The 284,009-nt window shown below is 40.5% G+C and overlaps 1 protein-coding gene and 1 non-coding gene across 2 annotated transcripts; both read left to right on the plus strand.

Moving 5' to 3' along the window:
• The first annotated feature begins 119,257 nt into the window (after window positions 1-119,257).
• LOC126090089 (trafficking protein particle complex subunit 11) lies at window positions 119,258-241,938 on the plus strand. The gene is given in 21 exon segments (XM_049906959.1): window positions 119,258-119,455; window positions 121,587-121,799; window positions 141,800-141,969; window positions 144,189-144,374; window positions 147,317-147,490; window positions 147,614-147,844; window positions 148,098-148,239; window positions 156,483-156,519; window positions 156,522-156,658; window positions 163,772-163,850; window positions 163,922-163,976; window positions 168,611-168,818; window positions 168,912-169,114; window positions 179,268-179,561; window positions 197,597-197,832; window positions 203,578-203,720; window positions 203,916-204,149; window positions 211,912-212,069; window positions 221,673-221,892; window positions 237,023-237,208; window positions 241,685-241,938. Coding segments are annotated over 21 exon segments (3,363 nt in total). The 5' UTR covers window positions 119,258-119,443; the 3' UTR covers window positions 241,730-241,938.
• On the plus strand, window positions 239,869-239,942 carry Trnat-ugu (transfer RNA threonine (anticodon UGU)). The gene has a single exon. It is a non-coding gene; the product is annotated as a tRNA-Thr (tRNA).
• Window positions 241,939-284,009: the final 42,071 nt, after the last annotated feature.

Consider the following 284,009-nt stretch of genomic DNA (forward strand, 5'->3'; position numbering starts at 1 on the left):
AAGTTGATTCTGGTGTACACTGATCTGAATCTCAATATGAATAATTGAAGAATGTCTTCTGAGAAGATGTACCCGAGTCTCCGCTGTGGAGAGTTGGGACCAGAGTACTTTCATGAGAAGGGAACATTATGAAAGCAATGAGCAAGCTAGTTAATGTATACTATATGTATAGATCTCAAGGTGAGAATCTTATGAGGGCTCGGGACTGCATGCTGTCCACGTTTACAGTTTAGATTTTGTGTTAATCAACATAATTGTTTGTTTCTTCTCTTCTGAATCCTCAAATGAAGTGATTACTGTGTTCCATTGATTAATTAGTTAACTTTGTTTCTTCTTGCTTCCATCCCCACCAACATGCTTCTACATCCTCACGGTAGTCATGAAATTATTTCTTTGCTGCACAAGACTACATGTACAGACAGTTGACTTCAATTTGCAAAGTGTTTGATATATTACTGTTTCATGATATAAGGGGAAAGATTGATTTCCAATTACTTTTTACTCCAATGAAATAAACTTTTGTTGAAAACTCTCAAAGTAAGTTACTGGTATTCATTTGTATTTTGGAGAAATAGTGATTATGATGGAAAACTATATACCTCAATATTTCACATCATATGCTGCATGAGCAGAAACCAGTATTACTAGATTTGCTGCCCCTGCACTGAAATTATATAACACCAATATTAGCAGCCCTCTTCTACAACATAAAGCTTCAAGAATGAGGACTTCTAGATTAAATCTAAATTGAATACCTTAAATATAGATAGCCTGAAAGGCAAGGTTTGTTAGTATCAGGGGAAAAAAAATCTGCATAGAAACCACATGCGCTTGTGCATCCCCTTGAGAGCCCATAAAAGATGAGCATAACAAGCATTTCGCTATGCAGATGCTGCACCTAGCACAGTTAACATGAACACCAATATTTGGCAATCCTGTGACAGTGCATTTACTCCCAGGTGTGGACCTGGATTGTTTAACTAAATTCACTTGGCATTCCTTTTCCACTTCAGTGATTTATGCTACATAATACTCATCTATGATGAGACACTGAGAAAGAATACTGGCCCATATCCAGTCTTGGATCATGATGAACACACAGTGAAGATCTTCCAAAATTGTAAATGCACTGCTGTATCTTTAAGCATGTTCAGCGTGCCTACCTGTTGCCAGGGGATTTTCTTCTAGTTCCCTTTGTTTACTTCGACATGTCAGGTACAACTGAAATGTTTGTGTATTCTAAGATTTGCAGGAGTGCAAAATAAATTGCCTTTATTCACCTGTATCATTCAAGTATTGTTCCTGTTGTGGATAGTGTTCTCACAAAGCCTATAATTTGTTGCCAGGCACATTTCTATTTTGTTACTGCCATGGTGACAGCAAATAACACAGAAATACACAGAGTTAAAAAAAATGCATTAAGGAAAACTGAGACGTAGATGAATAGAGTATTTACAATGACATTTTGCTTAATGAGGTGACCTTGTATGCCATGGTGACAGCAAATAACGCAGAAATTCACCGAATTAAAAAAAAAAATGTATTAAGGAAAACTGAGATGTAGATGAATAGAGTATTTACAATGACATTTTGCTTAATGAGGTGACCCTGTATGCCACACAAGATTCAGTCATTTAAATTGTAGCGCAGAGAATGTATACAAATACTAAATATTATTAAGTCACTGCAGTTATAAAAATCAGTATTGACTGCTGATGACACAGTAATTGAGTCTGAACAACACAATGAAATTCAAGATTTTATACTGTGGTTTCAAATACTTACTCAGAGATAAAATATAACACATTCTATGTTCACTTCTCTGCCATAAAAGTGAAATAACATGATGATTGTGACAGTCATGTCAGTGATTTGATTTATTACCGCTGGAGGGATGGAATGGATAAATGCATGGTTGGTCATCTCTAAGGTAAGTGGCCACACTCTCTTAAAGTAACTGCTGGGAAAACAGTTTCAAACAAGAAAATGTGCCAGCACTCTTGTGAGTCATTGCACTGATGAGCTCCAGAAATAGCACTGCTAAACCAATTTAAAAAGTCACTTCAGACTGAACAGAATGCATTATTGGAGAAAATTGGACTGAGAAATGAAATGGAGCATTTGTAGTTTAATTGTGCTGCTTAATTGGATCAATCATCAATGACATTAAAGTACAGTCTTGTTTCTCTTTTAAATGAAGTAGGACTAATTATAATAATGAAGAAAAAGAAAATATTAGTCCTCTTTAAGTTTCATGAAGTTAAGGAGTTAGGAACTGTTGGATTCTTTTCTCTGACATTCAGTAACAGCACCATAAACTGAAAAAATCAAGTCCATAAATTTTCAAATGTTATGTTTCACTTTCTTACTTGCATTTCTCCTCAGTACATAAGCACCCAGTTCTAACTTTTCAACAATTGTTTTTTTCTTATTGGTATTTCATCCCATTTTGCCTCATATGGTTGGGGAATGGTCTGTCAGCATGTAATAATTGTATATTCAATTTTCAGTAAAGAAGATTTAAAATTGGCTGTATATAAAAGTGACTTTAAAAATCATTAAAATTTATGAGGGAAATTTGGTTTATAACAGACAATATCAGTAACAATCCAAGTTTTTCATTACACTATAAGCTACTTTTTTGATCAGGTACATAAATAAAACTGGAAGTTTCCATTGCTGTTTGGCACTGTTGCTGGTAATGAGGGAGTGTGGTTTGGGACTGCTAGGGAGTAAGAATGAATGAAAAAAGCGATTTGTTAATTTGAGAAAAACATTGAACAGCAGGTGATGACATTTTTTGTGAGACTGTGTTTTGGAAAGGATACTGGATGAAAATGGTGAAGAGGACTAGAAGCAAGCTGTTGGAAGGGGAAGGAGTAGAATGTAGAGAATAGGAGCCCTGTCATAGCGGAAAAAGAGTGTTCTGTTAAATGTGGAAGAATTTGTATAGATCTGGCTATATTTTTCAGTCAGGTACATGAGGGGGAGAGGGTGCTTAAAGTTTTTTAGGTAGAAGATTTTGATGAGAGGTTGGGGGGGCAGGGGGTTGGTGTGAGAGTGACAGAGCATGAGAGTTGGTAGATTAGTACTCAGAAGTAAATTGATTAGGATGCTGTTGTCAAGTTTGTAAGAAGTGTTAAAGATCTGTAGCTGTTCGGTGTGGCAGGAGGATTAAGTTGATACAGAATTCGAGTGGTAGGGACAGACAAACACAGAAGAAAAAGTGAACTGCATGGCATTCGAAAATTTGGAGTGGCAAAATTTTGGTTTAACTATAGTTACCAACACACAATTATCAAAAGCAGGATGGTGCTTTACAAAAAGCCTGATACCTTTTAAAAACGCCTGACGATTTACATTAGAATAAATAAACTGTTTATATTTTACACAGTGGAGCGACAAACATGCTCTAATCTCAATATGAGCAGAAAATAATACATTGAAAACCTGCTGTAGTATTAAACAATCGTATTTAATTGTTACAAATGGAATACAATCACCCTGAAGTAACTATCAGTATTTTTTAGCGGTGCATCGTTATAGAAAGTGTATTTTTCAATACAATGTTCTGCTGAGAAAATTGGGCAAAATTATCATCTTGAAAAATATGGCTATAAAACTCCTCACAGAACATCCTTGAAATTGTATTTGACCAGTCAATTTCTTTGACACGATATATCAACAAACATTTTGTCCATTGCACAGTTATACGAGGGGGGAAAAAACGCATGTTCAGTAGATGCATTGGTACCATAAATCACAAAGAAAAATAGGCAAATTTTCAAAATTTCAGAAAATGTTTCGACATTGATACATTTTCAAACAACGAAAGCTACTGCTTATATAGTTCTGAGTTTTCGTCCAATACTGTAAATTTGAGACAATTCCTGATGTTACAAAACTGATCCAACAATTTGGAATCAACTATTTTCACATCTTCAGTTTGTAAATACTAGAGACATGGAAGAATACTCTCAAACCAAAAGTCATTTATCTCTTTAAGCCATTTGAATTCTTCTAATGCCTGCATCCATTTTTCTAGGTATTCAGTGCAAGTTCCATTCAAATTTGACACATTTTTGATGTACGCCTGGCACTCTTTTTCCAAGTCAGCGTCTGAAAAGGAATTCAATGCTTGTCTGGCTTTGAGGGGGCTGGATTATTCTCAAGTTCGTTTTTCAGAGAAATTAATAAAGAGAAGTGAAAGATATTGCAACTAAAGTTATTCTGTATAAAATTTCTAATTTTTATAGGCGCAGATCTCCTACCCTGAGAGAGGACATAAGATTGAAGTGCTGGATACAACTGCAGAGTTCTTTCTATTGATAGTTATGACGATAGCCGTTTGGTCGTAGAGTAGTTTGGTTAGCTGTTGGTAAATTGCGTCCACAATTTCACAGAAATCTTTCATTTCCTCTGTGTGAATTGCATACACAGGAAAAATGTTGGAACACTTCCATAACAAAAAGTTCTACACATAATACGGAGAATCAATTCCTTGTTTCAAGGTATTGCGTAATATACGTGACGGGCATCCAGCTCTATTTTGATTTCGTTTAACTGTCCTTTGAGAACAGAATACATATTTTTTTCTTTCCTGTGTGGACCCATCCTCAAAAAGAATGCATCGAGAAATAGGAAAGTTACGATTTCTCGAAATACTCTTTATATATTTTCGTTTGGACATCTCAGTAAGTCAAAGACTTTTGTTTGAACACCACTGTTCTCGTAACCAAACTACTGAATACAATTGGGAACATTTTTAATAAACCATAATTACTGGTCACGTAGAATGAGATTTTCTCTCTGTAGCGGAGTGTGCGCTGATATGAAACTTCCTGGCAGGTTAAAACTGTATGCGGTGCCGGACCGAGACTCGAACTCGGGAACTTTGCCTTTCGTGGGCAAGTGCTCTACCACCTGAGCTACCCAAGCACGATTCACGCCCCGTCCTCACAGCTTTCGCAGGAGAGCTTCTGTAAAGTTTGGAATGTAGGAGACGAGGTACCGGCAGAAGTAAAGCTCTGAGGACGGGGCATGAGTCGTGCTTGGGTAGCTCAGTTGGTAGAGCACTAGCCCGCGAAAGGCAAAGGTCCTGAGTTCGAGTATCGGTCTGGCACCCAGTTTTAACCTGCCAGGAAGTTTCACTAGTCACGTACTTGCACTCGGTCCCTCTGTGATCCATGTAGTCGTCTGACTTCGTGCCGTTCCCGTAATGTCTAAGGTCGCGGCCAACACAAGCCACGTACAGTACTTTGTACCGTAACAATAAGCAGCCGATATGAAATTGTGCTGATTCGTGTGCAGTGTTGTGCGTAGCGTCTTAATATTATTTACAAAAAGGGAGCTTAGAGGCCGTATCTGGTCCTCTTAGCGACTCGCCATTAACTTTCGTGTTACTTCTGCGGTACATAACCTATTACACGTTCATTCATTTTATAGGCTGTAAACTGGCCGCTCCGGGACAAATAGGCAGTGCTTGTCTCAGGAGCGAATGAGCTACAAGCCGATCGTGAGTTACCATTCTTAGCAGCCTTTGCTGAGGTGCTAAAAGCATAGACCATAAATAATACAGACGAAGCGTGGCGTCATTACACTGAAACCAATATCTAAGTCACGTGATTCGGGGCAGGAAGCCGAGTTTGTTATCACGCGTTGTGCGGAGTAGAGCTAACAGTTAAAGTTTTTCTCATTTATAGCTGAAATCAAGCACTAATTTTAACGATTAAACCATTTGACTTATTTCTGTGTAGCAGTACAGTTAACCTAAGTTCACTTAAATTCCTAATATTAATGCGATGGTTATCGTGTTTACATTTGGCCAGGTGAAACGTACCGACAGTTCTGTTTACAAGCAACAGAATTACAGTACTTCAGTGAATACTTGTTTTTGTTGCACTGTGTGTCATTTGGTCCACCGCTTCCACAGGCATAGAAGACAAAATACCAGTTTGACAAGCGGCATTACTCTTCTCACAACTCCTCAACAAAACCTGTGAAATATTTTTTATGCTTTTGGAAGAAATGAAATGTTTATATCCATAATGTACGGTTTTTATGCAAAATAAGCGTTTATATTTTACGGCTTTTGCCACAATATAGTGATGCCAGTACGCAAAGCAATCAAAAGATTACCAGTTTACATTAAAAGAATCTCTTGAGGGACCTTGGCTGGTTCACTCAACAAAAAATGATACTGTAGGTGTAATTAAGTCTATATTCATCTTTAATTGTGTATGACGCTGGCAGAAGACTTTCGTACGGGCATATAAACTCAGCAAAGACCTGCTGGAAATGTTTTTCAGTGCTGTAATAGGTCGTGGAGGAGCGGAATATGAATCGAGCAGTCTGATACTGCTTTCAAGAAATTCTTGGTACACATTCAGATTGCTACATCGATCAATACTTGCATCTGTCCCCAGGCCAAAATATATAAATTAGTCATCCAAAGTTTTGACAAAAACATCTACAGTGCGAGGTGCAATGGATTATTTATTGTGACTTCTGTTGTAGTTCTTCCAAAAAATAAATTTTGTACAACCTCAAATTTTGGAAATAGTTGTTTTGTTTAATTTGCTTGTACAATCCATCGATTTGTACGAACAATGGTGGAAAACAGTGTGGTAGGCTAGAGTGTTTTCTGTGGCTTGAAAGTTTCTCACTACAGGTGTATTTTTTATGGCTCATAAAATCGAGCATTGAGCCAGATGTGGAGCTGGTTTGTACCATCCTGTTAAGTTCTTCATCGTTAAGGTGTCTTTCTAAGTCGGTAGCTCCCTTATATCCTGCGAGGCGTGTTTTTTAAGTAAGTATGAAATTTAAAAAAAGTAAGTATGTAATTTAAAAAAAGACGTGCTAAGATATCTGAATAATTTTATTTTTACATGAAAGCCTGTACCTTAATCTACTTTTCTACATAATTTCCGTCAATATTGAGGAACTTGTCATAACGTAGTACCAGTTTTTGAATACCCTCCTCATAGAAGTCTGCCGCCTGACTTGTTGACCACTGCATCACCACTGTTTTGACTTCGTCATCGTCTTGAAGACGCTGACAGCCTAGGTGTTTCATCAAGTGCAGGAACAAATGGTAGTCAATGGGCGCAAGATCGGGGCTGTACGGATGATGATCTAGAGTTTCCCATCGAAAGTATGTGATGAGATCTTTGGTCTGGTTCGCCACACGCGGACGGGCATTGTTTTGCAGCAAAACGATGCCCTTGCTCAACTTCCATGGACTGTTGCTTTGATTCTGGTGTGACATAGGCCACCCATGTTTCATCCCCCGTAGCAATTTGGCTTAAGAAATCATCACCGTCGTTGTGGTTCCGCTCAAGGAAAGTCAATGCACTGTCTAAACGTTTGGTTTTCTGCACATCCGCCAACATTTTCGGTACCCAACGTGCGCACAAATTTCGGTAATTCAAGTGCTCGGTCACAATGCCATACAAAACACTACGGGAAACATTAGGAAAGTCATCCCGCAAGGAAGAAATCGTAAAGCGTCTATTTTCTCTCACCTTATTGTCCACTTCCTGCACCAAACTTTCATTAACGACCGTAGGACGCCCACTCCGTTGTTCATTACGCACATTTGTGCGGCCACCTTTAAATGCTCTCACCCACTTTCTTACCATTCCATCACTGATAATGTTTTCTCCGTAAACTGCACAGATCTCGCGATGAATATCGATCGCTTTTAGGCCTTTAGCACTAAGAAATGTTATAAGAGCCCGTACTTCACAGTTCGCGGGACTCACGATTATCGGAGGCATCTTAAACACTCAGTACACAACGTAAACAAGGAAGAATCAGACTGTAATGGCGTCAGTGAGTAGATTAAGGTACAGGCTCTCATGTAAAAATAAAATTATTAAGATATCTTAGCACGTCTTTTTTTAATTTCAAAACGGTACTTACTTTAAAAAACACGCCTCGTATATTAAAGTAACTATCACACACTGCACAATTAGCTTCACTTTCGTTTCTTCCCAATATAAAGCACTGCTTTTTTTTTTGTTTTTTGTTTTTCTGAAGCTGCACTTTCATTTCTTCCCAATGTAAAGCATTGGTATTTTGTTTTTAGTTTTTCTGAAAACTTTCACTCTCTTTTTCTGCTGCCGTTATTACTGTCTGACTTTGAAAACAACATACTTTATATCAGACATTAACTAACTAACAAGCTTTCTTTTTCAGAGCGTGGAAATATCGAGGCAGTACTAGACAAACTAAACACCTCGAGTCAAGATATCGTATAACTATTAACTGTTGTCACTCTGAACATTGTCACCGCATTTCCGAGTACAGAACTGCTGATATAACCAGCAGGGACGAAGGAAGATACCTACATACAAAGGTTGGAGGTAATCAATTTACAGACGCAACCGCCAGGGGATCCGTCTATGCGCAGAAAGGTCGCGATTTTGCAAGTGTGTAGCGGGTTGCCTTGACGCGCTACTTGAGGCGCATACCTCGCGGAAACTGCAGGGCGACTTCCATTCTACACTCCTGGAAATTGAAATAAGAACACCGTGAATTCATTGTCCCAGGAAGGGGAAACTTTATTGACACATTCCTGGGGTCAGATACATCACATGATCACACTGACAGAACCACAGGCACATAGACACAGGCAACAGAGCATGCACAATGTCGGCACTAGTACAGTGTATATCCACCTTTCGCAGCAATGCAGGCTGCTATTCTCCCATGGAGACGATCGTAGAGATGCTGGATGTAGTCCTGTGGAACGGCTTGCCATGCCATTTCCACCTGGCGCCTCAGTTGGACCAGCGTTCGTGCTGGACGTGCAGACCGCGTGAGACGACGCTTCATCCAGTCCCAAACATGCTCAATGGGGGACAGATCCGGAGATCTTGCTGGCCAGGGTAGTTGACTTACACCTTCTAGAGCACGTTGGGTGGCACGGGATACATGCGGACGTGCATTGTCCTGTTGGAACAGCAAGTTCCCTTGCCGGCCTAGGAATGGTAGAACGATGGGTTCGATGACGGTTTGGATGTACCGTGCACTATTCAGTGTCCCCTCGACGATCACCAGTGGTGTACGGCCAGTGTAGGAGATCGCTCCCCACACCATGATGCCGGGTGTTGGCCCTGTGTGCCTCGGTCGTATGCAGTCCTGATTGTGGCGCTCACCTGCACGGCGCCAAACACGCATACGACCATCATTGGCACCAAGGCAGAAGCGACTCTCATCGCTGAATACGACACGTCTCCATTCGTCCCTCCATTCACGCCTGTCGCGACACCACTGGAGGCGGGCTGCACGATGTTGGGGCGTGAGCGGAAGACGGCCTAACGGTGTGCGGGACCGTAGCCCAGCTTCATGGAGACGATTGCGAATGGTCCTCGCCGATACCCCAGGAGCAACAGTGTCCCTAATTTGCTGGGAAGTGGCGGTGCGGTCCCCTACGGCACTGCGTAGGATCCTACGGTCTTGGCGTGCATCCGTGCGTCGCTGCGGTCCGGTCCCAGGTCGACGGGCACGTGCACCTTCCGCCGACCACTGGCGACAACATCGATGTACTGTGGAGACCTCACGCCCCACGTGTTGAGCAATTCAGCGGTACGTCTACCCGGCCTCCCGCATGCCCACTATACGCCCTCGCTCAAAGTCCGTCAACTGCACATACGGTTCACGTCCACGCTGTCGCGGCATGCTACCAGTGTTAAAGACTGCGATGGAGCTCCGTATGCCACGGCAAACTGGCTGACACTGACGGCGGCGGTGCACAAATGCTGCGCAGCTAGCGCCATTCGACGGCCAACACCGCGGTTCCTGGTGTGTCCGCTGTGCCGTGCGTGTGATCATTGCTTGTACAGCCCTCTCGCAGTGTCCGGAGCAAGTATGGTGGGCCTGACACACCGGTGTCAATGTGTTCTTTTTTCCATTTCCAGGAGTGTATATCTACAGTGCATTGGCGGGTAGTGCTTCTTATTGGTGTTGGAGTCTAAAAACGTAAAAAGCTTAAGAAATTCGTTTGTCGTTATGCCAGTCTGCTCATTCCATGTTAACTGATAATCGCGTCATTCCGCATTTTGAAATTTCGTTTTTTACACACGTTGAGTTTCTTCCTTCTCTATTATTTTTATTGCAGATAACAATAACTTGTAAGGTACCTCACAAAACGGGACTGAATCGAATCCGTTATTTCTAACTTTTGATTAAAGGCTACATGGAAAATTAGAAACTTAAAACGAAAAGATAGACATGTAAACAACTGGTAACCAGGTGTACGATCAGTAAGGAATTCGTAATAGTCTTGTAGCTATGCGACATGCGTCACAGAAATGTTGAAAAGAACTAACATGCGATTTGGAAATGAGATTTCATACTCGACAATGACAAGAGCAGCAGAATTGTTCGATAGAAATCACGGTTATATGATGATATCTGCTTCGTATCCCGTTTTCGAATATAAAAACCGACTACGCTTAATCTAGATTTCGAAAAAGTCAATCATGTGAACACATATGTAAATAAGAATTTTGTGGTACGTAGAGTGAGGAACAAATAACTGAGATTTTCAAGTTCTGGAAATAAACAGAGTTTTTTTTTTGTGTACGTGACTATCTGGTCTGTCGTCCAGGGACGGTTCAAGGTTGCGTGGGTCCCTAATCAACAATATTTAGGCCGATTCATTTCTTAAATGAGTCTTTTTATTTACCTGTAATGTGTGAAGGTTATGTCTAATTAAGTTTCATTTCATTAATTTTCTTACTAACAGAGGCTACACGCCTTATCCTTGTATCATTATCAGAGCAACGAAATAAGCATTACTCCAGACGCTAAACTTACCCGCCACAAAAGACTCTCCACATCTCCATTTTCGTACCAAGGAAAAAAAAAACTTTTGTGTACGACTACGTCTCCATTATAAAATTGAAATAAAATGTCTGGAGCGCTTCAGGTTCAGCACTGGAACCGCCGAAGTGGGCAAGGTGCTATAGCCGTTCCACAGTGAGAAAAGCAGGGTAAGAAATGTTGCAGATTTTTACCATAGCTCGAATTACCGGCAACTTGTCCACCGCTGCAAGCGTTGAATTGCCAGTTCGTACATGTTACCTCCAAAGTTGTTACAGATTAATACAGCTCACATTAAAAATTGCAATGCGCCGTACCGGTATTACGAAGCTTTGACCTCTGGAAACACCACAATTCCGTGAAACGCTGCAAGTTGTACGACACGACATATCGCGACACGCTAGTGCAGGGCTTATCAACTGGCCGGTTTTGAGCGCGAGTACTCGCGTCTGCTCAGGCACGTGCTCGCGAGCAGGTGCATGGTCGCGGAGTAGGGAGGGAGGGGAAATGCGCGCGCACGTTTGCATAGGGGCGCAGCGTGCCTATTGAATTCGCGCCGACTGTGTAACGTTTAAAGTACTACGATCAGCTCTAACAGTCATTTCGCTGGTTAAGAATCATGTCAAGTCGCCGTTGTGTAACCCCAACCATGCTTTCGCAGTTCAACCCCCACTGGGAGGAATTGCATCTGTTTAAAGAAAAAGGTGTTGCAAAATGTTTAGTATGTCACAAAACGCTGAATTCTTTTAGGAGATTTAATTTGCAGCGACATTATATGTCGTACCACGCGAAAGACTACGGAAGTGGAAAATGTGATGGATCAGATCGTGCACAGGAAGTTATTAAACTTAAAAGGAAGCTATCCGAAGAAGATCTGGACGACGAAGAAAAATGAACTCAGGCAGCTCTCAGAGTGAGTTACAAAATTGCTTTGCTTTTAGCAAAATCCCTGCGCCCCTTCACTGATGGCGATTTAATAAAAGAATGTTTGGTAGTTGCAGCGGAACATTTGTGTCCATCTCAAGTTGAACAGTTTCGGATTGTGCCATTATCTAACATGACCATTATGCGTCGCATACAGGACATGGCAGACGACGTCCAAAGCCAGCTTGCAAATATCTGTAAAGATTTTATGTCGTATTCTCTAGCTCTGGACGAAAGTGTTGATATCACTGGAACAGCGCAGCTTCCCATATTTATTAGAGGTGTTAATAGAGATCTTTAGGTGAGGTAGGAGCTCCTCGATGTAGTAGCCATGAAGAACACTACAACCGGAGGTGATATTTTAAGTAGTGTTGAAGAAAGTGTTGCAAATATAGGATTGTAGTGGAAATCTTTAGTTTCAGTGTATACAGACGGTGCACCAGCGATGACAGGGAAAAAATCAGATTTCGTTGCGCTGTTGAAGGAGAAAATGCAAAAACTGACCGTGCCGAATGAAATAAGGGGCGTTCACTGTGTGATCCACCAGGAAAATTTATGTGCAAAGAGTATCACTCTAAAAAATGTGATGAGTGTTGTTGTTCGTACAACCAATTATACATGGAAGCATGGGCTACAATACAGGCAATTTAAGTCGATTTTTTTGCTTATTAGATGAGATAAATATGTTCATGGAAATAAATAATATGTGTGTTCCTGAATTGAAAGAGCCTTCATGGAAATGTTCAAATGGCTCTGAGCACTATGGGACTTAACATCTATGGTCATCAGTCCCCTATAACTTAGAACTACTTCAACCTAACTAACCTAAGGACAGCACACAACACCCAGCCATCACGAGGCAGAGAAAATCCCTCACCCCGCCGGGAATCGAACCCGGGAACCCAGGATGGAAATGTGATCTCGCGTTCTTAGCTGATTTAACTAGCCATCTGAATGCTTTGAACCTAACTAACCTAAGGACGTCACACACATCTATGCCCGAGGCAGGATTCGAACCTGCGACCGTAGCAGCAGCGCGGTTCCTGACTGCAGCGCCTAGAACCGCGTGGCCACCGAGGTCAGCCATACACTAAGCTAATAAAATTATGTGGCACGTGTACATTCTCCTTTATATGTTTCATTTGTCGCAGTAATAATTCGTGAGTGATATCCCTGCAGGTGGCTGCGGATTTACATTGACTGGCGGCAGCTGTTGTGTGCTCCATGCGACTCTCCCCACTCTCCGCTCTGGTCCGGTAGTGGGGGTAGCGTGCTCACGCTGCTCCGTGCTTGCGTCTTGCTGCTCACAGCTTGCTCCGCGAGCACGTATGTTGTGAAGCCCTGCGCTAGTGGGAAGCAGTGGAAGCTGGGAACGTAAAGCTGCGACATTTGACTGTACATTAAAACACGCTTGAAAACTTTACAGAAATGCGTTGAGACATGGTAGGCAAACATACGACAAGCGAACGCTATAGGCGAAATCAGCATTAATGTAACCTGAAACAATATCGCAAAAACAGTTTGTTAATTCAACGAATAGCTATCAGAGTTTGGGATTACTCTGGTTGCCCTACTGTTTCGTTGACCAGCGGTGGTGCGAAGGTTCACCAACAAAACGTTTTTAGGCAAGCTGTGTAAACAATATAAAGTAAATATCCTCTGTCAATTTAGGGAGCAAGTTCGTAAAAATGCACAGCAGGTTATAGTGGCACAGAACGTGTAAATAAAAGTCGTGAGCCAGTCTGTAATAAGTAACATGTAGTTTAGTAAAAAATAAATTACGTCTAATGTGTTCTTCAGACGCCCAAAAATGCACAGCGCTGTTCTCAGTTCAGAACTGCTAAACACTAATTTTCCTTCACAAACATTAGTAGTGCGGTGTCGGCCTCTGACACAGCGAGGCCCGTAGCACGTGCGTGTTCTAAAAATAAACTGCCTCTTCTGTCGCAAGTAACGGTAACCTACATTGCTATAGAGAGCAACTCACTGCGTTAGGCTACGTCGCTGGCATTCTGTTTGGGCCCAGGCACCTGTGAAACATTAAGTTATCTAAGGAATGTACTTCTGTCTTAACCCTGGAAATTATCCTTTGAGCAACAGTTCAGTGCTGGAACGAACACGTAACATGGCAAAATAGGGATGGGAAAAGTCGACCGGTTACAACCGATGCCGGTATTTTAGTTCTGAATAACAGGTACGTTCCGGTATTCGTTTGGTCTCAGTTATAACAGGCGTTTACTTTTTGCTAATAACCGAGTAAAAAATCGAAATATCAATTAGTCATAGCAGCAGTGCTAAAATATTTTCTTTTTCAAATAAACCCTTTTTACGGAATCATTTTTATTCGTAAAATATGCTTTGGTTTGAAATATTGAGTTACAGGAAATGGGAAAAGCGATCAGTGCCATTTTAATAACGATGCCTACAGACGAGCAAGAATTGGTAGGCTATGCTGAAACAGTAATGTTGGTGCCGTGTATCGTGGCTAACGTTACGTCCAAGGTATAAAACTTGCCTCACCTGGTCTATACTGTAGTCTCTCGGTGTCCTCGCTGAACATCCGTTGTGTTGCAGAATGTCACCAACATTAGTTTGGAAATATTTAACGATGTAATTTAGCAATGAGCACGACTCTTCATTTGCTTTGAAAGTTAAAGATCTATCTGCCACTTCCACGAAACCATAAAAGAGGATGGAAATTATGGTAACAGTAATAAATTAAAAACTTAAGAATTCATTCATGGTACACAATAAAATTAGAAAATAGATGATCTGCTGCCTGTGCCTACATATTATACCTTTATCTGATTGTAGCCCTTGAAAACGAATAAATTAACACGAAAAACAGAGTTCTTCAACCTTAGTTTTTCGCCTTTTAGCACTGACTATAAAAAATGGTTCAAATGGCTCTGAGCACTATGCGACTTAACTTCCGAGGTCATCAGTCGCCTAGAACTTAGAACTAATTAAACCTAATTAACCTAAGGACAATCACACACATCCATGCCCGAGGCAGGATTCGAACCTGGAACCGTAGCGGTCGCTCGGTTCCAGACTGACTGCAGCGCTTAGAACCGCACGGCCACTCCGGCCGGCCACTGACTATACTAACGCCCAAACAGTGCTATGATCCCCGGTTACAACATGACTTTGGCAGAGTTTCGGAAAATTAGAATGAATGGGAGAATGCTGGCGATTTTTATAGTGTCCAACAACTTACCACTTTCCGAAAATAGCAGCGAGTAGTAGACGGACTAAGATTTTTTTTTTTTGCCTGTTTAATACTTTTATTCTACGTATCTTGAAATTGAAACAGTCAAAATTTTCCATTTTTTGTTAGATTTCTACGCTTATGTATGGAAATAATAGGCAGAAACATCGAAAATCTGGTATTTCAGAAACGGGTTACTGTGACCGGTTTTAACAGTCAGAGTAAACTGCGTGGAAGAACACCAATATAACCGAAAACCGATCCGCCATCCCTATGACAACATGTTGGGACAGTGAAGGGCGTACCAGGCGTTGAATAGGGAGAATGAGTAGGAGGGAAGAAGGGGTGGCAGCTACATCCGCCCGCTCCCCCTCTGGCACGGACTGGGCTCACTTTGGGATGGAGCGTTAACTCACAGTTTGTTACTGCACCCTCCCCCCCCCCCCCAATTCCCTCCAAATATAACTTAACTTGCCGTCATTCTGACTTTTAACAGGCCACAGGCACCTAAAGTTTTAAAAATAATAAGTATTATTTTATTAAAATTATTGTACTTAAACATTTTATATAATTTGTTTACATCAGTGATCTGTCTCTCACTTCAGCTTAACTTCAAAGAATTTGCATTTTAAACAAATACATCATCCGAAAGACATTTGTCCAAAAACTGAGAAGTACCTACGTCATGCAACTGTTTTAAGTACGATAACACCAAAAAACTTTCAAAGCTAATAACTTCATAATTCAAACGGTATAAAATTTAAGGGTGTACGCAGCACTATTAGTATTTGACTTTGTATTAGGTCTAAAGACTACGGTAATGCGTGCATAGAAATGGGTCGTTTCCATCTACGTTCAAGACAGTAAGTTTTTGTGTTACTTTTCCTTTATGCAACGTCTTACCCCTCTTATTTTGCATTCCCTCGACTTCATGTGGTTTGTCAGTTCCACCTGTGGAACAGAGAATCGTTTCAGCTATATTGACGGCAACCAGGTACGACCAGCCTGTTTGAATGGGCGCCTCCTCTGACGGAAACATTTTCTACAGCCAGTCAGGCCGCAGGTCCATTCACATGGGCTAACCGTCCAAAACGCGACTGAAAAGAAGCCGCTGTTAAACGAACTTTTTTTAACTTTCTTTTTTTTTGTGGTTTTCGAAACTATTTGTTTTCGCGATGCTGTAATCTCCGACAGTTAGTTGAAAAAATTCGGACTTAATATATATAAAAACTGTTTTAGTAAAATGTTGGATGGGGTATGACTCCCAAGTCTTTCTCCCCCAACCCCCTCCCCGTCTCTCCCGGTAGAAGAACGTCAGAACATTTAAAGCATATTGACATGTAACAAACCACGTGTACCTAGAGCCATTTCGCACAGGTCAGAAATGACATCTTAAGTTTACGTCACTGAAAAACACGTGTGGACTATCACAACGCGCTTGAAAAAAGTGATGGAAGTAACTCCTAACAATACTTCCTTGAAATTCAAAGGAAGTTTACACTATTTCAATACAAGTTTTATAGAATTGATCTAAGTCTGGATTTTTTCACGTATCGCATTTTTGAATCGTGTCACTTTTCTGGCGGGAAATGATTTTACGTTAAACCGCCTCCCCCCCCCCCCCTCCGCGCCAGTACTACGCTTGTTTCTTCTTAATGTGAAACAAAGGTTCTTTCCAGCATTAACAATCTCGAAAATTTTCTCACTGATGTAGTTGGTATTACAATCGACTAAGAAAACAACGTCGTTTACTCTAGCGAATCTGGGGAGAGCGCGGTTATACAAAATTTCTTATTAGCTCAGCCCGCCTCCCGCCTAACTAGAAAAAAAATCCTGGATTCGATTCAGAGTTACGTGCCTGACAACGACACAGTGTGTACAATGCCATGGAAACAGTACTCGCTCGGATGAACAGACAGTAGGTAGTATGGAATATTACGAAGTGATAGCATTAGTACGTTCATTGTTGTACGACAGAATACCCAGTTATTCTGTGCTTATCATGTGGTTTGCTATGACATACCATATTGTTGACAAAGCTGTTGCATTGAAAAAAAAAATTAAATCAATACGAAAATAGCCGATGTGGACATCACTTACCTGCAGTTTACTTTTAAAAATTACACACATTTTGTTTCTAAAACTCCTCTTCACGCACTGCGGAGCACAGTCAGTAACACTAACCTACTCTGCTGCTGTCCGAGTCTGTGGCCAGATTAAACTCTGGGGCATTGCGTTGCGTCAGAGTCGCAACGTCCGCCGCCGCCGCTGTTCTGTTGCGAGGAACATCGTCGCTTTCTACCATAGCGCGCTTTTGCCACGATACTGTTATGATGGGCGGGAGGATGGTAGAGGAAGAGAAGAAGGACAAGAGGAACCCAACACACGGCACGTCCTTTATGAAAGCTCGGGGCAGACGCAGGAATACGAAACGCACGAGTATTAGGACAGCAGCTCACATGCTTTATTTTCATTTCGTAACTCCGTGCGACGATTCCCGTTAAAGCTGTGTGAGATGACACACAGTCGTTACGTCCATGCCAACCAGCATGGATTCCGTAATCATCTGCCATGGAAAACATGCTTTCCTCACGTGATATCCTCAGAACCATGGTGGTTACGGTGATCAGTTATAGGCAATGTCCCTTGACTTCCTAAAAGCATTCGACTTGACCGGCCGGAGTGGCCGAGAGGTTCTAGTCGCTACAGTGTGGAACCGTGCGACCGATACGGTCGCAGGTTCGAATCCTACCTCGGGCATGGATGTGTGTGACGTCCTTAGGTTAGTTAGGTTTACGTAGTTCTAAGTTCTAGGGGACTGATGACCTCAGAAGTTAAGTCCCATAGTGCTCAGAGCCATTTGAACCATTCGACTTGGTACCAAACCAACGCTTATTAACAAAAGTACAATCCTATGGAGTACAGAACGAAATTTTTCACTGACTGGGGATATCTTGCTACATAGGACGCAGCATGTTTTCTTTACTTTATTTTTTTGAAATCTTGAATTGACTGTGATCGACAGATGTAGAAGTAACTCCAGATGTGCGCCAGAGACGTGTGTTGGAATCCATGCTTTTCATGTTGTATATTAATTAACTGGTAGACAGTATGGGTCAATTCTAGTGTCCGACACCACCCGTCGGCTTTGGCCAATGACGTAATGTGTGATGTTATTTTGATTGTGCCGCAGATTGCTGTCGGTGAACGTTAAATGATTTCTCTGGATTTCCTTGTTACGCGCTTATATTAAAAATTCGATGTGGATTGTTTTGTTTTCATCTCGTAATTTGTTTTAGGCGTCTTTTATTAATGAAAGAAGTCGTGATTTATAGGTAGTCATTTCTCACGCTGTTCGCTATGGATGAGTCAGTTGTTTTTACTGCGAAAATTCTGCTTCAGAAAATGAGTGACCGTAAATCAACTACAAAATTTTTGCAATCGTTGGGCGTCATTGCTGAATTTTGCAGGTGCCGTGTCTGTGGAAATTAAATGGTTTTGACGAAGGTTGCGTTATCACGAACTTTCGACGAATACATGTGGAGGTGCAGAAAAAATAACATATGGAGATCCATACGCAGGGGGACGTGTTTCGAAAGATCGAGGCTGAATTTAGAAGTAATTGTCATGCTAACCTACTATTTTTGCTATGAATATTCTTGCAAATCTGTCAGACACGAATCAGGGGTTTCGCGTTGCACTGTAGTCTACTGGTTTTCGTTTAGTAGAGAAGTCTGCGGGGAATTTATAAAGTATAAGGGGTCATTGGGGAGAGCCAGAGGTTATAGTTGAAGTAGGTGAGTCACATTTTGGAAAGAGAAAGTACAAAAGGGGCCACGAGGTTGTTGGGCTTTGTGTTTTTGGAGTAGTGGTTTCTAGAGTAGATTGTACTGATGTTGTATTTAGGGTTGTACCAAATCGGACAAAGGAAGTCTTGACATTTTTAATAGAAGAATATGTGGAAGAAGGTTCTGTGGCTGTCAGGCCAGGAAAGCGAAGGATTTCAATGTTGCAAGGCCATTTAGATGAATACTGTTAGAGGAAGAGTATTCCTAAAGGTTATTGTTTATTTCTTCCATTTATGAAAGTAGTCAGCAAAATGTACAAGCCTCGTTAATTGTTAATTAGGTGTTGGTGGGTCTGATACTTTATTCTTGTTTTACGTTACGTTTTTTATGTTACTGTATTGTCCGAGTGCTACTTTTTTGGTTTCTCTGGAGGGAGGTTCTTCTGTAGTTTTAATATTTTCTGGTTACAATGGTGGGCCGAGGGGTATTGCTGTGTCTTTGCCGGAGGGTTTATGTGAGTGCCTCGCGGTTTCATTCTTTTTTCTTATTTTAAAATTTTGCGTCTGATTGAGAACGGGTGGTAGGGAAGAACTGATTTGGGTGGTACCTGGCAGTTTGTTTTTCTTATTATTTTTTTTCATTAGTTATTCTGGATTTTGCTTCTTCCGTTACAGTTTGACCTTCTAGCATTATTATTTCTTGTTATGTCCTTATTTCGTTTTTGTCAGCCTCGATCTTTGACCCTTTTGGAAGTTCAAACGTGGTAAGTTTCTTTTTATGTAGCCATTTTTATGTATTCCTTTTAGACGTTTCTGCTACACTTGTCATATTTTTACTATCACTTCTGGTGTATCGATTTTACTGAGTGTTACTTGGACCTACTGTAACTGGTGTGACTTTCGTGTAGTATAGTTATCGGCTGCAAGGTTTGGCCATTTTTGCGTTTTATTTCTTTGCGTGTGCAGTAATGTGTGTAAAGATTTTCGTTTTTTGAAAGTCTAGTCATATTCTGTAATTGACTAGCAAGATCATTTTTAAGCACGTTTCTGATATAAGATTTTTGCGCAACAAACAGTAACATTGGAATCGATAACTAGAAATGACCTCCTACATAGGCTGCTTCTACTTACCGATTCCAGCTATTCGACGGTTCATTATTTAGATCGTTTTTGCAGTACGTGTGGAAAATGTAATAAAATATATGGACTCGTAATTGCTCTCGTGTTCTTATTTAATTCAGTCATCTTCAACTCGTTTAAATGAAATTCACGCGTAAATAATAGTCGCGTTAAATCTATCATTTTATGGCATGCCACATTCGTTTGTTTACGAATATGATCCGTTCCATTCATAGATTGTCCATTGCAGCATCTTTGGCTCACATATGACGTCATTGGTCAAAGTCGACGGGTGGTATCGGACACTAGAATTTATCCGACAGTATTAATCAAAGACCTTGTAAAATATAACTAGACTCAAAGATGGCGCTGCAGTCGCGGGATAATTAGAACCGGAAATACGGAAGCGTCCGATCTAACCCGTCGGCTTTGACCCATGACGTCACAAATATAGCGGAAACGACAATTCCAATATGGCGGATATAGAAACGTTGCATACGTATCACAAAGACGAAAACACATAGAAAAGGAACACACACAAAGGTTTCACAAGAACAATCTGCTAACATTGATAGCAAACAAAGATAATAATAAACAAGTGGTACTCAAGGCCAGGCAGGGGGGGGCTGCGCCCCCCCCTGACCCCCCCCCCCGCCAAAAAAAAAACTCCCAACCTAACCTCGTATTCAGGGCTACGCTACAGATCAATGTGTAGGTCAATCAAAAGATAAAAAAAAAGAAACAAATAAGAAAAAAAGAAAAAAACAATATTGATTCATTAGACATAACGAGTAGCGACAAAACATATAGACCATAAAGATTGAAATGACGTCACACACCACAACACCCTTACGTCACGGGTCAAAGCCGACGCGTGAGATCGGATGTTTCTGTTGACCCTTAGAACCTTCGGCTGGACGCCATTATAGTGGTTGTAGTCTGATGTGTTGTGAAGTATTGTTGTTTATGAAGGCCCTGATTCAACGTTGTATATTTGTTGGGGCGTACATACAGTATTTGTTACTCTTAATTCTACTGTCTGTACGTTCCAATCAAAAGATGTACAATGGTGAAGAGTTGTGCAGCGATTAATCGTACAAATAAATTCGAGAAAGGAACGAATATTACATTTCACAGGTATGTGAATATTTTAAGTTGTTTTGTATGTCAGTGCACTTTCTTAATAAATGTTTTTGTAACACGGTATTAGCATAATGTCTGTGCATCTATTTGTAGGTTTCTTTTCTCAAAACCACAGTTGTTACAAAAATGGTTACACGCTGTCAGGAGGCAAGATTTCCGACCGACAGAATACCATTTTATATGTTCTGATCATTTTGAAGAAAGTTGGCTGATCGGTAGTGTTTTCATGGTCTAGGTTAGGTTGAAACTTGATAATTTGGTCGTGAGTTGCCAATGCACTATGCCATATATAACGCACTTCTCGTCATAAAATCTAAAGCAAGGTAGAGTCAGAAAATATCTATTAATATAGTGGGCAAATCTTCGAGTATTTTGATGCATTTTGCGTACATCTATCGTAAATGAACTACGAAAAATGCTAGGGGTCCAGTACATAACTTTTAGCTACGGCAGATTCCATGTAGTACATAAGATGAATTCATAAACGGTGACTAGTTGGTGTTTGTTCATAAATTAAAAAGTATATTGTAGTAACGTATTTAAATGAGGCATTATGTTTGTGACCTAACTCAAGGGAAGGCATTTTATAACCAAAAGCGATGTATAAACTTTCGAACTCCGCGTGGCAGTTTACCACTCTAATGGCCGCCGCCCAGCTATTCAATTTGTCCGCTCTTCACAGTCGACCACCCGTGCAGTTGTGGGGGCCTGGTATTAGTAACCTCAGACTTTTCGCAGATGATGCACTTATCTTCTACGAAGCACCATATGAAAATAGCTGCACAGATATTAAGTTAGATCTCGGTTAGATTGAAAAGTGTTGCAAAGATTGATGACCAGATATAAACGCAAAGAATTTTATAGCTGAGCACTTAACAGAACGGAAAACCTCAATAGGCCACATTTGGAATCAGTCAACTCATACGAATACTGGTTGTAACGATTTTTTTTTGGGGGGGGGGGGGGGCGGCGGCTGGAGTGGCCGTGCGGTTCTAGGCGCTGCAGTCTGAAACCGAGCGACCGCTACGGTCGCAGGTTCGAATCCTGCCACGGGCGTGGATGTGTGTGGTGTCCTTAGGTTAGTTAGGTTTAATTAGTTCTAAGTTTTAGGCGACTGATGACCTCAGAAGTTAAGTCGCATAGAGCTCAGAGCAATTTGAACCAATTGTTTGATTTGGGGGGATATGAAGTATGATGATCAGAGTCCAGAGCCGGTTCAAGAACATTTTCCCACACAAGCGACATATTTGGCGCACTTTTCTTCCTTCTTCCCACCCTCCGCACGTAACATAGACATTAGTTGGCTTGGATTTCCCCTTGGGTTCCTGGTGAGACCTTTGGAATAAATTTAAACTAGTAATCTTTTAAAATAAGTACAACAACCAACACTCGGTGACAGAAATAAATGTATTGTTCTTATTCCAGTGCTAAATATTAACAGAAAAATCATTCGTTTCCGTTTAAAGTAATTCCTGATATATTTAAAAGTTTTCAGTGAAAGCAGAAAGAACTAGAGCTATCGTATGGCTCTAGCTTCAATAAAAATGAGCTATCTATTGAATGAGTGATGAGAATGAAATATAAAATTTCTCTTATTTTTGGTTTAATAATGGAACTTTATAATTTACAAATTATTTCAATTTCCATCGGAAATACAAAAAAAATCATTTAATTTTATATTGACGCGCTAAATATGAGTCATTGTTTAGCTATGTAAGTAGTATTTTACATAATTACGAGGAAAATGTATCAGTAAGCGATAAAATTTCATAAAATTTGCCATAAAAGTAGTTGAAAATTGATAAGCATGGTCGATAACACAAATTTCTGTGTAATGCAAAACAGAAATATTATATTAATAAAGTTATGTGAGGACGACGCGTGCAACACATATTGTAACATGCAGTGCTTTAGTTGGATGGGAACGGCTATCCAGGACTATTTATCCCAAACTATGTCTACATAAATTTTATTGCAAGCAATAATCATGAAAATCGTTGAGTTTGCAAGGAAACGTCTGTTTTCCTACGATTACTGCCTACAACTACACTACAGCGATACTTGTGGCCCTAGTGTTGACTCAGTTTTCGTTGGAGAACGGAAACGGAGTTAGTATTGCAATTGCAAAGTGGCCAATGTCTGATTAAATAATAAGTAACTTTACTTTTATATCGTCTTCTTATTTTGCCATCATGAGTTTAATGAGTTCGCTGAAGAAAAGGCCAACCACAGAAGAACAGATGAAACAGTTAATAAAAATTAGCTTTTTAAGAACTTAATCGGAGTACTTGATACTGAAAATCAGTGTTCAATACCTGTGGCTGACGATGATGCAAGTGATGCAAATGTGATGATTTGTGAACCTTCAGATTTACCTGACTGTTAGAACGAAGAACAACACAAATGGTTCACTTCTGAAAATTCATGGTTTGAAGTTAAAAATTTCCAGGATGTCGTATTTGCCCTGAAATCAGTGCATTTGGGATGGAAATACAAAGGGGCGCCGTCATTAAATTTTCACAGGATTGGGTGGAATGTAAGCTTAACAGCAATTGACAACAAAGTGACGAACAGTTTGGTTTGAGGGAAAAAGTTCATATGCACAAAATTTCAGCTTTCATAGAGCTTTTGAGTGAAAAACTGAATGTAACAACAAAAGCTTTCAAACTGCACACAAAATGAATGCTAAATATTTAGAAATTACTGTTTGAGACTTTCCCGACATAATAACTGCTTCATTGGTTCACGGGCGTCGCGTCGGATAATGTTGTGGAAGCTGCACAATATTTCAGTGTCTTCTTACTTTATGATTCTTCTACTACGACATTATAGCCCCCCCCCCCCCCCCCCTTGCCGCCTGCTCTTTTCTAGCGAGCCAGCGTATATTTTCGCGAGCCATTGCGGCAAAGCGCTTGAAGATAACGAGCCGGTTTCGTCGAAATATTGTATAGCTTCCACATTATCCGACATCTACAGGATGATTCACGAAGATATGCAAATATTTTAATATGTTATTCTACAAGTGAAACTAAAGAAAAAGCTCATATAAACATAGGTCCGCAAATGTTTCGTTACGAAGTTACGGCTAATAAAAGATTTTGCCTGAAATTTAGCAACTTCGCTAATATGAAGCCATCACAAAACTGTACAAGGTTAAAGTAAAGCACAATTTCCGTTAATTTTGTTGTTATTGATCTGGTGAATCTAATAAAACAGGTCCCAGACGTGTATCTGTTGTTGTTTTCCAGAACATCTAGAGAAGATGCACTGGTGGACAAAACAGTCTCGGCAGGCTGGAGTTGCCGTCCGATGGTGCCCATACGTCCTCGATTGGAGACATATCTGGTGATCGATCAGTCAATGCAACATGTCGACACTGTGTAGAGCATGTTGCGTTACAACAGCAATATGTGGGCGAACAGTATTCTGTTGGAAAACACACCCTGAAATACTGTTCATGAATGGCAGCCAATATGTCGCTAGACTGACGCAGAAATTTGCAGTGAGGGTGTGTGGGATAACCACGACAGTGCACTTGCTGTCATAACTCCATGTGTAGCTCCAGTGTATCTAGCCCGCAGATAGGTTGGTTGCCACCCCTCAGCTGACTCTCTTCTAACCAACATACGGTCATCACTGGCACCGAGGCGGAATTAGCTTTCATCAGACAACTCAACAGACCTCCACCTTGCCCTCCAATGAACTCTCGCTTGACACCACTGAAGTCGCAAATGGCGGTAGTTTGGGGTCAGTGGAATGTGCGCTAGAGGATGTCTCCTTCGTAGCTATCCTTGAAGTAACCGATTTATAACGGCTCGTTGTTGTGCTATAGTACGAACTGCCGCTCAAATTGCTACTGCAAGTTCAGTTACATGGGCCAGAGCTATACGCCGAACGCGATGGGCTTCCCTCTTGGTAGTGGCAAATGGCCGTCTGGTGCTCATCTTCTTGCGACCGTTCATTCTCGTGGCAACTGCTGCCAGCAATCATGTACAGTGGCTACATTCTTGCCAAGTCTTTCTGCAGTATCGCAGAAGGAACATCCAACTCCTCTTGGTCCCGTTAAACGACACCATTCAACGAAGTTAAGTCTCTGTCGCCTTAAGGGCATTTTTGACTAACATCTACTCACCAGGTCCACTCGAACGCTCACGACAAACAGCGTGTATTTAAAGCAAACTTGATTTGCATCCCCACAGTGGCGCTACTGGCGTCACTCTTACGTGACTGGCGCGAAATTTGAAAAGACATCACCTTTCAGATATGGGAACATACCTACCAACTTTTGTTTAGGTCGCACAACTCCTTTTGATGTTGCGATTTTTGTTTCGTCAGTGCATTTATTGCGGCACTTCCGCGCTGTAACGGTTACTCCGTGGGAACAACTGAGTTAGAGGTGAGTTCCCGTAAATGTTTTATTCCAACTAAAGCACTGGACACTTGTAACGTATCGAAGTACTATCGTATTTCTCTTTAAGGCAGGCCATGGGTAACATTTTAGCTTAGTTGGATGCGGACTTGATCGAAAAGTTTACATTTTAAATACACTACTGGCCATTAAAATTGCTACACCAAGAAGAAATGCAGATGATAAACGGGTATTCATTGGACAAATATATTATACTAGAACTGACATGTGATTACATTTTCACGCAATTTGAGTGCATAGATACTGAGAAATCAGTACCCAGGACAACCACCTCTGGCCGTAATAACGGCCTTGATATGCCTAGGCATTGAGTCAGACAGAGCTTGGATGACGTGTACAGGTACAGCTGCCCATGCAGCTTCAACACGATACCACAGTTCATCAAGAGTAGTGACTGGCGTATTGTGACGAGCCAGTTGCTCGGCCACCATTGACCAGACGTTTTCAATTGGTGAGAGATCTGGAGAATGTGCTGGCCAGGGCAGCCGTCGAACATTTGCTGTATCCAGAAAGGCCCGTACAGGACCTGCAACATGCGGTCGTGCATTATCCTGCTGAAATGTAGGGTTTCGTAGGGATCGAAAGAAGGGTAGAGCCACTGGTCGTAACACATCTGAAATGTAACGTCCACTGTTCAAAGTGCCGTCAATGCGAACAAGAGGTGACCGAGACGTGTAACCAATGGCACTCCATGCCGTAACACCGTGTGATACCCCAGTATGGCGATGACGAATACACGCTTGCAATGTGCGTTCACCGCGATGTCGCCAAACACGGATGCGACCATCGTGATGCTGTAAACAGATCCTTGATTCATCCGAAAAAATGACGTTTTGCCATTCGTGCACCCAGATTCGTCGTTGCGTACACCATCGCAGGCGCTCCTATCTGTGATGCAGCGTCAAGGGTAACCACAGCCATGGTCTCCGAGCTGATAGTGCATGCTGCTGCAAACGTCGTCGAACTGTTCGTGCAGATGGTTGTTGTCTTGCAAACGTCCCCATCTGTTGACTCAGGGATCGAGACGTGGCTGCACGATCCGTTACAGCCATGCGTATAAGATGCCTGTCATCTAGACTGCTAGCCATACGAGGCCGTTGGGATCCAGCAGGGCGTTTCGTATTACCCTCCTGAACCCACCGATTCCATATTCCGCTAACTGTCATTGGATCTCGACCAACGCGAGCAGCAACGTTGCGATACGATAAACCGCAATCGCGATAGGCTACAATCCGACCTTTATCAAAGTCGGAAACGTGATGGTACGCATTTCTCCTCCTTACACGAGTCATCACAAGAACGTTTCACCAGGCAACTCCGGTCAACTGCTGTTTGTGTATGAGAACTCGGTTGGAAACTTTCCTCATGTCAGCACGTTGTAGGTGTCGCCATCGGCGCCAATCTTGTGTTAATGCTCTGAAAAGCTAATCATTTGCAAATCACAGCATCTTCTTTCTGTCGGTTAAATTTCGCATCTGTAGCACGTCATCTTTGTGTTGTAGCAATTTCAATGGCCAGTAGTGTATTTTGGAGTAACTCAACAAACCGAGAGAACGTTTTAGAGTACAAAAGCGTGTAATAAAACTCAACTGTGGTGTAAACCCAGAAATGAGTAATACACTCAAGTATTCTATATACGTTTATCATACATGGTGTTCGACAAGGAATGAGCAATTTCAAGAATAAGACACAAACGATCATTCGAAGCAAAAAAGGATAGTAAACACGGGCTCTAAAATGAATAAAGCTATGAGCTTCGGTGCTGTCAAACAAATCTCTTCTAATGCAAGTACTTTGCTCTCCATATTTTGAGAGGTAGTAGTAGGGACCAAAACACTAAAAAATATCCAGTATCTAAGAACTATGACCACCTGCTCACTGGAAAAAATATGCTTCACAGCACCGAAGATGAAGCTCTTAAGGTATCAATTTCAGAGTCTTTGTTTACTAGCCTTTTTCGCTTCGAGCGGTCGTTCCTGCCATATTCTTGAATATTGACCATTCCTCCTGTTACACCCTGTTTTATATTTTCTGTTACATACCTGCGAGGATCCCCTCATATTTGGGTCTATGGAATGAAGAATGAATCTAATCTAATTCGAACAAAATAATTTTTTATCATATAATACCCAGAAATAAGCATAATAATATTTAACTAGTAAGCACATATCAAAAAGTCAGTATAAATTTGAAAACTAAATAAATCACGGAATAATGTGGATAAAGAGGTACAAATTGACACACATGCTTGGAATGACATGGGGTTTTATTAGAACCAAAAAAATACAAAAGTACAAAAAATGGCTGACAGATGACGCTTCATCTGATCAGAATAGCAATAATGAATATAACAAAGTAAGACAAAGCAAAGATGATGTTCTTTACAGGAAATGCTCAATATGTCCACCATCATCCCTCAACAATAGCTGTAGTCGAGGAGTAATGTTGTGAACAGCACTGTAAAGCATGTCCGGAGTTATAGTGAGGCATTGGCGTCGGATGTTGTCTTTCAGCATCCCTAGAGATGTCGGTTGATCACGATACACTTGCGACTTCAGGTAACCCCAAAGCCAATAATCGCACGGACTGAGGTCTGGGGACCTGGGAGGCCAAGCATGACGGAAGTGGCGGCTGAGCACACGATCATCACCAAACAACGCGCGCAAGAGATCTTTCACGCGTCTAGCAACCCCATGTCATTACAAGCATGTGTGACAATTTTTACCTCTCTATATACATTATTCCGTGATTTGTTAACTTTTCAAATTTATACTGACTTTTTGATCACCCGGTATATTACGTGTATTCTGCAAGTACTTATTTAAATCTAAAAAGTATAGTTATGGGAAACACCCTTCCATAATTTATTCCCACAAGCCATACCTCTGTAGCTGTACTATGTTTGACAGTACGAAAAGCTGTTGTTAGCTCACCTGCCCCGTTTTGAATGTCACTGCTGCTGTTACCGAAATATCAATAGTACCTCACGGGATTAATAACTACACTCCTGGAAATTGAAATAAGAACACCGTGAATTCATTGTCCCAGGAAGGGGAAACTTTATTGACACATTCCTGGGGTCAGATACATCACATGATCACACTGACAGAACCACAGGCACATAGACACAGGCAACAGAGCAAGCACAATGTCGGCACTAGTACAGTGTATATCCACCTTTCGCAGCAATGCAGGCTGCTATTCTCCCATGGAGACGATCGTAGAGATGCTGGATGTAGTCCTGTGGAACGGCTTGCCATGCCATTTCCACCTGGCGCCTCAGTTGGACCAGCGTTCGTGCTGGACGTGCAGACCGCGTGAGACGACGCTTCATCCAGTCCCAAACATGCTCAATGGGGGACAGATCCGGAGATCTTGCTGGCCAGGGTAGTTGACTTACACCTTCTAGAGCACGTTGGGTGGCACGGGATACATGTGGACGTGCATTGTCCTGTTGGAACAGCAAGTTCCCTTGCCGGTCTAGGAATGGTAGAACGATGGGTTCGATGACGGTTTGGATGTACCGTGCACTATTCAGTGTCCCCTCGACGATCACCAGTGGTGTACGGCCAGTGTAGGAGATCGCTCCCCACACCATGATGCCGGGTGTTGGCCCTGTGTGCCTCGGTCATATGCAGTCCTGATTGTGGCGCTCACCTGCACGGCGCCAAACACGCATACGACCATCATTGGCACCAAGGCAGAAGCGACTCTCATCACTGAAGACGACACGTCTCCATTCGTCCCTCCATTCACGCCTGTCGCGACACCACTGGAGGCGGGCTGCACGATGTTGGGGCGTGAGCGGAAGACGGCCTAACGGTGTGCGGGACCGTAGCCCAGCTTCATGGAGACGGTTGCGAATGGTCCTCGCCGATACCCCAGGAGCAACAGTGTCCCTAATTTGCTGGGAAGTGGCGGTGCGGTCCCCTACGGCACTGCGTAGGATCCTACGGTCTTGGCGTGCATCCGTGCGTCGCTGCGGTCCGGTCCCAGGTCGACGGGCACGTGCACCTTCCGCCGACCACTGGCGACAACATCGATGTACTGTGGAGACCTTACGCCCCACGTGTTGAGCAATTCGGCGGTACGTCCACCCGGCCTCCCGCATGCACACTATACGCCCTCGCTCAAAGTCCGTCAACTGCACATACGGTTCACGTCCACGCTGTCGCGGCATGCTACCAGTATTAAAGACTGCGATGGAGCTCCGTATGCCACGGCAAACTGGCTGACACTGACGGCGGCGGTGCACAAATGCTGCGCAGCTAGCGCCATTCGACGGCCAACACCGCGGTTCCTGGTGTGTCCGCTGTGCGGTGCGTGTGATCATTGCTTGTACAGCCCTCTCGCAGTGTCCGGAGCAAGTATGGTGGGACTGACACACCGGTGTCAAAGTGTTCTTTTTTCCATTTCCAGGAGTGTATATCAGTGATCACTGACGAAATATACGGCAGAAGCAGGTGATCAGTAATGGAGCCGGTAGGATTAAAAAATACTGTTGTAATACTGGAGATCCTGGGAAATACGGGAGAGTTGGTTACCTTACTTGAAGTGATGCCAATTATCTCACGAGAGCCTGCTTATAAAGTTTCAAGTACCAGTAATGAGGAGTCTATGTACTTGCTATAGTCTCCTCCGTATTGCCCTCACATGGATCGAGAAGACAAGATAAGGCAGCGAGCACGGAGAGGCATTTGTCGAGTTATTATTTCCACGCACTACACGTGGATGGAGCAGGAAGAAAGGTCGTGCTGTGGGAAATGCTCCTATGCCGTGCACTGGACTGTAGTTTGCAGAGTATGGATTTCGATACATGTTGGATATTCTTCCTCCCACTGACTACATACCATTCGTTTATAGAATGTGACTACAACATTTGGGGGCTTCACACCATATTGTGTTTTCAAAGCAAGAGATCATTAAAGCCCGTACTGCAGTTTGCACAGACTTTAAAGTGTTAACTTAATGTACCGGACTGGTAACTATGTTCTGGATCTTGACTCGACAGCTATACACATTCCTTAGATTTATTACATTTGGGATTATTTTTAGAAAAAGTGGATCAATTTGGAGAGAATTGTGTCTCGAGAAACGATTTCTTATCTCTCGACCTCATTTTTCTGTTTGTTGACTTGTTGACAGCGAAGATAACGTCACTGTTGACTCAACTTTTGGTATCGGGCGAAGTAGAGCGGTGTAAGATATCGGACATTCGGGAGAACAGCGGTTCAAATCCGTCAGATTCACCGTTGACGGAATGTTAAATACTGACCTTCATACCTTCTTTTTTTTTATTAAAAATACTTTCATACTACACAAGATTTACATCTTCTCCAGCGCGAAGTTCTGTGCTGTATTTCCTGTCCATGACATTAATGAGCCACAACGTTATGATCGTCAATATACACTGACGGAAAAAAATCGAAACACCAAGAAGGAGTTGTGCAACGTAAACGGAAGTTTTTACACCTGAAAGATGACGTCTATCAAGTTTCACACCAGGCGCGTAAGATTGGCACTAGTTGCGCCACTATGATGATGCAAATCAGGTTTACTTTATATACACTCTGTGACGGTCGTAAGCGTTAGTTACCTTAGAGATTGGACGTGGTGAGTTGATGTTAGTCAAGAATGCCCGTAAGGCGACAAAAACTGTATGTCAACAGCTCACAGACAAGGAACCCCTTGAGTGCGAAGTCGCAAGTTCAATTTTTAGTAAGGCTAATTTGAAAGTGTTGTGTTAACAATTATGACAGGAAACATATTAGCTGCTAATGACTCAGGATGTGCATCAAGAGGGTGACAGAAAATGAGTATCCAGGAGGTGCAGACAACAACCTTCTGTGGGATGTATGCATCACACTTCACAAAATGGACATCGTCGAGATTCAAGATATGTTCAAAACAAGCTACGAACTTGCACCATGAACACAGAATGAAAAATCAAGATCGAAGCCCAACTCCTTGGGAGATGCAAACAGTGCATGACGTTCATCTAGTTCTCCACTCCTAAAGAATGCATATAGAATCATATTGGTGTAACGGAATTATGAGAGCTGATGAAATGTGATAGCACGCAACCGAATGCTAAACAGCCAGTGAAACTGGCTAGCCTATAAGGAACAGCTACAGATAGCGCAATAAAATGTTTTATAGGCATTGAAGAAACATACAATACATCCAGAGGCTGAAATTGTCCAGTGGTTCCAGGTGGTATGATCTGAAATGTCACAGGCTTTTCTGGAAAGATAGTTTACTCTCAAGGATTATGATTTTTATACACAGGGAAAGAAAAAAAAACGCAAGTTATTTTGACCAACTATTGGCCAAAAGCAGTGCTCATACCACAGTTGTAGTTCTCGTACGACCATTTTCTAACTCTTGCTTGCTGTAAGATAAATATTCCCTACTTCCCTTACAAGATCACGCACCTTCAACTTCTTGCAGCACAATAAATAACTTCTCAGCCTATTTACCATCCAGATTAAGAGTCGGCATGATTGTATACGAATGCATTAACGCTTTGATATTAGTTGATCTTGATACAACTCTCTTGGTATCTAGACGCTACAGTCTGGAACCGCGTGACCGCTACGGTCGCAGGTTCGAATCCTGCCTCGGGCATGGATGCGTGTGATGTCCTTAGGTTAGTTAGGTTTAAGTAGTTCTAAGTTCTATGGGACTGATGACCACAGATGTTAAGTCCCATAGTGCTCAGAGCCATTTCAACCAGTTTGAATCTTGGTATCTCTAATTTCGAGCGTTCCTTTCATATGCATTTCCTCTTCAAGTCCCGAAGGGTTGGAATTGAAAACAAATTCCCCACCGAAAGATGGGATAAATTCGTTTGTCCCATTTAAAAATTTTCGGGCCGCATCCGCTGTTTCCTGCGCATTGCCAAGTTGACGCTGTGTTTGAAATTTTGTGATCTTACGTCTTCCAATTCTGTACCACTGTTTGAAGTTATGCAACAATTCACTGCTTACCTTGAAATCACTGCAATCCATGCCGCACGCAGCTGGGTGTGCATAACGTAGCAGGTCACTATCATGAACATACTGTAAATTGTATCGAGCATCCTCGAAAAGCGGAAACATCAGTTTTTGTAACAAGTGCGCCTTGTCCTCCCTTGAGTATCCGTAGTTGTCCTTATGCACTGCATGGTCATGGTTTTTCTTCTATGCTGCGGATATCATCCTTGTACGTAATAATGTTTAGTATCCACTCCCTGGACAACGATTGCTCTTTACTACGTATCACTGGAGAAGGGATTTGTAGCTCTCTGTCCGACAAGCATTATGAACTGTATGGCTCGACGGCTGTTTCAGTATCACTTTCACTTGTTAAGCACGTATCGTCACTACTGTACTCCACATGTACAGTCGAGTGTATACGACACTACACATTCCACTGACTCATCTTACAGAAACGCTAATATATCATCTGCCACTTCTTTCCCACACTGCGAAATTCCTTGGGTTCCGTTCAGACGAAATGTCAACTTCGACAACTGTTGTTGTAGATATAATGCAATGTTTGCTTTGTTTATAGTTGCCATTGCTCTGCACTGTATCAACACCACTGTCACTGTAGCACTGTTGAGAGTTACTCGTCAACGAGGCGGTCCAACTACGCTCCGTAGCCTCATGCTGTGCTCCCCATTGGATACATCCTGTCCCGCCTCCTGTTGACATTAACAGCCGATATTGTGGTTTCGTGATAGACAATATGTGGTGTGTCGAATGCCGTAAACATAATTGGCCTTTCGTGACCTCGCACTCAAGGGGTTCCTTGCGAGTCTGAACGATATTGTGTAGTAGGTCCACGAGAAGCTGGATGTTCCTTTTGCTATATTGCAAAAAGACTTGGCAGGAATGTAGCCACTGTACATGATTGTTTGCTGCGGTACTTACGAAAACGTGCGGTCGCAAGACGATCTGCCTCCTAATGGCCACTTGGCACTACTGAGATGGAAGAACATTGTGTACGGAGTATGGCTTTGGCGCATTCTACTGCATCTGCAGCGGCAATTTGAGCAGCAGTTCGCACCGCAGCAACACAACGAACTGTTACAAATCGGTTACTTTGTAACATGGAGGTAAGAATAGAGGGAGACGCCGTGACGTCACAGCTGTGAAGCTATGTGAAGCCGAGGGTAGCCATCTCAATCCGACCATAACATTGCTGCTGTAAGCTTGTGTGCATAGGCTTGTCGCTCGCTTTTGGAAGGATTTTGCGCTATTATGGTGACTTGTGTGGTGTTCGGATGTACGAATCGTTCTGATTGTGATGCGAAATCAAAGGGAATAACATTTCATGTGTAAGTTGTCTCGTTAAGTGTGATTTTACAACTTCATTGTGTAGATTTGCCATTCTATGTATCGTATTTCAGTAAATGTTGGTGGTAATGAACAGTGTTTCCCAGTAGTGTAACGTAACTGAAATGTCCCAGTACGTATTACAAACAAGATGTATTTATGGGGCTTTGGAGGGAGGGTATAGCTAACTTAGTTTTCAGTTTCTATTATTTAGTTTGTGATACACGTTTATTACTGAATTAACAAAATTGTATCGTTTACATTGAAGGCTAGCTATTCGTAATATTACATTAAAAACTATTTTTAATCAGAAGAAACGCGGAATATCGCCTTTACGAGATTTTATTTTAAACAAAAACTTTGAAACAACCAATCTGATGACGTTACATGCGTATATGGTGCAATTAGCGACTGTAATACACGCAGCGCTATAGCACACTGGCAATGTTTTGGTCAGAGTGTCATGGCAGCGAGTCACGCCCCCATGGCTTCAAAACGTAGTACGGCTGGGATACGTAGCGCCATCTCCCCTTATTCTTACCTCCATGCTTTGTAAGGTGCCTATAATTTCTCAGCTTACAAGCACTCATCCACATACTTTGAAGTGACCTACAACCACAATTAGGTATCATTTGATAGGTTGTACATCGTACATATGAATATTTAACGGGAGACTGACAGTTTCACGTACGCCTTGTAAGTAATTGTTAAAGCTTATTGCATTAAAGGTGATGGAGTGTCTTTATTAACAGAAAAGCGTAATGAATGATTGGCTATACTAGTAGAGGTTGGAGATGAAATGGCAGGCAGAACTCAAGCTCTAGGTGGAAGGCATGCACAGGTGTTGGTCCTACTTAGAAACAGGAAGTAGCTAGACGGACGTCGTGGCACTTGAGCTCTGGAGCACAATAGTGTGACAGTCGGCTGCTATTGTAACAGGACCAGAAGGATAACCGGGAACTCTGCAAATCTTGGATGCAGTTGAGAGGAACGAAGAAGGGGCACCTCGGAAACCACGCAGGCTGGTTTATTTCCAAGGACTTTTACTCAGAAGCGTACCATTGTATCAGTATAGATTTTTCCTCGCAAACTTTCCGCGCTGGACGACAAAAGACTAAAATGTGGTTGGTCGGCGTTCGGAAGACTCTGTAGAGAGGGAGAATATTCCATGGTTTCGGGAATATGATTCTTTTTCGGAATTACGAGGGTGGGGAGCCGAGCCTTGCTGGGAACCCAGCGGTGGAGAGATGAGGTCTTCCGTTGTGAGCACCTGTGTGTGTTGGTCCCTCGGTATCAGCTTTGTTGGTACAGAAGGACTTGCTGTCTTTGCTCTCAGGAGAGTTTATAGTTAGAACAGTTAGGCACTGTATTGTTGCGAACCTGCACGGTTCTGGGCTTCACCTGCGGGTTGGAAATCGTCGTTGAGTACGCAGCATTCAGTAATTGAGAGCATTTCTTCTGCCTATACTTACGTTGAGACGTTATCTGAACTCTGTCCTTGTGGCTGGGAGTTCACGTTTCTCGTCTGTAGAACACAGAGAGGAGAAGACAGTATTAGAGTATATTAGTCAGACGACCGCCTTCTGCCATCGTAGTGTTTGAAAGAGTTTATTTGTGGCTGTAGTTCTTCCATCGTCGCAGACGAGTACGAGAACCATCACTTCGACTCACCGGACGCAGTACATACAGTTGTTGTTTGTTGTTGTGGTCTTCAATCCTGAGACTGGTTTGATGCAGCTCTCCATACTACTCTATCCTGTGCAAGCTCCTTCATCTCCCAGTACCTACTGCAACCTACATCCTTCTGAATCTGCTTAGTGTATATGTCTCTTGGTCTCCCTCTACGATTTTTACCCTCCACGCTGCCCTCCAATACTAAATTGGCGATCCCTTGATGCCTCAGAACATGTCCTACCAACCGATCCCTTCTTCTAGTCAAGTTGTGCCACAAACGTCTCTTCTCCCCAATCCTATTCAGTACTTTCTCATTAGTTATGTAATCTACCCATATAATCTTCAGCATTCTTCTGTAGCACCACATTTCGAAAGCTTCTATTCTCTTCTTGTCTAAACTATTTATTGTCCATGTTTCACTTCCATACATGGCTACACTCCATACAAATACTTTCAGAAATGACTTCCTGACACTTAAATCTATAGTCGATGTTAACATATTTCTCTTCTTCAGAAACGCTTTCCTTGCCAATGCCAGTCTACATTTTATATCCTCTCTACTTCTGCCATCATCAGTTATTTTGCTCCCCAAATAGTAAAACTCCTTTACTACTTTAAGTGTCTCATTTCCTAATCTAATTCCCTCGGCATCACCCGACTTAATTCGACTACATTCCATTATCCTTGTTTTGCTTTTGTTGATGTTCATCTTATATCCACCTTTCAAGCTCCTATCCATTCCGTTCAACTGCTCTTCCAAGTCCTTTGCTGTCTCTGACAGAATTAAAATGTCATCGGCAAACCTCAAAGTTTTTATTCCTTCTCCATGGATTTTAATACCTACTCCGAACTTTTCTTTTGTTTCCTTTACTGCTTGCTCAATATACCGATTGAATAGCATCAGGGAGAGGCTACAACCCTGTCTCACTCCCTTCCCAACCACTGCTTCCCTTTCGTGCCCTCGACTCTTATAACTGCCATCTGGTTTCTGTACAAATTGTAAATAGCCTTTCGCTTCCTGTATTTTACCCCTGCCACCTTTAGAATTTGAAAGAGAGTATTCCACCGGCCGCGGTGGTCTAGCGGTTCTAGGCGCGCAGTCGCGAACCGCGCGACTGCTACGGTAGCAGGTTCGAATCCTGCCTCGGGCATGGATGTGTGTGATGTCCTTAGGTTAGTTAGGTTTAAGTAGTTTTAAGTTCTAGGGGACTGATGACCACAGATGTTAAGTCCCATAGAGCTCAGATCCATTTGAAAGAGAGTATTCCAGTCAACAGTGTCAAAAGCTTTCTCTAAGTCTACAAATGCTAGAAACGTAGGTTTGCCTTTCCTTAATCTAGCTTCTAACAAGGGAACCTCCCCATCGCGCACCCCTCAGATTCAGTTATAAGTGGCACAGTGGATAGGCCTTGAAAAACTGAACACAGATCAATCGAGAAAACAAGAAGAAGTTGTGTGGAACTATGAAAAAAATAAGCAAAATATAAAAACTGAGTAATCTATGTGTAGGATATGCAACATCAAGGAGAGTGTAAGCTAAAGTGCGTCGTGGTCCCGCGGTTAGCGTGAGCAATTGCAAGTCTTCCCTCGAGTGAAATTTTTTTTTCTCAAAGTTATGATCTGTCCGTTCGTTTATTGACGTTTCTGTTCACTGTAATAAGTTTAGTGTCTGTGTTTTGCGACCGCACCGCAAAACCGTGCGATTAGTAGACGAAAGGACGTGCCTCTCCAATGGGAATCGAAAACATTTGATCACAATGTCATAGGTCAACCGATTCCTCCACAGGAAAACACGTCTGATATATTCTATACGACACTGGTAACGGCATGTGCGTTACATGACACGAATATGTTATCGACCAACCTAACTTGTACACTTGGCGAATGGGTTTTACCTTGCCCGATTTAGGTTTTCTTGTGGATGTGATAATCACCCCCAAAAAGGTGATGAAAACATAAGAGTGTGACACATAAAAGTTTCACAGTCGCACAGTTTTCCCTGTGCTCTGTCAAAACATATGTTTTTAACGGTTTCAAATTTTTCCTTGTGTAGACCGTCAAATCCTGCATATGTCCAAGCAAATCTGAACATGTCCTGAAATTTTGGAGAGCGAAGTTGATTATGTGTGAGTGCCTGAACTTTGATAATTGTCTTAAAAAAAATTGAATTTTTCAGTCGAGGGGAGACTTGAACCAATAACCTCTGACTCCGTAGCTGCTCACGCTAACCAAGAGACCACGACGCTCCTGAGCCTACACTCTCCTTGATGTTGCATATCTTACACATGGATTACTCAGTTTTTATATTTTGCTTATTTTTTTCATAGTTCCACAAAAATTCTTCTTGTTTTCTCGATTGATCTGTGTTCAGTTTTTCAAGGCCTATCCACTGTGCCAACTTATAACTAAATCTGAGGGGGGTGCGATGGGGAGGTTCCCTTGTAAGATAAGTCGTAGGGTCAGTATTGCCTCACGTGTTCCCATATTTCTACGGAATCCAAACTGATCTTCCCCGAGGTCGGCTTCTACCAGTTTTTCCATTCGTCTGTAAATAATTCGCGTTAATATTTTGCAGCTGTGACTTATTAAACTGATAGTTCGGTAATTTTCACATCTGTCAACACTTGCTTTCTTTGGGATTGTAATTATTATATTCTTCTTGAAGTCTGAGGGTCTCATACATCTTACTCACCAGATGGTAGAGTTTTGTCAGGACTGGCTCTCCCAAGGCCGTCAGTAGTTCTAATGGAATTTTGTCTACATACAGTAATATCGCAAATTGCTTCGGCTTACTGGGGATAGAAAGCTAAACAGCTGTGATCATGTTAGTTTATTTTCACTGAAGTTCCACACAATCGTAGATCATCTTTGAAAGTAGTGTCTTCTAGTGTTTGGTACATAGATGTCAGTCACTTCGCGTTAGTGATATTAGACCACGCAGTCGTAATAAGGGGCAGAGACGGGCAATTGATTAATAATTTTACTTAGGAATTACAGACAATTGTACCGAAAGGGTTGATTTTAATCTATAATAAATATATAGTGAACAAAAACATTTATCATTTAGTAGTATTAGTTGCCTTCATCATTCATTTATGTTTAGATTGTAATTTATATGTTAAAAACAGCATTAAGAGATCCTGATATCTGCTTCAGGGGATAATCAGACAGGGCCAAATCATCATTTTATCGTTTATTACTTTCCGCTGCGCACATTCATTTTACACCTGCCTGGAGTAGCATCATGGAACTTCAAGGACAGCTCCGAACGAGACGCCCTGTAGCGTGCATTTCATTGAGCCAAATCACTGCCATTTTGTGATTTAAGTGACATCAAGCGAGAGCTCATTGGAGGGCAGCATAGAGGTCTGTTATGTTTTCTGATGAAAGCTGGTTCTGCCTCGGTGCCACTGTTGATTAACAGTGCCAGATTAATGTGAGCAGGAGATAAACCATTGCACTTGTGAAATGGTGGTGCACTGATCAACGGTGTAACCGCCAGAAAGTAGAATGCAAGCATGCAGACGTGCATGCTTTGTGCTGTACAGGTGTCAGATGTAAGTCTGTGGGATGAAGTTCAATGTCTTTTGTATCAGATCAGTCAGTACAGGGACAGTTAATGCTGTTTCTGGATGACGCTGGAGTTGTCGTCCAATAATGTACATGTGTACACGACTGAAGACAGATCTGATGGGCAGGCCAAGGCAACAAATGGTTCAAATGGCTCTAAGCGCTATGGGACTTAACATCTGAAGTCATCAGTCCCCTAGACTTAGAACTACTTAAACATAACTAACCTAAGGACATCACACACATCTACGCCTGAGGCAGGATTCGAACCTGCGACCGTAGCAGCCGCGTGGTTTCGGACTGAAGCGCCTAGAACCGCTCGACCACAGCGGCCGGCGACAAGGCAACATGTCGACGCTTGTAGAGTATGTTGGGTTACAACAGCGTTGTGTAGGCGAGCGTTATCCTGTCAGAAAACACCCCCTGAATGCTGTTCATGATTGGCTGCACAACAGGTCGAATCACCAGATTGACACACAGATTTTCAGTCAGAGTGTGTGGGATGACCACGAGAGTGCTCTTGGTGTCGTACGAAATCGCATCCCAGACCATAACTTCAGGTGTAGGTCCAGTGTGTCTAGCACACAGATAAGTCGGCTGCAGGCCCTCAAATTGACTCCTTCTAACCAAAACACGACAGTCACTGGCACCGAGGTGGAACCAGCTTTCATCAGAAAACACAACAGACCTCCACCCTGTCCTCCAATGAGCTCTCGCTTGACAGCACTGAAGTCGCAAATGGCCATGGTTTGAGATTAGCGGAATCAGGCTACAGGATGTCTAACTCGGAGCTGTCCTTGAAGTAATCGAGTTGCAACAGTTCGTTGTAAACTGCTGCTGCAAATGCAGAATGATGTTCCAAAGTCCTACATCGGAGACCATGGCCTTCCCTCCCTGTAGTGCAACTGCCCACCCGGTGCCCGGTCTTCTTCTCGTACATTCTCGTGACCACTGCTGCCTGCAATCATGTACAGTTGCTACGCTGAAGACATTCTTGAGTAACATGAACTCGTCACGTACAATCTCCAAGGTAACTAACGCTCGCGATCATTACAGCGGATATTTAAAGCAAACCTGATTTGCATCCTCATACTGGCGCTACTGGCGCCACTCTTACACGAGTGCTGCGAAATTTGAATAAACGTCATCTTTCGGATGTAGAGACACGTCTACCAACTTTCGTTTACGCCGCAGAAATCCATCTTGGTGTTGCGATTTTTTCCCCGCCAGGTATATAGTTCCAGAGACGTTTTCAAGTCTCAGGCATTTGTGATGTATACAGGTTGTCTCAGATCTTTTGAGTCAAATTGAAACAGATGGTAGTGAGTCCACAACTGTTTATATTGAGATAGGGAATCAGTAGTCGGCAATGAATAGTTATTGTGTTCTGGAAACACAAAGTGTACATCGCATAGCAACAGTGTAGCTCATAGTACTTGTTCAAAGTGACGATTGCGAGCTTCAATGCATATATTGCAATGATGCACACCGCTCTGCCACACTCTACCGTAGATCCTGGGTGTCTGTCGAACACTGGAACATGCAGCGGGTGATAAACAGCCTACATCCCTAACCACCAAACAGACATACTGTACGCAACCTAGCTTATAGAAAGTGATGACAGCATTCATGACACTGGCGCAATAATCTTTGCCACATGCACACCACTATCTCTGGTATCAGTTGTCCATCGTATCATGTAGCTTGTAATGGTCCATGGTGTGGTGTGTTACTGTGTACACTATCAGAGACTGAACGTTACTCGTTACCAGAGCTGGCAGCCAAGCACTTAATGCATGGTGCAACAGGACGTGGTGCTTATTAAGCAGCAAAAATGTACAGAGATTGCTTTCCCAACTGGTCCCATCATAACTGGAAGAAGTTTGTTTCCATGGTTACCAGCTTACACTACAGAGAGCCAGCCAAGGTTCCAGCCAAATATATGTCTGAATATCATACTGTGAGGAGACGGTGTTGGATCATGTGACTAACCACCAGCAATAAGCACCCATCAATCATCAACTTGCCCATGAAATGCACGCTTTAAAATATACAATGTGGTGGAACAGATATTACTCCCCAATCATAAAGAAACGTGTGCAGGCAATGGGACCAACGGATTTTCAGCCCTGCGTTTACTTCTGTTATTGGATTATCCACTACAGTGCTGTAGAGTTGAACTTTGTACAGTTTGCTTTGTTTACAGATGAGCCCCATTCGCCCATGATCGTGTTTTCAACTACCGAAGCAGCCATATCTGGAGTGAGGGCAGTCCCAAAACCACTCACATCAGTGGGCACCATTAACGATGGGCAGGCAATGTTAAAAATCACCTAAAGGACCTTATTTGCTGCGTCTCCATTTGACTGGTCCACGTTACCTGGAGTTGCTGCGAGATGCGCTGCCCCAGTTCTCGGAGACTGTACCCCTTGTTGCCCATGAAACGTTGTGATTTCAATATGATGATGCACCAGGTCACTTCGATGTTAATTTCTGTGACCAACTGAAGAACACATATCCTCATCGTTGGTTGGAAGGGGAGGTTCCATCCTGCGACCAGTATGATCACCGGATCTCATACCTCTGGACTTTTTCTTCTGGGGTTATGTCGGGACGTTTGTGTATGAAACCTCTGTAGAAACGGATAAAGAACTGCTTGCTATGGTCCAAGCTGACTGCATCTTGATACACAGATGTCATGGATCTTGAGAGAGTGTGGCAGAACTTCATGCGCTGTTGCCATGCATGAATTGAGACGCTATTGTCGCTTTGAACAACTATTATGAGTTCCATTATTGTTATGTGTTGTATGCTGTGTAAGTCCATAAAATAATAAATATGCATTTCCGACCATTGGTTCCCTGCCTCAATATAACAGGCTGTAGTCACAGTATCACCTGTTTCAACTTGATACAAAAGGCTTGAGACATCCTGTGTATGCAGACTGAAGCGACGAATGAAAATTGCTAGATAGCCCGTGCAGTTATGCACAGCCATTGTGCCAGGGTGGCACAGTGGTTAGCACATCTGCCTAGTGAGCAGCTCGAATCCCAGAATTCGTCGTTTCAGTCTGCATATACACTACTGGCCATTAAATATGCTACACCACGAAGATGACGTGCTACAGACGCGAAATTTAACCAACAGGAAGAAGATGCTGTGGTATGCAAATGATTAGCTTTTCAGAGCATTCACACAAGGTTGGCGCCAGTGGCGACATCTACAACGTGCTGACATGAGGAAAGTTTCCAACCGATTTCTCATACACAAACCGCAGTTGACCGGCGTTGCCTGTTGAAACGTTGTTGTGACGCCTCGTGTAAGGAGGAGAAATGCGTACCATCACGTTTCCGACTTCGATAAAGATCGGATTGTAGACTATCGCGATTGCGGTTTATTGTATCGCGACATTGTTGCTCGCGTTGGTCGAGATCCAATGACTGTTAGCAGAATATGGAATCGGTGAGCTAAGGAGGGTAATACAGAACGCCGTGCTGGATCCCAACGGCCTCGTAGCACTAACAGTCGAGATGACAGGCATCTTATCCGCATGGCTGTAACGGATCGTGCAGCCACGTCTCGATCCCTGAGTCAACAGATGGGGACGTTTGCAAGACAACAACCATCTGCACGAACAGTTCGACGACGTTTGCAGCAGCATGGACCATCAGCTTGGAGACCGTGGCTGCGGTTACCCTTGACGCTGCATCACAGACAGGAGAGGCCTGCTGTGGTGTACTCAACGACGAACCTGGGCGCAAGAATGGAAAAATAACGTCATTTTATCGGATGAATCCGGGTTCTGTTTACAGCATCATGATGGTCGCATCCGTATTTGGCGACATCGCGGTGATCGCACATTGGAAGCGTGTTTTCGTCATCGCCATGCTGAGGTATCACCCGCCCGGTCACTTCTTGTTCGCATTGACGGCACTTCGAACAGTGGACGTTACATTTAAGATGTGTTACGACCCGTGGCTCTACCTTTTATTCGATCCCTGTGAAACCCTACAATTCAACAGGACAATGCACGACCGCATGTTGCAGGTCCTGTACATGGCCTTTCCGGATACAGCAAATGTTCGACGGCTGCCCTGGCCAGCACATTCTCAAGATCACTCACCAATTGAAAACGTCTGGTCAATGGTGGCCGAGCAACTGGCTCGTCACAATACGCCAGTCACTACTCTTGATGAACTGTGGGATCGTGTTGAAGCTGCATGGCCAGCTGTACCTGTACACCCAAGCTCTGTTTGACTCAATTCCCATGCGTATCAAGGCCGTTATCACGGCTAGAGGTGGTTGTTCTGGGTACTGATTTCTCAGGATCACCCAAATTGCGTGAAAATGTAATCACATGTCAATTCCAGTAAAATATATTTGTCCAATGAATACCCGTTTATCATCTGCATTTCTTCTTGGTGTAGCAATTTTAATGGCCATTAGTGTATGTGTCATAGTTGTTTGGGACTTGAAAAGATATTCAGATCCATTTTATTTTGACGAATAGATTACGTTCCCAAACGGCTGGGATTCGATCCCCAATCAGTTCAATAATTTTGATCTGTCACTTACCACGTTTTTCACCGCTGTTTGTTAAAGCGAAAAAGAACACCCTGCACCTGTTTCGGTCCACGTTGAACTGTAGGTCCCACTATTATTAGCTTGGTAGAAACGCTCAGATATCGAAGGGAGGCAATAACAAATAGAGCTACTATGTCCAGTAAAGCACATATTTACATCTCACTTTAGAGTGGTAAATCTACATCCAGTACAGCTAATGTCAAGGAATTCACTCAGTGAGTTAATTTCGAAGTATTTCGTACAAATCAACCTTTGGTTTGATGGCAGATTTACCTTTTTTTTTTAAATGTGACACAAAACTTTGGTTGGGATTTAAATTTGACACACGTTTTTAACGGACTTTGAAATATCCTGCCATCTATGAAAACTGCAACGCCGGAAAGGATTAAAGGATCAACCACTACGCCACCCTGGCACAATGGCTGTGCATAACTGTGCGGGCTATCTAACAAAGGATTAACTTCATACTAGTGGCCAGAAACGTGACAGTATAAATGTTTAGCTTACATACGTGTCTGGAAGAACAGACACTTGACGATCTACACCTGTACGAAATACTTCGAAATTAGTTCACTGACTGAATTCCTGTATTGGATGTAGATTTACCACTCTAAAGTGAGATGTAAATATGTGCTGGACCAGGACTCGAACTTGGTTTTCCCGCTTATCGCGAGCGGTTACCTTTACCACTTCGGCTATGTTTAGGTTTACTTTACTGTGTAGTATATAAACAGGGTGTCCGAAAAGACTTTCCCTGATTACATACATTGATAACTCAGGCTAGAAGTAAGATACAAATATGAAACTTGTTTCGAATTGTTTACAACTATCAAAGTTTTTTTTCTGTTTTAGGTTCGCAGTACGTAAGTAGTGGATGAGGTGCAGTGCCCAAGAAGCCATGTTAACCAATCAGGAGAAGGCACAGTGTGTCCTGTGGTACCATGAGACACAGTCACCAACCACAGTGCAGAGACACTTCCAGACAACATTTGGAAGGAATCCACCTGATGTCAAGAGCATTAAAGCCTAGTATGAGAAGTTCAAGAACACAGGATCGGTTGCTGACCTTCCGAGGTCTGGTCGACCAAGAACCTCAGCAGACAGGGTGGAAGCTGTAAGGCAGACTTTTCTGCGAAGTCCGAAGAAATCCATCCGCAGGGCCTCACGTGAATTACAGATGCCAAAAAGCTTTCTCCATGGTATTTTACACAAACATTTATTGTTTCGTGCATACAAAGTGCAAATCGTTCAGGTCTTGTTGCCCAATGACAGTACACGTCGATATGACTTTGCGGTCGAAATGCTATCACGTACTGAGGACGATGATGGTTATCTCAGACGAATTGCCTTTTCCGGCGAAGCGACCTTTTTTGTCAGTGGTGTAGTGAATCGCCATAATGTGCGCATTTGGGGTTCACAACCCCCTGACGAGGTCATGGAGTGCACCAGAGGCAGTCCAAAAGTGAATGTTTGGTGCGCGCTATTGCACAATCGAATTATCGGGCCATTCTTCTCCGCTGAGGCTACCATCACATCTGCAGTGTATCTGGACATGTTTCAACTGTATGCCGTTCCTCAGCTGCTTCAGTATCACCCCGATGTCTTGTTTCAGCAAGACGGTGCACCGCCTCATTGGGGTTTGGACGTCCGTGCCTATCTCGATATGACCTTTCCTGGGCGATGGATTGGCCGTGATGGGCCAACGGTTTGGCCTCCACGCTCTCCTGGCATAACCCCATTAGACTTCTTTTTATGGGGTTACGTCAAGGACGAGGTCTACCGAACACGTGTATCAGATCTTGAAACCCTGTGGCAACGGATAACCAAAGTCGTTGAATCGATCCCTCCAGTGATGTTGGCTAATGTGTGGACGGAAATTGAATATCGCCTAGATGTGCTACGTGCTGCCAAGGGTGCTCATGTGGAAGTTTACTGATGTGTGAAAGAAACTTTGATAGTTTGTAAACAATTAGACACCAGTTTCATATTTGTATCTTACTTCTAGCCTGAGTTATCAATTTATGTAATCAGGGAAAGACTTTTCGGACACCCTGTATTACAGTGGAAATTAAGTATGGTGTGAAACCCGCATGTGCTGGAAGCCTATAAACATCTGGGAATAGAAATCAAAGAGAGCTTAGGTATGTTATTGGGAAATCTCTCTCCTCTATACCGTTTCTTTGCAGATCGACAGAGTATCAACAATGTTTGCCGTATAACCATGACTCGTACGCCCCTGTTGGAAGAAGGCAGTTATAGTATACTATGCTGTGATCACACTGTGTGGTCTAGTATGCGTTCCTCAATACGTGTAACCCTCTTGTATCCACTACTTCCAAACAGACGTCACTGTCGAAATAGCATGCTCTGCGAGAAGTGGAAAGTTACGGTGGAACAAATTCGTTTTTCAGACTCAGATCTCTGCACATTGGAAATCGCTTGCATTCTGCCGTTTTGCCATCTTACACCGATGATACCAACACCTATTGCTATCTGCTCTCACGACTGACTGCTAACCTGTCTCAGTTTCGTGAGATACTAACATCTATTAACAATAAAGTTAACATTCTTTCAGAATTTCTACAACCATTGCGAAAATTGGCAACGAAACGATTAATCAGATTAATGTGCAAAACGTATCAGAATGGAGAATTTAGGAAAAATATATTCCACACAATGTTGCTAGGGGTGTTTTACGCCAACAATATATGTTCCCAGACGATGAACCAAGTTTGGCAGAATTTTTCTCCTGGCGTTAAAGAGTAATATTTAAATGCCACGACTTCCTCACTTGTACCCGTGCCAGCTGCCAACATGAGTAACGTAGAAGTAAATATCTACGGTGTAGTGAAGCAACTTAAATCACTTAATAAAAGCAAGCCTTTTGGTCCAGACTGTATACCAATTAGGTTTCTTTCGGAGTATGCTGATGCATTAGCTCCATACAACCGTTAGCTCGACGAAAGATCCGCACCCAAAGACTGGAAAGTTGCACAGGTCACACCAGTATTCAAGAAAGGTAGTAGGAGTAACCCACTAATTTACAGGCCCATATCGTTAACGTCGATATGCGGCAGGATTTTGGAACATATATTGTGTTCAAACATTATGAATTACCTCGAAGAAAATTGTCTATTGTCACACAGTCAACATGGGTTTACAAAAAATCGTTCCTGTGAAACACAACTAGCTCTTTATTCACATGAAGTGTTGTGTGCTATTGGCAAGGGATTTCAGATCGATTCCGTATATCTGGATTTCCGGCAGGCTTTTGACACTGTACCTCACAAGCGGCTTGTAGTAAAATTGTGTGCTTATGGAATGTCGTCTCAGCTATGTTACTGGATTTTTGATTTCCTGTCAGTTCGTATAGTAATTGACGGAAAGTCTTCGAGTAAAGCAGAAGTGATTTCTGGCGTTCCCCAAGGTAGTGTTATAGGCCCTTTGCTGTTTCTTATCTATATAAACGATTTGGGAGACAATCTGAGCAGCCGTCTTATGTTGTTTGCAGATGACATTGTCGTTTATCGTCTAATAAAGTGATCAGAAGCGCAAAACAAATTGAAAAACGATTGAGAAAAGATATCTATCGTAAATAACGAAAAGTGTGAGGTCATCTACATGAGTGCTAAAAGGAATTTGTTAAACTTCGGTTACATGATAAATCAGTCTAATCTAAATGCCGTAAATTCAACTAAATACCTATGTATTACAATTACGAACAACTTAAATTGGAAGGAACACATAGAAAATGTTGTGGGGAAGGCAAACCAAAGACTGCGTTTTATTGGCAGGACACTTGGAAAATGCAACAGATCTACTAAGGAGACTGCCTACGCTACAGTTGTCCGTCCTCTTTTAGAATACTGCTGCGCAGTGTGGGATTCTTACCAGATAGGACTGACGGAGTGCATCGAAAAAGTTCAAAGAAGGGCAGCACGTTTTGTATTTTCGATTAATATCGGAGAGAGTGTCACAGAAATGATACAGGATTTGGGATGGACATCATTAAAAGAAAGGCGTTTTTCGTTGCGACGGAATCTTCTCACGAAATTCCAATCACCAACTTTCTCTTCCGAATGCGAAAATATTTTGTTGACACCGACTTACATAGGGAGAAACGATCACCAAGATAAAATAAGGGAAATCAGAGCGAGATTGGAATAATAGAGAATTGTGAAGGTGGTTCAATGAACCCTCTGCCAGGGTGTTTTGCAGAGTATCCATGTAGATGCAGATGTAAGGGTTCAGTACCTCCATGGTCATTTTATATTGATACTTTGTCGTATGTGTACCAAGTTTGGCTGAAACTGCTCCACGTGTTCCAGAACTTTGCGGGCTCTATTTCTCCTGGCATCATCATCATAAAGAAAATCAAAGATAGTCCTCTAACCATCTGGCGACATATATAGATGCATATTAATTCTCAGAAAATACATGACATACATTCAAGGTTTACCACTAAATGACAACACATTCACTATACATAATCCCATTTCAGATTCAACTCTTAATCTTGGTTCAACTCGTGAAGTGTGGTCGGCAGTTTCAGCTTCAATCTCCCACAAACCACAAACACTGGCTGGCAGAGTGCCGCCTAAGGCAGGCTTGTTATTAACAGTTTACTGTGCTGTAGTAGCAGTAGGATCAGCTTCTGTTACAACTTCCTAAATCTGGTTTCATCGGAGTAGGAAAGGACGGGGTAGAAAATCAGCCGTGCCCTTTCAATGGGACCATTCCGGACTTTGCCTGATGTGATTTAGGGAAATCACGGAAAACCTAAATCAGGACGGCCAGACGCGGATTTGAACGGTCGTCCTTCCGAATGTGCTGTGCTAAGCACTGAGCCACCTCGCTCGATACTGGTTACTAATACCACCAAAAAAGAAAATAAGCAACAATCTCAAAATCACCTCACAAAACACGGAGTTACATAAATATTTATAATTCCAGAACTGTTGAAAGTGGAACGCTGCAAAAACCAGTTTTCAACGTACAGAACATGTATTGCCACTCCATGAAAGGAAATAATTTGCATCAGATAGAGAGAAAAATTTTTGACAATATGCATACTGATGTTATTCATAAAATAAAGAAAATATTTGTTAAGCACCTCAGAGAAAACAAAACCCATCTTTTTTATCAAATAACCTACAGTAAACAAACGCCTCTCTTAATCCAGGCAAGAAAATCGACAGATGTATGGTGTCTGTAGAACTGGATGTGACGTCACTATTAGCAATGGGTTTCCACATTTTGTTATTAGTTTGATAATATACATGCATTTTGCAAGATATATTTCAACCGGCGCTTTCACAATTATTTGCCCTCATTCTAATTTTGGCATTATATAATTGCTCAAGTAAACCATTTTTCTCTCTAAGCTCTGCAGTGTAGTTGCATACCCATTCGTCTACATTTTTTTATTGTTATTTGTTATTAAAATTGAATTTATTTTAATTATATATTATGTTATTCACTGTTTGTGAAAATATGTAAAACAAATAAAGGTTGTCAATGGGCCCTCTGTTCCCCTCCTCTTCCAATTCGTGGGTTTAGCCATGCCAACTTTATTGTAGTAGCGCAGCTTAATAAGATTATTTTTTTTTGTAAAATGTTATGTATATGTTTTTCTTTTTTTATGTAATACTACACGTGACTACTGTGCCACCTATCTTTCACCCGTTTTCTCCTCCACCCCTATCCTTTTCTATAGTTACGTTTTATTGTTATTGTAATTCCCTTGTTTTGATATATTGTAACGATGTATTTTATGGCCTTTGTTGCGTAACGTCCTATTTCACACACGTTGTTTTAAGTTATTTTCCATCTGTATTTGGCTTGTGCGCGTATCCTACTCTGCTATTTATTCACGTCAACTGGCGGTCACATTTGTTACTTTGTACGTAACATCGTACTTAAAAAAAAAGAAAAAAAGCCGTCGACTTTTGTAATCTTTGTACAGATATTCTGAAGATGAGTTTCCTCGAAACGACTCAATGAAGTTGAATTGTCGAACATCAAGTGTTTAAGTTTCCTCCAGAGATCATAACAGCGGTATATAAAGAAAGCTCCGCATCTATAAAATGATCGCATCCATTATACGTGACAATGTCACATCTCCAATTCGTAATACCTATCTGCGTCACTGAAGAGGCAAAGTAATTTTATTTAACCAACAGGAAGATTATGGCAAATTAATTAAAAATAAGGTTCAACAAGTCATGCCTGATCATCAAGGTTATTCCACTTCAAAGGTTTGTAGTAAGTCAGTGAGTTCACAATGCATTGAAAGTAAGTTTTAACTATTGTGGCTGAAGAGTGAAGTCGGGATAGCCTATAAGGCAAAAGACGCTATAAGTCGTTTAGCTTCATCTCAGCAGGATCGTTTTCAATATGGGTTGACTTCGTTACAATTTGCAAATATGTCTGCTTTTAATAATGACTTCCTTTTCTAGGAAAAAGTCCTTCATTCAAGGTAAATACCAGCGCAAACTGCCCCTCCTTGTCGTGGGTCAACTACGTGTGAATACAGAGGCCCTCATACCATTACACATGTGTTTCCCGAAAATGTGGTTAACCCTAGCAACGTCCCTCTATCGGGTGAAGTTGCTAAATAAAGGCCTAAGATTAAGTCTTCCTGCTAAAGTTGACAACACTTTTATTAAAAAATCTGTTACTGACGTCAGAAGTGCTTGTGAGCGAACCGAAATTTCTAACCTTTTTTAGTCAGACATTGTTGTAAAAACTTTTAAATCTCTGAAAAAAAGAATAAAATGTTCCATATTCTAAGCATTCCCTGAGGCGATCGCCAAAAATCTTGACACTAAATCACATGAAAATAATGTTCTTGTAACAAAAGCGGACAGGGAAAGTTCAATGGTCCTTATTTCTGATTAGGATTACATTTCAAAAACTCGATTTTTTGAGGCAAATGACATTATTGAGGCGAAGAAGAACATTTTGCACAACTTCACTTATTTATTTTTTGATTTATTTATTAGTTCCCGTCCCGTTGGTCCAGTATATAAGAGAACTGCATGAATGTAGAACGAGTCATAATTATACACGATACTTATAGATACTAACAGATACAGATTGTAATATATGTATAGGAACAAAACATTCTAATAATTACAGGTTTAGGCATTTCCAATAGTGAAGAGAGGTGTAAAACAATCAAATAGTAAATTACTAATATTCCAGATCACAAGTTACGGATTTGATAGAATTGAAGTACATCATTGGCCTGAACGAAGATTCCTGTGCTAGACCTGAAAAATTGTGTCAAAGCATCAAGCTTTCTTTCTGAGTCCACACTTAGCATAAAAGGCTCCCGGTTATGATCACACATTTATCTATGCTCCGCCCCCAAATCAAACTTCATAAGACTAATTTTCCCGTCAGACCGATTGATAGTGGGCGCCAAGCTACAAATCTTGAGGTGAAGGAAGCTTTCACATTTGTTCAAACCTGTACTGTAAAAAACCAATTGCGAAATGGCAATTGCTAGTAGGAACATTGTTGTTCCCAGAGAGCCACTTCTTGCTTCTCTCGATATCACTAATATATACACCAACATCCCCACTGACAAGACACTTGAGATTATAAAACAAAACGTTGTCAGGCATAATAAAATTGATATTGGTGACATTTATGAACTTTTGGAATCATTACGGATATATTTATCCTTTAATTGCAAGATTTGGCGCCAAAACAATGGGATGGCTATGAGCAGTTCCCTTTCAGGTATTCTAGCGGATTTTTTAAATAAATAGTTTGGGAAATAAATTGTTTAGCCTCCATCCCAATATAGCCAGAAATATAATCCTCTTCGTCAGGTACACAGATGACGTTTTTGTAGCGAAGATAACATTAGGAAAATTTTGCACTTGCCTTCAGTCAGATGCCCTCTAAAATCCATTTTACTGTAGAGCTGAAAGACCAGTGTACTTCAAACTTTTGGATTCTACAGTAACTAGGGAAGGCCCTAACATGCCAATGAATATTTATCGTAAGCCACTGAAATAATTATTAACATGGACTCAGATCATCCCATCACCGATAACTGGGCAAACTACTTTCTCTGTTCAGTAGGCTTGCCAAATTACAATTAAGGATGAAGCTATCAGAAGAGAAACTGATATTATCGTTCAAGATGAAATGGCCACTGGATATGCTGAAAGTTTTATTCATGCAAGGGCATATAAAATTCTCAATCAGGGGAAAACCATGTGCTGTATCGTTTTTGAGAAAACCAAACTTGCTTTCTTACCTTGCTTTGGCCCTGTTTGTGATAAAATAGGTTATATCTTCAAGAAAGCCAATGTAAAAATAGGCGCACGTACCAAAAAACCCTTGGGTTATTTTTACGCCATTGCCTTGATGGCAGGCCAGACAAATTTAAAACATCTGTGGCATGCAAAATTTATTGCGACTCGTGTGATGGCGCTTACATAGATCAGACTGAGAACGACTTTGCCACACGTTTTGGGGAAGGCACTTATAAAAACAACAGTACCCTTCAGAAATAAAGACCAAGTTCTGTTATTGATTAATGAAAACTTGGAAATCTTACATATTTAGTTCAAAGGAAGGGATTTGGATATTCTTGAGGAGCTTGAAATTTATATTAACCGTCCTAATAGAGCTTATAAAGTGGTTTCCGAACAAACAGGGTCGGCTCGCCTATAGCTTTTCAATGTGTTTGATTGCCTGTTGCTTGCGTAGATTATTTCCAGGTTCCAGTACACATCCTACTTATTATTTTTCTTCTGTAGTATCATTCTTTTACTCATGGTTCTTGGGGCGCAGCCCAGAATCCTCCCGCGGTCAGAAAAATGGCACCGAATCCTCCTAAGCCCGCAAGGGTCTGAAAAACGACGGGACCGAATCCTCCCGTTTGAAGCAGGTAGCAGTTCTAAACGTTATGAATACTTCAAGCAGGCAAAGGAAAGCATATGAAGTTACAGTAGAAGATGTAAAAAATTTTCGCATGTATTGTATGTTTAAAAGTTTTATCTTATTTAGATATTTATTTTTAGAAACTGGAATCATTTATAGCCTTGATTTCTTCATAATTGATTTATTAAAATAGCAAATCCTGATTTCACAACACATATTCTATCTCAGTGTTCATTTTATGAATTATGGTTACATCTCCAGCAAATCTATACATACAACATGGGCACAGCACAGCATAAATGATAAATTAGACTCAGAAAAAGGCCGAATATTGTAGGCCTACTTTGATGAAAGCTCCTAGTTCTTGGAAATGAGCTTTAAAGAAAATGCACGTGGAAAATATCAGTTCGTTTTGCGTTACCCAGGGTGCACCACGAGGAGGCGTACTGATTCACACCCCAAAAATATTTACGTTTTAAATTTTTTATTTTTTTGCATTTTTAAGCATATTTACAAACAAAAATCTTCTTATCCTAATATGTTTATGTACATCTAAAAATCACAATTATTCATTGTGTAGCTTCTGGTCTGATTTGTATGAAACTGATATTACATACTGAAATCTGGAAATTTTACCAGCTTCGAAATTTGCCACTTGCAACTTAGTTCTGCCCACATGGATGGAGGAAAGAGTACATTCTCTTCTATGTAAGTTTCTATTAAATAGTCGCAAAAAGCTTGCAATTTTTCCGATGCAGATATCTCTGCCAAGAAATCGTCAACAAAACAGTCGCCAACCATATCAGGAGCCAGCATGGGCAAACCAAATATGTACGACAAAAACTTCCTAATTTCATTTTTTGCGTAGTAGTCATGTGCAAGCCCGAATGTTTGTATTTTTCGCCACCTTTCAGCAGTTTTTGAAAACCGAAGGTGTTACCTTTCAAAACCAACATTTTCCTTCCCTTCCTACTTACTGAAACTGTAAGCTCGTCTGAGGACATGTTCACTCTCCGACGATCTGCCGTTAACTGCGAAATGCCCGCAGGCAGCTGTGGTCATAAGCGCACACAATGCTCTGTCGCAGTGTGTCAGTCTGGGAGGATTCAGTCATGTTACATACTTAACAAGGTTTCGGGAGGATTCGGGGCTACGCCCTGGTTCTTGTGCCTCTGTTACCTCCCCCCTTCCCCCCCCCCCCAACAATTTTTATATGATGCGCGATGTGACTTTAGTTTTCGTTTATAATTTGTCAGTTAATTTCTGCTCTTGCACGGTGCTCATGTCACCGTTCTCTTTAAATCCGATCCATGTTGTCCCTACCTTTTTCTGAAAAAAAAAAAAAAAAAATTAACCCCACACCTCTCCCCCTTCCCCTTATTAATTTTCCTGTTCCACTCCTCCATTTTTTTGTCCTTACTCTTTATTGCGATACCCAGCATTTACCAATTATATGTATAAAGCCTATGTAAATCCACTGTGAACTACATTCTATTATTTTGTTAATATAGATGCATTTTGCAATGACACATTTCAAACAGCACTTTGACAATAATTTGCGTTCATTCAAATTTTGAAGCTATATAACAGCTGAAGTAAACCGTTGTTCTCTCTAAGCTCCACAACGTGGTAGCATGCCGATTTCTTCATGCTTTCTATCATTGATATTTATTATTAAAATTGTAGTTATTTTAATTATGTACTGTATTATTCACTGCTTGTGAAAATATGTAATAACCAAAGGTTGTCAGTAGACAGCTCTGTCCCCCTCCCCTTGACATTTTTAATTTTAGCCATACGAATTTTATTTTAGCGGAGTAGTTTAATAAGAATCCGTCTTTCGTAAAGTGTAACGATTATGTATTTCCTTTTTTTTATGTAATACGACACACGACCACTGTGCCACCTACTTTGCATCGGTTTCCTCCCCCGTCCCTATCCTTTACCTTCAATTAGGCTCTATTTCTATTGCAATGCCTTTGTTTTTTATGTAGGCCTACACTGTTGTGACCAAAGTCGTGGGATAGTGATATGCATACATACAGATGGCGGTAATACAGCATACACATAAGGTGACCCTTATTATTCAACTTTCTAAAAGTTTAGTTCCGACAACCTCCCCCCCCACCCTATTTTGTTTCACCCAATAAAAAAACTTTATGCACAAAATTTTAGCTCAATCAGACAACTACAAGATGACCCTCAGCCAACATGAAGTTTCGAATTTTGTTGTCTTAATTTTGTTACGCTGTTTCTCAATATTATTGTTGCTGTCGTTATTATGAAATAAAATCTTATTGTTATAGACACTTATTTTTAATAACCATATTTTAAGACTTTAATCCTAATATTGTAACATATAATAAATATTATAAATTTTTATAGCAAAACGTTAATATTGTGTTTTTTTCTACAGTCTAAGAGATGTAAATCTTGCAATGAGGCAAATGACCATACTGACGATTCAGGAAGCTTCCATTTTTTGGCAAAAAGCACGAATTCCTACTAGAAGGAGAGACTATTGCATTGAAAAGTTGCTCAGTCTTTAATGAATGGGAAGCTCAACAGTTAAATTTGGTTACTACTTTAGGCAAAGAAAAAGAAAAAAGAGGTATCTTTGTGGAAATTATAGAGTATCTTTTTGACATACCTCATTCTGTTGCTTTATGACAGATGAAAAATGAAGCTGATAAGAAATTTTTAACACTTCAATGGCAAAAAGTCGATCTAGCTTCATGGATGTTATTGATAATAAACTAAAACGCAGGGGAGGAAAAGCACAGAAACAAACTGTAATGTCTCCCATTACAAAAGTGCAATGCAAAACTTGAAGAGATGGTTATTGTGAATGACGTTGCAGAAGGAGGAGTATCTCACAAAAGAAGAAACTGAGAAACAATTTGTTGAATGGATTACTGCTGGAGACCGTGAAAGACACCTGATTGCTAATAAATCTTCTCCTAGGAATAAACGATGTTGAGTGTTCATTCAATGAAATTATATTTTGATTCTACAGAAAGGAATGTTGTAAAATGGTTATTGTAAGTAAAAAAGTTTCCCTAGTTAAAACTGTGAGCATTATCGAAAATAAACTTGATATTTATTAAATTTTTTTGTGGTTTTGGAATTACAATTTCTGGGTCTGCTTGAATGTGTCTCACACATTACTCTAACAAAAGACAAGTACATATTGTAGATGAAGAATACAGTGTGTTGTAATGGAAATAGGTATTGTGAATGCTAAGTTACAACTTCAATGAGTCTGGTAGTCGCCCAGAATTTGCTGGATTGGGACGAGGTTTTTCTCATGCTTCGTTTTTCTCAATGGAACAAATAATGCTGGGTAAGAGAAGCGAAATCCTAACATTCAGAAAAGTACATACCCCTAAGGGCCACTCTAGTACATAAGGTATGAAAGGGCAGTGAATTGGGAGAGCTGTCATTTGTACTCAGGTGATTCACACGAAGAGTTTTCTGACGTGATTATGGGCGCAGTAAAGGAATTAACAGGCTTTGAACGCGGAATGTCAGTTGGACCTATACGAATAAACATACTGTCTCGGAAATTATTAGAAAATTCAGTATTCCGACATCCACAGTATCTAGAGTCAATCAAATTTCAGGCCTCACCCCTCATCACAGACAGCACAGTGGCCGGCGGCCTTCGCTTAACGACCGAGAGTAGTGGCGTTTGTGCAGAGTCGTGCTAACAGACAAGCAAAACTTCTTGAAATAACCGCGGAACTCAATGGGGGACGTATCCGTTATGACAGTGAGGCGAAATGTGGCGTTAACGGACTACGGCAGCACACTACTGACACGGGCACCTTTGCTAACAGCACGACGTCGCCTGCAGTGTAGGGATAGCAAAAACCGACAGCGGTGTTTTAGTTCTGAATAATTGTTTTTTTGATATTTGTTTGTTTCGGTTATGTTCTCTTTTATTTTTTACTTATAACAGAGTAAAAAAACCGAAATTCCAATGAACCATAGCAGCAGAGCAAAAATTTTTCGTTTCTAAATAAAGCTTTTTTGAAAAAGGAGTAGTTTTTATTTGTTAAAGTTGCATAGGTATGAAATACTAAGCTGTTACAGAAAATGCGAAAAGCGATCATTTTATAAAATGACTTGTATCTTAATAATATGAATATATACACTCCTGGAAATGGAAAAAAGAACACATTGACACCGGTGTGTCAGACCCACCATACTTGCTCCGGACACTGCGAGAGGGCTGTACAAGCAATGATCACACGCACGGCACAGCGGACACACCAGGAACCGCGGTGTTGGCCGTCGAATGGCGCTAGCTGCGCAGCATTTGTGCACCGCCGCCGTCAGTGTCAGCCAGTTTGCCGTGGCATACGGAGCTCCATCGCAGTCTTGAACACTGGTAGCATGCCGCGACAGCGTGGACGTGAACTGCATGTGCAGTTGACGGACTTTGAGCGAGGGCGTATAGTGGGCATGCGGGAGGCCGGGTGGACGTACCGCCGAATTGCTCAACACGTGGGGCGTGAGGTCTCCACAGTACATCGATGTTGTCGCCAGTGGTCGGCGGAAGGTGCACGTGCCCGTCGACCTGGGACCGGACCGCAGCGATGCACGGATGCACGCCAAGACCGTAGGATCCTACGCAGTGCCGTAGGGGACCGCACCGCCACTTCCCAGCAAATTAGGGACACTGTTGCTCCTGGGGTATCGGCGAGGACCATTCGCAACCGTCTCCGTGAAGCTGGGCTACGGTCCCGCACACCGTTAGGCCGTCTTCCGCTCACGCCCCAACATCGTGCAGCCCGCCTCCAGTGGTGTCGCGACAGGCGTGAATGGAGGGACGAATGGAGACGTGTCGTCTTCAGCGATGAGAGTCGCTTCTGCCTTGGTGCCAATGATGGTCGTATGCGTGTTTGGCGCCGTGCAGGTGAGCGCCACAATCAGGACTGCATACGACCGAGGCACACAGGGCCAACACCCGGCATCATGGTGTGGGGAGCGATCTCCTACACTGGCCGTACACCACTGGTGATCGTCGAGGGGACACTGAATAGTGCACGGTACATCCAAACCGTCATCGAACCCATCGTTCTACCATTCCTAGACCGGCAAGGGAACTTGCTGTTCCAACAGGACAATGCACGTCCGCATGTACCCCGTGCCACCCGACGTGCTCTAGAAGGTGTAAGTCAACTACCCTGGCCAGCAAGATCTCCGGATCTGTCCCCCATTGAGCATGTTTGGGACTGGATGAAGCGTCGTCTCACGCGGTCTGCACGTCCAGCACGAACGCTGGTCCAACTGAGGCGCCAGGTGGAAATGGCATGGCAAGCCGTTCCACAGGACTACATCCAGCATCTCTACGATCGTCTCCATGGGAGAATAGCAGCCTGCATTGCTGCGAAAGGTGGATATACACTGTACTAGTGCCGACATTGTGCATGCTCTGTTGCCTGTGTCTATGTGCCTGTGGTTCTGTCAGTGTGATCATGTGATGTATCTGACCCCAGGAATGTGCCAATAAAGTTTCCCCTTCCTGGGACAATGAATTCATGGTGTTCTTATTTCAATTTCCAGGAGTGTATATGTGTTTGGAGAGAGAGATTAATATTTGGTTGAGACTTTAAGTTGTAACTGGTACCTGAATTTTGGTTGCTGCCTCCTTAAATGATCAGCTCCTACACCAGTTGTTGACGTATTATAATTTGGAGGAAGTTATTGTTCTTTAAGATTTAAAATACGACTCTGTTGGTTACTTGGCCGTATTTCGGATAACTTTGAGCCCGTTTTCGTAGCTTTTCATACCTAAGGGACCACTGTTGTAAGTAAATAAGATCAAACAGCAATCTGCTTTTCGTGAGAAAAGGAGATTGCTTGGCGCACAAACTTCCTTCAAACTACGCGTCCTGCTACATCAAAATTGGTCAGTGGAGTTCAGCACCATACTATCATACAAGAACATAATCCAATTACTGTAATTAAGAAATTATGAGAGGTTGTTACTTATTGAATGAAAACTATAGAGAATGCATTTCCTTTCCTGTATTTTAGTGAACTTTGTACACTTGGACAATTCTGTCGATTGATAGCCAGCGACGACAATGAAGGTCACCTCCTTTTCCAAAAACAAGATATTTCTATTCTTCACTTCCAGAAAATCTGTGTACATAAATGTTTGGCAACTCTTACATATACTTTACTCGGTTTTATCACTAAAATAGCAATTTTCATTAAATGTAACAATACGTTCTGAGCGACGGGCTAGCAACACGTCCTCTTTCCACAAGATACAGATTAAAAGTCCTCTTTTTTTTAATAAATCAATTGTCTTCTCTCTCTCTCTTTCTTTTTCTTCTTTTTTTGAGTCCATACTCAAAAGATTCACAACTACTATCGTTGCGTGGATTGCGCGCTAAAGAGTTACTTGCTGTTCAGCTGCGCTTCATTTCACTTCAGGTACTTTTTGAATCAAATTTACATTTACGGTATTTACATACATTACTGAGATTCTCAGAATAACATTAGGCACAAATCCGTTAAGAAAAGGGCAGTGAGGCTCACATAACATTACAATTTGCATTTTAATAACGATGCCGACAGGAACGAGCAACAAACACATGGCGTGAGAATTTGTATAGCATTGCTGAGATAAAATAATGTCCCTGTTGCCGCGTATCGTGGATTACGGTACACATGTACGTGCGGTGTGCTCGACTTACAAGATCCGGTCTACACGAAAAGGAAAGCATAGAAAGAAGATAGGATTTAACGACGCGTCGCCATCGAGGTCATTAGAGACGGTGTACAAGTTCGGATTGTGTTAATGATGGGGAACGAAATCGGCCGTGCCCTTTCATAGGAACCATCCCGGCATTTGCTTCGAGTGATTTAGGGAAACCACGGAAAACCTAAATGTGGATGGCCGGACGCGGGTCAGAACCGTCGTCCTCCCAAATGCGAGTCCAGCGTGCTAACCAATGTGCCACATCACTCGGTTGGTCTGTACTGTAGTTTGTCTCTGGACATTTGTTCTATTGCAGAATGACACCAACCGTAATCTGGAAATAATTTTTCGAAGTGATGTAACAATGAAGTACATTGCTTCACTTGCTTTAAAAGATTAAAGATATGTCTGCCATTTATATGAAATAGTAAAACAGGGACATTACGTTAACAGTAATACACTAAAACACTGCAACAATTCATTCATAGCGTACAATAAAAACAGAAAGCAGCTCATCTGCTGCCTGTGTCTACATAATATTCTTTTATCAACTTATAGTACTTGAAAACAGGCAAATTAACATGAAAACAGAGTGCTTCAATTTCAGTTTACACCTTGTAACACTGATTTTCGTAATGCTCGAACAGTGGTCTCATCCCAGATTACAACATGATTTTTGGGCAGAGCTTCAAAAAATTATGATCAATAGAAGAGCAGAGTTGATTTTTTTGTAGTATATAATAATTTATAACGTTCTGAGAAAAACAGCGAACGATGGACTGAGTAAGTTTCCCTTTATTTGCCTATTTAATTTAATATTTTGATTCTACGCATGTTGAAACTACATGTGTCAAAATTTATCAACCTTTGTTCGATTTCTACGTTTATTACAAGAAATAATGGGAACAAAAAAACTGAAAATTGGTTATTTCAGAAACCAGTTATTTAGAGAGGTTTTAACAATCAGATTAAACTCATGAAAAAATCGATATAACCTCCATCCATACTGCAGCGCCTGCGTGGACTCGTTATCTTATCAGTTTTACCCTAACGACTGGAAAATCGTGACATGGTGAGATGGGTCCCGATTTCAGTTTATAAGAGCTGATTGTAGGCTCGGAATGTGGCGAAGACCACTTACAGCCAGGGACCCAAGTTGTCAACAAGACACTGTGCAGGCTGCTGGTGACTCCGTAATGTTATAACCTGTGTTTACATGGAATGGGGTTGGTGCTCCGGTCCTGTTGACTGGAAATGGCTATTTTCGGCTACCTGGAGACCATTTGCAGCCATACATGTGCTTCATGTTCCCAAACAACGTCGGCATTTTTATGGATGATAATGCAGTATGTCATTGGGTCATAATTATTCGCAGTTGATTTGAAGGACATCTGGATAATTCGAGCTAATGATTTGGCCCCCCAGATCGCCCGAGAAGAATCCCATCGAATATTTATGGGACGCAATAGGGAGATCAGTTCGTGCACAAAACTTACACTGCCAACACTTTCGCAATTATGGATGGTTGTAGAGGCAGCATGACTCAACATCTTTGCAATATTTTTGTCCATGCCACAGGGAGCTACTGCACTACACCGAGCAAAAGGAGGTCCGACATGATGTTTAGAGGTATACCAGTGCTTTTGTCAACTCAGTGTACTGAAACTATGTATTTTGGGGTCTTCGCTGTATAACGTCCTACATGTATCTTTCTTTTGTGTAGTACGACATATAGCTACTGTCCCACCTAGCTTATATCTTTTCTCTCCTCCCAGCCCCCCCTTCCCTGATTCTTTACCACAGATTTCGTTTTTATTTTATTATTTTTCTCTAGTTTTTGATATATTGTAACGATGTTGTATGATCTTTGCTGTATAGCGTCCTATTTCATATGCTCTAGACTTGGCCACTGTTTCAATGTTTCGATACAGTGTATCGATACGTGGAACTGTTTCAGTGTTTCGGAACGGCTGTGGTTCACTGTTTCGAAACAGTGGTGTTTCATTCAGCCCCTGTCTCTGATAACCGCACCAGATTCGATCTCGAGCCAGACACAGAAACTGTATCGTTGTTTCAAAATAAGTCTGTTTCAGTCCACCTGCGCTTGGAACGGACTAATTGTATCGAAACAGTGATGTTTCATTCCGCTCTGTGTCGTACGAGATTCGGGCTCGGTACAGATACTAAAACACAACATAACACTTCGTGAAACACTTTCAAGAGTGTCGAAATATTTTTGACAAGCAATCGAATGAAGCTTAAGATATACGAAAATAAAGCTTCGTTTCTAACTGACTGTCCTATTACGAAATGGCGTAAAATCTGCTTTATAAACACTAACCAAACAATAAAACAACGCATACTATTCACATTCAAAATAATAAATATGTGAAAATCATTCGATTAAATTACACTTCTTTTTATAACGTACGCTTCTCTTTTCGTGTACAGTAATCATATTAAGAAACGCAAGTAAGCCTACAACATTTTGAATAAAAAAAGGCGTAGAGTGACAGTTATTAGACATATACATAAATTTGATCTAGGTATAATTGCAAGCAATCTGTTTGACATACCACTGATAGTGTAATGGTGAACGGGAAGGGCTGGGTAGCATGGTGACTTTATGGTAACGGTTCGAAACACCTTGAAAGATAAATTTTTTTTCTGTTATATTTTGTTATTTATTTGAATTATTTGGCGTTATTTGTGAGTCTATAGTCACTGTGCCTATTATCCACAATGATTCCCTTTGTGTGCATGGAAATTAGCAGGATGGGTATATTACACATACTAACGGAATGTGGGAATCCCAGTAGCAAATCCGTTGTTTCTGCAGTTTGCTCCTACCTCCAGTTCCGTTCATGGTGGTTCTTCTGTCTTCAGCTATGGCTGTCCTCAGCCAATTGAAAAGTATGAATGTCACACGACACGAAAGCAGCGCATTTGCTGCAGGAAGTACGAAACTGCCAAGATGCCTAAGTGATAGTTTCATACTTTCTGTGATATGATTAGCACTCTCGCACCTCATTTGTGTTTATATGGACATTCTTATACAGTAGACATTCAAGATGATAAAATGTGTAGGTTTATTAGATTACAAAACACAAACTGTTTCACTGTTTCGAAACAGCGTATCGAAACATTGCATTGTACTGTTTCATTTGTTTCGAAACAGTTAAGTGTTTCAGTTTGCCCATCTCTAATATGCTCTGTTTTTAAGTAATTTTGCATCTATATTTGGCTTGTCGAACGCGTTCAGCGCCATCTTGTGCTGCCATTAATGTTACCTGGCGGCCACATTTCTTACTTTGTACGTAACGTCATATTTTCTCACTCAGTTGTTCTCTATTGTTGGTACTAGTACATGACGCCACATGGAATATATGAAGCTCCTTATCTCCTCTGGCATACTCATTTTAATCTACTTTCTGAACTTTTGGCAATTTTATTATTTGGTAATTACTGTACTTAAAAAAAGTTGTCTTGCTCATGACTTTTGTAACCTTTCTACAGATATTCCGAAGACGAGTAAAGTTCAGTTGTTGAACATCAGATCAGTAAGTCGTTTCCAGCGACCGAATCAGCAGTGTACAAAAAAAGCTCCATGTGTATAAAATGGTCGCATGTCTTTCATGTGATTATATGTCACCGCAAATTTCTGAATTTACTTTCCATTTTTCACACAGGAAAACAGAGTTAAAGCTGGTAGAAGATGCACAGACTCGACATTATACTTGCAGGGGGAAACAAAAATACGCAGTTCGCCCACACACTGCACTACTTTTTGATTCTGCAGATTGGGACAGGAGCCATGGTCCTAGATACAGCCGCAGACGTGCCATTCAGAAGCCAAACCGTCTAACTCCACTTACAATTTTTCCACATTTGATTGCGAAAACCTCACAAACAAGTATATTTTTTCAGTGTCCAAAATGTTTAACTCCATTCATTAATTCTTGCATCAGTAGGTGACAATACTTTCATGGCAACTGAACATCTCGTTACAACTTTTGGGGGTCAAAGCGACTAATTCCATCTCCTTATTTGTATTTTCATAGCGTTTATTTCTTCGTATTTAATCGAAGCAGTACTTTGCCCCTACTTAACACTGATTTTACGTAATAGTCCCATTTCATACATCTTCTTGGTATTACTCCTAAATGCTTACAAGTAAAGATAACCACATCAAATGTACGTTACCAACGAAACTTGTATGTCTACAACTATGGTTGTCGTGATTTCAATAGCAAGTAAGATTTTATGTATGTACTACCAGAAACAGAAGGTTATTGGGGGTCACACGAAGTAGATACATGCCACAAACAGTGCATAGCAATGCCAAAGACTACAAGCATGTTGTGTCTAATTACATGGGTCAGAATCGGAACATAAAACTTGTGTTAATGATGATGAAGCTTCTACAAAGCTGTTCAATCAAAGTGGATATTAATGCTTAAGCTTTTTATACATGGAGACAGCTATCTGCCAAATGACTCCACCTGCATTGTAGCTGAATCTAGTGAGACTGAGAACATCTCCAAGTGTCATTAAACAATCCTGATGACATTTGGAGGATGTATACAGGGGACAAAATAGTACAATACATTTTTTATGTTCATGCCCAAATTCACTTTTAAGGGATAAAACACACCCCAAGAGGTAATCTGGCATTTTAGATTTAGAGGGAATGTCTTTGAAATATATAAAAAGCATTTTTCATATAAAAGTTGATATGTAATCAATGTTCTTGAAATTTTCCAAAATACTCTACCACTATTAATTAATTTTGAAAATGAAAACGTTTGTTACAACTTAAAGAAACTTTCAAGCCACATATATCCCAGTGTAATAAAGCTGCTTTTGAAATACCATTTTTGGAAAATAAGCTGTTCACGATGTGCTGTCGGCGTATTCTCAAAATACCTAATTAAAATGCCTAAACATTGATTACTGTTCTAATTATTTATTTTACTTATACTTGTCTTATGTTTTAAATTGTTATTTTAAGTTTTGAATTCACAGTTTTTGTTTTGTTTTTATTTTACTGTTTCACAGACATGTATTGTGTTAATAGAAAACAATAAGTAACTCATTACTATGATAGAAAATAATTATAATAATGGTAATGTATAAACACTTGAAACATAATGGGTTTTACACCATGCTCATAAAATGAATGATATTTCTTCATATAATACCAATGATGGAGAAGGCAATATAAAACAAAATTCAGCAGGGTTTGAAATTGTCTCTAAATATTCTGATTTCTATCAGGCGTATCTCAGCACATTGGTAAGCCTTTGTGAAGAAAACTTATTACTTACAAATGACTGCAGCTTGATTGTATTGATTCTAAAATGGAGACTGACATCGTAATCAGACAATAGAAATGCATCTGAAAGTCTCCTCACAAAGAAAAGTAAACAGTAAACAACAAAACAAAAAAGATCATTTGGAAACGTAAAAAAACAATTTAGAACATACAGCAAATATAAGTAAAATAAATAATTAGAATCCTAATAAAAGTTTAGATATTGTAACTAGGTATGTTGCAAATACTCTGACAGCTCACTGAGTACAGCTTATTTTCCAAAAATGGTATTTCAGATATTAACTATATTACACAGGGGTGTATGTGGCTTGAAAGATTCTTTAATTTATGTTGTAACAAAAGTTTTGGTTTTCAAAATTATTTAATGGTGGTGGGGTATTTTGTAGAATTTCAAATTATTACAAAAGTTAATTATACAGTTTTCAGTATGAATTATACAGTTTTCAGTATGAATTTTTTTTTGATATCATCATTTCGAAGATATTCCTTCTAAACCGAAAATACCAAATTACCTTTCGGGATGTGTTTTATCCCTTAAAGTGAAGCTGGACACAAACAAAAAGATACGTATTGCATTATTTTGTCCTCTCTTCACACCTTCCACTTGAGAATGTTGTCTTGTAAGTGGAATGACAACATACAAGAAAAAGTAGCAAAACAGAGGCCAGACAGATTCATAAGAAGAATCTTAAGGAAATGTAACTCATTCACGAAGGAAGTGGCTTACAAGGTGCCTGTTCGATCGATTCTAAAGTACTGTTCATCAATTTGGGATCGTTAGCAGGTTAGACTGATAGAAGAGATAGAGAAGTTCCGACATACAGGCAGCATGAGAGAGTTATGAAGAAGCTCAACGAACTCCAGAGCCAGACGTTACAAGAGAGGCATTATGCTTCATGGAGAGGTTTTCATTTGAATTTTTGAGAGTGTACATGCTGGGAATAATCGGACAATGTGCCACTTCGACCCACATACGTCTTGGGAAATGACCACAACGAGAGAATTGGTGAGATTAGAGCTAGTACAGAGGTTTTCCTACACTAATTCTTCCGATGCATGATTCACAGATGGAAAGGGTCAAGGGGGATCAGTTAGTGGTATCAGAAGTACCCTCTGCATACACCGTTAGCTGCCACACACCATTAGGTGGCTTGCGGTGTATGATGTAGATGTACATTTAAGTGTAGAAAGACACAAAATATCCTCTCGCCAGAAGGCTGGTACAATGTAATTCGTTACTGCAAAACAAAGAACCCCTATGTAGTAGCTGAAATAAATCATAATAATTTTTGGCCTCAAGACTCTTGAAGACCCCATAAGAAACAGCAAGAAGATAGTCAGTGGCCTACCAGTAAACTGGCTTGCCATACGATGGATACGTTTCGCTGTAGAGTACAAGACCACTTTTTGATCTATCCCTGTGGTGAATTTGAAGAAATCTAGAGCAGACATCAACATGAATTTGCGAAATTAAACCAGAATGTTCTATGGTCAAGTACTCGTCCTATCAACAGGGGAAAGACTGCAGATCTCATGCCCCTCCGAAAGTATATGCATCCAGTGAAGTATGACTACCACAACAAGCTAATGACTATTAGTGAGGAAAACAATGGTCTAGTGTCAGAGTCTTGCGATATCTTTTATAGTGGTGATTGGACACATTGAAAGTTAAAAGTGAAAGAAATAGTGAACTTTTATAGTTGACAACGTGACTAATCTCAGTTTTCCAGTTTCTGTTACACTAGAGTTAATCAGTTTTGCCTCTGAATGGCACAGATATCAATTCCACTCCTGACGTCTCTTGTAATGTTCGGGGATGGATGGCTACTATGGTGGGTGGTGGAACTGGATTGTTAGTGTCAGAAGCCAACAGTTCACCCTGGGTGGGTAGAAGAGGAGCAGTGGATGGAAACCTGATATCAACATGAATACGTCATATGTTTTATTAGCGAGCACGCTGCATCAATCATAACGATGCCCTGCGGTGGCGACTCCCTCCAACGTGTCTGCAGACGACAGCAGGTATGGAGGCGCTGAGCTAAGTAGGCTACCTGTGGTCTCCAGCAGCCTGTTGTGTCGCTCGCCTGGGGGAACGGTGACGCCAGCGACTCAGCGGCAACGCATATGCGAGATGCGTGTGCACCACCTGGACACAGCTTCGCAACTCAGGGCAGATCGCACCAGAAATCGTTGAATCCCGATGTGACACCCAAAGAGAAAGACAGCTCCCAGCAGCAGTGCCCATCCTTCCAAGCGGATGCGGACAGCGACAGTATGTCTGCACAGGTGAAAGTGATTGGTGAGCTGCACTGCCCCAGCCTCGAACAGTGGCCCTCCAGGGTAGGAGGCTGGCAGTGACTGGAAGTAAACCAAGAGACGGATCACCAGTTGGAAGGTACGAAGTCCACAACATCGGTCTCAGTGCCAGCAGTAGGCCTATAGTTAGTCGTGGTCAAGTCTCGTGGTGGCAGGTTGTAGATTCGTGTCGACTCGTAGTCTGGTGTAGACCTCTCTTTGAAGTTTGTGGCTGCCAGACTGCATGCATCTACATAAAACTAAAGGTTATTTCTATGGGCTTGTTATTGTCTTGAAAGTCCTGTCACTTAACCTCAACAGAGCCTATGACTCAAGTGTGAAGTAATAGGCCACCGTGCTGCAGTGGCCCTGTCTTTCTGCTGTGTCGTTGTTATCATGACACAGGTCCGTCGCCTGGCCTGGCGATGTGGTAAGTGTCCGGCGACGTAGTGGGGGTTCTTGTTGTATCAGCAGGCTGCCCTTGGTGTAGCAACGTCTGTTCGGCTGTGGTCCAACCCACTGCCATGGCCTCCTCCTTCATAAGTGGCGGCGTCGTTAATTATTTCTTTAATGCCAAAATGTAGTGATGGTGCTACAACAGCGTTTTATTGGTAGAACATTTAGCAAGCTGAGCTACTCTTCTAAAGAGATTGCCTGCTCTACGCTTGTCTGTGCTCTGCTAGAATACTGCTGCGCAGTATGGGATCCTTACCAGACGGGATTGATGGAGGACACTGAAAGAGTTCAAAGAAGGGTAGATCGTTTTTTCTCTTCGTGAAATAGAGGACAGAGTGTCACGGATATGATACACGATCTGGGGTGCCAATCATTAAATCATAGGCGTTTTACGTAGCGTCGAGATTTATTCACAAAACTTCTGTCACAAACTTTATCCTCAGTATGCGAAAATATTTTGTTGACCTCCTCCTACATAGGAGAAATGGCTCTCGAAATAAAATAAGAGAAATTAGAACTCGTACGGAAAGATATAGCTGTTAATTTTTCCCGCTTGCTGATCGAGGGTGGAACGGTCGGGAAATAGCCTGAAAGGGATTCTCTGAACAATCTGCCAGTCACATAACTGTAAATTGCACAGTAGTGATATAGATCTAAATGAAGCTGTAGGTTAACTTACCGTCCTTCCAGTGCGAAGGTACACCATGCACGTACTGTTCAAACTCTGCTTCAGATTGTCAGTCATTGGTAAACTACTAACATGGGCTGTCAGCGTCGAGTTCTATTTTGACCAAGTTTCGTTATCAGCGGTGTGTCTACTAAGGTGGATCAGTAGCTGACTTATCTGCGGTTCGTGGGGACGAAGTGTTTACAAAGCTCTTACTGTTCAGCTCGACTTAGCTTCAGCTTCATTTAATTAGTGTTTACTGCGTCTCGACTCTGTTATTAACGCACACACTGTTGCCATCAAAGGAAATTTAACGCAAAACATAAAGAAATAGAATCATTCTAGTTTAGCGGAGTGCTTTATTATGTCTTAAGAGACTGTTGCTGCTCTTTCCATAGCACATTGAGCCTCGAGTTTACTATCTACTAGATGGCGAGTTTAAATGCGGGCGAGCCGACTAGTGCGACAGTGATGATGACACACAAAACTTTCCACTCGCTCAGCAGCCAACTGGCTAGCGAGCTGCAGCCACGTATTGTTTTTTCTTAGATTTGCTAAACTTTTCTGGGTGTGGAACGTAGGTAATATTGTGGAATTTCTTAATGTCTTCCAGTGGTACCCTGTGTTATGGAATTTATAAGTCGAAGATTACTGCAACACAAAATTAAAAGACGAAATTTTTCGTCTTTTCTTTGATCTTAATGAAAAGTAGTTAACTGGGGGAATGAATGTGAAGCAATTGAAGGCCAAAATAAAACCTATGAAAGATGTTTATAGCCAAGATCAAATAAAAAACTGGCTGTGGTACTGAGGGAGTTTAACAGCCATAGCTGCCATACTTCAATGGATCTAATTATTTGACATAGATTTGGGCTATAAGAAGCAGAGAATCAAATCTATTCATTTTAATACATTATTAATCAGACATCTATCCCAACTTTCTCCCATTGCCAAGGCAGAAGATGTTCTTCTGTAAAATATGTAACATATGCTCGTCTGATTTTCGCAGCACCACGTCTACAATTACTGCTGTCTAGATTATTAATAGACTGCAGAATGTTGCCCGAGTGCTATATTCCCAGTGTTTAAATCCTCTCTATCTACTACCTGTTATGGTAAATAGTTGCCTAGAGTAGTCTTTCTTAGCTAGTCGTGAAGACTGCAAGTAACCCAAATGGCTTCTCAGTAGTTTCGGGTCTCAACCTGATGGTCTCGGAAATATTTCAAATCACCATACAAGTACGCCAAAAGTATTACCTACAACGTGTCCAGTATGGTAAAGAAGATAATTAAATATTTTTTTCCACGTCACTGAGACCAGTTTTACTGTAAGACTTCAGAAGGTTTGTTCTTAAACGGAAAACATCATCTCCAATAGTAATGGCATATTCAGGCATCCCAAGAGTATTGCTTTCCATTGCATTGTTTAAAGTACCATCTCCAAACATTGCTCGGCCACTTACACCTACGTCGATGTAAGTAAAGCAGTGACTACCATCAACCATAGCATATAATATGATACTACAGGTTTTTTTCGTAATTGAAATAGACTGAAAAGGATCACGAAGATCTTTTAATGGTGATGCGTTTCCTGTCGATGGCCCCAAAACATCTGGGAAACCTCCAACACCAGAAGAATTTCTTTACGATTTCTTTCCATTCATCAACTGTTTTAGGTACCCACAAACAATAAAAGTAATAAATTAAAGTAATATTTTCAATAAATTAAAATCACTACCATCCTTGTATCACTCCTAGGGCCTGTCACAAAACAATCTAGAAACGGTGTCAACTGAGGACAGTGAAAGCTTTAGGGAATCTGTTGAGTCCGACAACCACAACTGCTGCCCAGAAGAACGATACAAAAACAAATCGCCCGCAAAAATGAGACTATCAGGAATACCAAGGAAAGGGGTGAAAAAAGGAACAGCTTACGAAAGATCCGCTTCTGAAATACCAGAAGTGATTCATTGTGGTAAAATTGCTGAGGAGAAGCCGTACGACCTGCTCGGAAAGTTTGCTACATCTTAGCTTCGTCAGCTATCACAATGGCAAGCCATCTTGCTAGAGCAGGATATTCAAAACTGTGTTATTGGTTATAAACTTCCTCACTGGAGCATGTCGTTTATTCATACTCACAACAAACGGGCGATGGTGCATGCTTACCATCGTCTAACCATTCACTTGCTTCGCATTCTGTCTCTCATGCATGAGCAGTTCCTGTTAGATGGAGGGTGAACGACAGCTGATCAGTTCCAATCATTCCACCAGGAAGGAGGTACACGGTTCGTGTTGTCTGTAGTTCAACCATGCCTAGAGGTCAATACTGCGGTTCGATCGCGTCCGCATTATTACTTTGTGCCAGGAAGGGCTCTCAACAAGGGAAGTGTCCAGGCTTCTCGGAGTTAACCAAAGCAATGTTGTTCGGACATGGAGGAGATACAGAGAGAGAGGAACTGTCGATGACATGCCTCGCTAAGGTCGCCCAAGGGCTACTACTGCAATGGATGACCGCTACCTACGGATTATGGCTCGGAGGAACCCTAACAGAAATGCCATCGTGTTGAATAACGCTTTTCGTGCAGCCACAGGACGTCGTGTTACGACAAACTGCGCAATAGGCTGTATGACGCGCAACTTCACTCCCGACGTCGATGGCGAGGTCCATCTTTGCAACCCCCGCATGATGCAGTGCAGCACAGAGTGCCCAACAACATGCCGAATGGACCACTCAGGATTGGCATCACGTTGTCTTCATCAATGAGTGTCGCATATGCCTTCAACCACACAATCGTCGGAGACGTGTTTGGAGGCAATCTGGTCAGGCTGAACGCCTTAGACACACTGTCCAGCATGTGCAGCAAGGTGGAGGTTCCCTGCTGTTTTGGGGTGGCATTATGTGGGGCCGCTGGTGGTCATGGAAGGCGCCATAGCGGCTGTACAGTACGTGAATGCCATCCCCCGAACGATAGTGCAACTGGTAGAATATTGGCGAGGCATTCGTCTTCATGGACGACAATTCGCGCCCCCATCGTGCACATTTTGTGAATGACTTCCTTCAGCATAATGACATCTCTTGACTAGAGTGGCCAGCATTTTCTCCAGACGTGAACCCTATAGAACATGCCTGGGATAGACTGAGAAGGGCTGTTTATGGACGACATGACCCACCAACCACTCTGAGGGATCTACGCCTAATCGCCGTTGAGGAGTGGGACAATCTGGACCAACAGTGCCTTGATGAACTTGTGGTTAATATTCCACGACGAATACAGGCATGCATCAATGCAAGAGGACGTGCTAATGGGTATTAGAGGTACCGGTGTGTTCAGCAATCTGGATTACCACCTCTGAAGGTCTCGCTATATGGTGGTACAACATGCAATGTGTGGTTTTCATGAGCAATAAAAAGGGCAGAAACGATGTTTATGTTGATCTCTATTCCAGTTTTCTGTACAGGTTCCGGAACTCTCTGAACCGAGGTGATGGAAAACTTTTTTTAGGTGTGTATATGGGCCATAGACATGAAAACACTAAATGCTTCCGAACACAACACAATGAAAAACATACCCATAACGCAAATATCAAGAATAAAACTAACACGAATATAACATTCCAAAAAATTTAACGGCATAACTAATTATGTGACCTCAAAGCATAAGCCATGTCTTCTATCTAACACTGTCTAACTGCTAGAGGTTCCTTCTTTCTGCCTACTGCACCTATGCATACCAGTTCGGTTTCAGGTAACTGTGGTACTACATCCACCATACCGTTAAATGGTTTTACCCGACTGACGTGAGCAACAGACATTTTAGTAGGAAACTGTACCTTTACGTTAACAGGTGGGGCCATATCCACGACATGATATACGGTATGTGATATTTCGTCGAGAAATTCTTCGTCTTTCCCTTCAGTGTATAGGAATAGTGACCAACACGCACTGCCCCAAACAATAATGCGGTCATTTCCCAAGCGGCTATTCGGCCAGATGGCATCTTTGTCCCGCACACTACCTCGAATAGTGACATACATGCTCCTATATGAACCTTTGAGTCATACGTGGAGATCATATGTGGAAGATAGGTGTCCCAGTTGTCGCGTCTAACATTCATGTAAAAACTTAGCCTTTTCCAAATAGTCCTATGGACGCACAACATCCTTTCATTAGTTTGAGGATGGAGTGGGCTCGTTCGTAACTTCCAAATTTGTGATCGATGATCGAAAGCACGTACCTATTCCCTACAGGTTACCTGTTATATGGTCCGCAAATGTCAAGCCCAAGCATTTGGAATAGCTTTGACGCCTCTGGTAACTTCTGTAAAGGGAGTGTCTGCTGCAAAAGTCTGCTCTCTGCGTGTACGGTACAAAGTATCTGACATACTGCTCCATGTCGCAATTCCTATTCCTCCACGAAAACTGTTCCGTAACACTCCTATCTGTTGACCATTGCCCACCATGACCTGACAACGCCTGTCATGAGCCTATCATAACATTTTCTTTTGAAAAACTGTCAGGACCATGACACGTGGCCCGTATTTCTTGACCTTGGACAACAAATCCTCACGCATAATGAAGTGCGCTTGTGACTTAAAAGCCTGGCAGTCTTTATCCTCTGCTTGTGCCTGCTGCCAATCCAATACACTCTTTCCCAACGTACTCAACGTGACTACTTTGCCGGATAATGTGCCAGCGTTTGTGTGTTTTCTATATGGCGTATGGAGAAACTCGTAATCGAACTCACTTAGCTTGAGAGCCCAACGTGTCAGACAACTAGAAGCAAGCATTTCAATGATGCAAGATCAATCACAACTTTAAATCTTCTACCAAATAAGTAACACCGGAAATAAGTAATGTCATATATGACTGCTAACATTTTGTTTTCAGTTGTTGAGTAGTTACGTTCCGTCTTATTTAACTGCCTCAAAGCATACGCTCCTTGATGCTCATGTACATCGATCATCTGTCCCAAAACACAGCTGGCTGCTTCGTTGAAGTGTCACAAGAGATTCCAAGATGCTACTCCAGGTGGGTGCAAAAATGAATGTGTGCAACGGAAAATAATAAACACTAAAATGATAATTTGGCCCTGTCTGACTACCGCCTGAAGCAGATCTTAGGATCTCTTTATTCTATAAATTACAATCTAAACATAAATGAATGATTACGGCAACTAATAATACTAAATGATAAACGTTGTTCCTGATTATATATTTATTCTGGATTTAAAAAAACCTTTTATATTACAAAGTTTACGTTTCCTAAGTAAAATTACTAATCAATTGCCCAACTCTGCCCCATATTATGACTACGCCATCTAATATCAATAATGCAAAATGACTGACATCATCTACGTACCAAATACTAGAAGACACTACGTTCAAAGATGATCTACAGTGGTGTGGAACCTCAGTGGAAATACACTAACGTGATCCCAGCTGTTTAGCTTTGTAGCTCTAATAAGCCGAAGCAATTTGCGATATCACCATATGTACTGCGTCTGGTGCGTACACGTCTGCGTCGATGGAAGAACTCCAGCCACAAATAATCTCTTTCAAACACTAGGACGGCAGAAGACGGTCAGCTGACTAATATACTCTAATACTGTCTTCTACTCTCTGTGTTTCACAGACGAGAAACGCGAACTCCCAGCCACAAGGACGGAATTCAGATAACGTCTCAACGTAAGTATAGGCAGAGGAAGTGCTCTCAATTACTGAACGCTGCGTGCTCAACGACGACTTCCAACCCAGAGGTGAAGTCCAGAATCGTATAGGGTCGCAATAGTACAATGCCTACTGTTCTAACTATAACCTCTCCTGAGAGCAAGGACAGCAAGTCAGTCTATACCAACAAATCTGGTATCGAGCGACTGCCACACATGGGTGATCATAACGAAGACCTTGTCTCTCCACTGCTGACCTCCCAGCAAGTTTCGGCTCCCCACCCTCGTAATTCCGAAAAACGAATCATATTCCCGAAACCACGGAATATTCTCCCTCTCTATAGATTCTTCCGAACGCCGACCAACCATATTTTAGTCTTCTGGCGTCCACGCGGAAAGTTTGTGAGGAAAAGCCTATACTCGTACAATGGTACGCTTCTGAGTAAAAATCCTTGGAAATAACCCAGCCTGCGTGGTTTCCGAGGTGCCGCTCCTTCGTTCCTCTCACCTGCGTCCAAGGTTTGCAAAGTTCGGAAGTATTATCCGGTTATCTTCCCGGCCCTACTACAATAGCTGCCGGCCGTCACCCTGTTGTGCACCAGAGCTCAGGTGCCACGACGTCCGTCTCCTTCCTGTGTTAAAGCACAGCCAACAACTGTGCGGGCCTTCCACCCAGAGCCTTAGTTCTGTCTGCCGTTTCGTCTCCACGGGCGTCCCAACCTCTATTAGTACGATAATAAGAACACTGCGTCACCTTTCATGCAATAAGCGTTGACAAATATTTACAAGGCGTACATGACAGTCTCCTTTATATATTCATATATACGATATACAACCTATCACATGATACCTAATTGTGTTTGTAGATCACGACAAAGTATGTAGATGGGTTCTTGTAAGGTGCGAAATTATAGCCACCTTACAAAAAGATGAATTCTTTTTCAAGATTGCATTAGCATCGAAGCATACTAGTGTTGAGTTTGTATCTGCTCTTGGGCGCCATGACCGACCTCATTTGAACTGTTCTGTCAAGAGGGAACGGCTGCTTATGTCGGGTGCAGAGTCACACGCTGGTGTGGTTCTTGTTGATTCTCTCAGTAGGTGGGATTATACTAGGCATGGCCTTCACCTCAACAGGAAGGGGAAGGGTAAACTGGCTGGGGAAATAGCAGGAAAGTTATACTGGTATACCACTCTCATGAGTGGTAAAATACCAGTGGTTATACGGTTCAGAAAAGATCCTTTTTTAGGGTAGGGAGGACAGAAAGAAAGCAAATTTTAAGAGAGGTTAGAACTGAGACAAACCGTAAGTTTGAGAAAGAAATCAAAAAACATAATTCCAGCTTATTACATCAGCATAAACAGCTATTGGTTAAGAATTTTCAACAGTCAGCAGATATTATAACCCTACCAAATTTTAACCCAGTCAATGTGAAATGTTAGCTATCTTTATTGCATCAAAATATTCGAGGACTGAGAAATAAAATTAATGAATTAATTATCTGCATAAATGAATTAGAGTCTTCAAACCCAGCTGACATAATCTGCCTCTCTGAACATCATGTGACCACTGGTATAGAACTTTTAAGTGTTACAGGGTTTAGGTTAGCATCTCACTTTTGTAGATCAGAAATGGAGAATGGAGGAGTTGCCACATTAATTAGGAACTGTCATAAATTTAAGAACATAGACATTCATAAATTATGCCAAGAACAGCATATGGAAGCATGTGCAACAGTATTAGAATTTCACGAAAAATCCTTCATAATATTAAGTTTATATCAAGCACCTGCAGGTAACTTTAAGCTGTTTGTAAACCACCTTGAAGCTGTACTGGCCCATTTAACAACCAAAAACAAAGAAATAGTGGTTGCTGGTGATTCAATGTAGATTTCCTTAAGGACTCTCCCAATAAGAACTTATTTGAGTTAGTAACACTATCATTCAATTTAATTCCCACTGTAAAGTTCCCCACTAGGATAGCCACTTGCTCACAACACAGCCATTGATAATATCTTTATAGAAAAGTCCAATGAACAAAATTATATTATAAAGCCAAGACTCAGTGGCCTCTCAGACCATGACATGCAGTTCCTTCTGTTAAATGTTAATACTGAACAGGATATAAAATCTGTTAAAACTGAGCTCAAGAGGGTAATCAATAAGCCAAAATTGATTATTTTAGGACACTCCTGAGAGACATTCACTGGACTGATGTTTACAGAGATCATGGCATGAATGAAAAATATAACACTTTTGCTAATAAAGTGCTTACCTTATTCAAACACTGTTTCCCCCAAAACTTACCAAGGTTAGAGAAAAGTCTACAAAAAAGCCATGGATTACTCGAGGAATAGGGGTATCTTGTAAAACAAAAAGAAAACTATCTGTCAATCCGAAACAGTTCCGATGTTGATGCTATAGCACATTACAAGAAATACTGCAAAATATTAAAGACTGTAATACGGATGTCAAAGCAAATATATTGCAAGGAAAAGATAGTCATATCAGATAACAAAATAAAGACAATATGGGATATAGTGAAGGAGGAGACCTGTAGAACCAGACACAAAGAGAAACAAATAGCATTAAGAGTAAATGATACATTGGTGACAGACGTGTATAGTGTTGCAGAACTTTTTAATAAACATTTTATAACTGTTACCGAAAATATGGGGTTGTCAGGTTCGGTAGATGCTGCTATGGAATACCTCAGACCAGAAATTTCAAGCAACTTCCATAATATGAATTTGACCCTCACTACCCCAACAGAAATAATGTCCATCATAAAATCTTTAAAATCAAAAACATCTAGTGGGTATGATGAAATATCAACAAAGTTAATTAAAGAATGTGATTCTGAGCTAAGTAACATATTAAGCTATCTGCGTAACCAGTCATTTATCAGTGGAATATTTTCTGAATGGCTGAAATATGCTGAAGTTAAGCCACTGTTTAAGAAGGGAGATAAAGAAATAGCATCAAATTTCCGTCCAATTTCACTGTTGCAACATTCTCAAAAATTTTCGAAAAAGTAATGTACAGTTGGCTTTATAACCATCTTATCTCAAATAACATACTGTCAAAGTCACAGTTTGGATTTCTAAAAGGTTCTGATATTGAGAAGGCTATCTACACTTACAGTGAAAATGTGCTTAATTCATTAGACAAAAATTTGCCGGCAATTGGTATATTTTGTGATCTGTCAAAGGCATTTGACTGTGTAAATCACAATATCCTTTTAAGTAAATTAGAGTATTGTAGTGTAACAGGAAATGCTGCAAAATGGTTCAAACCTTATATCTCTGGCAGGAAACAAAGGCTGTTATTAGGAAAGAGACATGTATCAAGCTATCAGGCATCATCCAACTGGGAACTAATTACATGTGGGGTCCCACAAGGTTCCCTCTTAGGGCCCTTACTTTTTCTTGTGTATATCAATGACCTTTCATCAGTAACATTACCAGATGCCAAGTTCGTTTTGTTTGCCGATGATACAAACATTGCAATAAATAGCAAATCAAGTGAAGTCTTAGAAAGATCAGCTAATAAAATATTTGTGGACATTAATCACTGGTTCCTAGCCGATTCTTTGTAACAAAACTTTGAAAAAACACACTACATGCAGTTCAGAACTTGTAAGGGGTGTCCCACGAGTATATGTCTAACATACGATGACAAGAAGATAGAAGACGTGAACAGTGTTAAATTCTTGGGATTACAGCTTGATAATAAATTCAACTGGGAGGAGCACACCACAGAACTGCTGAAGTGTCTTAACAAACCTCTGTTTGCAATGCGAATTTTGTCAGACAGGGAATATAAAAATGAAAAAGCTGGCATACTATGCTTACTTTCATTCCATAATGCCATATGGGACTATTTTTTGGGGTAATTCATCAAGCCAAGCTAACGTTTTCCAGGCACTAAAACGTGCAGTAAGAGTTATATGTGGTGTGAACTCAAGAACATCCTGCAGAAGCCTGTTTAGGGAACTTGGGATACTAACTACTGCTTCTCAATATATTTATTCCTTAATGAAATTTGTCATTAAAAATATATCACTTTTTCAAATCAACAACTCAATTCATGGAATCAATACTAGAAATAAGAATAATCTTCACAAGGATTTAAAGTCACTTAGTCTTGTACAAAAAGGTGTGCATTACTCAGGAACACACATTTTTAATAACTTGCCAGCAGCCATAAAAAGCTTAACAACCAATGAAATTCAGTTTAAGAGAAGCCTAAAGGATTTATTGGTGGCCAACTCCTTCTACGCCATTGATGAATTTCTCAGTAAAACCAACTGATTTGTGTACATAGATATAAGTACAATATAACTTCTGCGCAATTTCAGTGCAGTAATGTGTTCATTGTAAATGTGTGTGTGTGTGTGTATGTGTGTGTGTAAGTTCAATCTAACTTCTGCACCATTTCAGTGCAGTAATGTGTTCATTGTAAATAAGTATTATAGTAGTTGTATTACATGTTTATTACCTTATAAATAAATTAAAAAAATTTATTTTAAATTCAGTGAATTAGTATTTGTAAAATGACTTTCATATAGTGTTCATTAAAAAGTGACGATCATTCCACTTGGGACCTGTGGAATGGTACATTAGCTTATTTGTTTTAGTTGTAAATATTTGTCATGTACTGTTGTTTTTCTGACATGTTCCACATCCTGGAGGACCTCCTCACTACGGATCAATTGGAATGAAAGTAAATCTAATCTAATCTAATCAAAATCTGGAAAAACCAATAAGGGAAGCGAAATCGTTGAGTCCTTCAATTTCTCGAGTGCTATATGACACTCCTGTGTTCAATGAAGCTTCACTCCCTTTTTGAGTGATCTATTCAAAGGTACTTTTGCGGAATCTTTTACGAATTTAGAGTAGTAGTTGCAGAAATCCACGAACAACTGTATCTGTTTGGTCGTCTGTGGTGCCGAAAAATTCTGAATTGCTTCTGTAAGACAAAGATTGGTCTACACACCATGCTCGCTAATTAGGTGTCTCAGATAGTTGATTCGAGTTTGAGCAAAATGGCACTTGTCCATGCTCAGCATCAAAAGCGCTGACTGTAACATACTAAAAACATCCTCCAATCATCTCACACGTTCTGGTATGTCCTCTGATTAGACTTTAAGTCATCTAACTAAACCATACAGGCCTTGGGCTTTAATCCTCTAAAAACTCCTTCTAATGACCACTGAAAAGTAGCAAGTGCATTTTTTAAAACTGAACGACATCTAATTTTAGTGATAATGTCTGCAAGGCGCGATAAACGCTCCAAGATTTCCGTAATATTAGGGATTGGATATACATCTTTAATGGTTTATGCATTCAGAAACCTATAATCACAGCAAAACCTACATTTCTTCGTTTCATACAATGATATTTTAGGAACGATAACAACACTTGCGATCCAGAAACTGTCACTAGGTTCTATGATCCCATCCCATTGTTGCTGTTCAATAAATTCCCCTATTAGCAGCAGTAAATGTCTCGTTATGTGATATTGTCTCCTTTAAATCGGTGCAGTATCCGCTGTTGGTGTGCGGTGCAAAAGAAGTAGCTAAATTTTCAACAATACTTTTTCCACAGTTCTGTGATCACTGCTCTTCAAGTGACCCAGCTCCTCTTGTAACGCTGCCGTGTCGACAGTTTGCTTAGGCTCCTGTTCCGAACTGGTCTATCAGAGTTTCCTTCCTCTAATACTTCCACAATAACTATAACTATACCTTTCGTCAGAATAACTTCACCTCTGCCAAAATTATCTATGCTAACTGGAAACATATACTCCCCATTATCATTACTTATGCGCGCTATGCTTCTGTGGACAAAACAATATGAGCCATCCAACTCTTCATTACATGAGAGTGGCTCAATCATATAAATAGGCCTAGAGGCATATCGGTACCCATTGAAACCCACACTACCTCTCCTGTACCTGCCGGTATTTTAATTTGCTTATCAATATTTAATCAACTCATCTGTAGTTTAATTGGCATCACCTTAATCACAAATGAGCCTCACGACATGGCATCGTTTGCAAATGTAGCCCTTAAGTCAAACAAAGTTTCACTGAGCTCAACTATACATTGCCAAAGATCAATCCACACACAATGTTTGTCAAGAAAATCCTGTCCGAGAATCACTGAATCTCCTTCACCCACGTATGGCAAATCATCCATATGTTCTGCAAACTTAGTTTCCCCAATGGTACATTAAAACCTAACGACTCAACACTATTATCGCCATCTCCACGTAACTTATATTGTAGTTGCCCTTGTCCCCTCCTGCTTACCAGTTCCAGAATGGTAATGGACGTGTGTGCCCTCATGTCTACAAGAAACCTCTGTTCCACCCAACCACTAAGCACACTAAGCAACATTCTGTCTATGCACTAACTTGTGCAGTGTTACAGTGTATCGGGAGTGCTTTCTTTTGATCGAAGCATTTCCATTTGAGTTTAATGGTTGCTTCTACTGACAGCGCTTCCCGTTTTTCCTCTTACGATAGTCAAATGCTCGGTGCCCCTCTTCCCCACATGAGTAACACACCGCTTGCTTACACTGTTTCTGCACATGGCCCTTACATACACACCTATAGCATCTGACCTACGAAGCAAATACACAGTTGCCTACCCATTGCTTCGTGGCAAAATGAGTTTCCCCCAATTGCGTCACAATTATAAGAGCTGCTGTTAAATCAGATTCTTAAGGCGAACTCTTCGAGACATTATTGCCGAAATTCCGGGCAGGAGAACTTCTAGTGTCCTGTTTTCTTTCTCCTGCAGTAAAACATTATTGGCCTCCACATTCTGGATAGGTATATAGGTCTGATCATTGACTTTAAAAATCCTATCTCAAAATATATTCATTGACTCATTACACTTCAAAGTCAAAATATTGAGCTTCTCGCGACAAAACTGTGTGTTATTTTCTTTTTGGTAACGTTGATGTAGCCCAGTGACCATCTGCTGAAACGACTCTGCTTCACTGAGGGTCTCAAGATAGACCACATATATCTTGTTTACGTTGTTAAACGCAAGATGGGCAGTCGAAGGGTTACTTCTGCTGACAGACTGCTCATTGCAGCAGAAGCTGTAACATCATTTACGAAATGCGACCAATATTCCGTTGTTTTACTGGAAAAGGGTTGATAAGCGTAGTTACTGCTGGATTAAAAGAAGAAGTAACACCCAACTCTGCCTTATTTTCCCCAGACGCAAGCTGCCACTGAACATGACCGGCTCCCAGAGGTTCAAATCTACAAAGGGGGTCCACATGCTCCTGCTTTTGGAGAAAGGTTTCGTCTGTCAACACCCACACTTGTAACTGACTCTGTAGCATTAGCAGCACATGTTTCTAACATTTTGTGTACTTTACCTCTACTGTAATTAATACTGGAAACACAAACAATTCGCTAATACACTAAAAAACCTTATAAATTACTTTTTCCTGCATATCGTCACACATCAACACAATGAACAAACACGAGCCAAACGACCAAGTAAACTCTACAAGTAAAACATGTGGCTGTTACAGCCTCAGGACATGACACTTCGAGCCCTACAAGACTGTAGAACTATCACCTTACTGGCACTAGATTATCAGGTCCACCATTATCCTTAAACAATGATAAGCTCATTGGTGCACATGGCTTTGCAACATTACCCTTAAACAATGATAAGTCCACAGGTTCAAGACACTTCACAAACATAACCTAAAACATATTCTATCTAGTACTTCACAAAATATGTCTAATAACTGAGAACAAATACTGGGTTAAACATAAACTGAGGCTCACCATACCCCATTGTGCTGAGCTGATACTGCCGAAATGGAGATATGCCAAGTACAAATGCTTGTATGTAATTTCCTGAAGTACCCAGTCTTACTGCTCGACACCAAACCACAGTGCTTGTGTGTCAAGAGTTTCCCAACAATAACTTCTCTAACCAGACCGTAGCATTCGGACACTGAACGAACACTTCCCTACACAACCTGTGTCGTGAAGTGTAATGACCATTTGCCGACACCAGTTTTAATGACCCGGCCAGTTTTGAGTCGTTATGCATCAGGATTCGCGAGAAAAACAGTGAGGGAATGGGCAGATTCATGCTGGGATATGCAATGAAATGGCGATAGCGTTGACAGATGTTTATTCAAGCAACCTTATATAGCACAGCAGCCTGCCTCAGGAGCACACTGCATGCATGCAAATGCAGCCGCTTGCCCAGTGGTGCCTGTTATCCTGGATTGCAGTGCTGCTACCATGGCGCACATGGGCTTCCAGCTGCAAGAATGAGCACAGGCCCTCCAGAGTTGCATCAGCTAAGCAGCCCCACGCATACTCGTTATTCGCATGTCATGCACTTGGATGCATAAGCTGACACTATACGCCCCCTCCCCCCCCCCTCCTCAGGAATAGACCATGTTGGTAGAGATGGGCAAAATCATTTATCCTTGGGAACTAGTTCACTGGTGATGGCTCTTTGGCTCTTCTTAGGGAACCGTTCATTTTTACTCGTTCACCATTCATTTGTGCTTGGTATACGGTTCTTATAAAAAAATGAAAGTTAGTATCATAGGTGACTGAAGATGGAAGGCGCCAAGAGGGGGCACTTGCCTCCCCCCTGGAGTACAGAGTTTTTATTCAGAACAGAATTCTCACACACTTGTAATTTTCGTGATTCTGCAAAACCTCTCGTTTAGCCAACTGTAGTGTTATGTGGCTGATCGCAGTGAAATAATATAAGGTGGCGTACGAAAAACCGGCCCCGAGTACAGACTGCTCGCCAATTACGCAGGACTTGTTGACCGCTACGAGCAGAATAGATAAACATGTAATAATTAAGCAGTGAAGAAATAACAAGCTAATGCAAACAACAACTTCGAAAGAACAGATGACGATTGGTAGGCGACAGTGAGCAGTCTAGTACTCGGAGCCTACTTTCGTGCACCATCCTGCGCCACTGAAATAATATTTTAGAAGTTATCATATTCTCTTTACAAAATGTGACACTGGACACTCGATTATGGAATGCGGACTTCATTCGGATGTAAGTCGGTCTGCCTTCCATAACAATGAACATGCTCTTTTACCTTGGATAAAAAAAAGATGGAAAATGATCACTCCTGTGTGCCATGCCGACTTCCTTTGCATGTGTAATAACAAAAAATCTTGCCTTTTTACAAATATTTCTTCTGCTGTTTGTCGAAATAGTGAAGTAAGCTGATAAGTCGTTTTGTTACCAGAAAATATGTATGCATTACATACCACGTAATTTTATGTAATTTACATAATCATAAAATACATTTTAATTACCAGTCATGGACGCTGAATAGAATACAAAAAGAATCAGAAGTTCAGAGTTCAAAAAACGTTTGAAACAGATCTAGAATGGACGTGCACAGTGAACGAAACGAACAATTCTATACGGAATTAGGAGCAGTCGGCAGTGGAACTGTGACGAGTGGCAACGCGAAGAAGGACGAATCTGGCCGACTGAGACCGAGACAGATGGGAACAGGACGGAGCCTGGAATGAGGCCAGCCGACGTGCCATTGCGGTAACGAGACCGACCATTTCCCGTTCCTGGGAACTATAAGTAGAAAGCCACAACCAAGACCGACGGGAAGGGGACTGAGGCTGGAACGAGACTGGCTGACGTGCCGTTGTTGGAACGAGACGATCGTTTCCCATCCCCGAGAACTATATGTAGAAAGCCAAATTGAACTAAGAGAGACCGTTCCTTAGAATTTGTTCATTGCTCGTTCCGTTCATCGTGATGAACCATTACTTTCGACCCATTAGTTCGCGAATTACACATGTCTACATGTTGTTGCTGAGGATGTCTAGCTGGCTAGGAGACCACAAGGGTGCACCTGCTCCAGCCAGATTGTAGAAAGCTTGCAGTCCATTGTCTGAAGTTTCTCAGAGGGCAGAGGCTGGCTGGACCCTTGCTCCCCACATCAGTGAAACTTCTCCAAGTCTCACAGCCACCAAGCTACAGGGATGTAAACCTCATGCCGGGACTCGATGAGGTAATTAGCAGATAGGCTGCCAACCGATTTCCATCACCAAGGGTTGGTCACAGTTTCTATGAAAGCCAAAAGACCGCCATTCTCTCCAGTTCAAGACATGGGCAGAATGGCAGAATGAATGAATGCTTTGAGCCCCTAAGCTCTATTATTTATATCCTTATAGCTAAGTTTCTAACATAGTCCAACTGCAGGGGGGCAAGTAAGTTTTCTTCATTGTACTTGTCATGTCAGCTTTCTCCAGGTCACCCTGCCTGAGCGTGGGTTGTTGGGCTAAGTTGAATTTGCAATGAGTGAGTTTATCAGTAGCACACATGGGCCTGAGTTACAAGATATTACTTTACTCTTAGTCACACCACATTAGATGTTCCATGCATCTGACTGTCGACTGGTGTCATAAGCACCCACCTGCTTGAATTCTTTTGTCATAAGGTTTACAATACCATCCAGTGGCTTACTCGATTAGCACATTGGTCAGGTTGGCCTCTACTGACTGGACATGCATCGAAATAAAACTTTAAAACATTCACAATAGGTGTGCTGAAATGTTAGCATTAATTTATAGAATCACTGTTGTGCTGTGGTTTACATGGACAATGCTTCAAGGAAATATCTGAACACAGAATACTGAAATGATTAATATGACTAAAAGATCCAACATGTCGTTTTTAGATGGGCATTAAGACTAAATACATTCAATTTTCAAGTTTTACATCAGCCTTGTCACATAGGAATGCAGACAAACTAAGGAGGAAAATATGCACTGTGGAATGCAGCTGTGTAGACACAGAAAAATGGTAGGAAACACAAGATGCTGACCCAGGTTGTCAGTATTTCATGAAACAACCACATTTCAGCAGTGGACATAGTGTGCTGTGTAGAAAGACAAGATTTCGTTTGCTAAGTTTGCTCCCAGTGGTAACAGCAAAATAACGAAATGAGGTTGCGTTGAGGTATGCTCATGATTCAGTTTTGCCTAGACATGGTGACCAGTGGACCACAGAAATTGGAGTCATGCAAAATTACTGGTGGGAGAGACAAAAAAGATTTTGAACATTGCGTAAAAAGTTGTATGCTGTGCAAAAGTGCAGAACTGAGCTATAAAAGGTAACATTACAGAGATTCTCGGAGACTGATAGACCACTTCATCTGATTGGCTTGGACATATTTGGACCATTTGCTCATACACCATGTAGTAATCGTTATATACTAACTATAGTTGATCATTTTTTTGTGTTTCATGTCTGTGATCACCAGGCAAAAACAGTGGCACAGCGTTGGTTAATCAGTGGCTACTGTTATTTGGAACACCTGAGATCAAGACAGAACATTTTATGTTGGGCCTAATAAAGGAGTTGTGTCGATAATTATAGATTAAAAAGCTTAGGCCTAGTATGTTACACCCGCAGGCCAATACACAAACTGAGAGTGTCCACAAGTCAATGGTAAAAATATTGAGTTGCCACACCAGTAGTCATCATAATGACTGGTATACCATACACCCTTTGTAGTGCCATGTGGCTAGGGCCTCCCATTGGATAGACCGTTCACTGGGTGCAAGTCTTTTGAGTTGACACCACTTCAGCGACTTACGTGTCGATGGGGGTGAAATGATCATGATAAGAACAACACAACACCCAGTCCCTGAGCGGAGAAAATCTCTGACCCAGTCGGGAATCGAACCCGGGCCATTAAATATGACATTCCGTGGCGCTGACCACTCAGCTACCAGGGGCAGACTCCCTAATGTAGTCATGGTGTATAGCTCTAAAATCGATGGCTGTACAGGCTTACCCCATGTGAGGATGTATTTTTTTTTATCAAAGGATGATTTCTACTTTGTATGTAAACCCCATCTAGGGAAAGAATTATCATGAGCTAGTAATTTTTCAAAAAGATTAAAAAACATTTGGCACCAATTTAGAAAGATAAACACAAAGGCCTTGTTACGAGGGGAAAGTATACAACATTACCAAAAAATCACATCAGACAAAGGGTAATGCTAATCAATTCATATGTGATGAAGGGGAAGACCAAAATGCTTAATCCAGAACCATGACCACTATTAGAAATGACATCACCTGTTAATGTTAAGTCACAACTGCAATTCACACCACAATAGTGGTATATAGGATGTGTTCTCCTGTCCAAAGGATACTCAGGGGCCATTGCCACCAGCAGGGGAAAGGAGAATACCAGGTTGGGGAGGGGGTTACCTAGAACCAAGGAAAAGAAAGGTAAGATGAGGTAAGTGAAACAAGACACACCTATGATTACCCTGATCTAGCCATACACCTTAAGATCATGTGGTGGAACTGCAAGCTAACTGGCGATACAATATGTGTTTGAATTTTATGTGTTGTCTGTTAATTATTAGGAATTTGCGGTTTGTGTATGTTGTGGTGGTGTTTATGTTTTAAGTGATACCAAATCATAGAGGGTGTTACTTTTAGGAAAAGACCTTTTAAGTGAGTGTAAAGGAGACATTTTGTTTAGGTACAAGATTGAAGAAATTTTCAGGTGAAAATTGCACTGCTGTAATGGTATTAGAATCATAGCGTTTAGGCTGGAAGGAAAACATCAGTGTTATGTAATATGATATGTTAATTACGAAAGTTATCTGAATAATAAAAACATATAGAAAGTGATCTAAATAAATAAAAATATGTCTGGAATAGTCTGTTTTTGATTGTATGGTTCAAATGGCTCTGAGCACTATGGGCCTTAACTTCTGAGGTCATCAGTCCCCTAGAACTTAGAACTACTAAACCTAACTGAACTAAGGACATCACACACATCCATGCCCGAGGCAATATTCGAACCTGCGACTGTAGTGGTCGCACAGTTCCAGACTGAAGCGCCTAGAACCACTAGGCCACTCCGGCTGGTTTTGATTGCATGCCTGAGCTGTGATAATAAAGGAACTGTCGTAATGAAACTTGTACTGTCGTAATGTGAAAGACAAGCTGCACTGTAAAAGCAATTAATTGTCATAATGAAAAGGGAAGTATTTCATACTGTAAAAGTTAGCAATCTGACAGCAAGAATTTTGAACAGTATAAACTGCCTGAATAATGAACTTGGACATGAAACCTAGAGTAACCGCCTTTGCAAAATGTGATCACAAAACTGTCTCTGAAAAACGTAAATTGGTCCTGATTGAATAAATAAAAAAACCATAATCTTTTCTCCTTACCTCTATTCTGCGCAAATCTGGATAACGTGTAAGCAGTACTGCTCTGTCTTGTACGCCGCTATGCTATAGCTGCAAATTACTGTAACTACACAGAGACACTCGAGAGGTGCAATGAGTTCTCTGTTACTTGCAAATCGAACTATTTATTGAACATACTTGGTTGGATGATCCATTAAAAAGAACTGTAAGAGAAAGGTTGGTAAGGAAATGAAATATGCACAAAAATGACAACACTGTTTTTTTGTATAGCGAGAAAAAGTACTCAAAGCACTCCGTCTTCAGGCCACGAGTGGCCTACCGGGACCATCCGACCGCCGTGTCATCCTAAGTGAAGGATGGGGATAGGAGGGGCGTGGGGTCAGCACACTGCTCTCCCGGTCGTTATGATGGTATTCTCGACCGAAGCCGCTAGTATTCGGTCGAGTAGTTCCTCAATTGGCATCACGAGGCTGAGTGCACCCCGAAAAATGGCAACAGCGCATGGCAACCTGGATGGTCACCCATCCAATTGCCGACCACGCCTGACAGCGCTTAACTTCGGTGATCTCACGGAAACCAGTGTATCCACTGCGGCAAGGCCGTTGCCGCACTCAAAGCAGATTTTTAAATTTAATGAACTTCTTAACAGCCAAACAATACGCTTTCCTATCTCTCAAATCTAACATCTCTCAGTCCAATAACCAAGTTAGTTCGATGGTACCACAATAGTGAAAAAAAGTAACATCATTATTGTATTTACCTGACATTCCATTAGGTTTCTTCCTTCACAAATCAGTTTCATAATCATGTCGATTGAACAAAATGATAAATTGAGACATTAAATTTGAGTCATATTTTTGTCATAGCTTCCTCACTTGCCTAAATCTAATACACCTGAACTTCGACAGTACTCTCTACCAAAGCTTAATAAACATTATCTGCTCTACTGCGCCCTTGCGCAGCTCCAAGCTACTCACGTAACTTCTGTGATACAGCTTACAACGTCGCTGCTCGCTCACAATCGATTCAGATACCAAAAATTCATATACCAAAATTATACATGACGCCTATATTTACCCCGCGGTCCGGCGGACCAAAATTTCGCAGACGAGGTGTGTCAGTGACATTGCTGAGACTGGGAAATTTTACTTTACAAAAACACTGTTCTGACAGAAAGATGCAGAAAGGTGAATACAAACTATTGCTGGACATAAACAGTTGCATAACTGTTTTCTGTGGCAAATCCAGTGGTTGTCATTTGTATGAGACCCTGTTACAGGGAAGCACACTATAGTGGCACACAGCACACAGAGCTACAGAGGCAAGGGTCTTTAATCGATGATATCCAATGTGACATATCTGGACCAATCTGTCAACAACTCACACCACCCTAACTGGCGCCACCTCTCTACTTATCACCAATACGCTAATCTATCTACCCAACCAGTCCTTTCCCAGCCTATCCGCTGAAAGCTGACTTACCTGAATAACATTTCATACTGACCTTCCTTGTCTCACTAGATCAAATGTTAGCTGTGCAAAAGGCTGGGTATCTATGGAACACCTACCAAACCATACGAAAATATCATTGTCGTCAGCTCGTCACCATTAGTGATATGAACTGGTTTAGTGGCGTGTAGCTTGGGAATTTGCGGTCCACACATCTTCTTCATGCAAACTGACTGAACATGACCTTCTGTGTTGCAAGAATAACAAATAACGTCGCGATTAGGGCACCGAGCACGCTTATGGCGACTAAAGCACTTTAGGTAAGACTTGCTGTGTTTTCCTGTCTACCGGCATTCTGCTGGCGCAGCATCGCTCTGCTTTCCTCTGTATGTGACGTCACACGCTGTGTCAACGGGGCGGGCGGGCACGGGACTGTTTACGTTCCACAGCACTACCAACACTATCCTACGCAATTCGTTAATATTTGACATTTGAATCTCAATCTCAGCTAAGTCATAAGCGTCCTGAGCCTCACTTAACTGTAACACTATATCTAAAGAAGGATCAGGTTGTTTCAAAATAACAGCACGAATTCTATTGTCACATATATTTTGTCTTATAGCGTCACACAGCATGATATCACTGTACGGTTATCCACAACGACACCAAAATTTGCAATGCCTAGTTAATTCAGTGTAACTCAGTGATCCATAGTTTATGAGTCTGACTTGCTGTCCGCTGAAGGCGAAAAAACGTGAACTTTGCAGCAGCCATGAGTATTTGCTCACAAAGTAAGTGGTTAACTTGCCAACTAAAGTCTTAAACTCTAACTGCTCTGGTTGTTTCTCAGGAAACAACTTCACTACGGGCCTGTAAACATACATGTCCACTACACAAAGCAAAAAACTCTTTGCTTTTCGTGTCTTGCAATTGGTGCACCTGCATATGATTCATCAAATGAGCTAAGTATTCCGACCAGTCCTCATGCTGTTGGTTGGTTGGTTGATTTGGGGCAGGGCACAAAACAGCGAGGTCATTGGTCCCATCGGATTAAGGAAGGATGGGGAAGGAAGTTGGCCATGCACTTTCAAAGGAACCATCCCAGAACTTGATCTCATGCCGTTTGTTGAGACTATGAAATGTTGGAACAGCTGATGGAGGCTGCAGCTGAGGCTGCTATGCTGATTATAGATTCTTCTGTTGTTGTGTTAGTTGTGTCACGGCTTGCTGCGACTGCTGGATTTGATCGCCCTGCAACTGAGTGACATGCATTAGAGAACCGTCTTTTGTTACAGAAGTCACGCTTGTAAGAAATTTGGATTGACGCTGCACACAAAATAACACCCTTGCCTTAGTAGTAGTGTCTGTCCTGAGTCAAAAATTCACCCACTAATGTACTAGGCATTTAAGAAAATAGAAACAAATAAATAAAAAGTAACAAGGGTTTGTGAGTGGGCAAAAACAATAATTATTCCTGTAACTTGTGGAGATCCTATCCCTCCTCAGCGCCAGCTGTTGTATCATACTTTTGATACAACCACAAAATGAGATTTTACTCAACACTTAGTGTGCTGAGGGAAATACTATGAGAGGAGAATACTGAAACACTAATGACTTGCCCCCTTTCTTGCAGCGGTGTACCGTAGGTCTCTAGAAGAGCGTAGAGTTCCAAAGGATTGGAAAAGGGCACAGGTCATCCCCGTTTTCAAGAAGGGACGTCGAACAGATGTGCAGAACTATAGACCTATATATCTAACGTCGATCAGTGGTAGAATTTTGGAACACGTATTATGTTCGAGTATAATGACTTTTCTGGAGACTAGAAATCTACTCTGTAGGAATCAGCATGGGTTTCAAAAAAGACGATCGTGTGAAACACAGCTCGCGCTATTCGTACGCGAGACTCAGAGGGCCATAGACACGGGTTCCCACGTAGATGCCGTGTTTCTTGACTTCCGCAAGGCGTTCGATACAGTTCCCCACAGTCGTTTAATGAACAAAGTAAGAGCATATGGACTATCAGACCAATTGTGTGATTGGATTGAAGAGTTCCTAGATAACAGAACGCAGCATGACATTCTCAATGGAGAGAAGTCTTCCGAAGTAAGAGTGATTTCAGGTGTGCTGCAGGGGAGTGTCGTAGGACCGTTGCTATTCACAATATACATAAATGACCTTGTGGATGACATCGGAAGTTCACTGAGGCTTTTTGCGGATGATGCTGTGGTATATCAAGAGGTTGTAACAATGGAAAATTGTACTGAAATGCAGAAGGATCTGCAGCGAATTGACGCATGGTGCAGGGAATGGCAATTGAATCTCAGTGTAGACAAGTGTAATGTGCTGCGAACACATAGAAAGAAAGATCCCTTATCATTTAGCTACAATACAGCAGGTCAGCAACTGGAAGCAGTTAATTCCATAAATTATCTGGGAGTACGCATTATGAGTGATTTAAAATGGAATGATCATATAAAGTTGATCGTCGGTAAAGTAGATGCCAGACTGAGATTCATTGGAAGAATCCTAAGGAAATGAATTCCGAAAACAAAGGAAGTAGGTTACAGTACGCTTGTTTGTCCACTGCTTGAATACTGCTCAGCAGTGTGGGATCCGTACGAGATAGGGTTGATAGAAGAGATAGAGAAGATCCACTGGAGAGCAGAGCGCTTCGTTACAGGATCATTCAGTAATCGCGAAAGCGTTACGGAGATGATAGACAAACTCCAGTGGAAGACTCTGCAGGAGAGACGCTCAGTAGCTCGGTACGGGCTTTTGTTGAAGTTTCGAGAACATACCTTCATTGAGGAGTCAAGCAGTCACACACTTTTATTGACTAATACTCACCTTGTACAAATCGGCTCAGGCATCAGATCCTGAAGTTCAACTACTATTTCAGAAGCTAAAGCTGGGTAGTAAACAGTTCTTTTCCCACTAGAATGTTCACTGAAGACGGGCAGGTGTGAACTCACTAGAAGCAGATGATGTGGCATGAAGTAGACAAGTAGAAGATGGTCTTCTCGGTAGTTGAGCTGATTTGGAATTGCTTGTTCTGCTGTGGTGTCGGCGCATATAAATTCTCTGGTGGTGCCACCGCTGTGACTTCTTGGTGCCGCAATCACTAGGCTATATGCCGTCTGTGGAGTGGGTTGTCGGGCTATCAATGCCTGTGGCTCTGCCTGGTGGTGCGTGCTGTGCTTACAACACCAAACGTAGCTCAGAATCTATGGATTGAAATTGCAGCTTTATTGGGAAAAGGTAGGAAAAATCTTTATTGGTAATTCTAGGCATAAATTACAACATCAAAAAAGCATTTGTTCGAGTGAGAATGGTGGTTTACCTTATGCTTACAGTTACTGTAGTGGATCTTTTTTGTTTTGTTTTGTTTTGTAGTAGGTGGGCATTAGCTGTCTACTAAATATTATTACTGCTTGCTGGTGGTTTTTGCCATCAGGGTGGCGATTCTGTCAGATGAGGTTTTCAAATGTGGTGTATGTGTTTCCACTTTTCAGTGCTTCATATTATTCTAAAATTAATGTTTGTGCTTCACACATATGCTGAATGACAGTCATTGAAGTTAATTGCCATGTGCCTGTTTTGCTGAATGCATTTTAAGTTGTAAAAAGTGTTCGTAATATTGCTTTTCAATGTATCCATGAATCAATGTTGTATGTAATACAAAGTTTCTCTTTTCGACTCATGTATTCTTAAAGCTAGTCTGGTATTTCAATAACTAAAGAAAGAGTGCACAGTACTCAGCACATTCTTTTAGAGACAGGTATAGCCCATTCGCATCCATTCCACGCTTTTTTAATAGTAAAAGCTACAATGTAGCACTTATCTTCAAGCATACAGGCGTTGTGGCATACACCCGGTCCAGGGAGTTTAAAATAGCTTGACAGAGCAGATTCTAACCTAATCTATCCTCCTTGATCCCGGCAAAAACTGACGATGGAGGCTGAATTCACTGATAAAGCTGTTGGCTGATCTCATCACGAAAGTTCTGACGACCGTTGTCAGTGACACTGTGAATGCAGCCTAAGATGAGCCACTACGAATATGCCCAGAACGAGTATTCAGGGAGAATTTTCTAAAAATTGCACCGGAAATATTGCGGAAAACACAGAATCGATTAGGAGTCAGGATTCATGACACATGGAGTATCCTGTCATAACACCCATATACAGAAGTTAACACGACTATCATAATCGTTTCCATGCAGCTCTTGAGGGAGAGATATGTGATAGGTATGGAACTTTTGTCGATGGGTTTGCATAGCGCACTTGCCTGAATCATGGCACTTCCTTGTGAGATTGTGTGGGAGCTATTGTGTGGATCAGCTGCATCAACAGCAAGAATATTAATTTCCTCCTTTTCTGTCGTCACTTTTTGCCTTCTGTTTCGTTGTCTAAGTGTTACACTACTACTTGCACGTGATTGTTTGAAGATGTTGGTAAATAATTGCAGAAATGGTTGACATCTATTGCTATATCTTGCCACATACACCACACAAGAACGAGCCACATTCTTCCTATATTATTTTTCATACACCATGAGCATGTCAGCCTTTTTGCACTAGTAAACCCCATCGTCCACTCACTCCTTACTGCTCGGACTGTCACACACTGACTGACTAGCAGGAATGAACACACAAGCAAACTGTAAGCAAACATAACAGCATCTTTCATAGTAACTACGCAGCCTGAGTGGCACAAGCAAGTGTCTGTGTGGGAGCTTTTCAGAATGCGATATCTCGTAAACGCCTCGCACTAGAATCCTGCAACAAACACCACTGATATTTTAATTTATCCTACTTTCAATAAGTTAATGTCATTAGGCACTGTTCCACTTAAAAACGATGTGTCTGCACAAGAAATACACTTTCTAAGCATTATTACAATCTGTGTATTGGATTACAATACCGGGCCGGCCGCGGTGGTCTAGCGGTTCTGGCGCTGCAGTCCGGAACCGCGGGACTGCTATGGTCGCAGGTTCGAATCCTGCCTCGGGCATGGGTGTGTGTGATGTCCTTAGGTTAGTCAGGTTTAAGTAGTTCTAAGTTCTAGGGGACTTATGACCTAAGATGTTGAGTCCCATAGTGCTCAGAGCCATTTGAACCATTTTGATTACAATACCAGCCCCTCACTACCAATCTACTCTGTGAAAACCGCATAGCAATAGTACATTCCGTTTCCTCAGTATTTGCGGTACAAGTTTTAGGTTAGTCACCCTGTATATGGAAGTGCATTTTTCGCTGTGTTATAGCAAACATATTTTAACCTGAACTATACACTGTTTCTGTGGTACTGGAAAGAGACTTTGAGAAGGAGTTCAGTGACATAATAGAATGGAACTTGATCAGATAGTCATGAGGTAACAACGCCACAAACCATCATCCTGCAGTCAGGAGAAGAAGTCTCATAAACACTTGCCATAACATTTCAAATATAAGCAAATACGTTACTCTGGTGTGTATGTCTATGAAGGTTTTCGTGGCGTGTCATTGCACTAAAATCTACATGGGTTTCCTATTGCATATGATATAGGCCGGAGTGCAACAGTTTGGAAAGGCAATTCTCTCCTTCCATCTTCTAGTGGAGTGCCAGTACGTGACAATCTGTCTCCTTAAGGAGTGCTCCAGGGAAATGTGACTGAATTTTCTTATGTTGAATAATCAGAAGGAGCGATCTGTTTTGCTAGGTAAAAACTTTCTAAAGCTAAGATCGCTTGAATATTTATTTATTTACAAACAACCAGTTCTGACAGACTTTGCTGTCATCTTCAGGTCTTCAAAAATTTTTGTTATTGAATGAGTTCATTTTGAGTTGAAAACTTACATTAAGTTGTCATGTAGATAAAATGTAGCAAAACATATAAAGGTTTGCCATAAATAAAACACTTAAAATTAAAAAGCACTTTGTACACATGGCCATGTCCATACATAAAGGGCTCACAAATGATCAGTGAGCTGGCTGACAGTGTTAATAGCAGCTTCAGACTTTTTGCAGGTGATGCAGTTATCTGTAATGAAGTACAGTTGGAAAAACGTTTTACAGTAATAATGGAAATAAACACAAATAAGGGGTTCAGTCAGAAGTGTGGTATGGGTCCCATACACTTGAGCAATTTTCCAGAATGTGTCACATGAGTGATTTGAAAACAATATCCTTTGTAGACACTGATTGCATCTTCCTGTTATTATACCAATAAATCTAAGTCTACCATTTGCTTTCACCACAACTGAGTCTATATGATCATTCCATATCATATCTCTGCAAGCATTACACGCAGGTAATTGTATGAGCTAGCCAATCCGATCTGTGACTCACTGATATTATAGTCATAGGAAACTACATTTTTTCGTTTTGTTAAGTGTACAATCTTACATTTCTGAACATTTAAAGCAAGTTGCCAATCTTTGCACCATTTTCCAGCTTCTTTAAAGCAGTACTTCAATATAGATAGTTATATCATCTGCAAAAAGCCTGAGGTTACTATTATGGGGAGATGGAAGGGTTTTGTATCCCTACTCTGCCAATGCTATTTCACTCTTCGAATAGGCACACTTTTCAAAATAACTTTAATTGTTAAAATGGTGAATTTGTACTGAATTTACGTAATATATATGCCTGTGTTTACATGTAAAATGAACAAAATACCTCTTACAAATTTGAAGAAAAATTTATTTACTCACTTATAAAATTTCACTTTTTTAAATATATTACTTACTATAAAAAAGTTTCTGTTGCGTTGGTGGTTCTCAATTTACTTGTAATAACTTAATACCATTCTGAGAACAAATCGACCAAATTCCATATTTCTAACTCAATTAGTTTAGAAAATAATGGTACCCAAAAGTAAAAAAAAATGTAACTTCCTGGCAGATTAAAACTGTGTGCCCGACCGAGACTCGAACTCGGGGCCTTTGCCTTTCGCGGGCAAGAGCTCTACCATCTGAGCTACCGAAGCACGACTCACGTCCGGTACTCACAGCTTTACTTCTGCCAGTACCTCGTCTCCTACCTTCCAAACTTTACAGAAGCTCTCCTGCGCAGGAGAGCTTCTGTAAAGTTTGGAAGGTAGGAGACGAGGTACTGGCAGAAGTAAAGCTGTAAGTACCGGACGTGAGTCGTGCTTCGGTAGCTCAGATGGTAGAGCACTTGCCCGCGAAAGGCAAAGGTCCCGAGTTCGAGTCTCGGTCGGGCACACAGTTTTAATCTGCCAGGAAGTTTCATATCAGCGCACACTCCGCTGCAGAGTGAAAATCTCATTCTGGAAACATCCCCCAGGCTGTGGCTAAGCCATGTCTCCGCAATATCCTTTCTTTCAGGAGTGCTAGTTCTGCAAGGTTCGCAGGAGAGCTTCTGTAAAGTTTGGAAGGTAGGAGACGAGGTACTGGCAGAAGTAAAGCTGTGAGTACCGGACGTGAGTCGTGCTTCGGTAGCTCAGATGGTAGAGCACTTGCCCGCGAAAGGCAAAGGTCCCGAGTTCGAGTCTCGGTCGGGCACACAGTTTTAATCTGCCAGGAAGTTTCATATCAGCGCACACTCCGCTGCAGAGTGAAAATCTCATTCTGGAAACATCCCCCAGGCTGTGGCTAAGCCATGTCTCCGCAATATCCTTTCTTTCAGGAGTGCTAGTTCTGCAAGGTTCGCAGGAGAGCTTCTGTAAAGTTTGGAAGGTAGGAGACGAGGTACTGGCAGAAGTAAAGCTGTGAGTACCGGACGTGAGTCGTGCTTCGGTAGCTCAGATGGTAGAGCACTTGCCCGCGAAAGGCAAAGGTCCCGAGTTCGAGTCTCGGTCGGGCACACAGTTTTAATCTGCCAGGAAGTTTCATATCAGCGCACACTCCGCTGCAGAGTGAAAATCTCATTCTGGAAACATCCCCCAGGCTGTGGCTAAGCCATGTCTCCGCAATATCCTTTCTTTCAGGAGTGCTAGTTCTGCAAGGTTCGCAGGAGAGCTTCTGTAAAGTTTGGAAGGTAGGAGACGAGGTACTGGCAGAAGTAAAGCTGTGAGTACCGGACGTGAGTCGTGCTTCGGTAGCTCAGATGGTAGAGCACTTGCCCGCGAAAGGCAAAGGCCCCGAGTTCGAGTCTCGGTCGGGCACACAGTTTTAATCTGCCAGGAAGTTTCATATCAGCGCACACTCCGCTGCAGAGTGAAAATCTCATTCTGGAAACATCCCCCAGGCTGTGGCTAAGCCATGTCTCCGCAATATCCTTTCTTTCAGGAGTGCTAGTTCTGCAAGGTTCGCAGGAGAGCTTCTGTAAAGTTTGGAAGGTAGGAGACGAGGTACTGGCAGAAGTAAAGCTGTGAGTACCGGACGTGAGTCGTGCTTCGGTAGCTCAGATGGTAGAGCACTTGCCCGCGAAAGGCAAAGGTCCCGAGTTCGAGTCTCGGTCGGGCACACAGTTTTAATCTGCCAGGAAGTTTCATATCAGCGCACACTCCGCTGCAGAGTGAAAATCTCATTCTGGAAACATCCCCCAGGCTGTGGCTAAGCCATGTCTCCGCAATATCCTTTCTTTCAGGAGTGCTAGTTCTGCAAGGTTCGCAGGAGAGCTTCTGTAAAGTTTGGAAGGTAGGAGACGAGGTACTGGCAGAAGTAAAGCTGTGAGTACCGGACGTGAGTCGTGCTTCGGTAGCTCAGATGGTAGAGCACTTGCCCGCGAAAGGCAAAGGTCCCGAGTTCGAGTCTCGGTCGGGCACACAGTTTTAATCTGCCAGGAAGTTTCATATCAGCGCACACTCCGCTGCAGAGTGAAAATCTCATTCTGAAAAAAAATGTAGTTTTGAGGAAAATCAATTTAAAGTTTCGTGGGCATCATCTGAATCATATTGATCAGTACTTCTCTTGGTCCTTCTTCTTCCCATCTAGCTTCTTTTGTGCATTTTAAATTAGCAATTTCTGCTTTGCAAATTCACTCTTTATCTATTTGCACCAAGGATTTCCCAGTATTTCCACTGAATTTTATGTCCAATACTTCCAAAAATCCAGTTTGCTTGTTACATCTTCACTGAAGCATTTAATAGTATCATAAACACAAAACTTGAGGGTTGTAATCTGAAAAAATATAGTTTTCAGTAACTGGGTCCAAATGATAGAAGTCACAAATTCATTTACATTTAGCATTTTCCCATGAAGACGTTTCTTCAACAAAATATCTTTACAAAGATCTCTAAACATAAGTTTAATTTCGTCCATTACTTCTGCAAGTAAAGAACGTTTGTGGTCATATCTTGCACTTCTCCTGAGCTTGCTCTAAGTCTCAGGATCATTCGGACAAAGACAGTACTAAGGATTTTCATTTGTGGAAAGCATGGAAAAAGATAGCCCATACAATTTTTTTCATGTTTTCTAAATTCCCAACATTTCTTCTTATGGTAAAGCCATAATAATGCTGTAATATATCTATTTCAACATTTGTCAGGCGACCTTTACCACCTACTTTTCTACCATTTTTCAGTTCTATTTTTGACTTTTCTTTTAATAATTCTGGACCTCATTTTCTTCTGTGCATGCTCAGTGCAATCTAATTTAGAAATTGTGACATTAAGACCATAGGGTTGTTCTGCACTTATCTGGTGATAAGCTTTGTTGTCACCATCCCTTAAATACGGAATATATCTGATATCTCTGTTTGTCACAACGATGATTAAAAATCCAGAGAGCTCATTCTACTTCCATCCCACCACTTGGACAAGCATAATTCATCTGACAGTTATGTTCATCCTTTTTCTCAGTTTCATTGTCGGAAGTTGTTTAGAATCTGTACCTCAATTACCTCGACTGTATCAAATGATGAAGCTGTCACGACACCATTTAGTGAAGTTTGGCCATGTTTCTGCCATCTGCCATCAAAACATGCACAAATGTCACTACTTTCACTGTCATCACGTGCCTTGAGTGCTTCTTCAGCTGCTACCTACATTGAGATGTTACAAACTTAAGCAACAGCAGTTCAATAATTTTATTTTACAGGAGGATTTGGAATGTCAAGTAATGCATGCAAGCGTTTGCCTGCTTCCAACCCATTACCAACAGATCTGAGACCATAAAAGAGTCTTATGTTACTCTCATACAAATTATTATTTGCCATTTCTGATGTCATATTTGTAGCAACTGCACTACATTTTGTACAATTCAACATCAGGTTTGAAACAGTCCCTTTGCAAAGACACATCACCACTTCGTAAGGCCAAGTGTATTCACAATGTCCAATTGTCCATCATGGCATGATACATTTAGTTATTTCAAATCACGTGAGCTGAACTCGCATCCCTGTACTCATCTGTTATTTTGCAGGGAATTGCGATTTTCAAAGGTGATTTTCAACTGTTTTTACACAAGAAGTGCACATACACAATTCAGTAGCTTAAATCCATGATGCTACAGTCCACGTTTGTATGAAAATTACATTTATTGTACTCAAACAGTTTTCAGCTTGCTGGGATAGATTTTATATTAGAGAAAGGAGACAGAAGTGCTAAAAAACACAAAGAAAGTGCGTCGGTCCGAAAAAAGTCAGTATGTGGTACAGAAGGAGCATTTCTCGTATTATACAAGGAGCTTAAGGAGGAGGAATCTGCATTTTATATTCTGGAAAGTGGAAGCATCAGTTTCTTCGTTTGTTACGTAAATTGCTCCCAGAACTACTAAAAAGAACACAGTACTATGAGCTGCCATCACATCCCATGAAAATTTGGTTGCAGGTTCACTTCAGTTGCTTGTCTAGTACAAATTTCTGTGCATTAGTCATATCTCCCTCAATACCTTTCCATTTAAGATATATAGGTTTTCTTTATACATAGTATCTGGGTTTTCATAAATCAAGTGCCTTATTTGTACTGGGGTTAGAGTGTGAAACCACACAAATATTGACCACTGATCCTTGCAAAACTGTTTCACACACAATTTAGAGAGCTGCTTAACAATAAATAGTCCTGCCACAAGTACATATTTAAACAAACAACTTGCAGTGTCTGAAGGTTTCAGTGCATTTCTGTGTGTAACACTAAAAATGCCTGACAAAATACAAATAAATTGCACCTACTAATCAGTCTGATTCTACCCATATTACTCTTTTCACTTCAAGATGCAGCTATGTTGCAGGGTATTTCATTGTAAATTATTAAATATGGCACCAATATCTGTAAAAATTACTCGCCAAGTAATTTAGAACGCTCATGTTGTACAGTTCAGACATACTGTCTCATTGCTTCAACTAATCTGTATTCAGTTATTATAAACTCTAACAAAAGAAACAACGAAACGAAACAATTTATTGCAAGTAACGAACAACAAATGATATCAGCCACAAAAACCACGACGAAACGAAACATCAACGTTTGCCCATGGCTTTGTACCAGGAGGAAATGAGCTTGTGGGTCACGTGATAAGCAACAGACAGATGAGATCAGCCATCAAAACTTTCCTGCAGAAAAACCTTGATGGTGCTGTGATATGATGTGTCTGGATGGCCAGTGTGGATACCGGCACCTGAAATACATTGCAGGATGTTTTGATGGGACAGAGCGTGACGTGACATGACTGCTATCGTCAATTGGCCTGTATTCTGCAAACAGTATTTTTGAAACTGAAATCACAGAGCATGCTAATGTTCACCACAATATTTTCAAACGAGTGAACATCTCCACAAGCTGACTGGTAGGAAACTGCTTAAAGACACTGTAGTTTCTTTCTTCAGGTGGTGATTATGCATTTTATGCCTAACATTATTGGTTCATTTAACCCACTAACCTCATTTACCTTTACATATTTATTTTCTCTGACTTTTAATTTAGGTCAGTTTTCTTTATTCAGGGCATTTTTATGAAAACGTGCGAAACCAGAGAAAATATAAATCAACACTTACTTTGCTCACAATAAATTTCATTAAGTGCAGCCATTAGCGCTCGAAAACAATCTCAAACACTAGCGGAACGATGAATATCGTTAGTAGATACAGGATAGGAATCCTTGACACGATAAAACAATAGAAGCAGGAAATACATACAAGGAATAAAAGAAACTCGTGCATTATCTCTGGATAGAGCAAAAAAGAAGGCGTCGAATTTAAATACCAAAACGCAAAGAGTGTCAGGGAAATCATCATATCTCATGAAAAAATTATCGTATTTATATGAAACAAAAACTGTTTTACGCAGGAAATAGCGTCCACTTCAAATACACAAAAATCTAAAATTCGATTTTTTGAGTCTGTGTGCCTTCCGTCTCCCCTTAACGTTGTTCACGATGTCATTAATATACAACATGAACAGAAAGGGTCCCAACACACTTCCCTGGGGCGCACCCGAATTTACTCCCACATCTGAGGATGACTCTCCTTTCAAAATAACACACTGGTCCTCCCTATCAAAAAATCCTCAGTCCAGTCACAAATTTCGTTTGATACCCCATGTGACTGTACTTTTGACAATAAGCATAGGTGTGGTACTGAGTTAAAAGCTTTTTTGAAATCAGGAAATACTGCACCTACCTGACTGCCTTCATCCAAAACTTTCAGTATGTCTTATGAGAAAAGAGCGAGTTAGATTTCACTTGACCGATGTTCTCCAAGTCCATGCTGGGTGGAGTGGAGGACGTCATTCTGTTCGAGGTACCTCATTATGTCTGATCTCAGAAAATCCTCTATAATCCTACAACAAATGGATGTTATGGATATTTCACAGTAGTTTTGTGGATAGCTCCTGCTACCCTTCTTGTAAACAAGTGTGACATATGCTTCCTTCCAACACCTGAGCATGGTTTTCTGTTTGAAGGATCTACTGTACGTTATAGTTAGAAGAGGGGCTAACTCAGGCGCAAATTCAACATAGAATCTGATAGTGACTCCATCGGGCTCTGAAGCTTTGTTCAATTTTAACAATTTCTGCTGTTTCACAAAACCACTGACACTAACACCTATATCATTCATCTTTTCAGTAGAATGAGGATCAAATTTGGCCAGTTGTCCTGGATTTTCCTTTGTAAGGGAACATTTGGAAATGGAGTTAAATATTTCAGCTTTTGCTTTGCTACCTTCAATTTCAGTTCCTGTCTATTTGCAAGTGGCTGGGCACTAACTTTGGTACCACTAACAGCCTTTAGATTGACGAGAATATCTTTGGGTTTTGTGAAAGATCATTTGACAGTAATCTCCTATGGTAGGCATTGAAGGCTTCATGCATCGCTCTGTTGACAGCCAAATGTGTTTTATTCAGCATCTCTGAATTTAGAACACTATGCTATGTTTCACACCTATTATGCGGTAGTCTCTGTTTTTTTAGAAGTTTCCTTACAGTTACTGTACACTGTGGAGGAGGCCTCCCATTATCAACTGTTGTACTGGGTACATATAATCCAGTACATAGCCAGATATTGTTTTAAACTAGAGCCATATTTCCTCTACACATTCAAGTAATGTACTGAAAGTGTCAAGTTCGTCATTGAGATATGACACTACTACTTTTTTATCTAGTTTACTAAACACACACACACACACACACACACACACAGATATATATATATATATATATATATATATATATATATATGTGTGTGTGTGTGTGTGTGTGTGTGTGTGTGTGTGTGTGTGTGTATATATATATATATATATATACAGGGTGAGTCACCTAACATTACCGCTGGATATATTTCGTAAACCACAACAAATACTGACGAATCGATTTCACAGACCGAACGTGAGGAGAGGGGCTAGTGTAATTGGTTAATACAAACCATAAAAAATGCACATAAGTATGTTTTTTAACACAAACCTACGTTTTTTTTAAAATGGAACCCCGTTAGTTTTGTTAGCACTTCTGAACATATAAACAAATACGTTATCAGTGCCGTTTGTTGCATTGTAAAATGTTAATTACATCCAGAGATATTGTAACCTAAAGTTGACACTTGGACACTTGAGTACCACTCCTCGGCTGTTCGATCGTGTGTATCGTAGAGCACCGAATTACGCAGGGATCCAAAGGGAACGGTGATGGACCTTAGGTACAGAAGAGACTGGAACATCACTTTACGTCCACATGCTAACACCTTTTTATTGGTCTTTTTCACGGACGCACATGTACATTACCATGAGGGGTAAGGTACACGTACACACGTGCTTTTCGTTTTCAATTACGGAGTGGAATAGAGTGTGTCCCGACATGTCAGCCCAATAGATGCTCAATGTGGTGGCCATCATTTGCTGCACACAATTGCAATCTCTGGCGTAATGAATGTCGTACACGTCGCAGTACATCTGGTGTAATGTCGCCGCAGGCTGCCACAATACATTGCTTCATATCCTCTGGGGTTGTAGGCACATCACGGTACACATTCTCCTTTAACGTACCCCACAGAAAGAAGTCCAGAGGTGTAAGATCAGGAGAATGGGCTGACCAATTTATGTGTCCTCCACGTCCTATGAAACGCCCGTCGAACATCCTGTCAAGGGTCAGCCTAGTGTTAATTGCGGAATGTGCAGGTGCACCATCATGCTGATACTACATACGTCGACGCGTTTCCAGTGGGATATTTTCGAGCAACGTTGGCAGATCATTCTGTAGAAACGCGATGTATGTTGCAGCTGTTTGGGCCCCTGCAATGAAGTGAAGACCAATGAGGTGGTCGCCAATGATTCCCCACCATACATTTACAGTCCACGTTCGCTGTCGCTCTACCTGTCTGAGCCAGCGTAGATTCACTGCCCCATGGTTTGTGAAACCCGCTTCATCGGTAAACAGGTAGAACTGCAACGCATTCTCTGTTAATGCCCATTGACAGAATTGCACTCGATGATTAAAGTCATCACCATGTAATTGCTGATGTAGCGACACATGAAACGGGTGAAAGCGGTGACGATGCAGTATGTGCATGACATTACTTTGACTCAGTCCACCGGCTCTCGCAATGTCCCGTGTACTCATGTGTGGGTTCATGGCAACAGCAGCTAACACACCAACTGCACCCGCTTCTCCTGTGACGGGCCTGTTACGGACCAGTTTGCGTGCTACGACCATACCTGTTGCATACAGTTGGCGGTAGATGTTTTGCAATGTGCGGCACGTTGGATGCTCTCTGTCCGGGTACCGTTCTGCATATATCCTGCAGGCTTCAGCTGCATTTCGTCGACACTCGCCATAGATGAGTATCATCTCCACCTTTTCAGAGTTCGAATACACCATGGCACAGTTCCTACAACACTACACTATCACAGACGTCTGGTAACACGGTGTACTACAGTTGGTCTGCGTGCGGAGACGAATGCAGAATAACAATAGCACAAGCGCTACATGTGGACACTGCGACAGCTAGACCAAACCACAACAGTGCAGTACAGCCACACTCGTAAACACGGTCGTCATCGTAAACATGTCCCTGCAGATGCTGCTCGCCGACCGTGGCCCGTGTTTGTTACAACACGCAACTGAACGTCGGAGGTTTCAAGCGTCAACTTTAGGTTACAATATCTCTGGATGTAATTAACATTTTACAATGCAACAAACGGCACTGATTACGTATTTGTTTATATGTTCAGATGTGCTAACAAAACTAACGTGGTTCCATTTAAAAAAACGTAGGTTTGTGTTAAAAAACATACTTCCGTGCATTTTTGTATGATTTGTATTAAACAATTACACTAGCCCCTCTTCTCACGTTCGGTCTGTGGAATCGGTTCGTCAGCATTTGAAGTGGTTTACGAAATATATCCAGTGGTAACGTTAGGTGACTCACCCTATATATATATATATATATATATATATATATATATATATATATATATATATGAGGGCCATTCAATAATTAAAGAGACAAATTGGTCTGGAGAAAATAGCGTTTATTTTTACAAAACGATACTTTTTCCACTTTTCAAAATAATCCCCTTGAACATTTATGTACTTTTTCCAACGGGCTAGAAGCTTCTTCATTCTGATTGCAAAGAACTCTTTCTCTTGATGTTTTAACCAATTTCCTGCAGACTTTTTCTTGCCTTCATTGTCCTGGAACCTCTTCCCATGAATGCCTCCTTCAGTGTACCAAACAAATGGAAATCACTAGGTGCTAAATCAGGACTTTAAGGGGGATGAGGCAATACTTCCCAGCCTGTTTTGTCGATGGATTCACGGGTTAGTTGAGCAATATGAGGACGTGTGTTGTCTTGCTGGAGAATCACACTTCTCCTATGAGATCCACGACGTCTTTCTCTCGTGGCTAGCTTCACCTTGTTTAAAAGCAAATCTGAGTAGTATTGGCTGTTCATTGTACGCTAATCTTCGAAATAATCACAAAAAACTGGACCTTCAGCATCCAAAAACACAATCAACATGACTTTTCCTCCTGATGCTTGGGTTTTGAATTTTTTATTGACAGGTGGGTTGGTGTACTTCCACTCCAAGCTTTGTCTTTTTGATTCTGGCTCATAATAGTGAACCGAGGTTTCATCACAGGCTAGAATTCTGTTGAGGAAGTGCTCACCTTCTCTTCCATAACATTTCTGTAGCTCTGTGCATACTCTCAACCGTGTTTCTTTGTATATCAGCGTCAATTCCTTTGGGTCCCATCTTGCACATGTTTTGCAGTACTTCAGCTTATTACAGATAATGTTATGAACTGCACCAGTACTAACTTGAACCTTATCAACTGCCACATCTACAGTCACATGGCGGTCGGCACGAACAATGTCATCAGTTCGACTTTCAAGTGAGGGAGCTGAAACTGCAAATGGTCGGCCAGAATGGTGTTCATCAGTCACTGAGTCGTGACCACTTTTGAACTGCTCTAGCCACTTATAGAAATTTGCACGATTCATAGAACCTTCACCATGAACTTTAGACATTCTGCAGTATATATTCACTGGTTTCTCGTCTTCAGCAAGTAAAGAACGAATAACAGAACGTTGTTAAACTAGTGTGAGGTTTCAAGCAGACTCACCATCTTGAAATGTATTTTTGAGGTTATAAACAAAACAATGTTGATACATCAGCTGATCGGGGCTCATACCAGTGATGCCAACTTAAAGCCATAAAAGTACCAAACTTGCCCTACTAGCAATTTTTTGCCCAGACCAATTTGTCTCTTTTGTTATTGAATATATATTATGTTATTGTGTATATATATATATATATATATATATATATATATATATATATATATATATATATATATACACTCCTGGAAATGGAAAAAAGAACACATTGACACCGGTGTGTCAGACCCACCATACTTGCTCCGGACACTGCGAGAGGGCTGTACAAGCAATGATCACACGCACGGCACAGCGGACACACCAGGAACCGCGCTGTTGGCCGTCGAATGGCGCTAGCTGCGCAGCATTTGTGCACCGCCGCCGTCAGTGTCAGCCAGTTTGCCGTGGCATACGGAGCTGCATCGCAGTCTTTAACACTGGTAGCATGCCGCGACAGCGTGGACGTGAACCGTATGTGCAGTTGACGGACTTTGAGCGAGGGCGTATAGTGGGCATGCAGGAGGCCGGGTGGACGTACCGCCGAATTGCTCAACACGTGGGGCGTGAGGTCTCCACAGTACATCGATGTTGTCGCCAGTGGTCGGCGGAAGGTGCACGTGCCCGCCGACCTGGGACCGGACCGCAACGACGCACGGATGCACGCCAAGACCGTAGGATCCTACACAGTGCCGTAGGGGACCGCACCGCCACTTCCCAGCAAATTAGGGACACTGTTGCTCCTGGGGTATCGGCGAGGACCATTCGCAACCGTCTCCATGAAGCTGGGCTACGGTCCCACACACCGTTAGGCCGTCTTCCGCTCACGCCCCAACATCGTGCAGCCCGCCTCCAGTGGTGTCGCGACAGGCGTGAATGGAGGGACGAATGGAGACGTGTCGTCTTCAGCGATGAGAGTCGCTTCTGCCTTGGTGCCAATGATGGTCGTATGCGTGTTTGGCGCCGTGCAGGTGAGCGCCACAATCAGGACTGCATACGACCGAGGCACACAGGGCCAACACCCGGCATCATGGTGTGGGGAGCGATCTCCTACACTGGCCGTACACCACTGGTGATCGTCGAGGGGACACTGAATAGTGCACGGTACATCCAAACCGTCATCGAACCCATCGTTCTAACATTCCTAGACCGGCAAGGGAACTTGCTGTTCCAACAGGACAATGCACGTCCGCATGTATCCCGTGCCACCCAACGTGCTCTAGAAGGTGTAAGTCAACTACCCTGGCCAGCAAGATCTCCGGATCTGTCCCCCATTGAGCATGTTTGGGACTGGATGAAGCGTCGTCTCACGCGGTCTGCACGTCCAGCACGAACGCTGGTCCAACTGAGGCGCCAGGTGGAAATGGCATGGCAAGCCGTTCCACAGGACTACATCCAGCATCTCTACGATCGTCTCCATGGGAGAATAGCAGCCTGCATTGCTGCGAAAGGTGGATATACACTGTACTAGTGCCGACATTGTGCATGCTCTGTTGCCTGTGCCTATGTGCCTGTGGTTCTGTCAGTGTGATCATGTGATGTATCTGACCCCAGGAAAGTGTCACTAAAGTTTCCCCTTCCTGGGACAATGAATTCACGGTGTTCTTATTTCAATTTCCAGGAGTGTATTTCCATCATACGAGGATACAGCATACTATATGCTACAGGTAGTTTTCAGAGAGGGCATTCTGCAATGTTACACAGGTAGTCTTGTCATACTCACCACTGAGTAAAATGTAATTTTCCCAATTGATCATTGGATGATTTAAGTCTCCACTGAAGACTATAGCATGATTGAAGAACTTATGTGCAGGGGAACTAAGGTTCTCACTAACATTTTTGATTATATCAAGAGGTGATTTTGGTGGGTGATAGAAGGATCCAATTGCCATTTTATGCCCACTCCTGATACTGAGTCTGGCCTGAACAATATCACATGCAGTTTCAGTTTCTATCTTGGTGGCTCGAGTTTCTTGTCTACTGTGATAAATACACCACCTCCATTTCCCAGTAGCCTATCCTTTCGATAAACACTTAAATTTGCCCAATCAGTTTCAGATTTCAACCACCTTACTGTATCTAGTACAACAGAGCTTCACTGCTTTTCCGGAGCAAGCTCTGACGCTTATTGCGAATGCTTCAACAGTTAACTACTAGGATTTTAATACTCCCATTAGTAAGTGGAATTCTTTTGGACCTTACAATCATACTTCTGGGTCTCCTACAGTTGTCTTTATCTGAACTGGGTGGAGAGTTGCTTAATCTAAAGAACCCTTGTGTGCACCCCCACACAGAGTAAGCTATCTGGATAGCAGCCTCTTGTGTGTATTGGACACTTGAACCATTTGGGGGGGGGGGGCATATACGAGGTGTATTCAAGTTCTAAGGCCTCCGATTTTTTTTCTAATTAACTGCTCACTCGAAATCGACGAAACTGGCGTTACTTCTCGACGTAATCGCCCTGCAGACGTACACATTTTTCACAACGCTGACGCCATGATTCCATGGCAGCGGCGAAGGCTTCTTTAGGAGTCTGTTTTGACCACTGGAAAATCGCTGAGGCAATAGCAGCACGGCTGGTGAATGTGCGGCCACGGAGAGTGTCTTTCGTTGTTGGAAAAAGCCAAAAGTCACGAGGAGCCAAGTCAGGTGAGTAGGGAGCATGAGGAATCACTTCAAAGTTGTTATCACGAAGAAACTGTTGCGTAACGTTAGCTCGATGTGCGGGTGCGTTGTCTTGGTGAAACAGCACACGCGCAGCCCTTCCCGGACGTTTTTGTTGCAGTGCAGGAAGGAATTTGTTCTTCAAAACATTTTTGTAGGATGCACCTGTTACCGTAACGCCCTTTGGAACGCAATGGGTAAGGATTACGCCCTCGCTGTCCCAGAACATGGACACCATCATTTTTTCAGCACTGGCGGTTTCCCGAAATTTTTTTGGTGGCGGTGAATCTGTGTGCTTCCATTGAGCTGACTGGCGCTTTGTTTCTGGATTGAAAAATGGCATCCACGTCTCATCCATTGTCACAACCGACGAAAAGAAAGTCCCATTCATGCTGTCGTTGCCCGTCAACATTGCTTGGCAACATGCCACATGGGCAGCCATGTGATCGTCCGTCAGCATACGTGGCACCCACCTGGATGACACTTTTCGCATTTTCAGGTCGTCATGCAGGATTGTGTGCACAGAACCCACAGAAAAGTCAACTCTGGAGGCGATCTGTTCAACAGTCATTCAGCGATCCCCCAAAACAATTCTCTCCACTTTCTCGATCATGTCGTCAGACCGGCTTGTGCGAGCCCGAGGTTGTTTCGGTTTGTTGTCACACGATGTTCTGCCTTCATTAAACTGTTGCACCCACGAACGACTTTCAACATATCCATAAGTCCATCACCACATGTCTCCTTCAACTGTCGATGAATTTCAGTTGGTTTCACACCACACAAATTCAAAAAACGAATGATTGCACGCTGTTCAAGTAAGGAAAACGTCGCCATTTTAAGTATTTAAAACAGTTCTCATTCTCGCCGCTGGCGGTAAAATTCCATCTGCCGTACGGTGCTGCCATCTCTGGGACGTATTGACAATGAACGCGGCCTCATTTTAAAACAGTGCGCATGTTTCTATCTCTTTCCAGTCTGGAGAAAAAAAATCGGAGGCCTTAGAACTTGAATGCACCTCATAGTTCTCAGGCCTATGGAGCAAATCCAGCAAGTCACAGCGTAGCTTTTCACAGAACCCTCTAAGTTTCTGCTTCAATCCTTCCACTTGACTCGGAGCCAGGGGTCTTCGATCAGTTCTGCACACAATGCTGCAGATTGTGAGCTTTGCTGAAACTCTATGTGCAAGGCTGGTCCTCTCAGCTTTCTCTGCCAGTCGTTGAAATGATCCAATTGTGACCTCAGAGGCCAGATGACAGGCACCAAATGCAATCATGTGGATAAGTAATGACATATCCCGTACTTCCTGCAGAGGACACAGGATCCACAGGGGGGGGGGGGGGGGGGGGGGGGCTAATACTTGAGGCAGCTTTGTACCAGCACCACTGGTACATGACTCTTGGAAGCTCTCCCAAGGCACTGTTTCGCAGCACTGCCAACCGTTTCATAGTAGTCAGGTCGATTTCAAGCAGCTTTCGAACGTCAGTTACCTCATACAATGTTCGAGAATAGCAGTCACAGTGGGGCTGTATTGAAGCTGATGTATGTTTTACAGGGCACTGAACAAATAACTTTAAAGTAAATCTACCGACTATTTTTAATCTATTGTGCTAAAAATATTGCTAATTCTCTATAGGAATTAAAGCAAGTACACAAAATGGGATTTATATGAAGGCAACAGAAAAAGCCTGTGTCAAAAATTACTAGCTTCCAAAAACTTTTAGAGGTTAATTACAGTCGCTAGGAAACTAGAAAATAAGAGTCAATTTACGATAAATGTTGGAAATGTATACACCTGTTGAAATGGACAACTAAATGTAATATAGTATGTTAGTTACAATACCTGCTACAGTAGCTACATCACGAACACCGATTTAATACTATTAGGAACCAAGCACAGGACAATTGCACCCTTCGAAAATTCTCAAAAATATGTTTTTATTTTCGTCGATATATGCTGGATTTCGGGTTGATACTCTTTTACAGTAACTGTGAGTCGCAAACGCTGATTTGCTACGAAACATGTTATCTGCAACTCTCGCAGCTTACAGAATTTTTCAAAAATAGTTTTGTAAGCATCCCAACATTCTCAAAAACAACTTATCCCTCCTGTAGTTATACAGTGAAATTAGAGAATGGTTAAAACGACGCGAATAGTAAAATAACGGAATCTATAATTACAAATTGGCACACGAATCTGACACACAAAGTCTCTCAAAAAGGAAAATTCCGAAGTCGGCTTTTACTTATAAATAAACATGCGGATTACACAGATTTTTTACGTAGGTGACTCTGTGAAAACTTATACAATGGTTTGCCGAAGTTGAACACTGCAACCTCAGTTTACCTCAGTCAAATTCATGCAAATGTGTAGCATCAAGTAAGCGCGTCTTCGGCCTGTAGCAGCCAACAATGCTTGCAGAATAGAACCTGGAAGATGCATGTTGATACATTAGAATCAGTATTTGTTTTCATTGTTTCTGAAGAATGATGCGTAGTTATAGCTGAATTATAAAGCGAAGAGATCTGGCAATACACCTTTGCACTAATCTGTCACATAGATTGGTAGGATTCATTTCAGCACTTCGAACAAGTCAGTCTAACATATCCAGATGAATTTTTCTTAACACTTAATGAACTAAACATTCTCGTACTGATCAGAAAATATCTGGTTTAAATTATTCGTTTTGTGGAAGAAACAAAGTATTTTCATTATCCACCTGCATATCTTTCGTCATCCACCAAAACGAAAAGTGCTATCCTACAAAAAAAAAAAAAAAAAAAAAAAAAAAAAGTGGTCTGAATCCTCCATACCTTTCGAACGGATTAAACCACAGTCTAACATGGACTGTCATTAAACTGACACTACAGGCACAGACACAAAATTGGCTATCACATAAACACTAATCTGGTTGATAGATGTAGATCATTTCCCTATATGAGAATATGAATGTTACATTTAAGTTCTGTGCCAATATTCATTAAAGGTTATATATCTCTGGAGCAATACTGTGTGTGTTGCACCTGCATCATTCAAAAAATTTCTCATGTCTTTATTTTGAAACAACAACCAAAGCTGTCGAAACAGCAACCAAACATTTCGTGAAATGTTGTGTGAACATGGAAAATAAATGCACTACTAGTGAGGAAAGCTACAACACAATAAAGATTGTAACATTACTAGGAATAGAGTGAATCGAGAAATAATTAGATAAATACGTATACTTTTAAATCCATGAACCCATAGTAAGCAAATCCTCAAAGATGTAGAACGTGTTGTAAAAACAAAAATGTATAGTACACATTTACAAATGAAGAGATTTGCTTATGTTACTCCCATAGATCTGAAATGCAGTGGTCGTTAAGGTACTGGTGCTCAACTGAGAAAGACTTGAACTTAAATTCTAAATTGTCATACAAATAGGAAACGGCTGCAAGATGCCAAACAAAGGGTGGGAAACCAAATATATGAAAATGATAGACTTTGTTAGGCTAGAGACAGCAATGTTAGTATTATTGCTGCTGTGCTGAGGTTACTAGTAACAGTTATTTTGATTAATTTTATATGAAAGTAAAGGAAATGACCTGGGGGGGGGGGGGGGGTCTCTGCAGACACCATGAGACTCTGGCATAAAATGGGGGTGATACACGATTGCAAGAACTCAGCAAGAGAGTTCTCACAGCCTCTGTCACCTCAATTCTCCAACTTCCTACCTATATGTGGTGCCCCTGTTAAGCCGAGCAACTCAGCGGAAGGATGGGTAACCAACCCCAGCGGGAAACTGAGTTGGTGAGCAGATAGGAGTTGGAGGACAGTGGAAGGCAACGGGAAACCACCACTGAACTATCCCAAGAAAACCCCACAGCTTCGCTCAGCTCAAAATGTTCTGGAGTTTCAAGTTCCCCAATCGGATCTCCGGGGGGAACCAGGTTGAGAGGAACTTCACGAAGAGTAAGATGATGCAAAGAGAAGCACTGCATAGGAACCTGGAATGTAAGATCCATGTATCAAGGAAAACTAGACATAGTGAAAAGAGAAATGGAGAAAATTAACATCGACATATTGGGAATAAGTGAAATGAGGTGGACTGGAATGGGAGAATTTGCTTCGGATGGCCATATGGTGTATTATTCTGGGCACAATAACAACAGAAGTAATGGAGTAGCCATCATAGTTAGTGATAAAGTGAGAAAAGCTGTAATAGGGTGCAAATATAAAAATGATAGAATGATGTCCATCAGACTTCAAGGTCAGCCCCTCAACATCACAGTAATTCAAGTTTATGCGCCAACAACCGATGCTGAAAAGGAAATTATTGACCAGTTCTATGGAGATTTACAAGAATTACTACTGTCAACACCAAAAAAGAATATTGTCTTCGTAGTTGGAGATTGGAATGCAAAAGTGGGAAATCAAGCTGTAGAAGGTATAACAGGGAAACACGGTCTTGGTACAACAAATGAAGCAGGATAGAGACTCCTAGAATTCTGCCAAGAAAGTTCATTGATAATTACTGATACACTGTTTCAACTACCAAACCGACGCCTATATACCTGGACTTCGCCAGGTGGCCAACACCGGAACTAAATTGATTACATACTTTGTAATCAGAGGTGGAAGAGCGCGGTTCAGTCAGCTACAACAAGACCTGGGGCTGACTGCGGATCAGATCATGATTGCAAAATTTCGGCTGAAACTTCAGAATGTAGCAAAAAGTATCCTAACTTGCAGATACGACCTTAACTCTATACCCTCCGACTACACTGTAGAGGTGCAAAACAGATTTAATGTATTAGAGCTGGAGGACAAAAGCTCACAAGAGATGTGGACAGAAGTAGCTAATACTGTCAAGGAGGCCGCAGAGAAACACATTCCCAAGAAAAGGAACAGTAAGAAGGCTAGATGGCTATCAGTTGAGACACTGCAAGTTGCAGAAGAACAAAGGAAAGCAAAAATCAAGGGAGATAGAACAGCTATGTTTGAATTAAATAAAGATTTTCAGAAATTAGCTAGAAGAGATAAAACTATATTCTTTAATGTAAAAAGCAAGGAAGTTGAAGATAGTAACAGAGTGGGGAAGACAAGAGATCTTTATAAGACAATTACTGTCTCATTAGACGTTTGATTCTCTTTCTGTATCAGTCTTTTGTATTATCCACATTTGTTGTTTATTAATACTGTTAATAATAGTAGGTACTTCCCTTGTAGAGTAAGTTTGTGTTTATTGTAGTCAGGTTCTTAACATCTTCTTATTGTAGTAGTGGAACTTAGAAAAAGTAAAATTTTACCATGAGTGAGAAGTGTGGGCTTTGCCGTAGGTTCGTGAGTAGTGGATTGCGGTGTGAGACTTGTTCGAAGTATTTTCACTGGGGGGAATGCAGTGGGGAAGCCAGTGGGCATTCTGGTGTGATCCTCTCCTGGAACTGCAGGTTATGTAGCAAGAGTAAGTTGATAGAGGAGCAGGAGTGTAAGATCTGTGCCCTTCAGGTGCAGTTGAAAAACGCACAGGAGGAGCTAGATAGGATGAGGAGGGAGAAGGGGGTTGGGGAATGGGAGCTGGCTGTTGGCAAGAGATCTGCTAGGAGAAGAAGATTTTCAGATAGTTTTACTATCGGTGTTTACAGTAGATATGACCAACTGTCAGAGTCAAGTGGAGAGGAATCTCTAGTAGCTGTAGATGTAGGAAGTATTCAGCAGACCTCAGTAGTTACAGTGGCTAGAACAGTTGCAAAGTTGAAGAGGAAGAAGAAGGTTCTGCTGTTAGGTAGTTCTCATGGCAGAGGTGTAGGCCAGCAGTTGCAGGAAGTGCTGGGGAGTGAGTACCAGGTCACCAGGATTGTGAAGCCTTATGCAGGATTGGCTCAGGTGACTGTTAACATAGGGGGGTTATGTAGGGATTTTACTAAAGAGGATCAGGTAGTGATTGTGGGTGGGGCTGGTAACAGTATTTATAGGGATGGGGAGTATGACATAGATGGTGACCTGGAAAAGATAGCCACTCAGACTGGCAACACGAATGTGCATTTCGTGGAACTGTTTCAGCGTCACGATCGGCCTCATCTTAATACAGCCGTCAGGTGTAATAACATGAGACTTGGGGGTGCGCTGATGACAGAAAGCATGGGTCACATTTCAGTGGTGTCGGTGGAGTCTATCAGCAGGACGGGTTTCACTAGACATGGCCTGCACCTCAACAGGTATGGGAAGGGGAGGTAGGCAAAACTTTTAGGTAACAGCATAGGTGGGGTTGGTGGCATCACTCATGGGAAAATTCCTACAGTAGTGGGTGTTAGAGCTGCACCTTTTTTAGATTGAAGTCAACTGATATGTATTCCTGCTTAAGGGAAGTCTCTCTAACAAAGGAACCACTTTTGACAAAGCTTAGGTATCCGAGTAATGAGGGAATTAGTATATTTCATCAAAATATACAAGGTATTAGAGATAAAGTTAGTGAACTGCTTATAGATGTTGACTCTGAAATTATTGGTATATCTGAACACTTCTTAAATAAGGAGATGATTCAGAGGCTTCCTTTACCAGGATACAGGTTGGCTGGCTGCTTTTCGAGGAGCTCTTTGCAGTGTGGGGGAGTAGCCATGTATGTGAAAAACGGCATCGCATTTGAGTCAATTTATGTTTCAAAGTACTGCACTGAAAAGGTGTTTGAATGTTGTGCAGGTGTGGTTAAATTTAACGGAGCTAAACTTGTAACTGTTGTTATTTATAGATCCCCAGACTCCGATTTCACAGCATTTTTGCTAAAGCTAGAGGAGGTTCTTGGTTCACTTTATAGGAAATACAAAAAGTTAGTTATATGTGGTGACTTCAATATTAATTGTATAAGTGATTGTGCAAGAAAGTGGATGCTGGTAGACCTCTTTAATTCATATAATCTTATGCAAACCGTATTCTTTCCAACGAGAGTGCAAGGGAACAGTAGAACAACCATAGACAACATTTTTGTTCATTCCTCATTACTAGAAGGGCATTCTGTTAGCAAAAAGGTGAATGGCCTTTCAGATCATGATGCACAAATTTTAACTCTAAAAGATTTTTGTGCTGCAACACGTGTTAAATATAGTCATCAGCTGTTTAGGAAAGCTGATCCAGTTGCTGTAGAGACCTTTGTAAACCTTATCAAGGAACAAGAGTGGCAAGATGTTTATAGCGCTGATACAGTAGATGATAAATATAATGCTCTTCTCAAGACTTTTCTCGTGCTCTTTGAAAGTTGCCTTCCGTTAGAACGTTCAAAACAGGGAACTAGCACAAACAGGCAGCCGGGGTGGCTGACTAGAGGGATAAGAATATCTTGTAGAACAAAGAGGCAATTATATCAAAACGTTAGAAACAGTCAAAATCTAAATGCAGCAGCCCATTACAAACAGTATTGTAAGGTGCTTAAAAATGTTATTAGGAAGGCAAAAAGTATGTGGCATGCAGATAGGATAGCTAAGTCTCAGGATAAAATTAAAACCGTATGGTCAGTCGTAAAGGAAGTGGCTGGTCTGCAGAGACAGGTCGAGGATATAGAATCAGTGCGTAGTGGGAATGTCCGTGTTACTGATAAGTCGCATATATGTACAGTATTTAACAATCGCTTTCTGAATATAGCAGGTGAACTAAATGGAAACCTAGTCCCAACAGGGAATCATATAGCGCTCTTAGAAAAAAGTGTTCCGATACTGTTACCTGAAATGCTCCTCCATGATACTGACAAGAGGGAGATTGAGTTAATAATTAAATCACTAAAGACCAAGAACTCTCATGGATATGACGGGGTATCTAGCGGAATACTGAAGTATTGTTCTATGTATGTTAGCCCAGTACTTAGCCATATATGTAACTTTTCTTTTAGGAGTGGTCGGTTTCCTGACTGATTAAAGTACTCGGTAGTGAAGCCACTTTATAAAAAGGGAGACAGGGATAATGTTGACAATTATTGACCTATTTCTATGCCGTCGGTGTTTGCTAAAGTTATCGAGAAGGTTGTATATGTAGGGTTACTGGAGCATTTAAATTCACATAATTTGCTGTCAAATGTTCAGTTTGGTTTTAGAAATGGTTTAACTACTGAAAATGCTATATTCTCTTTTCTCTGTGAGGTTTTGGACGGATTAAATAAAAGGTTGCAAACGCTAGGTGTTTTCTTTGATTTAACGAAGGCTTTAGACTGTGTTGACCACAAAATGTTACTGCAGAAGTTGGACCATTATGGAGTAAGGGGAGTAGCTTACAATTGGTTCGCCTCTTACCTTAAGAACAGAAAGCAGAAGGTAATGCTCCGCAATATTGAGAGTGATAGTGATGTTTAGTCCCAATGGGGCACTGTTAAGTGGGGCGTTCCCCGAGGGTCGGTGCTGGGGCCACTGCTGTTTCTTATTTATATAAATGATATGCCTTCCAGTATTACAGGTGATTCAAAAATATTTCAGTCTGCTGATGACACCAGCTTGATAGTGAAGGATCTTGTGTATAATATTGAAACAGTACCAAATAATGTAGTTCATGAAATAAGTTCGTGGCTTGTGGAAAATAATTTGATGCTAAATCACAGTAAGACTCAGTTTTTACAGTTTCTAACACACAATTCAACAAGAACCGATATTTTGATCAGACAGAATGGGCATATTATAAGCGAGACGGAACAGTTCAAGTTCCTAGGAGTTCGGATAGATAGTAAGCTGTTGTGGAAAGCCCATGTTCAGGATCTTGTTCAGAAACTAAATGCTGCTTTATTTACCATTAGAACAGTATCTGAAATAAGTGACACTTCAACACAAAACGTAGTCTACTTCGCATATTTCCATATGCTTATGTCGTATGGTATTATTTTTTGGGGTAATTCTTCTGATTCAAAAAGGGTATTTTTGGCTCAAAAACGGGCTGTTCGTTTGTGGTTTACGTTCGAGAACCTCTTGTCAACCCCTATTCAATAGTCTGGGAATTCTGACATTGCCCTCACAGTATATATTTTCTTTAATGTCGTTTGTTGTTAGCAATATTAGCCTGTTCCCAAGAGTTAGCAGCTTTCACTCAGTTAATACTAGGCAGAAATCCAATCTGCATGTGGAATGCACTTCCTTGACTCTTGTGCAGAAAGGAGTGCAGTATTCTGCTGCATCCATTTTCAATAAGCTACCACAAGAACTCAAAAATCTTAGCAGTAGGCCAAACTCTTTTAAGTCTAAACTGAAGAGTTTCCTCATGGCTCACTCCTTCTATTCTGTCGAGGAGCTCCTGGAAGAGCTAAAAAATTAAGCAAATTCCAGTGTTACATTGTTGATTTTCTTTATTTAAATTTACGACTTGTCACTTGAATATGTTTTTTTTATATTTCATTTTATCTGTTTTTAATATCGTGTTATAATTTCATGTACTGACTCGTTCCATGACCATGGAGACTTCTCCTTAATTTGGTCCCACAGTACAATAAATAAATAAATAAATAAATAAATAAGACAATTAGAGAAATTAAAGGAAAATTCCAGGCAAAAATTGGAATGATAAAAGATAGAAATGGGAAAGATCTGAGTGAAGCAGAGGATGTTAAGGAAAGATGGACAGAATATGTAGAAGACCTAAACAAGAAAGAACTGCATAATGACAGGGCTCCTACTGCTGATGTTAATGTTAATTTAGAACTAGAGCCAGATATTTCGGAGATCAAAATCCAGTGGGCCCTTGAAAATTTGGCTGATAACAAAACTAGTTGTCATGATGAAATACCAGCAGAATTGTTTAAAGCCACTAGAAAGGATGCAGTGAAAGTGGTTCACTCAATATGTCAAAAAATATGGATCACGCAGCATTGGCCAGAAGACTGGAAATGATCAGTATTCATCCCCATTCCAAAGAAGAGAAGTTCTAAAGAATGCTCAGATTACCGAACAATCGCACTTATTTCACATGCTAGCAGAGTTATGTTGAAAATCTTACAAAATAGACTTCGCCAATATCTAGATCGAGAGCTACCAGAAGAACAAGCTGGATTTAGGAAAGGAAGATGAACTAGAGATCAAATTGCTAACATTCGGTGGATTATGGAAAAAGCAAGAGAATTCCAGAAAGATGTGTACCTCTGCTTTATTGACTACGCCAAAGCCTTTGACTGCGTTGATCACAACAAATTATGGAACGTACTGAAAAACATGGGTGTACCAGATCACCTCATTCATCTGATACGGAGTTTATACCTTGACCAAGAAGCTACAGTGAGAACTATGTATGGAACAACGAAATGGATAATGATTCAGAAAGGGGTCCGGCAAGGCTGCATACTGTCACCATACTTATTCAATCTGCATGCAGAACATGTTATGAGGAATGCGAGGCTAGATGAAGGAGAAACAGGAATTAAAATAGCTGGAATAAATTAAACAACCTCAGGTACGCGGATGATACGATCCTGTTGGCAGAAAGTGAAGAAGAATTGAGAACACTCTTGCTGAAGGTGAAAGACGAAAGTGAAAAGGCCGGTCTTAGGCTGAACGTGAAGAAAACGAAAATTATGGCAACTACACCTACCAATTCGAGGGATATAGCAGGAGAAACCATGGAGTTAGTGACCACATTCAGTTATGTCGGTTCCCAGAACTCTGCTGATGGCGACTGCAGCCATGAAATCCGGAGACGCCTGTTGCTCGGTAGACAGGCGATGTCAAACCTTGACAAGGTTATAAGGTCCAGAGATATAAAACTAGCAACAAAGATCCTTATTGTGGGGGCTATGGTCTTTCCAGTTGTGATGTATGGATGTGAGACCTGGACCATTAGAAAGGCTGAACGGCAAAGAATTGACTCCTTCGAATTGTGGTGTTGGAGGAAACTTCTTGGACGGCATGGACTGCAAAGAGAACCAACAGATCAATATTGGATCAAATAGAACCAGATTTCTCCCTGGAAGGTCTAATGTTAAAACAAAAACTGACCTACTTTGGACACACAATGCGAAGGTATGCCTCGCTGGAAAAAAACATTAATGCTGGGGAAGATTGAAGGAACTAGAAGAAGAGGACGTCAGAGGATGAGATGGATCGATGGCATCACAGAAGCAATGTGTTCCAACCTGGAAGGTCTACGGGAGAAAGTGCAAGACAGGAAAAAGTGGCGTGATTTGGTTCATGGGGTCACGAAGAGTCGAAACCGACTAAACGAATATATATATATATATATATATATATATATATATATATATATATATATATATATACACACACATTATATTTCAAGCTTGACTTTACTGCTCGAAATGAAAAAAAAAAGAACTTTACGAGTCTAAGATGATATTACTAACTGAATAAGAATAACTTTGCCGACGATGCAGGTGGTTGTTGACAGTTGTGAATATCAAAACATGTCTTGTGAAGTTTGATACGGAAAGGGAAAACTACCAGAAAGATGAGTTTTATCTGAGGCGATGTGAAATACGAGCGTAGAGTTGTGTGTGATATGCACATATTGTCAACCAGTCGATAATTCATTCTGATAATGAAGCCTATATGAAAACAGAGGTTAGTGTAAAACTTAAAACCAAGAAATACCGGAGAAAGCACATGACTCTCCCAAGGTTGTGCTAGAATGTGATTGAACTATACTCGTACTTCTATTATAGGGAGTTCAGTGAAAATTAGGTAGACCGTATTCAGAAATTGATTGTTAGTATAATGCAAATTGACATTTCGGTGCAACTTTCCTGTTCATCCAATGTTGTGTGTAACTAATTTTAGCACACTGTACGAAATGGCTTATGTACTGTGACTGTCTCAGACCTACGAGAGTCATGGCAGGCTGTTTTTATTAATTTTTTGTGTACAAGAGTTCGTGAGCTAGTTTGTTATAACTTTGCATGTATGCCTATAAAGATCAGTTGTATTAATAATGCCCCAGATCGTTCATTTTGTATAGTCACATGAAATATTCGATCAGATGTTTCGTCGTGTTGCATCTGGTAAAGTAAACTGTGATTGTATGAAATACAACATATTAGTAATGACAATTTATCACCATTGTGTACTAGTTGGATGTAATATAAAAGATGTGCGTTACAGCACCTTGATTGCACAATTGGCAAGACACTATGTGATTGTCAGTTATGCCATTGTTACAAGACAATTGAAAGTACATTATTTTTAAGAAATTGTGAGAAGTTTCACCTTCACCTGTGCCATATTTCTGTTCTGTTGTGTATAACGAATTTCATGTAATACCCCGTAAACTGTTTTCATCAGCTTCTGTTCTAATACATTCTGTAGTATCACGTCAAAGTAAGGTGAATATCCTCCCAGACGGAAAATAAGCCAAGAAGGTGTATTTATTGGTCACAAGATTTTTGCCTCTGTAGAAGATTCCATTATTAGATTAGTGAATAGTTAATTGTAGTTAATCCAATGACCATGTATTAGAAATTACGTAATTTACTGTGCCTTCTGTACACTATCTGATCAAAAGTACCAGACGTATATTAGTCAACCTTAAATGCGGGTGCCACTGCAATGGCTTGAACACTGCTGGGGACAATTTTTGTGGTGTGTCTAAATGTATGTGCAGTAATGACAGCCCATTCTCACTCATGAGCCAAAAGCAGAGAAACTAGTGATGTTGGATGCTGGGCTCTGGTGGGAACTCAAAAGTTCAAACTTGTCATTCAAACTCTGTTCAGGCCAGTCTGTTTCAAGAATGCTGCTTTCCACAGACAATTGCCTCACAGCTGCTGCTTTATGACAGGCTGCACAGTTGTGCTGGTTCCTCTATTGTACGCAGTACACAATGCTGTAAAATGTGTTTATATTCTACATTTTCCAGTTACTTAAGTGAAAGAAAAGGCTCACACCCTAACCATGAAAAACACCACATACAATGACACCAACTCCTCAATACTTCACTGTTGAACTTACACATGATGGCAGGTAAAGTTCTCCAGGCATTCACCAAACCAAACCCTTCCATCAGGTTGCTGTAGGGTGTAGCTTGATTTATCACTCAGTATTACGTGTTACTAATCATTCGCTCTCCAGTGGTACCATTCTTAACACCACCTCAAGAGTTGATTGCAGAAATGTGTCCCTTTTGAGGAGCTGCTCGGCCATTGTACCACATTTATTTTAACTTCCTGTCACTGTGCTAGCTGGACTGCTGGTAGCACTGTGGAACTCATGATTGATTCCATTTGCTTATTCCATTGATTTTTTTGCAACCCCCCTCCGTAATACACAACGGTGTCCGTATTTATACGAGTTCTGCCTGGTCTTAGTTTAGCTGTGGTTGTTCAATCACATTTCTACTTTACAGTGATGTCAGCAACAGTCGTCTTGGACAGCCTTAGAAGAGTTGAAATGTCTCTGATGGACTTGTTACTCAAGTTATATCCAATGATAAGCCCACATTCATAATCAGTGAGCTCTCCTAACTGACACATTTTGCTGTCACTGCTTTTCTAGTGATAACATTATACTTTATGACTCCTTATATACTGGCAGGTCCCCCTCTTGTGGCATCTAATGGTAAATTCTGCATTAATTGGGGTGCCCGAATATTTTTGAGCAGATAGTGTGCTTAATATTAAGCATATTAAGGCTAAATAAAGAGTAATATAAACTCACGAGAGACTGTAGCTCCTTGAATACATGAAGTCTTGTGTTTCAGCAGATGGCATCTTCTCCAGATGTGGCTGATTTCCCTCCTGAACTGTACACAAAACCGTTAGCACTTGTGGGTTTGACGGGGCTTGATGCTCTTAATAATGCGGTGCACAGAGCAATATGGGATGCATTTAGTAACAACCGCAGGCCAGACAGAGCACCTGTACAGTTTAAGTTATTGACTGCATCTCATGAATTTCCACCAATGAAGCCGAAGGTATTTTTAATCTTTGTTGCAGAAATTGTATTTCTTTCATTTAGTATTTATCTATCTGTTTACTTGTTTCTACCTGTGGAGAATTGTATCAAAGTGGCAACCGTCACAGTCTCTCATAATGTGTTCAGTTTACAGAATTAGTTATGACAGCATTGCTAACTATAGAAAACTTTTGATTTTCATCAAAACTGATTCCATAATTGAATTCTTGGGGATTTGCCATATGAATTCACTAGACTATTGTTTTGAAATGGTGTTACTGATTTTGGCTGTAATATATGAATATTAATTAATGTTACAGAAAAATTTATAAATTTCTTATCTTGTGTAGATGGCCCTTTCTGTTGTGTAGCCTGATGTGTAGGTAGGTTGGAAGGTGACAATCTGTTTGGGAGTTGGTGAAGTCAACCAGTGTGAAAGTGGTATCTTGGTTGAAGTGTCTGATCTGTAGCTGGAAGTGTATATTAGCCTGGAAGCAGATTTATTTTCTGTGTACTTGGGTCCTGCAGTATGTTTATCAATAAAAGAAATGCTAAGTAATGGAAAAAGTGGAAAGTGAAAACTGCATATTAAATTATTTGTTGCAATGTTATATGCATTTACCCCTGCAGACAATATGCTTTTATTCAGAAATTCAGTTTGATTGCATTCTAGAACCTAGGAAGTTAAGTATATACTTAATTATTCTCCAGTGATTGAAACAGAAACATCTTTATGGGGCTGGCTATATAAATATATTGTTCTACCATCATGTCATACCTGTGACTGTTTGCAGTAGGTAAATGGATGGCACATTGGAACAAACTGTTTACCATCAACTCACTAATAAATGTATTTTTTCTGCATACAGGTAGTCACCACAATCTGTATAAGCAAGTAGTAATCTCAGAACATTGGACTACAAAGTTTGCTCATTGTCAGGTTCAACTAGGCAAGTAGTCAGTGATAAGCACATTGGACTTGCATTAGGAATGACTGTAGTTCAGTACCATATCTGGCCACTGAAGTTAGCTTCCTGTGGTTTCCCTAATTCCTGTAAGGTAAATACTGTGGTAGTTACAATGTTAATGACATTGGTTTCCGTTCCCAACCTGTCAGGTCTCTATTTCTAAACAAAGTTGCCATTGATGGGATAGTAAACCATAATCCTTAATTTGATCTAACAGATTCATTCCCTGTCTTGTGGCAACTCCACATGGAGTGGCAGAGAAGCAGCAAGCAGTTGTGTTTCTCCCATATGCTGCCACTGTATTAGGTAGAGTTGGTTGCATATCGGAGGACTATGAGGTACAGCACATATCTGCTGGCACAAATTGGACTGCATTTGGACATTGTAAAAGATGGACTCCTGACTTGTGGAGGCACAGATCGTCATATTCTTTCTCACTGAGGTCTGCCAGATGTTGGCCAAAGTATCATAATTGAGGGAGAATGCTGTGTTGAGCACTAGTTGGGCACTTGTCTGAGACTAACGTATGAGTTGATGACTGTAACACAGCTTTATGATTGCACACCTTATCGCTGTTGACCAAATGAAGACACATACTCAGGCTGCTAACGTCTGGGACTTGATCATGAAAGAATCCATTGAAAATAGAATTACAAACAACACTATTAACTGCTCAGACAAATTTTGAGCTTGGAGCCAATTGTAGTTCAATACAGTCCATGACATTTAAACTGAACCCGTGCCAGTCATCCTCAGGTGAACCATTGATGACTCACCTTAGAATAACTGACAGGTGCCAGTTGATATGTCATGGAATGTATTGAATGACAATTCAGTTTTCTGGTAAAATTTTAAAATCCACAACACTATTAACTGTAGCACAGGGTATCACCTCAGCAAGGCCGAAGATACGACCCTCCATCACCTTTACTTAAATTGCTTTTGACATTGACAGAATTGCAAATGTTATGGAGGTGTGTCTCGGACTGCCTTTTCATTTTTTTTTACACATAAAACAGTTGTTGTGGTGGATATATGTTTTCATGACTTTCTGCTGTTAATTACACTTCTTGGAAATAGACTTCATGAAAATTATAATTTTTTTTAAACAATTCAAGATTTAAAACATGTAGACAACTGAAACCGAGCAGAATTTGCAGTATATTTTGATTTTAAGCTTTACTAAAATAACAGTAGATACTGACATCCCTACCCTCTCACAAATTATCATCAGGGACATAATATTACAGATTTAAAACATTCACAACATAACTATATTGAAAAACGCATTTCATTTGTGAGACATTGTGTATGAAATCAGCTTTGAGTATACTTCTCATAGTTTCAGTGTAGACCAACTATTGAAGTCGATAAATCTATGAAGAGAGACACTTTGCCACATTTTAGTTTTAAAAGATCAAGCGGAAAATAATTTTATATTCTTAAAAACCTCTGAATCATTTTTTAATAACTGTCAGTCTGCTTGTGTTTCACGTAGACTGTCAGAGAGCAAATCAAACAAATTGAAACACCGCACTGTAGACACAGTTACCTTGTTTTACTCTTCAAATGAGGAGAGCAAAAACATACATTTTCAAACAGTTCTTTCTGTGTTTGAGGCTCATACTACCTTCAAAACAGGGTTTTCTCTGAGACTTTTCACCGTATGTCGCTGTTCAGGGAGCAGCAAGGCAATCTAACCTTGTTCTTATGTAACCTGGAACCTGTTTTATCCGTCTAAAACATCTGTTCTTATTGAAGAAGTAAGCTTCTCCATTGTCATCAACTGTCACATCATCGTCACTTTGTTTCCTGCTTCAAATTAGTGTCATGATCACCAAGTATCTCAAAAGCAGGGTTATTGTTGTCATACACGTTTTCATCTGAGAATTCATTGACATCTACATCTGCCTCACATAAAACAACTTGCGTAGAAGATGCAACTTTCCGTGCCATGGAGAAACCGTAATATTCAATAAGAATACAACACACAAACACTATATGTCTGCAAGACTTCTCATGGCCAAAAAATAAGAAAGTGCAGCAACAGTGCAAACATTCTGCTATGTTTATCTTGCCATCCAATAGGGAGGTACATACATTTGTAGCAGTCTGAGAGGCAGTCTATAGTAATTAAGGAATAAAGAACAGTGGAGGTTAATACAATAACGTAACAGTTGAACAACAATGTGGACACAGGAACACTGTGGCTGTTTGAGGCATTGACAGTAAGCTGAATGTGAAACCAATTTGTGAATCTGAGTGTAGTGTCACAGCAGTTAGGGTGCAGGACCAGGTTACTTTGTTTTCCCTGCATTTATTAGGGCACATGCCAGGATGACTGTAATTCCCTCCTCTGTCTGGAGTGCGGGACTTTGGCTCGTCAATTTCCAATAACACAATACCAATAGCTATTATTTAGGTTTTATTTTTAGGCTACCAGTTTCAACTTTACATTAAGTCATCTTCAGGCCTATACAATGAAGGTTATAAACTAGCAATAGGTACATATTAAAAAGATAGAGGCCGGTGTTACATATTAATTTATATAATTAAAAGAAATTGGTCTTAACTAAAATCTATATAATACAAAGTTATATGTACTATCAGCAAGTAACCAGTTATTCATGCATATTGTGAAACCATCAGTAACTTAATGGAAGTATTCATAAAACAGTAGTGTCAAAGTAATCCAACCATCAGTCCTGTATATCCATTGTCTGTAAATATGTGTGGTTATATGTGGTAGACTCTACTGGTTTTTGTCTAAAAATAAGAGGCAGGCAGATGGACTGACTCATATGTAAAGTAAATAGATCATATATCAGGTAAAATAAAGGGGGATACACTATAAGCAATGGCAATCCTTATAGTAAGTATACAAAAAGGAATGATACATTGAAAAGGAATTACAGCTATTGAAACACCATAGCTGTCCTCAATTGTTATTAGATAATACTCTTTAGGTTTAGGTTTAGTTATGTAGATGTTTCAGTCCATTCGGTTTTACGTTACACTAATGATAGATTGTAATAATTTCATCTATGCAACTTTTCATGATATTTAAGTGTTCTAATGATGGTCTGGGGAGTGGAGATTATTTTCTGGTGAGCGTGTGTGTGTGTGTGTGTGTGTGTGTGTGTGTGTGTGTGTGTGTGTGTAACACTGTGCCAAGATGAGCTGGCCGTGCACCAAGGCATGTTTAGCCACAGGGTGATCCTCATTACCAACAAACACTGTCTGCCTGTGTCCATTCATGCGAATGGACAGTTTGTTGCTGGTCATTCCTACATAGAATGCGTCACAATGTAGGCAGGTCAGTTGGTAGATCATGTGGGTGCTTTCACACGTGGCTCTGCCTTTGATCGTGTACACCTTCCGGGTTACAGGACTGGAGTAGGTGGTGGTGGGAGGGTGCATGGGACAGGTTTTGCACTGGGGGCGGTTACAAGGGTAGGAGCCAGAGGGTAGGGAAGGTGGTTTGGGGATTTCATAGGGATGAACTAAGAGGTTACGAAGGTTAGGTGGACGGCGGAAAGACACTCTTGGTGGAGTGGAGAGGATTTCATGAAGGATGGATCTCATTTCAGGGCAGGATTTGAGGAAGTCGTATCCCTGCTGGAGAGCCACATGCAGAGTCTGATCCAGTCCCGGAAAGTATCCTGTCACAAGTGGGGCACTTTTGTGGTTCTTCTGTGGGAGTTTCTGGGTTTGAGAGGATGAGGAAGTGGCTCTGGTTATTTGCTTCTGTACCAGGTCGGGAGGGTAGTTGCGGGATGCGAAAGCTGTTGTCAGGTTGTTGGTGTAATGGTTCAGGGATTCCGGACTGGAGCAGAAGACCTAGGCTGTAGGGAAGGGACCGTTTGATGTGGAATGGGTGGCAGCTGTCATAATGGAGGTACTGTTGCTTGTTGGTGGGTTTGATGTGGACGGACGTGTGAAGCTGACCATTGGACAGGTAGAGGTCAACATCAAGGAAAGTAGCATGGGATTTGGAGTAGGACCAGGTGAATCTGATGGAACCAAAGGAGTTGAGGTTGGAGAGGAAATTCTGGAGTTCTTCTTCACTGTGAGGCCAGATCATGAAGATGTCATCAATAAATCTGTACCAAACTTTGGGTTGGCAGGCTTGGGTAACCAAGAAGGCTTCCTCTAAGCGACCCATGAATAGGTTGGCGTACGAAGGGGCCATCCTGGTACCCATGGCTGTTCCCTTTAATTGTTGGTATGTCTAGTCTTCAAAAGTGAAGAAGTTGTGGGTCAAGATGTAGCTGGCTAAGGTAATAAGGAAAGAGGTTTTAGGTAGGGTGGCAGGTGATCAGTGTGAAAGGAAGTGCTCCATTGCAACGAGACCCTGGACGTGCGGGATATTTGTGTATAAGGAAGTGGCATCAATGGTTACAAGGATGGTTTCCGGGGGTAACAGATTGGGTAAGGATTCCAGCCATTCGAGAAAGTGGTTGATGTCTTTGATGAAGGATGGGAGACTGCATGTAATCGGTTGAAGGTGTTGATCTATGTAGGCAGAGATACGTTCTGTGGGGGCATATATATATATATGGACTCTCATTCTATTTAAAATTTTGTGGTAAGTACTTGAGGTCACCTCTTGATTTTTGCATTTCCCCTTTGATTTATATATATTTATATGGAACAGTTAATGTCCAGTTTGGTTGAGCACTATTTGTTATATAAAATCTGTAATTACACAGTTTAGTAGTATATTTTTTATTTTCACGACTTCCTATAACGGGACTACTGTTAATTATCTTCTTTCCATAGATACTCTCCAGAAGTATGATGTTAGGAAGTTTCTGCCCAAATAACTGATGTTGGCTTCCCATCTTCCAAATAGTTTTCTTACAATTAGAGGCTTTGCAGGTATTGGTGAAAAAGGTGTGCTTTTGGAAAATTAACATACTCATTATCCACTTTTTGATTATAATATCTTAGGTCTTATTACACGGATGGATACATTTCTACTTTTTATTTTTACTTTTTGCTGTCATCCTCCTACAGTTTGGTTGCTCCTTATGGAGTATTATCTAATAACAATTGAGTACAGCTATGGTATTTTAATAGCTGTAATTCCTTTTCAATGTATCATTCCTTTTTGTATACTTACTATAAAGATTACCATTGCCTTTAGTGTGCCACCCTTTATTTTACCTGATATATGATCCTGCTATTTACTTTCACATGATGAGCCGGTCCCTCTGCCCCCCTCTTTTACTTTTTGACGAAAACCAGTAGAGTCTACCATGTATAACCATACATATTTATAGACAATGGACACACAGGACTGATGGCTGCATTACTTTGACACTTCTGTTTATGAATACTTCCATTAAGTTATTGATGGTTTCACAGTATGCATGAATAACTGGTTAATTGCTGATAGCACATATTACATTGTATCACATAGATTTTAATTAAGACCAATTTCTTTTAATTACATAAATTAATATGTAACACTGGCTTCATTTAGACAATACGCTCTGTCTTTGTAATATTGTCACAGAAGAAGCTGAGTAGTACCGTGGTGTATTAGGTTATGATACTAAACTGTTGAATAGAGGGTTGTGAGTTCCAAACTCACCCGGATGGTACCATTTTAATTTCTGTATTCTGTTCAAGTACATTCTAGAAGCATCCACAAATGTCAAGAATAATTGTACTGGAATGTTCTGTAGCTGTATATATACTGTATGTGTTCTGGCGGAAGGCAGTTTGCTCCGCGCTCTTGTATGTGCAAGTGCTGAATAAACCTTCGTTAAGTGAAGTTAATGTTCATCGTTCATGTAGTTACACCTTCTTCTATGTGACATTATTTTGGTGGAGATGCTGGGTATTGGAACTTGTGATAGCATACATAATTTACGACACAGTGGATCCCATCAGACCACGAGAGAGCCGCCATTTACGTGGTGAGAAACCTGACTTCGAGCCATATTCAACAGATCGCAATCTACCGGAGACAGAAGAAGAAGACATTACAATGTCAGCAGCTGTGAGCCACCACTTGAGACATCCTTCTGGGTTCGCTGGTGGCGATGGCCAAGATCCAAACAAGTGGCTGAGGTATATGAGCATATAGCCAAAAAATGGGATGACACCGTGTGTTTGGCTAACATATTTTTCTACTTAGAGGGCACTGCCAAACAATGGTATGAGAACAACGAGGTGAAGTTCACAAGCTGGGAAGTATTCCACGCGGAACTGCACAAGTATTTCAGCAACACAAGACTACAGAAGTGCAAGGCTGAAGATAAATTAAAGTGCAGGGCACAGTGTCCAGGAGAAACTATAGCATCCTACATTCAAGACGTCTTGGAGCTGTGTAAAATAGTGGATCCTAGAATGGACGGGGAAGATAAGGTTGCACATCCCATGAAGGGTGTTTGCTGAGGACATGTCTCAAGCCCTACTCCTGAAGGAGATTTTGACAGCAGACAACTTCATAAAATGGTGCCAGTATATCGAGACAATGCATCAAAAAAGAATTACATGCAAGAAGTTTGAATGGGTTCCATCAGGTAGTGAGAGAGGAAGTTCAGAAGGTACTTGGATTGCATGGCGAACAAAACACTGAGACGCTTCAAGAGGTCATAAGGGAGGAAGTGGAACAGACATTGAACCGAATCTCTCGTCCTTCATTTCCCTTTAAAACAGTGAAAAAGTCGAGACCCAGGCAGAGTTACGTTCCTCCAATGCCGCATGAGGAACCTGTTTGGGCACCAAGGAAGACTGACGTCTGGAGAACCCAGTATCACCAACCAGTATGTTTCCACTGTGGATGACCGGGACATGTGGTGCGCTATTGTCGAGAAAGGCGGTGGATATTTGATGACGCCTGCACCAGAAGACATCAGACCGATATTAGCCAACGCCAACTCCGGGACGACGAAGATAGGCAAGAAGATGTGGGTGCAGGACGTCGTATGTTACCATCGCTGCAAGCTAGCCATTGGAGAGGATGCTCCCCAACATGCCGGTCAAGGTTTCCATCGGTGTTTAGAAGCTCCAGCCGATCACCTAGCCACCGTAACCTGGAAAACTAAAGGGTGCGACCTTCCTTGTAGCTGAGGCTGCTGAAGAGAAAAATCCTCTGCCATCGGTCACTACGAAAATGATAGGAAACTACATCGATATCCTCATGGATGGCCGACCAGCCCAAGTTATTGTGGACTCTGGAGCATCATATTCAGTCATTTCGGAGAAGTACCATTGCCAATTGCAGAAAACTATATTTGTCGACAACAAAAAATGTCTGCTGAAGGAGGCTAATGTGAAATATGTAAAACCTACAGGAAGATGTACAATTTGTGTGGGTATAAGTGGCCATACACAGCCCATAGAATTCGTCATCTTACAAGAGTGTAGTCATGACGACCTTCTCGGATGGGACTTTTGAAAGCTCCTCAGGCAATTATAGATTGTGGTCACTCGAAGATTATGCTACATCTACATGGATACTCTGCAAATCACATTTAAGCGCATGTTATAGGGTTCATCGAACCACCTTCACAATTCTCCATTATTCCAATCTCGTATAGTGTGCGGAATGAATGAACACCTATATCTTTCCGCACAAGGCTCTGATTTCCCTTATTTTATCGTGGTGATCATTCCTCCCTATGTAGGTCGGCGTCAACAAAATATTTTTGCATTCGGAGGAGAAACTTGGTGATTGGAATTTCATGAGAAAATTTCGTCGCAACGAAAAACGCCTTTCTTGTAATGATTTCCAGCCCAAATCCTGTATCATTTCTGTGACACTCTCTCCCATATTTCACGATAATCCAAAACATGCTGCCTTTCTTTGAACTTTTTCGATGTACTCCGTCAGTCCTACCTGGTAAGGATCCCACACTGCACAGCAGTATTCTAATGAAGGATGGACAAGCGTAGTGTAGGCAGTCTCCTTAGTAGGTATGTTACATTTTTTAAGTGTCCTGCTGATAAAACACAGTCTTTGGTTAGCCTTACCTGTAATATTTTCTGTGTGTTCCTTCCAATTTAAGTGGTTCGTAATTGTAATACCTAGGCTAGATGAGATGAGATACTGTGGACAGGAAGATGTGCACCCGAGCGTGTGGAGACTGTGTGCTGGGTGAAGTGATCATTCCTGCAGTCAGCGCTAGAAAGGTAACTGTCACGTGTCATGCCATGCATCAACCCATGGATCTTGTAGTGGAATGTAAGAGAAGCATACCACTGTAGAATAACTTGGTCACCCCAGCCTCTGTCATCTCGTTTAAGAACGGATTCAGTGAATTGTGGATAGTTAACTGTCTTCAAGAATCGCAGATCCTTCCAACACGCATGTGCTTAGCAAACGCTGAGCCATTAATTGAAGAACAGCTGAGTGTCATAGAAACCTCCCATACCGAGTCTGTGGGCGAAATTAGCACTACCACTACCAAGACAGTATCTTGTAGCTCGACTATCATCAGATCTCACTAAGGAACAACAGAAGAAGCTACTTGCCATTCTTCAAGATTTCTCTGAATGCTTCAATCCACAGGCGTAGAGAATATTAGACCAATCGACGGTGAAACACCGGATTAGCACTGGAGATCATCAACAAATAAGCCAGAGAGCATACTGTGTGTCAGCAGCAGACTGTTGAATAATTTGCGACGAAGTAGAGAAAATGGTGAAGAATGACATCATTCAGCCTTCGCAGAGCCCATGGTCTTCACTAGTGGTCCTCGTCAGGAAGAAGGATGCAGTTGGCACTTTTGTGTTGATTACAGGAAGCTTAATAAGCTAACTAAAAAGGATGTTTACCCTCTTCCATGTATTGACAATACACTAGATTGTCTGAAGGGGGCTAAGTTTTTCTCAACCAAGGACATTTACCCGGGATACTGGCAAATCAAAGTAGATGAGGCTGATTGTGAGGAAACTGCATTCATCACCCCTGAGGGCCTGTATGAGTTTAAGGTATTGCCGTTTGGTTTGTGTAATGCACCAGCAACTTTTGAACGGATGATGGATAATTTTCTATGCCACCTGAAGTGGATGATGTGTCTTTGTTATTTAGATGACATTGTAGTGTTCTCAGAGACATTTGATGAACATACAAAAGACTGAGGGCCGTTCTTAAGTGTCTCCAACAAGGAGGACTGAAACTTAATCCAAGAAAGTGTCTCTTTGGAGCAAAAGAAATCAGAATACTCGGACACCTTGTGTCAAACAAAGGTGTGCGGCCAGACCTGAAAACCCCCCCAGGGGGTCCACAACTCTTTTGTGGATACGTGCGTAGCGAGCACGGGACCCCGAGCTAATGTGGCCTTCCTTCCTTTCCGGGCTGCATACCTTCCCTTTCCGCATCCTTCCCCATCCCTATCTCCGCCCCTCCTCCCCTCACCTCTGGCTCTTTCCTTCCCTTTCTCCCCATCTGGGAGTATGGTTTGTGCCTACGTCCGGAGACGGACGCTCGTAAATGTACTGCATTCTTCGCCTTCCTTGCTTTTATGTCTTCTTCCTTCCTTTGTCCTTCTCTTTTCCTTACCTCTTCTCTTTCCCTTTTCTCCGCTGCGGCGTTTGAGACCTCTCTTCTTTCCTTTCCCTTTCTCTTTCTTCCTCCCTGTGCATGTCTGAAGGCCGACCCACGCCTTTTGTGCGTAGCCGGTGACGGGGTAACGCGTAATTCCCCGCCCCGGGTAGACAGGTAGGACACGTACGTACCCCCTGGTAATGGCCAGGCCCAGGGAGGGGTGATTACCCGAGCTGATACCTTCCGAAAGTGCCGATTGGTCCCTCCGTCCGTTTGTCAGGAGGTGTGACCTGAGGTGTGAACAATCACCTAAGGCGGGAGTGCCCTCAGAGAGGGCCCCCACAAGGGAGGAGCGTGCCATCGGAGACGCTGGTAATCATGGGGGATTCTTCCGCAATGGTTTCCTCACCTTACACTATGTCTGCTCACAAACGTAAGTATACTGAGTCTCAGCCACAGACAATTCTTCCATCGTTGCCACAGTTCCTTGTTGTTTCTCGGTCTGATGAAGGTCACGACTTCTCCACGGTCAACCCTTTCATTATTCAGAAAGGTGTCGACGCAATTGCAGGTCCTGTAAAGTCTTGTTCCAGATTACGGAATGGCACACTGTTGTTAGAAACACACAGTGCCCTCCAGGCACAAAAATTGCTGCGTACTTCTCTGCTCCACACCTTCCCTGTCCGGGTGGAACCGCACCGTACCTTAAATTCCTCGCGTGGAGTCGTTTATACACGCTCCCTCGATGGATTGTCTGACGAAGAAATTCAGCACTATCTGTCTGACCAGGGCGTAACGGCAGTTCATAGAGTTATGAAACGGGTTGACACGAACATCATTCCAACCCGCACTGTCTTCTTGACATTTGACAAAGTTCAACTCTCATCGAAAATCAAATCACGCTGTGAGATAATTTCCGTTCGCCCTTACGTCCCAAACCCTACGCGTTGCTATCGGTGTCAGCGGTTCAATCACACCAGCCAGTCCTGTTCCAATCCGGCCAAATGTGTTACGGGTGGCAAGGATGCCCATGAGGGTGCTTGTCCACCTCCATCCCCTCGCTGCATCAACTGTATGGGTGACCACGCTGCTTCCTCTCGAGATTGCCCCGTTTTTAAGGACGAAAAGCTCATCCAGGAAATAAGAGTGAAGGAAAAGGTGTCGACCTTTGCTGCTCGAAAATTATTCGCTAGTTGCAAGCCCACCATGCCTCAGACAGGAAAATACAGCACTGTCCTTGCTTCTCCTCGGCCAACAAAGGAGGCGGCCACGCAGACTTGCGACCTCACCTTTAGTGCCACGGTCGTCAGATCGGCCAGCGCAAAGATCGCTCGTTCAACTTTACCACTTTCGCCTGCCCACTCTATGGCTCACGCTTCGTCGGGTTCTGCTAAATCTCTAGCCCAAAAGTCAGACGCCAAGTCTTCGAAAAAAGAGCATACTCATGAAGAGTTTTTACGTACCGCAACTTCACAACCATCGGTTCCTCCTTCAACATCATTCTTCCAAGAAGGCTACAAAGAAACCCAGTTCCTCTCCTTCTCCGCCAAGGCGTGTCCCATCTACAGCACCACCTGGCGGAAATCGCCCTCGGCCATCTTCTGTGTCGCCGAGGCGCACTGCTGGTGGCCGGTCAACCGGCCGATCGCTGGTGGCAGGGGCTGCTCCTGACCAACCTATGGATCAGGATCTTCTGCCTTCGGCTGAATGCCATTCCATGCTGTCGGTCGCAAGCTCTGAGCAGTCGTTGAGTTGACAGCACCCTTGGTCACATTCCTCCATTTTCTGTTCACCCTATGTCCATTATCCACTGGAATATCTGCGGCATTCGAGCCAATCGGGATGAATTGTCGGTCCTCTTATGATCCTACTCGCCGGTCATCTTCTGTCTTCAGGAAACAAAGCTGCGTCCCCATGACCGCTTTGTTCTCCCTCATTTTCAGTTCGTCCGATATGACCTCCCCTCTGTTGAAGGCACTCCAGCCCATGGAGGACTCATGATTCTTCTCCATGATACTCTCCATTATCACCCAATCCCCTTAAACAGTTCCTTCCAAGCTGTCGCCGTCCATCTTTCCCTTTCTGGATATACGTTCTCTCTTTGTACTGTATACATTCCATCATCCACACCAATGGCACGAGCTGATCTCCTTCATCTTCTTGGTCAGCTTCCACCCCCCTATTTGCTGGTTGGGGACTTCAATGCCCACCACCCGCTTTGGGGATCTCCACATCCTTGTCCACGTGGCTCTCTATTGCTAGACGTCTTCCACCAAGCGGATCTAGTTTGCCTCAACACTGGGGTCCCCACATTTTTGTCTGCCTCCACGACAAATTTATCTCATTTGGACCTTGCGGTCGGTACTGTTCCGCTAGCTCGGCGCTTCGAATGGTTCGCCCTTGATGATACACACTCGAGTGACCACTTTCCATGTGTCCTTAGACTGCAGCCTCCTCTGCCATATATGCGCTCGCGACGCTGGAAATTTGCCCAAGCTGATTGGACACTTTTTTCGTCTCTAGCGACATTCGATGACCGTCGCTTTCCCAGCGTCGATGATGAGGTCACACATATTACCGACGTTATTCTTACAGCGGCGGAACGTTCAATACCACACACCTCCGAATTGCCCCGGCGGCCCCCAGTTCCTTGGTGGAACGAGGCATGCCGTGACGCAATACGTGAGCGGCGACGTGCTCTTCGCATTTTCCGTCACCATCCTACTTTGGCCAACTGTATCGGCTATAAGCAGCTCCGTGCGCGATGCCGTCGCGTCATCCGCGATAGCAAGAAGGCAAGCTGGAAATTCTTTATTAGCACATTTAACACCTTCACTCCCTCCTCGGAAGTTTGGAGTCTGCTTCGACGGTTCTCAGGCGCGCCTAGTTCCTCCCCGGTCTCTGGGCCGCCTGCCGCGCATGATACCTTAGTGGACCCCGTCGCAATTTCTAACTCGTTGGGTCAGCACTTTGCTGAGATTTCGAGCTCTTCAAATTACCCGCCAGCGTTTCTCCCGAAGAAACGTGCAGCAGAAGTGCGACATCTTGCTTTCTCCTCTCAAAATCACGAAAGCTACAATACTGTTTTCTCCATGCGGGAACTCCAACATGCCCTCTCTTCTTCTCGCTCCTCCGCCCCAGGACCGGATGGTATCCATGTCCAAATGTTGCTGCATTTATCAACCCATAGTCTGCGTTACCTCCTTCGCCTTTATAATCGAATTTGGACCGACAGTACCTTTCCCAGACGGTGGCGGGAAGCTGTTGTCGTTCCCGTTCCGAAACCTGGAAAGGACAAACATCTCCCCTCTAGCTATCGCCCCATTTCTCTCACGAGTAGTGTCTGTAAGGTTTTGGAGCATATGGTGAATTACCGTTTAGCTTGGTGGCTGGAATCCAGCAGTCTTTTAACACCAGCCCAATGCGGATTTCGGAAGCATTGTTCTGCAGTTGACCATCTTGTTGCTCTCTCCACTTATATCATGAACAATTTTCTCCGGAAACGCCAAACGGTAGCAATATTTTTCGATCTGGAGAGAGCATACGATACCTGTTGGAGGACAGGCATCCTCCGCACACCGTTCTCTTGGGGCTTTCGAGGCCGGCTGCCCCTTTTTCTTCGCGAATTTATGGCAGAGCGCACTTTTAGGGTGCGGGTGAACACTACTCTCTCCCGTACTTTCTCCCAAGAAAACAGGGTACCCCAGGGCTCCGTGCTGAGTGTTGTACTGTTTGCCATCGCCGTAAATCCAATTATGGATTGTCTCCTTCCTGATGTCTCGGGCTCCCTCTTTGTGGACGATTTTGCGATCTACTACAGCTCTCAATGGACCAGCCTTCTTGAACGACGTCTTCAAGGATGTCTCGATCGCCTCCACTCGTGGAGCATCGAAACCGGCTTCCGTTTCTCACCCAGTAAGACCGTTTGTGTCAATTTTTGGCGACGTAAGGAGTTTCTTCCGCCCTCCTTACATCTAGGTCCTGTCAACCTTCCGTTTTCAGACGTCGCTAAATTCTTGGGTCTTATGTTTGACAGAAAACTGTGCTGGTCCTCCCACGCTTCCTATCTTTCGGCTCGCTGTCTGCGATCGCTTAACACCCTCTGTGTCCTGAATGGTACCTCCTGGGGAGCGGACCGAGTGGTCCTTCTCCGCCTCTATCGCGCCTTAGTGCGCTCGAAATTGGATTATGGAAGCATAGTCTACTCCTCTGCTCGGCCGTCTATTCTTCAGCGTCTCGACTCTATCCACCACCGTGGATTACGTTTAGTGTCTGGAGCTTTTTACACTAGCCCTGTGGAAAGCCTTTATGCTGAGACTGCTGAACCTCTGCTGTCCAATCGGCAAGCAGTCCTCCTGAGTCGTTATGCTAGCCATCTGTCTTCCATGCCTGCTAATCCAGCCCATGACCTTTTTTTCGACGCCTCCTTTGATGTAGGGTATGCAGGCCGCTCCTCCTCCCTACTACCCCCGGGAGTCCGCTTCCGTCAACTGCTCCATTCTCTTTCCTTCCGCTTTCCTAAAACCTTCTTGACAACTTGGGGTACAGCACCGCCTTGGCTCCGTCCCCGGATCTGCCTGCTCCGTGACCTTTGTCAATTTCCTAAGGATGGTACCCCTACACTTGTTTATCGTCGGGCATTTGCTGCTCTATGTGCACAAATGACGGACGCCACATTTATTTACACCGACAGCGCGAAAACATCGTTAGGTGTAGGGAGTGCCTATATTGTTGGCGACACCCCAAATCGCTTTCGGCTTCCTGACCAGTGTTCGGTTTATACTGCGGAGCTTTACGCTGTTCTCCAGGCTGTCCACTACATCCGCCGCCATCAGCAGATACAGTACGTTATCTGCTCATATTCTCTCAGCTCTCTCCTCAGTCTCCAAGCTCTTTACCCTGTGCACCCTCTGGTCCACCGGATTCAGGACTGTCTGCGCTTGCTCCACCTGGGGGGCGTCTCGGTGGCGTTCCTCTGGCTCCCGGGACACGCTGGTATCTGTGGGAATGAGGCGGCCGATATAGCGGCCAAGGCTGCAGTCTCTCTTCCTCGGCCAGCTATTCAGTCGCTTCCCTTCACCGATCTACGGAGCGGTTTATGTCGCAAAGTTGCTCATTTATGGCATGCGCATTTGTCAACACTTTCCCGTAATAAATTGCGGGAAGTGAAAGCCCTTCCTTGCGCTTGAACCTCTTCCTCCCGAACGCGTCGTCGGGAGGAGGTAATTTTAGCTAGACTCCGGATAGGGCACTGTCTTTTTAGCCATCGACATCTTTTAAGCGGCGATCCTCCCCCACTCTGTCCCCACTGCTTTCAGCTGTGGACAGTAAGACACCTTTTAATTGAATGCCCCTATTTTAATCCGTTACGCTCCCATCTACAGCTATCGCCTGATCTATCGTCGATTTTATCAGATGACACGCGCTCAGCCGACCGCGTTCTCCAGTTTATTAGTGACAGTGAAATGACGTGAGTCATTTGAAGCTTTTTTTGGGGACAACCACCCCCTTTCTGTAGTGGATTTTTAAGCATTCCTTCTATTTTTAGTTTCTCCAATTTTATGAGTTTGTTCCCATTGCTGCTGGTTTTCAATTTTGGTTTTTTACTGTCTTAAGTCACGGGCTGGGTGCTAATGACCATAGAAGTTTTGCGCCCTAAAAAAAAAAAAAAAAAAAAAAAAAAAAAAAAAAAAAAAAACCTGAAAATGTGAGATCTATAAGGAAATTTCCTATTCTTAAAAGTATTAGAGATGTGAGAAGCTTCCTCAGATTATGTTCTTATTACCGCCGTTTTATCAAAGACTTTTGTATCAAAGCCAGGCCACTCCGAGTTGTTAAAAGCTGATGCTAAATTTATCTGGGGTGGTGCTCAACAAGATTATTTCGATGTGCTGCGAAAAGCTGTGACGACTGACCCTGTACTTTGGCTGTATGATGAGAGAGCACTTACAGAACTACATACAGATGCCAGCGGGTATCGATCAGTGTTGTTCTGGTGCAAATTTCAGATGGAAAAGAGAAGGCTATAGCCTATGCTTCTAGGACACTTACAAAAGCCGAGAGAAACTACTCAACAACAGAAAGAGAATATCTTGCTGTGATCTGGGCCATGTGCAAATTTCGACAATATCTCTATGGAAGTCCATTCACAGTTGTTACAGACCATCATTCACTTTGTTGGTCGACAGGTCTTAAGGATCCAACAGGACGACTCGCCACGTGGGCACTACGTCTTCAAGAGTATGACATTACCATAGTGTACAAAAGTGAAAGAAAACACCAAGATGCCGACAGTCTCTCAAGAAACCCTGTGCAGGACCATCAAGACTTTGATGAAGACAGTGAGTGTCTCGCTGCACTCCAGGATCTCTCTGCTGAGCAGAAAAAGGACACCAAGATATCTCAAAGTATGCTTGCCATAATCAGTCAGAGGATGTGAAAGGACAATTTCGGGTAGTTAATGGATTATTTTGCAAGAAAAACTTTGATCCATCTGGAAAGAGTTGGCTACCAGTGATTCCTAAACACATGCACTTAGACGTTCTACAGAAATTCCATGACACACCTGAGGCCGGACATTTAGGATTTCTTAAGACCTACGATAGAATCCGTAAGAGATTTTTCTGAACAGGTTTATTTAAGAGTGTCCGTCACTATGTGTCGCACTGTCGAGAGTGCTAGAGGAGAAAGGCAGTTCCTCAGAAACTGCCTGGCTGACTCATAACAATTCCACCAGCTGAAACGCCTTTCCACTGTTTTGGGATCAACCTCCTCAGATGATTTCCAATATCTGCTAGTGGCAATAGATGGATTATTGTTTGCACTGATTATTTTACATGCTATACCATTACAAAAGCCGTGAAAACAGTTGAAGCATCTGAGGTAGCCAAATTCATCGTGGAAGACATTGTGTTAAAACACGGTGCCCCAAGGTCGTTAATTACAGATCGAGGGAAAGTTTTTCAATTGAAACTTTTGACAGAGATAAACTGTCGGTGCCACATTACTCATCACATGATGCCTGCTTACCATCTGCAAACTAATGGGCTTACTGAATGCCTTAATAATACCTTGGCCGACATGCTATCAGTGTTTGTCAATGTTGAGCAGAGCAACTGGAATGAGGTGCTACCTTTCGTGACATTTGCCTACAACACTGCCAAACGAGACACCATAGGATTTACGCCATTTTTCCTGGTGCATGGGCATGAGGTGACTATGACGTTGGACACTGTGTGAAGTGAGCCACCGCCCTGTTCTCTACCGGCCTGATGACCTTGTTTGGATCGTCACTCCTGTTTGGGAGGTTGGTCTCTCTGAGAAGCTCCTCAGGCGCTACTTTGGACCTTATGAGGTTGTAAGACAGTTGTCTGATGTTACTATGAAGTTGAAGATTTCGACTGTGATGCAAGACGATGAAAGATAAGAGATACGGTCTGCGTCCTTCGAATGAAGCCCTACAAGGATTCTGCCACCCAGGGTAAATTCGAAGCTCTAGCAACAGGCAAAAAGCGGAAAGGTGACAAATAGCGTAGGGAGTATGCAGGACCAATGATTTGTTCCCAGACTAGGAGGGCATAACACCAAGATGCTGTTCTCTTAAGAAGGGAGCAATGTCGCAGAAGAAGCTGATTAGTACTGTGGTGTAGTGGTTATGATACTAAACTGTTGACTGGAGGGTCGTGAGTTCCAAACTCACCTGGACTCTGTACCATTTTAATTTCTATATTTGGTTTGAGTACATTCTAGAAGTATCCACAAATGTCAAGAATAATTGTACTGGAATGTTCTGTAGCTGTATATGTAATGTATGTGTTCTGGCTGGAGGCAGTTCGCTCTGTGCTTTTCTATGTGCAAGTGCTGAATAAACCTTCGTTAAGTGAAGTTAGTGTTCATCATTCATCTAATTACACCTTCTTCTATGTGACAACATGTATTTATTGCTCGTTTATAACCTTCGTTGTATAGGCCTGAAGGTGACTTAATGTGAAGTTGAAACTGGTAGCCTAAAAATAAAACCTAAATAATGGCTGTTGGTATTGTATTATTGGACATGCCAGGATGGTTCCTTTGAAAAGAATGTGACCAATTTCATTCCCCCCCTCCTGACTCAGCTGGACTCATTACATTCTGTGCATTGGGAGTGAGCCAAAGCTACTTGTTCAGGAACAAATCGCCACACAATTCACTGGACACTTATACAGTCATTCAAAGAAATATAACACATGGCCTGGCTCAAAACTATTATGTGGAACTCCTGCAACTAATCATCTCATGGTCAACAGATCATCTTCTTTCTTAAATTGTGGGACTAGAACAGAATTCATGGTTTACAAGTGCATCATGTGGAAAGAATGTTGAGGACACCCGCTGGTATAAAGTGAGGTAGCTCAACAATCCATATATTAGTCCTACAGAGCAATTGTTAACACAGTTTGTTGTTAAAATATTGCACATGGAAGAAAGACTTTGTATGTGTGCTTATAGGGAACTATAGCTTCAAACGTGACTGTGCCCTGAGTTTCATTGTCGTTTCCAGTGGTGAATTGTGCAAAACTTTATCATTGTGCTACAATTTGGTAGCCTATAGCCTGTTGACTGACGAGGGTAGTAATCTTAACTTAATTGAATATATTAATTTTATGTACCTAAATTGAACTGTTTAAATATTTAAATTTTATAATTGAGAGTTTCACATTGAAAGAAATAAAATGAAACAAAAAAGGATGATAGGTGTGGGAATTAGACCAGAACTGACGATTTGTCAGTCAGTGTGCTTGGCCACTCAGCCACGGTGCAATTAAATCAACTGCTCCTCAAACTTCCCCATAATCTATGCTTGGACAGTGCATTACACACACTTTCACAGAAAAATACTGACCTGGTGATGTGAGCAACACAACACTCATACAGTCAGAAGGGATGATGTCACATCAGATCGTGCATAGTTGAAAACAGACAGCTGCATCCCTTCTCTGAGTTGATCAAAGTGTGGCTGACTATCATTTCAGCACTTGACACTGGTTTCTAGTTATTGCATAGAGAGCACTACAAAACATGTTTTTGCTCATTTTATTTGCATACCAACACACATTCAAAGAGAAATGGCATAATTTTAGTGCAGTTCCCAGCTCACATTCACAAAGAAGGGCATAATTTTAGTACAATTTCCAGATTGCTTGCATTTGAAGAGAAATAGTATAATTGTAGTACAATGTTTCTAGTATCCTGTAGCACATTAGCTCATGATATTTTGTCACCACTGGTTGTTTCAGTGCTTTTGACCCACAGTCCTGTGTGATGTCTGTCTACCACTTTAAAAACCTCTCTTCCTCATTGCCCTTCCATCTCCTTGTCCGAGTGACAATACTCGTGACTTCAAGTGTATGTTGTATGGTACATCTACAGTAGTACAGTGTCCAGCACAACAACAAAAAAGTGTTTTTTGTTATTTTGCAAGTAGTATTGTAAACATTTCTGGTATATTAGAAGGCTGATGGAAATCACTTCTAACCTGTTACAAATATAAATATAAATTTCTTGCAGAGAAACTCATATGACTGGTACATACCTAAAGGAATTCTCAAACGAAATTGGATGAACAAACATTTGAACGAGTTACCTGCAGTAGTTGTTGTTTTTTATGAACTGGATTGGGATGATCCTCATTGGAATGAAAAACGTATTGAATGTTCATCACGTGTACAATCCATGAGGTAATTCTCTTATACTGATAATAACAGTAAAGTGATGCTAACAAAATACAGTCTAACTTTCCAGTAAGTTTAGGCTAAAAGAAAAAGTTAGAGACTTTATTATGGTAATGGAAAGTTCTTGGTGCAATACAAATAATGAAAGGAGTTAAAGTAACAATCCAGCGTATAGTCGAGGCACTGTGTTTTCGATAGGGACAGAAACAAGACTGAGGACAGTGATAGCCTTCAGATAAATTGTTCTTCAGAGCAATAGTGTGTGTGCACATGAGCTTGCTGCTCCACTGCCCCTTGCACGTCCCCCCCCCCCCCCCCCCCTCTTCTCTCTCTCTCTCTCTCTCTCTCTCTCACACACACACACACACACACACACACACACTCTCTCTCTCTCTCTCTCTCTCTCTCTCTCTCTCTCTCTCTCTGTACCATGATATTGGTGCCCAGATCATCACCGAACCCCTGCCATGTGCTGGTAACTCGGTTAGAAGTCAGAAAAAATGTGAAACAATACTCGTACAACCAAATGACTTAGTGCCATTGCTTCTTAGTCCAGGTCTCAAGGCTTTGGCATCATGTTTTCCTGTTAGAAACATTTGCCTCAGTAATGTGTGGTTTTGGAATTCCAGTTCATCCTCCAGTTCCATGCTCATATTGTTCTGGTGTTGATAGGATTCACAAGTTTGACATTAAGTTCTGCAGTGACTTTTGCAGCTATCACCCCCTTATTTTTCATTACAGTCCTCTTCAGTGATCATCTTTCACAATCACACTACACGCTTTCATCCGTGTAGTGGCTTAGTGGATAACATTTTTCCTCTTTCTATGTATGATATATAGATCTTTGATATAGTGCATTTTGAAACACTGAACACTTCAGTTAAAATAGCTTCCGCTATATGATGACCAACATTTTGACCAAGTCTGAACTCGCTTCACTCCAACATAATGCACACAAACAAAAGCTTCTGCTATATGAGCACCAATAATTTACCCAAGTTTAGATTCATTTCACTCCAATATAATGCACACACAGCTACACAGAACACAGTTCTGACTGTGATCGCTACTTGCACTGTTTTGAGGCTGGCCAAATACAACAACACAACCTGCAGGGCTGGTTGGCATCTGTATTTATGTTCAAGCATGCACATCTCATGGTGTTTTCATATTTTTGTGTAGCTCCTATATGTTTGCTTGCATATATTTGATTTATTTGTTTTGCTCCCAAGAATCTTATGTTGTTTGAAGTGCAAAAGATATAGGACAAGCAATGTTCATAGAAATACAAAAATGTGGTAGTACATAGAAATACAAAAATATGATAGAGAAATATGATAAAGTACAATAATAATCTATAATAATAAATATCTATAGCACACTTCAAAAACAAAATTGTAACTTATCTGTCAGATTTATTCACAACAATTCAGAGAATGACAATAAGAACTGTAATAAATCTTCAAAAAGAGTCAATTCAGATTGAACTTTATTCACCAGCTGATTAAAGAAGAGTGTGTATGTAAAATAATCTTAACTTTATTCCAAAATACATAACTTTACTGTTTCCATGAACTTAGAGGGGTAATTTATTGTAGAGTACACTGTCCATATTTCTTACTCCAACAAGATTCATGCTCAGACTTTATCTCCTAAGATGCATGTTTGCACTGAACTGTGTGTTATAATTATGAACAGACACATTGGTCTCAAAAAAATTTAGGTTCTTCTTAACTGCAAGGAACATAAAATAATTTCACTTAATATTGGCTCAGTGGATATTCAAGGAAACATATGTTTCATTATCTTTATGAACATCTTTTGCAATAGAAAATTTTTCCTATGTACTGACCCTCAGACTGGAATAACATAAGTGGCAGTTTAAAGTACTAATACAAAGTAAATATGACAGGATGGACCAAAGATTTGAAAAGCTGCTCAATCTTTTGAGCAAATTTGAGTATTTCGTTGTAAGTTATTGTCTCTTTACACAACAATAAATTTTCTTTTACTTGTTGTGTTCTTTCATCATTTATTGGTGTGGGATCCATACCGATTGGGTGATTTTTGAAGGCATCGAAAAGCATATGGGCATTTCTTCTTGTATTTAATAATAGTGTGTTATTACAAACTAGGAAGTTAGTTTGGTTATAGAGTAAGTTAATTCAGCATATATCAAACAGCTGGATTTTTAATGTAAGTACTGTGGTGTTATGTTGTTGCAGGGTGGCACTAGATGGACGAAACACACGTCTGGCTGTGGTGCTCATTCAGCAAACAGTTTCATTGCCAACAGGTGAAGATGTTTTGGCAGCTGAAAGAGCAGCTGCATTGTGCACAAGTTGTGAACTGAATCCCAAATCATTGTTTGTTCTTCCTCATGAGGATCACCTACATGGTTATACAATTCGGTGAGTTGAATAGACTGTGAAATTATGTAGGATAACAAAGATAATGATTATCATAGATGTTGATGTACGATTATTTGATAAATATTCTGCTGTCGTGGATTAAGTTCAGTTACAATGCTAAAACTACGCACAGAGTTCCCAGCAGAGATAGGCAAATGCTTTATTACCGGGAGTGAAGTCACATGTTTAGTAATTTATCTTCAGTAGCAGCCATTCTGTCACTTTAACCAGTGAAATTCCTAATGTTATTGCCTGAGCAGCGTAGTGGATAATAACCATTTACTCTGGAAGTGATGCAGTAGAAATTCACACAACACCTTTAACACATGTTTTTGCAAACTGATAGGAGTGGATTGTTTGGGAAATAATTACTCAATCCAGATTTCATTCTGGAGAGTAATTTAACATGAAGTAATAATTATGTGAGGTGTCACTGTAGAAATTGAGGCAGGTGCAAGCCTTGTGAGGGTACGAAGTCCATTTGGTCATTTTGTAGATGTCTGGCTGCCATGGCAAGAAGTTACTCATGGCCCCATTGTTGCTAAAGAATATTTTATTTAAACTGAATTCTATTATTCAGAGAGTGGCACTGTGCAGACACTGAGTAACTTTGCTGTGTGAACTATGCTGATAAATTTAACTTTCACAACTACACTGGACTTGGAATTTTCTACAGTTACACCGAGCTGAGACTTTAAATAATTTTGATCGGCTGGTTTATGTGTGGCACGCAGAACATTTCGTATGCATTCCGTTCTGTGCTATGAAAATTGAAAATTGTTTAGCAGTACTAACATATATTAGACACTTACAGTCATTAGTGTTTAGGGCAAGTAAACACTTTATGAACATTTATTTACTTTCGTTCTTCACTGACAAGATGTTAGGATTTCAACAGCTGTGTATTGGGTTGTTCCGAGTAAGAACTTGCCTTTTAATACAAAAGTATATCATTTACTGATTATAAACTGTGTTTCAATTGTAAGCCTCCTTTGTTATTTGCATTCTGATCAACAATATCAAAACCATTTCATTATATAAAAGATATTTAAGTGTGACCTCCCTCCCCACAGCACTAGTGAGATTTTCATTTGGTATCCATAAACACAAGGGAGATGTACGGTAGGTAGTTTTAGACACACAGCCGGATTTTCCACATACCTGAGTGTATTTTTCCACTTGGAGAACCTTTCAATGCATGGTGAAAAGTTTACTGTAATATCACTAACCACGATGCAGAACTTTTCTCATGGCATTGCAGAATCTTTGCTGGTCATTAGTTGGAAAAATTAGGATACTAGTGTTTCTGACAGATAGAAACGCTTAATAGGGGGTTATTGTTAGCTGCATTTTTGGCTGAACCAATGAAAATTCCCGTGTGTAAGAAAGAAATCACTCACTGTGCAGCAACAGTACTGATAGCTTGGTTTTATCACAAAGCTATTTCACTGTGCCAGAATGCTAATCCAATTCTATCTATGAGTAGTTCCTCCACCAGGGATGGTGCAGTTACATTGCAAAACCCTGGAATACATAGACCATGCTTTTGATACTGCGCACAATTACCAAAGAGGAAAAGAGGATTTTAAAGTTCATAGAGCATATTTCATCCACCTCTCACAGTTTGAAAAGGGTGCATTTTAAATTTGTCGACAGTGAAAGGTGGCTTCTATTTTGAAAACAATGTTGAAGTAGAGTCAGGTTATTTCAATAGTTATTACAATGTGATGCATTGAGTCTTATTTTTAATAGTTGTACTGGTATTTGGGGGAGGGGGAGAGACTACGTGAAGTTTTGCAATCCAGACATGTAGAAACTCTGGCTCATGTGATTTCATGTGAATCGATATATATGATGCACTACTGCATTTAATGGTTTTCTTATTGTTCAGCCGAGCAGTCTAAGGTGCCGCAGTCATGGGCTGTGCGGCTGGTCCCGGTGGGGGTTTGAGTCCTCCCTTATTTGTGTGTGTGTGTGTGTGTGTGTGTGTGTGTGTGTGTGTGTGTGTGTGTGTGTTTGTACTAAGGATAATTTAGGTTAAGTAGTGTGTAAGCTTAGGAACTGATGACCTTAACAGTTAAGTCCCATAAGATTTCACACACATTTGAACATTTTGAACTTACAGTTCTGCTTCCTGTTGTAACTATATTCTTTTAGACTTGGTTCCAGTAAGTGTTTTCATTTATAGCATACAGGTATTGAAATTGGTTCTATCTTCACATTTGTAAGCACATGCTGCCTATAAATGAAACACTTATGTTTCAGAGCTTCCACGACTTTGTACAGAAATGCTGTTATGCATAGGGGCAAATGGAATTTTGAAGCCTTTTCTTAAAATGCTACATGCAAGTCCATGCAGGACGTGCCTTCATTCTTATGAGTGCAAAATAGGACGTGCCACACACTGTCGCATAGGTGTGTCTAATTCAGTGAAACTGTACTGAGCCCTGTAGTGCAATGGTTAAGACACTGGATTCTCATTTGGAAGAATAGCAGTTCAGATTTTGGTCTGGTCTTACTGATGGATTTCCCTTGTTTTCTGTAAACTGCTTAAGGTTAATACCAGGATGACACAGTTGACTTCCTTGTTTGTCCTTCCCAATCTGAACTTTTGCTCCATTTCTAATCACCTCACTCTCAGTGGGACAGTAAAATCCTAGTTTTCTGTCATTCCTTTCTTTCGTGATTGTTAATAATGTAGTACAAAAATGGTTGAACCTGAATTTTTTTAAAAAAAATGAGTGAGTGTGAACTTATACTACTGCAAAAGTATTTATAACTACTGATCAATATCACTGCAGAATGTGCACAGAAGATAAACTTGAAAGCAATGCAGAAGTTACTATACACTGTAATATACGTGGTTGTATTTTTTATTATTATTAGTTTATACATGCTTTTTGTTCCATAGATCATTATGTCTGTCTGTTCTTCTTTTCTAGGCTTGAAAATGCATTCTATGATTTGGCACAAGCTTATTATCATCATGAAGCACGTAATGTAAAGGGTCATAGAGAACAGCTGAACAAGACTACTCATCAGTATCTTTTTGTGAGGCACCAGTTCAAGGTTGGCTTTTTGAATGAACTGAAGCAAGACAACCATACTGCCCAAAAGTGAGTCACTTCTTCTGTAACAGAGAGAATTTTTCACAATATTACCTGCATGATACATGATATAACACAACTTACATATCTGACAATAGTGAGACATAACACAATTTATGTACCCTCTTTCAGACATTACTCGCAAGCATACAGCAACTTGCTGGAAGTGAGAGTTGTAGACACAAATGCCCTAGAAGTCAAGACAGTGGCAGGTTTCATAAATTACAAACTGTGTAAAATAATGTTCCAGCAGAATTTACCAAGGGATGCTATCAATCAGTTTCGAAAACACACAGAACTTTTTAGGAGCTGCCTTGGGGCAAAAGATTTAGCATTTGAACACCATGCTTGGATGTCAAAGCAGTAAGTAGTCAGCACAGTGTTTCGGTCTCAAACTCTTATACTCTCTGTGGCTTTTGTTAAAACATTCGTATGTCAAGGATACTGTGATTACTTGGAGTTTGTTACTAGCTCCAGCAGAGTATCTAATTTTAAAAAGTATATTACCAAGTATAGATTGGTGTTACATCCTATTTTGATACTGTTTAAAGTTGATTTTTAAGAAAATAAGTAAATGGTATGTCCATAATTTCTATTGAAAGTTGTATGATTTCAGATTTTGTGCTTTTGGTGAAATATTTGAAGAAGCTATAAGGCTTGGACTCCCTGCATTACAGACACAACATCCAGGGTTCTATTACCAGCAGGCAGCACAGCATGCTACTGATAGAAAGGTGTCTTGTGAAGAATTGTGCAAGGTTTGTGTATGTCCCCCCTGTTCAGGGCTTTTTTTTTTTTATATAAAAATTGTGTATATCCTTATTAGGAAGAATTTTGAAGCAGCATTGCTTCACATTTGTCACACCATTTCAAACTTTTGCTTGTGTCCTGTGCTTCTCTTGGAAGGATTTCATCATGTATAGATTTCAAATGTAAAGTTACGTAGAAGGAGGTAGTAGTCTATTGAAACCAGTATGACAGTGATGAGAAATTCAGATTGTGGTAAGAAATGTGAGATGCAAATCCATAGTGCATGCAATGATAAATAAATCAGCTTCTTACAATAGTAAATTTAATGTAAAAGCACTTTATTATGCTTTGTAGACTCAGTCATTGCCACATTGCTGTGATGGTTTGTGAGACTCCAGATTGTGTAGATTAGTTTGCTTCAGTGTAGGAGTCCTGTGGAGTGTTGGTTGCCTATTTGCCGTTAAGAATAATCTACATTCGTTTTATATTGTCATGTTGTTGTTGTTGTTGTTGTTGTTGTCTTCAGTCCTGAGACTGGTTTGATGCAGCTCTCCATGCTACTCTATCCTGTGCAAGCTCCTTCGTCTCCCAGTACTTACTGCAACCTACATCCTTCTGAATCTGCTTAGTGTATTCATCTCTTGGTCTCCCTCTACGATTTTTACCCTCCACGCTGCCCTCCAATGCTAAATTTGTGATCACTTAATGCCACAGAACATGTCCTACCAACTGGTCCCTTCTTCTAGTCAAGTTGTGCCACATACTCCTCTTCTCCCCAATTCTGTTCAATACCTCCTCATTAGTTATGTGATCTACCCATATAATCTTCAGCATTCTTCTGTAGCACCACATTTCGAAAGCTTCTATTCTCTTCTTGTCCAAACTATTTATCGTCCATGTTTCATTTCCATACGTGGCTACACTCCATACAATTACTTTCATAAATGACTTCCTGACACTTAAATCTATACTCGATGTTAACAAATTTCTCTTCTTCAGAAACACATTCCTTGCTATTGCCAGTCTACATTTTATATCCTTTCTACTTCGACCATCATCAGTTATTTTGCTCCCCAAATAGCAAAACTGCTTTACTACTTTGAGTGTCTCATTTCCTAATCTAATTCCCTCAGCATCACCCGACTTAATTCGACTACATTCCATTACCCTCGTTTTGCTCTTGTTGATGTTCATCTTATATCCTCCTTTCAAGACACTGTCCATTCCTTTCAACTGCTCTTCCAAGTCCTTTGCAGTCTCTGACAGAATTACAATGTCATCGGCGAACCTCAAAGTTTTTATTTCTTCTCCATGGATTTTAATACCTACTCTAAACTTTTCTTTTGTTTCCTTTACTGCTTGCTCAATATACAGATTGAATAACATCGGGGACAGGCTACAACCCTGTCTCACTCCCTTCCCAACCGCTGCTTCCCTTTCATGCCCCTCGAATCTTGTAACTGCCATCTGGTTTCTGTACAAGTTGTAAATAGTCTTTCACTCCCTGTATTTTACCCCTGCCACCTTTAGAATTTGAAAGAGAGTATTCCGGTCAACATTGTCAAAAGCTTTCTCTAAGTCTACAAATGCTAGAAATGTAGTTTTGCCTTTCCTTAATCTATTTTCTAAGATAAGTCGTAGGGTCAGTATTGCCTCACGTGTTCCAACATTTCTGTGGAATCCAAACTGATCTTCGCCGAGGTCAGCTTCTACCAGTTTTTCCATTCGTCTGTAAAGAATTCGTGTTAGTATTTTGCATCCATGATTTATTAAACTGATAGTTTGGTAATTTTCACATCTGTCAACACCTGCTTTCTTTGGGATTGGAATTATTATATTCTTCTTGAAGTCTGAAGGTATTTCGCCTGTCTCATAAATCTTGCTCACCAGATGGTAGAGTTTTGTCAGGACTGGCTCTCCCAAGGCCGTCAGTAGTTCCAGTGGAATGTTGTCTACTCCCGGGGCCTTGTTTCGACTCAGGTCTTTCAGTGCTCTGTCAAACTCATCACACAGTATCATATCTCCCATTTCATCTTCATCTACCTCCACTTCCATTTCCATAATATTGTCCTCAAGTACATCGCCCTTGTATAGCCCCTCTATATACTCCTTCCACCTTTCTGCTTTCCCTTCTTTGCTTAGAACTGGGTTTCCATCTGAGCTCTTGATATTCATACAAGTGGCTCTCTTTTCTCCAAAGGTCTCTTTAATTTTCCTGTATGCAGTATCTATCTTACCCCTAGTGAGATAAGCCTCTACATCCTTACATTTGTCCTCTAACTATTCCTGCTTAGCCATTTTGCACTTCCTGTCGATCTCATTTTTGAGACGTTTGTATTCCTTTTTGCCTGCTTCATTTACTGCGTTTTTATATTTTCTCCTTTCATCAATTAAATTCAATATTTCTTCTGTTACCCAAGGATTTCTAATAGCCCTTGTCCTTTTACCTACTTGATCCTCTGCTGCCTTCACTACTTCATCCCTCAGAGCTACCCATTCTTCTTCTACTGTATTTCTTTCCCCCATTCCTGTCAATTGTTCCCTTGTGCTCTCCCTGAAACTCTGTACAACCTCTGGTTCTTTCTGTTTATCCAGGTTACATCTCCTTAAATTCCCACCTTTTTGCAGTTTCTTCAGTTTTAACCTACAGTTCATAACCAATAGATTGTGGTCAGAGTCCACATCTGCCCCTGCAAGTGTCTTACAATTTAAAACCTGGTTCCTAAATCTCTGTCTTACCATTATATAATCTATCTGATACCTTCTAGTATCTCCAGGATTCTTCCATGTATACAACCTTCATTTATGATTCTTGAACCAAGTGTTACCTATGATTAAGTTATGCTCTGTGCAAAATTCTACCAGACGGCTTCCTCTTTCATTTCTCTCCCCCAATCCATATTCACCCACTATGTGTTTCCTTCTCTCCCTTTTCCTACTCTCAAATTCCAGTCACCCATGACTATTAAATTTTCGTCTCCCTTCACTACCTGAATAATTTCTTTTATCTCATCATACATTTCATCAATTTCTTCATCATCTGCAGAGCTAGTTGGCATATAAACTTGTACTACTGTAGTAGGCATGGGCTTCGTGTCTATCTGGGCCACAATAATGCGTTCACTATGCTGTTGCTAATAGCTTACCCGCACTCCTATTTTTTTATTCATTATTAGACCTACTCCTGCATTACCCCTATTTGATTTTGTATTTATAACCCTGTATTCACCTGACCAAAAGTCTTGTTCCTCCTGCCACAGAACTTCACTAATTCCCACTATATCTAACTTCAACCTATCCATTTCCCTTTTTAAATTTTGTAACCTACCTGCCCGATTAAGGGATCTGACATTCCACGCTCCGATCCGTAGAACGCCAGTTTTCTTTCTCCTGATAACGACGTCCTCTTGAGTAGTCCCCGCCCGGAGCTCCGAATGGGGGGACTATTTTACCTCCGGAATATTTTACCCAAGAGGACGCCATCATCATTTAACCATACAGTAAAGCTGCATGCCCTCGGGAAAAATTACGGCCGTAGTTTCCCCTTGCTTTCAGCCATTCGCAGTACCAGCACAGCAAGGCCGTTTTGGTTAGTGTTGCAAGGTCAGATCAGTCAATCATCCAGACTGTTGCCCCTGCAACTACTGAAAAGGCTACTGTCCTTCTTGAGGAACCACACGTTTGTCTGGCCTCTAAACTATATTGCCATACCTTAACTAAACTATCAAAATGTCTAATTTTAGTTTTAACTGATATCAAGGATGAAAAATTATAGACAGTTTAATTAATGAACCACAAGATCAATGTTCTTTCACATCCAAGTAAATCCAAAGTCCCTTATCATTCATTCTAGAAATCAATTCACATTTTCAAAAGTATATTCTGTTTAGATGAAGATATAGGTTCCTATTAAATCGTATTAGTAATGCTTTACATTTTGATGAAGACATTATGATAGTACTGAAGTTGCACTCTCTCTTAATTACTAGGAGGTTTTGTATTTTTTACCCAAAAATTTTAACTTGTCCCTCACGAACCTTCACCTGCATATTGCAACTCTGAATATCAGGTTATATGGAAAATCAACCTCCACATCATGAACAAGTTTATAAGAATGATATGTTTGAGAAAATATTGTTGTGGCCTTCAGTCAGAATGGTGTTCTCTGTGGTCGTATGTCCTCTGCAAGCTCTTCATCTCTGCTTAACTACTGCAGCCTACAACCTGGTTACTGTGTTGGGAACTTGCTCTACCTCTACAATTTTTACTCTTTGTATTTCCCTCCACTACAAAATTGATGATTTCTTGATGTTTCAGGATATGTACTATCAACCAGTCCCTTCATTTAGTTGATTTGTGCCATAAATTTCTTCCCCATTTCATTTCAGAACCTCCTTTTCAGTTAAAACTTTCTGGCAGATTAAATATGTGTGCCTGACAGAGACTCGAACTTGGGAACTTTCACAGGCAGTTGCTGTACTTCCAGTGAAAGGCAAAGGTCCCAAATTTGAGTGCAGGTCTGACACACAGTTGTAATGTACCAGGAAATTTCATATCAGTGCACACTCTGATGCAGATTGAAAAATTCGTTTCTCTTTGTCGTTCAATCCACCAATCCATTGTTTCGTATTCTTCAGTAGCACCCCATTTCAAAATCTTATATTCTCTTCTTGTCCGTACTATTTTGTTGTCCATGTTTCACGTCTGTAAAAGGCTACACACCAGACAAATACCTGAGAAAAGACTTCCTAGTGCTTAGATTTGTATTTGATGGTAACCATTCCTAAAAGATGGAAATTTGTTTGATTGCTTTTGAAAGTCTGCATTTTATATATTCTGTACTTCTGTATCATCAGTTATTTTATTGACCAAATTACAAAACTAATCTGCTATTTTAAATGTCCCATTTTTTGATCCAATTCCCACACCACCATCTGGTTTTCTTCGACTAAATGCCATTTGCTTTGTTTTACTTTTGCTGATGGTCATTTTGTAACTTCATTTCAAGACACTATGTATCCCGTTTAAGTGATCTTCCAAGTATTTTGCCACCACTGACAGAATTACAGTGTCCTCTGAAAACCTCAAAATTTTTATTTCTTCTCCCAGAACTTTAGTTCTCTTTTCAGATGTCTCCTTGGGTTCCTTCTCTACTTGCTCCGCATACAGATTGAATAATGTTAGGGGTAGACTACAACTCTGTATCAGTCCCATCTCAGCTGCTGCTTTCCTTTCACGTCCTTTGACACTTATAACTGCATTCTGGTACAAGTTGTAGATAACCATTTGCTCCCTATTTTTTATCCATGATATCTTCAGAATTTGAAAACACATATTCCAATCAGAATTGTCAAAGCTTTCTCTAAGATGATTTTGGTTATATGGTAATTAGGCCATGGTCTAAGGCAAATTCCTGTGCATAACATTTTGTGTCCTAATGCTGGAGACATCATCAGGAGCTATAAAAACTCGCATACTCATTTCAAATGCAAACAAGCTCTGCAGGCCAAACTGTTTATGCATATCCATGCAATGCTGAGACTGTGACATCATCACATCATTTCCTAAGATTGCAGAGTCATGCCAACATATTTTACAGAGCTTTTAGACCTAGTGCGTAAGAGACACTCACCTACACCTTTCAGCCATGAATCCCTTGATATTCCTCTTGGTCATTTCCTTCACATCTTCATTTCATGTATCTTTTTGGGAATCCCCATGTTTTCCATTCTCTGTGAAACAGAGGAACAGCATGGCATAAGATGTGGGAGGTGAACTGTTCACCTCATATTTACAGTGAGGAAACTCCAGGAGCACCATTATGAATCTGGAGAAGACCTTGTGATGGGCTTTCTCAGTATAGAAAAGGCATTTGATAGCATCTGTAGAATAAAAGCTTGGGAAATGCTAGAAAAGAGGGAGTGGAAAAGAGAGAAAAGAAGCAGAATGGAGAAGATGCACAATGGAAGTACGAGTTTTGTGAAAATGGTAAATGAAAGAACAGATTGATTTTAGCAAACGAGTGGTGTGAAACAGAGCAGAGTTGTGGCACCTTTCCTCTTCATTGTGCCCATGGATGAGACAGTGACTAAGTGGCAGAAAAAACTGGAGAAGACAAGATGAAAGCAACGGCATTCGTGGATATAGGAACAGCTGGATGCTTGGTAGGAAACAGTATGACAGTATGGGAATGAAATTTCATGTAAAACAATGTGAGATCATAGTTACAATTAGAAAAAAAGATAGACGAATTAGTGGAATAAGAATGAAAGGTGAACAATTGAAGAAGGTGGAAAGTGTCAAGTACTTGGGAAGTGTGATAGATGAAAATGGAAGAAATGAGAAAGATCAGTGAATGTGGAAGACAAACAGAAGTGTTAGGAGCCTGGTTTGGAACAAAGATGTCCCATTAAAAAAAAAAAAAAGGGGGGGGGGGGGCGAGGAAGTAATAAGTTACTACATCCCAGTAATGACATACTTTTATGTATCTGATACAGGGGTAATGAAGAAAGGGGATGTGAGCATATTACAGGCATGTGAAATGAAGTTCTTTGGAAGTGGGATAGGAGTAGCAAGGAGATATTGTATGAATAAGGGAAGGGTTGGAGAAATAGTGAAAGGGGAACCCTTGCAGAGGAGGAAAGGCACGTCAGTGCTAAGATGATATGGTTGCTTAAAGGGAATGGAAAACAGAAAAGATACTTTGCAGTTAGATGCATTGTTGACCTTGGTACTAAGAAAAGCTCATAGTGCCAACTTCAGCACTGCAAGCTCTGTATCAGATGACAGGATGACTACATAATCGTAGAAAACAGTCTGATGTAGTGATTCCTGACCATTGTTTGGATAGATACAAACAGACTTGACTCGCTAAGCTTGTTTGAGTATAAAACTAATAGTGTATTTGAGTCTTTATAGCCTCTGATGATGTCTCCAGCATTAGGACCCAAAATGTTAGGCACAAAACAATGCCTTAGACCAAGGCTGCTCAACCCTTTTTAGGCTGGAGATCTACTTCATACAGTTTAGTCGATTATACACTATGGCGGCTAACAATGACTGTTTCATTGAACACATTTCCTACATGTCCTCTTGTTATATTGTATCGTAACAAAGTCCAGTCACATTCCAATTTTCTTACTTTTCTTCACTCATCATGGAGCAACTCTAAGTCACAGAATAAATATTTTGCTCGTGCAGGCGAAACGCGCAGCCTCGCGATGTATCTTCACTTTAAGCCAATAACAATAGAAAGGTCGTTGAACTGATCAGTCTCTTCCACCAGCTAGTATGGGCCAAGGGATATTATAATAGTCATTTTTCCCTCGCTCTGTTTACGAGTGGGACACGAAAGGAAATTACTATAGTGGTATGTGGTACCCTTGACCATGCATCATACAGTGGCTTGTGGAGTTTGTATGTTGATGTAGATACATATTCCTTCCAACTTCCAGCTTTCTCTTCTTTGTCTGTTTAGTACTTAATGTGGCAAATGAATAATGGTACTCTGACATAACATGTGAAGTGCTGCTGAAGTCAGTTGACAACTGCATATTAATTACCATGTGTTAATGTTTTTTTGGATGCGTACATTATTAGTATGAAGCAAATATTGATTTGGAAACTTTGCATTTGGTAATATTTACACTTCAAGACATTTTTATATTTTTGAAGAAATAACACAAAAAAGAAGCAACTCATTGACTATATAAAGCAGTGTAAAATAAATGAATAAATAAAATGTGACTGATGAATCTTATCACAGAAAAGCAGAATTTCTTTCCTTAATAGCAGGCAAAAAGCAAGTTAAGAAAAGCAGGAGACTTGACATTTTATATGCCAACTATTTTTTCCTCTTGTGTGCTTGTTTGCCTTCCTTCGTTATTTTTTCCCCTTTCACAGAAGAAAACATTACATTGTATATCCCAAATATAAATGTTCCCATTACTGTTGGTTTGCATTACTGCAACTATTTATTACTGATGTAACTCCAGTTTCTTCTGTCCATCACCAAATTATACATGTGGTGAAGGTTCTGTTCTTTCAGTGTATTTTTTACCTTTAATATTTTGAGTAAATTTATTTATTTATTTATTTGAGAATCTTTGTAGCCACAAAGTCGAATAGATCTTTTGTAGACTTTTGCGTTGTTGTATTGTAGTTAACTGGAGAGTAAATATGAAACATTTTAGCTTTAATCATTTGTGGTGATGCTTTTATTTAGAAGTGCATAAAAATTTATGTCTTTCAGCATGTTAAAACATATCCAGAGCCAGACCCTTTATCTGGTTGAGAGCTCTCTGGGAATTTTATGGTCAGCGGCCCTGGAGGCCTGGTAAGCTGAGTGCGGAGCCTCCAGATCCTTCCAAAGAAAAACAAGGTGTCCAAGCTCTGCAGTATCGGGAAAAGAATACTGTCAATCATTCGGTAAGAATACCAAAAACTAATGGTTATTATTAGATCCACAATGGAGCAGCATGGACTACACATCAGATGCTAGAGGCACACCTGATAGATAAGGAGTTTTTAGTAATTTTCCCAGTCGATGTACTGGTGATTTACTGGATATTTGCATTAATATTTAGTGTTAGAAGTTTAAAGGCGACACCCCAGGCTGGCCAAAATTTCCTCTGCTCTTTTTCTGACTGTGTTAATTATGTCAACAAAGTTTCAAGTTTTCTTAATGTGCAATTGTCTATAAATTCATGCAAACTTAATCAGATATGTGATTAGCCTGTAGCGAGAGACCCGGTAGAGCTGATGCTAACTCAAAAATGGAATGTCTTCCTTACAGAGTACAGCTCAGCTGTCTACTGCGGCCTGGCTTTTCATATTTTTCACAACATTGATAGGGCAGGAATTTTTTCAGCATGTCCCTTCATTTTTCTGCTAGATAGTAGAATTGGATCATGTCCTGCACAGTCCAACAAAAACAACAAAACTGTTCACATGGGCTTGATAAGCTGGGGATACCTTCCGTTGTGTACACGTTCATACCAGTGAAAATACAACAAACACGACAACAGCAGTAGTACCAAATGTACCCACTTTTTAATAGTGTATTTGTTCCATTCTTATTGTAACAATTTTACTTTTCAGACCTCTTTGATGATCTGGGAATGCATGCAACTACTGCATGTTCAACACTTTTATCTGTTTGAAATGCCATGTTGCTTATGCCCTGAATAAACAAGTAACAGCAAATATATACAGATCTATACAGTTACATGGTAGCCACATTGCAGTGTTTGAGCCTCTGGAAATGGTTAACATCCCCTCAGTTACCACCCTTCTCCCCCCCCCCCCCCCTTTTTTTTTTTTTTGCAAGCGTAATACAAACATTGCTGAGGTGTGCTGAACATGATAAAACATTAAACCACAGATGGGTGTATTGCACTGTCATTTAGTACCAGGATGTCTCAGCATATGCAGGCCACGAGAGATAGCATTCCTGGCACTCATCCAGTGGGATTGTTTAACTTGTGTGAAGTGGAACCAGGTGCAGCGTGCAACCTTATTGTGCTTAGAAGTGCATAAAACAGTGGCTTCAAGGGTAGAGCTTAGAAAAGTTGTCAACCCCCCTCTGCGAAACAATGTGTTAGTTGTCATCCTTATGGAAAATCCATTTTTAAGTGCTGTCCAACTTAAAAATGAGACCAGTTTCCTGGATGCTTGCAAATTGTTTCTAACCACATACAGGATGCTGGTCTTGAGCCCATTTGGCTTTTTCGTGATCACAAACTTTATAGGCTTGCCTTCACTGAACTGAGAGTAGACTTCACTCGCACCACATCAGAATGAGCCAACATTTAATTTGGTGAATAAGGGTCTGCTGATGGTCTACAGGTCAAGACAAATGCATGATAATGACGACCCACAGTACGTGGCACAACATGCGCATGTTGGCCGTATCACAGTCTCGTGCGGGAGTTGAATGTCATCAACTGAGTCATGGATACTTCATCAAATTTATCATCATCTCGCCTTGGATCAGTATGTGCAGATCATAAAGCATACTGTGTTTCTGAGTGCAAGGATGTGCTATCCCAGTGGAGTGATGCAGTTTCAGCAGGACCGCTCACTAGTTCACACAAGTTGAATTGTGTCACAATGGCAGTTTGCAAAAGGCTGACATCGATGTGACTGACTGGCCTGTTGGAACATTGGACTTGAATCCCATTGAAAGTTTGTGGGCCAAAGTGAAGCATCATATAAATTTGCAGTGGCCGACACCGGCATCATGCACACCTAACCAGCTGTGGGACCTTTTGTTGGATACATGAGAGAGTCTTGCGGATGATGTGGCATACTTCTAGAGGCCGACTACTTCCGTGCCTCATCAGATGAGGCAGGCAATTAATGCTAATGGTTGATGGACCTCATACTAGCCTCATACCTGATGTGAAACTTTCCTCATCTTGTATTTATATTCCAATATTTGATGCAACTGTATATTTTTTAAGTGGAAATCTACATGAAATCATTGTACTTTAACTCTTATTTATTGAATTTGTGCTACTTAACACTTAATACGTGTAACTTGAATACAACACAAACAAGTCAATTTGAATGAAAATACAAATTATGTCCTTAACCTTCGTTGCTCGCGCAGATGACACTCGTCATCCACATGACTTTCCCGCTCAATTTTGTCTGACAGGGCTGGCTTGAGTTCGCGCCATTTTCAGTACCTTTTTGTTAACTCTCCGGCTGTTAGCTCCAATCATTGTTGCCTTTCAGTTACGAAAGATACATTGTTTATGAAACATTATTATAGTCTTGAGGACACTTGTCATCTGCGTGAGCTCTGCTGCCACAATCTGAAACAAAGTTAAGTCTGTATTACTTTATCGCTTTCCTAGATTCAATCGATCTTTCATGTGTATAAATTTAAACATATTGAAACTAATTGCAGTTACCTTCCTTGTTACCTAGTATTCTCTTTATTTTTAATTGTGGAAGAAATGTCAAAGGCAATAAACCTCGGACAGAGTTTAGTAGAGATCCTAATGTATGGCTGGAATGGTTCAATGAGCTGAGTGATGAAGATGCTCATAGTGATAGCGCTGATCAGAGACTGAGGCTTCTGTTCATGAAAGCAGTCATGATTGAGGAACAGAAAAAGAAGTGCTGAAAAATGATGAATATGAATCACAGGAAGAAGTAACTCAAGAGGATGCATTTTTTTAGGGAAAGATGGAATAACTAAATGGAGGAAAAATAAATATCCTACCAGTGTTAGAAGTAGATCTTGTAATTTTATTTGGCATTTGCCTGGACCAAAAAACAAGCTTGTATAAAAAAGACAGAAATAGAAATTCTGAATTTTTTCTTGGATGAAAACATAATAAGCATTATCACAACATGCACTAATATATACATCAGTTAAGTTTGTGGTAACTTTTCTAGGGAAAGGGATGCTAAAAAAACTGATGCGAAAGAGATCAGAGCTTTCATTGGTTTCTTATATCTATGTAGATCTCTGAGATGTTCTGGGAAGAGTATATTGAAATTGTGGGATAACTCAAAGGGAAATGGACTTGAATCATGTTATTTATGAGTAAGTGAAAACCGATTCAGGTTTCTATTGAAATGGCGGAGGTTTGATAATATCCGTGATAGAGGTGTTTGCTGAGAGATTGACAAGTTGGCTGCTACCATAGCTATCAGAGAGGTATTTGAACTATTCACGAACAATTGCCAAAATATTTTTCACCTAGTGAATATCTTACTGTTGACGAACAGCTTTTGGCATTTAGAGGAAACTGCCCTTTTAGGCAATATATTCCTAGCGAACCAGCAAAGTATGGGTTGAAAGTGTTTGCTTTGGTTGATGTAATTTGAATTTAGAACCATACATCGGTAAGCAACAAGAGGGACAATGTAATGTCAGTAATTCAGATGAAGATATTGTTCTAAATGTATTGTATTTACACTTAATAAAAAATCGTTAAGTTCAAAGTGTACAAATAGACCGATGGCTTTGTGGATGACACCAGCCATCCGCACGAGTGACAATGTCACGAATTTTCGCGCGCGTAACGGAGGGTTAAGTGAGGGAGGTAGAGAATAAGAGCAGATAAATGCTAAAAATAGTAATATTCTGTTCCTTGGTGCCTCTCAAACATTTTCTTCATTTATTGTGCAATCAGAGCATACAGAAGCTCTTTTTCAAGTTAAGATCCTTCAGGAGCACAAGGATAGCATTCCATACACTGTGCCCATTTCTCTGAGTCTTCAGCGAAACAACCAATGCAGAATATGCATTCATTGTCTTCTCCATCAGGCTGTATATCTGAAGCATTGACCACACTTAAATTTGTATCAGACTCTTGATGCCTGGAAGATTGTTTCCTGTGGTTTTTTTCCTTTTTCAAGAACAAAATTTTCACTTCTGTCTCCTTTGATTCTGTTACAACTTCCTTCTCTTTGAATTGTTTCAGACATCCACTGTGTGGAGATGACATTAGCTACTTAACAGATTCAGAATGTGCTAATTTTACTAGAGCTGAGGCTCTTGATGTGGGCTGCTCATGTTGAGTGCTGGCCAGATACCATTTGGACCCATATTTAATCAGTTGTTTGCGTGTAGTATGTCAAACTCCTGGTGTATTGTTAAGTCATTGTCTGTAAGTATATATCTGTTACTCGGGAAGAGTCCCATTTCCCAGAAGCTATTATAGCATTTTCCATTGTTACTGTTTGCGAGTAGGCCGCTCCAAATAACTTCATAACAGAAAGGGAGGTTACTACTTCACCTGGATTATTTGCCACCTGGTTTCTATTTCTTGGGGACTATGCATTTGAAATGGTCCCATGAAGTCCATGCAAGTGACTGCATTTTATGCATGGAATGTAGTGATAAATTGATGATGTTGATGCATTTTTCTATTGTTATGTCTGTCACACAGATGTCACATATGCCCATCAACTTTTAGCACAGCAGTATTATCACCTGATGACATCACAAAGCTTACAAAATTGTCAAACTGCTTAGTAGAACTATGAGGCTGCAATAAGACAAAGCATTGTGTGTTTTGTCATCTGGTGTTTATAATTTCATACCTGCAGAATTCTATTTTCCTTCAAAATTTGGGAGAAATGAACCATAATTTCCACTGGAAAATGATATTCTACACTTGTCCTGTCGATTGGATGGTCTTGCAGTTTTGTACCTGGTTATCTTTTTCAGATCATTATACATGTCCAGCAGGATTTTAGTAAGTATTGTGTGACGGAATTTAAACGTATTATACAGACTCATGGCACTGAATATTTGGACATATTTTTCCCAGCGTATTTGTAATATTACTTAGAGATCAAAATTTATTAGCTCTTCATTAACCCCCTCCTCCCCCGCATCTGCTTTTCCGGTTTGTCTGCTACTCCTGTAAATAATTTTATGCGTACAGACAAAACATTCTCTTTGGAAACATAATTTGGACCTGATTGTTTTTTAAATTGCCAGTGATAGTTAATTCTAGTGCTACTGAATGAAAGGGCAAAAGTATTGCTCTTCAGCTTGGTGCTTGCATTTGAGTGCATAATTTTTAAAAAGTATATTGTTACCAATTTCAGTCATGCCAAAGAAGTGAATAATTATTCAGTTTGTTACTCTCTCCTAGATTTGCAATTTCGTTAAGACGTCTGAATAATCTAAACTCGCTCACTTTTCATCATAATAATTATCTCCTGCTCTTATAAAACAAATCCCCTTAAAATAATTTCAATGGATTTTGTTTCAAATTAAACAAAGGAAAGTCTAGGTTGGAATATCGACAATATTATGAAAAGGTTTAATTGATACTCATCATGAAGATGATGTGTTGACTTGCAGACAGGCATAATGAGAGATTTCTGCACCTGTCTTCTTTTCTGCAGAAGACTTTGGCCTAAAGCTCAATGTGTAACAGTCTCTTCATTGGGGCCTGTCTACAACTCAGTGTGTCATGTTTACTATGAGTAGCAATCTGTCCTTTTCATAATAATTTCTTTTTTTAATCTTGTGATACAGTCTTTGTTATCTTTTCCTACAGTAGCTCTCTTAAAGGCCACAGATTACATGCAACAGTGTTGTACTCATCAAGACGAGACAGAAGCTACTACAGAAAGGCTGTTGGTGCCTGCCATGATAGGGACATAAAAAAAAGATTGGCCATATGGAAGAACTGAACTCAGATTCAACAAGTGGTGACCAGGCACCCAGACCATGAGCTGTTGCATAGCACACCAACACCCCTTTCAGACCGCATGTAATGCTGCTGGTCAAATGACTACATGTTTTGCAATCACTGATGACATCCTATATTTCCATGTATAATGTTTAATTGGTATTGATTTACTAATTTTGTATATAGTATGTCTCACTGGGATGATGATATATTGTTATAACCCAATATAGGCATTAATGGGGCAAAAGTTTTGTCACAGTGTGTGTCGAGAATGCCCGATGTGGGACAATAATAATATTTGCCTGTATGCTACTGTGCATTATTAAGACTGAATGGAGCATTTGCCCTATCAACCTGCGGAACACATATCCTTATATCCCTTTTTAAGGCTAGAAGCCCTCTCTGTTCTGCTGATGTTAACATTCTGTGAAATGGCTACATCACCTATTCCAGTCCACTAATGCTATAACCAGTATGTAGTGTATGTGGTATACTAGAAATAGCCAAGAAGAAGCATAAATGATAGATTAAATATTTTCATTACTGTTATAGATTCTTTAAAATATTTATTGTAACAGTCTCAGTTGTAATTAGTCATTCTTGAGAACTAGTTTCAGTCACATTTAATGATAATCTTCAGATCTAAAAATAAAACAAAACATTAATGAATACCTTTTTAAATAGGTAATATAGATTTAAAATATTTAGCATTCTTAATATTGCATTTGAATAAATAGATTTTGTATACCAACAATATTAAAATTTAAAATTCTTAAAATCATTTTACAAATTAGTGAAGAGGAATATCTACTTCAGCAACATAGAAGTAGCGTTGTTTAATTTGTACTCTCGTTCCCATTATCAGTTTCCCTGTTGTCAACAAACTCAAAGAAATCCTTATAATACAATTCAGTATGTCTACAAAAAATGCAAAGTGTGAAGTACAGTACCTTTCTCTAGAATCAGAAATTTAAAGTGCAAATCATTTTTAAACACTCTACCACAAACATGACTAATTATGAAGATGATGTTTGAAATGAAGTAGTACTCGGCTACCAGTTAGCTTACAAAACAGACAGACTAGCTTTCCATGACATCAGACATCACATTATTCTAAGTTAACGAGGAAACATAAACAAGAACTGCAGTGAATGAACCATTTCAAATGGTAGCTAGGTAGACACTGTATTTGCATAGAAAGTCAAATAATGCCACAAAGCTTATATTATTAAGCTGATTTTTTAAGTAGATGACTCTGAATTAAAAGCACTTTCTTGTGTGTAGCTTCAGTGAAAAGTGTAACTCTTGTAATCTGTGTCTTATGTAACATCAGTCTTTCTTGATTACATTAAGGTTTAATTTTTTTCAGATGCTAATTATTGGACTTCTGAGCAGTGCAATATCACAGTTTAAAACATATAGATGCCCAAAAATGAGAAGACAACTGGGTGAGTAACTGGAGATATTACCTGTGTAAAAAATGTGTGTGAAGTTGGAAACTTATTTCTGGTATTTGCAGTGGTCCAGATGGCTGATGAATACTACAGTTCACAAGATTATGGAAAAGCTCTGACGTAAGTCAACTTAGTAATAATTACTTAATTTTATATTACCTTTAATTTTTCATGCATTTTTTTCCTGTTTCATTATGCTAAATTGTGTGTTCCCTCAGCATATTATAAATTTCATTATGCCTCTAGTAAAGTGTGTTTCTATCATGACAACAACAAAAACAACTTTTTTTGGGGGCAGGGGGGGGGGGGGGGGGGGGGAGGAGGTGGGATGCCCACACTTTGCTTTGTATTGTAAACTTCTCGTGATTTACTGTAACCTCTTTTCTCTACAACTTTGCACAATTTGTAAAGCTGATAAATTGTTTCTTGAACTTCCTGTACTTACAGTGTAAGATCTTCAAAATTATTTATGTTGACTACAGTCGCAGGTTCGAATCCTGCCTCGGGCATGGGTGTGTGTGATGTCCTTAGGTTGGTTAGGTTTAAGTAGTTCTAAGTTTAGGGGACTGATGACCTTAGGTGTTAAGTCCCGTAGTGCTCAGAGCATTAATTATGTTGTCATTGATCACTAACAAATCAGCTTTTCAGAATAACAACATTGTAGGAAAATATAGATTGCTACTTACCTTAAATATAACATGCTACATTACAGACAGGCACAATTATGACAATTACACAGAAGCTTTCAGTATTCTGGCCTGAACTGCCAGAGCTGGCAGTCTTGTGTGCGTGACATGAGCTTGCTTGTGTGAATGAATGGTGTGTGTTTCTCTTTTTCTGATGAGGGCTGAGGCCGAAAGCGTGTGTGTAAGTGTCTTTTAATCATGCTTGTCTGCAACTTAGTGTGTTATCTTTACAGTAAGTAGCAATCTATCTTTTCCTGCATTGTTGATACTCCTGTGAGGAGTACCATTGTTTTTAATTTTAAAAAAATAAGCTTGAGATATTCTTCTAGTTTGAGTACAGATGCATTTAATTTTTTTCTTTGCTGTAAAGTATAGAACCTGGTGTTTTTTTATTGTTTGACCTTCCCTGCAACACCCATCACCCTTGTTACCTGTGGTGGCCATTTTCTTAGTATGTCACCTTTCTTAATTATTTCACATGTAACATGCAGTACCACATAAACTTTGCAGCAAGAATCTATTATATTAGTGGTTTCTGATCATTCACATTTATTTGAATAATTGTCCTGTTCTCATTTTCCATCATTCTATAACAATGCGAGCCGTGCGTCATCCCCACAGCTACTTCTTTTCGTCTTCACTATAATGATTGCATTTTTATGATTCTCCCACTTCATGTAGATTAAATTTTGCTCAGCAATGCTACTTCTCTTGATTCCTGTTCCGTATTGTAAGGAGTTCTATGATCAATAGTGAAATGACATAGTTGGTTGCACACCTATGTGTTGCTGGCTCTTCAAAAAATTTGGAGATGAGTGTGCCTTTACCTGCTGTCCTACACCAGTTCCATATCTTGTTCGACGATGCCCAAGAGCTGCCACTTATGCACCTTTATGTGAAGCGAGAGAATAGCTGCTCAAGTTTTGCATGATATGGTCACCTGTAGGCAAGTTACAACAAAATAAATAAAAAGTAAGCAGATTTGATAAAATAAGAATTTTCAGTCAAATGTTAGGCAACAGTGAGTAGCTGCAGCAGACGAGAAAGACAAATCCACAAGTTGGAAATAATAAGTTGCAATTGAAACAATTCTAGCAAGACTCAGTATCAGGGGTGGGCCTAAAATTGCAATTGCATACTTTTGTCAGCCACAAGACTCACTACATGAGGTAACCAAAAACTTTAGAGGAAAACTCAGTTTACTTGTAAATAAGGTAACCAATCATATGATAATCATAGAGGAGACTGTAATAATCCAACAATCTATTGGGATAATTATTGTTTAGTTTGTGCTCGACATTACAAGATGTCCTGTGGAATATTACTAAATGCCTTCTTTGAAAACAACCTAGAATGGACAGTTCAGATCCCCACTTGTGATGAAATATATTTGATCTAATGGCAACAAATAGATGTGAACTCAGTGAGTATGTACACATTGAAAATGGTATCAGTGATCATCTGGCAGTTGTAGCAACAATGATCACCAAAGTACAAAGGGCAACTAAAACTAGTAGAGAGATTTATATATTGCATTGATTGACTGTTCCGTGGATTCTTGGTAGAACATGTTACACATTAAGAAACATACACAACACTGGTGTAATTTCCTATGGTACGAATTATTTGCTACATGAACTGGTTTTTGGCAGTTATGCCAAGATCAGGTATAAAAATAAATATATGGTGCAGAGAAATTTTGTTAGATCAAAGATTTTTAAATTAGTGCAAGCACAGAGTACCTCCATTTCCAGAGATGAAAAATGTTAATGTTAGAACTAGGGATAAAACAAGCAGTATTATTTCAGTGTAAATGCAATGTAATTGTGTGTGTGTGTGTGTGTGTGTGTGTGTGTGTGTGTGTGTGTTCCCAGACTAGATAAAGAAGCAATAGTGTCATCTCAATGAGGAACTTCAAACATTTATCTTGGGACAGGAGCATGTAGAGGAACTACAGCTAAAGTTTTAGAGAATTGTTGGCCATGTGTCAGATGTAAATGTAACCCGTAGAACAATATGTGTTGAGAGGAACATTTGTGGTATACAGTCAGTGTGAAGACAGTTCTGAAGAAACAGTGATTACTGAATAATAGGTGGAAAATAAAGCACATGGCTATAGATAGATAGGTGCTGAATGAAACAAATTTGGCTGTCAAGAGAGCAATGTATGAAGCATTCAGTAACGGCATGATATTGTCAAATAATATTTTACAAAACTGAAAGAAATTCTGCTTGTGTGTAAAGGCTGTTAGTGACAGTGACACCAAAGTTAGTGCCTAGTCACTTATGGATGAGACAAGAACTGAAATTGAGATTAGCAAATCAAAAGCAGAAATACATAACTCGAATTTCAAACATTTCTTTATGAAGGAAAATCCAGGAGTATTGCCCCAATTTGATCTGTCCCCCAATTTGATCTGTCTATCAACTTTAATCCATCGCAGGTACCTCGAACAAGAACCTATGTCCAGTAGTTGGAAGAAGGTACAGGTTACACCCGTCTACAAGAAGGTTAGCAGTAGTGATCCAGAGAACTACCATGCGGTATCCTTGACAATGATTTTTTTTTGTAGAATATTCTGAGTTCAAAGGTAATAAGGTATCTTGAACAGAATGATCTCCTCCATATCAGCCATCATGGATTCCAAAAACATTGATCATGTGACACCTGACTCGCACATCTTTCACATGACATCCTGAAAAGCCTTAAATTGAGGCAGTCAAGTAGATGCAGTATTTCTTGAGTTCCAAGAAGCATTTGATTCAGTATCACATCTGTGCTTATTACGAAAGGTATAATCTTAAGGAGTATGAGCAAAATTTGTGACTACTAGATGTAGTGATTAATTAGTTTATTTACAGAGTGTGTGCGTAATTATACGTGGAATGAAATGAGCAAATCAATATCATCATTATTAGTCAGTAGCATTCACTGGTGGGCTAGATGTTTTTGAACAATTATGAAGGCTATTCTGAACTGTGGTAGTGTGGTGGTTTTGTTTGGAAAAGCAGTACAACAGTGGCAATCTTCAGTGTGTAATTGGTGGTATGAGCTGATATCCTTTCAAAGCAACCTTTTTCACTAAAAACTGAGGAACTATGATTTTCAGAAAGAAGATAGACACATTTTTGTTTTAGGAAAAATTGTCATGTTTGCATTTTCATTCTATTTGTGGTTTCCTTTCAAATTTTAGTGTGGCTTTCTTTCAACCTCCATATGTTTCTCTGGTCAGCGAACTGTCTTGATAATGCTGTTTTTATTGGCATGAAATTATTATCTACTGCTCCCCTTGTTTTCCCCAGTTGCCATCATATTCTACATCAGCTACATATTATTGTTCAGATATTTGCAGAAATTCATTTTCACTGTTTTTAGGCACAACTATTAACTCTCCTCTGTCCTATGCAAGTTTCAACTGTGCCTAACTATTGTAGCCTAAATATTTGTGAGCGTATGCATTGCATTCAAGTCTTGGTCTGCAGCTACAGTTTTTACCCCCCCCCCCCCCCTCCCCCCCCCCACACACACACATAAAATACACACACTCTCTCACTCACTCCTCTTCATTACCAAATCAATAATTCAAGCTATCCATAGACTTTTGACTTTTTAGTGTATTTTATGAGCTGACAAAAATTGCTCTTTGTTGTCCACACAGTTTGAATTACATGTGTATTGAATTAATGATAAATTGCCTGACTGCAAAAGTATCTTAGTACTCATTCCCAAGACATTGATATAAAATTCAGTTTCCTTTATGAAACATAATATGCTCACTATTTCATGTGAACTCCCTCTGTAGGCATTAAATGAGATTGATTTATGTGACTGATATCCTCTGTTTTTTGCTTAATTTGATGATACAGTATAAATAAAATGTGAAAGTGAGTGAACCACGTGGCACTGTTTTATCAGATGTCACAAATATGGTACATATATGCTGCAAACTTAAATCTAGCTCTATGAATTTCTCTGAGTAGTTCAACAGTATTGTGTAAATAGATTTGAACTTTAAGTGTATTTAAAATGTAACAATGCTGTATCATAAGATTTAATTCTGTTAACAGCTTACTCTCACACATGCTATGGGATTATCGCAGTGAGAAATGGTGGCTTTTGCTCACAAACATTCTTACTCGTGCACTGAATTGTGCCTATCTTTCCGCTAATGTTCAGGACTATATCACACTTTCCCTTGAAGCACTGGCTGCTACAACACAGCTTCCCCTTCCAGAAAAAATAAGGATACACAACAATCTAGAAAAGCTTCTGAAGGTTTGTGTCAAACCATAGATTTGTTACTGTAGTGTAATGATCAGTAAATCTGTTTTCTGTTTCACAGGCTATTTACTGTTTGTTTTCTTTTAGAAGTTACCTCCTGATCCTGAGCCTAACATAACACCTGAAGAAGGGCTTCGAGCAAAAGATCTCTGGAGCAAATCATCCAGAGCAGAACTTCTTACCGTCACTGTAGAAATGAACAGTATTACATCTTGCATTGAAAGCAGAGCTCGCTTCACAAAATCCAAGTATCAAGCTGATGAAAATGTTGTTATTGAAGTATTTATCAGGTGCCCAAAATTTCGTACTTTCATTTATAAACAGTGTGATGTCACAGCCTATAGTCTGAACTTTGACTTGTTTTTACCTGATTGAAAATAAATATCTAATTTGGTGATAGAATTTGCCATATTAATAAATACATTCATTTTCATTTAATCATTGAAGATAATGGAAGTAATAGTCAAATTATTTCTGGAGTCTTACTTTACTTGATAGAGATGTGTTATTTTGCTTTCATGTGTGCAGTTTCTTATTTTTATACTAATTGAAGTCTTTATTCTTAAAAAATTTACAACACACCTGATGTGAAGAAGTTGAATAGTGTTTTCAAGTTAAAATAATAATAATAATAATAATTTATTGCATCATAGAAAATTTGATTTTGGGAATAACGTCATCTTCATTTATGAAAATGTTTGTGTATATTGTTCAGCACGAAACGGTAACCAAACAGGTTTTTGCAAAACACCTTGAGGATTTGTGTAATTTAATGTTGTATTATATTTTTTTGCTGTTTGTGAAGTGTGCCACTTTTAAAAAGTGCCAAGAGGCACCAGTGCTAGTAATAATATGAAATGTAACTGCAGCAGAGATACGGCAAATGACCAGTATACCCTTAGGTACTAGGGAAATGCGCCATACACCCACATAGCAGAAATTAATGAGTAAGTTATTAGAGAGATGCACCAGAATATCTGTTTATAATAACTGATCTTGATTCACTTATGTTATCAAAACAGTGACAGTTGTAACACAGTTCACTAATGACATAATATAGATGTCATGTGTGAGTATAATATAGACACTTTAATATAAATTACATTCACATTCACGCACAAACTGTATTTGCAGGTACTTGACAATGGCATAAATGCTGAAATGGTCTGTCATGAATGAAGATTAAACAATGGAAACTCCAGGTAGCAATATCAGCATTGTAATAAAAGGCAGATTGCCACTTACTGTAAAGAAGACACATCAAGTAGCAGAAAGGACAATTAAAAGGCACTCACACACAACTTTCGGCCACAGCCTACATCAGTAAAACAAACACACACACACACACACACACACACACACACACACACTCCAGCATCTTGGACCAGAATGCAACATCACATGGGATGCAAGCAGCAAATTGGAGGGGGTAGGGAAGGGGAAGGGATGGTAGTGTATGGGTGGGGAGAGAGACGAAAGCTGTCTGGTGGGGTGTGCAGGGACTAGGCTACCAACAGTCACAACATCAGGAGGTTGTGGGGCAGGGAAGTGGGGAAAAAAAGGAGCAAGAAAGGAGAGGAGTGGGAAAGGACGGCTAGAAGTGTTGCCAGAGGGCTGCAAATAAACAGGGTCAGAGATGAGAATTGGTAGAAGATGATAGGACAGAGGGAGTGGAAACTGTTGGGTGGAGGATGTGCGGACAGTATGTTATCATAGTTTGAGGCCTCAGCCTACACCCCACTAGACAGCATTCATCTCTCTTCCCACCCATACACTACTATCCCTTCCCCTTCCCCTTCCCCACCCACTCCAGTTTGCCACTTGTATCCCACAAGATGTTGCGTTCTGGCCCAAGATGCTGGAGTTGGCAGTCGTTTGTGCATGTGGTGTGGTTGCTTTGTGTGTGTGTGTGTGTGTGTGTGTGTGTGTGTGTGTGTGTGTGAGAGAGAGAGAGAGAGAGAGAGAGAGAGAGTGAGAGAGAGAGAGAGAGAGAGTGAGTGTCGTGCATGTTTCCTGTGCGTATCTCTTATACTTAGGAAGGCTGTGGTGTGTGTGTGTGTGTGTGTGTGTGTGTGTGTGTGTGTGTGTGTCTGTCCTAATTGTGCCTGCCTGCAGCTTGACATGTCTTCTTTGTGGTAAGTAGCAATCTGTCTTTTCTTACATTGTTGATGAGTAAAGAGTGGTTATTATAAGCAGCTATTCTGATGAATCTTTCTAATAATCATGTCATTATGTGATATGTATTATGCTGCTGGCTATAAAAAAGAAAAAAAAAGAGAAGTGTTAGGGAAGTTGGATGGATAATGAGAGCTGTTGAATTGATTTTGACCCATATTAGTTGAGATTTGTTTGCACTCAAGTTTATGCAGATAATAACTAAAAAAGGATGTGTGATATGAGTGATACACTTAGTGAAGGTGTTCTTCAAAACAAATCTGCATGACATGGAATTGAAGGTAATATAATGTAAGATGGGTGACAATCGTTAAAATGAAACTGCCACAAATTTTTTGATGGGCTTAATGTGGACAGAAGTGTGGAGCACTACCTCTTTCCCTCCTCTCTGTTAGGTGAACAGTAACCTCGAGAATAAAAACTTTTATGCTCAGAGACCAAAAATTTCCCTCTGTAGAACTAAACATGGATTCTGCAAGCAGCGGACACATGAAGTTTAGTCTGCTCTGTTTGTCCATGAGGTGCAGAAGGCAGCAGATAGCAGCCTTCAGGTAGATGGCACATTCCTTGACTTTTAGAAGGCACTCAGCACAGTTCTGTAGTGTCACCTAGTGAACAAAAGAAAAGGTTACATACTTTGTGATGGAATTTATGACTTCATAACAAAGGCATTTAGCCTAGTACATTGTTCTCAATATGCAGAAGTCTCTTTGCGTGAGAGTATATTTTGGTGTACCCCATGTATGTGATCATTATTCTTCATGTTGTTTTTTTACCTGATAGAGAAGACTGAGGATTCTGGTAGGCTATTTAGCAGTAACCCTTTTGTATACACTGTACAAGGAAATTGCGATGTCAGAAAATTATAGCGAATTACTGAGGACTACTAATAAATTGACACTTATATAATGACAAGCTGTTTACCCTCAACATAAGTAAAGGTAACATTGTGCTTAAGCAGCTAGAAGAACTGTTATTTTTTTTTCACACCATTGGCAATGAGTCACTTGAAGAAGCTATAATTGTAAGATCCCAAGAGAATAAGCATCTCAAGCAATTTGAATATGAAAGTTTACACCGAAGTAGTTCCAGAAAGGTCAGAAGCCAGATGGAAAGGAAGTGGAAGGATACTATAGAAACGTAATTTATCTATGAAGAAAGAAACTGACCAAATCCTTGTCAAATCATTCTTAACTATTTTGTCACAGACACCCTTGTCAAATAAAGATAGTAGAGAAAAGTATGGAAATACTTGTATGTGTTTTGCCACATGTTTGTTTTATTCAGCATGTGAACAACTGCAAGAAAGGCTTTGCATATCACTTGAAGGCTTACTACTACAATTTTCTGGATTCTTATTTGAAGAAAGTGAAGCAAGATATTTGCTCCTACATACGTTTGATTGTATGGGCATGTGCTAAAACCAAAGAAATTTGAATGTTTACAGAGGCTTACCTACAGTTGTTTATCCCACTCATCATTTGATGGTACAGGAATGAAGGGTGGGATTAATAATAATGATAAACAATTGTATTCTGTGCTAGACACCTCAAATGGCTTTTGGAGAATAAATGGTGTTATAGGTGTAGAGCAGGATGTAGTCAAAGAATGTAAATTTAATGTCAGTGAAGGGATTAAATTGTTACAGAATGTTAACGTTTAAAAGTGTACAAGGTCCAAAGAGTCATGAGTTTGAACCATATCATATCTTGATAATTCTGAGACTTTATAAAACTATTTAAAAAAAGAGCATAAGCTGTAGACATTTCTATACCCATGCTTGTATGTTTTAATCTGCTAGTATAGAATTATAAGGAACTAGAATGGGAGACCAGAAATAACCTTCAGGATCAAAATTCCAAAGCTGCCAATAGACACCTTTAAAAGAAGAAAAAAAATATTCTCTGCTTTCACAACTGCTAATTCCTTCCTCAGGGAGGAAAGAGGGAAAGGTTTGGGAAGGTTAAGGCAGCATGGCAGGTCACTGAGTCCCACATTCTGTAAGAACTGAGACCATTTGCAGTTTTTTGAGTAAATTGTAATCTTACAATTTTCAAAAAGAATTCTCTTATTTAATCTGTTTATATGTTTGACCTTAAGGATGAGATGAAATTTAGCGGGTGTATTATGAGATGAGAATCAGATCATTGGGAAAGGAGCTGTTCAACAATAGACAAGCCATATAGCAGAGGGAAATTTCTGCAAAGATGCTGTAAAAGTCCTAATTTCTGCCTACAGCTGCAAACTTCATTCAGATTCATTTACTTTTGGCCAGTTTTGAAGGTAGTGTCATTGTGAAGCAACTTAAAACAAACCATAAGCACAGTGTGAATGGGAAATATGCTGAAGTGAATGGATCATCAGGTCCGTGGTTAATTGATGACATACTTTCAGCACTCTGCATAGCACATAGTTGCAATGTGAAAAATATTAAGATATATGACTGACAATGTGTCGTATGTCTTCATATAACAGGGTATAAATGATAGATGTTTTCAACATACCACAGTGACGTAGGGGAAGTTGAGGCAGGAAATTTGATACAGTACACTTTAATCCAACAGCTTAAAATTGGCCTGCAGAAGTCACATACGCTACAGCGCATGTGTGTTGCATGAGATTTTCAGTATCTTCTCACTCTGTTATGCCACCAGCTTAGTCAGCTATTTTATTAGCATTATTAAATTGCACTTCTCTGTGAGGGTAAGGAAAGGAAAAAGACACATGTAAACATGAACATAAACAGTCACAACTACAAGAAACTTCTTTTCTTATAAAGTTACCAGTTGTGGTCTGTTTTAGACCATCTTTAGACCTCACACCATGATTGTAGACGGTGGCTGTAAATGGAGCGGGTGCTACGACTCCACGAATGCCAACTGGACGCTTGAACAGTTAGCGTTCGTGGAGTCATAGCACCTGCTCCATTCAGACACCGTCCACCATCATGATGTGAGGTGTGAAGATGGTCTAAAACAGGCTGAAACTGGTAATCTCATAAAAAAAGAAGTTTCTTGCAGTTGTAACTGTTTATGTTCATTCTAAACTAATAAAAAAGCAGCTGTTCTACAGGAGAAATGTTTTCAAAAATTACACATGTAAACATTATGCAAAAACTAATTACATTTACAATTAAATTTAAGCTTAACCCATACAAGCGTACTAGTTCCATTGTGAGAAGATTTAGTTAATAATTTTATGGTATTAAAATTTACATTTTGCACCTATTTTTACATTTTGTAAATAAAAGAACAAAAGGTTTTTAATATTCAAGGATGAGTCTGGCCAAAATCTTGTATGATGTATATTCGCTGTAGCTGAGGTGGCTTTAATATGCCAGTTCGAAGTTGTTTTCCAGCTTGATAGGCCACAAGGTCCTGTATCAATTTGTTCATGTTGACTTTACCTACACCACAGGGCACATGGTAAACAGTTGTTGTTTACACCCTGTATAACAACATGTATTTTGAATACATCTGAGGACAAAGTGTGTGCCAATAAAAATTGATCAACGTAAACTGTCATATAAATGTTGTTATCAATCATACACAAAAAAGTCATATACAATAATGGCTATTAGAAAGTCTGTGATGGAATGTAAGTAGTAGAAGGAGTAATGGTAACAATTCATCAAATAGCTGCAGTGAGTAGTTGTGACAGCCACGTAAGCAAGACTGAAACCATTGCTAAACTGGTTGCAGGAACATGGACACAAACATAAACTTGCACTGGTATATTGGCCCAGCTGACTACATTATATCAGAACTCAACCACATTAGGGTGTGTGTTTATTGAGCAGAGTGGGAGAGGTGAGAAAGGAGGAGAAGGAAGATTCGAGGGAATGGCGTCTGACATTTCCAAGCTATTGAATGATGTTATTAAGTATTGACCCCAATCAGACCTTTAAAAGATTATAAAGCTGACTTGGTAATGAATGTCTGCCAGAACTCTTGTTTTATCATAATTCATGGAATGAGTGAATTCCAGTCTGTGTATGGCAGTGGCTGATATAGTTGCCTCTCTTAGGGTGTGTCTCAAAAAAAATATATATATATATAATAGAAGGAAACATTCCACGAAGGAAATATATATATACCTAAAAACAAAGATGATGTGACTTACCAAATGAAAGTGCTGGCAGGTTGACAGACACACAAACGAACACAAAATACACACAAAATTCAAGCTTTCGCAACAAACTGTTGCCTCATCAGAAACGAGGGAAGGAGAGGGAAAGACGAAAGGATGTGGGTTTTAAGGGAGAGGGTAAGGAGCCATTCCAGTCCCCGGAGCGGAAAGACTTACCTTAGGGGGGAAAAAGGACGGGTATACACTCGCGCGCGCGCACACACACACACACACACATTTCCATCCACACATATACAGACACAAGCAGATATATTTAAAGACAAAGAGTTTGGGCAGAGATGTCAGTCGAGGCAGAAGTGGAGAGGCAAAGATGTTGTTGAATGACAGGTGAGGTATGAGTGGCGGCAACTTGAAATTAGCGGAGATTGAGGCCTGGTGCATAACGGGAAGAGAGGATATATTGAAGAGCAAGTTCCCATCTCCGGATTTCGGATAGGCTGGTGTTAGTGGGAAGTATCCAGATAACCCGGACGGTGTAACACTGCGCCAAGATGTGCTGGCCGTGCACCAAGGCATGTTTAGCCACAGGGTGATCCTCATTACCAACAAACACTGTCTGCCTGAATGGACATGCTAGAAACGTAGGTTTACCTTTCCTTAATCTGGATTCTAAGATAAGTCGTAGGGTCAGTATTGCCTCACGTGTTCCAACATTTCTACGGAATCCAAACTGATCTTCTCCAAGGTCGGCTTCTACCATTTTCCATTTGTCTGTAAAGAATTCGCGTTAGTACCGCAGATGTGACTTATTAAACTGATAGTTTGGTAATTTTCACATCTGTCAACACCTGCTCTCTTTGGGATTGGAATTATTATATTTTTCCTGAAGTCTGAGGGAATTTCGCCTGTCTCATACATCTTGCTCACCAGATGGTAGAGTTTTGTCAGGACTTGCTCTCCCAAAGCTGTCAGTAGTTCTAATAGAATGTTGTCTACTCCCGGGGCCTTGTTTCGACTCAGGTCTTTCAGGGCTCTGTCAAACTCATCACACAGTATCATATCTCCCATTTCGTCTTCATCTACCACCACTTCCATTTCCATAATATTGTCCTCAAGAACATCACCCCTGTATAGACCCTCTATATACTCCGTCCACCTTTCTGCTTTCCCTTCTTTGCTTATTACTGGGTTTCCATCTGAACTCTTGATATTCATACAAGTGGCTCTCTTTTCTCCAAAGGTCTCTTTAATTTTCCTGTAGGCAGTATCTATCTTACCCCTTGTGAGATAAGCCTCTACATCCTTACATTTGTCCTCTAGCCATACCTGCTTAGCCATTTTTCACTTTCTGTCGATCTAAATTTTGAGACGTTTGTATTCCTTTTTGCCTGCTTCACTTACTGCGTTTTTGTATTTTCTCCTTTCATCAATTAAATTCAGTATCTCTTCTGTTACCCAGGGATTTCTACTAGCCCTTGTCTTTTTACCTACTTGATCCTCTGCTGCCTTCACTATTTCATTCCTCAAAGCTACCCATTCTTCTTCTACTGTATTTCTTTCCCCCATTCCTGTCAATTGTTCCCTTGTGCTCTCCCTGAAACTCTGTACAACCTCTGGTTCTTTCAGTTTATCCAGGTCCCATCTCCTTAAATTCCCGCCTTTTTGCAGTTTCTTCAGTTTTAATCTACAGTTCATAACCAATAGATTGTGGTCAGAGTACACAGTTCTGTATATGTGGGATAATTATTTATGTACATTCTTTGTATCTTCATCAGTGCCAGCAATTGTTTTCCACTATTCCCCAGATTTTAGGTATATTTTAGTCATAAATCCAGTTGTAGTTAGCCATACTAGGTCCTTTTCAAAATTAAACAGTGATGTCCACCCAAAACCATCCCAGATGTATTCAACAGACAAATCATGAACCTCTCTTAACAAAAAATATGATGCCACCGCATGGAATACATTCATTACATGGTAACTCAAAGCAGCAATAATTTATGCCACAAGGATACTAGTGATTCTGATTTATCAATTTCTGAACAAATGGTGCTTTATAGCTGTCAAAACTTCCTATAGTCTCTTCCAGGGCCCTTAATCTGTGGCATATTAACTCCAGTCCACTCTTTAAGAGAGTATGAAGTTGACTTGGTGATGAATGAAATTAATATAGACCATATTGCCAGGAACATAGCCTGAAGAACTATTTTTTGAGGATAATTACAAGACAGATCAAAAACAAAAACAATAAAAAACTGCATGGTGTCAGCAAAGAAAAAAACTCAGTTGTTTCCAACAGATGTCCTCCTTGAGAAGTAATTAGTACAAAATACACATACACGTACACGTACACATACACGTACACGTACATGCACATGCATGGCTACATTGTCTCGGCTGACTACACTGCACCGACATATGAGCTACAATGCCAGTACAATGTAGTTAATCGAAACAATGTAGCCATGAAGATGTATTTGTGCATACGTGTCTTGTTACATATATTCTCGCACATTTTCACTGCAGTTGAAACTGTATTAATGCTTTGTACTCATGTCAACATCATGACAAGCTCATTTTGACATTTTTTGCTATTTTTCAATTTATCTTATAATAATGGTACAAATTTTGTAAAGTTGTTTGTGCTCCATACTAGTTAGAGCTAAATATATGCAAAAGTAATGTTTTTCACATAGCAACTATATTTCACTCTATTGTATCACACAGAAAGTATTTCTTATATTATCCAGGTATCTGTTGGTCTGTTCACTTGAATTTATTTAACGTCTGAACTGTAAATACAAGTCTGTTTTAGGTTAAGGCAGAAGGATATCAAATAAAAATAATAGTTGTATAACAGCTACTGCTGGAGACGGCCATCCAAGCAAACATAGAACTTGAATAAAATTAGCAACTGTAAGCAGAAAGTGGTGATCATTAAATTATTTATTGAGGCTGTGAACCCATTAGACAAGAAAATATGGATGTGGCATTGACAGTGACAAGGAGGATACCTAGCAGGAGAATGGCAGGTACAGATTTGATATGGCCAAGAAAATACTTATATTCTGGATAAAAGATCGTCACTACTTTCAGACAGCAAGGAGGAATATTTTCAGTGAGTTAGTGAGTTAGTTAGTTACATGTTCATTGATCAATCTCATGGTAACCATTATGATGTGGAATGTGTCAAGAGCATAAGAAATGATTTTTTTTAAAAGCGTAAAATTTTCGTTACCTATCCCATTCCCCTATACAATACAATACCTTTAGCTTTATTAACCTATTGAAGAATTCATTTGTGGTATAGGAGTTGTCAAGGAGATATGATTTCAATTTATTTTTGAAGCTATTACTGCTCTCTGTCAGACGTTTTATTTCAGCTGGTAATTTATCGAAAAGCTTTAGAGCTGCAAATTTTACCCCTTTCTGTGCCAAAGATAGGTTAAGTAGAGGATAGTGTAAGTCACTGATATCAGTGATTCAACCATGATGAAAGTTGTGATAACAAAGGCTACTTACTGTAGCTTGATTTTATTCCTTCCACAATTTGCTCAGGAATTTGAATCTCAGCTGCTATACCAACAATTCCTTTGGATTCCTTATGTAAACTGCTTTTGCTTTTTCTAACCAGCAGATTTTTTCATTTTTCATTGTATAGGCTTCTTTTCACTTTTTTTATTTTGCTGACCTTTTCTATGGAACTATATTGAATTTCTGCAATCTTTAACTTCAGTTGGTAGTTCTTCTGTCCCTTTGTCACCATAGCTGCAGTTACTCCTGCAGTGACTACATGAAAACAGTGTTCAGTAATTGACAGAGAATTGAAGAGTGCCTCACATTTTGCAAGAGAGATTGTGAGGCACAATGTATCATTTTGATAAAAATATGAACAGAGTAATATAACTTTTAGTGGATTACTTTGGCTGTAATACAATATAGTAACTCATTTTTAATCCATAATCTTTTTACAACCTGTAATTTTTCTGCTACAGATTTTTCCAATTTCTTAACTTTTCTCATATAATCAAAAATAACAATAGAGATTTCATTGTTTTTGTTCTCTTGACAATATAGAAAGAAAAGCAAATAACTACATTAATTTACATAATTTCTACAAAAAATATGTTGTTCCTCTGTTTCTGTATACTGTTGAGTGAATAATAGGTACTCTTCTAGGAGCTGCTGCCCACAACCATTGCAGTTCAGCAAGCTGTCAGTCACTGTGAACAATCCCAGTTACAGTTCAGAATTTGCTGTGTGTGATGAGGGACCTTCTCTGCTGTTTACATGTGGTGAAGTGAAAAGATTTGCATGCAAGTTCCTGCCACCCGATGGTGGTAGAGATCTTCAGATTGGTTCTCTGCTGTTGCAGCTAGGGACAGAACGTTGCACCATTCTTCGTTTTACTGGAAGTGGTAATGATGGAGGTACAGCATGTGATGCTGTTTGTCCTGAACTACAGCATTTCAGGTTTGTAAACTTACACATTTGGATATTAGCTCATTTTGATAAATAATACTAGTAGTAATAATAATAATGATGATATAATTGCATTTGTCTGCATTTATGTGTTACTGGTTCTGTATACACACTGATAAAATTTTTAATATTTATCAACAGTATTCCGCAGTGTAGTAGGCTCATCAGCACACAGTTTCCTAGTGAATCTCTCCCCCTCCCCCCCCCCCCCACCCCCCCCCCCCCCCCCCCCGACCCCAATCTCTCTCTCTCTCTCTCTCTCTCTCTCTCTCTCTCTCTCTCTCTCTCTCACACACACACACACACACACACACACTCAAACAAATTCTGGTAAGGTTTTGCATGAAACAGCACTTCTACCATTTGGTGAGTTATCTTTTCTTGTAAATTATTAACATTCTGCCAGAAATTCCCAAACCATATTACAGTTGTAAATACGTACTGATATTTAGTTTTGAGGTTGAGCATCACTAGGATTCAGAGAGAATTGGTGCATGAGTCTCTTCTGAAAATATAAGTAAAGCACTTGTAAGTGAGGTGTGCATGTTAGTTTTCATCTTGCATCTAGCAAGAGGTAAGTAACATAGCAGACAGTAGACAGAATTAAGATGGAAGTGTAGGTGAATAACTAACAGATTTGTTGTTGTAGTGTCATCCCACAAATTATATGCCTGTTTTCAGATGTTGTTGTTGTGGTCTTCAGTACTGAGACTGGTTTGATGCAGCTCTCCATGCTACTCTATCCTGTGCAAGCTTCTTCATCTCCCAGTACCTACTGCAGCCTACATCCTTCTGAATCTGCTTAGTGTATTCATCTCTTGGTCTCCCTCTACAATTTTTACCCTCCACGCTGCCCTCCAGTACTAAATTGGTGATCCCTTGATGCCTCAGAACATGTCCTACCAACCGATTCCTTCTTCTAGTCAATTTGTGCCACAAACTCCTCTTCTCCCCAATTCTATTCAGTACCTCCTTATTAGTTACGTGATATACCAATCTAATCTTCAGCATTCTTCTGTAGCAACACATTTCGAAAGCTTCTATTCTCTTCTTGTCTAAACTATTTATTGTCCATGCTTCACTTCCATACATGGCTACACTCCATACAAATACTTTCAGAAATGACTTCCTGACACTTAAATCTATACTCGATGTTAACAAATTTCTCTTCTTCAGAAGCTCTTTCCTTGCCATTGCCAGTCTACATTTTATATCTTCTCTACTTCGACCATCATCAGTTACTTTGCTCCCCAAATAGCAAAACTCCTTTACTACTTTAAGTGTCTCATTTCCTAATCTAATTCCCTAATTTGTTGATGTTCATCTTATACCCTCATTACACTGTCCATTCCGTTCAACTGCTCTTCCAAGTCCTTTGCTGTCTCTGACAGAATTACAATGTCATCGGTGAACCTCAAAGTTTTTATTTCTTCTCCATGGATTTTAATACATACTCCAAACTTTTCTTTTGTTTCCTTTACTGCTTGCTCAATATACAGATTGAATAGCATTGGGGAGAGGCTACAACCCCGTCTCACTCCCTTCCCAACCACTGCTTCCCTTTCATGCCCCCGACTCTTATAACTGCCATCTGCTTTCTGTACAAATTGTAAATAGCCTTTCGCTCCCTGTATTTTACCCCTGCCACCTTCAGAATTTGAAAGAGAGTATTCCAGTCAACATTGTCAAAAGCTTTCTCCGAGTATACAAATGCTAGAAACGTAGGTTTGTCTTTCCTTAAGCTTCCTCTAAGATAAGTCATAGGGTCAGTAAGGCCTCACGTGTTCCAACATTTCTGCGGAATCCAAACTGATCTTCCGCGAGGTTGGCTTCTACCAGTTTTTCCATTCGTCTGTAAAGAATTCGCGTTAGTATTTTGCAGCTGCGACTTATTAAACTGATAGTTCGGTAATTTTCACATCTGTCAACACCTGCTTTCTTTGGGATTGGAATTATTATATTCTTCTTGAAGTCTGAGGGTATTTCACCTGTCCCTTACATCTTGCACACCAGATGGTAGAGTTTTGTCAGGACTGGCTCTCCCAAGGCTGTCAATAGTTCTAATTGAATGTTGTCTACTCCCGGGGCCTTGTTTCAACTCAGGTCTTTCAGTGCTCTGTCAAACTCATCACGCAGTATCATATCTCCCATTTCATCTTCATCTACATCCTCTTCCATTTCCATAATATTGTCCTCAAGAACGTCGCCCCTGTATAGACCCTCTATATACTCCTTCCACCTTTCTGCTTTCCTTTCTTTGCTTAGAACTGAGTTTCCATCTGTGCTCTTGATAGTCATGCAAGTGTTTCTCTTTTCTCCAAAGGTCTCTTTAATTTTGCTGTAGGCAGTATCTATCTTACCCCTTGTGAGATAAGCCTCTACATCCTTACATTTGTCCTCTAGCCATACCTGCTTAGCCATTTTGCACTTCCTGTCGATTTCATTTTTGAGACATTTGTATTCCTTTTTGCCTACTTCACTTACTGCATTTTTGTACTTTCTCCTTCCATCAATTAAATTCAGTATCTCTTCTGTTACCCAGGGATTTCTACTAGCCCTCGTCTTTTTACCTACTTGATCCTCTACTGCCTTCACTATTTCATTCCTCAAAGCTACCCATTCTTCTTTTACTGTGTTTCTTTCCCCCATTCCTGTCAATTGTTCCCTTATGCTCTCCCTGAAACTCTGTACAACCTCTGGTTTTTTCAATTTATCCAGATCCCATCTCCTTAAATTCCCATGTTTTTGTAGTTTCTTCAGTTTTAATCTACAGGTAATAACCAATAGATTGTGGTCAGAGTCCACATCTGCCTCTGGAAATGTCTTACAATTTAAAATCTGGTTGCTAAATCTCTGTCTTACCATTAAATAATCTATCTGAAACCTTCTTATATCTCCAGGGTTCTTCCATGTATACAACCTTCTTTCATGATTCTTGAACCAAGTGTTAGCTATGATTAAGTTATGCTGAAATTCTACCAGGCGGCTTCCTCTTTCATTTCTTACCCCCAATCCATATTCACCTACTATGTTTCCTTCTCTCCCTTTTCCTACTGTCAAATTCCAGTCACCCATGACTATTAAATTTTCATCTCCCTTCACTACCTGGATAATTTCTTTTATCTCATCATACATTTCATCAATTTCTTCATCATCTGCAGAGCTAGTTGGCATATAAACTTGTACTACTGTAGTAGGCGTGGGCTTCGTGTCTATCTTGGCCACAATAATGCGATCACTATGCTGTTTGTATTAGCTTACCCACACTCCTATTTTTTTAATTCATTATTAAACCTACTCCTGCATTACCCCTATATGATTTGTATTTATAACCCTATATTCACCTGACCAAAAGTCTTGGATCAGATAGCAAACAGAATTATTAAACAAGACAGCTGGCTGAGCATCATGTTCTTCATAAAGAACATTGGATTACTAAGAACAAAACTGGAATAATTTGTTAAGTAGCCCTTCCTTTACATGAATCATAACTATGTGTGTGGTTTACAAACAAAATGTAATCTAGATGTCACTCAGCAGTCAACCATACTCTAGTATGAAGCTTTCATGCTTGGACTAGGACTTTAGCCCTACCTGTCTCCTCTCCCCTTGAGGTGTACGATGAAATACAACATCAATATATCAAAAAAATTTAGGGATAAATGTAGTGGTGGGCTGGACTAAATTACACACAGGTTTTACTTTTCATTGCACATTTATTTTGAAATGCACAAATTACATCAAACTGAGGACACCAAAATGCAAAATTTCAAACAATAATGTGTGAATGAGTGAGTGAGTGAGTGAGTGACTGACTGACTAACTGACTGATTAATCATTGCCCAGTCCAAAACATTAAGGATAGAAACTTGAAATTTAGAGTGTTAATCTTATATTGTAGTTATTGTTTAAGAAATGATTTTTTAAAATACCACTCCTAACAGGATGAAATAGGGGTCAAAGGTATTTGAAACTATGTTGCTATTAAGGCAGTTTTGAGGGTAGAACTATGAAAATTGGTATCTGGTTTTTCAGTCAGAAATAAAAAAAATGCATGGTTCAGTATTTTTGGAAATTCAACCACTGATGGGGTAAAACAGTGCACAAAAGTTTCTTTTGAAAACACTACTAATGCATTCTTGAAACTAATCTCTGAAAATTTGTGTTTGGCTTCACAGTTGCAAATAAAAAAAAATAAGTGTTTCAGTGTTTTTTGGAAATTCAACCCCTAAGGTAATTGAAAGAGAAGACGAAAGTTTTTATGAAAATATTTTGTTATATTGAAAGCTAAATCTTTGAAAATTGGTATTTGAATTCCAAGGAATTATGTGTTATGGGATGAAAGTTTTTATGGACATATTACCACAAGAACTAAACTGGCAGGATTAACACTGCTGTCTGGCTCCAGCTACCAGAATTGCTGTTTGTTCTGAAGAACACACAGGAAAGACCATGCTTCTACAGTCGCAATTAGCATGAAAAGTTTAGAATATGTTGCAATTTTGAGCCATATAAAAATTCAATTAAAGAAAAAAAGCAAAAAACTGTGTAAACCATACAGTCTATGTGAGTGAAGCAGTGGGTGCTAAGATAGTGCGTAATAGTTTGGACATGTAGCTAAATACTATCATTAAAATAATTTTTTGGTGATTTAAGGCATGCTACCATAAGATGGTAGGCACGCAACTGTTCAGTACTGAGGAAATTGGATTATTGTTGTCCATCTCACTGGCATTAATATAAAATTTTTGCTGCAGTGGTTACTGGTTTCGAGCTGACATGCCCTCTCTCAAACCACACTCCTTTTTATTAACCATAACTAAAATTGTATATTAAAGCAACTAGGATGGATGAAATAAAATATTATCCAATTTCCTCTTTAAAACATTTAAAACTCAAATTCTTGCAAGACCTCCAATAATCCCAAATATGCCAGACATGGACCAGCACTTCCACTGTAGATGCCACTTTAACAAATATGAATAAATTCTGGTCACAGCCATATAAGGTGTGCTGCCAAACCTTTAATAGCATTCCGTTTCCTTATTCAGAGGGAAAGCAGGTTCACAATTAAATGGCAATCTGAAAATGAACTACGGTAGTATTAATACCCCCCAGGGGGCTCGCCACTCTTTGGTGGGTTTGTGCTTGGCTGCCACAGGGCCCCAGCCTTTGCAGCATCTTTTTCCTTTCATGCTGCATATCCATCCTCTTGCTTTTCTTTTTTATCCTCCCTTGGGGAACATGTCTGGGATGTTTTTGGGAATGTGTTCTGCATTTTCAGTAGCCTGACATCAGAACAGTCTCTCCACTGTTTTCCATTCCTCTTTTCTTTCTTCATTCCTCTTCTCTTATTCCTCCTTCGCTTCGGTGTTCGAGGTTCCTCTTTGTCTCATTCCTCCTTGTGCACTACTGATGGCTGGCCCCCATGTCTGGTGCATAACAGGTGACTGGATAACACTTAATTCCCATCCCTGGGTCAAGAGGTAGGGTTCGCAGTTCCCCCATGGTACAGGCCGGGCCAAGTGAGGGATGATTGACTGAGCTGTTACCTTTCCAAATTGATAAATGGTCCCTCTGTCAGGTGTTCTTATGTTGTAATCAGACTCTTCATCTATATCCCACATTGCTTTTAGAATTTAGGCTATTGTATCTATATGACAAGATGTATGTATTTCCCTTGCCTTCTTGAATGAATTGTTAGAAAAGTTTGTGGGAACAGGAAAGAAAGAGCTGATTGAATATTGAGCTAAAGACACAAACGAGGCATGTGTATAATCTGCTGATCACAGGCCAAGAGAGTGAGACATCTGGCCTCAAGTAGTGACCCAAAATAAATTTCCATTTTTCTTAACAGGGTACAAACATAATATCTCTGAGTGGCATGTGAAAATTTTCTAGTAAAAACTTCTAACAAAAGGCAAGGCATCACCGAAATGAATGTGCAATCAAATGAAAATTAAAAACAACTTTTATACTTACCTGAGAACCACAGGAAAATGTAAATGTAAGTGGTAGCATTAAAAATTAAATTTATCTATCATTCTGTTTCAAGTACCTTTTATAATGTATTTATGACTTCTGTTGCACTTACTTTTCTTGGCCGGTGCTGCTCTTTTTGCCTCATCTGTGCCCATATTTTTCATTCTATTTTTCTCATTTCTTATCTGTCAGTTGGCATATCTATTATTTGTAATTCTCTTTACATCTAGCATTTCATAGTTAATTTCATAGTTAACTCTCAGTATCTAGTTTTACTATTCTCTGATCTGGAGTCCTGAATGATTTGCCTATGGTTTGTAAATTTCATGATTTCCTCACTTGCGATAAATGAGACACTTTGATGAAAGTTGTAAACAAATGAAGTCGTATGTTACAACTAGTGAACCACCAGTTATCAGGTATTTAATGTGAGTAAATGAAAGTACTGGAAAGGAATAAAAATAAAATGGTATGTACATCTGGTGCTCACATGGCAGCCAGTAGTGATACTGAGAAGAGCAGAGGAAAGGTTGTACTGAAGTGTGTGAAACTACATTGTGATGAATGGAACAGTAACTAAATAGTACATCCTTTATTATTACTTGTGTTCATTTTTCTCCTCTTCTTTTGTATTAAGTATCATATTATTTCACATTTTATCATGAAGACACTCCTTATTTCTAAAACTAAGAGATATAAAATTTTTATAAAGGTTTTGGAGTAAGGTACAACACACAAAGTAGTAGAGGTGTTGAGACGTTGAGTGTACACACACACACACACACACACACACACACACACACACACACACACACTCACTCACTCACTCACTCATTGTGTTTATACTGTGCTGACACTGCAGTTGACAGAGTTAGGGGGTTGTGTTGAGTGAAGTGAGTAAGGGGAGAAAGGGAATAGGGAAGAGGAGGGAGGAGATAAGATTATGAAGGTTGAAGGTTGGCTGATGGCTGGGAGGGAGGTAGCAGGTGCAGGGTATAGGAACGCAGGATGGAGAGGCAACAGATGTACAAGATAAGAGTTTGACACTGGTACCTGCACTGCTGAGGTCATGCAGTGCACAATGGCGATGACATGTGGGAGTGGATTGGGAGGGAGTGTCAGGCCAGAGGAAGGAGAGACTGCATGGGAAAGGATGTGGTTGTAGGATGAGTGAAGTTAAGATCCTGGGGCATGGTGGAGATGGACTTGGAACAGAAGGCTAACAGAGATCGAGGCTAGGGAGATTAGGAGAACAAAGGCCGAGCTACAAGGAAACAAAGATAAGAGAAGATCATTTTTGGGGGAAAGATGCAGAGGTTGTAAAGTACCCATTGAAATAGACAATGTTGTGCTCAACAGTGTGTTCCATCACTGTGTGGTTAACTTGGCTCTTGGCCAGTTTGGCAGTAGCTGTTCGTTTGGGCTGATACCTGGTTGGTGGTCATACTGTGCAAACATTGCAGCAGGGCAGGGTCCAAGAGAGAGAGAGTGGTGTGGCAGTTTAATAATAATAATAATAATAATAATAATAATAGACACATACAAGATGATACCACAAATGCCTGAAGTGATAATTTTGCAACATCAAGTCACCCAAGCAATTAATTCTACTCACAATTGGAAAGCCCCTGGAAAAGATAAAATAGCAAATTTCTGGCTAAAGAAGTTCACCTCAACACATTCACATCTAACTAAATTACACTCCTGGAAATGGAAAAAAGAACACATTGACACCGGTGTGTCAGACCCACCATACTTGCTCCGGACACTGCGAGAGGGCTGTACAAGCAATGATCACACGCACGGCACAGCGGACACACCAGGAACCGCGGTGTTGGCCGTCGAATGGCGCTAGCTGCGCAGCATTTGTGCACCGCCGCCGTCAGTGTCAGCCAGTTTGCTGTGGCATACGGAGCTCCATCGCAGTCTTTAACACTGGTAGCATGCCGCGACAGCGTGGACGTGAACCGTATGTTCAGTTGACGGACTTTGAGCGAGGGCTTATAGTGGGCATGCGGGAGGCCAGGTGGACGTACCGCCGAATTGCTCAACACGTGGGGCGTGAGGTCTTCACAGTACATCGATGTTGTCGCCAGTGGTCGGCAGAAGGTGTACGTGCCCGTCTACCTGGGACCGGACCACAGCGATGCACGGATGCACGCCAAGACCGTAGGATCCTACGCAGTGCCGTAGGGGACCGCATCGCCACTTCCCAGCAAATTAGGGACACTGTTGCTCCTGGGGTATCAGCGAGGACCATTCGCAACCTTCTCCATGAAGCTGGGCTACGGTCCCGCACACCGTTAGGCCGTCTTCCGCTCACGCCCCAACATCGTGCAGCCCGCCTCCAGTGGTGTCGCGACAGGCGTGAATGGAGGGACGAATGGAGACGTGTCGTCTTCAGCGATGAGAGTCGCTTCTGCTTTGGTGCCAATGATGGTCGTATGCGTGTTTGGCGCCGTGCAGGTGAGCGCCACAATCAGGACTGCATACGACCGAGGCACACAGGGCCAACACCCGGCATCATGGTGTGGGGAGCGATCTCCTACACTGGCCGTACACCACTGGTGATCGTCGAGGGGACACTGAATAGTGCACGGTACATCCAAACCGTCATCGAACCCATCGTTCTACCATTCCTAGACCGGCAAGGGAACTTGCTGTTCCAACAGGATAATGCACGTCCGCATGTATCCCATGCCACCCAACGTGCTGGCCAGCAAGATCTTCGGATCAGTCCCCCATTGAGCATGTTTGGGACTGGATGAAGCGTCGTCTCACGCGGTCTGCACGTCCAGCACGAATGCTGGTCCAACTGAGGCGCCAGGTGGAAATGGCATGGCAAGCCGTTCCACAGGACTACATCCAGCATCTCTACGATCGTCTCCATAGGAGAATAGCAGCCTGCATTGCTGCGAAAGGTGGATATACACTGTACTAGTGCCGACATTGTGCATGCTCTGTTGCCTGTGTCTATGTGCCTGTGGTTTTGTCAGTGTGATCATGTGATGTATCTGACCCCAGGAATGTGTCAATAAAGTTTCCCCTTCTTGGGACAATGAATTCACGGTGTTCTTATTTCAATTTCCAGGAGTGTATTTAACAGTTACATTGCAGACCCATACACATTCCCTGATACACTTACACATGGAATAACTTATCTGAAACCTAAAGATCAAGCAGACACAGCAAACCCATCTAATTATCGCCCCATAACATGCCTACCAACAATATACAGAATATTAACTTCAGTCATTACACAGAAATTAATGACACATACAACACAGAACAAAATTATAAATGAAGAACAAAAAGGCTGTTGCAAAGGAGCACGAGGATGTAAAGAGCAACTGATAATAGATGCAGAGGTGATATATCAAGCTAAAACTAAACATAGGTCGCTACACTACACATACATTGATTACCAAAAAGCTTTTGATAGTGTACCCCACTCATGGTTACTACAAATATTGGAAATATACGAAGTAGCCAATACAGATTAAGCGTGGAATATACCAAGGAGACTCATTAAGTCCTTTCTGGTTCTGCCTTGCTCTGAACCCACTATCCAACATGCTAAATAATACAAATTATGAATACAATATTACTGGCACATACCCACACAAAATCACACATTTGCTATACATGGATGATCTAAAACTACTGGCAGCAACAAATCAACAACTCAACCAATTATTAAAGATAACAGAAGTATTCAGCAATGATATACATATGGCTTTTGGAACAGACAAATGTAAGAAAAATAGCATAGTCAAGGGAAAACACGCTAAACAAGAAGCTTACATATTGGATAACCACAGCGACTGCATAGAAGCGATGGAAAAAACAGATGCCTATAAATATCTAGGATACAGAAAAAAATAGGAGTAGATAATACAATATTAAAGAAGAACTAACAGAAAAATATAGACAAAGACTGACAAAAATACTGAAAACAGAATTGACAGCAAGAAACAAGACAAAAGCTATAAATACAGGGTTATTACAAATGATTGAAGCAATTTCACAGCTCTACAATAATTTCATTATTTGAGATATTTTCAAAATGCTTTGCACACACATACAAAAACTCAAAGTTTTTTTAGGCATTCACAAATGTTCGATATGTGCCCCTTTAGTGATTCGGCAGACATCAAGCCGATAATAAAGTTCCTCCCACACCCGGCGCAGCATGTCCCCATCAATGAGTTCGAAAACATCGTTGATGCGAGCTCGCAGTTCTGGCATGTTTCTTGGTAGAGGAGGTTTAAACACTGAATCTTTCACATAACCCCACAGAAAGAAATCGCATGGGGTTAAGTCGGGAGAGCGTGGAGGCCATGACATGAATTGCTGATCATGATCTCCACCACGACCGATCCATCGGTTTTCCAATCTCCTGTTTAAGAAATGCCGAAAATCATGATGGAAGTGCGGTGGAGCACCATCCCGTTGAAAGATGAAGTCGGCGCTGTCGGTCTCCATTTGTGGCATGAGCCAATTTTCCAGCATGCCCAGATACACGTGTCCTGTAACGTTTCTTTCGCAGAAGAAAAAGGGGCCGTAAACTTTAAACCGTGAGATTGCACAAAACACGTTAGAAGCTTTAAACTGCGCATACCATCGCCGAATGGAGTTAGCAGTTGGTGGATCTTTGTTGAGCTTCGTCCTGAAGTGTCGTTGCACTGTTATGACTAACTTATGTGAGTGCATTTCAAGCACGACATACGCTTTCTCGGCTCCTGTCGCCATTTTGTCTCACTGCGTTCTCGAGCGCTCTGACGGCAGAAACCTGAAGTGCGGCTTCAGCCGAACAAAACTTTATGAGTTTTTCTATGTATCTGTAGTGTTCCGTGACCATATGTCAATGAATGGAGCTACAGTGAATTTATGAAATCGCTTCAATCATTTGTAATAGCCCTGTACTTATGCTGTACCAATATTGACCTACTCATTTGGAGTAGTGAAATGGAGTAACACAGACCTAGAAGCACTCAATACACTTACACGATCACAATGCCACAAATATAGAATACATCACATACATTCAGCAACAGAAAGATTCACATTAAGCAGAAAGGAAGGAGGAAGGGGATTTATCGACGTAAAAAACCTACATTTTGGAGAGGTAGACAATTTAAGAAAATTCTTTCTAGAACGAGCAGAAACTAGCAAAATACACAAAGCAGTCACTCATATAAATACATCGGCTACACCACTGTAATTTCATAACCACTTCTACAACCCTTTAGATCACATAACATCAACAGATACGATGAAAGTAAATTGGAAAAAGAAAACACTACATGGCAAGCACCCGTATCATCTAACACAGCCACACATCGATCAAGATGCATCCAACACAAGGCTAAGAAACGGCAATATATACAGTGAAACGGAAGGATTCACGATTGCAATACAGGATCAAACAATAACACCAGATGTTACAGCAAGCATATTATTAAAGATCCCAATACCACAACAGATAAATGCAGACTTTGCAAACAACAAATAGAAACAGTAGATCACATCACAAGCGGATGTACAATACCAGCAAATACAGAATACCCCAGAAGACATGACAATGTAGCAAAAATAATACATCAACAGCTTGCCTTACAACATAAACTTATAAAACAATATGTTCCCACATACAAGTATGCACCACAAAATGTTCTGGAGAATGATGAATACAAATTATACTGGAACAGACCCATTATAACAGATAAAACACCACCACATAACAAACCTGACATCATACTCACCAATAAAAAGAAGAAATTAACACAACTAATTGAAATATCCATACCCAATACAACAAATAGACAAAAGAAAACAGGAGAAAAAATTGAAAAATACATCCAACTGGCAGAGGAAGTCAAGGACATGTGGCATCAGGATGAAGTTGACATTATACCAATTATACTATCAACAACAGGAGTCATACCACACAATATCCACCAGTACATCAATGCAATACAGCTACATCCAAACTTATATATACAACTACAGAAATCTGTAATTATTGATACATGTTCAATAACCCGAAAGTTCTTAAATGCATTGTAACATATACCGTACAGTTAAAAGGAAGTCATGCTTGATCAAGGTCCGCCTCACTTTCCATTTTGGACCAGACATAACGTCTGAGAAAAGAAAGAATAATAATGATGATAATCAGTTATAAGTAGTAGGAAATCATAAGTTGAAAATATTTGAAATATTGCTCGCCATCTTTTACAAGAGCCTGGAAACTGCTTCTGTGGTCAGCCAGAAAGAGATGGAGAACGTATTGAACCATAGTTCCCAGTGTGAAAGTCCTCATTCTTGTCTAGCCCACTGAAAGAAATGTTTCTATTCTCTATTTGCTCAGTGGAATCAGGACTATGATTATAAATGAAGATTTTTGAGTTCTAATTGATAGATATATTTGGTAAAGTTTCACACCCAGAACATCATAATATTCATGATGTTAATTCTAATAAAAAAATCTCTCTAAGCTAAATAGCACTATCAGCAGTTCAGAGGCAACCTCTGTGGTAAGTTCCCATTAAATTGTCGTTCACCCTGACTTCTGATAATCAAAATAATTACCGTATTTACTCGAATCTAAGCCGCACTTTTTTTCCGGTTTTCGTAATCCAAAAAACCGCCTGCGGCTTAGAATCGAGTGCAAAGCAAGCGGAAGTTGTGAAAAATGTTCGTACGTGTCGCCACAACTAACTTCTGCCGTCGAATATATGTAGCGCTACGCAGGCATGCTTTGTAGGCACAAAGATAAATACTGGCGCCAAAACCTCTGCGTCAGTAAATAAATTTTTTTAAAAAAAGTGGAAGACGAGCTTTTTTCCTCCGCCGCGAGTTTCGACCACTGCATTTTCATACATTATCCAACGAAGTAAATACAAATTCCGTATTGTTCATCTTCGAATGTAGCACAATTTCAGTGTACTACGAAAATCTGACTGGCAAGACTGTTTGGGATGTTTGTCAATATGACCAACTCTACGTTCTGAATTTTTTCCTATCTGTGAGAAGAGATGGTTGCTAATAGGAACCTGATGAAATTTGAATCACATACAGTATTCTCTTCACCATAAGAATAATACGAATATAAACATTTTGGCATGTATTCTTTCGTGTTTGCTGCTATCTCATTTAAATCCTGTCTGCCTAATACACTACGAAACTAGAGCGAGACAACAGCAAATGCGGAAGAATATACGTATCGTGTCTTGTTTATATTCGTATTATTCTTATGCCTAATAGTGATACTGTCAGAAATGAAGCACGGCAACTGACTAGATTTTTAAATCTAAGATGACTCTAATTTCTGTGCAGAATTTGATGTAATAAAGAAGCGGCCGCAAAGATTTTCAAACGGAGAAAAATTTTCGCCTAACTCTCGTTCAGAACATGTTCTATCATACGCAGTCTATTATTTGATTCTTGTTGATCATTATCAGAGAAAGCAGCAGTGTAAGTAACAACAAATAGCAGTCTCTTGCCATTGTTTCGCTAATGAGACGATTCCTCTTTCTCCTTTTTTTTTGTACGCGGCGGTAGCGCGCACAAAAGCAAGCCATGCCGCGACCCGCGACAGGCCGTAAACACGCACTATCAGAATGCGACAAACAATGCATGACACAGTGCAGTAATGCATTTTCAGCTTAAGAGTGACGCAAACACCTATAACAAAGAAAACGGCATTTATCAGATCAAAGCAAAATAAGCAATCGATTCAAACCAGACGAAGCACGTGAAAAAGGAAGGGTATCCGTATAAATACGGACGGAGCGCCTGACGCATAGCAATGGCTACGTGGTAAAGCTTAACTGCTAAGCTTACGACTCGAACCAAACTACTGTAGCTGTATCGTCATTCATTCGATCTAAATTGTCTCATATTACAATGGACCAACTTTGTTTCGATTTGGAGGTGCGGCCTAAAACTTTTCTCTCCCCTTGAATTTCGAGTCTCAAACTTCAGGTGCGGCTTAGATTCGGGAAATTTTTTTTTCCTTTATTTCGAGTGGAGAACAGTTGTCACCACTTGCCACGTGGTTTTGTTAAGCTTACTGACAGCACACTAACAGTTACTTCCACGAAATCTAAGCAATCCAGGATGGTGTACAGTCTTCGTGATTTCACTTCCTATTTGTGCCAAAAAAGAGTTTAGTTGCGGTCTGGCTGTGACGTCATCCAAGACATCGCATACTCCTGTGTTTGACTGATGTGGACCATACTGCGGCTAGGTGCCTCTCAGGCTGTATTTATATACTGGCGCAGTGGACGGCCAAGGGAACACCTGCTGTTATCCGCTCTATGCCCACGGCAGGAGCCTCCAAATGGCCGCTTTCTCAGACCCATAATATTTTATAACAGTGTCCTGAATTAATTTAGAATTTTATAATTTTTGTATGAATGTATTTAAGGTGGATAAAATCACAGAAAAAGTCTTATATATATATATATATATATATAATAGAGGGAAACATTCCACGTGGGAAAATATATTTAAAAAGAAAGATGATGAGACTTACCCAACAAAAGCGCTGGCAGGTCGATAGACACACAAATAAACACAAACATACACACAAAACTCTAGCTTTCGCAACCAATGGTTGCCTCGTCAGGAAAGAGGGAAGGAGAAGGAAAGACAAAAGGATTGGGTTTTAAGGGAGAGGGTAAGGAGTCATTCCAATCCCGGGAGCGGAAAGACTTACCTTAGGGGGAAAAAAGTACAGGTTTACACTCGCACACACACACATATCCATCCACACATACACAGACACAAGCAGACATTTGTAAAGGCAGAGAGTTTGGGCAGAGATGTCAGTCGGGACGGAAATACAGAGGCAAAGATGATGTTGAAAGACAGGTGAGGTATGAGCGGCGGCAGATTGAAATTAGCGGAGATTGAGGCCTGGCGGATAGCGAGAAGAGAGGATATGCTGAAGGGCAAGTTCCCATCTCCGGAGTTCTGACAGGTTGGTGTTAGTGGGAAGTATCCAGATAACCCGGACGGTGTAACACTGTGCCAAGATGTGCTGGCCGTGCACCCTCTGGCTCCTACCCTTGTAACCGCCCCCGGTGTAAAACCTGTCCCATGCACCCTCCCACCACCACCTATTCCAGTCCTGTAACCCGGAAGGTGTACACGATCAAAGGCAGAGCCACGTGTGAAAGCACCCACGTGATCTACCAACTGACCTGCCTACACTGTGATGCATTCTATGTGGGAATGACCAGCAACAAACTGTCCATTCGCATGAATGGACACAGGCAGACAGTGTTTGTTGGTAATGAGGATCACCCTGTGGCTAAACATGCCTTGGTGCACGGCCAGCACATCTTGGCACAGTGTTACACCGTCCGGGTTATCTGGATACTTCCCACTAACACCAACCTGTCAGAACTCCGGAGATGGGAACTTGCCCTTCAGCATATCCTCTCTTCTCGCTATCCGCCAGGCCTCAATCTCCGCTAATTTCAATCTGCCGCCGCTCATACCTCACCTGTCTTTCAACATCATCTTTGCCTCTGTATTTCCGTCCCGACTGACATCTCTGCCCAAACTCTCTGCCTTTACAAATGTCTGCTTGTGTCTGTGTATGTGTGGATGGATATGTGTGTGTGTGCGAGTGTAAACCTGTACTTTTTTCCCCCTAAGGTAAGTCTTTCCGCTCCCGGGATTGGAATGACTCCTTACCCTCTCCCTTAAAACCCAATCCTTTTGTCTTTCCTTCTCCTTCCCTCTTTCCTGACGAGGCAACCATTGGTTGCGAAAGCTAGAGTTTTGTGTGTATGTTTGTGTTTATTTGTGTGTCTATCGACCTGCCAGCGCTTTTGTTGGGTAAGTCTCATCATCTTTCTTTTTAAATATATATATATATATATATATATATAATTTGCCCTGTAGAATTTTTAGAATGGAACTGACAGTAGAATATGACCTCTGAAGTACAACTTTAAGAGACCTTGTATTTGTTATTATTTACATACTGACTTTGAAACTTATTATAGTCTTTAATTTAATAGGTTTCATCAGGTGCTATAGCCAAAACTTTCTAGCTTTATGATAACAAATACTTAATCTTCTATAAATAAGGTCATTTTTGTTCCAAATTTAGTTTTCAGCAAATTACTTGAAAACTATTAGAGGTAGCTCAGTGGGGTTATATAATTAATGTTTTTATACTACACTGAAGCTTCATACAAATTTTCATATTTCTAAGTCTATTATAGTTAGCGCCTTCAATTTGTCTTAAAAATGTGGATTCTGAGCAAAATATTGCTTTAATCATGTTAAGGCTTGTACCAGTTAATTTTCACATACATCTGCACATTATGACCAATTTTTGGGTTCCTAGCTTTATTATTTAGCGCCACTTTTTTTTTAAACAATGTATTATGGAAAAATATTCATCTGATTAATCTGAGATTTGACCATTTAAACGTTAATATACTAAAGCACATGCTGACAAAGTTTCGAAAAGCAACTTTAACTTTTAATTTCATTCTTAAATTATGGTGCAATACTTGTGTGCAATGCATGGGCGCGTTGTGGTGACCTGGCGCTACTAACAGTGAACTGGAGCAAGTCCTGGCACACTCACCTCCGTACCTCTCAAATGATACAGCACTTGGTTCGCCACAAGAAGTGTTGTTTTAGAGCCCACCATAACTTAAGTGGTAGGGGAAGTATCACATGCACAGTGGTTGATGTACATTCATTATTAGTTGCCATTTCAGTAACTATTGAGCTGTGGTCAGTTGAACAATGTTTCTTGTTTACAAGATCTTTGTTGTGACTGATCATTCGGTAGTGCAGACACAGCGAAGAGTTCACAATCAGCTTAGTGTTGGTTGACACAGTGCTGCCCTTTCTCATCCAACAAAAGCCAAGTGGTTCAACAAATTGAGAATGAGAGAGGCACAGTGAGACCTGGAACAGCTTAGGGAGGTGTTTGGACAGTTATAACAGCAGAAAACATCAAGAAAGTTGGACAAGTCACAGAGGCCAGCTCTCGGTATTCAGCAGTATGACACGCTTTACCTTTGCACATTTCAGACTGGCCATTTTGCCACTTTTGTGCTTTGACATCCACTTTCATCCTTTTAAAATCATGGTTGTTCAACAACTGAAGCAAAATGACTACGCATGGTTGACATATGTCTGCAGAAAGAATGCTAGTAACCTTGGAAAATGTCAGTATTCTGGAAATAAGTAATGAGGTTCATTTCCACTTATTAGGTGCTGTGAACAAACAAAATTGCTGGTATTGGTCAGAAAATAATCCATGGGAACTCCACAAGAGGCCCTTACATAGTGAGAAAGTAACAGTGTGGTGTGGATTCGACCAGTTTGACATCATTGGACTCTACTTTTGTGAGAAAATTAACATACTGACTTTCAACTGACAGTGTTATGTCATGATGCAAGAATTTTTTATGCCAGAATTGAGAAGATATCAGATTGACCCTGATAACATTTAGTTTAAACAGGACGAGGTTACGTCTCAGTTTGAGACCACACATGGGTTTTCTAAAGGAGCGTTTTCCAGGTCGCCTCATTTCATTGCGTGGGGATGTGGAGTGGTCTCCTCAGTTTCCAGGTCTTTCTCAGTGTGATTATTTCTTTGGGGGCTACCAGAAATCTTGGGTTTACATGGTTTAACCACAACTCTTGAAACTCCTTCAGAAGTCATTACTTGAGAAATTCTTCTTGCTATGCTGGAAATGTGTATAGGCAGTTATTCCACACTCCTGAAACAATGCCTGAACAAGAATGGCTGCCACTTGGACGATGGCATTGTATTTGTAGTCTTTGAGGAAAACAGAAATTGAAATCTATTAAAAATATTAATTATGTTAGAATGTTTTGAAAAGTGTAACACCTTCCTGCCTGACTTTACATTGCAGGTTTAGTATTTACTTTTCTCTGCTTACTCATTTTAATAAGATGGTAAATTGATGAAAGCAACGATCATTTATCTCAGCTCTGCTTGAAATTCCCTATCTCCAGTTCTTTTTTCCTTACAGACCGTCGCCTGTGAGTATGCCTGACTTTGATAACATCAGGTCATTGACTTCTGCAGTAATTGTGCCACGTGACTCGAAACTAGATGTTACTGTTATCCATGATGAACCAGCACTTCTTGGTGAATGGTACCCAATTAAAATTGTCGTAAACAACACCGAAGAGCAGAAGCTAAATGTTGTGGGTATAGATGTAATGCTCCAGACAAGCACTGATGATGCCAGCATTGAACAAGCAAGTAAGTAAAGTGGGATTAAAAAGGAGTAAAACTAAGGTTCACCCAGGAGTGGTAACATGTAATAACTTGCATCTTTGTATATCACTGTTATCTTATGTAGTGCATATCATTTGTGGTTTTGGAGAAAAACTGTAGGATTCCATTATGAAGGTGAGGTGCAAATTATAACTAGCATTAAATTATTCAGTGGCAAATAAAGAGGGTAGCAATTCATCATTTTGCTGCATTACAGCAGGGGTAGTCAACCTTTACCTGCTGCCCACTCTTGTATCTCTGTTAGTTAAAAAATTTTCTAACCACTCATTGATTTCTCAGTAAATGTGATTTATGAAGTAGAGAAGTAACTATAGTTTGCAAATTTTATAAAGCAGAGCTACAGGAAGTTAAAGCATATGATAATAATTACTGTCCAAATCCTTTATGTCAAAATTTTATGAAAATCTAATGAAAATGTTTTGAGAACCCCTACTGCCCTCTATGGAAGCTGGAACATCCACTAGTGGGCAATAGGGATCAGGTTGACTGCCACTGCATTAAAGGAACCAGTGCAAATTAACCTGTTTCAGTGACTAATCCCAATTATTCCATTGCTGCATCAATAAGAATGATACACTATCATGTGTACTGTTGAAGTAGTTGGCATCCATAAGAGTGAAGTATTCATCCTAAACAGTATATCGATGCCACAGAAACTCTGAATCAAAATTCTGGTATTGGAACTGAAACTGGCTTGTGCAAATGAGTTTAATGCCTTAAATACATCTCCATTCTCTCTAGGGAGCAACTACTGGAATGGTATTATAAAAAAGAAATGGCATCATAATTCCCACATTAGCTTCAATAGCTTAAGGTGCGTCATGTGCTTATCTGAAGACTCCAATTACTTGAACAGTACTGTGCATCATTAGAAATAAAACACTTAATTTCAATCCTATAAAAATGAAAAATTCGGATTTTTTATTTTCCCCCCTGTACATGTTCTATTAGATACAGTCAGCATTTTCCATATGTTGGTGAAAGTTACTAAAATGTCAGATTTTGACGAGAGGATTGTCGAGTGAGTGGTATCACGTTTGCCAGGGAAGCAGAATGATTCAGTTACAAATCTACAGTCATATAGCTACACACATTAAAATGATATACAGATTATATAAAAGCTTCTCTCTCCCAGCACTTTGTTGTGCTGTGTCATGCTTTATGTGAATGAAATGAATGTTGACTCGTGTAGCACTTACGAGGCTCAGTTACGAGGCTCTATGCGGCATTAATTTGTGTGTTAACTCTTTTCAATGACTTTTCCGCATGTAAACATCTGATTATCATTTTTGTTATAAGTTCGTGCCACTAATATAGATTCATGTATTTTTTTAAAACTTTGTAGGGACAAAATTCATTCTGATTACTGCTTGGTTAATCTTTCACATACATCACTACTTCACAAATCATCATATGCCACATACATCAGAAAATATATACCCATTACAGTGACTGAAAAGCATATTGCATGCTTTCTTTTCTGAGTCCAAAATTGTTATTGCTGTACATCAGCATTGCTTAGTGGCATACTATACTAACAAAATAGCCATGGTGGTGTGGCAGAAGATACTTTGGTGGAAAGTTAAAACTCAGATAAAGTACCACTAATCTATCAAAAAAAAAAAAAAAAAAGGGGGGGAAATGTTACTTGCAGAGTTTGAGGTATTGTACTGTCATTGCTGCATTGGGATTCTGACGTACAGTGTGTAACTCTGTGCTACGTAACTACGGTGCAATATTAAAAGTGAACTGAAATAAGTGTGTCTACATATGAACGAAAAATATTGCTTGGTGAAATAGGAGCCAGTAAGTTTAGCAAGATCCTGAGTCGGTTCTTTTTTTTTTTTTTTTTTTTTTTTTTTTTTCATATTGTGCTGTTTGAGGCTTTGCTGATATAATAACTGCTTGAGAGGTCCTCAGGCATTGTGTCAGATGGTGTCATGGAAACTTCAGCAATATTTCAGTGAGATAGTTGTTCGTCATCTACAGCTCTGACTTTGGGGAGGGGGGGGGGGTGTTGATGCCAGGTGCATGGTTATAATATCATTACAAGGACTTTGACATCCAGAGCCTCTTGCTGGGGAAATGACATTTGGATCCAACCAGCGTATGTATGCAGGTAATGACTGGTACTCAACCAGTCTATCTTGGCTTCGAGTCCTCTTTGGAGTGGTCTCATTGAATTCATTTCTCTGTGGCTGCCAGTGCTTTAGTGCCAACAAAGCGAGTTCCCATCCTTTTCGAAGACGAAATCCTGTGTGTCTGTTGAGTTAGTCAATTGATACACATAATTTTGACTGTTTTCTATGATGGAATACCTGTAGATGGAGGTGAATGAAATGATCTTTCCAATTGAATTTTTACTCTGCAGGGCAGTGGATAAGAAGTGATCTGTGTGTCTGTGTAGTTCATGTCATGTCCTTTATCTAGAAAGTGATGAGTAATAGCTGGGTCTTTTCAGCCTGACTTAATCTTGTGTGATGTCTATGTTCATTGCATCTGTCTTTAATGGTGGGCACATCTGACCAGTGTAGAATTTATGCACTGACACAGGATCTTTTATATTCCTATTCTTCCTCAACTGAGGTCATCTTTTGCAGAACATGGCATTGTTTGTCCATAGGCCGGAGGTTAGAAGACAATTGCCTTGTGCTTTTGCAAAGCCTGAAAATCTTGAGGGATGCACTGGCAACGTAGAGCAGGGAAACCATCCTAGTTGAGTTCTCCATAACTTATGGCTGCTAATAGTGTTTGATGGTCAAAATGCTTGGCAAACCTGCTTCTCAGAGTACCCATTCTGAACAAGCACAGAGCAGAGATGGCTATGCTCTGTTGACAAGCTCTCGGTATCAGATATAACTCTGTGAATGAGTGTCCCTAAAACACTGCTGCATTAGGATATGTGATGACATCTAGTTGTTTGTAAATACAAGTCAGTGTATGTTGGTACACAGTATGCACTACGACTCAAGGAGCTATCTTGTTTTCTACAAACTATGAATCCAGAAAATGGAGGTCTCCATTTTTCCCCTTTTGCATACTCAAACAAGTGCTAGGATGGAGAGAGTGTAGGTGTTCTGAAGATGAAAGTAGTGTTATGGACCCATATTGCCACATCACAAAGGGATTGTCTACATTTCTCCAAAAACATTTGGGGTTCGGAAATCCTGTTTGAAGTGCTTTATGCTTGAAGTCTTCCATAAAAATGTTAGCTATACTATGCGACACAGAGGGCCATTCATATCAACTTACCAATTTATTCAAAATATTGGTTATTGAATAAAAATTAGTCAAGGTGAGCACATGTTTGAGGAGATGTGATGGTGTTCTTCCTGATAAGTTCCATTGAGTTGAAAAGTATTCAACAAAAGGTCATGCTGTGATCTGTAGCTTGCAGCTGGGATTTTTCCACACCAAGCATGCTGGGTTCCCAGCACATTTCACTGGAACAGCCTGTGGGTGTCAAAATCCCCTGTAGGGTCTTCTTGTGGTGCCACTGCACTTCCCCAGAGTTAAAACTGAAGATGGTGAGCAACTACCTCATTGAAAGATTGTGTGTTTCTCATAACACCATCAGACAACACCTCAGAACTTGTCAAGCAGCTTTATACAGATATACTGCATAAACAGGCACTAGAAGGCCATCAAAATAAATATTCACCGCGAATTGGATAATAACTAATGCTTGAACCACCAATAGAATGTCGCTTGGAATCTATAAAGAAGAAATAGCAAAAGGCTTTGTTAATACGAGAAGCAACAAATTACAAGAATATGGGCTGTAATGGGTATTAATCATGCTAAGGTGAGAAGACTCGATAACTGAAGTACTAAGCTAAATGATGAAGCAACAGAATACCCTGTATGCATAAAAGAGTGACTTAGAGATGCCTGAAGTCTGTGCCTAGATGTACTGGGGATAGGCAGAAGGAATCATAAATGCCACTAAGAAACTTAATGTTGTGTGTCAGAATCACAATTGTGCTATTGAAGAACTCCTTTCTTCTGGCTAAGTTTTTATACAATAAAAACTTTTCTTTCATCAGAAACTTTCTTTGTTGTTTCAACTTTTTTTATTTAAAAATCTGAATTGATCTAAATGCCCTTATGTCACTTTCATCTTCGTATCCTCTGATGTCATATAATCCTTTTCTCTTGTACACAGTTTATTTTATTTTAGTACTATGTGTGGTATGTAATCCTGGTCACAGTCTTTCATCTCATAATATTCCCCCTCTCTGTAGCTTGGGAGCTTAATTTTTTCTTTTGTGTAGCTTGGAGTTATTGCATTAGCTTTGAAATTCAAATAGAAATTTATGGGAATTTTATGATGCATCATTCTGCTAGTCAACAACTTCCAGAAAAGATGAGCAGTGTTCGTGCCAATAAGTACAGAACAGCCACATAAAGATAATGGTGAGGTCCCCCATACTCCAAGGAGTGTAGGGGACGATGCGGGAGACCCGCACCACCATACTAGGCAAGGTCCTAGCAGAGGTGGTTTGCCATTGCCTTCCTCCAACTGCAATGGGGACGAATGATGATGACGGTGATGATGATGATGATGATGACGACACAACAACAACCAGTCATCTCAAGGCAGGAAAATTCCTTAATCCCGTCGGGAATTGAACCCGTGACCCCACGTGCGGGAAGCAAGAACGCTGCCGCAAGACCACGAGCTGCAGACACATAAAGATAAAGTTGTCTGAAAACCTAAAAACTGTCATTTTTCCAAAGCTGTCAGGCATAAACTGGCATAGCAGTGTCATAGGAGAAAACATAAACAAGAGTAAGTGAATGTCAGAATCTAAGAGCAGGTATTCTGCACTGTGGGTAAATACCCTTTTAATTGAGGAAGTGTTTGAAGTAAGTTTTGTGCATAAAAGAAGTCTGATGAAAATCTTGTCAGAAAAAAGTATCAGCCACTATAGCATGCTGCTGGCCAAAATAATATACAAAAGGTAATGTGGAATTTTAGAGAAACATTTCATGTAAAAACAGTAAATAAAATGATTGTCAGAAGAAGAGTGGCTAGTAGATACTGAATTACAGAACCCAGATAGCAGATAGCGACAACGGTAAAAAAATAAATATGATCATAATAATTATAAAAGCTGTGTAGAGAGACATGTAGCATATTCCACTGCATTTGAGGGATTAAACTGTGCAAAATAATATTGTTCCTCAGCCAAGGTGTGGCATTCATAAGCTTACAGTAAAGCTATCATTGATTAGAAGGTTTGTTTGAATGTCAGTTTGCTTTGCTGGGCCTGGTTCTATTGGAGTTGTTATGCCCTAGCCATCCTGTGAGCCTTGAACTGACTGACTCAACCATTTATCAGAGACCTACAGTTTAATAGTGATTCTGAACTGCACTGCATCTCACTATTTTTCTCATATATAGATCATTTCTAGAGCTGAAAGAAGTGATAATTGACAGGAAAATGTTAGGAACAGCTGAGGATATAACCCTGGTTTACACACAGACACACACACACACACACACACACACACACACACCTTTCAGAATTTTCTGGGCAGCTCTTTCATTTGCAGGAGTTTTAAAAGAAATTTGTGATTGTGTTTTTGGATCACTAATGAAACATCTTTAATTTTTTATATTTAGACAGTGTGTCAAATTTTTCAGAAATGAAATGACTATTTTCTGTGGTAGTATTATCTCAATTTCATTGACTTTTGTTGCAGCACAAATGTGTGACAATGTCGCAGGCGAATTACTGTCACTTCCCATTCATTTTGAACTACGAAACGTGGAAAAAGGTGCAACTGAAGAGAAAGTTCTGTACATGAGAGGGCATCGAACTGGACACCGCTATTTTACTATAAATGTATGATCATCATTTACTCTTTTTATGGCTATTCAAAAAAGCCATAATGTTTTGACTAAGTTGTGTCATTCTAAAAATATTTCTCATATGTTTTTTGCATATAAATCTTCTGTTGACATAGAAACATAAGCTAGTAAAATTAGTATCTGACACCAAAAGAATGGAAAAATTGTTATTTCGTGTATTCTGTTGCAGGCTTCCTACTCATTAACTTTATTCAGAGACTCTACGCCAGTTGAAAACTCCTGCCTGAAGGAAGTATCATTAACTTTGCCAATCGTGAAACCATTTGATGTGAATGCTAAATTCTTTTCCATGAAATTTGAACCAGTTACCAAAACATTTGCGAAGGAACCTTTCTTGATAATGCCTCATGTTAATTGTAGCTCACCATGCCCTCTGGAGATAGTTGACTCTTCATTAGAATTGGTTAGTAACAAAAACATTCCTACTTTAGTTGTGTTTTTAAATTAGTACATTGGAAAAAATGAAGAAGTAGCAGCAACATAAGTGTAGTTTCAGATCAGTAATAATTTGCAAAAGTTTAGAACTTGTAAAGTTTCATTGAGTAGGTATATGCTGTAAGAAAATATGGTGTAAATTGTCAAACTTCACTTAGCCAACTGTTTGAAAAATCAAGCACACACACATAACACTCTAACTCTAATATGAAATTGTTTTTTAGACATGGCCACTATTTGAAAATTATCCCCTGTTTGCAAGTTAACTATGTTCTTCCATTTAAGAAATCCAATTATATGAGCTGTGTTCAGAAGGTAATAGGATATTGTAATTTCACTTGTCGTGTTAGTGCGGTTTACATAATTTTTTTCTTTGCTGTATTGGTAAACATGTCTGGAGCCATATTAGATACTTTGTCTCTTGTCATCTATCAAAAACATTGTGTGTGTTTTGGTAGTATAGGCAGTTATTTACTTTGTATAAAAATGGATCAGATAATTCGTGTCAAAATTTGGTGTAAGAATGGAAAGGAAGTCCAGCAGATTTGTATAAATGTTAATTTTTTTTGTCTACTGTGAGTAAAACAAGGGCTTATAAGTGGTAAGCCACTTCAAAGTCTTTCAACAACCTAACCTCCCCCCCCCCCCCTCCCTTTACCACGTGGATTCCTATTCATTACTGTTGACACCACCTTACAATACTTCAGCATCCCCATGCTCATGACCTCGCCTCTCTCAAAAACTATAATTCTCAACACTTAACGAACACCAGACTTGTCACCTCATTTCTTATGCACATGACACTCTGCATCATTACCCATAAATACGTCTTATTTGATGGGATAATGCACAATAAAATCTTGTGTCCTGACCACGAGATATCTAGAGGAAACCATTCCTAGACACCAAACTGCTTGTCCAGCATTGATGATACCTTCATGAGCTGGACCCAAGGCAAAGACACTCTACCCTCATTCTTCCACAGCCTCGACACCTTGTCACATCCAATGGACTAGGTCCTACTCAGCCCATCATGCCACTTTCATGCATGCATGGATGTAGACCTCCACATCTCTGATGCATCGATCAAAACCTCTGTCCATATCAAGCCCACTAACCATCAACAATACCAGCAATGTGATACCTGTTAATCTTTTCACACTAAAGAGGCCCTCTCATACAGTCTAGACACTCAAGGACTGCACATCTGCAGCAATGACCAATCCCTTGCCCAGTATGCTAATGGTCTCACTAAGGCCTTTACAAACAGGCATTACCATCCAAACCTACTACATATACATACCTCTTGCATTGCTTCTACATATGAGCATATCCCCAATCCTCCATCCACCAACACAAATCAGCTGCAAAGGAGAATCCCTCTCATAGCACCCTGGACTGGAACAACTTAACTATACTCTTCCATAGGGCTTCAGCCACTTATTGATACAGTCAGAAATGAGAAACATCTTACCCTTAATCCTCCTCACCCCTCCCAGACTGGTACTGCAACACACAAACAATCGTATTTCATCCTTTCAACACACCTACTCCCAACCCCATGTCATTGGGCTAGGCACCTGCGGAAGTCACAGTTGTAAGACCTATCTATTGCTCGCACACAATTCAGCCAAGCCAATTCTGATGCCAGCATATTCTATACCTCAGGGTCAGAGCCATATGCGAAAGTAATGATGTCGTATATTAGCTGCACTGAAAGTTCTGCAAAGTATTTTATGAGAGCGTGACCACCAACACACTGTCCTCTGAAATGAATGGCTACTGACAAACAATAGTCAAGAACAGAGTTGACCACCTATTGGCAGAACATGCTACTGAGTGTACCATATTTAACTTGAATGGCAGCTTCACAACACTTGGGATCTCCATCCTGTCTCCTAATATCAGCATCTGTGAATCAGCAGATGGGAATTGTCCTTACAATACATCCTTTGGTTCCATAATTATCCTGGCCTCAATTTTCGCTAGTTACCTGTCCAATGTCTATCTCCATCACAACTCCCTTAACCCTCATTCACTCATCCTGCTCTCAGATTCTCCTCTTTGCAGTCATCCATTTCCTCGCTTCTATTTCTCCCTCCCAGTCCACTCCTACATGTGACACGTCAGTGTGCACTTTGCACATCTCCCCTGCCAGCATCAGTGAGAATTCATCAGTACCACATTCACATCCTGTGCAATTTCTGCCCGACCTTCCCAGCTTCAGCCAACCTTCCCCAGCACTCCCTACAATTTCTTACCTGCTGTCTCCCCTCACCCATTCCAGTGGCACAACCCACCATACAGTGCTGGGATAATGAAGCCATGCAGGGGTGTGTGTGTGTGTGTGTGTGTGTGTGTGTGTGTGTGTGTGTGTGTGTGTGTGTGTGTGCACGCGTGCACACATTGCCTGAAAAAAAAAGAAAAAAAAAGTGAAACACCCATAAGACACAGCTGGATGTAGGTGAAAGTTCATATGCGTATACATCATCGACAGTCATGTCCGAAAGAACAGACACTGTTCATGGTACAGCAGCTGTATGTGTACATCACAGAATTTAAATTTTGACATTACCCATAATCGGACATCAAAATAAATTCAATGGTGATAAGTGAATATTTATACCAGACTAGACCAAGAATCTGGATTTCCCAATTTATGCGAGCAGTCACCTTAACTACTTTGGCTAGTGAGCTTGCTTCCTGTTCATTCAAAATTCCCAACTTGTTGCACACTACATACGTAGCACCTCCTGTCCATTACCCTCATTGATCGCAGCCTCATGCTGATTCTGCAGGACGTCAGATGAAGTGTGTGTCTGCACTGAGGGGTCATTAATTACTGTCAAGACGCATATATTTATATGTCTTTCGAGGATGTCTGAAAGTTCTTTCATGACCCTACAGCCGTATACAGTATGAAGAAATTGAAACTCTGCCATTAGCCACAATCAGGCATCAAAATTAATTCAGATTTCCTGCTTTACAAGAACTGTAGCTTTAACCACTTCGGCTATCCGAGCATGCTTCCTACCAACCCAGATTCCCAACTTGTTGTGCACTACATATGTAGCTTCACCTGTCCATTACCCTCATTGCTTGCAACCCCATGCTTTATATGTACCTTGATGGCAATTAATGATCATTTAGTGTAGATGCACTCTTTGTCCGACCTATTGCAGCAATCAGCATGAGATTGGACAGGGAATGCTACATATGTAGTGTGTGACAAGTTGGGAGTTTGGGTTGGACAGGAAGTGCGCTCAGATAGCAGATGTAATTAAGACGACTGTTTAAGTAAAGTGGGAAATCTGGATTCAGGACAAATTTTCAATTGTCGCCATTGAATTTATTTTGATGCCCGATTGTGGCTACTGTTGGAATTTCAATTTTGTTGTGTAAATGATAGAGCTGCAATTCTCTATGGCAGGTAAAATGGCAACCATAGTGTGTTTGTGTTGTTACGGGATGTTGTGGGTTGTATAAAACGGGTGGGCACAATGTTAGATATTAAATGGTCACTGTTAAAGACACAGAGATGATGATAGCGTTATCAACACCTGACACTTTGTGTAAAGCGTCTCATTGAGGGTGTCCATTGTGCGGTATCCAGATTTGTGGAGCATTCGGATAAGTGGCCCAACATTGGATTACATGGGAACATGAAGGCGGTCATGTAAATAAGATATATGGGTAAGGTGTCTGTGCTTTCAGACAAGTCTAAAAGAACAGACACTATTTATGACTCCACAGCTGTATATTTACATAAAAATGTGAAATTCCAATATTAGCTGTAATTAGGCATCAAAATAAATTGAATGGCAACAAGTGAAAATTCATGCCAGGCTCGTCATCTATTTTCTGGTCAACCACACCTGACAACCACAACGGAGGATTTCCATGTTGTGCACCAAGCACATCATAACCCCTTCACACCAGTGCCATCTGAGAACATGTAATGGACTACCGGCAACATTTTGTGTAATACAACACCATTAGTTGGAGACTAGCAGCAACCAGTCTAGGGAATTACTGTCCCTTGTATAGGTTGCCATAACACCACAACACAAACAGCTATGTTTGGATTGGTACCATGATTGGGAAACACGGACTGGTGGCGAATGGTGTCACATTGTATTCAGTGGTGAATTACAGTTGTGGACTACCCGATACCATCGTTGGTGGGTATGATGGTGACCTGAGGAGATGTCACTTTCTTCCAATGTTTTGGAGAGGCATAATTATGTTCCTCATAATGCATGGTGTGGGGAGCCATTGCATATGACTCACAACTTGTAGTGATAGAGGGAACTCTGATGGCACAACGTTATGTCATAATTTCACAGTATCGTGCCCTATTTTCAACAGGATAATGCTCGTGCATATATGGTGTATATGTGTATGGACTGTGTGCATGTTGTGGAGGTGTTCCTTTGGCCTGCAAGAACCCCATATCTGTCCTCAGTAGAACACGTGTTAGATCAGTTCAGGGTCAACTCCACCTCAGTGCCAGTAGCCAGGATATATAGGACCAGTTGCAATAGATGTTGACTAGCTTGCCTTGGTAGGGATAAATTCGTTTTATGATGTTGAACTGAATCACTGCATGCATCTGGGCCAGAGGGAATGCATCGTGCTGATAAGTGGGCTCATATTGCCCTTGTTCCTTGTAAATTTGACTCAGTATTGTTTCACTCAAATAAAATCACATAATCTCTCAATCTGTGATGTAGCATTTTGTTTCCTCCTCCACTTCTGGATGCTTCACTATGTTTTCAGGCACTCTTTTCTGTTAGCTCAGAAGAATTATTTGTCCAAAAAACTCAGAAAATTTTTGAGTTTTGCTTATTTGCCTATTGAGGACTCAACATCTCAAATTTGTTGCCTTTACTCTTTCCATCGTCAACAGTCTTAAAATGTATTTAGTACTTTTTGTTACATTTGATCATGCGGTAGATTTATATTTGATTGATCTGTGTTCAGAATAAGGTTGTGGAAACTATTCCAACTGAGCAAACTAACATGATTCTTACCTTTTGTGAAAAACTATATTTCTTCTGTAGTCAGTTTTTATCCCATTATCATGGCAACATATACAAATGCCAACAGTGTATGAACTGTCTTCCATGTTAACCAGCTATGTTGTTTAGGCAAAGAAATAATCATGGTACCCATTTTCCTTATGTCAAGGGGCCTGTGTTGATTTCCTTTGAGAGTGAGGTATTATTTTGTATGTGTATCAATATTACAGTGAAATGCTGCTGAACTATTTAATCTCACAATGTAAATTCATGTAAACAATGGTGAGGGGCACAACTTAACATTGTTTACATGCATAATCAATTAGTCTCACATATCCAATGAGCAACTACTTTTGAAGCACTTTTATGTTCAGGAACATATTCAGGATCTTAATCAGAGTCATAGTTATCCACACCATCCTCAGATTTGTACAAATTTTCCCTGAAATGCATTTTTCTCACACAAACATTGCACTTGTTGCTACTACTAGCAACTATTTTTGCACTTACTGCTGTTTACAAGCACACAGCATGACAAAGTTGCCATTAGTGTTTAGAGATAGAGCTGCCAATTCTCAGTTTATCATGGAGCTATCAGCTAACATGAATGCAGCACACCACATACCATGTTTTACATGCAACAACTATGTTCTCATTGAGTGTCACTTAAAATTGCTTACAACCTAGGTCTTCAGATCGCAAATGAAAACCAACTATCTCTCTTAGAGTTGTTATACCTACCAGATCTACCACATTCCCAGTCACTCACAAGGAACACCTTAAGCATGAGGTCGACAAAGACCAATGACATTTACAACACTTGAGCCCCCCTCCTTTCCCCAAATTTTGCTACCACAATATTGGCTGCTAACGGCAACAGGGGGCAGACTGGAGATATCCAGTGGTGAGCACAGCGTGAGGCTACAGAGCGTGATTGAACTGTTTAGTCGACGAGTAATTTGCAACAGTGCTACAGCTCTAGTGCAACAGTGCTACATTTCTAGTGGTGTTGATACAAAGCTGAGCAATGACAACAATAAACAAAACAAACAATGCGTAATATCTAAAACAGCAGTTGCCAAATTTGGCTTTTGTCAGAAAGGAACCCAAGGAAAGAAGTGGAAGATGAAATATGAGCATTTCTGCAAGGTGAGTCAGTGGACTGTGTGGACAAATGTACATGAAGAGTACAATGGTTACAATATTGGCTTAACCAGTTAAAGTGAAATTGAAACTTGTGTCGAGCTATCATTGCTGAACAGGGAGCCACAAATCCTGTCTCCAGTGACACGTAAAGGGCAATTGTTGTTCAAGGAGTGGGTACTAAACATAATTACGAACATGGAAAATCATCCACAGCTTACTAAAATGCAGTTATGAACAGATTCCAAATAAGTCTGTAGCAATATGACCATGTAGTGCATAAGAAAAACTACAAATATTCAAGGGAGGACAAGACACACTTGTTACAAAAACTGATGTTTGTGCGTTTCAGGGATGCTCGATACAGTGTACAGGATGTGAGTGATAATGACTGTGCACATCAAATTGCAAGTGACATATATTACAATGATTTCAAGGGAAGCAATGAATGGTTGCATAACTTCACAGTCTTATAGAATTGGAAGATGTAAGATAACGAAATTTCAAACAGCAAACTGCTGAATCAGCCAAAGAATTTGTAGCTGAGATAAATAAATGGACCCCTTAATTCAGCAAGGAATTTGTTTTCAACTCAGCTCAATTGGGGTTTGAACCCAGGAAAATAGAGGTAGAAAGACAGTTGTATCAAGATCAACTATAAGGACCGATGACGTTAGCAGTTAAGTCCCATAAGATTTCACACACACAAGATCAACTAACATAATTGCTGTAACATATTCATATACACGTATGCCAACTGTTAATCTGGATGGTAAGTTGGCTGGAAAGTTATTTATTTTGCTGGGAGAAGTTGGAGGTGCTCTGCACCTGGTCTTTGTATAAAAATCGTACCTTTAGAGCAAACAATCCCTTTGAAAAATGTGTGAGATTGTAATTCATACCACTGGGAACCACTGGACAAATTCAGCCTCTGGATGTGTGTGTTATCACAGTATCCACAGCTGTGTGTTAAAGGATAGCTGGTTTTTGTATAAGCTCCACAGCAGATTATTTCGCATTTGATTGCATGACATCACATTCCATCAGTTCTCACCAATATGATTCTGTATGCATTCTTTAAGAGTGCGTACCTAGCTGAAGATTGTGCACAGTTTCTTAATTCACAAGGAGGTTGCATCATTCGAACTTGATGATGTGAACCTTCATGATCACTGCAGTGCACCATTTTTCATTCTCTGTTCGTGGTGCAAGTTACTGGTTTGTTTTGAACATTTCTTGAATGTCGACAATGTCCATTTTTTGAAGTGTAATACGACACAAATCCAGTGATTACTTTTAACTGTGCAAACTCGGGCTCTCCTCTTTTTGTGTCTACTTTATATGATCTGATACCTAGATAGGAACAATGCTGCATCATTTTAGTCTTAAGCTATATTTTTTGTGCCTTTGTAACATTGGTAAATTAATTTTCTGGCACACTGTACATAATGTTTACTTAATTAACTACATTTAGTTGATTTTTGTACATTGTTGTATAAAGTATTATGTGATTATAGTTTCATGATAATGCATTTGGTTAATGTTCCAATGGTTTTATCTTGTTAGTCCCAGCAGGCTAGCTCTGTGGATGCCACAATGCAATCACAGTTGCGTTCTGTGTGTCTTAAAGATGGTGAAATTGGTGCTGAAGCCTATTGTGTGTGTATAAACCAGGCAGCTGAGCAGCCAGTTGCTCTTGGGGTGTACACTTTGCAATGGAAAAGGTAAAGCACTTAAAACGCATTTATAACTCTGGACAAATTTTAAAAGTTTCAGTAAATAAATTTGAATGATTACTAATATTATGATAAAAATCTTGCCTGGAAGATAAACAATGGTATGACCCAAAACCAGTATTGAAAATAATATAGGAGAGCTGTTGAGTAGTATAGATATTTACAGCCTCAGCCTTCCTTCCTTCCTCCCCCCACCCGTGCTCTCTCTCTCTCTCTCTCTCTCTCTCTCTCTCACTGTCTGTCTACCTCCCCTCCCACCCAGAAAAAGGGCTGTGGTATTTCGTTGTTTAGTTTCATTTCCATGCTAATTGTTATTTGTTGTTCTAGTTTAGTCTAACTTTAATGTTCCAGGTAGCAGGTGGGGGGGTCACGTATTAAAAAATTATTGTGAAAAGTATGACTTTCAAAAAAGTGTTGCATCAAAACATTTTTATTAATGCGTGAACTACCTTCTAATGGCAGTCAACTACATTTCTTCAAAAACTGCAATGAAAAATACATATTGAGACAGATGAGATGTTACTAAGGAAAGAGAAATGAGTGCTAGGAAATGGTTTACAATATGAAACTAATTGCATGTGAAGGCAAAAAAACGCAACTTGCTAAATGACAGAAATTGTCGGTGTAATTCCAAGTTTTCTTTTTTCCCTCGTGCACTTCAAGTACTAAGCATTTGCCTGTTACAGTGCCCATCTCTTCCTTTGCCTTTCCAGACATCTTCAGCCTACCAGATTATAATTTCTGACTTTTAAGGTAGTTTGCCATAGCTCATTCTGTTGAAATGCTCACTCCATTTTCTTCTGGTGTCTTTGGTGTCTTCATTTTTGCTTCTTATATGAAATGTGTTTAGTCACTTGCTAACATTACTGTTTCATAACATTGCTGCTCCTGTACAGCATTTCATAGTCCTATGAAATCTCATTCCAGTGCTGTGGCTTACTTTCTTCTTGTTTGTAAGTGACCCATGGCTCGCTTCTGTAGAGTCACCTGGATTTGGTGATGAGCAACAACCCCTATTCCTAGCAATGAACACATGGCTTGCTACTCAATGCTTTGATACTGCTGACAAATGGCACACCAGTATAAACCAGTGGTTGCAATTGCTGGTGGCAGATTTCTACATAGATGGTATTGAATAACGTGAGTGATGATGTAATAAGTGCCTCAATTTGAATGCCAGTTATGTAGATAAACGGCTTAAGAGTGTACCTTTAAAATTTATACAATAATTTATTTTTGTTAATTTTTAAATTTCAAAACGTCTTTTACTTTCTGGATAGCCCCCTATACCATTATGTCTTGCTAATCGGGTATGGTCCCTGTTAGCCTATTTGACCTTTCATTTTTCAAAATACTTTTCTTTGTTGAGTAGGTTGTCTGATGTGGTACATGTTCCACCAGATATGCAATGCCACATAATTAATGTACTATGTGTGATATATGCAAATGCCCATAACCCAACACGTTATCCAATCCATTGTGGGGAGCCTGTCAAGTATCTGCATGACTTTAGCCCCCTGACCAAGCAGAAATCATACTGTTGGTGCCTGAGCTGTCTACATCCTGTAAATGCCAAGGATTTTGTGTTCATGGAGTCTGAGACTTGGAGACTCCCTGCAGTGATTGCAATTGCTGTGCCTGTTTAGTGCCCTTGCAGAGAGCCCCTGTTCTGATTGAGTGACATCAATGTGGACAACACCCAATAAGAGACCTAAACTATCCTAAGCTGATGACCAAACAGTCTCAGAAATCTTACCTGACAGAGCAGATAGAGTTGATGCAGATAGATACAATCCCAAGGCATTTCCTTCCTTTGCTACTGTATGGGACATGATCACCACAATACTTGTTCTGTACCAGAGCAGATGGTAAATCCTTCCTGAAGGCAAAATCATTCTGATTGTAACAAACTTGGTATTACCCCTGTCACAGATACGTCTGCGAAGAGCCTCAAGATAATGCAAACAGTAATTTTTACATTGTGTCCCTACATTCCAAGCAGACGAAGAACTGCAGGCCAATTTTGAAAGATAGGGAATTCACTTCATTTGCCATATCCAACAAGGCCAGAAGATAGCAGGACAGACACTGGGGCATTCATTCTGGGCATCAGAGATGATTCGTTCCCAGAACAGATGAAAATAAGTCTATTATGGTGACATCATACTATTTTATACTGCCTCCTGTGTGAGGTTTCAAATGCAGTTGCTTTGGTCACATGTCATGACAATGTATTAACAACTCAAGCTGTAGCAGTTGTGGGCTATTCATAAAAAAGTTTGACTCTCTATTATGCTGTCTGTCAGACAAAAAGAAGAAGTTATTAATCTGTGGTGATTTCAGTGTTAACTTTCTAAGCAATTCTGATAGGAAAAGTGAAGTAGAAGTGTTAACAACATATAACTTAGAATCAGTAATCAATTTCCCTACACATTTAGCTCAGGACAGTAGTACTCTAATAGATAATGTATTTGTACAGCAAGATGATGTAGAACAAACACATGCTTTTCCTGTGCTAAATGAATTATCTGACCATGATGCACAACTGATTAACTTACCAAACCTAAGAGGGTGTACACTTCAGAAACCATTAAGTAAAAGTGTGAAGGTGCTCAACCCAGTATCTACAGATCACTTCAGGGAAAGTTTAGGAAATGTAAACTGGGAAGATGTATATAATGAGCCAAATGCTAATGATAAATGCAGCATATTTCTTGATAAATTTATATCCCTTTTTGAACGTTGTTTTCCAAAGAAAATTACTAAATGTAACACCACAAACTTTTCAAAGAAACCTTGGATTACTACAGGTATTAAAGTGTCTTCAGAAAGAAAAAGAAAACTGTATGAGACAGCAAGAACTAGTAAAGATCCAGAAGTAGTTTTACACTATAAAAATTATTGTAACATACTCAGAAAAGTTGTAAGGAAATCAGGAAATATGTACGTTAGAGAAGAAATTAACAACTCCAGCAATAAAATCAAATCAATATGGAATGTTGTTAGAAGGGAGACAGTAAAAGTAACCACTAGGGTAGGTAGTATTACTGTTAAAGAGAATGAGACCATCTTAACCAACAGTACACAGGTAGCGAATGTATTTAACAATCACTTCTTAAGTGTAGGAGAAAAAATTGGTGAGAATACTTCAAAAGAAAAAGCCAGCCAGTACATGGAAGAGTCAGTTCTGAAAAATTTTAGTCAGATTAAATTTCATCTAACAACCTCTTGTGAAATAAGGAAAATTATTAAATCTTTGAAAAATAAATGTTCTGTTGGAGTATATGACATATCTAACAAGTTATTAAAACAGTGTGGAGCAATTACAACTGATGTTTTGAGTCACAGATGTAACGCATCACTGACTCAGGGTATTTTTCCAGACAGGTTAAAATATGCCATTGTCAGGCCTCTCTACAAAAAGGGGGAAACCACAGATGTCAATAATTACCAGCCAGTATCCTTGCTTACAGCATTTTCAAAAAATTTTGAGAAAGTAATGTACTCAAGAGTGGTTAACCATCTCAACAGTAATGGGACACTTAGTAAATCACAGTTCGGATTTCAGAAATGCTGTTCCACTGAGACAGCAATATACAATTTCACTGTCCACATAATAGTCTTTAAATAATAAAATGTCACCAGTAGGAATATTCTGTGACTTATCCAAACCATTTGATTGTGTGAACCATGACATTATGTTAGAGAAATTACAATTCTATGGTATAAATGGAACAGCATATGAGTGGTTTAAGTCATATCTACAGAACAGGAAGCAAAAAGTCTCTTTATATGCTTCAAGTTATTCAAAGGAGTTTGCCACTTCATCTAACTGGGGTGAAATTACATTAGGTGTTCCACAAGGTTCAATCATGGGTCCCCTCCTATTCTTGATGTATGTGAATGAGCTCCCTTCTTATGTGAAACAAGATGCTGAACTGACACTGTTTGCTGATGATGCAAGCATAATTATTAATCCAGTAAAAGAAAGTCAGATAGAAAATGATACAAATAAGGTCTTTGGAAAAGTTATTAATTGGTTTTCTGCGAATGGGCTTGCTCTGAACTTTCAAAAAACACAGTACTTCCAATTTTCTGCAGTAAAAAGTATAATTCCTTCAATAAACATAACACATCAAAAGAAGTCAGCAGCCAGGGTAGAGCATACTAAGTTTTTGGGTGTACATATAGATAGGAATCTTAATTGGAAAATTCATATTTTGAATCTCCTAAAGCGACTAGGTTCAGGAACTTTTGAAATCAGAATAATTGCCGATTTTGAGGATGTAGAAATTAGTAAGCTAATATGTTTTGCATACTTCCACTCTCTGTCACATGGCATAATTTTCTGGGGCAACTCAATACTTAGGCAAAAGGTATTCACTGCTCAAAAGAAAGTAGTTAGATTAATGTGTGGGGTTCATAGTCACACATCTTGTAGGCATCTGTTTAAAAGGTTAGGAATTCTTACAACTGTTTCACAGTACATTTACTCAGTAATGAAATTTTTTCTCAACAACACGGACCAGTTTAAAATCAACAGCGACATTCATGATTACAATACCAGAAAACAGAAAGACCTACACTATCCTTTACTTAACCTATCTTTGGTACAGAAAGGGGTAAAATATGCTGTTACAAAACTTTTTGATAAATTACCAGATGAAATAAAATGTCTGACAGACAGCAGTAATAGTTTCAAAAACAAATTGAAATCATACCTCCTTGACAACTCCTCCTAACCATAGATGAATTCTTGAATATGAGTAAATAAATCTGGAGATATAATATATGCATTTTGTGCCATTTAAGGGAATGGGATAGATAATAGAAATATTTAGGTATAACACTATAATTTTAAAAAAGAAAAAGAATAAAACTTGTTTCCTGTGCGCATTTCTTGTGCATTTGACATGTTCCACATCATAACAGTTTTTTCATGCTATTGATCAATGGAACACATAGCTAACTAACTAACTACATAACAACACTCCATGTGAAAGTCTACCTCGTCTCCAATAAGGCTCTCTTTGTCTGAAAGTGCTGAAGCTCTATGGGCCAGGGTCTTTAGCACCAAATTTTTTTGTCATGGATGGTGAAGGCTCAAGGCAAGTAGATAAAGGTCATTGTGCATAGGTTTTGGATATGCACTATGACCCAGGGATCTGTCCATTTTCTCTTAATCAACACATCGAGGAAAAGGAATGGGTACTCAGATCATAAGATTGAATGGACGATGCAATCAAAATTGAGAATGTAGGAGAAAGAGCTTGAAACTGGAACTGAAACTGAGACCCGCACAGTAGCTTTTGTGCCTTATGCTGGCTCAGTATCCAAAAAGATCGATGGATGCCTTTGGAGACATGGCATCCAGTGTATTTTGGCTCCCTTCAACTAAGATAAAACACATTCTTTGTAATGTTAAAGATGATCTAGGGCTCCAAAAGCTGTATGTGTATTGTATTCCATGTGAATGTGGCATATCTTATGTGAGGTAGACTATCATAACAGTTGAGGAGAGATGCAAAGAGCGTTGGTGACATACCTGATTAAAATGACCAAGCAAATCAGCTGTCACCGAGCACTGACCTGAATATAAGGAATGAAACCCAATGAAACCAGTATTTTGGCGCAAATGCTAAGTTCTGGAACAGCATAATAGAGGAGGAGTAGATACGCCAATCAGTTCTCATCACTCTGAAGCATACAGTGATGAATTCATTGAGTGGGAGTGCCTTGGTGCAGTGCTGTGCCATGACACCAGATTGTGATTGTGTACATAACCAGTCACCAAATTATTGCCCTTGTAATACAGACGTCATGTTCTTAGGTTAAAACTCTGCTGAACTGGGACTCGAACCTGGTACCTTTGCCTTTCATGGGCAAGTGCTCTAGCATCTGAGCTACCCGAGTACAACTTGTAACCTTCCTCACAGCCTTACTTTTACCAGTACCTCATCTCCTACTTTCCGAACTTCACGGAAGTTCACCTGTGAAACTAGTGGGACTAGCACTCCTGGAAGAAAGGATATTGTGGAGACATGGCTTAGCCACAGCCTGGGGGATTGTTTACAGAATGACTTTTCACTCTGGAGAAGAGTGTTCACTTGTATGAAACTTCCTGGCAGATTAAAACTGTGCCAGACCAGGACTCAAACCTGGAACCTTTGCCTTTCCCTGGCAAGTGCTGTACCAACCGAGCTAGTTTTGCTGGAGAAGTTCTGTGAAGTTTGGAAGGTAAGTGATGAGGTGCTGGCAGAAGTAAAGCTGTGAGGGCAGTTCATGAGTCTTACTCACATAGCTCAGTAATTTGCTTAGAATATGGCATCATCAGACCAGTCTTCACCCACTGTCAGCCTTTCATTGCAGTCTTTTTCTATCTGTGAAAAGTTTGACACCATGTGGTGGCATCATAGTAATACTACTCTACAGTGGTAGGGCCTTAGAAGGACCCTCCTGATTTCTATCTGTAATTGTTTATGTCATTGGTCCTTCAGTGTGCTAGTATACACTTCTCATGGTCTTCACCACACACAGAAAAATGGTCCCTCCAGGTGTTGTTCTGAGTATAACAGTTTGTGTAATTGCATTTAACAGACTTTTAGAGGCCGTGGAGTATACAGTCTTAATTTCCATTATGTTAACGACCTTGCACCTTTTACAGGTCTTCAAGTTTGAGTGTTGCAAAATGTCAGCTGCAGTACTCCTTAAGAACACATTCTTGGGCCTCACCCAAGTATTTCAATTCATTACTTACAAAACATGTATAATGTGCTTCTGCCATAGCTGAATAGTTCAACACATCTGTAACTTTAGTAACATAATGAGTTATTTAATGGAGTGCAGTGATGGATCATGTGTTGATGGCCAAATGGGAAATACCTCCACTTCCTCAACTAGCAATGTATAATACTCCCTATCACAGGAATGTATTGTCTTCATAGCATAACTAATAGCCATTATGCAAGCTTTGCAATACATCCACACCTGCTCACACTCAAGACCTTCTTTTGAAGTTCCAAAACTTGGAAAGGTCAGTTATATTTCTGTTGACACTCAGCTGTGTTGCACTCTCAGGAAATAAACTCGCAGTTCACGTGGCCTAGGCGGCAACCAAAAAAGATGCCTTGGAATTTAAGATACTAAGTCATGACTTGTAGACAACACTATCCAAAAAACTCTTAGTGTCATGGAGCAGAGAGTGGTGCGCTGAAGCTGCCAACAAGGATCCACAACATACTGAAAAAAATTCTGCAACTGCATGGATGTCTGCATATAATACACTTCATTGAAAATCTAAATTCTTTGCTGACTCTGAATTGGCCGCACTAGAGTTACCCATAAATACATTCTTCAGCAAATCGTTCCAATTTACTGCAGTTTTGGTAGCCCTTTATCATAGGTGCCCATTGTAATAGTGCCACCACTTTCATCACAGTAAGGTGAGCATTGAGACAGCCAACTCATCACTTGGAATTGTAGCCAGTGATATCCAAACAGTGAAACTAGTTTTATATTTCATTCAACTGTGCTGCTTGTGTAATCTTACCTGATGAGAAAGAAATTAATGATTGAGAAAAAAGATCACCATTTGAATGTGGATTTGATCAGAAAAGATCAGCACTAATACTTTCTCCCTTTGACTTTTCTTAATTACTGTAATTTTTCTAATGAAGTGATCATATGGCATTATTGGTTGGGAGACCCCATTTGATTTGGCTACCCATCTCCTTCCTTGTAAAAGAATTTTTTCGATTTAATATTTTTTTAATAGAGGACCTATTGACCTAGAGTAGTTTGATCCGTTATACCCATAAGCGAGAAACACACTGTTCAGAAGTTAAATTCCTCACACTAAAATGGCTATTTAAAAACCATAAATGGTGTGTTGACTAGCAAATTATTGTTTTAATTGACACAGTTGCGTACAAAAGTTTTGTGTCAACTTATGCATGTTGGGAGACTCTGAAAAGCAGCTGCTGCACCAGGAGTTTTCAGAGCCAGAAATACTACATTCACATGAGATGAAAGAGGTTAGTCTTCATTCAAGGATCATTTATATGTCAGCTTCCATAACCAGTACATTTGCTTAATATGTCACACACTGAACATGTCTGAAATGTTGTTGGTCATAAACTTGGCCACACGGGGTAGCTGTGCGGTCTGTGTCTTGTCACGTTCGCGCGGCTCCTCCCCATCGGATGTTCGAATCCTCCCTCAGGCATGGATGGATGTGTTGTCCTTAGCGTAAGTTAGTTTAAGTTGGATTAAGTAGTGGGTAAGCCTAGGGACCAATGACCTCAGCAGTTTGGTCCCATAGCCCTTACCACAAATTTCCATAAAGTTGTTTGTCATGGACTTCCAGAAGCGATTATTGATGCTTTGTGGCTGATGACTAGTGGATAGAAATTTCCCAGGAACGTATAGATAGCCTCTTTCATTCCATGCCGTGGCATTGAGAGGCTCTGATTACAGTCCATTGGGTCCTGTCGTGTACTTAATCTGTGCTGTAAAGTTCATAGCAGTTATGTGTTCTCCTTGGCATTGCAAATTTTTGCCAAATTTAATCAGTTAATAGTTTTCAACTGTGAAATCAAGTTATACTCCTTCCTCATTTTCACTCACTCAGATTTCTGTGTGTCTCTCTTATGTTCGTAAGGAACTTCCCTTTATTCATAGGTACTGTCCTGCCATTATGTGCCATGCTGTCTGCAGTATTCATCCTACCTTTTCCCATTATAAGTGGTCACATGTCCTACAAAACGTAACATGGACCCTTTTCCATTTTGATGGACTTACAACCTTTTCAGATATTGACAGACTTTCAGTCTCTTGAAATTTATGTGTTGGGAATTGAGAATAACCATCACTTCTAGTGTATAATGTTATTGCAGGTATTCTGCCAAATTGTTATGTCTTCTTGGCACATTATTTCGACAACATACCTTGTGCTCATCACCAGTTGCTCTCTGACATACTCAAGCATCAAGGGTCTGCTCTTCTTTTTGTGTGTGCTCCTTACTCCCCTCCTTTCACCTTTCTGCAGCCGTGACTTTGGAATGCTGCACACTGTCTGCATCCAAGTGCTCTGCGCCCATCTGTGGTGATCTTTATCTGTTCTGTTTCCACTGGCCATGAATGGCATCCAGCTACTGTGTCAGTGCCTGATTTCCTTATTTGTGGCCCGCTTCCTGGCACCCTTTTATTGATTTTAAGGGGGAATCTCATCCCCAGGGTAACTGGCCACTGACATGCCACCTGGACACCACTCACTACCAGTGGGAGTGGAACATGTACGGGATGCCTCAGATGGGCAGAGTGCGCTTGGAAGCAGACAGCACCCCAAATACCAAAGCCAGGACTAGGGTAAGGCAAAGTGAGGGGTAATTGGTATATATATAAAAGTAATAGAAGAGTTCCTGATACTTTAGTAGTCAAGGATCACATGATGTTGAAATATTATGCCAATAAGACACAACAACCTCGTACCATACCTGCAAGAATGTTACACATTGCAATGCTATCAAAATGTGAGCTCTTACTACACTTTTAATTTTTAACTATTTCTCATATGTGTAAAACATTCCACAGGAAAGGCAGCAACAGCCAGGTTACAAGCAGTAGCATTATGATGCCTACAATCCGGGTTGAGGCATCACCACTTGCAGTTGAAATGCGTTTGCCTGCTCATGGTTGGGTGCGCACTCCCATGGCTGTGTCATACCTGATACGCAACCATACTGAACTGCTCCTAGAACTGGATCTCAGCATGGAAGCCAGTGAAGCATTTATGTTTGCTGGACATAAACAGGTAAAGTATTAACACAGACTTTCATATTTGAGAAGAAAGAAGGACACAGATGAATAAGTGTTTAAAATAAGGACATTAATTTTAATAATTTTTAAAAACAGAAAAAGAATGTCTAGATACCAGTTGCCAAATAAGAAATACAAGGTGTGTAAAAACTAGAAAATATGGTAGATTTTGTATCATAGAACTTTAGAAGTCCTTTCATTTTGAAAAACTGGTGCATATATAACAGAATTTAAAAAGAGAGTTAAATACAGCTAAATAAGGAGAAAAAAAATCCTTTTCACCCCATCACTGTGTTTTTCTCTTATCATTTTCCTCCTTTCTGAATTTGTAAAAGTGTAAAAGCTGTTGATGCTACTGTATTTTGTAATTTATTTTTGTATCACAGTTGTGTTAGGTGTTACTGCTCCACCAGTTGTTAAATAAATATTATTGTTAAGTCTTACAATTTAATATTTATTTGTGTTTACAATAAATATATGCAGTTTCAGCACACCTGTGTGAGTTAAGTGATACATGTGGAGCAAGGAGGAGAGCGAGCATGGAAGAGAGAGGGGGGTGGGGAACAGGATGTGGTGGTGGTGGTGGTGGTGGTGGTGGTGGTCCCAGGGACTAGCAGAAATTGAGACCAGGAAAATTTCAGGGTCAAAGGGTACAGGGTAAGAGTAAATTCCATCTACATACAGTATATACACGAATAATTGACACCATCAAATAATCTGCAAACCGTAATTTTAAGAAAAGAGGATGGTGGGGGGGGGGGGGGGAGGGGGGGGCAAAAAATTTAAGTTTCATTCATTTTGTAATTTCTCAGGTTGCCACGGCCATACAGTGGGACCTCTTGGAATCGGATGTACTGCCAGTAGCCTGCATCTTCCCCACACGATATTTCGACGTCGTAACTTGGCTTCTTCATTGTGCGTTTCCTGCAACTGGCCAACAAGCTGATCATGTCCCGTACTTATGCCTGGTGTTCCCTACACCATCCTTGCCTGTTGCAACAGTTTCTAGCAGTGCTATTTGTCTCCATGCGTTCTGTTTTCCACCTGTGCCAGTTTCCACTGTTTTGCCTGGTGGCAGCTGTGCCAAGGATTTCTGTGTTAGGTCCGCACCCAACAGGCACATTCCTAGCACTATCAACATGCTGCGGACATTCATAATGCTGTTGGCAACTGATCAAATCAGACTGCTGTGGGAGTTTCATATTCTGTCTGTGTGCATGCCATAGTAACCTCTGGTGTCGGTGGCTGCCATCTGTAGTTATGTACTGTGTCTGCTCTCAGGTTGTATGCTGCCTGAGGTTTTGGGTGGTTGGTGTTATTCCCTCTCTTGTCTGTGAGCTCAACAATTGTCTCCTGAGGAGGTAGCTCCTGCCTAAGGCCCCGTAAGAGATTAGATCTCGTTAATTACACCCCTGGTGATCTGGGGTTCATTACAAGAGAAGGGAACCTTATTCCATTATTTCTCTAGAAGTTCCAAAGCCAGATTCCATGCCATTCCGAGCTGGTATCCTGCATCCCAATTGATCAGGTTCTCTGTCATCTTGAGTTCAATAGATTCAGTAATTACACTCTCCTGAAATCTGTGGGTCTGAGCCAGGATCGTGGTTTTATCATGATTCATAGCATGTTCAAGTTCCAAGAAATGTTCTACTACTACAGATTCAGTGGCGTGTCATAGCCTGGTGTGTCTTCGGTGTTCTTTACATCTAATGTTAACTGTTCTGGTGGTCTGACCAATGTAAGACATACCACATTCACATGGTATATGGTAGACACCAGATTTTCCTAACCCCAGATTATCTATGTCCATTGCACAGAGTGCCATGATCTTTTTTGGTGGGCAGAACACACTTGTGATTTTGTAGTTTTTCAGGATCCTACTGATCTCAATAGATATAGACTGTGCATATGGTAGAAAGGCTACCCTCCTGGTCTTTTCTTCATTTTCTTTTTCCCCTTCTCCTCCTGCCATTATATCAGGTCATATGGTGGATTATAGCACTTTGCGGATCTCTCTGTTTGAGTACCCATTGTCTGTAAATGCTTTCTGTAGATTTTCTAACTCTGCTGCCAAGCTGTCTGAGTTAAACAGTGTCTTGGCTTAGTGTACAAGTCGCCTCAATACCCCATTCTTCTGTGCTGGATAATGGCAGCTGTCAGTGTGTAGATATGTCAGTGTGTGTTGATTTCTTATACACACTATGGTCTAATGTATTGTTTGTCGTCCTTTTCATGAAGACATGTAGGATTAGAAGCTGACCATCCTAGTTCTATTGTGAACTAAATGTTGGGGTGTCTCGAGTTCAGATGGTCAAGGCACTCGTCCAGTCTTTTCCGGACATGTGGCCAAATGACAAATGTGTTGTCAACATACGTGCTAGGCAACAGTTCTAAGTGCCCCATTCTCAAATCTCTCCATAAATAGATTTACCACTACCGGAGATAAGAGACTAACAGTTGACAATCCTTCAGTCTGTTCATAAAATTGACCTCCACATAGTAGGAAGTAAATTGATATTAAAATATGCTTGAAAAAGTCCAGCAGAGCCCCATCAAATCCCTCACTGATTAAATTGAGTGTGCCCTGAAGTGAATAGCACCACTAGAAGTGGACGGTATAAGGAACACCAGACACCACCCAGGCATAAATATGGGATGTGGTCATGGAGGAGGAGGAGGAGGAGGAGGAGGAGGTGGAGGAGGAGAACAGGGGGGTAGTGTTTCTACCACATACGTGGTCTGTATATGCTAAGATCAACAGAATCTTGAAAAAACACAAAATCAGTGTGTGTTCTGCCCACTAAAAAACATCGAGGCACTCTGTGGAATGGTCGAAGATGATCTGGGGTTAAGAAAATGTGATATACCATGTGAATGTGATATGTCTTACATCGTTCAGACCACTAGAACAGTTGGCATAATATGTAAAGAACACCAAAGACTTACCGACCTAGCCATAACGAGAACTTGTAGCCATAATAAGCAGTTTAGCATGTGGTTAATTATTTCACTTCTTACGTGCCACTGATGCATCACACATTGAGGCTACAGTAGTGCTATAGTATAACAAGAACTTTTGCTGGAGGTGGAAGAGTACCAACCTTATTGCAATTAATCCATGCAACCCGTTTCTTTTGTCCTTAACTTCAGGAAGAAATATTTGTAGATTATTCTCATATTTGAAAAGCGGTTGTTGATGGGGAGGATCCAGATTGCAAAGATTGTGAAGCAGCCACTGAAATCAATGTGCAATCATTTCCTTTATTAGATGGTGTTCTTTGCTCTTGTCCACAGTTTGGTAGCGCCCACTCATTTGCATGTACATCTGCTTGATGGTCATGTTCATATAAAGGTCTGTCCAGAAGTTACTGTAGAGCTTTGATAGAGTATGATATGCTAATTAGAGGACTGGAATATGGTGGTTGGGTTTCAGGTTCTGCTGAATGGGTCAGCAGTCCACTACATGCAGTAGGCTACATGGTTAGCAGGGACTGTGTGGTGTGAACCGGGCAGTTTGTTATGTTAGATGGTCTTAGGAAACACAAAAAGGGCTTCAGCCTCAAAGGGTGCAGTTCGAACGCAGGAAGAACATTGATATAGGAACGATCGGTATAACAGTTTGTAAATTGCCGTTATTGTATTGCGAAAGTACCATGGCTCCAAGTGCTAATAGGAAACACTGATGCTAAAATCATTATAGGCACTGAAATCTGGCTGAAGCCAGAGATAAGTTCAGCAAATATTTTTGCGAAGAACCTAACAGTGTTCTGAAAGAATAGGCTAAACACAGTTAGCAGTGATGTGTTTGTTGCTGTTAGTAGTAGTTTATCTTGTAACAAAATTGAAGTTGATAGTTCCTGTGAGCTATTCTTGGTAGAGGTCATTCTTGGCAACTGGAATAAGATAATAACTTGATCCTTTTACCGACCTCCCAACTCAGATGATACAATTGCAGAAACGTTCAAAGATAACTTGAGTTTAATTTCAGACACATATCCGACTCATACAAATATAATTTGCAGTGACTTTAATTCACCCTCAATATGTTGGCAAAAATACATGTTTCATTATGGAGGTATGCATAAAACATCCAAAATTGTGCTAAAAGCATTCTCTGAAAATTATTTTGAATAGTTAGTTCATGAGACCATGTGAATAGTAAACGGTTGTGAAAACACACTTGACCTCTTAGCAACAAATAATCCTGAGCTAATAATGAACATCAAAACAGATACAGGAATTAGTGAACACATGGTTGTCATAACGAAAGTGAATATTGTAAACCGCAAATCGTCCAAAAATAAATGAAGAATGTACCTATTAAAAAAAGCAAATAAAAATTGACTTGATGCCTTCCCGAGAGACAATCTCCACTACTTCCAAATTAACAATGTAAGTGTAGACCAGATGTGGCATGAATTCAAAGAAATAGTATCAACAGCGAGCCGAAGTGTTCAATGGAACATGTATTCAGCCAGCTAACCCACAAAATGTTCGATGCACAGGAGTGCAATTTATAATCACGCTTGTCAGAAATATTCAGCTGCTGCAGCTTCAGTTGTGTTCTTAGGATCCTGCCAAACCATGTGTTGTTGTTGTGGTCTTCAGTCCTGAGACTGGTTTGATGCAGCTCTCCATGCTACTCTATCTTGTGCAAGCTTCTTCATCTCCCAGTACTTACTGCAACCTACATCCTTCTGAATCTGCTTAGTATATTCATCTCTTGGTCTCCCTCTACGATTTTTACCCTCCACACTGCCCTCCAATGCTAAATTTGTGATCCCCTGATGCCTCAGAACATGTCCTACCAACCGGTCCCTTCTTCTTGTCAAGTTGTGCCACAAACTCCTCTTCTCCCCAATTCTATTCAATACCTCCTCATTAGTTATGTGATCTACCCATCTAATTTTCAGCATTCTTCTGTAGCACCACATTTCGAAAACTTCTATTCTCTTCTTGTCCAAACTATTTATCGTCCATGTTTCACTTCCATACATGGCTACACTCCATACAAATACTTTCAGAAACGACTTCCTGACACTTAAATCTATACTCGATGTTAACAAATTTCTCTTCTTCAGAAATGCTTTCCTTGCCATAGCCAGTCTACATTTGATATCCTCTCTACTTCGACCATCATCAGTTATTTTGCTCCCCAAATAGCAAAACTCCTTTACTACTTTAAGTGTCTCATTTCCTAATCTAATTCCCTCAGCATCACCCGACTTAATTCGACTACATTCCATTATCCTCGTTTTGCTTTTGTTGATGTTCATCTTATATCCTCCTTTCAAGACACTGTCCATTCCGTTCAACTGCTCTTCCAAGTCCTTTTCTGTCTCTGACAGAATTACAATGTCATCGGCAAACCTCAAAGTTTTTATTTCTTCTCCATGGGTTTTAATACCTACACCAAATTTTTCTTTTGTTTCCTTTACTGCTTGCTCAATATACAGATTGAATAACATCGGGGAGAGGCTACAACCCTGCCTTACTCCCTTCCCAACCACTGCTTCCCTTTCATGTCCCTCGACTCTTATAACTGCCACCTGGTTTCTGTACAAATTGTAAATAGCCTTTCGCTCCCTGTATTTTACCCCTGCCACCTTTAGAATGTGAAAGAGAGTATTCCAGTCAACATTGTCAAAAGCTTTCTCTAAGTCTACAAATGCTAGAAACGTAGGTTTGCCTTTCCTTAATCTTTCTTCTAAGATAAGTCGTAAGGTCAGTACTGCCTCACGTGTTCCAACATTTCTACGGAATCCAAACTGATCTTCCCCGAGGTTGGCTTCTACCAGTGTTTCCATTCTTCTGTAAAGAATTCGTGTTAGTATTTTGCAGCTGTGACTTATTAAACTGATAGTTCGGTAATTTTCACATCTGTCAACACCTGCTTTCTTTGGGATTGGAATTATTATATTCTTCTTGAAGTCTGAGGGTATTTCACCTGTCCCTTACATCTTGCACACCAGATGGTAGAGTTTTGTCAGGACTGGCTCTCCCAAGGCCGTCAGTAGTTCTAATGGAATGTTATCTACTCCTGGGGCCTTGTTTCGACTTAGGTCTTTCAGAGCTCTGTCAAACTCATCACACAGTATCGTATCTCCCATTTCATCTTCATCTACATCCTCTTCCTTTTCTATAATATTGTCCTCAAGTACATTGCCCTTATGTAGACCCTCTATATACTCCTTCCACCTTTCTGCTTTCCCTTCTTTGCTTAGAACTGGGTTTCCATCTGAGCTCTTGATATTCATACAAGTGGCTCTCTTTTCTCCAAAGGTCTCTTTAATCTTCCTGTAGGCAGTATCTATTTTGCCCCTAGTGAGATAAGCCTCTACATCCTTACATTTGTCCTCTAGCCATCCCTGCTTAGCCATTTTGCACTTCCTGTTGATCTCATTTTTGAGACGTTTGTATTGTTTTTTGCCTGTTTCATTTACTGCATTTTTATATTTTCTCCTTTCATCAATTAAGTTCAATATTTCTTCTGTTACCCAAGGATTTCTACTAGCCCTCGTCTTTTTACCTACTTGATCTCCTGCTGCCTTCACTACTTCATCCCTCAGAGCTACCCATTCTTACTCTACTGTATTTCTTTCCCCCCATTCCTGTCAATTGCTCCCTTATGCTCTCCCTGAAACTCTGTACAACCTCTGGTTCTTTCAGTTTATCCAGATCCCATCTCCTTAAATTCCGACCTTTTTGCAGTTTCTTCAGTATTAATCTACAGTTCATAACCAATAGATTGTGGTCAGAGTCCACATGTGCCCCTGGAAATGTCTTACAATTTAAAACCTGGTTCCTAAATCTCTGTCTTACCATTATATAATCTATCTGATACCTACTAGTATCTCCAGGATTCTTCCATGTATATAACCTTCTTTCATGATTCTTGAACCAAGTGTTAGCTATGAGTATGTTATGCTCTGTGCAAAATTCTACCAGGCGGCTTCCTCTTTCATTTCTTAACCCCAATCCATATTCACCAACTATGTTTCCTTCTCTCCCTTTTCCTACTCTCAAATTCCAGTCACCCATGACTATTAAATTTTCATCTCCCTTCACTACCTGAATAATTTCTTTTATCTCATCATACGTTTCTTCAATTTCTTCATCCTGTGCAGAGCTAGTTGGCATATAAACTTGTACTACTGTAGTAGGCATGGGCTTCGTGTCTATCTTAGCCACAATAATGCGTTCACTATGCTGTTTGTAGTAGCTTACCCGCACACCTATCTTTTTATTCATTATTGAACCTACTCCTGCGTTTTGTATTTATAACCCTGTATTCACCTGACCGAAAGTCTTGTTCCTCCTGCCACCGAACTTCACTAATTCGCACTATATCTAACTTTAACCTATCCATTTCCCTTTTTAAAATTTCTAACCTACCTGCCCGATAAAGGGATCTGAAATTCCACGCTCCGATCCGTAGAACGCCAGTTTTCTTTCTCTTGATAACGACGTCCTCTTGAGTAGTCCCCACCCGGAGATCCGAATGGGGGACTATTTTACCTCCAGAATATTTTACCCAAGAGGACGCCATCATCATTTAACCATACAGTAAAGCTGCATGCCCTCGGGAAAATTTACGGCTGTAGTTTCCCCTTGCTTTCAGCCGTTCGCAGTACCAGCACAGCAAGGCTGTTTCGGTTAGTGTTACAAGGCCAGATCGGTCAATCATCCAGACTGTTGCCCCTGCAACTACTGAAAAGGCTGCTGCCCCTCTTCAGGAACCACATGTTTGCCTGGCCTCTCAACAGATACCCCTCCGTTGTGGTTGCACCTATGGTACGGCCATCTGTATCATTGAGGCACGCAAGCCTCCCCACCAACGGCAAGGTCCATGGTTCATGGGGGGGTGCCAAACCATACAGCAAAAAATTTTTGGTGGCCAACATTATATGTGAAAACTTAGCTTTTGTTGTAGCTATACTGCATCTGTGTATATTAGTTTAAATCAATAATTTCCTATAACTTTTCGTATTGTGTGTTCGTGCTACTTAACAGTGATGTTACTATTGGCTGACAAGATCACGTGTCCAATGCTCTGAATATCTGCTGGGTCATTCAATGTCAGCTAACCTAGGCCTGCCCTGCTCTTTCTTCATGGAACTCCTTGAAATTTTATGTGAACATTTGCACATCACCAACAAACATTGGTAATGTTTAATGTTCGTCAAAGCAATACTGACTGGGATATAGTCACTTGTTTGACTCCATGCACAGATTTGCATAATATGAGCTTGAGTTTCTGGTGACTTTGAGCTATTACATCTAAGGCTATATTTCATTAAAAGAAATGAAATTGGACATCTTGGACAACTTTGTGTTCTCTTAAATATAATCGAAAGAGTTTTGACTTCCTATATGTCAGGGGCTAAAGGTATGATAAATGTGAACCTAAATGTAGCCTAAATAAATGATGTGCTAATTTGAAGATTTTCCAAAAAATCTGGTATTTTCGAACTGATTTTGCAAAAAACTGTGTTATATAAAACTTTCAAAACTGGGCTTATTAGAAAGACCATGGTTCTAACAGCCAAAAAAAAGTATATTTGGTTATCCAGCACAGGCTAACAATGCTACATAATTTGAATCAAAGTTGGGCACAAAAATCGCAGCATGAAAAAAATTTAAACTTTGGAGCCTTATGTCTCATGTAGTAAACATATACTTAATATGCAGTTGGTTGGTATCTCAAGAATGTGGACTGTAAAATTTCGTTCACTTACTGTTTTCCAATAGTCTACACAGTTGTTGAAAAGATGACAATTATTGTGAAAAGTTGATTTGCTATTAAAACTTCCAAACCAGTCTTCTTTGAATTCCCCCCCCCCCCCCTCCCCCCCCCCCCTCTCCCGAGAACATTTCAACATGGACTAACTGTGCTACATAAATTGAAGAATACTAGTGAGAAAAATTGATCTGTGAATAGATTTTTAACTCTGCCCTCTTATATCTCGTTGATTAAAAGCATGAGAAACATGAAACTGTGGACCCAGTAACTTAGTAATATAAGGCTTTCCAATATAAAAGGTAATTCACATACTACTGTCAAAATTTCTACAAAATAATTTCAAACTTGATTTTTGTAAAAATTCCGGAAATAGATCACATTTAGTTTGCTTTCAGAAAACCTATTTTTCATAAATGATTTCAAACTAGTCACAGTTGGAAAGAACATGTTTTCAAACATTCAGAAAATCACGTTTGATTTTACAGTGTGCACTAACAATACCTGAAAACAATACCTGTGTGTGTGTGTGTGTGTTTATTTATTCCAGAATGAGATTTTCACTCTGCAGTGGAGTTTATTGTCTGTTTTCCTTGAAGGCATTGCTCACTTTCTGACAGTCTTTTTGTTGTGCTTATCTGTAACTCAGCATCTCCACTGTATAGTGAGCAGCAACTACCCATTACACACTACTGTTGAAAAGGGAGTCTCTTATTCTTGATTAATATATTAGCTTCTTAAAATACAGGTATGAAGCTGGCATCCATGATGCCCTTTTGCCTATGGTAGTAAAGTCTCTTGTATGTTGAAATTTTCCAAAAATATTTAGTTTAGTGCAAAATCGGTATGCATATAGGAAGCCTGTTAAAAAAACTTTCTAATGATACTTCATTCTTCCCTGTACGATTAGTATGTGTTGAGAAAAAAGGTTGTTGATTTGAGAAATAATGGTTATGATACTGCAAAAATAATCTTGAAAATATACATAACTTGGTACATAAAAAAAAATCTACTCACCAAGCTGTGGAAGGAGAACACACATGTAAAAGGTATTACAGTTTGCTAGCTTTCAGAGCCAGTGGCTCCTCTTCCTGGCAGAAGGGTTGAAGAGGAAGAAAGAGGGGCAAAGGAAAAGGGCTGGCGAGGTTTAGGAAAAGGGGTCGGGTTCGGAAAAGTTGCCCAGAACCGTAGGTCATGAGAGACTTTCCATATGGGATTACAAGGAAAGACTGATTGTTGGGGACTGCACCAGACAAGATTTGAAAACCTGAGAGTTTAAAGGTGGAAGATAAGGTATATGCAATACAGAGATTACTGCTAAAACATCATGCACGAGTTAATAAGAGTGAAAAGCTGAGTTAATTGTATGTGATAGAGGTGGGAGAGGGACAGCGAAAAATAGACAGGTCAGAAAATGAAAGACGTAGAAAACTTATTTATTTCGAGTCAAAAACATTACAACAATATTTACAATATATACAATATAACAAATCAGGTCAAATCATAAAAGAACAAACTAAACGGTATTAGCCCAAAATTGTGCAACGGCAGCAGCATTGTCTGAAACATCAACAAGCTCTTGTGTGGAACATGATACAGGACATCTAGGACAGTTAATTAAATGTTTGGTTGTCTGTTCTTCTCCGCAGTCACACAAGGTGGAAGATTCCTTCATGAAGCCCCATTTAAACAGATTGTCCTTAGTTCGTCCGACGCCACTCCTGAGCCGATTTAGAGACTTCCACACTGTCCAGACTTGATTTCCACCAGGAGGAAGGGTCTCAGAAGGAGTCATCCAATCATTACTGTCAGATTTTGCTGTCCACTGAGATAGTCTGGCTGCTCCAGTCCGACCGGTGAGGGGTGTAGTAGTTCTCATGAAGCTCCTCCTAGATTTGAGTCTACTAATTGGTGGCTGGTATCCATGTAGCAGGTGATCGGTGTTATGATCTGCTTTATGTCTCTCAAGTTTGGCTGCGACTTCACGCCTTATGTCTGGAGGAGCAATACCTGCTAGTTTATGGAGTTTATCAATAGGTGTAGCTTTGAGGCATCCCGTTACTGTCCTGCAGGTTTCGTTCAGGGCCACATCAACCTGCTTTGCATGAGATGACTTGTACCATACAGGACATGCGTATTCAGCTGCGGAATAGCACAAGGCCAAGGCTGATGTTCTTAGTAGTTTGGGATCTGCACCCCAAACGCTGCCAGTGAGCTTCCGCAGGATGTTGTTACGAGCAGCAACTTTCTGCTTAGTGTTAGTGCAGTGTTTTCTGTAGGTCAACGTTCGATCTAAGGTGACACCCAGATATTTGGGGTAGAAACAATGTTCAAGCTCTTGATCTTCCCAAACCACTGTAAGTTTTCTATAGGCCTCTCGATTGCGTAGGTGGAAAGCACAAACTTGAGTTTTAGCAGGGTTCGGTCTTAAGTTATTGACTCTGTAGTACTCAGATAGGTCCTTGAGAGCAACAGTAAGCTGGTTTTCTACTGTGTCAAAATCTCTGGCTTGTGTGACTAAGGCAAGATCATCTGCATAGATGAAACTCTTTGTAAGAGAAGGTTGAGGCTGGTCATTTGTAAATATGTTGAACAATATGGGGGAAAGGACACTACCCTGAGGCAAGCCATTCCTTTGACTTCTCCATCTACTCTTTCTTCCTTGGAACTCCACATAGAATCGCCGGTTTTCCAAAAGTGTCTGCACAGTTCTGGTGAAATTAATGTCTCTAGTGATGTAGTAGACTTTGTGCAATAATTGTCGATGTTGAATGGTGTCATATGCTGCTGTGAGATCCACGAAGACAGCCCCGGAAATGTATCCTTTTTCATATCCCTCTTCAATATGTTCAGTCAGATTAAGGACTTGTGCTGTACAATTCTTTCCAGGTCGGAAACCTGCTTGTTGAGGTATGAGTTGTTTTTCAACAATGGGAGTGAGTCTATTTAGCAACATTCTTTCATAGATTTTATACAAATGGCAAAGGAGCGAAATCGGTCGGTAGTTCTTGAGATCAGCTGCACCCTTTCCAGGTTTTAGTAAGGGAATAACTTTAGTTTTCCTCCAGATGGCAGGGATCTGTTTCCGCTTCAGACAACCATTATAGAATTGCAGAAGCCATCTTTCCGTGATGGGACCAAAATGTTTAATTTGCTCAATCATTAGGTCGTCTAGACCAGGCGCTTTACCATTTTTGCATTTCTGAATTGCGGTTCTGAGTTCTTGTAAGATGAAGTCATTTGATAGATGGTTGTTTTCACGTTCAGGTTCTCTTTTGAGTTTTGTTCTATCTTTAGAACAATTGACCCTTCCATTCTGAACTAGATGATGAGCAATTTGATCTGGTGCAATGTTTGCATGGCCATGATTGTGGACAGGGTCGTTGTTCAGGCGTCGCAGCAACTGCCAGGCTTTCTGACTGCTTTTAGACATATCAAGGTTCTCGAGTAACTCTATCCATCGTTCTTTTTTGGATTTGGCTAAGGCTGAGGATAAATTTTGGCCAGCAGTTAAGGTTTCAATGCTGTAAGGATTATCATTGAAAAGTTGGATATAGTTATGTAGATGCTTCACGGATTCTTCTGTCAAGCCAGGTATGTAGTTAACTCGACAGCCTCTGGGAGTTGAGAGTCTTGAGCATCTTTTCACGGCTTCTACAAACTCATCATAGTTGGAAACTGAGGGTTCTATGCGTGAAACTTCTGAGTCAAGTAGAAAACTAAAAGGGAGTGAAGAAAGCAATAATTGCTGTGAAGAAATGCTGAGACCAAAGAAATTTACATAAATTAAGATTGGTGGCAAGAACCAAGGCTATGTTGTAGTGCCCCTTCCCAACTGTGGAGTTCAAGAAACTGTTGTCTGGGTGAGGAAGAATCCAGATGGCATGTGTGGCAAAATGGCACTGAGGTCACGGCCGTCATGCTCTGCAACAGGAGACTGTGTGTTACCAGTGTATACTGTCTGCTTATCCCCAATCATCCTGATTGATAGCTTGTTGGTAGTCATGCCGATGTAAAGAGCCAAACAGTGTTTAAATAACAGCTGGTATATGATATGTCATTTCACAGATGGCTCTCGCTTTGATAGTATGTTTTGCCAGTTAGAGGGCTGGTATAGGTGGTGGTATTAGAGTGCATAAGGCAAGTCCTGCTCTGGGGACAGTCACAGGGGTAAGTGCCATAGGGTAGGGAGATGGCTGCAAAATGCACTTAGTGCCTGACAAGAATATTGTAGAGATTGGGAGGGTGACAAAAAGCTATTCCAGGTGTGATGGGCAATATCTCGTACAGAATGAACCTCATTTTAGGGCGTGATGGAAGTCATTGCCTTGTCGAAATAGCTGATTAATACATTCAAGACCAGGATAGTAGTGAGTGACGAGGAGTATGGCTAAGTTGTTTTTTGGAGGGATCAGCAGTATCAGGATTGGGTGTGATGGCCCAGGAAACATGCTTTTGAGCTAGGCTGGAGGGGTACTTACATCCAGTGAAGGCTGAAGCGAGAATGGTGGTGTATTGCTGTAAAGAGTGTGTATCTGTAGTAATATGTTTACCTCAAATGCCAAGGCTGTATGAGAATGAATGTTTGGCATGGAAACGATGGCAGCTGCCAAAATGTAAGAACTGTTGTTTGTTAGTAGGTCTAATGTGAACATGTATGTTTAGCTGACCTTCAGTGAGGATGGGATCAACATCATTGTTTGTTAGTAGGTGTAATGTGAACAGAAGTGTGTTGTTGACCTTCAATAAGGATGAGATCAATGTCAAGGTAAGTTGCACGGGATTTGGAATAGGACCACATGAAATTTAATTGGAAGAATGTATTTAGAGATTCCAGGAATTTTAAGAGCTCAGCCTCACCATGAGTCCATGTGACATAAATGTCATCAATGTATCTAAACTAAACCACAGACTGAAGACTAGCTCGTGGCCCACATGGGCCAGTCATTGAGATATAGGTTGGGCCAGCTGAAACCAGCACTGTGCATGACTCTAGACAGGCATGTATTATGACTTGAAATGTTGCTGTAAATTATAATGGAAGGAGAGGTGGTGCAGGGAGAAGGGGGGGGGGGGGGGCGTGATCACAGGGGCAAGCAGACCTAAGTATTAGTGCATAAGGTAGATCATTGACACTATGGAATACAGCAGTTATGCTGAAATGAAGAAGGTAACTGCCAATTAACAGGAATGGGAAATGGCATCAGACCAACCTTTCTGGGTGACAGCAGGACTAAGACTTAAACATGCTAGTGTAAAAGTGCATTTCTTCATATTTTCAGTTACTACAGTTGCTCTATGTACCAACAGATGTTTATGTACATTAGTTACATTTTCTTTTTATTTTATGGCTGATTTGTTGGCACCCAAAGTATAAGCTCATTTTTGTAAATAATGAACTACAGAAAGCATAGTGTTAAATATCAATAATATTATGAAAAGGATAGGTTGCCGCTCACCATATAGAGGAGACATTGAGTTGCAGACAGGCACAATGACATGACTGATATATGTTTTGGCTTTTGGCCACAAGGCTTTCTTCTGAAGTAGAAAACATGCACACACAACCACACAAGCACAACTCACATACACATGACCACAGTCTTTGATAACTGTGGCCGGAATGAGTTGTAACTGTGCCTCATGGGAGCTGTAATCCAGTGTTGGGGGATAAGGAGGCAGCGTGGGATGAGGGGAGATCGCAGAATGGGATGGTGGAACATATGAAGTTGCTAGATCGCAGAATGGGATGGTGGAACATATGAAGTTGCTTGTGGGAGCATGCAGGGATGTGAAGGGGACAGGATAGGGCTGCAAGGTGCAGTTGGAAGGTTTAGGAGGAGGACAGGGAAGATGAGTGGAAAAAGAGAGAAGCACAGAAGGGGAAAAAAAGACTAGTAGGTGCTTTGATGGAACAGAAGTTACATAGTGCTGGAGTGGGATAGGCAGGTGAAGGACAGAGACTCACTAGAGGCCAGTGGGATTATGGGAACATAGTATATATTGCAGAGAGGGTTCCCTGTTCAATTAAGAAAAGTTGGTGTTGGTAGAAAGATCCAGATGATGCAGGCTGTGAAGCAGTCATTGAAGTGAAGCACACTGTCTTGGGCAGCATGTTTAGCCACTGGGAGCTCCAGCCGTCTCTTGGTCAGTTTGTCACTGGGCATTCATGCAGACAGCCAGCTTGTTAGTTGTCATGCCTACATAGAAAGCAGCATAGTGATTGCAGCTTAGTTAATAATTACATGACACAGTTATCTACCCTTACATTACATACTGCTCTGTATACAACATATGTTTCTAATCACTGACTGATTGATGATGATAAAACTTTTAGTGACTTCCCCATTAATTGTGCCCATACTTATTTTGTTTGTTTCTTTAGTTGCAGTTAAGAATACTGCCAGACAGTATTCGTACATTGGACTACAATTTATATCCTCTACTCTCTGGTCTTGTTGCACTGCCACGACTGAAGCTTACACCTGTGGAAAGATCAGACTCTCCTATACATCAGTCTCTTCTCTTGGAGCTACTAGAACGTTCCTTGCCGTCTCATGTTTATGTCATGGTAATTTTTCATTTTTTTCCATTTTAAGGTTGTTTGAAATTTTAGATTTAAACCAAAACTCTTGTACTGTGGTAAGGGGCAAAAACAAGGCAGAAACAAAAACTAATTGGAGCATTGCCATCAGGGACAAATAAGTTCAGATGGCAGATATGAAAGGTTAGAAGACAAACATAAAATGAAGTTGAAAGATTCAGTAAGAGTGTTGTATTGTTTAAAAATTAACTTTCAGCTGTGCCAAATGGGAGAACTGTTCATTTAATTTTTGTTGGGGTTAAAGGAACTAAGTAGTTCCTATAGAAAGAATAGGGTAAAGTGGGATTCAGATAATGTCAGTGTCACATAAAACAAATTATATCATAATTGCGTTGTCAGTAAGTTATAAATCCTGTGAATTACATGTACAGTATATTGTAATGATATATTTCCTCTCTCTATATATCACATAATAGTTGCACCTTCCAGCTAAGACAGTACAACCTACAGTAGTGCAGAGGCATTATATGTTAAGACAGTTCCATAGCATAGGACTTCAAAGAGCTCTCAGAACTGTAGCATTTTTGCATGCAGTTTGCTCTATGATTTCATGAGGATATATTTTCACTAGCACATAATGTACATAAATGATCTTACCACCACCTCATAGAGGGGGTGTTGAAATTTTTACACTGACAGTTGCCCTCAATTGTGAACAGCCATTGAATTCATGTTATGTTCGGCTCCATGTTGTGCCACAGGGTGGTCTACTTTCATCTGCTACAGTTATTGCACAGCTTGTTATGACTACCAGTCAGCTGTTCACCAGGCTGGATGGCCACCGCCAAACTGTGGCCAAGAGCAAAGTAGACCAACTTGTGGCCACCTTCTGTACACTCCTCCCTCCTTCGACCTTCCCCACTTCCTTTCATGCCCCAGTTTCAAGGATTTTGTACCGGTTTCATTTCTCTAGACTTTTGCAGGGCTATATTTCTGTCTCCTTTGAGCACGTTAAACCAATTTTTGTTTGCTTCCAAACTTTATGTAATTCAACTTTAAACAGCATCCTTCTAAAATTCCCATTTTTTACTGTCTTCTTTTCCTTTGTGTTGTCTTTACAAATATTTATTAACCACTATAATCATTGCATCTGACTACTCCCCAATAGTATTTGAAGATCTGTATGCTCAACCACATGTATTTCATTCTGTATAAATACCATAAAAATATCCATCTCCTCTTCTGTACTATTACTGTTGTATGTTATCTAATCTATTATATCCAGTCATTAATTCTTAATTTTGATATTTCTCTCGATTTTAGTGGGTCCAGTATTTCATTTAATTCACCTTTGAAGGAACTATGATTTATTTAACACTTAATGGTATCTGTGGAAAAGAAGGGTTGCACTTCTGTCATGTTGAATGATTCTCTTAAGTGTCATTGGTCCTGTTCTTGCAGGATCTTTTTCTGGCCACAGCAATGTCAGAGATTTGGTATCTCGGAGGTGCTGTGTTCCATTGCTTGTGTGCTGACTATAACACCACATTCAAACTCACTTAGATCTTGACAACCTACCATTGTAGCAGCAGTAAGCAATCTAACAACTGTGCCAGACAGTTGTTGTCTTATATAGGTACTGCCGACTGCAGCGCCATATTCTGCATGTGTACATATCTCTGTATTTGAATACGCGTGGCTGTACCAGTTTCTTTGGTGCTTCAGTGTAGATGCCACGTACATAAGCACTTTTAGTGGAATTTAAATATAGAAGTGATGTACTGGCTCCAGACTTTACCTTCTTGGATCTCCCTTACAGTCATTACAATAAAAAGACAAAGCTAAATTTGAAAAAAAGCTCATAAAGTTTGTACAATAAACAGTTACACATGTTTGTGGAAGGAACAATAATATGCATGAAGAAAGGAAGCTGTTTGTCAAAATCTGGAATTGAAGTAACTATTTTGGGTATCTTGGTCAAAAATCTGATATGACTTGACTTTTCTGACAATATTTGAGTACTAGATAATCACTTAATTCTAGGCATCATAGTGCTATGTCCCAGTGTTTTATTATACTGAGGAGAACACTTTTTGTTGCTGGTCACCACAGTTATACAATTTGTATTTTCCATCTTGTGTATTCTTTCCTCTTTGGTGTATTATTGTAAAGCATTTCACTTGGTTGTTTCTCCCAGTGATTTGAGGTTGTATCATCTTTATTTGACAAATTTATAATTAACAATTTTCAAGCATTTATAAAAGTTGTCACAAATTTTATCTTTCCTGCTCCTGTTCTGTTTTCCATATTGTTCACAACCTCTTGCCCTTGTTTTGAAACATTTAGATGTTGCTGCCAAAATTTGCTCATGTGCATGTGTTGATGAGGGCTTCTTTAACTACATTTACTAAGTTAAATTCCAAGTCCCATTATTGCAAAGTAAAAAGCTCCTCTACTTGCAGGGTTAGGATCCATTTTAAGATCTGTAAATCTTTCATGTTGTTTATTGTTTCCAGAACATTCTTTCTTTTTGCTTTTTTTTTCTTGTGGTCTCCTCAAAATTTATTTTCACCATACCTTTTTTAATGAGTTTATTGACTGAAATACTTTTTTACATTACGTTGAGAATGTGGGTTTCGCGGGAGGTGTGCCAGAGATAAATCCCTGCAGTCGCGTTATCCTCTGTGTCCTCGGTGGCTCAGATGGATAGAGTGTCTGCCATGTAAGCAGGAGATCCCGGGTTCGAGTCCCGGTCGGGGCACACATTTTCATCTGTCCCCGTTGATGTATGTCAACGCCTGTAAGCAGCTAAGGGTGTTCATTTCATTGCATTTTCATTCTAATGAGCTGCATGGTCACCGATGGTATCTGTTCTTTCGGACATGTCCAAAAGAACAGATACCATCTTAGTATATATTGCATTACATTTTTGACATCTGCAAGCATTTCTCACACATTGCTAGAGTTGGTTAATTGATTTTTTTTTTTAATTGTTCAGTGGGACTGTTTTCATTTTTCCATAAAATTCGAGTATATTTCACATCTCAAGAGCTTTTGAGTTAAAATTTAGAGGGGATCAAAACTCTCTACCACTTACAGAATTCATAGTATTTGATGAAAAGTCATCGAGTAAAACAGAAGCTATATCTGGGATTCCCCAAGGAAGTGTGATAATCCCTCTGTTTATAATCTATATAAATGATTTAGGAGACAATCTTTTGCAGATGATGCTGTAGTTTACCATCTAGTAATGTCATCAGAAAATCAAAAGCAATTGCAAAATGCTTTAGACAAGATATATATATATATGGTGCAAAAAGTGCAGTTGATTGTAAACAATAAATAGTGTGCAGTCATCTACAATAGTACTAAAAGGAATCCATTAAATTTCTGTGTAACAATAAATCAAACAAATCTAAAGGCTGTCATTTCAACTAATTAAATAGCGTCTACAATTACAATTTAAATCGAAATGATCACATAGAAAAATGTTGTGTGGAGGGCAAACCAAAGACTGTGCTTTGTTTCCAGAACACACAGAAGATGCAACAGATTTACTAAAGACATTGCCAACACTACGCTTGTCTGTGCATTTCTGGAGTATTGCTGTGTGGTATGGGGTACTTACCAGACAAGATTGATGGAGGACACTGAAAAAGTTATAAGAAGAGCAAAATCAAACAATGGAAAAATGGAGGATGGGAGAAGATAATAAGAAGGGCAGCTTGTTTTGTGTTATTGGCAGTCATTAAAACAAAGGCATTTTTCATTGCAGTGAAGACTCTTCAGGAAATTTCAGTCACTAACTTTCTCCTCTGTATGTGAAATATTTTGTTGCCACTTACCTACATAAGGAGGAATGATCATCATAATGAAATAAGAAGAATCTGAGCTCGCACAGAAAGATTCAGGTGTTGATTTTTCCCATGTGCTGTAAGAGAGTGGAACAGTAGAGAAACAGTCTGAAGGTGGTTTGATGAACCCTCTGACAAGCACTTATGTATTAATTGCAGAGTAGTTGCGTAGATGTAATGCTCATTTGTTCTTTCTCAATTTTAAATTCTTGTGACAAATTGCAACATAAGATGCGAATTTAAATCAGTCACCATTGGACTTGGAGTTATCCTTTACGTAACGTTAATCCCAGTAATACTTTAGAAGCTACCTCATGCCTTTCTCCTTCCTCTGTGTATGTTTGTCATTTCTCTACATCTTATACTCATTAAAATCATTAATATCAGTTAATTTAGTCTTAGCTGTATCTTCATCACTTCAGTCCAAGAATTCTTTTTTGCTTCAGTTTTTCCACATTATCTGTATTTTTTACTACACAAAAGATTGTATTTTAATTATTAATCATTTTAACAATTATTGTAAATGAGAATATTATTTTGACTAACAATAATTTTGTAGTTGTAAATTTAATAACTACTTCAGTTTTAGTGAACTTTTTTCAAAGTACTGAAGATATGTCATGTTCATATAAAATCTTCTATGTTACAGCCACAGGCAAAAAAAGCTGCAACATCTGTCGCAGTTGCATCTTAGTTTCCACCAGAAGTTGCTTGGATGTTACGTGACACCCTGTTAAGAAATTATGCCCTGTCATCTTTTCGGATAAATAAAAGTATTACCATTTTGTAAAAATATTTATTGCTGAAATAAAGATAACTATTCAGTATTTGTATAAAAGACCTATTAGCCTTTCTCTATGTGTGCGTGTTTCTTTTTAAAACTGTAGATATTATATTTATGTATGAATTGACATTTGAATAAATTCTTAATTATTACATTTCATCCACTTCACCAAGCAGAAAGGAACATTTATGGTATTAGAATATAATTTGTTTTAAGGCTCCTCCTTGGCTATGAAAATAACTGAGGAAAAGAGCTTGGAAATATTTTAATCTGAAGATGTATTAATTGTTTGATGAGATTTATGAATATTCTCATAAAACATTTGACACATCAGGTCAATGTTTTTAACGAGAATGTTATCACAGATACATTATTTAACTATTGTATCAAAAAAGCTCTTTAGAAATGTAATAGTGGAACCTTGCACAGCGAGCATAATTCATTCCTGAATCTTACTCATAGCATGAAACACTCCTTAAGAGAATCAATTTACCCCATATAAGTTAATGTAAAATACGATAATGCGTTTTGTGCAGATAAATTACTAAAAGATTTATCTTAATAATGTCATTTATTCAAAGAAAATTGTACATATAGTATTACATGCTTTATTATTCACGATACATAAACTAATTCTTTTTTAGTAGGAAGCTGTCTGTAGTCATTTGTTTCTGCTGACACTTCAACACTTGGCAAAAATGCAACACAGCATTATTGTAAAATAAATTTGTAGCGAACTTAGCACTGCGTTGCTGGGGTGATGAGATTTTTACTGCCACGATGCAACTGATCTTCATGCTTTCAGCATTTCTTTTATAGTGCCAGAAGATTGCTGCTTTGCTGTTACTGCCTCGTCCACCTCCTCCTCTGAAGAATCCTCCACAACTTCCTGCTGTGAAACACACTGCAATCCCATAAGCTTTTCAGTGGTCATTTCTTGTCTGTTATCTTCCACAAGCTCATCGATATCATTGTTAACCACTTCTGGTCCCATGCTCTTGGCCAAAGATGCAATCTTGTTGACTGCAGGCTCCGCAGGTACTGACTCAAATGTCTCATGTCACATCTGCCAAAGCACTCTGGCCAAAGCTTCTTCCAAGCAGAAGCAAGAGTTCTCGTGGTAACACCTTACCATGCCTCTTCGAGCATCTTGATGCAGGCAGCAATGTTGAAACAATATTTCCAAAACTCTCTGAGATTGAGATTGGTAGCTTCAGTCATCTCTAAGCAATGCTCGAAGAATGCTTTAGTGTAGATTACCTTAAAGTTAGAAATAATCTGCTGGTCCATAGGGTGGAGTAACAGAATGGTGTTGGGGGAGCAGAAATTGGATCTTGATGAATTGAAATTCTACAAGAAGGTGGTCCTGTTGGCTTGGAGAATGGGCAGGAGGGTTGGGCATAACAAGTAAGAAATGGACTAGCAGATTCATTGCAAGCAAATATTTTTTTCGCCAAAGGACCAAACACTTCATTGATGCAATCAGAAAACAGATCATATGTCACCCAAGCCTTGTTGTTGGACCTCCAAATCACATTTTACCTGCTCTTCTTGACTTTACACTTCTTGAAGGCTCATGGAGTTCCTTAATAGTAAACAAGCAGTTTAATTTTCAAATTGCCACTTGCATTCACACAGAAAAGCATTGTGAGATGCTCTCTCATTGGCTTGTGAGAGGGTAATGTATTCTCCTTTGCTATTATAAAGGTAAGCTTCAGCATCTTTTTCCAGAATAGACCCTCTTGTCATAATTAAAAACCTGTTGCGGCAGATAACCCTCAGAATCTACAAGCATCTTGAAGTTGCTGATGAAGTTCTCTGCTGCCTTTGTGTCAGAGCTGGTTGCTTCACTGTGCATCACAATGTTATCGATGCTGCTTCTTCTCTTAAACTTCTCGAACCACCCGTGACTTCCCATAAAGACTTCTTTGGGCCACTGATGATCCTGGTGTCATTTTAACGAGGGCAGTGAAAATTATTTCACCTTCTCACACATGATGTTCTTGTTAATAGTGTCACCTTGCAATTGCTTTTCATTTATCCATATATGGAGCAACCTTTCAACATCATCCGGAATACAAAACCATTGTTTAGATACTCTTGTCACTCCCTTTGAAGCATCTATCTCCTTAATCTTGTCCTTGTTTTTGAGGATAGTGCAAACAGTTGATGCGTACCGATTGTATGTGCATGCTAAATCAGCAACACTCACATCACATTTGCGTTTTTCCATAATTTTATGTTTCATTTTGCAGGTCATTTTCTTTCTGTTATGGTTGCTTTGTTGCAGCTTTATCCTTGGGGACATTTCTTTGAAGGTTATTAAAATTTGCACAGAGAAAAGGGACTGTGTGAACACAAGTTTAGGAAAATGTGTCATCACTGCAGCATGTGCGTATGCATATGCATTCTTCATATGCTGCTGCCGACAATCACAGGTGTTCATATTGTTGAACATTTCCCCCGCTGCGCTGACATCACACTAAATTGTCATTACTCATTATGTGAAACATCGTTCGTTAAGTGAGTTATTTTTTTTACAATTTGTTTTGCTCATTATGTGAATTGCATGTGATAGGGGGTGCTCATTAAGGAGGTTCCACTGCATGGAAATTTCTGGGTCCAGGAAGATCATAGAAAATTAGTGATATGGGTTTCTCAGTGACATTTTAGAGTTTCTCTAAATCCTTTTGTGAGTGAAGATTCATAGAACACTATCTCACCACTGACTACTAGTGTTAGACACATACGGTTACTATCAACAAGTATGGGCCTGAAGATGGTGATGTAACAACATCGAAACTAGTTGCCAATAAAACCAACACCTTAATACAGCTGGAGGAATTACATCATTTTTTAACATACATAAATCATCAATTCCACCATCTTAGCTTCCCATTGTTGCTCATGGCAGCCGTTACCAACATACTCTTCAAGGTAAGGGCGTTGATGGTCCTTTGTAAAGTTTTATGTCATTATCAGTTTTGTGTGTTCCAGTCTCTCTCAAATAAACAGCAAATTGGTCACACAATAATTGAAGTGACATTAAACTGAAAGATTTACACCTAGGTAGGAGCCACAGAATACGTATTTTGAACAGATTGTCATTTCGTCATGTATGATTATATCAATAACAGATAAGCAATCCTGTTTCTTCACCTCTTCAACTACTATGAAGTTCATATTTCCAAATGACCTGAGATATGCTAATGTTACTTCCATAGATTCCAAATGAAATGATCCTCATGGATGCAGACTGAGTCAAAAAATCTTAAACAAAAAAGATCTGAAACGTATTTCCATTTAAAAAGTAATAACAAACTTGTCACTAAACATTATGGTGACTATTACCTCTATTATTACAAAAAAAAAAAAACATTAAAAATGTATGAATTTGAAAGAGTCAAATCAAGTGCATTTTCTTTTTGGCATTGTCAGTAGCTTGTATAGTGCAGCTAATAAATGTCTGAGAAGGAAGACTGTGTAATAATAAATTATATTACCTATCTGTCTCTTGTGACTGCCTGACAAAAATGTGGCTCACTGGAAAACAAGGCACACTGAAAGAATATTTTACATCTAGGAAGAAAGATCCAGGGTTTTGTCTTTATGAATAAAACAATATGTGGTTAGATTATATGGATCCTTAAGTTTTTGGTCATTTCAAATGTAATATTTTTATGTTTCTACAATGATGAAATTACAACTGTTGAACATAGCAATATGTCCCAACAACCACCGCATCACTCTCTTGCCAACGACATATGTCAGCTGCTCTTCAACATTTGCTGAAATTTGTTAGGTCAAGAGGCCAGAGATATAAAAACTCACAGTGCAGCAATCTTACAGAGAATCAGTTTGTACTCCCAGAGAAATTTATATGCGATTAATTTCTTTTTCAAATGTATATATGCAGACTGAAGTGACAAATGAAAATTTGTACCAAGACCAGAATTTGAATGTGGGTCTCCTGCTCGCTAGGCAGATGTGCTGATTACAACGCCTCTTGTGGCTTTGCACAACTGCATGGACTAACCTAGCATGTACCTCTCCTCAATCCAAATTCCCATTCAGATGCTTTCAAATTATTACCTTGAGTAAATTACAGAACTAACAGTGTCAATAATTTCAGGTGTAATTATAATTTTTAAATAAATAAAAAATATGGAAAATGATTATATTATTTGAGAAATAATTAAATTAATAATTTTTGTTTGAGTCAATTTGAAAATAAACTTTTATATTTGAGTGTGTATAAAATAACAGTTCACCCTTTGTTTACTACGAAGCTAAAATTTATGCTATTTCAGAAAAAAGTCTGTCGTGTGAAGTATTTGTCTTAGTGTATAGGGCACTCAGAGTAAGTGTTCTGGTTTGTGGTGAAAATAGGGCCATTGACCAGTACCATTACAAAAGTCCACCAAGAATTTTGCAAGCATAAAATGAGCAAAATTTTGACACCAAAATAATGGAACTGTGCGTTGTTCAATTTTGACAAATGTAGAAATAATTAATTTTCGGAAGAAAAGATTCTGAATGTGAACTGTATTTAATGCATATGAGTGACAGAGAAAAAATTATATAAATAATGAAATGGCTAATAATGTGGAAAATTTGTTTGTTTCGCAGATAAGTGATTTGTCTACTTGCACAGAATTTTTGTTACCTTAAAAATGAAACCATTTCAAAATTATTTGTTGTAAAATGATTAAATTTTCACTTTTGAACTTCACAGTACTGACCGAAATTGTGTAAATATTTACTTCACAAATAGCGAAAAATTGAAAAACATTAATCAGACTTGTATTACTCCTTACAATAAAATAAATACTACATGCATATTATTTAACATGTGTACAAAAATCAAGGAAAATGAAGTAAAAATAAAAATGATTTAAATAACTAGTTATGCATTTCCTACAGCAGGTAAGTGCATGAAAACTGACTCACTCTAATTACAAAGGATAAGAAGCGTTTATAAGAGAAAATAGCTTCACTGAAGTTTGTCTTTTCATAAAATTTAGAAAACAGTCAAAATTTATAACATTCTACTTTCAAAACAGTTTCCGCTACCTTTCCTCAATTTTAATTGCCTGCCCCCCCCCCCCCCCCCCCCCCTCTCTCTCTCTCTCTCTCTCTCTCTCTCTCTCTCTCTCTCTCTCTCTCTCTCGATTTTTTAAATAATCACACTTGTTTCATCATTTTGTTGCTATAAATTGCCATTCAGCAACATCATAACATTACAGATATTTTCCCACAGCTAACTTATCTACTATTTTCATTATATATGTTATCCCAAGCCATGTTTTATCATAAAAATTATTAGATGTTGCCAGTTACTTTTCTCTAAGCCATCAGAGTCACAGTAACTGTATAATGAACTTCCAACATATTTCCTGATACAAAAATACTCGATCACATAAATGAACATGGCACCACAATTTGCAAAATATTTCCCTAAACTTTACTATCTTCACCTTCTAAATCATCAATAAAATCATCACCACCACATTATCTCTCCTATCCACATTTCCTCAACATCTCCTGAAGACCCTAGTTCAATATAATACCATCACAATGTAAGTTATTAACATAACAGCTTCATATTGTAAAAATATTCTCACCGTAGAGCATCAACATTGTAGACAATTACCTAGCACCCATATATCACATGACCCCTTCCCAAAAAAATCATCATCATCTGTCAAGTTTACTCACAAAATTACTCTTGCCTCTCAGTTATAACAATCTTCAAATTTGCCCTATGTATGTTTTCTGAAACATGGTTTCCTTTCATGAATGACATTCATTGTATAATGCAGTTGGAATAATATTTAAAAGTTACGGTACATGAAATTTCAGATTAAAAGCGTTTAATCACAATAAGATTTTAAAAAATATTTCAGTTCTTTCATAATAATTCAGACATTGACTATAAATGTACAATGTGACAACAGTGACTACCAAGTCACTAAATGTTGCCAAACAGACACAAATACCCACAAATACATCACAGTAGTTCCCCAGATACATCCAGAACATACCCACCTATTAAACCAGACTGTTCAGGAACCCAAAGTACTTCTCATTTTATATTTTCTCCAAAAGTATTTTCAAGTCAAATACAGTGTGGTGCAAAATTTATTCTAAACAGCATAATACTTCCCAAATGTGCCAAATATTCATTATAGTGGCAAAGTTATTTGTGAGATATTGGTTTGAGTTGATTTGGAGGGAAGAGACCAAACAGCGAGGTCATCAGACTAGGGAAGGAAGTCGGCCATGCCCTTTCAAAGGAACCATCTTGGCATTTGCCTGAAGCGATTTAGGGAAATCATGGAAAACCTAAATCAGGATGGCCGGATGTGGGATTGAGCAACATTCTCCTGAATGCAAGCCCATTGTGCTAACCACTGCACCACCTCGCTCGGTTTTGTGACAAATAGTCAATATTCTGTCAGATAACTTATCTAAGCTCAGTTACAGAAAAACAATGCATTATTAAATGTCATCTCATGCAAAAAACACCAGAACAAAATACAAGGCATACTCATTGTCATTGCAAGCCAAAATATTTTTCCTCAAAATCAATAAAACTGATGTGCAAAGCAAGGAATGTAGAGCTGAGTAGGTCATTGCCCTATCAGTTTCAGGTCAATCCGTATCTTGTGAAACACGCTCTCTACAGGCAGGCAGTTGAATGTTTTGATACATTTTGCACATCTTGCACTATTTGTTGACCATAATACAATCTTTATTTACACATGAGTCATTTATAAGGTTGTGTCTATTTGGTATTCCAATGAAGACCGTTGTCTAGCTCTTATTAATGGTTCAGTACTACTCTCAAGTTTTAGACAGCACTAGATATTTCGTTCTTGTAAACATCTTTGGTACCACTAACCTTTATTGTATATTCGTTTGTATTTGTTGCAGTTCTGGCTTATATGTTTTTTGCAATTTCATATATAGGTGCCTCTGGATTCATGTAACTACTAGCTTTTGTTCCATGTTCTTCCTGTAAAATTTGCATCTTTCTTGTAATGTTTGTAGATCCACTTCTAATGGTTGTGGGCTTATCCATGATGGTGAGTAGGTAGAATAAGATTTGTAATGTTGCCATGAAATGTAACCACTTTCTTAACATAAATAATTACGGAACTCAAAACACATTGATTAACATAGTAAGTACACTGCACACTAGATAAAGACATTACACACACATAGTATTCTTAGTATCCAGTTTAACTTGTCCTTATTGACTTCAGAGGTTGATGTCATCACAGAGCACTACCACTCATACTTCCTGTCACTACCAGTCAGGAGCACATGATGTAGGATAGGTGGAGGTGTCGCTAATCCTCAACATAATTTTGCAGAAGGGGGGCAGGGGAGGATAGAATGGTAGGCCACACAGCAAGAAAGGGGTTCACTCATATTATATCAACACAGAGCAAAACTGAGGTACAGTTCTCCAAGAGCTTGTGCACAAAACCTGACTGTATATTGTGAGCTTGGGAAGGTGGCATACTGACTTGTCTGATGTTGTCTACTAGTGACTCTAACTCTGAGGTTGCCACAGCAGTGATAGCAGGAGGTAATCTGTGGGGACAAACATTCACACTCTTAGCCACAACTCTGCAAGAGGTATTGCTGAAGAAAAAAAATACTGTTAGTTTTTTTATTTGCAACATGTTCCATTAAAACATTCTGTGACACACACACACACACACACACACACACACACACACACACACACACACACAAAGAGAGAGAGAGAGAGAGAGAGAGGTGGGGGGGGGGGGGGGGGAGGCGGGTGAAATCAGACACTGGCATCCAGACTACTCCTCATGAATACCACCAAGGGGGACCACCAAACTTAATGCTTAATGTGCCAAGAGGTTTAGTATGGACTTTGGCACAAAATCTGGTGATCAGGAACTTTTGTCACCACCTTTTCTCCCTTGCCAGCCAAATATTGACAATTAAAATTTTTTCCACCACCAGCATTCGAATCAGCTTACCCACACGTCGAGCACCATTGGACAAGTGTGTGTTAGGCACAGGACATTGTTACGGTGTAGGGTGCAGAGAGCAGTTCTTGTGCTAGAACTTCAGCCAATGGAAATCTGAAGTGTTTCACGAGATTATATTTGAACTGCCACCAAAATAAATACTTTTTTAGTATCTGAATTTTTAGTTGGGGGATAATTCTCAAACACCCTGATGAACCAAAATTGGCATGAATTTCAATTGAGAACAAAAACCTGTAATGTGAGAACATTTTGGATAGCATAGGCAAACCTTCGGTCAAAGATTCTGTTGATTTAATATAAGTTTGTTAGGAATGAATTTCCTCTCAGTTTATTTTCTTTACTAGTGACTCATTCAATGCGAAAAACCTTGAGCAAGACCATTTCCATCTCAATGCAAGATATCCAATGTGTGTACTGTCTACTGGTAGGAACCTGATCGTCTTTATTACTGTGGTCAATGGGATGTTAAACATTAGTCTTCTTTTTTTATTGGTGTGAGACGACAAAACAATGCAGCTAGTTGCTGGTGCCACTATTCCAAAGCAAACAACTGCTTTTGATGTTATAACTATCACTACTGCTGGATGTTTCATTTTTATTTCTTTAAGATTTTGTCACATACAAAAGATCAAACCAAACTGAACACATCTAACAATTGTATATTCTCAGAGAATGATCAACCTGAAGTTACAAGTAGAGAAGTGATGTGAGGAAAGAATCAAGGAAAAAAGAACTGAACACATGACAAATATGAAGCTGTGTATCATTGTCTGAAATGATTCATGAGTTACAAGTGGCTCATTAAAACTTATTCTAACATATAAACACTGAATCTTCAATGATGTTTCTAGGCACAGATGAATATTCAGTATTTCTACATCTGACCGTATTCAGTATTGCTGAAAGTTGTGCAGTCAGAAGTGTATTTCAGGCATATTTGACTGCAAACCCAATACATCATGGAACATTTCTTGCAATGAGCAGGAAATCTGGGTTTAAGACCCGACCCGGCAAAAACTTTCACATCACTGACAGGTAGTACATCTGTACCTACTACTGCTGGTGTCTAACAATTTGCACTAAGTGAATACATTTTGAATAATTTGTTCTAATATATATTCAAAGGTTTATTTTAATTTCGTACTTTTCACAACTTCACTTCTGAAGAAATGTAAGCAGCTCGATCAAAAAATATTATCCTTGGACTTGTAGACATTAGTGGCTGGGCAAATAAACTTTTTCTCAAAAGCACATGCTATGGGTGTTTCTGATGTGGTCGGCCATGTCTTCATGGCCTGTTAGCACTTGCTGTTACACCTTATCTTTTAAATATCCTTATAGAAAGAAATCTAGTGACCTAGCAGGCCAATTAATAGTGCCACCTATGCCAATCCACTGTGACCAGTGTAAACACGGTCTCATACCTCCCGTGCTTCAACTGTGTAATGTGCTGGGCAACTGTCATGCTGATATGTCTAACCTTCAGTTAAAATCAGCACCCTGTATACAGGGTGGTGGCTGAGGCCATTTGGTTGTGCAGTCCTGTAGTGGGTCTGGTTTGGTTCTCGATTTGTGGAGCGTTTCTGAAAATTAATCAAAATTATACTGAATAAATATTTTTTTATCGAATGTGACAGAATAGAAAGAAAAAAGATAAACATGTCAAATTAGAAAAGATTTAAACATGTATTGATTAGTAACTAGAATTTTGTAAGTAGCATATACTTCTCCGTCAGCAGTAAGGTGCAAAGTAATATCAAACAAAGTTCCTAGGAGTAAAAACATTCACACTTGAGGAAAAAATTTCATTGTCATGTGGTGAAGTGTATAATCAACTAATTTGATGAGGCATTCCATTCACACTAAGTGGCAAATGAAGACATTGATCCTAGTGTGCACCAACAGTCACTTATTAGGTGTATCTTCAAGATATCAGGCATCGTAACTGCACCTTCACAGCAAACAGATTTACTAATGAGACTTGCCATAAATGAAATCATCAAAATTTCAAAAGAATAGTGATGTCTTCCATTCATTCATTCATTCAATCATCATATTCTGTGGATCACATGAAGGAGAACCTTCAAGGCTACAGAGCAAGTCATGATACATATTAATAAAAGACAAGAAAACACAGCTTAAGTCATACACTATATTAACAATAAACTATCACAATAGTGTTTAATACTAGTTCTGTTTATGCCAGTTAAATGTGTTCAAAAGAATTAGAAAAAAAATTGCAGCTATATCTCAGTTATATTAGGTAGTTGCAGGTTGCCTGTTATTGCAAAGTTAATATTTACTAGATTAACTTGGTATTTTTCTTGGAAAATAGTAATCTTGCACTATAACAATTAATGGAAGGAGTGGCTAATGATGTATGCTTTTAATTTCCTTTTGAATTAAGTGAGATAACCAATTACTCGCTTTATGTTAGATGGGAGTTTGTCAAATACCTTCACACCACAGTATGTAAGTTCGCTGTAAATCCTAGATAAGGATGCAAAGTTTACACAGAAACATTATTTGTGGCTTTGTATTGCAGATCACAGTTCAGATCAAACAGAATTTTCACAACCACATTACACTCTGATTAGAATAACTTTGCGACTGTGGTGGTGGCCAATTGTAATTCTTCATTGGCACCTATGTTTCCACTATACTGACTGATTTTTAGGCACCACAGAACTTTCCCAGGCATAGCAGAATGCATAGGAAGGGGAGAGCTAACCACTGGCCTCGCTGCCAGCCCATTTTAATGTGCTTCCCACTGCCACTGATGCCAACAAAAATCTGGAAGTATGTTTTGCCCCATTTGCAGTACATATACAGCTACTACTTGCTTTAAGTATGTTCATTGTTGTTTATATTTCAAACCTGCCTCCACCTTAGCTGTTTGTCAGTCACAAAGTTATTTTGATTGTAATGTAGAATACATAATAGTACTAAATCTGCCAGCAACTTAGGAAAGCATTCAACAACAGCCACAAAAGTTTTCTATTATTTTTCCACTAATATAACATATCTGACAGGTACCGACATAATTTTAAAACTTTTAAACTTATACATTATGGATGTGGAACACTGTGACAGTGACGAACAAAGGTTTCTGGAAATTACTAGAGCCAGTCACCTTTTGTTTTATTCTTCAATTTTTATTTACCATGACTGTTTTTGAATTGTCTATCAATTAATCATCTGATGTTTATTGCACATTTGCTGCATTGTTGGGTCATACAGCTGTAGCAAGAAATAAAATGTAAATAATTCTGACCACATTCAGTTCTGAAATAGTTCGTTTTTACATCTTGTTACTGCTACCTGACCCCAACAATGCTGCATACATGCTGTAAAATGTACCATCTGATGATAATGATTAGGCAGTTTGAAACCAGTCATGGTAAATTAAAACTGAAGAATAAAACAAAAGGTAACTCAACTGAAATTACTTCTTCTGGACAACTCCTACTCTGCAGATAGATATTTAACTAAAATCTTGCAGTATAGAAGACTAAAATGATTGCTTCTATTATCAAGAAGTGCATGTAAACATTCATTAACAGTAACATGAGCTGCAGCAGACTAGTATGCTCATTGTTATTACTTCTAAACCAGTGAGCCACTAGGTAATCTGTAAATGGCTAGTACATAGCCATAAACACAAATAGGACACATAATGAGATTGGAAAACCAGTGCAAGCTACATCATTTTCATAGAAATAGCCCACTGATCCTTGGAACATGGCATTAGTTTAAACTAATCAAATCACACATAAACAATAAAATCAGTCTCTATAAAGGGATCGACTGCTCAAACTATTACAAAAGGTAGATTGCCAAAACTGAAAGTTTTGATTCCACCCACCTGCTTTGACCTGTGATGTCATCAAGATGGCGTACACACCTACTTCAAGCGTATACAGTATAGCGGCCATGATAACATTACACCTATAAAGTGCAAGTGAAATATTTAACTCCAGTAACAGAATGAAACTAACAGGGCAACCACATGAAGAAGAAGGGGCTTTCAGGTGGGGACAAACTAAATATATGACAGTAAGAATAATGACATCACTGCAAAACAAATATTCATCCAAAAATCAAGAGCACACAATTCTCAACATTTAAAACAACAAAAAATTGTAAGAACTAAAACTACTGCTACTGTAAATTTAGTGTGACCTATATACCACAATACCAGTAACCCACACACAATGAAAAAACCGTATACTGCAGTTTTCACTGTACCTACATAGATTCAACAAAGCCCTTGATAGATGGAACCAATATTCAACTTTAAAACAGCACGTTTTGCTTCACTTGTATAGTTCAAATGAATCCATAGATAATATGAACTTGCACACAACTCCAAAACCTGACCATAAATTTCACTTGACCTGTATGGCAGCAAAAAAAAAACGATACCTGCTGTATCAAAAACCAACACACTCAAATTCTCAAATCCATTATCCACACCTTCACTTACTCTATCTGAAGCAAAGTTCCCAGTACAATAAATCAAACCTTGCTCACATGACTAATATCAAAAATGTATCCTGACAATGATGGTAAACCAATACCCACGATACATACCAATCACAATCACAGTTACCAAACACAAGGAAAACCCAAAAATTCACGAAAACTTGCATAATTGCCAATTCAGTATACATAAACAACTATAAACCGACTCATACCATACATATAATAACAAACAAATAAACCTCGCAAAAAGGACTTAACATCACCCCTGCCCCTACACACACACACACACACACACACAAAAAGAAAAAATACTACCATCAGTCCAAATGCACACACACACACACACACAAAGAAAAAATACTAAAAATCTACAATCAGTCCAAATGACTCTAGGAACTTCATCACAGATGTCGTATCTTCGCCCACTGCAACAAGCAAAGACCTATTCATAAATTTCTGTGTCTTATTCAAAACCGAAGAAAAAAGAAAAGTAATATTAAATCTCCAACCATAAGAAAACATGGCACCAATAGTTCCAAACAAAAATATGAATCCATTAGCCACAATATGCAAAATAAAAGTAACTCACCAGCAAACCAGCACAAATTTTTCCCATCATAACCTGAAACATTCAACTCTCAATGTCAAATGACTCACTAACAAACATCCAACACAAGGGTGCCACCAAATACTACAACACACCATCTATAAAGACAAACCAACTCAAAAACATCAAGCCCTACCACAATGTCACACACCACACCACAGTTATGTTATGGGTCAATGCAGATGGCTGTAATTACAACTTTCACTTGATCCAGTACATTCACCTCCTACCTACCCATCATTAACTAAGCTAATAATTCTAAAGCAAATGTTTGCACTGGGTAGAGGCTGTTCCACACAATAGCAGAATCTCTATGAGCAGTAGCGTCTACAGTTGAGCTTAAAGGTATAAACTCTGATTAGTCTGGAGTTGGTAAATAGTTGTACAAGTAACACCACTACCAAAGACACAACAGGACACAGTAGTAACATTCTAGAATGAGTAATAGGTACCGGATTCTTTGTCCACATCATTTCTGGCATGTAGCTGTTGAGATACAAGCACTGCCTAAAGTGTGACCCAAAATAGAAACACTACTATTCAGCAACATCAGCACCAAATCCTGTGGGCATAACCTTACATTAGTGCTGAGAGGAAGATTGTCATGTGGCAAGCACACAGGACTCATTATCTAAATTGAAGCTTAATTACTGTTGGAACATTCGTTCAGAGTGTGTTTTTGGTACTACCCAAAAAGCTGCTTTGCGCTTAGTAATTTTTTTCACTGTTTTACCTACAAACAGGACTGTTAGCATACTTTTATTTAATCTGTCCTCCAGCATAATCTTTTTAAGCAATGCAGCTGAGGTCTAAAAATCACTCATTTAAAAAAGCATGCTTTGAGATACTGTATAAATTTAATAAATGAATGCCTTGCAGAAGCCTCTTCAGGAAAAAGGTTCTTACACTTATATTCCAATAGATTTACTCCGTAACAGTACTTATGGTTAGAAACAAAGACTGAATTTAGTAGACACTGATTTGCTCTATGAATTTTCTTAATGTCAGCAGAGACATTCATATAAACCCTTATCTTCTATGTCAACATTTTGTTTTGAAAATGCAAATTTACAATAGTATCTCCAGTTCCGCTGCATGTCTCCTTTTGTAGATAGCAAGTTCCACTGTTAGTTCAGTGGCTGAAAATAAAGTTGAAGATCCCTATTACTAAACAACTCACAATGTTTAAATGAGAATTAATTTTGAAAAAGCCTTCCAATAGTAGAGTTGCCATACTTATCTGGGACCTCATCGGGACACTTTGATATGGGGTGTAGAATAGAAAAGATGTGAAGAATTTATTTAGTATGTGGTGAATGTCTACCATGTAAAGCATATTTGGTGGTTCTGCATTCTTCTTTACACTGACTTCTTTGACTTGTCTATCTAATCTGACTCTTTTTGTGCCATGCTTCGTAAAGTTTCGTGCTGTGTCGTGTCCTCATGTTGAATATATCTACTCAAATCATTACATGGTTGTCTATTACTAGTGTAGTCTACATCACTGCCATATGTAATATCCACATTGGTGACCCCCGACTGTGTTTGTCATTCGATGTGTCTCTGTGAAAATTTTTCGATCAACAGTGTTGTTTACAATGCACAATGAACCTTCTGCCATTACCAATAAACTTCCAAGTGCTTCCATGAGGCATTTCACATCGAGACTGTGAGAATCCTGTGCAAAATACAGTGCAAACAACCACTAGAATGGTACATGAACATGCGGCCACCATTTTGCCCTATCCACAGGACCTAACCTTATACGACTTCACAACAGCATGGTTTTGGTGTCTCACATTCCAAATCTCTGCCTGGACTGGATTCATGCGTACTGCTCAGATTACTCAACTTCCACCTCATGTCTGTTTCAGACCCGATCTTACTACACAGTAAGGCACCAGTGTGTGATCCTCCCCAGAACGGATATTTAGATATTTTGTGGCAAGGGTCCCACAAACTGTTACACATAACATACCGTGCTCGGTGTAACTTATACTCTTGCACATGCCTTCTATTACCATCCCATTTTTGTCATCTGCAGCCACAGGGGCCTCAGGCGTCGTACAATGTACGGCATTCACCGCTCTCATGCTTTCACCTTTCACCCCATTCGTGATACTGAACACATCAGCGACACTGATCAACCACACCAGTTCTACATCTGTTCCGTGCCCTGCACATTGTTAGCACCAAACCAAGACTTTGGGCGATACACCCTGCAACGTGTTTGCATGCACTCTGTTGCTGCATCTGAGGATAGTGCCACCTTCCACCACGAAAATTGACCTTGTCTCTGTGCCCTCTACTCCCCTCAGTGAGCACTACAGCACGACTGCCCAGGGCAATGCCCCCGATGAACAATCTCCTGTTCTCAGTCAAGATTTCATCTCTCAACGCCAGCCCAGCTACCTCCCACATTGGCCTGCTTACTCACACCATACGCTCAGGGGCAAACTGCTGAAGTTGCCTCCACTCTCAATGGACAACCCACGCACTTGATTTGCTCTTGTCAAGAATTTATTCAATTTTCATGGTATATTGGATCACGATTCTTCCTTTGTGTACCTAATCGCCCCTCTCCATGGCCACATCGACCTAATTAGTGACTTGTTCTTGACATACAATCCTCTCTCAGAGATGCTGAACTACCATCTAACAGCATGCCAACCCCCACCACGCTAGCAACAGAAAGTGCACATACAGCAGCCAATTTCCCCACCCCCACCCCTCCAGTGAACCTGCCGTGCTGGTTTCATTCCATGTTCAGTGATGCTGCACATAATTCTCACCTGCCTTGTGAATAGTCTAACTCACTATGTAGTCTGGTTTAGGCATGCTGGACCTTGGACTTCCTCTCAATGCCTACAGATGCAATAGTCTGTGTGTACCACGGCAACTGTCAGCAGCCATCTCTACATGTTGGACGGTTTCTCCAGGTATAAGTTTTTAATCAACACAGGTGCGGAGACCAGTGTGATAACTCCTGCACTACCTCTGGCAAAAATGATGTCTACTAAATCGACATTATGTGTTGTGAGTAACTCTAACATTAACATCCTCGGTGCAGCTTAAATTCCAATACAACTTGCTCCTTGACTCATAGACTTTCCATGTGGCGGACATTCAAGAATCCATTCTAGTCATGGATTTTCTACAACATTTAGGCTTTCTGCCAAATATGGATTTTCTACAACATTTAGGCTTTCTGCCAAATATGGATTTTCTACAACATTTAGGCTTTCTGCCAAATATTCACAAAGCTTCCTTGCTGCATCATGCTTGAAGAACTTGAACAGGCCTGTTTGCCCCTTCCTCTGGCCTTCCCTCTGTCGAGTGTCCACTCACGCACTCTTTTTGTCGAGTGCTCATCTCTAAATGCTCACTTTACGACACTCCTCGCTCACTTCACTGCCAAGTGCTCTGTAACCGACGCTCTCCACACGCACAACAACATCTTCTGGCAATGGACTGACACGACGTCTGAAGAATTAGCACAGGCACATCGGCTGCTGCAACAACTGTCATCTACACAATGATGTCACGACTCCATTGCTCTAGTATAGAAAGTAGCCCCAACAACAGTTGCCTTAACTACTCAGTTCAGTAACACTTGCTCCAACTCTTCAGGCTCCCCCATAATTGATGCCCTTAAAAGCAAAGACACTTCTGGTGCCAGGAAGGTTCTCTGGATGGAAGACATGCGGAAGGCTTTTGATGCACTGAAGTCAGCTGTTTCCCGCACTGTCACTTTGGCCCATCCTATCCCAGATGCTCATATTTCCATTACGAGCACTGCGAGCGACTCGTCAACAGGTGTAGTGTTACGGCAAGACGTGAGTGATACAACAGAACCTTTGAAATTGTTTTCTAACAAACTGACAGCTTCTCAGTGAAAATAGTCCACATTTGACCGCAAATTACTGCAGTCCATGAAGCAGTACAATATTTTCATGATGACATTTAGGGCCACCAGTTCACCACCTACACAGATCACTGTCTGTTAGCAAATGATATACGAAACTTGAGCAAGGATGTACCTGCATGATGCCTATACCACATGGACCTCATTTGTCAATACTCTATTGATGTGCAGTAAAAAGGGTATGCAGATAATGTCAGTGTAGACTCTCTACCCCATGTGATCTCTACAACCTCCCCCATCATTATGGACAAGCTTGCCAACCTACAAGCAAGCAACTCAAAGTTTTTGCACATACTTCAGGATTTGAACTGAGCTCTAATGCTTGAGCAATGGCTCCTCTCTTGCTCCATGACACCTATCTTCTGTTACACTGCCACAGGTACACTCCCCTCAGTCATCCCCATCTCCCTCCGTCATGCAGTTGACTCCCTTCATGGCTCCACTCATCTAGGGATTATAGCTACGACTACCATCATAAAGGAATGCTTCATCTGGCTGGGGATTGAAAAGGACTGCAAGGAGTGGACACATGCATGCATACTGTACCAAAGGAGCAAAGTTGGTAAACATGCCCAGCCACCCCTGGAACATTTAGAATACTGAAGGGCAGGTTACAACACATCCACATTTACATCATCGGTCCTCTACCCCCATCCTGTCTATTATTGATCATACAGTACAGTGGGTAGCAACCATCCCACTCTGATATCATGGCTGAGTCTGAAACTCTTGCTTTCATCAATGCCTGATTTGCTTAGTTTGGTTGCCCTCCCACTATTATCATGGACCAGATCTGCCAATTTAAGTCAGCATTGTTCTGCCTGTGCGAGTTCTGAAGGGTGAAGAAATTCCACATGACAGCATATGGTCCTCAGAGTAATGGCTCAGTGGACAGATGGCATTGTATTCTGAAAGCAGCACTTACATGCTACAGCAGCTCTTGATTCTCCACACACCCATAAGTTCTACTCAGGTTGCACACATGTTTCATTAGCAGATGACTTATATGGTGAAGCCCTACCCGCTCAATTTGTTGAGCCAGTGCCCATTCTAACCACAGATGAGCTTCCAGAACTGGTTAAACAAGTTAATGAATGCATTTCTAAAATACATACCCCCCCTCCAATGGCTCACACCATTCCTCACATATTTGTGCACAAGGAGCTCAAACATTGCAACTATGTTATGCTGTGTGATGACTCAGACAGAGCCGCAGTTCAGCCCTACTACTCTGGCCAACGCAGAGTGCTCAGTAGAGGACACAACACCTTCAACATTGTTTAATGGGAAGAAGCAAACAGTATCCTTTAATAGGTTCAAATTAATCTGGTGTCTAGCTGACCCCCCCCCCCCCCCTCCCAGTCTGGATGGCAGCTCTCATTCTATGGAGGTCAGTTTCCAGGGTGAGATTATCATTTCTCTTCCGAGTGCAGTGTACCTTCCTCTGTGTGTCATTCTGTTCCTTCACACAAGTCAGTGTTCCACATCAATATCTATGGTCTTACATTGACGACCTATCTGCCAGAGTGTGCAATGGTACTTTCTTCGTCTTCAACATTCCTTCAACCCCACTTTGACATCACCCATATTGCCATAATCAATGTCCCCAACATTGACTCTCTAACAACATCTGTTTCAGGTGATGGCATCCTTTTAATCCACATGCCTCTCCCCCACCACCATCTGCCTGAGAGCAGCTCTATTCTCACAGGAGAAACCACCTGCACTCTCCTGGATGGCTTCGAGACTTCGTTATCGACACTTTCAGCTCTGCACCTACCCCTTGTCCTGCACTACCTGGGGTGCAGGGAAAGGGGGGGGGGTGGCTCTGTGGTGATTGTTGGCCACGACAGAGCATAATTGGTGTTGTATTCTCCTCTACACTGACTTCTTTGACTTTATATTCTTGGTCGTTTTTTGTAGTCATGCTGTGTAAACTTTCATGTTGTATTGTGTTCTCATGTTGAATAAATATACGCAAATCATCATGTGGTTGGCAATTACTAGTGTAGTCTACTACATCACTACCATATGTGATGTCCACAAATATGTTGTTGATGATGTGGTGGTCTTTGATTCAAAGACTGATTTGATGCAGCTCTCCATGCTACTCTATCCTGTGCAAGCCTCTTCATCTCTGAGTAATTACTGCAAGACCCACCTGGCTAGCCACGCAGTCTAACACGCTGCTTCCCGAGCAGGAAGGCATGCCGGTCCGAAGCACGAATCCACCCGGTGGATTAGTGTCGAGGTCCGGTGTGCCAGCCAGCCTGTGGATGGTTTTTAAGGTGGTTTCCCATCTGCCTTAGCGAACGCAAGCTGGTTCCCCTTATTCCGCTTCAGTTACACTATGGCGGCGATTGCTGCACAAACACTGTCTCCATGTACACATACACCACAATTACATAATTATTTTACCATGCAAACATTTGGGGTTACACTAGTCTGGTATGAGACGTTCTCGGGGAGGGGGTGTGGGGGTTCAGGGGGTCCACTGGGGGCCAAACCGCACTATAACCCTGGGTTCAGTGTGGGGCAGCGATGTGGTGAGTGGACTGCTGTAGCCTGTTGTGAACCACTGAGGGCTACAGTGGGGACAAAGCCTCTCCGTCATTTCTAGGTCCCCAGTTCATTACACAATACACACACAACTACTGCAACCTACATCTTTCTGAATCTTACTGTTTATTTATTGCAGAATTACATGGAACTTGCTGCAGAAGTAGTTGGTGCACAAAATTTTTCAGAAGATTTTACCTTTTTCAGCAAGCCTGTTTTTCCCTTTAATATCTTAATAGAACTCTATGCAAGTCAGCTTTTAGTTATAGTGGCACTGTAAGACTGATTATACAGTTCCTGGCAATGGTATACTCTTTCCACAGTGGTGTTGTGTATAGGAACAGAAAACAAATACTCACATAATTTTAGCAGTTGGCATTTGTGTTCAATATTTTGTTTCCTTCAGAAAGAAAATGCACCTTCCTTCCACGGAGTGTTTAGACTTCCTTTTTTCTGAATCATGCTCAGTTCCTAAAAAGCTCTTCAAATACATATTTTCCTGAAAACAATTATCACCTGAAATCTTAAACCAATTTTTAATCGTGTATGTAATAGTCTTTCAATCATCACACAAATCTGGGGTTTCATACAGCATCATCCAATCAAATACTTGTTACTTACTAAAAGAAATAGCTCATTTCTCTAAATAATCAAATGCTATTGTGTAGTAAGCCATTATCTCTTCCTCAAATTTCGAAATCAAATTCATTATTTCTAGGTTAGGGTATTGTATTGTATAGAACTGGGGACCTAGAAACGACAGAGAGGCTTCGTCCCCGCCATAGCCCGCAGTAGTATACAACCCCACAACAGGCTACAGCAGTCCACTCACCCCACTGCTGCCCCACACTGAACCCGGGGTTATTGTGCTGTTCAGTCCCCAGTGAACCACCCCCAACCCATAGGAACGTCTCACACCAGTCGAGTGAAACACCAATGTTTGCGTGGTAGAGTTTGGTCAGGGTAATCATTCTTTGATTTGTTCAAAGTCATCTTGGTGTGCATGGCAGTAAAATTGGCAGTCTTCCTTTCATTCAGACATCTTTGAGTGTCAATTAATATATATCTTATTTCAATTACCGAGACTCTCTTCTTCTCTAAACTTTTTATATTTTTAGAAACGTGAAGTAAATTTCACTGATTGGACTACCTACTGAAAAAGTTGTGAAATTACTTTAGGTGGCCTGCCTTTGACGTCGAAAAATTTGTTTTAATGGAATCCAAAGCTCAAGAATTCTCTCAACTGTGGGCATTAACGGCAGCCATCTTATTTTTGAGTAATATAGAAGTGTCTGGTGATTGACATCAATGTATAAGCAGAACTCTTTTCAGCTTCTCTGTTCTTGCTGTGTATGTTGAAAAATAATTAAACATTTTCATGACGATTATTTCAATGTCGACAGGTAAGACTGCAGCAGCACTTGGTATAGTGTTGTGGGGAATATGTTCAGGGCACCCAATTCTTTCTATACTTTTTCCTAAGTCTTGTTTAATCTGGTGAAACAAATTCTGCTGGCTGCATCGGTGAAGCCCTGTGGAGTTGGTATTGTCTCCACAAAAAGCGATTAATTTATCTAATGGAATTTCCATTGTCTTAGACAAAACTTAGCAGTTGTCTCTGATGTTTCGTTATTCAGTGAACCAAAATGGATTCCATCAGTTTCAATAAAGTATCGAACAACTAAAGGAAACATCTTTTCAGCCTTGTGGTTCAATGCATTGGTGCCTATGCCATAAAACGAAACTTCTTGGAATTGTTTTATGCATTCAGACATGGAATATGATGCGAGAATATTTTGAACAATCGCTGGGCTTTGGTCCTGGCTGTAGGCTGCCTTGCAACGACTTTGGAGTGGGGATAAATTGTGACATTCAGTTTTACAATGCAGTCAAAAGAACTGAATGACTGATGATGCTTGACAACTTTATAAGCTGTCGTTAGTTCTGCAGCAGCAACGAGCAATTCTTTCTGGGTCTCTTCTTTTATCATGCATGTAGAAATAGGCTTTGATGAATGTATTCGTATGATGCTTCATGCCTGCATTGCCTCTGTGCGTTACTAAGATGAACTAGCTACAAATCTCACACAACACTTCCTGATCTGTACATCCTTTCTTGACAAAAGACCACTCTTTTGTGTCAACATTCAGAAAGTGACGCTTTCTCTTTTCATCCTTAGTTTTTTTTTTTCATAAGCTATGATGAGTTTATTAGGCGGTAAACAGTCGACAATAACACTTTAGTCAACGAAGTAAACGTCACTACACACTTCCTGCTCTATATACCAGTAGTAAACACTTCAAACACTACTGACCTGCACTCGTCCGTATTACGTTTAGAAAGAATCATCTTATCGATCTCAATTCAAATGGCAACTGCTCGATTCTTCCACTATGCGCTGCTTAAATAGTTCCAGCCCCGTACTATTGGAGAAGTCTAGTATTTTCTCGAAGCCTCGATTTTCTCAAATGACGCCGCTAGATCTTGCAGGTGCTCGCATCCAGGAGGGGGGCAGTCCGACAAAGAAACAGTGACGCGGCTCTAGCATGATGTCAGCAGGCAGACAACCACTAGCCTTGTATGGCAGCTCACTGTATGAAAGCAATGCTGCAGGAAGGTTTATATAACTTGTGTCTTTTGCAAATGATTTAAACACTTTTAAAGTGTGTTAAAGAAACATAATAACATAACTAAAAATAATTACACGCTTATAGCGCGTAACACGTCAGACAGGGCTTCCGCGCATAGAGGCGAAGCGATAGGGAGGCGTGGAGGGGATGATGTTTGCGCATGTGTGCCGACAGATAGCAGGCAAATGAAATCCCGTGTTGCCGAACTGTGTTACTGCGGGCAACAATCAGGTTCATTTGCCTTCGGTACATCGTATTATACGTTCAAATCTATGAGGGAATCTTGAGAACAGCTGATACAGATTTGTGAAGACATCAAGAACAATTTTTCTCAAAACGACGGTTGTCCAATGACAAGATCATCGAAAATAGTTGCAATAGTGCCATTTATTGCGATTTGAACTGTATTATAAGTAAGAATTTAATACATAACAAAATAAATTTCAAACTCAAACCGAAATCATTACATTTAGCACTTTTATTTTTACAAGTCTGCCTTGATCACGTAGATTTTTTTACACTTTATCACTGGTTTCGGCATATGGTCATCTACAGATCTGTTATAAATATAAATATTGTGGAAGCGACCAGGTTCAACGAATTAACATTAAATTTATACAAGTCTCAGTGATGCATGAAATATAAAATATAAAAAAAAATGGTTCAAATGGCTCTGAGCACTATGGGACTTAACATCTATGGTCATCAGTCCCCTAGAACTTAGAACTACTTAAACGTAACTAACCTAAGGACATCACACACATCCATGCCTGAAGCAGGATTCGAACCTGCGACCGTAGTAGTCCCGCGGCTCCGGACTGAGTGCCTAGAACTGCTAGACCACCGTGGCCAGCTTATAAAATATAAAAATATTTATAGCCATGTATATATACCGTTCAAATATTCTGATATAAATCATCATCAAGTTAAACATGCGTGTGCTAATACTCAGATTGCGTCAGTATTTGTACAAAAACCTAATGCCAGCAAAGGGCACTTTAGTCAGAGTACAGAGTAAACCAGTGTCGCCAATATAAAGATTAAAATGCGGTATGTATTGTCTTTAGTTTAAAAAAATTTCCCCCTTGGCTGAACGAGCGTGTGTCATTAAAAACATATACTGATATACTATATGTGAAATTAGACTCATACTTGAAATCCATATTAAGTACAAATAATATACAATACACCCCTTAGCCGGGTTTGGTAACATACCACTTTTATGAATGCCTGTATAAAAAGTATAAAATAAAAAATCACAAAATCTTCTATCCTAAGATCAGTTAACAGTGAACGAAATCATAATACAATTAATAAATTAGTCACCCTTAATTAAAAATAGAAAATTGATAATCAATGTTATATTAGAGTGCAGTTTTGCCCTGGCAAATGGATATAAAGATTGTGACGTAATGAAACTTTATTATAAACTAAAATCAAAAATACGTGATAGGAAGAAGCCAATAGAACCAGAGGGCAAGAAGTTTGTGGTTATGTTATACAATGGTGTGTTTTCAGACAGAGTTGTGCAGGCCTTCAGAAAAATGAAAATAAAATTTGAGTTTCAAGCAAAAGTTACAGTTGGTTGTAAGCTACAGCACAAAGTTGGTAACGACAGCAATAAACATATAGGGTCTAGTGTTTACAAGATTAGCTGCCAGGACTGTGGTAAATTTTACATCGGTCAGACAGGAAGAAATTTCCATACTCGTTTTAGAGAACATGCATTCGGTGATCTTCGGCGGAACTCTTGTTGAGTGCCGCCCATTGAGAATTGTTGCCACAATTGTCGAAGCACTAGGGTTTTTAGCAGAAGCAGCAGAAGTCGACGGCACCTGTCCCGCAGCGCCAGCGCCAGTCCTGGTGACTGCAGCAGCACCAGCAGTTCCAGCACAGCCAGCCAGTTCCCACAACACCGGCCGGTTCCAGCCACATCATCCGGTTCCAGCCATGCCGGCAGGTTCCGGCCAAGCTGGCAGGTTCTAGCCACGCCCTTAGGTTCCAGCACCACCAGCAGGTTCCAGCTCTGTCAGCAGGTTCCAGCACCACCAGCAGGTTCCAGCAACCCTCGCAGGTCCCAGCAGCCCTTGCAGGTTCCAGCAGCCCTTGCAGGTTCCAGCAGCAGCAGCAGCAGATGCGATGCAGCCCATCGCCGCTCCCGGCAGTGGATCTTCCTCCTGCAGCCACCCCCCCGTCGGTGGCAGTAGAGTGGGGCTTTGGTCCCTGCCAGCATCCTCATCTTCATCTTTGTCTTCATTGTTGTGTGTGATTTGTCACTGTCTTCGTCCATTTTTGTTCCGTTTCTCATGTTCTGTTTTCCCTTGTAACTCTTACCATGACTACCCCCACCCCACCACAACCACCACAGTCATTGTCTGCACCTCTCCCTCTGCTGCTGCCACCACAATCACATGGTGTACACAGTCGCCCCCCCCCCCCAATCCATCCCCTGCTTCTCACCCTTCCTATTCCTGCGCCCCTTCCCTCCACTCCCCCACACTGTTACAACCACTCCTGAAGCCCCCTCCCGCAATCTCCCGGTTGCTCCCATCCTCCAAGCCTCCTCCCACCCTTCCGCTGCAGTTAAGCAACCCAGTGGCACCGCCGCCTCCTCAACTCCTAAAAAATACCAGCCTTTCCCTCCTCCCTCCTCCATGATGCCATGGGTGCCTCACTGCCTCCCACTTCTTTCCCCCCTCTCCACTGCCCTGCCCCCTTCCCATAAATACCTTCTGTCCAATCCAGATCCTTCTCTCCTGGAGGCCCAGAACTTCACCCTGCTCGTCTGCCAACACTTCCCAGGAGCCCCTATCTACCTCCCCCCCCACCCCCCCCGTAGGGACTCAGTCCTCATCTACTCCCCTAGCCCCATCCTCCATACTGACATCCTTTCCAAACTCCCTATTACCCGCTTTGGCCCAAATGCCTGCCTCGCCACAGCTCCTTCACCTTCCTCTTCCCACCAACCCACATGTCGCCTGCCGACCCTCACCGCCATGATCACTGGGCTTACTCCGACGATCATGGAGGAGGAGGTGTTGGTGAAGCTCAAGGCCTATCCCTACCTGGACGTGCGTGCCATCCACCAGATCTATAATCCTGCCAGCCCCAACTGCCTCATGTGGGTCTTCTCCAAGCACACTCCCTCCATTGACCTTCTCCTAAGAGAGGGCGCCCTCCTGTTCCACTGCTGGTACAAAGTTGACCCTTCCCGTTCCCCTCCTCAATCTGTCTGCTGCCAGAGGTGTTTGCGCTACAATGCACATCGAACATCTGACTGCCATGAGACCCCAGTCTGCCCGTGCTGTAAGCAAGTGCACTTCCTCCAGCAGTGTCCCAACCTCCAGTCCCCCCCTTTCTGTAACACTTGAAACTTACCCCACCGCACCCACTCCCAGAAGCACAAGGCCCGACCCCCCCCCCTCCACTCCTGAACTCACCGTCCCTGTCTGACCTCTGGACGTCCCCACCCTTCCTGGCAACTCCGTTCATCCTCCCCCCCCCCCCCCCCCCCCCACTGCCGAGGACATCATCCAATTCATTACTATCATTTTTCAAAAGTCCATCCCTTCCGGTGCCCCCACATCCTCCAACAGATATCCCTCGCTGCCTGCTCCATTTTCCACCTAAATACCTACGCCACCTACTCCCATAATCAGGCCCACTTCACCTTCTCCTGTCTAGACACCCTCATCTAACTTCCCATCATGGCACGACACCATCGTATCTTGTTCAACAACATCTGCTCCCTTCCTGTTAACGAGAACCTCCTCATGCATACTCTCACGACCCAATGCATGGATGCCTTCCTCCTGAACGAAACCTTTCTCCAGCCCGAACATACCATACACAAATAACCCTATCTCTTTCAGCGCTCTGATAATCCCCTCCCAGTAGCATGTGGTGTGGTAGCCATTGGCCACCATCGCCGATTTTCAGTCTCTTCTTCCCCGGCCTTACCGTTACCTGCACCACCATCTACTTCCATCCGTCTACCCCTGTTCCCTTCAACTTCCTTTCCCACATTGACCGTACCTTCTCCTCCTACGTGATTGCCGCCGACCTCAGCATCCATAGTTGTTCCGCTGCCCAGCTACGGTGGTGGCATTGGTTCCTCACCTCCCTCCAAGGTGACATCCTTCCCATTCCCCAACACACCTGCCCCGAATCCAATACCACTCTCGATGTCGTCCTGGCCTCCCCCAAGCTCCTTGGCCACATGACGGTGGACATCCTCGACCATATTGGCAGTGACCGTCTCCCTGTCCTTCTCACCGTATCAGACAGTTGTCGCCCCTGCCCAGATCCTTGCATCGACCCTTCCCTGAAATATGTCCCTGACTATTCCCGCACCAACTGGAATGCCTACTGGGATACCCTCACTACCTGGATTGATAGCCACCTGCTCACCTGCCACCACCCTGATGACATTACCCATGCTGCCTCCTTTCTCCAGCAGACCTTGTCTGAGGCCGTGGAGGCACACATCCCTACCGTCGCCATCCACCCGCACTGCCCCACCTTACCCCCACAGTCCATTCTCCTCCTTCGTGAATCCCACCATTTATACCGTGCATTGCTTCACACACAGGATCGGGGCACACCAAAATGCCACTGGCAACTCCAACGACACGTACGAAACTTGCTTATGGCCAAGAAACGCTAGGACTGGTGACAGACATGCACCTGCCTTAATGCTATGCTGCCTATTAACTTGTCGAAGTACTGGTCAGACTTCCGCCACCTTACCGGGTCTAAACCCTCCCCCTACTACCCTCTCCTTCATGATGACCACCCCTTTCCTGATAACCTTAGTAACGCCAACCATTTTGCTTCCTACCTTTCCAATATCTTTACCATCTCTGATGATCCCCAGTTCGATTACTCCCTCTTCTCTGATGTCCGTGATCGAACTGACACCTCTGCCCCTCCACTCGCTCCTGGCTTCCATTACTTGGACAACATTACACACACTGAACTCAACACCCTTATCACCACTCAAGATATCATAGCTACACTAAGCATGAAATGCAACACCACCCCCAGTCACGACTGTGTTACCTACCATCACCTCGATGAAGCTCCTCCCTCCTTCCTTTCCACCCTGGCCAGACTATATAATGTGGTCATGTCCACCAGCTTCTACCCCGACTTGTGGAAAACCTCCTGGATCCTGATGTTCCTCAAACCCAACAAACTGCCATCCACTGTCTCCTCCTACCATCCCATCAGTGTTAGGCCGATATTACAATATCAGATTTCTTTGTCCAATATCTTTGTCAAATATCTTTGTGAAAGAAATTTGATGGTCTAATAGGGGAGTTTGTCAAATGTCATCAAATATTTGATCAAATCTAGGGCCCCGCTGTAGATTTGATCAAAGAAGTCGCTTGTCTTCTGTTCACTGCAATGTGACATGTTACCAAGTAGAGCGCTAGCATCGCTGCAGCGTTCTGTCGTCTGTAGTGTTTTTATAAACATTGCTGGTAAATACAATTGGTGTTACTGACAGTTACAAAATTAACAGAGATGTATGAAGCTGATAAGGCGCTTTACAACGTACCATGAATACAAAAATAGATTAAGAAGATTGTGACCTAACCTAAGCTAACCTAACTCTCTCCTGTAGCAAGGAATCGGAGTGTTACAGTAAGCCTGTCTTCTGCAGATATAGCAGTTCTTAAGTGAGTATTGTGCTTTGTGATATGATGATACCCTCCACTGAGCACATACAGAAATGTATGCTTATCCATTCTTAAGTAATTCATGTATGACCTGACGTCCTCCAATATAAGCTCACGTTAGAAGTTTTGTTGAATGCTTTTATCGTGTCGTCATAAAACCCCTGGCTTTACCTAGGTATGTTTCCTTATTTTCCCCCACTTCTCCTCCGCATGTGCACACAGTGCAGTTGTGGTACATGCAAGTGCTGTGGTTAATAACAAGTTGTTGTTGTCACCCATCTTGAACTTTGACGAAAAATATGATGACAGGGTAATACCCCTTTTTAGCGCTACGTCAAAGATTTTTGTCAAATATATTTTACGAATATTTGATCACATCTTTGATCAAATCTTTGACAAAGAAATTTGATAATGTAATACCGGCCTCACCTCCGTCTTCAGCAATGTCCTGGTATTCATCCTCACCCGAAGCATCCACTAGCACCTCCACCAGCACTGCCTCCTTCCCTCTACCCAATGTGGCCTTCGGCCGTCCTTCTCTACCGATGACCTTCTCCTTCACCTCACTCACGTCCTCTCCAAACAACTAAATTCCCGTCGCTCCGCCATCTTCCACTCTCTCTACCTTGAGCATGCCCATGACCGTGTATGGCATTCTGGTCTCCTCTTCAAGCTCCAAAACTTCGCCCTTCCCATTAACTACGTTCTTCTGATTGCCTCCTTCCTTTCTCACTGTCCTTCCTATGTCACCACCCATAACACAGATTCCTACAGCTTCCACCCCTCCACCGGTGTGCCTGAGGTTCTGTCCTCTCCCCTCTTCTCTACCTTCTTTACACGGCGGACATGCCATCGCCTTCACCCCCCTTACACCTTCTCCAATACACCGATGACACCAACTTCCTTGCCCTCGCCCCCACCCTGCAACACTCCCAGCAACATCTCCAGTCCCATCTTGACCAGTTCACCACCTGGTGTAACCAGTGTCTGCTCAAGGTCAATCCTTCAAAATCCCAGGCTTTCATTATAGGCAAAACCACCCCTTCCTTCTGTCTCCTAGATTTTTATCTCACTGTCTATGGCCATCCTATCAACCTCAACCCCCACCCTCAAGTACCTTGGCGTCACCCTTGACCGTCGCCTCTCCTGGACCCCCCATCTATGGATGATCCAAGCCAAGGCACACTCCTGACTCTGCCTCCTCAAGCTCCTTTCTGACCGCACATGGGGTCTGGACCCCTCCACAGTCCTCCACACCTATAAATCCCTCATCTGCCCCATCCTCTGTTATGCCCATCCCACCTGGATCTCCGCCCCTCCTACCTTCTACAAGTCCCTTCAAATCCAGGAATGTCATGTGCTCCGCCTCGCCTATAGCATCCATCTCCCATCCCCCATGCGGATCCTATACGACTTAATTCCTTTCCCACACCTCCTCCTCTCACTTGAATGCGTACGGATCCTTTACACCTCCCGTAAACTTGATCCCCCTCACTTGCTTGTCTCTCCCATCCTTTCCCACCCTCGTCCACTGCCATGCCTGTACACCTGCATCCCACCCGCTCTCCATCTTACCACACTCCATACCCTTGCCCAAGGTGGCTTCCACCAACTCCCCCTCCTGGATGATGCCATCGTCCCCTCCATCTACCCCTCCTACCAGATTTAATCCTCCCCTTCCTCCTCCTGTGTTTTTCCTCCAGGACACCCTCTTTCCCTTCTCTCCCTCCTCACTTCCTCCCTCCTCTCTCCCTCTCCTCCCCCTCCCCAGGCTTCCACACCCCCCACACCCTCTCCCCTATCCCTCCGATCTTCTCCCCACTTGGCATCCTTCCCCCCCTCCCCCCTACCCTCCCATATTTCTCTGTGGCAGGCCTCCCCTTTTTTTCGAGCAACAGTGTGTTTATAGTGCGCCAAAGATCGCCATCATTGTGTTAGTATTTCTCTTGGGCTTAGTGCAAAGGTGTTTCTTCATCAGTGCTCCTACGTTCACATGTTCAAACGTCAGTCTACGTTTGTGCACTGAGTTGAACTTTCCTGTGCGACCAGTGCTTTCCATGAACGACTACATTTCTTTTACATTTGTCTGTCTCTTGTTTTTATCCTACATGTACATCTGTTTTTATGTCTTTTGTGCTTATTGTATGTTTTTTTCTATGGCTGAAGAGCAGCATGGATAGGTTGCTGCCGACCTACTTTTCGTAAAGGTTTAAAATAATAATAAAGGAAAAAGAAAGTCCATTCAGTACACATAAGGACAGGGAAAGACATTCACTAGGACATATAGATAGTAATATGAAAGTGTTGCATAAGGCACCAAAGGGGCAGTTAATGAACCTGCTCAAAGAAATGGAGATTTATGTGCACAGGAAACAACAACCGGAATTACTGCTGAATGAACAGAACGAGTCTAACTTGAATGCTTACTTTGATATATTCAGAGACCTACTAGTGTGAGTAGTGTGGAGCGCCCCAGCGGATTGTCATGTGCTGGCTGCCGGTGATGAGGCGACTGGGCGTTCCTCTGTGAGATCAACCATAGGAAAACAAGAAAATCACACAGAAAAGCCATGACATATTCGCCATCGATACTGCACTCTAATATAACATTGATTATCAATTTTCTATTTTTAATTGAAGGTCACTAATTTATTAATTTTATTACGATTTTGTTCACTGTTGTCTGATCTTAGGATAGAAGATTTTGTGATTTTTTTATTTTTTATTTTATACTTTTTATACTGGCATTCACAATAGTTGTATGTTACCTAACCAGGGTATGGGTTTTGTATTGTACACTCCTGGAAATGGAAAAAAGAACACATTGACACCGGTGTGTCAGACCCACCATACTTGCTCCGGACACTGCGAGAGGGCTGTACAAGCAATGATCACATGCACGGCACAGCGGACACACCAGGAACCGCGGTGTTGGTCGTCGAATGGCGCTAGCTGCGCAGCATTTGTGCACCGCCGCCGTCAGTGTCAGCCAGTTTGCCGTGGCATACAGAGCTCCATCGCAGTCTTTAACACTGGTAGCATGCCGCGACAGCGTGGACGTGAACCGTATGTGCAGTTGACGGACTTTGAGCGAGGGCGTATAGTGGGCATGCGGGAGGCCGGGTGGACGTACCGCCGAATTGCTCAACACGTGGGGCGTGAGGTCTCCACAGTACATCGATGTTGTCGCCAGTGGTTGGCGAAAGGTGCACGTGCCCGTCAACCTGGGACCGGACCGCAGCGACGCACGGATGCACGCCAAGACCGTAGGATCCTACGCAGTGCCATAGGGGACCGCACCGCCACTTCCCAGCAAATTAGGGACACTGTTGCTTCTGGGGTATCGGCGAGGACCATTCGCAACCATCTCCATGAAGCTGGGCTACGGTCCCGCACACCGTTAGGCCGTCTTCCGCTCACGCCCCAACATCGTGCAGCCCGCCTCCAGTGGTGTCGCGACAGGCGTGAATGGAGGGACGAATGGAGACGTGTCGTCTTCAGCGATGAGAGTCACTTCTGCCTTGGTGCCAATGATGGTCGTATGCGTGTTTGGCGCCATGCAGGTGAGCGCCACAATCAGGACTGCATACGACCGAGGCACACAGGGCCAACACCCGGCATCATGGTGTGGGGAGCGATCTCCTACATTGGCTGTACACCACTGGTGATCATCGAGGGGACACTGAATAGTGCACAGTACATCCAAACCGTCATCGAACCCATCGTTCTACCATTCCTAGACCGGCAAGGGAACTTGCTGTTCCAACAGGACAATGCACGTCCGCATGTATCCCGTGCCACCCAACGTGCTCTAGAAGGTGTAAGTCAACTACCCTGGCCAGGAAGATCTCCGGATCTGTCCCCCATTGAGCATGTTTAGGACTGGATGAAGCGTCGTCTCACGCGGTCTGCACGTCCAGCACGAACGCTGGTCCAACTGAGGCGCCAGGTGGAAATGGCATGGCAAGCCGTTCCACAGGACTACATCCAGCATCTCTACGATCGTCTCCATGGGAGAATAGCAGCCTGCATTGCTGCGAAAGGTGGATATACACTGTACTAGTGCCGACATTGTGCATGCTCTGTTGCCTGTGTCTATGTGCCTGTGTTTCTGTCAGTGTGATCATGTGATGTATCTGACCCCAGGAATGTGTCAATAAAGTTTCCCCTTCCTGGGACAATGAATTCACGGTGTTCTTATTTCAATTTCCAGGAGTGTATATTATTTGTACTTTTAATGGATTTCAAGTATGAGTCTAATTTCACATATAGTATATCAGTATATGTTTTTAATGATAGACGCTCGTTCAGCCAAGAGCGAAATTTTTTTTTTACCGTGGCTAAAGCACCCTCTGCTGGCATTAGGTTTTTGTATAAATACTGACGCAATATGAGTATTAGCATGCACTTGTTTAACTTGATGATGATTTATATCAGAATATTTTAATGGTACATGGCTATAAATATTTTTATATTTCATGCATCACTAAGACTTGTATAGATTTAATCTTAATTAATTTAACCTGGTCGCTTACACAATATTTGTACTTACAACAGATCTGATAATGGCGATAAGCTGAAATCGGTCATAAAGTGTAAAGACATCTATGTGATCAAGATGGACTTGTGAAAATAAAAGTACAGAATATAAAATGATCACGGACTCATATACAGACTTTAGGCTTCAACTGATAAATCATTATATTTGATTGACATCTGCTTCTACTACAAAAAAATTTTTAAATGTGTATAATGTGCATATGTGGGTGTGTTTCACTGCTGTTCAATTTAAATCACTATGTGTAAAAAAAGAATTACTGGTAGCAAACATTACTGCAAAGGACTGTTATAAAGACTGCCAATATGTTATCATATTTTTCGGTGTCAACAGGCATCATGACTTTAAACTACCTTGTTCGACATCACAGTGGGAGAATGCATTTATGATTCCTTGAACAAGCTGACAGTTAACCATTTTATCTGTATAACTCGATGGAATGCTGACCAATAAAGTAGAAAAACCACTGATATCTCGACAGGTAATCCTCCCTGTAATTTTAAGGCATTTTCCAATTCGTGCTGTGAAAATGACAGGGGTTTACGTGTCAAAGTACTGGAGTTTTTGACGAATTTATCCAGCCACATTCTCTAAGTAATACAAAAGGCTAGGAAAAGCTTGACTTCTCCTTGGGAAAAGTGTTGAACATTATATTCTGAATACTTCACAGGCTACATATTCCTAATCAATAAAGGCTAGGAAGTTCTCGTATACAGTGAACACAATTGATATGTTGACAGAAACGTTTTTGAACAATGAGTCTTTAAAACCAATAAATATCATTGCTTTACTTTGTTTGAAAGTATACATTGTAATATTATCTGCTATCTGAGCCCATTTCTGAACCATCTGATTGTATATTTAGAATGATACGTTCAAGGCTTTTATACGTCTTCAGCTCCCTGTGAAACTCTTTTTTTTGAAAATTTTCACCATGACACACACAGCATTCCCACACTGAGGGTGGCATGATGTCTGTTGCTTCATGCACAAACCTTTCAGTGTCTTATCTTGAATGTTTCATGTTTTTCCCCACATAGCTTGTAACCTGTGACCAAATTAATTATATCGGATTATACTGACAGTAATATGTGGGTAAACGCAAAACTATGCGATAACATTCACATGCAAGAAAATCAAATTTGTACCTTCTGTCGCGTGACTTTTATAAATGAATGAGCTGCAGGAGTTCAACATGAGTCTGGCTTATATTGTCCAGAATATTTTTATTTTTCAGCTAGAGCACTCTTACTTGGTCAGCTGTAACAGCTGAATGATAACTGACACAGTGATTACCATGACAGACTTTGAAGCTATGTATGGCAAAAACTGTTCGGTGAATCACTTCCTGAAAGTAACAGCTTTCATTTCTGAATGGCAATCACTACTATTTTTCTTACACCTAAATACAAATTTAATCTCAGAAAACAAATCAGAAGAAGAGTCAGCATACAGTATAAGTATCCAAGAACCTTTTCCTAAGGAAACTTTAAAACTGCCAGAACCATAACTCATTTTCCAGCAGGTATGCATAGAATGATTCTGATTCATCCATGTTTGGGTAACACACTGTAGAACTACCTCCTCCTCTTGTATCATGAATCTTTAAAATGGACATGCTTCATGCTGCTTCTTATGTCACTTCTTTCAATTAAAAACCCTCTTCTTAACATTTTAAAGCTCTTTACATTGACGAAGCTCTACCTTTCAAGCCAATTTGCTCAGGTATAATTGCTACAAGTTTTTATGATGTTGGGTGTTCTCTTCTTATATACATTTGAAACACGCAGCGCTTTAAAACGTCGATGTCAAAACCATCTATTTGTGTTACAGGTTTCTTGCGATTTCGATTATTTTCAGGCGACACGAAAACAAATTTTCCTGAGGTTTCTACAGCTCTGACACTTTTATTTACTATTCTCTGTACAGTTCTCTTGCCGACACGTGCTTCTGCAGTTCATTCTTGTATTTGTATTTGTATTTGTATTTTTTTTTTTTTGCATGCAGACACCAACTGGTGTCTTTTGCAAACGTCATAGCATTTTTTTTACAAGTTTAGTACAGTCATATATACATATGTGATTACATATACATGATACAAATATACCATTGTACCTAATAAGGCACAATATTGGGTGTTACATCGTACCTATTACAAATATTCAGATTTTACACAAATATATATATAATTTATTTTAGTTTAATATTAATATTCACTTAAAGAGTATAAACACTTGTCAATCAAGAAATATTTCAGTTTCACTTTGAATAAGTTCCCTTTGTGGCACCTTATAGAGCTTGGTAATCTGTTGTACCATATTTGACCACTAATGCATGGACTATGGTGTGTTGTTTTTAATTTTGTTCTTTGTCTGTAGTAGCAGTCTTTATTTCTTGTATTATAGGCATGCATATCAGAGCACTTTGTTGCTTTGTTTTGATGTGTCACAAAAAATATTAATTTGTAAAGATACAGTGAGTAGACTGTGAGGTATTTATGATGGACAAAGATTACCCTGCATGAATCTCTATACCCTAATCCATGGATAATTCTGATTGCTCTTTTCTGTAGGGTTAATATTCTGTTCATATGTATGTCAGCAGCACAACTCCATATCTCTATCCCGTAATTAATCTGTGCAAAAATGGTTCCACAATAAAATGTTTTTAATGTCTGATGTGGAACTACTTTTGATAACTGGCTGATTAGATGTAAAGAACTGCTGATTTTATTGCATAAAAATTTGATATGGTTTACCCATCTTAGATTTTCATCTAGATGAATACCTAGAAATATGCAGCCTTCTGTGTCCACTACTTCAATTCCACCTATGTTACTGATAGAAATTTGGTGTGAGTTTGTAAGTTTAAATGGCAATAACTGAGATTTACTGATATTAACTTTCAAACCTTGATCTTGGAAATAAGTAGTTATTTGATGTAGTCCCTCAGTTGCTACCAACGTTAACTCATCATTTTGTTTACCAAGAAATAACAGTGAGGTATCGTATGCATAGGTTACCAATTGGGAGTTGAGAGGTTGCTCTATATCATTTATGTACTCTAGGGAAAGGAAAGGGCCCAAAATTTAGCCCTGGGGTACACCTTGTGTGACTGTCTCATATTTGGACTGGAAATTAATGATCTGATTATTGATTTTGTAAGTCAGCTTTGTACACTGCTTGCGGTTAAATAAATATGTAGCCAGCAATTGCATGGATGAAGCATTTACATTGTATGACTCAAGTTTACTTAAAAGTAACTCATGGTTTACCGAGTCAAAGGCTTTAGTAAGGTCTAGAAATACGCCAGCTGTTTGCATTCCTTGATCAAGGGCACCATACGTTTTGTGAAGAAATTCCGTAATTGCTGTGATAGTACTATGATCTTTTCGGAATCCGTGTTGTGTCTCTCTTAGGAACTTATTTTTAAAGAAATAGTCACTAAGTTGTGTCAGCAGCACAACTTCAAATACTTTGCTGAAGACAGGTATTGATGATATGGGCCTGAAATTTGAAACCTCTTCCTTGGATCCTTTTTTATGCACTGGTTTAACCGTGCTTCATTTCAATACATTTGGAAATGTATGTTCTCTGATACTGCGGTTTACCAAGTGGGTGATTATTTTAACTAATTCCTTATTAAATTTGTTAATCATGATACTACTCAAACCATCCCATCCAGATGAGAACTTATTCTTTAGGTTATTTATTATCCTGCCTATTTCTTTTTCATTTACTTGTTTGAATTCAAAAGGTGGCTCTTCAAAGGGGCAGAGCTTTACCTCACTAGTCACAATTGTGTTATTAACTGGACTAACAGCTGCAGATATAAAGTATTTATTGAAAACATTGCAGACTTTATTAGGATCTTTAATTGTGTTTCCTTCATGTCTTGAGTCTTCAAAATCTCAAAAATAGAAGTATTGCTTTCAGATTTAATTTGAAGTTATAGATGCGGGACATAAAGCTCCTAGACTACATCTACAAGCTAATTCCTCAATTCACAATAAGTGCCTGGGAGAGCGTTCATAGTCACCTTCAAGCTATTTCTCTGCCATTCCCCTCTCATACAGCACACTGGAAACGCGAACGCTTTAATCTTTTCTTGAGAGCTCTAAGTGCCCTTATTTTATTATGATGAGCATTCCTTCCTATATAGGTGGGCATCAACAAGGTATTTGGCGACTCAAAATCCCGCCACAGCGGAAAATGCCTTTGTTTTGATGATTGCCACCGCAATTCGCGTATCATATCCATGGCAGTCTCTCCCCTATTTAGCGAAAATACAAAACGAACTGGCCTTCTTTTAACTTTTTCGATCAATTCTGTCTGCTGTGGATCCCACATCTGACAGCAATAGTCCAGAAGAGGAAGAGCGTAGTGTAGGTAGTCTCTAGTAGACTTGTTACATTTTCTAAACGTTCTACCAATAAACTGCAGTCTTTGGTTTGCTTTGCACACAATGTTATCCATGTGATAGTTGCATATTAAGTTATTCGTAAATGTTATACTTAAGTACAATATTTAGTTGACTGTAAAGCCTGTAGAATCATGTGTTTTATCGTGTAAGCAAGCAGATTCCTTTTAGTCCTTATGTGGATGACTTCAGACTTTCATTACTTAGAGTAAATTGCCACTTTTATCACCATACAGATATCTTGTCGAAATCGTTTTCTAATTTGTTTTGATATCCGATGACTTTATAATATGGTAAAATGACAGTATCATCAACAAACAGTTTAATACGGCTGCTCAGATTGTATCCTAAATCGCTTATTAGATCAGAAACAGAGGAGTGCCTATGACACTTCTTCGCAAAAGCCAGATATCACTTCTGCTTTACTCGACGATTTTCCATTGGTAACTTTCTGACAGAAAGTCACGAAACCAGTCACACCAGTATGACGATACCCTGAAGGTAAGCAATTTAACTGAAGTTGCTTGTGAAGAACTTCACGTTTATTGCCGTCACATTACATTTTCATTTGGAAATCACATAAAAACATTTACAGATACACATTCACAGCTATACTGCTACAAGAAAGTAACATCAAGATCTGGTGACAACAGCGCAGCATGTGGGAGAGAGATTCTCGCAGTCCAGTTTGTAATTCGTGGCTAGCGCTTGGAAAGAGGATGAATCTTAAGGCTCCCACACACGCTACTGCATGCTTGACAATTACGCTTGCGCAGGTGTGCTTGTGCTAGGTTGCTTGAACGTATGTAGGGTAAATTAGCGCAAGCATTAGGCTTGCACAAACAGCTTGATGCTTGACCGAATTTCGATTATGCGTGCTTGTGCAAGCCTCCAAGCGTGTCCGTGCTTGCTCGTGTGCACCTATAGTAGGGAGGCTTGAACAAGCACACATCTGTCATTCGGACACAGACTGTGGAGAGCACGCGTTTATTTAGATTTTCTGTCGTTTCCTTCTTCGTTCTGATGTCGGATCGGGAAGTGTAAGAGGAGTTTATTAGGTGCTACGAAAGACACCCATATTTGCACAATATTTAAAGTAAAGACTATAATGATAAAATGAAAAGAGACGCTTCTCACAAAGTACAAAGAAATAGAGCAACTAACGACACTGTTATTAAGAAAATTAATACATTACGAACGAATTACAGATGAGAAAAAAGGAAACGTGACAGCACATTACAAATCAGGGGCTGCAGTAGACGAAGTTTATAGACCTGTTCTGTGGTACTTTGACCTTTTCAGCTTTTTAAATGAACAGGAGACACCAAGAGGCTCTCTGAGTAATTTATAAGGAATAGAGGTAAGTGAGATAGGTTGGCAGTGGTATTTTCAGTAGCACTGGTACAATTAAGAGATATGCCTATGCTTTTATTTGTTTATACTATACAGCAATACACATTGTTTTCTTTTACATTTTTCTTTACTGCTAATGCACAAAATTATGTTGCCAAGGAACTTGTCCTCCATTCACAAAGTATTTCATAAATTCCTCTCTCACATGTTTGGCATAAAGTGGAATGTTTCCTGCAGTAGACCTATGCAATGATAGCATATTAGAATCCTCTGTTGTTAAGCCATTATGGAACAAGCCATGTTCTATGTTCTCTAAATCAAGAGAATCACGTGGGGCATAAGTTTGATTCACAGTAGTCATTAAATAATTATGTAAAGCAACTGTTGCTTTTACCACCTTATTGATACGGCCGACTTCCAAATTAATAGCTGTGTAAAAAATCCTAAAGCATGCTGCTAAGATCCCAAATACAATCTCAACAGTGCTCTGAGTTCTGCACAATTTGTGGTTGTAAACTTTCTTTTCCATGCAGTTCAAGTCACTCTGCCAGAATGGTTTCAGCATATGAGTTCTCAAAGGTAATGCATCATCCCCTATAAATACATATGGTAATTTTCGTAAACTGTTTGCTACTTTTCTCTCTTTTGGAATATTGAGGGTGTTACTTTGTAATATCCTAAAAAATTCAGTATTCCGAAGAACATCGCCATCAGATATTCTGCCATTTGTGCCAAAATCGAACAGAATTAATCTGTAATTTGCATCAGCTATTGCAAGTAGGACCATCTGTGTGTATGTTTGCAATTCAAATAAAACGATCCACTTCCAGCTGGAGGTACAATCTCTACATGCTTTCCATCTATACTTCCACCTCCTTTCAAAATCCTTTGTAATGCTGGCCCATTCATGCACTGTTTCAGGAACCTGAAAATGAAAAATCCGAATTTTAAAAATGTTAGCTCAAAATTACATTATTATGAAAAGTAATATATAGTATTCTTACACCTATTAAATTTTTTTGGGACCAAAAACACATCTATGTGACCTCTCCCTGCACCACCACCCTACCCTGCATGATACATGTTTATCTACTTGAAGGTAATATTTGGCCCTATTACTATATTTACATTATAATTGTAATCTTGTTTGATTTCCAATGGTACATGCATTGTTCTTTAATGTTTTATAAAAAAGATTATTTTGTGATAATATAGCTACTTTTTTGCATTTTCAGTGTTCAATATTCATGAGTGTTCAATATTATTTGCAGACTCAAATTACCACAGTACCACTCCCCATATCACAGCATATGGAGGAATAGTTGGAGGTGGAAGTAGAGCCTCTACCTCATTCACAGCAATATGAAATTTCCACTGTCCCATCTACGAGTGATGGAAGGTGACCAGAAGTTCTTTCAAAAAGTAAAGCGAATAGACCAAATAGTAAAAGAAGGGCTACTGAAATGGACTCCGTTCTGGGAGTTATTAGCAAACTTTTCCAAAGACAAAAACAAAAGAAATATGAGGACTGCTATGATGTTTTTGGGAAATCGGTTGCTGCAAAAATGAGAGTCATATTGGACCACAAACAAAGACTGGTGGGAGAAAAAACTATAAATGATACGCTATTCATGGCTGAAATGGGGCAATTGAAGCCCATTCATACAATTTGCTATGTGAGTGCAGACTCAACTTTGCTGTACAGCAATTACTGTGCAACAGTGGGCAGAAACAGCAGTTCACAGTCACTTGCATCACTTGTCAGTAATATCAGTGACAATTGATATGTAATTAATATGTAATGTTATTCATTATGTAATAAAAAAATTAAAATAAAATACCATTTTTCATTGCATACAAGTTCATTTGTGCTTTTAGAGTAAAATTTAAATTTTAACAATTTTAGAAAGTTGCATTGTCCTTCTGATTAGCTTTAACCCAGTCTTAAAACATTATTTTTCCTACCAGTAATGATCTTGGTAACTGCAAGCAATGGCAAAAGAAAAACGAGTGTTAATATTAAGTAAAGATACAGTATTATTTCAGTATTCAAGATTCGCTTTGAAGTGTCAAGATAATTGCAATGAATTACATGCAATTTTCCAGTTGAATTCACTGTCATCAAAGGCCTAGCAAATAAAGTAATGCAGTTGGGTACTACAACAACCATTTCAAACTAAAGCAAAAGATACAGAGACAGCTGTCATCAAATGCCCATAAAATAAAATTATGCTGTATGGTATGGCAAAAACCATTTGAAACAAAAGCAAGAGGTACACAGACAGCTGACTGATAAAATGTTACCATGAATGTTTGCTAGCATATGAAATGTTTTCAGTTCAAGTCTAAAAAATGTGCAGTAATTTAGCGTGAATAAGTATTACAATATTTATAGAGTAGGGACTGTACATTCTATGGGCTCAATAAGGTATTGGCTCCAATAAGTTAAAGTACATAAACCAAAAATACATTCACTGGCCAGAGAAAAACTTCATACTGAGAAAACAGTGTTTCACTTACCTTTAAGAAAGCACCTCATAGATAGCACGGCAGGTCTCAGGCACTATGACACTTAGTGCATGTAGTGCAATTACAGACGTGTATTTGAGGTCTTCAAACTCCTTCCTGTAGCGAGAAATCGTTATGTTGCTGTTGGCCTTTCGTGTGGTGTTATAGCCTCCCTCATGATTGTATCCTGCTTCTTAATCAAAGGCGTCACGAGGGACAAAAGATTCACATACATTTCCTCATTCATCCTGAAGTAATTATGCCAATCACGAGGATATATCTTCAATTCACTCAGTAAATTTGTATGAGAATACGATTTTGGTTTTTTAAGCCACTCTTTACTCCACATATCGCGTTTCCTCTTTTGTTTTTTTCCGTAAAACAAGCAAAAAGTATGCAACAGCAAGCGCATCGTCGTCTGTGCTCGACATTTTCCAATGTAAACAAACTGATGCTTGCGCAAGCGTGATTGTCAAGCATGCAGCAGCGTGTGAGGGAGCCTTTATTGGCTGCTAGTACATAATAGTGGGGGATGCACAAAACCGCTGAAAATAGGGACGCCTTCTAACATAATGCGAGCTATAGATGCAATAATTCAATTTGGTAAACGAACATACCAGCATCCTGTATTAATAGCCTGTTGCGAGTGAAGGGCTGAGTATTTTCAGTTTTTGCGTGGTTGAGATGCTGTGCACATCAAATTCTTCTTTATTGAGTTCTTCTTCCTTGCTTGCAGCTGCTTCTGTTGATTCAAATGCCTAATGCTGATAAATGTTCTCGTTCTTGCATACAAGCGAATTATGTCTTCGTGCAGCAGAAGAAACATTGCTTTGATGATTGATATCGAAGTTTTAACTATTCTGCCACATTTAGAAGTGGTACGTCCATGAAACTCAGAAAACATAATTTAAAAACGTTTTATTGAGTTCACCCAGTTTGTTGTCAGATTTAAAAGGCCCCTCAGGAATAGTAGACATCCAGGAACCAGAACTTGTTCCAGGAACTGAGCACATTTCAGTTCATGATCCCAAGCATTTGACAGTGGCTCGCCGCTTAAAAGTAAGATAGCCTGCCATGTAGTGCACGAAGACACTCTTTTTTCCTCCTTTTTGTGGATTGTTCTTACGAATTCTTCTTCCTCTTCCATAATGTGTCCAATGTCACAACTACTTGCACATTGAACATTCACTTGGTTGTTCTCTGTCAAGTCAATACAAAGTTCACTGGTAATGAATTTCATGAATTCGTCATCGTGCGTTTAGATGTCTGCAGCATCTGTACCACTGATTATCTTATCATCAAATGATGCACTGCTTGATAACAGTATGTGGTCTGCCTTTCCTGTTACAAAGAGAAGCTGAATTCTGTGCTTGATCTCGACTGCTGAAGGATTGTTGCAGAAAGCAGCAAGACTTGAGTTCTCGAA

Source organism: Schistocerca cancellata, chromosome 1, assembly GCF_023864275.1.
Source record: "Schistocerca cancellata isolate TAMUIC-IGC-003103 chromosome 1, iqSchCanc2.1, whole genome shotgun sequence".
Lineage (NCBI taxonomy): Eukaryota > Metazoa > Arthropoda > Insecta > Orthoptera > Acrididae > Schistocerca > Schistocerca cancellata.